Raw genomic sequence first — 214,063 nt, forward strand, 5'->3', positions numbered from 1 at the left:
TACGAAAATACAAAACCATTTTCGATAATACTTAATAATGAGAACAAGGTATCGCATCAATAATAGATCCAGTGTATAAAACACAATTCAAATAAATTTGCCAAGTAAATATTTACCATGACAAGTAAATTAGAAACGGTTTGTCACCTGTTATCGACAGCGACGAGAAAAATAAGAGAGTGGCTCTGACCATTGTTTTTTTTAAAAACGTACAATTAACTAAAGAAGTAAAAGATTTGATTTGAAACTTATAAACGGTTGAAATATAACATGTTATACTGTTTTTCACGCCATGGCATGAAAAGTTCTATTCATATCTGTTGTGGTCGGACTAAAACTCGCGTAATTGCCTAAAATCTACTTTGCGACCTTTATTTTTCAGCGCTAATATAGCCCTAGAGAAGGTAGACTAAGTCGAAGTGCATATCTGCTGAGTGTCAAACTAATCCAGTTGAAAATTCGACTTTTCGGACACGACGGAACCTTCCATTCAGAGACATTTTTTATTTCATTTCTTTACCATGATGCCATGATGGTTCATTTCCCCAAATGTAATATAGTTATTTATTCACTGAGCGAAAAAAGTAGGAGTTTGCATATACTCCAAAACGTTCTTCACAAAAAAAGGCATTCGATGTTTCAGCGGACGAGAAAAAGTGACAAAAGACAAAATGATCTAAATTGTTGTACATTTACACAAAAAAGTATGAAAGGCAGATATGCACATTATATGTAGGCTGTCGGTCTAAAACGTTAGTATATGCATGAAATGAAATTTTTATTAGAAAAGTTACATAAACATACAAATATATCACACACTTTCCCCTTTAATTACTCCCAAAGTTTCTCATCTTACCCTTAGACTAGTCATGACACTGAGATTTAAACAACCATAAAACCGTTCGTTTTGGACTCTACCTTTTCCACATATTTAAGTTGATTTAATTATTTCAACAACTGAGAACTCGCTCGTCTACAAAGTCAACTGACCGGAAAGAATCATTTTCTTCAGATCGTGTGGAACTGTCTTCTGCTAACAAACGAATATAAAGGGCAGTTTACGTGATCAGACTTTACATTTGAAAATCATTTCGAAAATAACATGAAAAGTGGGTTGTTTCGTGTGTGAATGAAATGCTACCAAGGGAAATAATTTTTTTTTATATATTTATTACGAACTTTATCTTCATACGAGTATGACAAAGTACATTAAGGTTCGAGCGGGGAGTGATATTAATTATTTCGCCATCCGAGTAGTTTAAGGTCCTTCAGAGATAGCAAGCGTAACAATATTGTAATATTGAATAGTCTGTTACTTGATTTGATTTAAGTATATCTCGCTTCATATGTTTTGACATTACATTTATCGCCTTTAGAGCTCGTTATTTTCTTGTCGATTTTATGCATATAACAGATGATTTAATACAAACTCAAATCCATCCAGAACTAACTCAAATTTATGTTTTTTTTTGTTCCAGTCTCTTTGTCATTAAGTGGAACTTGTAACCAAAATCGCTGAATGCGGTTTATATTATACATTTGTTCACTTAATAATTCATACAAAATTTCTTCGGCTTTATTCAAGTATCATCGTTCAAAGAACCGCAATGAAAAATATATATTTTTCGCGATGATAATGTCTGCCTACACGCTTTAATACCCATACATCTCTACTGTAATTCCTTTCCGGTTCCGGTAATTAAAGTTGAATCGTCTTTCAACTGCATTTTATTTGAATTCCTGCTGAGCTAAGCTATTATTCATATAGTTAATCCCTGACGATTGCGAATATCCTGCTGGTGACTTCAATATTGTGTACGAGATTATACTAGAAGATTTCTTTGTCTTATGATGTATTCATCTAAGTGTTTGTATATATTTTGTGAACTGAGGTGTAGTGTTGTAGTGAAAATGAAAATGTTGCGTCGATATAAGCTCGGATTTTGAGATGTAGAACAATACTAACATTCAGTTGTAAACAAAAATTGAAACAAAATTATTTCTTCGTTTCTCTTACTTCACATTATGCAACTACTTTGTATGCATAGTTCTCTACTTTTCTATACTTGCTACAGTTTACATTTGAAAGTTGTTTTCAATAGCGAAACTTTGTCAGTTAATTCCAAAGTTAGACAACAAGTTTGGTGGAAAATATGTAAAAAGAAAGTTTATGATTAGATTGGTTACATCAGTATTGAAAGAAGATCCACTTATACTCAAATGTGAATTCGAATAGAAATCTCCCATTACAATATGTAATAATCAATTATATTTTCATTTTCTTGTATTGATTGTTGATGGAAATTGGCTTCTTTTTTTATGCTTTAGAATGAGAGAAGGTTTATTTCTAACAACAAATCAAACATTCAGATTTTAATAATCCCAAATAAGAGTAGCGCGCCAAAACACAACTATCGTTGTCAACCTTTGAGAAATGCTTATTGTTAAATCATCATTCAAGTTATTGCTTCTTTTGTTGATACAAAATCTTTTACTTCATTTGTTTCAACCACTAAATGTTTTGAGTATTGTTTGGTTGTTGTCGATGTCGATAACGAATGGATAACCATTACAAAAGGTTAATTCCGAGAGAACACAACAAGTTTTTTTTAAACTGAAAATTGAATTTGTATACCATGAAAAACAAAACCCCTTATTTGAATACAAATCTGATCATCGTCGACGTGATATGAACTTTTTATTTCTATTTATGTATGAGAGCTCGAGTTGTGGAGGATAAAAAAATATTTATTCTTGTTTTTATGCTACTGAAGACCATGTATTTTGCTGAGTTGGAAATAGAATTGTTCAATTTTGGATGTAGATTTTTGCTACAGCTTTCTAAACAAAATATGAATTTATTGTTTTACGTGATAAGCATATCTATATACGATGCATCCCTTCCGTTCTTCCGAATAACGAATATCACATTTGAATTGCTGATTGGTAAGTTGTTTTCTTGTTGAATGTGAAAAACAAAAGAAGGCTGTACTTACGTGAAGCAATTTTTGAATAGGGGTGGGTGTAAGATTCATTTCAAACGTTGTAATAGCACTGGATGAGCTCATAGCCGGGGATATTTTCTTTGTTGAGTGGAAGATTTTCGATATCCTTCTTTTATACGAAAATGTTACTTTTGCAGAGATAGACAGCTATTATAAGCTATCAATTTGGCCTTTGAATTACCATATACAATTCTGTCTCATAACTATGTAATACTGCTTTTTTTGCGCTGATTCTGTTTCTTAAGGGAAAGTTACCATCACTTACTAAGCTTGCTAGCACTTACGTAACACACATACGAATCTCTGAGTAAAGGAAACTTCTCTGATTGCGCAGGGATGACAAATCTTTACAAAAAAAAAGTTAGTACGTGTGTGCGTGGTCACTCTACCTCAGCAACACAATCGATATTAGTAATAGTTTTTACATAACTAGTGATAAAAGATGAAAAGTAGAGTTTTCGTGTTAATTTTGTTGATCCGAAGCGAAGCCGATGTCAATAAACACACGAAAACGAGACTTTTCATTTTTATCCCGAGTTATGTAGTGGATTTTCCTATGCTGGTGCATGTAGTAAGGCTATTACATGTATAGGCAATAGCCTTTACATCACTCGCATAGGAAAACGTAAAATCCATTACATGCTGAGGGCTTTGAAAGAAGTGCTTGAAACATGAAAAGTTACTTGTTGCCTTATCCCAATAAATTCATTTCTAAATTTCAATAGCGTCAACTGCAATTTTTTTGTTGGCATAATTTCTTTATGTAAGTCAAGGAGTCACTCAAGTCACACCATATCCCCATTTTTTTCGAGTTTTTCACTGAACATTTACAGACTTCTCATTCTTTGGATAGTATTTGTCGTGTTTGTAAGAAAATGACTGTGATATTTGACTTATACATACACTTCACCCGACCGTACGGAAATTCGGAAATCGACCGTACAACTGCTTAATTAGAGCTTTTTTAAGTAGTACAAGATTGTCGTTCACGGAGTTGGTTTTATTTTTTAAGTAATTAAAACTCTTCGCTAAACTTGACTCGACAACTAATTATTACGTACACACCATTTGTAGCTTTTTTTGTTTTTAATCTCAAATGTTCGGATACTTTTACATTTTCAATTTTTTATTTTCAAGCGTAGGTATTCGAAAATGCTGACAACATTATTGACTAATCGCCCAGTGTACAATTTCGTCAACATGCCGAAGAAAAGCATCAAAAAGAACAACAATATCCATTTTACATATCGATAGTGATTTTGCACGACGCCCGTATTTCTATATTCTTGTACACAATGTGGTGGATTTTCTGTTGTCTGATCTTGAGGTTGCGTTTTATCAGTTGGCAACGACCGTGTTTTCCATAAATTGCTTACTTTAGCATTGGGCTCCCACAGGCGGCTCAGCTTAGAGCTGGGCTCAGAAGCTAGGAGCTGTTCAACGCCTAAAGTCAGAAAAGGGTACGAGAAAGGGTATGAAATATTTTATACGTAAAATTGCAGGACCACATTAGTACCTGGTCTGAACATTTTTCCATCTCAAATTCAAAACTCAAAAACGGCAATTTTATTCTATGATAAATACTTACGATCGAACTCAGCTTGCATTGCTTTATATTCCTCGTCTTGGTACTGTCTTATGCCTTCTATTAATTCAGACAATTGAAATTTTTCGTCGGGATTGTTTGTAACGAAATTTCCTAAATATTGCAATGAATAGTCAATATATTTCGAATGGCGAGGTCAAGCATTTTTACTTCTTTTTCCAGCTCGTTGACGGCTCATTTTGTGGTGGAATTAATTACAAATAATTTTAAGTGAAAAATTAATTTAATTTTTATTTAAAGCGGATTTTAGAATAACAAAAATTTTGATGATTGAAAATATTTGAATTTGTTGAAGGAAGTAGATCAATCGTGTCAATGCTTGTTAGATGCAATGTCGACAAAGACTTCAGAGCATAGGATTTTCACTTTTAATCTTTTTCAGATTGAAAGCTTTCCAAATCAGAACATAGTCAGTTTAAACTTTAAAGAACCTCGTGAGAGACAACAAGCGAAACAATTTCATGTTGAGTTTGCTAATAACTTTATTGCATGTTACTACAAATTTGTTCTAAGTGTCTAAACTAAGTTGTTTTTAGGAGTTACCTCATAATTCTAAAAAAAAAGAATTGCACTGGTTTTGGACGGATTTATTTAAATTTTCACAGACGGCATATATCAGTAGTTTAACTATCGGATCTATGACCTAATTTGATTGATTGCAAATCTTTTACTTCATTTTTTAAAATGCTTTTTGCTGTAACTCCTGATTAGTCAGAGCTTGCCATTTATCGATCTAAAAGTTAAAACAACTATATCAAGCCTCTCAGGTCTTATGTCGTTGCTGTCGTGACACATGCATCAGTCGTCTACTAATTTTGATACAAGTTCTCCGAAGGAGTTCGGCAAAATGGACAATGTCCTTTCAGTAGAACTTGCATTTCAAAATCTTCCGAATGGAATGCCTATAATAAAATCAATTTTTAAAGCACAACTTTGAAGTGTTAACAAATTGCGAATGGGTTACCTGCAAGCATTCAGAGCAAATGCTGATCTGCAGTTCAGGCAACAGATTTCGATAATATTTCGTTTTCAATGGTTTTGGCCATTTAACGATTAACACAGATATCGGATCTACAGCCCGTAGAGCGTCTCGATCTAACGTCAACGCTAATGTATCGGTAATGTCTTCATGAATCATAGTATCGGCGAATGGATCTGATTGGCCCATATTGGGTTTAGGTGGTGCCATTAGCAGACGTTCAACCTCGCTGTCGTTTATATCCGATTCTGGATAAAATTCGACAAGTGGCAGAATTTCTGTTGAAAACAACACCAACCATTTGTTAGATGCTACTCCCTACATCAAAGCTTGTAACCATTTTTTGCAACTTACCAAACGACACAAACGAAAACATGTAATCCGACTGACACGACGGGCATCGATTTCCCCGTAAGTGAGAGCTATAATTTGAGCATTTATAGCAAAGTGGTAAAAGTTCTTCTGGATCGTTAAAACCGCCAGGACATGATTTACTTGATATGAAATTAACCTGTGCAATGAAAAATGTTTTCTTTCATAAACTTACTATCTCACATAGTCGCCTCAATTGGCACACTTTTTGAATTCAACAGCACGCAATTTTCAATGTAAATATACACTCACATCAACTTGTTCCTGAATTCCCGGTGGTGCTTTCAGTGATTGCAGACGATTGTTAACTTGTAAATAGAGTTTGTTTGCCGACAAAACTTTGGCTTGTTTGGATAACGTATATAAGACAGCACTGTAGTGGATAACACGGAAAATATTTTCAGTCAAAAATTCAAATTTTCCTTGTACGACGTGACTATATATATACGTACAACATGCTGATCCCTTTCGGTGGCATTCCTGAGTCAATATTAATTTGATTAGCTACATATCGACTCGTGTTGAAGAGGGTTAACGGTGGACTGCTTGTAAATGGCTCTTTAAGATAACTATGTAAAGTACTGTACGCATAATAAATGGTCGATAATCGATGCAATGATGTGTAATTTTCAAGTGGTGATTTAGATGTGTTCATTGAACTGAAACAGGGTACAGTAAATAAAGTTAGAATTAGCAGAATTGAGGAGAAATGAATTATCGATTGGGGCAAAATCGATGCATGATATTGTTACTGAATTCAATAACGTCTGCAAAATATTTCTAGGTTTCGATATAAGAACTTACTCCTCATTTTCCATTAACTGAAGAAACTGCCTAGCTCTAAGCCAAGTATAATAGCTGGCATCCAAAAACCGTTCTTCAGAAATCGCACATTCAGCCAAATTCTTCAAGAGTTTCGAGGCTTCGTCAGGCTTACCAGCCAATAGATATGCTTCTTGTGCTGCCAGAAATTGATCCGAATCTGCCAGCCATTGAGCATGTTGTAAATGTACAGATGGCAGAACTTGTGGCAAATGTTCTGCTAAACGGAAAGCTTCTGCCCAGTCACGTGCTTCGACGTGCAGGTGAACCACTTCAGATTCTTCTCCCAATTTCCGGTAGATTTCAGCAGCCAATGGCAAAGCCTTTAGCCTTCGTAAATTCGCGGCTACCAGTTCTAAGGCGTTTTTTTCGCTTTGACTCAATCGTCGGCCAATATCGTAGAGTCTGGATGCAATAAAGTAACGATTACATCACACAACACCTCGAAAATTGAAACAAAAATATTTACACGTCTGCCCATCCCTGCTCCGCCACAATTTCGATCGCTCGTTCATTTTCACCAGCAGCCAATAAGAGTTCAGCAGCAGCTCTTGGCTCATGAACAGAGCAAGCCCATTCTGCACGCCGTCTCACTAAATCTTTCCGATCATTTGCATCCCCATCCTTTAAGAATTCCTGAGCCAGATCAAACATTCGTAAATCGCTGTACATTGCTAATGCTTTGCTGTTATGTCCACTCTTTTGATATAAACGAGCCGCTTCTTTGAATTTTCCTGCAAACGCTAAACTGTCGGCCTGAAGTACTTCCTTCGGTACATCTCCTCTTTTCTGTCGTTCACGCAGGTCGCTTATTAATTCAAGCCAAGGCAAATTTCGGACTTTAACATAAGCATCCTTAGCTACTTGAAATTGCAATGCATCAACAGCTGATTGAGCTAAACCTTCCCAATCATTGATTGGCACACCTAAACATGCTACTTGGTACGCATCTCTGAAACAGAAACATTACAGCAAAGGAATGTCTAGAGCGTTGAGAATTCTTACTCAAACAAACCAGACTCTACAAACTGCCACATCGTGGACCCCAGAGCTAATGGTATATTGTGCATTGCATTTCCTCGTAAACAGAAAGCTGTTGAACCGCATACGCCAACCACAACACCTGTCATGTTTTGAGGACTTCTTGGAGGCAACGAGCCGACTCTAACGCTCAGTCCACCAGTTGTATGAGAATAGCATACCATCGATTGTAAATGTGTGTTCCACGCAACCGAATTTACTCCCGAGTCCTAAGTTGTAAATTTCTGTATGATCTTGAATGAATCTTTATTAACCAATAGTACCTGATACAGCATGGTGTCAGTTAATAGGTCTCTCACAACTAAACGACCAGAGTCATCTACAACTGCCAGTTTAGTTCTAGTTGAATTTATATCTAAACATCTGACGGACGATAGTACTGTCGTTACCAAAATGGGCAACGGATTATCCAAAAATATTCGCCAGACTTGACCATTTTTCAGGCCCAGCAATAATCCCTCTTTGCCTTGTGGACCACCTGTGACTTTAATGTATCGAATATAGCTGTCCATGATCCATTCTCTTTGCAAAGTACCAGTAAAATCTAAGCTTTGTAGTTTCTTCTCTTGACACAAAACTAAATTCATCCCACAAACGACTAACAAGCTGCAGTCAAATTTTTTAGAAATTTTTTCTTTGACCTTGTAGTGCATTGGCTGATGCTCACCAGAATTCAACTCATACAAAACAACGCGTTCCGGTAGCTGAACGGCTAATCTGTTCCGATAGATTGCTAACTTCTGAACTAAATCACGACATTTGATACGAACTTTTTGACCGGAAACCAAATGCTGAATTATGACATCGCACATATTCTCGCGGAAGGCATAACGTTCCCGGTATAATGCGTGAACAGTGCTGAAAGCCAGATTGTAACTGGCTACTGTGCCATCCTGGCATCCCACAACTATTGAACCACCTGAAGGGCTTATTGCTGTTGACCAAATCCAGCTTTCATGTGTTTCACCCAAAACTCCCAAACGAATTCCATCTTTTGTAAATAGCTGAATGGCTTTGTTGCAACCAGCAACCGTAATAAATTCACCATCTGGTGAATAACCCAGTGTTAATGGATCGAAACCAAGGGAACGCTCTTTTCCAATCATTTGACCGCCGAGAGAAAAGAACGAAATAGTTTGTCCCCAGTCAATAACGCAAAGTGTATCAGCAGAATCGTTACTGTTGGACGGATTCCAGGCAACACCTGAAACGGGACTTGATGCTGGTCTTTCAACTCTCCCTCTTTCCTCGCCAGCCTAAAGTAGAAATGAATTTACTTTATGGTTCTATTTCTTCACAACATGGCCATCTCTTACTTTATTTCGAATCGATACGCTACCACTTTGTAGTCCCAGTGCGATGTATTGCCCATCATTCGTCCACGCGCAACAAGTGATCTTAATCCCGAGTTTGTGTTTTTGAATAGCTTTTTGATCGGCTGACCAAAAAGCAAGATCATTTGCCGAACAAGAAGCTAGTGTGTGAGAAACTGGATTGAATGCCAAGCATAACACAGAGTCGTTGTGACTGATAAAGACAAGAATTGTATTCTCATGATTGGTTGTAATTCAATGTAGGAGTATGTACACTCACGTGTATTTTAACAGACCATCTTTAGTGTTCATCCAAACGATTACCGACTTATCAGCTCCACCTGACGCAAACTTCTTCCCATCCTTAGCATAGCCCAAACAGTAGACGGTATCTTTGTGGGCGCCCAAAGCATCCAGTAAAATTCCCTCAATCGGTTCATAGACCAAAACTCGGTTACCAGTAGCTACGAGTAGTTGATTTCCACTAGGACTGTAGCAGAGTGATTGAATACTGTGAAAAATCGTTTTACTATTGAGTTTATTACTTAGCCTTTCGAAAACTGCAAGCATATTGGTAATATGCTAGGATAATTATTAAATCTTTTACTTGATTTGATCTAAATATTTTCGATAGCCTGAAATAAAATCTTTGACTTCATTTGTTTTAAAATGAATTTTACTACATAGGACGACGTTATATTAAGCTCATTATTTAGTTTTGTCAGATGATAACAGACGATATTTACATTATCCATGATTCTTCTGTATCTGATCTTCTCCTGAAGTTGTCACATTTAAATCCGTTATAAAAATTTCAGTGGTAATGATGGTTTCAGTGATGGAAAAAGATCATAATTCCGTCAAGAAAATTACGGCATCATTTCATGATCGTTTTCAGTCAAATATGTTCACCTGGCCTTAAAAGATTTCATCTGGTCTAGAGCGAAAGCAGTTCAAATCGACCAACGAAAGCTAACGGGAGGACAATTGATTAACATTGATGGTTAGGACTCTGTACTTAAACAGATTGCGGCATTAAATTTCAGTTTATTCACAATTCCAACGTCAGTTTGCAAAACGCTCGCTTACTTTCAATAAGCTCTCTTTAAGGAACCACATAGCTTTCCGAGTCATGTTTACCCTTGGTAATATATGCCCACTCAAGATATTCAAGCCAAAAATTCCAAAAATTCATACCATAAGTGCGCCAATAATTTAAATATTTACAGCTGACATATGACTGTTAGATGGCGCACTGACGGAGTGAATTCGTTTATTTACCATTGCACCAATTGTTATGTCAGTAAAGATTGTATTTATTAGGACCCTAGGATGCCATTATAACATTCATTGGACGTTAGTAACACGCAGAGGTCATTAGTATAAAATTAAAAGTTCCTTTTGAATTCTGACCTCGGTTACCAATCTTGTTTTTAATTATTTCACAGACGGCAAGTTTATCGTTAGGAATGTTGTGGAATCTGTTCTTTGTATGAGGATTTTCGACAGACTAGTATGTGTTCAGCTGAATAAATAAATCATTTATGCTACCAATGCACTTCAAGCAAACATGATCATAGTCGACAGCTGCCAAATATAGTACTATTTTGTATAAAACTGTGTTTTACAGTTGCATGACACTGAAACACTGTCCAGTTTCAGTACCCTAGAGTGCCACGGATGCTTGAAGTGCGTTGACGCTACCTATTTTTGACAAACTTAAATAAAATCCTTCATTTCATCTATTCTCAACTTTTTTACTACAGTGCATGTGATTTGTCTAAACTGTCTCCTTTACCCTACGTAACTAAGAACAAATGCGAGGGAAAAAGAAGATACATGTATGAGTTGCATACACACGTAATCGTAAACTGTGTTCATTCACACAAACGTCATATCCCTTTGTTTGTGTTGAGGTATGAAAAAAAAGCCGATGAGGAATTTTCACATTCTCATGTAACTTATTCACTTCGAGACCGTCATATCTTTAATTTTACTTAAGAAATTAATTGAAGAAACGTGCTTTACGATAAACCGCGTATCGGATTTGTTTAATTGAACCGTTGAATGTCGAAAGATCGCTTAATCAATAATACAAATATCAAGCCTTACCTAGTCGCTTCGTTATTGTGAGTTTGTTCACTAATTCTATCAATCCACTTCGGAATAGCTCTCATTTTGAATGTTTTGTGGAAACAAATTTATTTATTTAGTTTATTTGAGCATTCCAAACAAATAATTCGAACAGTTAGTTTACAACATTTTAGATATTTAGGTCGCTTGTGACAGAAAACATCTTTTCGTACCAGCTTTTCTTCCACCGAAGTTGCTAAGCAACCAAAACACCTCACAACACCATTTTTCAACCCATTAATTTCTGCCGCCATATTGCTCTGTCGCATTCGTTCATCGCTACGTTCATTGTTGACAGCTAACCGGATATAATACATGTTATAATACGCCTCACAAAATCGAATCAGCAACAGCAAATGTGATAAAATTAATTAATTTTGAATGAACGCAGCCGGTATTAGGTCATTTAACGTTTGAAAATTAATTTATCTGAAAAAAACATAGGAAATCGCAAACTCGGATTGATAATTTAGTTTAATAATAATAATCAGTTCAGTCCGGTGACTGTGTTGCAGTCGTTCATTTTGGTTTTTTTTTTTTTGAGCCGATGAGCGACATTTCAATTTTCGGATCCGCCATGTTAAATTCAGTTCATTTTTGCTCCGATTGTATTTAGTTTTTGCAAACAATTTATGCGCGTTCGATCGCGCTACAATTTACAAAAATGAAAAAAATAGCTCAGCCAACTATTCGCAAGGTTAGTACAGTGATTATATTTAGAGAATTACTAAAGTGTTCGATAAATGGTGATGAATCTTTTTTTTTAAAAACGCGTTTGTGGTAGCCTAGTCAAACTGTAGATGGGGACGCCTTTTGACTGATGAATTTTCAATTCAATGGACTGAATGTTGTGTGTGATTTTTTTTTGTGGTTAAAAAGTTTTTTGTTGTTTTTGTTGAGAATTCGTTTGATTTTCGCAGAAAATGAACGTTTTTAATTATTGATTTTAGGTGTACGGCCAGACCAGTCCACAAGATACACAACAAATGAATACCGTACGTAAAATAAACAGCTTGCTTTCAAGCGGAGCCGTCAGCGTCACCGGTCCGACACAATCTCGCTTATTTAAGCAGAAAATTCAACAACCCGTTGCTGTTAAACAAGAATGCTACATTTGTGATGAACATTGTGGTGCTAATGGCATTCCGCTGACAGAAGCGCTGACAACAGTTACAAATACCAAAATTCCAAATAAAATTGGCCGTGTTGTTGGCGAAGATTTTATGGTTATCATCAGCGTCGATGACTTGGTGTGCAAACGATGTTTGGCATTGTTCAATCAGATGGACCGGTTGGAGAACGATTTGGAGCGTGTTAAAGGGAACATTTTAAATTTTATAAACAAGAAATACAAACTAAATGACAATGATAGTAAGACTACGTTGTCATCGCAACCGGCCACCAAATTGCAAAGAATTAATTCGAGTGGTCCACAAATAACGTACAGCCGAAAGACCAACGGTGATGATGATGAGGTGACATTAACTCGAAAGGTAGCCACAATGCCAACGCTACAGGCATTTCAAAAAGATTCTGGCGAATTTTACGATACGTCAAATGATAAGCAGACCATTCAGACCACAATGGGAACTCAGATTCGACAGCACACAACAATAACGCCGGTCCAAGCAAAGAAACCGCAATCGGTAACCACCAGGATGTACAAGTGTGTGTCATGCGATTTCAAAACGTGCGACTTGAAAGAGTTCACTCCTCATTACGATGTCTGCAAAGCTAAGAATTCCGGTCTCCGTTGTAAAGTGTGTAAAAAAGGATTTGCCAATTCGGCTATGTTGAAGGCGCATATGGACGAGAAGCATGCGAAAGAGTTTGTGTGCAGTATCTGTTGCATTAATTATGTTAATGAAATTTCGCTGAAGAAACACATGGAAACCAATCATCCTGATGTCAAAACGATTATTGAGACCGCTGCAGCGCCAGTAGGAATAAGTAAGTGGATTTTTATGGAATAATTTTTCTCGGGTTGACCCGATTCTCGTAGTTGTTTGTGTAGGTTTGCCCTGAAGGTTTATAAAGACTTTCCTACACTTAAAACATGACTGCCACGTATTGACGACATTTTGCTTCAACGTTCTAATCTAAGTCAAAACCTCAAAACCTTACGGTTCTCCTTTTTCGTTGTGGATTGTAATCACCACCACCATTCATTTCGCTGTTTTGTCTCAACATTTGTTTGACACAAAGTGTAAAATCCAACTACACTCTTTCTTCTCCCTCCTCAGTCTGATGACATTAAAGTAGTGTCGAAGGATTCCATTACGCCCAACACCCAACTAAATTCAACCAATTCGTTTCAGGTCAATTGTTCACCTGTACCCAATGCAGTTTCAAGACGAATGATAAGCAAGGCTTCGACGAGCATATTAAAAAGCACAACAAAGTGAAACCCTTCAAATGTCGCATCTGTGCCGCACGCTTCGAAACTAGAGAATTAGCTGCCGTTCATGCGAAAACTCATCAACCGGATTATTTTAAATGTGGCAAATGTTCTGTGTCATTCCCGCAACGTGAACTTTTAATGAAACATTTCGAAACACATAAGCAATCAGCCCAGATCCAAAGCGTTCAGCAAGTCCAACAAACTCAACAGCCGTCTCAACAGGACTTGACAACGCAAAAACTGTTACAGGACACCATTGACGAAGCGCTACGCGGCGACAACAGTGGTGAAATGGATCCCAAAATCGACTTCTTTTCATGTAATGCCTGCTCTCTTACCTTTATACAAGAGAACTACTACAATCAGCACATGGAAACACATAAACGAGAAGGAACGAAAAAATCTGTGCCGACAACCAATTCACAAAGTCTTATACGCCAGGAGGTTCGAAATACGAACGCCACAATATTACACACGCAAACGAATTCGATATCGGATGCTGACATCGAAAGCATGTTTGAGAAAATGCATTCGGACAAAGTGGAGAATGAAGGCAACAGCAACAGCAGCGAAATGGTCATAACGAGCCAACAGAATTCAGTCGGCGGAATTTCGTTCAGCATTACAATACCACAACAAGAGGATGGTTCACAACAAAATTCACAAGAGGTGCGTTACATCTGAATAGCACGTATGTGTTGGGTCCTACCTTGATAACACACATTTTTTTCATTCATTTTAGGGATCCAACGACGGTAAGAACGACGAGGAAGCCAATCGAATGGGTATTGATATGCCAAATCTTGATCACGCAGACGATCAAGAGCAAAACCTTGAGCAGCAAGAACAGCATTCTGGGCCGGTTAGTATGCCGAGCCTTGATGATGACGGTGACGATTCCAGCCATCCTTCGAACACTGAACAAATCCCAATGGATTTAGAAGAGATGCAAAATGCCGCCGAAAGTGGTCAAATCAAATTCATTATGAACGAGGATGGTCAAATATTACAATTAGATAATCACATCATCACAACTGACGCAGACGGAAACCAAATTCTTGTTCAAGGCACCGACAGCGAACAAATTCAACAACTGTTACAGAGCGTTGGCGTGCTACAAGGCGAAAGCGACGGGGAAACATATCAAATGATTCAAGGCGAAAATAACCAAATGATTCTAGTACAAGGTGAAGGCAATGAGGCTCAGTTAATTGATGCATCCATGTTGAGCGAGGATGGCCACTTAGTGATTCAACACGAAAATGATGGAGGATTACCCGAAGGAATGCACATCGTTAATGAGGACGGTGTTCAGGTACCTGTCTCTTTTGCAATCACTTCGCAACAACAGCACGAACAATTGGACGAGGATGGGGCTGTTGATCAGCAACAACAGATGGAAGAACATGAAGCTGATGAAGATCATAAAGAAAACTTTATGGAAACGAATGCAGAAGAAGAAGCCCATCAAGCAACTGAAGAAAATAGTACAACAACAACTGAAACTGCAATGAAAACGGAAGCTTCTTCACCAACACACCCCGTGTCGTCAACAACAGGAGAAGGATTTTTCAACATAGAAGATTTAATGCAGCAACCGGAGCAAAAGGTGAGTTAGACTTTCAGAATCGCTTTAGTTTTGCTCTCTATGAGCCTATGACTCTCCCTTATTAATCCTATGAGTTGGAACTCATTTTAGCTAGTACTAAGTCTTATTCCTTGCTTCATCATTCTCCGGATTAATTTTGCTTATTTATTTTCGGGATTGTTTCGGTAATGAATAATTAGATCGCGGAATGGGCGGGCGTCTCAATAATCGAAATTTACAAAAAGAAATTGCCCAATTGTCTTCTGCTGCTTGCCACGATTCGTAGTTTCTTAACAGATCTGAAAATGTTTTTCTCTTGCGAACGAAGTTGACCTTCGTGAAGGTCTCCTCGGCTTTCCGACGAATAATTTAGACAACTTTTAGTGAAGAGACTTCTAACATTCTGATAGGATCTATCACAAGTAGAAAGTGAATTATGGTGAATTTCTATCAAATTGGTTCTCTCATCATATTTCATGTTTTCGTTACTCACGGGTCATCGCGTTATCTGAGATGTGATCCACACTTCCGATAAATTCAGATCTAACCAGCCATTTACCAAAAACCAATTCTTACGGATCTGCGCTAGTTGCAAAGCGTTTAGTTATTTCTAATCTGAATGGCCGATGTAGTAGTGCCATTAGTCCGTATTTTACTTGCTATTTAAGAGGCATAGATGCCTAGCTAAAATTGTAGCCTACATTTGTGTGCCTCGTATCCCAATTTTGATGGTATGTTGTCATCACAAACCTTTTTTGAAAAATGTACGACGGCAACAACGGCCAAGAACCGCTGACCAGCCATTTACCAAAAACCAATTCTTACGGATCTGCGCTAGTTGCAAAGCGTTTAGTTATTTCTAATCTGAATGGCCGATGTAGTAGTGCCATTAGTCCATATTTTACTTGCTATTTAAGAGGCATCGATGCCTAGCTAAAATTGTAGCCTACATTTGTGTGCCTCGTATCCCAATTTTGATATAGTATGTTTTCATCACAAACCTTTTTTGAAAAATGTACGACGGCAACAACGGCCAAGATTGTGTTAGACTTAAATAAAAATTAGTTTTGTTTGTAGTCGTTTCACCAGCTCTGAAAAAAGTCAGCGGTTCAACGAAATTTTCAGCGTTTTCAGAGCTGGTCAAACTGATACAACCAAATCTATTTTCTTTTGAAACCTAACACATTCATGGTCGTTATTGCGGTCCTATATTTTTGAAAAAGGATTTTGGTGGAAAGGTATTATCAAAAGTAAACTAAAATCCAACATTTAAAAAAACGCCCAAATTTATGCTTTTCAGCAAAGCATCGATGCGTCTTAAGGGGTAATTAACATAATTTAATAGAACTTTGATTGCATCCGGATTGCGCACTATGAATTTAAAAATCCTGAACACTAATGTCATTCTACCTACACACTAAGTCGAAATTGTACCTAGGACTGAATAGTCTTCCACTCACTGATGCCATTTTTATATATTTTTTACAGTAAAAGATGAATGAAGGGACACAACCTACGCTAAATAGAGTTCTGCTTTAAACAACAACAACAATATGGAAAAACCGTCATTTCAAATGAGAGATCCTGCTCCGTTCAATTTTTAATTAAAAGTTTAATTTCGGAATTAATTTTAGTTTTTTTTTCTCTTTTTTTTCGGACGCAAATTGCATCCGGTTAAATTTTATTATTATTGTTTATTGTTAATGGAATTGTGCTAAGGAACAAAAAAGAAGCAACAATAAGTAGAAAAAGAACAGGGAAGATAAAAAATGGTATTTGATTTAATTGGAAATGATTAAATAAAAAGAAAAGTGTGACGATGAAATGAAAAATCATAAAAACGTTCTTTTTTCTCACTTATTGAATTGAATTTGACGACTTGTATTAAAAATGATAAAGAAAAGGGAAAATCGATGGATGGATGACATGATGAATATATATAAATAGAAATAAATTGGAAACTTTGGGGTTTCGAACGATTAAAAGGTTTAAAAAAGAAAAAAATTAATTAATCCCACACACATAAGAATACTATTCTTCGGAGAAAATCACTAAAGACAAAAATGTGTAACGTGAAAATATAAAATAAAAATAAAAAACGGAAAAAGTAAACAAAATGCATAACAAATACAGAGATGGACATGTTTCCGGAAACGGTTTGATTTGTTTAGCGCAGAAAAACAATTAGAATTATTAAATAATTGTGTAATTTAATTAAAAAAATTTTAAAATTTACAAAAAAAAGAAGAAGAAAGAAAATAAAATTTACAGAAAAAACCCTTAAATATGTTAATGATATATTTTATTCTTATAAAAACACAATAACTGTATTAGGCTACGCATTGAAGAAATAAATTGATTGAACATCTAAAAATGATCGTTCTTTCTTCTCTTTCATCTGTTATCGATAACGACGACAAAAATAATGACAAGCTCTGGGTAATATGGCCGTTTATATAGTAGAATGCATGTTACAAAAATTGAAGTACTAGATTTGAAATCAACAGATAAAACATACTTTGATCGATGGTAGTAATAGATCCGATAATTATACTGGTCGTATGATTGCCGCATGTAACAGGTTAATGCAACTCAGCACGACAGAGTAAAATAAACCAGGGAGGAGCGCTTGATTTGACTAAGGACCTGAATTATTCAGTAGTAGGGAGTAGCGTTTCCAGGTCTCCTACACCTCCTAAAATTCCTACAATTTCAAAAATTCTCCTAAAAAATCTCCTAAATCTTTTAAAGCTTCTAAAATGATACTTCGAAAATATAAATCAGGATCAAGATCAATCCATTGATGATTGGGATAAGTAAAATAACACAAAAATTACTTTTCTCAATACAGCAATTGTTTTTGGAAATTCTGTAAAATGTTAGTGTTGGTTGAGCTTTTTGGTAACTTTGGGTGAGACTACAATTTTTCTTGATAGATTCATTTCCCATCCTGTAAAATCGGCCACCCCTAAATACCTAGTCGAAGAGAATGCTACAACGTGCCTTTAACTTTGCTACATTCTAGAACGAAGAAGGCAATACTTGATGAATTTACAACGAAAGCTCCTAAAAATCTCCTAAAACGTAAGACTCAAAACCTCTACAACTCCTAAAATTGGACGATTTTTAAAGCGTGTGTGGCTTGCTTTGACAAAAGTATTTCGTTTTTTAAGGCCTGCGGGTCGGTTCGATGCAGAATGGTCCTCTGATCAAAAAAATAGGAAAAAAAAAATTAAGTTCGAAGCTCCCATGCGCACCTCTGAAAACCGCCGTTTTGGTCCAAAAGTCATAGTAAGATCAGTTCTGCCGACTGTGTGGAAAAAAATTGTTAAGTGTATATGATAATTACTCGTAGAGACCGTGGCTTAAATTTGGAATACTTTAAAATTAAAAAATATTTGAATCACCTATAAAAAATTACAAAAAGCACTCCCGACTTTTTCGTATTTTTTTTGGATTTAAAGCTTTCTAAAGTCTGTGACTGGAAAGCAATATAGCAGAATCTATGCAAAAACGGTTCCAAATTGTTCTTAGTATTGCTGGCGTTAATGCCAGAGTAATTATCATATACAATTACTTAACTAATTTTTTCTACACAGTCGGCAGAACTGATCTCACTATGGCTTTGTCACCGAAAAGTAGGTTTTTAGAGTTGCGCATGGGAGCTTCGAACTTTGATTTTTTTTTGTTATTTTCGCCTTAAAAAACCAAATACTTTTGTCAAAACGCTACACCCTATATCAGTAGCCTTATATTTTGAGAATAAAGTTAATTCAATTTTTGTCAGTGTTCATTTGAGTTCATTTCCAGTGTGTTAGGTCCCTTACTTACTTCATTTTCTAGATGAAGTTACGAATTTTCTAGTCTAAGATCCACTCAATTTTTCATAGTCGGCGAACTTTGACGACTCACGAAACATACTTTTTCGACAAACTTCTTTCGGTTTTTTTTTTATAAAGCTACAGTCAAAGGCAGTCAATTTTCAGCATAAATTTGCTTCAGCTGTTTTTCAGCTGATCCACACATACAATCAAAACTGGTTTTCCTTGTTCATACGGTTGAAGCTGCTACACGCACGCGCATGATAGTGGTAAAACCGTATAAAGACGTATAAACGGTTGTGATTGTTTGTATGGATCAGCTGAAAAACAGCTGAAGCCGAGGGGTGACGCACTTCCATTTAATCCATTTAATCCATTAAATCCATTTAATCCATTTAATCCATTTAATCCAAAAAAAATTTTTTAGTTTTACCGAAATAATTAGGCTACCCACCTGAAAAATTTGTAAAGTAATTGCGAAAAATAGATTTGCACGATCACCAGCTCGTTTAGGTACTCGTGAGGTAAAGGAAATTTTTTTTTTTGTTAAAAATGGTATTAAATTTATTTAATCCATTTAATCCATTTAATCCACTTTACACCAAAAACTCCTAAAAGTGGATTTTTTTCGCTTTTTAACATTGTAGTATGAGTTGTAGTACGTGGTTCGATCAAAATCAACAATTTTTAAGACTTTTACAGTATTTTGTAAAATGAAGTTTTTTTGTATTTAATCCATTTAATCCAATTTTTATTCCATTTAATCCATTAAATCCATTTAATCCATTTAATCCATTAAATCCATTTAATACCATTTAATCCATTTAATCCATTTAATCTAGAAGTGAGTTACCCCTCGGCTGAAGCTAATTTATGCTGAAAATTGACTGCCTTTGACTGTAACAAAAATCTCAAAGTAAGTTTTTGGTAAAGGTCAAAATATGTGCACAACCGAATACTCGAAAATTTAGCTTCTTTGCATTTACGCAAGTTGTAAATCAATTTGAAAAAAAAATTAAATCGATATTTGACATCTAGGGATGAAAACAAAATACGCCAGTCTCGGTCCCTTAACCATCGCACACCCCTAATGAAAAGTACTTTATTACGCGACTTTATCACGATAATTACACTCATCTAGATCCAAATAAAGTACTTTGCACTCGATGTCATAAATAACCATTGAATCGTTTGAATACACAAAATAAACCACAAGTAAAAAAGTTAGTCGACGGAAAACATTTTCTTTATCAGTTTCCTGTAGATTTGAGTGTTTCATTCGAAGAAGAAAAAATGTGGGCGTTGAGTTAAAACATTAGGGTGTAATGTGTTACACGTATTCAATATCACTTGTCCGTGTCATATATGATGGAGCACAATATAGCTCTTCATACAAAGCCATAGCACATTTGAACGGTTTGAATGTAAAATGATTATCTATAAACTAATCAACAAAATTTTCGGTACAGTCAAGGTCTTTAACGCCATAATACACAACAACACTTCGATTTTTTTTGACTCGTTACTTACACGATTTTAAGTTGAATAAAATACTGAAATTATAAAAAATTGTGGCCATACAGTGTCTACCATTCTAGGTCAATCTAAGAAATGTTAGTTTTAAAATTTCAGAGCATCCTTCAAGGAGCATTAATTTATCCTCGTCTTTGCTCTCGTGTATGAAAAACAATTTGAACCTCATTAAGATTAAAAAATCGAAATTCCGTACAGTGGCTGGTATGAGAATGTTAGTCACTGAAAGTCGAAAGTCATACGGAAAGTCTGGACAGCTTGATTTTTTTAAAAATATTTTCTTAAAGCATTAAATGCAGCGTGTTGATCGCTTTAGAGAAAGCACAATAAAAATGTAATCAAAATTGAACTCTTGTCCTATTCTGAAGGTTCGTAAAATAAACCTAAAATCTTTTAAACGTAAATCCATAATTCGTCGCATGTCGACTGTCCTGTGTTCAGGGTCAATATTTAGATTAACCTATCACATACGGCTATTCATCTGTTACCTGTATCGAAAGGCACCAACATTGTCTTCCTCAATGTTTGACTTTGGAAACACAGTAGATAATTACTTGGTGGAACAATCTTTAAAAAATCAAATGCAAGCGATTACGATATGTCACTTTATTAAGTATAAGATTGAATCAGAAAAAAAAAATTGTTTGCTTAACTTTGTAGCTTCGACCGTTAATATTTCTTAAAAATATAAGAGCGTAATACTAAAGTGTTACGAATAAAGTCATGGCGATCTAACTACAAATTTCTCTGAAACATATTGCCGAATAAAATCTTTCGTTTTGTTTTAAAATAAATCGAGATTTTTCATAATTTGGTTTTTGGCACGCTTGACGTGCATTTACTCTCATTAATACTTTTTTTCTCACGCTCAGATCCACATAACTGCGCCCGACTAACTAAACCACCTTAATTAAACTGTGGAACCGTACCCCAAGATCTGAGAAGACCAACACGATTCAATTTTTTACCAATCGTTTGAACGTGGAATCCGATCTTCTGTAGCGCATCATGGTTCAGTATTTTGCGACCGTCGAATATGAATGCCGGTTTCATCATTGAATCGTAGATTTTGTGGTAGTCTAAGGCCTGTAAATTCGAAACGGTGAGAATTTGGTCGGAATCTCTGTCCTGGTATGATATAATTTTACCTGGAACTCGTCCCATTCAGTACAAACGACAATAGCATGTGCCCGTTCAACAGCACTGTAAGGATTTGAATGCACTCGTACAGCTTCCCGGACTTTCTCCGGATTGTCAGTTACTGATGGACTCGTCAAATCATTGAAAATCTGTTCTGATTCAACTTTTGGATCGTAAATTTCCAACTTGGCACGCTCTTCGAGTAGAATTTTGCACACAGTAATTGCGGGCGTTTCACGCGTATCACCTGTGTTTTTCTTAAATGCAAATCCAAAAATGGCGATTCGTTTATCAGAAACGGTGTTAAATTGACATTCGATTATCTGTAATACGGACACATCGTTAGCTTCGAGATGATGTATCTCTAGTCACTGAAACTACCTTCTGAGTAAATCTGGTTTTCTGATACTCGTTCATATCAATGACTTGTTGCCAATAGGCTGCGACTTCGGGTAAATTAAGTCCTTCGCAAATGTACACTAAATTGAGAATGTCTTTCTGAAAGCAGCTGCCTCCAAAACCCACGGATGCTTGGAGAAATTTCGATCCAATGCGAGAGTCCAAGCCGACAGCCTTGGCTACCTCCGATACATCGGCTCCAGTCGCTTCACAAACGGCTGACAACGAATTAATACTCGATATTCTTTGTGCGAGAAATGCATTTGCGGCCTGAAATTTAACAAAAAGAAAGTTTAAGGGACGGGTACGTGCGGTATTACGATTCTATACACTTACCAATTTTGATAATTCCGAGCTCCATGTATTCGTTGACAAAATTCGTTCTTTTGGAATCCAGCGCTCATAGACCCAGGACAGCGTTTCGATTGCTCTGAAACCTTCGTCAGTTTGTTCACCTCCAATTAGCACTCGATCAGGATTGATCAAATCTGCAACGGCCGTACCTTCGGCTAAGAACTCCGGATTTGACAAAATGTCATACCTAACACCTGAAGCGTATTTTACTCATTAATTCAACTTTCAAGATTCTCAAAATCAATCTGGATGTGGTACCTGCTTTCTGATTGGCTCGTAAGATATGCATAATGCTTTCGGCAGCTCTTACAGGAACCGTACTTTTCTCGACAACAATTTTACTGCTCTGAGCTATTTCGGCAATCATTCGAGCAGCATCTTCCACATATTTCAGATCAGCTGCTCGACCGCGACTATTGCCGAAATCTTTCGTTGGCGTATTGACCGAAATGAATATTAGCTCGGCTTCTCTAATGGCAGTTTGAATGTCCGTGGAGAAAAATAAATTCTTGTTTCGTCGTTCCTTGACAATTTCGAATAGACCAGGCTGCAAAGCAATAAATTGACAGAATATATTTATAAAGACAATTAGAGCGTGATTAACGTTTTAATAATGACTAGTCTATAACGGTCATCATTAAATCTGTTATTTTTGATGGTTACGTTATAAAGTTTGCAACAACATTTCTTAGTTGATTGGTCCCTAAGTCTTGTAATAATAAGACAACGAGAACAGGAGTCAACGAATTGCAAGCACACCACTCATTCTTCAAGTGCGTTGTCGGAGTTTATTGGTTCTTCGTTTCGTAGTTGCCGTCACCGATTAAAAAAATCAGTTCATGGGAACACTGAATCACGAACGAATAATGTCAATAACATTAAAGTGTAAATCAAATATTATGTTCGAACATGAGCTGCTAAAGGTAAAATATCATTTTACTGTTTTCAACTTCACATAAAGTGTAGAATAGTATAACGATTTTGCCGATAACAGAACAATAGCACCTACCATGTGAACTCTGTGAATTGAAGAATCGACAGTTTTCTGCAATTTCGTTAGTAGCTCAAATGATTTAGTAAAAATTTCTTAGCAATTTTCTTTTGGCCTTATGGTGAAATCTGGCAAGCTCGATTGTGCCTTGTAGCGAAAATTCTTAAATTGGCGCCTTTTTTGATTAAATATTGTACCTCTTGTCCTTCAGTGCCCTACGCGTCTTTTGGTAGCCAGCCCGGCTCTGAGCCAATAGTGTGTTAAAAATATTGAAGTAAAAGATTCTGTATCAAATACTTAAGATATTTGATAAACAAGCTCGATATATAAAACTATAGAAATGTGAAGTGGGATCTTCGTTGTCGATGACGTAAATGGTGCGAGACGAAGTCGAGAACCAAGATCCCACTTTACAGTTCTAGCTATATAATAGTAAGAGTTTTACAATTATACGTGCTTTGCTTGCTGTTCGCAAAAGATTGAAAGATTGTGCATAGCAACCGCAAATACCTCACCTTATTTTACAGTCCTAATACACAATGACTAAAAATTTAATAGTCATTTTCCCACAATACTTTAGCTAAAATAGAATGTGTCGAGCATTCAATTCCATACCATCCTCTAAAATAGGTGTGCACTTTATAAAAATATTGAGCAACAAACTGATTTTTTAATTAAATGACTAGCTAATTATCGAAATAACTTCGTTGTCTGACAACCAATCTGGAAGACAATTTAACTTACAGTTATATAATTTACCGTCATTTCATTAGCGAAACATTTTACAGACTTTCGATTGTCTCTACAAATGAAATCGCAATCACAGATTGGTTCCATTTTAGGTAAATTATCATCTCAATGGTCTCCGAGTCACTATGAATCAATAATAAATTACGCGAAAATCCATTCCAAGGATGGTAATTAAAGTTTTACTCGGTACAAAAAAAAAATGGAAAAATCTTCATCTTGAAATCAGCAATTTATATTTTTGTTTCTATAATCACATAATACATGCAAGTATTTATACCGATCGAGCGTCATCATTTATTAAACAAAAAAGTATTATTGGTCAAACCGGTTTATAGAATTCTATCTCAACGCAAAGAAATTTCACGGAAGGAGGAATCTCAAAAATTTTAAAAATAAATCTTGCGTTCTTATACTTCCGGTCTTTTCAAAATATAATCAAGTTATTGAAACGTTGATAATGTTCTTATCAACTTGAAAGAAATATTTTTTTTCCTTATTTTGTGAATAGAATTATTCAATGAGGAACTTTAAACATTTTGGACTTGACCTGGCTACTCAATTTTCACATATTAATACCATCTCATGGCTATTGACTTACGGCGCACAATTTAATTAATTTTGTTTACACATCAAATCAACATCAAAGTCATCAAACAATTAACATTCAACATACAAACTGCAGTATAATCGACCTTTCAGATTGTATGATGCAAAAATGGAAGATGGGTAACTCGAGGTTAAGAGTTTCTGCGGAGGTCATTGAAATATATAAAGAGAAAAAAAAAAGACTAAGTGCACGCGTCGTCAAATTCTTCAGAAGCACAAGCATAATACCACAAAGTTGATAATTGAAATTCTTTGAATAAAACTTACCTCATAAATAGGTAATTTATCCGAATTCCATGCATCGATACGTTCAACACTTTTGTCCACCACAGTTATTCGAATGTTTGGGCACTTGTAAGCCATAACACTGCAGGTCGGACCACCAACGTATCCGGCACCGATGCAACATATCTTCGTAATTTTTAGTTCTTCAGACATGTTTCAGTAGAAACAACAACAACAACAAAAATTGAAGAGAAAAAAACCCCAGTGACGGAATTTATTTAGTGTAATTGATGAAACACGATTTCCAAGAAGGTGATGGGAGACGACTGTGTTATAGACGAATTGGTTTTAGTTTTTGAACTAGAATTTCACAAATGGAAAACATAGAATTTGCACTTTTATTCAGATTGTATTCAATTGTCCCTAAATTGATGTTGCCTTCACTAATGTTTGAATCGCGGCGACAGAAAATTAATTTGGAAAAAAATGCAACAAAATATAGACGAGTTAAGTACACGTATATCACTTTAGGGTTAACGATTATTTGCTATAAATGAGTTTGTTGAGTTAATTCACATTTTTTTGTTAAATTATAAAGAGTTGTTGATGCAGATGGTTTTGTGAATGAACATCTAGTCAACAACACTTGAATGAAACTGAATGAAACAAAATTGAGAATGAATGATTGTGGACGGGTGTTGTTCGGTGAGTTTTTTTTTTCTTCATGTCAGTCAAACAAAAGTCAATTCTAGTACAATTGCCGGTGTTGACTTGTCAAAACAAAGTATAGAACAAGTTGGGTCTGATAGATTCAACTGCACAGACAATATGCTTAAAGTGTTTATACCTCGATTGTCCGACAACACGGAAAGAATATTGAAATCAAACATTTTCGAACAGCTACGAAATGTGTATAAAACATCTCGTAATTTTGCAACGCAATCAAACTCTGGATCAACAGGACGGATATCGCCTCCGAAGGCTTACACTTTCCAACGAAACCAGAAAAATAGCAATGACAAAGTCACCCCTTATGGATGGATTATGTTGGTAAGAAGATGCAGAACATTAGCTAGGGAAATTGCACTATAGTCGAAGTGTGAATTGAAAACTGTCATGTCACAGAACATCTACAATTTCCAATTCATAAATGATAAATCGACTTAATGAATTCACGTAACATTTTCACTTTGAACATTGTCAGGCGATCCCTCTGACAACATTCGGACTGGGATGCTGGCAGGTCCAGCGAAAAAAGTGGAAGGAACAACTAATACAGCAACTACATGTTCAGACTAATAGTCCACCTGTCGATCTACCGGAAGAGTAGGTGATCATGAAATGGATGTTGCAAAATACCCAAATTCTTCAATTGGTCTTTGCTTTCAGTTTATCCGATTTAGATTCAATGGAGTACCGACCTGTTCGTGTCAGAGGAAAATTTCTTCACGATCGTGAGCTGGTTATGGGACCAAGGTCGTTAATAACACCGAACGATGAGCATAAAGGAGGTCTACTGACCCAACAAGACACGTCGATTGGCTATTTGGTTATTACTCCATTTCAACTAGAAGATTCAAAGTATACTAAGTCTTCCTTCTCACCGTGTTCACCATAAAATTATTTTAAAATCAATTTTCCAGCAAAATTGTTTTAATCAATCGTGGATGGGTACCGAAAAATTCAGTCAATGCAAACAGTAGACTTAAAGGTCAGTCCGAAGCAACGATGGAAATTGTTGGTGTTGTACGGAAACCGGAAAATCGTCCACAATTCACGCCGAAGCAATCCGGTGAGATATTCATGTACAGGTTGTGTTTCTCTAACCATAATTGTTGGCAGAAAGTTCAGTTTGAAATTTTATTGCAGAGATTTACCGTTGATGTGTAAAATTACTGGAGCTGATCCGGTGTTTTTAGATGCAAAGTCTACTGTAGAAGGTGGGCCCATTGGGGGTCAAACTAGAGTTACGTTACGGAATGAACACGTATCGTACATTGTAACTTGGTTCAGTTTATCAGCCTTAACGTCGCTTCTATGGTATCGACAAATATTTAAAAGAATCAATCGTTGAATTTATTGTATCTTACACATATTTATAGTAAATAATTGAAAGCTTTTCTGTTATTTCTATTATTTCATCAACATCGTCAGCAAATGACTAGGCGCATAATCTGCAGCCTTTACTGAGAGTCAACATACTTGACTTACCATTCGATTGTTTTGATGGTCAACTTAAAATAGGTTTTACAATGAATTTTCTTCCAAATCCCTAAATTATTTAACTTGCAGCAAGCCAAAGCACCTAGCAGAAAAAAATAAAGTATGCGAATATTTCCATACCTTTTTTTTCAAAATGTCATTGCAAAATTACCATTAAGGCCGCTAATGGTATTATTGGTATCAAAAAACTACTCTATTTGACGTGTAAAATCCTCGATTACCCTGCTAGGTGCTTTGAGCAAGCACATTAGCAGTATAATTTTCTAATCTAGTACTTCTGTTTATCGAAGTATTTTCAAGAGACCGATGCAAAATCTGTGATTTCATTTGTTTAAACACTAGACTTCCTATATAAGACATTAGCAGGAGATATTATTTAGTGTTGTCTCTCAATGGCGAACAGCAAGAATATGTAATCTTCAGTTCTTTGGCTCTGTGAAATCTTGAAATTTGGCACAAATTTCAGAGAAGGGTATTCTTCGTCGTCAGCTTCATTTTTCATGATTATATGACTAATTCCAGCAGCTATCTCATCGGAATTATTTTGTTGTTCTGTACAATTCCATTGAATTTTCTAAAATTCTGAAAAGAAACGTCGGTAGCTGCTGGAATTCAAGGCTGTAAACTTTGCGGAGGTCACGCAGATGCAAATACGCGGGGTGAAAAAATAATAAAATAGTGATTTGCATGAACTCTCCAAAGTTTACAGCCTTGGCTGGAATTAGCCAAGGTAGATATATGGGCGCCCATATATTTACCTTGGAATTTGCCATATACAAAAAACAAAAATCAATTCATTGGAAACAAGCAGCCAAAACGAAATATTATAACAATAACGTTGAATCACACAGTATTTCAAGTTTTTTTAAATTAGGGGCCACACTTCTAGTTGAACAGAAACGTGTGTTTCACACATTTTCATACAAGTTTCCACCAATTTTTGAGTGCAAAGGTGTGAAGGGGCTCTAAAATTCGACATTTTCATCGTGCGCACTTTATGAAAGACCCCTTATTTCATCTTTATCGCCAACGATTTCAAAAATAGAGATTGGTATCAAGGTACTGAAAGAACAGGCTAAGACAACTCTGAGTTGATCACGAGGGCGGTGACACACAAATTGCGTCAACGGCTAAGATGTTTATATGAAAAAGGCAACTTAACAAAAAAAATTCTAAGAAACATTTTCTTCAAGTTGATTTCACACACAATCTGAAAGAACAGGTTAAGACAACCACGAAGGCAGGTGACACCAAATTTTACAAACAGATAGTGTGAGAAATCAACTTGAAGAAAATATTTTTGTCGAAAATTCAGAATTTTGTTTTTGTTAAGTTCCATTTTACATATAAACTTCGCAGCCGTTGACGCAATTGTGTGTCACCGCCTTCGTGATCAACTCAGAGTTGTCTTAACCTGTTCTTTCAGAACCTTGGTACTGAGTGCGTTTATCAATTTCGTGGCTGCCTTATTAAGGCAGTGCCTTAACCTGTCCGTTCAGAACCTTAATATTGGTATTGACCAGTGTACAAGTGAACATACAATGTACAAGGAACGCAATAACCGTTATCCATAATTCTCACATAAACAATCTCAGTCTGTATAACTTGTTTGAATGGAACGCTAACTTCAAAATGTTTGACCAAGAATCTGAGTTTACAGAGCTGTGTTGGTGTTCCCGCCATATAAGCTTTCCCATTTAAATTATTTTACGACTCCTGATTTTGTGACATAAATAAAAAATGTGAACACACTGGGATGGCTGTCAAACATTAGATGTCAGTAAGAGTTGTTACTTGGATAGAGAATAACACAAGACAATTAATATAAATCGAATTAAGATTGATAAAAGTAAGCCAAGACAATAAAGTCGAATGAGTGTAAAAGTGATGAACGATTTACCAACGGAATTGCTCATAGCAATACTTCGTAAAGTTGACCAACAGGAATCGCTAAAAAATGCCGCATTAACATGTAAACTGTAAGAGCATACATTTCTGGCCTGTCTGTTTACGTAAACATTTAAAACAATTGCATTTCAGATGGAAGGAGCTTATCGAAAGTTCGTGTTCGTGGTCACTGTCGCTCGATCATCAAAATGAAGTAGGTTCAAATGAACCGTGGCTTGACTATATGCTCACTACGAAGCGAAAATTTCACAAAATTAAAATAGTCGGCCTGGTCGAGCTGGGCAAGAACCGAATCATTGACATATTCCGAAAGCATGGCACACATATCACCAAGCTGTTTGTGTTCGAAAGTTGTTTGGACAGATTTGATCTATTTGTTGAAGTACTAAAATGTATGCCGAATTTGGAGCATTTGATCTTATATGAAATTACCACGCCGTGTACTGTCGCAGATGTTCCCACAGAAGATAATTTACCCGAATTATTGAAATTGAAAACAGTGGAATTGGTTGAATCGGAGGGCAGTATCATCAAATGTTTGAATCGTTCGAAACTGACTGAACTTAAAGTACTCAACTATGCGTATAAAAATCAGCCGTTGTCACAAGAACCTGTACTGGACCTCTTCCGAGCACAACCTCAAATAAAAACGCTTGCCCTACGAAGTATTGATTACGGGGCAACGACTCTATTCCAAACTGATATAATGGATGGCACCGTGAAATTTCAGCTTAATAAATTGTCTCTACTTGACATCAAACTTCGCGAATCTCCAAACGACTACAACAATCTACTGAAGTTTTTGAAGCCTCAGGCAAAGACAATCAAATTCTTGGAACTTGGCACAACGTTTCCAGATTTGGTTTACGAATTCGTCTTTGCAAAGTTCAGAAATTTGAAAACATTGCGGCTGATGATGAATGAACTTCCAAAAGATATTGAATTCTATGAGCGACTTGAAGAGAATCCTAGCATCACCCAGCTAATATTTATGGATTCACCGCCACCGAACCATCTAAACGATAGTTGTCCTCCGTCGCTGAAAGAATTCATTCGACATGTGCCAAACGTAACCGACCTAACTTTACTCGAGGACACCTGCGACAGAGGAACACTTCAGTTCATAGCCAGCAACCTGAAAAATTTGACAAGATTGACTGTAGCCTATTTCAATGAAATAACATTCAACGATCTCCAATTTCCCAGCCTAAAGACACTGTGCATAGATAAGATAGAAGATGACGTCGATTGGGAAAAATTTTCAAAAAACAATGCCAACATTACGGAAATTCTCATACATTCTGGAACGTATGCTGGTTTCAGTGATTGGTTAGAAGAAAGTTGCTCTGACTTTATTGAAAAGATGACAAAGATCTTAAGACTGGAAAAACTTGTCATTGGAAGCCCATTTCGCACCAATGAACATTTCTACGAGCACATCCGAGAATTCGGAACTAATCTGAAATTAATCGATTTGCACAAAACGTGCGCCCTATCGATCGACATAATGCACGGGATACCTGGCTTACGTTTTCACGATGATGATTTTCCTGCACCATTCCATACTCCGGAATTCTGGAACGATGAAGATTATGATGGAAGACTTCCGGACATCGATAGAGGCGGAAACTGGGACGACGGTGAAAATTTTCTGGATCCGTTCGAAATGCATTTGATGGATATTGATGATTATGATTATGAATATGATCAACACGATGATTACGACGGGTACGATGATTTCGTTGATGAATTCGACGAAAGCGATTTTGATGAGTATTGAAGGATCAATTAATTGCGCACATTGCCTATGAATGATGTACAGAACTATAAACCGTTACAATAAAATTAAAAACTTTTTTCTAAAATAGAATGCGTCAGTGTACTCTGTTCATTTTGTCCTTGCTTCTTATCGGCAGCACCGACTTCAATAAGCTATGACCTACGAGTAATGGTGACCTTATAGCCAAATGAATGGTATTGAAGTAAAAGTTGCATCAGGCTTCAGGCACAGCTCGATACCTTGGGATAAAAAATGAGTTGAACAGAAACTTTCTTTAAGCAAGACTTCGGAGATTTTCTGTGAATTTAATTGTTTCAAAGCATGAGTGGTACTCGACAGTGTATCAAACAAATTTTGGCACTGTAAAAAAATGTGCAACAAATTCTTATACAAAATAGTTAGTATCTATTCTAGTCATAAGCAATGAAAGTAGAGAACAGGTATGGTCGATCGCCGAATTCTTCTTCAACGCACTCACATTTTATGTCAAAATAATATGAAAATGAGTGCGTTTAAGTACGAAAATCAAATTTTTATGTCCTCCGGGCGGACAATAGACCATACCTGTTTCACACTTTCATTGGTCATAAGAACCACCTTTGCTTAAAGTGCGTTGCTGAGACAGATATTTAGATATTCAAACCCTTTCTCGACAATATTAATTGTGAAAGAAATGTTGATTATCACGCACAGGACTCGATAGTGAGAATATCGCTGCATTGCATTATACAAATTCAAAATGGAATGGGTGGGGATGGGGAAAACAGTTAATTGAGTGTTCCTTTGTTCGAGTTTAAGGGTGCTGTCAAAATGAGGGAATTTGCTTTGGTGAAACGTTGCCCTCAAATCTCGCTCAATCACCACTCTCAGTTAACACTGTATAGCATTCGTGGTCACATACAAAATAGCAAAAAAATATATTGAATTGATGGAAATAAGATTTAATTGTTAGTATTATTGGTCAATGTACTGTTAGTATTCATATTTTGTATAAAAGTGCTATTAATGTACACGTCGCCAACTCTAATTATGACTGGTCTCACTACTGGTCTGACTGTTGTAAATATATGAAACAGCAAACCTTTCGATTGGGTTAAATCTGGTTCATTTTCTTTCAATGAGGTAGAGTCGACTTGGGCTGTTTTTTGAATGAATTTCCTAGAAGAACTCACATTCATTAGTCAAGAACAATAAATGCAAAATTCATAACTTACACAAAATTCGTAGTGTTGGATTCAAGTACAGTTGTGGATGCAAGTACCTGGGTTAGCTTATGGTCAGGTGAGACCACAGTTGTGTTCGCATCATTGCTCACACCAACGATTGTTGCAATCAAAGCACAAAGGATAAACTAGAATTATTTAATGTATTAAGATGCGATCAAATTGTCATTTTTGTGGCACTTTTAAATTGGTACAGTCAGACAAAAGATAAAAGATAGAAATTTATCAAGTGCAAAAGTGTACGGTCCACTTTCAATTCCACAGGGAAATTGTTTAAACTTCGTTGCGTTACGTTTCGTCTAAGCTTATATCGACCTAATAATTCCAGAAAATCGATAGTACATTGTGACATTTTGTCTCACTTACAATCGAAAACATTTTCCTAAAACACTACGTAGAGATATGTACTGCTCCCAAGACTTTTCACAATGTTATCGAGTTTCCAGTTCCTTAAAGTTATATTTTCACACATTCATTAGCCTGTCTTAATCTAACACCAGCAGTAAATTAATACTGAAAACGTCGCTCGTTGTTCGAACTTGAATTTAATTTCAATCAGTTCGATGAACTTTGATTATCAATTTTCGTAGCAACAACGCACTTCAAGCATGAGTGGTACTCTAAATAGGATACTGAAACTTGACAGTGTGTCATATAACTGTAAAACACTGCAGAAAAACAATTTCATACAAAATTGTACTCTACTCGGCAGCTGTCGACTATAATCACTTTTGCTTGAAGTGCGTTGGTAGCAAACATGTTTAGATTTATTTATGCAGCAATCGTCTGTTTTGTTACTTAGTAAAAACCTGTCTCATATTAGAGAAAGTGGCCGTTCTATTTCAAATTTACGATTCTCCATTTTGAATATTTTCAGAAATTTTTGTTTTTAAATTAATAATTATTTAATGAATGCGAATGCGAACGTGAACCATTTCAGATTAGATGTATAGTTCGGGTATTTACTGTTGTAGGTCATAATCGAAAAGAAAAATAGGTTTGCAGGGATTTTGTAGAAGTTTAAAATAATTACATTCCCTGCTTTTAAACGTCTGCTCTTAATCGTATTATCATCGTCATCTTTCAGTTCTAAGTAAATTTTCACAGATTTTCCAAGCAAACTTAATTTTTCACAAATCTGGTTACGAATTTAATTCCCTTTCTTATTCAATTTTAATGATTTGATGTAGCGATTTTAACAAATTCTTCTTAAAGTAATTTCTTTACAGTTTTTAACATTCAAAAGTATCGGCATATTATACATTTCTTATTTTGCTTACTTCTCTCATTTCTCCATATACTCGTTATGGAGAAATGAGAGAAGTTGGAGAAATAAGAAATGTATTATATGTCGATACTTTTCAATGCTAAAACTGTAAGAATTCCTCAAATTTATCAGTTTTGAGGTTTTGAGAGAGGACAGGAAAAACTAAGAATTTTGATGAAAAAATTACATTTTAAAAGTCAAGAAAACATCGCTTTTACATTGACTTGAAACATTTTATTTAAATTTTCGAATTTGAGAAGCTCTAGCAAGGCTGTAAACTTTGGAGAGGCCATTTTATTAGATACGGCGGAACACACCACGTCTGATGATTTTAAAAGTAGGTGAATTTTAATAATAAGGTGAATCTTAATAAGTGTCATGGTAATCGCGTGCTGCACTTAGAGGTTTTTTTTTGAAAAACAGCTTAACAAAATCGCGAACATATTTTCCGGTGGAGCTGCCTAGAAAGGTAAAGCCAGAAAGAACAGTTTTCGTCGCGTTTCGGATGCAGAGGAGCCGTTAAAAGTTCACCGAAATAGTCAACTTTTTACCAATTTTTATCAGGTGTCTCTTCATCACTCTCAATCATTCTCTCAATCATTCTTCATTCTCAATCATTTCCAGTTCGAGATCGGGCAATACTCTCTCTAGCATCCAAACTCTCTCAAAAAATCGCTTTAGGGGGGAAAATAAGTTTGAGAAACGCTGATTTTTAATATGGCTTCAAAACAACAACAACAACACCAGCGAACAAAGTAGCAGTGATTCATAAACGTATTTACCACCTTAATAATTGTAGTTTGGTTGCTAGGGAGGGTATTGGATCGGGACGATTCAGTTTGTAAACAAAGAACGTTGTGTTATTGGTGTTGATCGGGAATTCGTCCACTTTGCAAGAAACCAATAGCGCCTCAGCATGATCGTCGATTGCACCATGAGCACTCTCTTAGTATGGATAAATTTTAAATGTTTGTCCTGAAAGTATATGCCATTACGTTTTCAATTACACCCCACACGATCTTTTACGTTTCATGTACTTGGGACAATTTCCACAAGAAAAGTCCATTTTTTGATCACCTTCAACTAGCCAATCAATCAAGCGTCGAATGTTTTATCGATAATCGATAAATATCGACTGATAATCACATTTTCAGCCAATATTTATCGAATTATCAGTCGATATTTACCATATGTACCGATTGTCGTTCAATATTTACCGATTATCGGATCGCACATAGTTGTGATGAACTGAGATGAGCCGTTGTGTGGTGAAGTTAATCACGTCTGTGTTTTATATTAGAGCTAGAGAAGAAATCTATTTTACTTAAAAAAAATTCGAATCGAAGAATTAGGACAGTACGACAAATTATCCTGAAGTAGGACAATGCAGGAAAGTAGAGGAAAGTAGGCGTAATAGGACTACCTGCATCTCCCCATCCATTTATTTTCTAATTTCTTAAATTAAAAAGCCAACAGTTTAATAAAAACATATTTTTATTTTCATCATTGTAAACACAAAATAGAACAAAATTGTTTCTTTGAGCGCTGAAACAGATTTATTTAATTCAATTTATAATTAATAGGGATTTTCGGTAAGAAATGAATTGAAAGAACGAAAAAATTGTAATCTGAAATCAATTAACATTGCAATAAATTCAAATCCGAATTCAAATTCGAATTCAATTGATGAAAACTAAAATAATTCTTAAACAAAAAAAAAATCATCGTACAAAAAAAAATTCCCACTTTAAATCCTAAGAAAAATACTAACGACAACAAGTTGCTTACAGAAATTCCGACTGTTCTTGTTCTCCCATTAACATCGTTTTTTCTTAAAAAATAAATAATTTCATGCTTCCTTTAAACACAGTAAGTAAATGATAATGTTATTAATAATTATGTAAAAAAAAATTGTTAATCTAAATGTCCAATGCGAACGAATTTTTCACTGGTTCAAAAACGTTACTTCGATATTGGCTCGATCATTGAGAGATTCCAGTCGGAATAGTTTTTTTTTTCTTTTACCGACTTAGTCCTGTATTGACGATTTAGCGACCCGATAACTGGAAGATTTGGATAGGAGGAGAAAAAAATAATCATCAGGCGATGGTATAATTAATATACCGTTTCATATTGAATTAGCGATGCTATACAAAAGCTCATCTTTACACTTAGAATGGAATCTCTCATCACTTTTTTTTTGCGATTCTGGTTATTTCATGGACTTATAAATGCTTTCGAAAAATTAACAAAATAATGGAAGCAACTAAATGCGCTCGATGTGCGAAACACACCGTAAAGTTCTATAATTTGAAAGTGTATGTGCTTACTGTTAAATTGTTTTCAATATTTTTTTTTCTTCTTTTACTGAATAAGCTCTAAATTTGTCAATTTTGAGAAAAATTCAAAGTTTCAATCTCCTCTCGAAGTGAATTCGCTCCATTCATAAGAAATTCAAATACCATCCACAGATTGGTGTTTGTGTTAGCCCCATCAAAATCATTAGAAAATTACTCTATGAATGCATCGAATTCTCCGATAAAAATGACAATTTTAGCGGACTATTGAATATTTTAGGTTTATGCTCTTTCGTTTTATAATATTTTTTATTTTCTCCATCCCGTTTCAATTTTTATTTATCTAAGCAACAATGTACATACATAATATCGTCCCACAGTTTTGTATCTTTTACAAAACTCACACAAAAAAAACAGACGTTGATGGCAATATTTTGTTTCAAAACGTGGCTACAACACCGACTTCAAAGAAATTTTTAAAAAAAAATTGAACATTTTCGACTTGCAAAATTTCAAAAATTTCCAAAAAGTTTTTTCTTTGTTTGAAAAAATTAAACTTTTTCGCAAAATAAGAGCACATTTTTGATTGGTTGTTGGTAGTGTGACCATATTACGGGCGTTACGGTCAACTAGCAATCGGTTAATCCTTTAGAAACGGCAAGTGTGTCGTAACAAAATCAATAAATCTGTTATTTCGGTTACTTAGTGTTTGACACAAAATCTTTTACTTCGTCAGTTTCAACATTCTTTTTTAGACAATGAGAGATATGATATGTCGGGCTTAACTTGAAATAAATACTAATGCTTCTAATTAAGTTTCACTGTTAAATGTATGCACAAAAAGAAAAGAAATTTATTTTTTTAAATGAACAAATTTTGTTATTAAGAGTTGCTTATTGTTTATAAGATTTGTTTGTTTGTAATTAATTTTTAAAGGCATAATCGGCTCATTTGATTTTTTCCATTCATATTTACGCCCGCCGAAGCCATTATTCTGAATAAGATAATTTCCAATGAGTTAAAGTTATTAAAGATGAGTTCGGTCAGAAATACGGAAAAATATAAAATCATTGCAAATTGTTGATCATTTTAATATTCCTCCTCTTCTGGTGCCGTTTCTTCGGGTGGCGCAAATCCATCCTGTTCCGAAAAGGAAACAGAGAAAAATTTTTGTCAGTCAAAATTTTGTCACCAATACAAACGAAGAGTAATGTAACAAACCTCTGTTGCATACAAAATCTCGACAATTTTTTGAACTAAGGGATGGGGACCGGTCTCTTCAGCCTCCTGACAGCTATTACATTAAGAAAAAAAAGATCAGAAATTTTCGATGAACGGAAATCGTTGCATTGCAAAAATCACTTACAGAATCTCGATATCCCTTAATTTACTGAAATAGAAGTCACGCTCCTTTTCCAAGCCTTCCAAGTTCAATTTCATGTCCATAACTTGATTAGATAACTCGTCGATTTGATGGCTGTTAACGGCATTGTGAGCACCTCCATTACTTTCATGACCAGCAACTTTTGGCTTGCTTCCAAGGCCTCCAGCTGGTGCACGGGATACTGGTGCGACCGTTCTTGTTGGCACTACTTTAGAAACTGTTTTGTGTTCAATGAAAAAAGATTTGGTTTTGTAAGCAAAAGATACTACGTGTAAAGCCGACAAAAAAAATGTGAAAGTTTAATCGAATCAGGTCAGCGACAACAATGACAAAATAAGAAATGAGCTCGCGTAATATGTTTACCTATACTTAGTAAAATGCACGTTAAAAATAATGATTTTTCAGCCAAATCAATTGAAGTAATAGATCCGAGATTGGCTCATTGGATGTAATATTGAGGTTTATCTTTGGCAAAGTAATCTAAAGGGCCAGTCATCTTCTATCGACAAGGATGAAAAAACAAAAAGCGATTAGCTCTAGTTATTGATTTCTTATATAGCAAACAAACGAAGTAGAAGATTTTGCATCAAATAACGATACTTTAATCAATCGCAATACGCTTGCCGTTTCTAAAAGGTTAATCAGACCGGCTGTGGCATATTTTCGGTGATTTTTTAGGTTAATTAAATTAACTGAAAATGATGAATAGTCCACAAAGGATATGGCCTGAGTTGAGCGAATGTGACTAATTTCAAAATTTTCTTCTTCTTTCATTATCATACACTTATTCAAATTAAGTTCGCTTTTATTTAAAAAATTAAAGACGAAAGCACTATAAGTCCATCACCATCATATGAAACTGGTGGATCCGGATTTGTGTAGATGTTGAAGTGCTTAAATTTTATGATTTCAACCTTTTAGAAACAGCGTTATAATCATTACACGTACACGGGTTGATCCTGCTTCATTATATTATATCAGTCGATATGAAACGCCGGTTTCTGTCATATGATTAGCCGTTTGTTTCGATTAAACTATCAGATTTTGCATAAAATGCATAAGTAAATGCTAAGTCATTCAAAAATAGCATGCAATATTTAGTGCAAAGGCTAAGGAACGATAGCGTTGAGTTATATACGTAAATAAATTGAAAATTAATATTCTTGCATGCAACTAGCCTAATACAAATTGAAGATCTGTGCAAAATAAGGAAACAAATTTTGAAAATACGAATTTTGATTCAATTTTGCCGAGATTTGGTTAAAGACTAACATATGGCTCGATTGCCATCTTTTACGGAAAACACACGAAAATAAACCAAAAAAAAAAACTTAAAGAAAAGAAAATAAACAAAAACAAAATTACTTGGTTTCGCCTTGGGTGCGGTCGCTGTAGCAATGGCGGTTCGTTTTGGTGGTCCGGATGAATTCAGTTTGGATGTACTACCGACACCCAAACCCATTGGCAAATTTTCTCTCGCCGCAGACGCATCGTACTCTTTGCCATCGTAATTGGCATCGAAAAATTTCTTAAACCACTGCAAAAACTCAAAATTGTCTTGGAAGCGACCCTTGATTAATTTATCTATCGGAATAATCTGGAAGGAAGGGAAAAACATAAACTAAAATTAACAAAAAAGAAAACAATAAAACAAACACACGAAATCGCGATGTCTATCGACTCTGTTTGAATCAAATATGTATTCTCAATAGATGTGCAATAACCATAAAACAACGGAAATCATCAAAACCTAATAACGCAAAGGAAACCGAGTGGAAAGCGTCGAAGAAATAATCGAAATGGACACACACTACGAAATGAATTTTTTTTCCAACTAATCTACAACGACGACTTTTTAAGAGTCGACTAACTGCCTGAATTCTGATGTGGAAAACCTTGTGTTCGTGTTTCACGCGGTTGCTGTATTTGTCGCTTTTGATGTACGGCAACATGTTCAACAGCTCCAACACCCAATTCATTTTGTATTGCACCCAGACCCATTGGTATACCAAATCTTGCTTCGCTGGGATCATACTCCCGTCCGTCGTAATTGGCGTCAAAGAATTTCTTGAACCATTGCAGAAATTCAAAATTGTCTTGAAATCGGCCACGAATCAATTTATCAACTGGAATTATCTGGGCGTTTTGATAGAAATTAAAATTTGAGTCATCTTCATCTGTTATCAGCATCGACAACACTAAGAAATGAAAACCTCCAGCTAATGTTCTGTTATCAAGCAAAGTATATGCCGAAACAAACGAAGTAAAAGAATTTGTACAAGACGCTTCGCGATACTTTACGAAAGGTGAATGCGACACCGTGACTCATCATAAAATTAATCACAAAAAGTGTATTCGTTAACAAAGAACCAAAGACTACACATCAATTTTCTATTGATTTTTGTAGAAGAATAAAAAAAAAACAATTTTCTAAATGAAAGTGATTTGCAATTACGAGCAACAATAGACCCAGTGTTGAAACACGTAATTTATGATTAATGTGTTCGGGAAGCTAATTTGTTTTCTATCGATCGTACAACGTTTACTCAAACTCTTTTACGATGATGTTGTCTGTGTGAAATTAACACAAACCAATTCATAATTTATGGAACCTGACTCGGTGTCTGCATGGCGACTTTTTCAAAAAATGAAATTCAATTTTTACAGCCCCACAAAATTGTATTCCCCAATGATGAAAAGACTGTAGTTCCTCCCTCACTTCAGGGTAAAAATTCAAATAAAAAAAACAAATTTCAAACTCACTTTGTCGACGCTCATTTTCTTGAATGCAGCTTGCAGTATTTTGAAATTTTGAATGTATTCATGCTCTAAATTGGTGCGAAATTTGACCCGCTTCATTGGTACAGAGCCGGGAAAGAGCATATCCATGTACTGGCAGTATGCGGCTCCTAATTGTATTCAGTAAAAATTTTTGTGTTGATTACGTAAAATAATGGATACAAAGCGACAATTTCGAAGCGTCTTACCTGTACATAATTCTTCAATTTTATTAAACTGGGCACATAAACAGTCGTTGACCCATGAGAGCATATCATGTCTAGACAAATTGTCTGTTGTTACGTTCGTTGAATATACATTAACCGCCATCGATAAGCTAAAAGAAGAAGAATATGTTTTATGAAAATATTTTTATTGCTAAGATTTATGTGAGTATTGTGATTTAGATATAAGCCACCAGCCATTCCCGAATTTAATTACTTTTTAAAATGAAAAAAATTTCTAAGTGTTCAGAGTCTGAACTTCAGACAGTTTAATTGCTGACTTGGCTCAGTTTTTTGTTCCCTCATTTGTCTAATAATTAAATGAGTGAATGACGCGGATACATTCCTATTTAAATTGTATGAGTAAATGTTATTATAAATTGAATTAACTTCAAGTTAACTTACAAAAATAGCATTTACATCGTCTTACGTTAATTATACAAAAGCCCACGACATTATGTCTCGAAAACTACTATTCAAACATAGTCATACTCTAGTTGTAATCATTTTTGTATTGATCGAATAAAACAAACAAACGTACATGAAATATTAGACTGAACGTGACCTGTACCAACCATAATTATTGTACACACGCAGTATACGAGGATTGCTTTTATATTTTACTTTTCGTAATAATGAAAATTATGCAGCAGTATCGAAAATACAATTCAATTTGGTTAGAATCTATCAGAAAGCAAGCATATCAGAAATTTTATTGTCGGATCTATTACCTCATTTGTTCTAAGTATTTTCAATAGCAACCTATTTGTCTTCTACAGTCCACGACTTTGACATAAGCGACGCATTTTGTTTCAGCTGGTGCATTCACATAGACAAGGGTGTTTTATGTCTTAGAACTGGTCTAACACTACTTATACCACGGACTTGAGTGTAACTATCTCTTATAAACAAGTAAGACAGTTTTGTTTGAATAGTGAATCAGCTGAAAAACAGCTGAAACAAAATGCGTCACTTATTTCAAAGGCGTCGACTGTAGACTGTATGCCATTTTTTTGAATATATTTATTGTTTGCTATACTAAGCACGCATTAGGCTTAGTCTCAGATTTTGTCGTTTATTCTGTAACAGGTTAATTCTAAATGAACTTGTATCGGCGGATATGCATTTTTATGTCTAGGCTATTTGAATTAACATACTTGCACACTCATCGAAAAAAAAAATTATTCGTCGCTATATAATCTTATCAAAATGGAATGTTGAATCACTGTAAATTTTTCATTCAATAAAATATTACTGCTTCCCCTGAACAGAATCAAAAATTTCAACATTTTTAACAAAAATGTTTGTATGATGAGATAAGAATACCGAAATAAATGGGCGCCCAGTTCAGCTGTCATTTCATCTAATGAAAGGTAAACAAAACAAATCGACAGAAAATTTACATACATTCATGAATAGAATTGATGAAGATCACCGTTAATCTGCGGCGAAATGTGTGTATGATTGGTGTTCATGACTAATAAAACTTTACCGGTCAATGTTAGACGAATGAATATTGTTGAAGGAACAATGCAAATTTAGGCAAATAGCAGCCGTCGTAGATACAATAGTGTTAGTTGATTCAACATTAATAAAAAGTCGTGTCAAGAATTATTTATTTATTTAAACACCAACGGATTTGCACCTTACTGGCGTGGCATATTCAAAAAACATTAATTCCGTTAATCCCGTTAATTGAAGGCGATCTCTGAACACTCTTCATCAAATTTTCCGTCGATAACTTTTACTTCATGGTCGTCTGGTATCGACAGAGACGATAAAAGTAAGCGAGGAACTCTGTTCAATATGATGTGTCTTAAGATTGTTTGTGTTAAAAACAAACGATGAAACAGATTTGTCATTAATCGACATCAAATCGAATTAATTTGATTTAATAAACGGCAAGCGTATTGCAAGAAAATCATTAAATCTGTCACTTCATTTGTGTAAAGAATCTTCTACTGACAATTTTTTAATGGAAGTTTGAACCATATGCCGGATTAGCTGTCATGCGATTTATTTATATTACCGAGTACAATGTCGCTTTAGAAAATCGCAATTTTTCATTATTGGATTTTATTGGTCTTGAAAAAAAAAAATTGGAGATGCGGGGCATCGATCCCCGTACCTCTCACATGCTAAGCGAGCGCTCTACCATCTGAGCTACATCCCCACATTAAAATTTATCAGAATTTGACTAAGATCAAAAAACAAATTTTAAATAGACAACGGCATATGGTTTGCTACAATTATCATGGCGTAATTAGATTTGCTAATAGAAACGGGTCGTGTTTTTGTCGAATAAGCAATACTGAACATTGTATCAAAAAAGAATAAATAAAAAAATTTGGAGATGCGGGGCATCGATCCCCGTACCTCTCACATGCTAAGCGAGCGCTCTACCATCTGAGCTACATCCCCATATAAAGATTTATCCGAATTTGACTAAGATCAAAAAAACATTTTAAATAGGAAACTACATATGAATCGATACAAGAATGCGTATCACGCGTAATTTTCTAGAGATTTACTAATGGAAAGGTTACGGATTTTTGTCGTAACAAGTACAACTGAGTATTCTATCAAAAACAAAATAAAAAAAATTTGGAGATGCGGGGCATCGATCCCCGTACCTCTCACATGCTAAGCGAGCGCTCTACCATCTGAGCTACATCCCCATGTAAAGTGATCTGAATTCGTGTAAATCAGACCTACGCATACATTTACTTTCTAAAATTAATGCAGACATACCTGCGCATAAACACGACATTACTTTGCCTTTAAGTTGTCAGATAAATCAACTACAGTAAACTGTGTACGAACAGATGTATACGATTGTATCAGTATTGAATTGAATGTAAATATGAACTTCGATTATTTGTTTTCAGATAGTGTGTCGATCGATAAAGCCGGCAAACAATGTCAAGGGGATAATTTCATGTTCGTACAGTTTGCATCTATCATCGACAGCAACGAAAAAAATGGTAAAACAGATGAAGTAAAAGACTCGACAATCGTTTCGACAACAGTGCAGTAAAAGATCTCATTATTACACCACGGTATATTAATGCCTGTTCTATTTATAAGGTTAAAAAATTGAATTTCTGCATTGACTAATGAACCTCTTACCTCTAGTTTTAGCAAAACTGATTCAGAAAATTAGAGAATATCAGCAATTGCGCATCGCGAATGACTAGGTAGGTATCTGTTTTCTAAGCGCTACTAAAGACCAAAATTCATCACAAATTTGGTACATCAGAATTTTGAAAAGGCATTAAAAGTGTGTTATTGGAACGAATGATTCGATTGAGGTAAACATATACACATATGAGAGACGATTGAAGATGGAATGCGATAAAAGAGTAACAGAATCGAATAGAAAAATTTAATTTTTTTTATTATTATTTTTAGAAAGTGTTTTCCAATTCGATTGATTTTAATTGCCTTTCGAAGACATTTTTTGGAATTCGCTTTACACACCCAAAAAAAATTCCACATTTACGATGTCATTGTTTCAACCGAAACAGAATCACTCACTGTGGTAAATCGAGAAATAATAATCACGATTAAACCGAGGAAATGTGCACCAAAAAAAATGTCAAAACTAAGATGGAGTTCATTCTAGACATTCGGCACAATCAAGTACGATGAATCATGCACTTTTATAAGCCAAACATAACCTAACGGCATTTTATTAATGAAATTGTTCCACAAATTTTAAACTAAACAATGACGTAATCAATTCAAAATTCAGTTTTTTTACTGAAAGAAAACGTTTCGATTTATTAAAACAAAATTCTTCATGTGAATCTAATGACCCCATTGTAGTAAGAAAGATACGGTAACGTCTGCTTTTGCATTCAATTTCAATATTCACATATCCTCGAGGAGGTCAAAATGCCGAAAAACCAACATATGTTGATTTATGAACGTTTTTAACAATTTTGTCACAATTTCCACCACATACACATCAAGAAAATGTTCATCTTACCGCTTTTATTGTTTTGTATCAAATTCTAACGAATAATTGCGCACAAATGACTGGAATAATTGCTGGAATTTCACAAAAACACAAATTTTTACGGATTCACGAAAAAGCTGAAGACGTAATTATAGAACAAGAACTACGAGAACGGCGACTGAATTTCGCTGTCCAAATGCCATTTCAGTTTGAAAAATCGACATCTCATAAAAACGACAATGTAAATCGATCTTGCGTGCAATGACATCTGTCATCCAATGAGCGAAAGCTTTTGCCCGCGATTTTCGTATTTGGTTTGTCATCTGTTATCGATAATGGCGATAAAATAAACAGTGGGATCTCACGAGTGTTTTATTGTACAGTAAAGTGAAAGATTTTGTATAAAGCAATAGAACAAAAGAAGTAACAGACTTATTGATTGTGGGAATACAGAAAAAAAACTCATTAAAGTGCTTAAAATATCGTTTTCACTGTACGTATTTCAGAAGTCCAGAATGCCAGCTACTCTTTGTTATCTGTATTTAACACTATGTTTCAGTGCAACAGTTACACTAAGCGAAGTAATAGATTTTGCATCAAACCAACGCACTTCAACAACAATTTTATACAAAATATTACTCTATTTGGCAGTTGTCGACTATGATCACTTTTGTGTGAAGTGCGTTGATCTAGTGTTTAGCAACAAACAAAAGAAAAAAACAGTTTCAATGAATTGCACAACATTTACTTAGTCGATTGGCTAAATTTTTCAACTTTTCTCACAAATTGTACAAAGTCATTGTACAACACTTCCGGAGCTTCTAATGCAATAAAATGGCCTCCTTTTTCATAATAAGTGCTATGGATAAGATTGGGATACTTATCTTTCAATTGCCAATCGAATTGATGGACAATATCATTCTTAAATCTGGCACAACCGACTGGTACATCCGTTGGCACTCTTTCCAAATTATATGCTAGCTGTTGTTGCGTAAATGATTCCGCATAAAGTCTCATCGACGTGGTAATGGAATTGGTGAGGTAGTAAATCATAATATTATCAATGTACGCGTCATACAGATCCTTCCGATTGTCAAGCCCACCATGAGGTAATGATTTGTTGTGCGGATATGTCCATGTTGCAAATTTTTCGAGGATATACGCTGCCATTCCGATTGGGTTATTTGTCAATGCAATTCCTTGTTCCAGAAAAAAATGGGCAAATGAAAAAGAGAATTAAATTTTGTCCGCAGAATATGAAATGCGCACCTATAGTGTCTGGCTTCGTCGACTGTAAATGAAAGTAGCCAGTTTCCACTACAAGATTTTCCAGTTTTTCTGTCAATGGAAAGAAGAAATCCTCGTGCTCTTTTTCAACAAAATATGGTGGATAGAAGCTAGCAATGACGCCTTTGATCGTAGCGAGTGGAGTGTTTACCACGCACATGTTGCTATGATAACCGATTACGTTTTCTGGAAACAATTGCGCAATTGTACTGCCAAGAATGGATCCCCTTTTAGCAATGAAACAGAAAACGTTTTTCATTTTTTGATCAGATAATTAGGATAACCCTTCACAGACGGCAAGCATGTCATTGGTTTAAAATTATCCTATCTATTATTTCTTTTGATCAGAGTAAATCTTGTACTTCAATACATAACTCAGAAAGAAACTCAGAGTATTCCCAGGTGTATGCTTCTTCATTGCCAAATGCATCGACTCTAGATCAGATTCAATGGCGTTAACAACGCACTTCAAGCAAAAGTGATCATAGTCTACAGCTGTCAAATAGAGTGTTTTGCAGTTGTGTTACACCCTGTCAAGCAAAAACCTTAAATCAATTATAGGTCAGCCTCTTTCGAGATATCAGTGTCGAAATATTTGGCATGACTGACAATCATATTGGGCTACTGCGAAATTCTCTGCGATAATCGCTACCGTTTAGTATTGTTGTACAAAAGAAACAAAGAGTGATTTCGTTAGCCTCCGAATATTTTCTATGTTCATACAACGAGCAGGGCTATGTTGTTAACAATCAACTAAAAACTACATAGTGTTCCACACAGAAATATATTGGGATGATAATAAACGGATTATTTAAAAAAAAACTGCAGATTGTACAACGTCAACAGTTTTAACATGTATAGTTGTCGTTATTGCCGATTATAGGCGAAATGTAGCCGTCTGCGATAGGTTAATTGATTTCTTATATTTGACTTACCAGTCGCCTCCCTGAATATAAAATCGTTTATAGCCAAGACGAAGCATAAGGTTTCTTAAAACCACTGCCTAGACAGAAAAGATTTTAGTTTGAAAACATCCATTAGTGCAACAATAAATACCATTTCAGCTACTCCAAATCCTAAAGTAAATTTTGTTTTTCATTTTTGTTTACAAAAAAAAGATTTATCAACGGATCATACCAGTTTTCGAAGAACCTTGTGACCAGGCGAAACCGGGAAGACTAAAAAAATAATTCGATTTTAATGGAATTAGAAAATGTTGAAAAAGGAAGTAGTCTTCGTACCTCGGGGCAATCACTTCAAAAATGGGAGACGTGGCATCAGTGGTTTCCTCAGGTGCAGCTAACATGGGAATAATATCGTAAAACTCCCTTACCGATCCTATTGATTAGATTAGAGTTATTTGGTAATAATAAGGTAATACTGTTTACCTGGCCATCCATGAAGTAGTAGCAAAGGTTTTGGAACTCTTCCCTTAACGCGATCAAGTTCTACTTTGGTGTGAATGTAATGAATGGCTAACCTTAAGAAAAAATCTTGTCTGTTCAATGAATCATAATGAAATTCGAAATAAATTTTACCCTTGAATTACAGTCAAATAATGCGGCAATAAATTCAATGTGTGTTCTCGGTCCCATTTCCATCTTGGCAAATAATCATCTCGCCAGTACTTAATGAATGATTTTAGTTTGTTCGAGTTAATGCCATACTCAAAACCAACACCTTCCAATGATTCGGTTATCAAATCGAAATCTTTTAAATGTTGCTTCAAACGATTAACTGGCTTGTCGAAGTAAATGATTTTTTGGAGGTGAATTTCATCGCTTTCTTTATAGTCGCTTCCGTTTCCTGACCCCCAATATGCGGTTAAATTTAATGTTGGAGGATCAACGGGAGCACATAAATTGTTGTATTGATAAATGAGGATCGCTCCTATCAGGAAAACACTCAACAGGAACATTTGTAGGCAACCCATGGCGAGCTATAAAAAAGTAGAAAAATTGAATGCACTCTTCGAAAAGCCAAGTTTTGGCTTATTTCGTTGAGAAAGTAAAAATGTTGAGAAATGTTTTCCCATTTTTTTTTTTAGAAAAGCTTAGCAAAAGCTTTGATGTCTGAGCTTTGTTTATTTTACGAATGTTGCGAAAGTAACAAGTGTAATAGTGATAGTGATAGTAATAGTGTAAAAGCAGATACACAAGTCTATTTTATGATTAAAAATCTTCGGGTTTCATATACACTATTAAGAGTGATATCGCCAAAACTTGAACCAATTTGAAAACAATGGTTCGGCGATCCAGGATAAGAAATAGGAATCTTTTACTTTTTCGGTTAGTTTCCCATTTTCGGGGTGAACACGTGAAAAGTGATAGCATGTCAAGGGGTGGTGAAAACAGTTTTTTTGTGATAGCTCAAGATAGACATGTTTCTAAGTTGAACATTTGTAGGAATATAGGCCTTTGACAGACCTTCATAAAGAGTATAATCATCGGTATGGGCTTCGACTAATTTTATGGCTTGCAACAGAATTTATCTGAGGTTTATTATATATGGAACGAAAGAGGGTAAGTCCAGCTACAAAACCCGATAGTCAGTTCCGCGGATAAATTCTGTTGCAAGCCAGTAGGACTGTCCAAACATTGACCATATTTTGAGTCATAAGTCCAGAACGGCTGGCGGCCCATACCGATGATTATACTCTTTATGAAGGTCTGTCAAAGGCCTATATTCGTACAAATTTTCAACTTTTAGAAACATGTCTATCTTGAGCTATCACAAAAAAGCTGTTTTCACCACCCCTTGACATGCTATCACTTTTCACATGTTCACCCAGAAAATGGGAAACTAACAGAAAAACTAAAAGATACCTCTTTCTTAGAATTGAAAGACGATTCAAACGAGCTATGGCTTGTCTGGATAGCCGAACCATTGTATTTATTTTCACCAAAATTGGTTCAAGTTTTGGCGATATCACTCTTAATGAATATCGATGCAACATCCAATGTATTCTGGTTTATTGCCTGCGAAAGGCGAAAGTTGCATATCACAAGGAGATTCCCGGCAAATGAACCGAAAATATTCTTTATTTAATGGATCACTTTCGAAGGGGACAAACTGATATGTAATGGTAACTTTCGCGTGGGGCAGTCATTGAACTTATTTAATGAGTACAAACGGGAGGATTAATGCGGGCTGCTCTGCCTTTGATTGTTGCAAAATTCAAACTTGGACACTATACGTCATGATCGGTATTATACGAGGGGGAAACTATACGAGCAAACTATGTCCCAGCTGTTGGAGTACTATTTCGTTCTATTGGTTCTATCGGTAGTCCACTCTTCGGTACTATATGCACTTATGTCCTCACATTTCCCAGATTCTTCAATTAAAGTAAACATGTGGCGGTTTGTTGCTATTTACGAATATTGTCTTTGTATGGCTAAAGGAGATTTATGACACCAAAATAACACGTGTAAAAAAACTCTATTTCAAGACTCTCTGATCTGTTCAACACCAAATAGTTGGAAGATGGTAAGATTTCTGATATTTTCTATTAAATACACCACTTTTACCAAGACTTACTTCGAATTGTTATGCGCTTCCAAATTCGATCACCCAAATTTTTCTAATAAAACCTAGATACTCGAAGCGTTGAAATAATTTCAAGAAACCAACGAGTACTTTATGTCTTACGTGTGCACAGATAAAATGAAAAGAAAACCGACTGATGTTTGGTAATCGAACAGCCGGTTTGATATTCGACTAATTTGTTATCTTAAATGTTTACTAACATACACCATGATGCGGCTGGACGGACAGTATAAGGTAGAATCGGTTGACGAAATCCAATCGACGACAACCTAATAGTCAGGCGGTTATCTGTTATCGATAACGGCGTTGAAATTAAACAGTGAAGGGTCCTTCAAGTGAGCAAAATGTATATTATAGTTAAGTTGTTAAGTGAGAGATTTTTTTATGAAACAATATCCGATATTTTATAGTAAAAGAACAGCTCGTTATATAGATTAACCTGTTACAGACGGCAAGCATATGACCTATTGTAATAGGGTCTATTACTACCATCCATCAAATTGTTTTTAATCAGTTGATTTCAAATCTTGTACTTCAATTTTTTTAACATGTATTTTGCTATATACAGGGCGATTCATTTGTTTTGTGACAATTTTTTAGTTGAGCACCCTGTGTGCTTAAAACGATTATAGTAGTCTGTGAAAAAGTACGTATCCAATCGTTATTATGATGTGTAGGCATGCTACACTCATAGCTGCATAATGACAACTCAGAAAATCTGTTGGTATTTGTATGGTCGAGAACTGTAATTTTCATTATCAATAGAAAGTTGATAAGAATTTATCATTTCTGCAACGTCAACAACAAACATCACATACATGCTAAACATTCACACCTTCAGTACTTGCATAAATTCATCGACAAACCACCAAAAAGTCTCTGTAAAAATGCACACAATTTTTCATACAAAAAATAATTTTTCATCTTTTTTGTACTTCGCTAAAGAGTACCATCAATAAATGGTACTCGTATCAAAATAAATCATATCAAAATAGATACATTGAGCTGAGTTGATTGTTCTGGTCATCCCGCAGAGATGTAGAATGTTTCTGCGGGATGGCTTTAAAGTATTATTTTTAAATTGATGTATGTCGTATTGATATACATCGAAAACTTTGTTGAATTATAGCCTAGGTGAAGCAGAAAAAATGTTTGTTTTGAATAAATCCTTTTAGGAAAAGCAGTTTGATGAAACAAGTATTTTTTCTGAATTTAATGTAAGTGTCATTCGACTGGAGCACTACGATGAAACAAACATTTTGTTTCTTTTGTTATCAGAGGTGATTGCATCTGTTGATAAATTATTGTGAAAGAATTTTAGATGAAACTGGTAATGGTTGCATACATTGGCCAAAATTTGGTGTGCATAATTAGGTTTGCAATTATTATTTGATTTAAATTAATTGAATCTATACGTATTTATGGCTTTGCCGAACCTCTATCAACCGGTGATTTTTTAAATGAATCAATCGAATAGGCATCTCTACACAAAAAAATCTCAGATCCAGCAAAACCGCAGACTGTATTTTCTGAATAAATAAAGGAACTGAGTCTTATCAAAATGTATACGCAAGAAGAAAGAAACGAATTAGTTTGGCTGGTTATAGACGAGAAATTGAGTTTGAGAAAGGCAGCCGAAAGGTTTCATCAATCGCACCCCCATCGGCCTATTCCGAGTGCCAACACAATTGCTGAAATTTTGAAGAAAATTAGATCCACCGGTTCTGTTGTCGATCGACCCAAATCAGGAAGACCACGATCAGCTACAAATGAAAACAATGAAATTATGGTTCTGGGATCTGTTGCGCTAAAAAGCCAGCAGAGCTTAAAAGAAATTTCTTACGAAACCGGAATCAGTATGACATCGGTTGGTCGTATCTTACGACGGTATAAATTCCATCCTTATGGAGTAACTTTGGTTCAGGAGCTCAGCGAAAACGATTTCAAACTACGAATGGATTTTTGCGAAAATATGGAGTTGCTAATAAGAAACGATGATTTCGTCAAGAACATTTGCTTTTCCGACGAATCTACCTTTTTTCTAAACGGTTATGTCAACCGCCATAACATGAGGTATTGGTGTCGGCGAAATCCATTCGAGTATCGTGTAGAGCACACTCAAACACCGTTGAAATCAATGGCATGGGCAGGAATTTTGGGTCGTAGAATTATCGGTCCATTTTTTATTGACGGTAATTTAAACGGTCAAAAATATTTGGATTTGTTGCAAAATGATGTTGTGCCAGCTATTAGAGATGCCGCTGCCGATCAGAACATCGACTTCAATGATGTGGTCTTCCAGCAAGACGGAGCTCCCGCCCATTTCGCTGTAATTGTTAGAAATTATCTGGATCAAACATTTCCGAATAGATGGATTGGCAGATCTGGACCGATACTTTGGCCGCCTAGGTCACCCGATATGACCCCATTAGACTTTTTCTTATGGGGTTATTTGAAAGACCGCGTCTTTCGAACAAAACCGGCCAACCTACAAGAAATGCAACATCGAATTATCGAAAACTGTCAGATCCCAGATGATAATATGTTTGATCGGGTAATGGAGTCATTTAAAACAAGATTGTTCGTTTGTATGGAGCAAGAAGGCAAGCAGTTCGAACATTTACTATAAGGTTCATTCCCACATGTTGAGCCTGTTCTGTTTGTAATAAATTTTAAATTTCTTTCGATCAAGTCTATGTTTCGCAATGATACCTCAATTTGGCTGAAATTTGGTTCAAATTTGGCTGAAACTTGGTTCAAATGACACTTTAATTTGACTAAAATTTAACTGAAATTTGGTTCAAATTTAACTCAAATTTGGTTTAAATTTAGCTGAAACTTGGTTTAAATGACACTTTAATTTGACTAAAATTTAACTGAAATTTGGCTCCAATTTAACTCAAATTTGACTCAAATTAAACTCAAATCTGGTTCAAATTTAGCTGAAACTTGGTTTAAATGACACTTTAATTTGACTAAAATTTAACTGAAATTTGGCTCAAATTTAACTGAAATTTGGTTCAAATTTAGCTGAAATTTGGCTCAAATTTAACTGAAATTTGGCTCAAATTTAACTGAAATTTGGTTCAAATTTAACTGAAATTTGGCTCAAATTTAGCTGAAATTTGGCTCAAATTTAACTGAAATTTGGTTCAAATTTAGCTGAAACTTGGTTCAAATTTAGCTGAAATTTGGCTCAAATTTAACTGAAATTTGGTTCAAATTTAACTGAAATTTGGCTCAAATTTAGCTGAAATTTGGCTCAAATTTAACTGAAATTTGGTTCAAATTTAGCTGAAATTTGGCTCAAATTTAACTGAAATTTGGTTCAAATTTAACTGAAATTTGGCTCAAATTTAGCTGAAATTTGGCTCAAATTTAACTCAAATTTGACTCAAATTAAACTCAAATTTGGTTCAAATTTAGCTGAAACTTGGTTTAAATTACACTTTAATTTGACTAAAATTTAACTGAAATTTGACTAAAATTTAACTCAAATTTGGTTCAAACTTAACTGAAATTTGTTTCAAATTTATCTGAAATTTGGTTCAAATTTAGCTGAAATTTGGCTCAAATTTAACTGAAATTTGGTTCAAATTTAATTGAAATTTGGTTCAAATTTAACTGAAATTTGGCTCAAATTTAGCTGAAATTTGGCTCAAACTTAACTGAAATTTGGCTCAAACTTAACTGAAATTTGGTTCAAATTTAACTGAAATTTGGTTCAAATTTAACTGAAATTTGGTTCAAATTTAACTGAAATTTGGTTTAAATTTAGCTGAAACTTGGCTCAAATTTAACTGAAATTTGGCTCAAATTTAACTCAAATTTAACTAAAATTTGGTTCAAATTTAGCTGAAATTTGGCTCAAACTTAACTGAAATTTGGTTCAAACTTAACTGAAATTTGGTTCAAATTTAACTAAAATTTGGTTCAAATTTGACTGAAATTTGGTTCAAATTTAGCTGAAATTTGGTTCAAATTTAGTTGAAACTTGGCTCAAATGTCACTTAAATTTGGCTCAAACTTAACTCAAATTTGATTCGAATTTGACTGAAATTTGGTTCAAATTTAGCTGAAATTTGGTTCAAATTTAGTTGAAACTTGGCTCAAATGTCACTTAAATTTGGCTCAAACTTAACTCAAATTTGATTCGAATTTAGCTGAAACTTGGTTCAAATGTCACTTAAATTTCGCTAAAATTTTACTGAAATTTAGTTCAAATCTAGCTGAAATTTTGTTAACTGAAACTTGGTTCAAATGTCACTTTAGAAGGTTATCTCAATTCACTCATACTTTCTTAAGGATCGTACAAGTGTTTCAGCCAAATTTAAGTAAAATTTGAACTAAGCTTTAGCTAAATTTCAGTTAAATTTGAGCCAAATTTCAGTTCCAATTCAGCCAAATGTCTCTTCAAATTTGAGCTAAATTGTCCTACAAGGGTTTTAAAATTTAACTAATCTAAGTGAAAATCGGTTAAATAGCTCTTAAATTATAGCCACATTTCAATAATAAACTTTTCCAGTGAAAATTGAGCCAATTATGTCTTGCCAAATGTGAACGTGAAAACCCACATTGAAAACAGTGCAGCTGGAATCACTGTATTACACAAGGACTGTCGTACGATTCCATTGATGAATTGGTCGCTTTTTAAAAATCTTGTCTGAATTTCAGGCTCCATCTGAAATCTTTTGAACCAATTTGCAGATTTGATTATTCTAAATTTATCGTAGAGCCGGATTGATGTTATCGACGGATTTCTTGTTTGGTTAGGTAAAGCAAATTCAATCTGTTGTTTACATTCGGCAGTGCCATTACGCTCCGGTCCACCACAAAATGATAATTCAGTTATTAAAACATTGTCAATCATAAAAATTAATTTGATTTGATACCTACATTTAACGTTAAATGGGTTGTAAGCACAATTATTTTTGTTGTACATCAAACAACACAAAAAAAAAACTAATGACAGACATGACGGACGCAGTTACACTGTTACTACAGCAGTTACAAGGTACACTGAACTAGGTGGCTGCGTACAGTACGCGACAAAACACCGGGTTCACATTAAATTTTTATGAAAATTTTGTCACAAGACATTTGAAAGCCCCTGTATAAAGGACCATAATTACTCAGAGCTTGTCATTACTTTTGTCGTCGTTATCGATCAGATGAATGTTACATTGCGACAGGTTAAAGTAGGCACAGGTTCAATTCTTACAATAAAAGTTAAAACAGCTTATCAAGATGAGTCAAAGCACATTAAACGTGATAAAGAACCTGAATAACTCATTCCATAACAAATACTTGACTCTTTGCAAACGAAAGAACGTTTTGCCGAATCACGAAATTATAAAAAATAAATTAAAATTGGAAGTCGTTGCTGAGCGAATGAAAATTTATGAATGGCAGATCGTAACCAAGGCATTGGAACAAGATAATTCATTGCAAAGCATAGAAATTGTATCAAGGAGACCCGTTCAGTGTGGTTGGAGGATTTGCATGGTTTTCCTTAGTGTTCGTTTTTATCTAACTTATTTTTAGTGCGAGAACAAATTCATACTGAGAAGAGATGTCGTGATATTGCTGCTAAGGGTGACCCATTGATTTCCACTAAATATTTATTCTGTCCTTTGGTCCGATCTATATCCAATTGCGTGAAAGACAGTACGGAAATACAAAGTCTTGCATTAGAAGGACTTCCATTGACTGTGGAGTACATTCAATCAATCGCAAATGTAAGTTGACTTTCTACGTAGTTGCGCTTGCCGGATATACAACGGGCTACTGTATTTTAGGCAATTCTACAAAACAATTCTTTAAAAATGCTAAGTTTTGCGCGCAGTAACTTGATGGACGATGGATGTGTAATTGTTTGTTCCACAATCAAGCATTTATCGCACATAGAAAAAATCAATTTTTCGTATTGTGACCTAACGGAAATTTCGGCTGCTCCCATTGGCAATTTGATTAAATATCAAACAATCAACCGGTACTCAGAGGAATGGATCAAATCTTTTCGTTACCAAGATGTTAGTGATACACTGCCGGGATTGAAATGCTTAGTTTTAAATGGAAATGAAGAGCTCGGTGATAAGGGATTGCAACGAATCATCATGGAACTGAAAGATGACGAATGGATGAAAGGTACAGTAAAACTTACTCTCGCGCAAGGAACTCAATTATTTTCAAAAAATATTTTAATATAAGCTATTGAGTTCCAAAACTGTGGTCTAACTGACAATGGTGGTTCGTCTATAATCGATTGTCTGAAATGTAATAAAACTCTAACGGTTTTCGACGTTGGTTCCAATCCAAAAATGAGCCGACGAATTTTTAATGAAATTCAAAAAATGTTGGGAGCTGACCCAGATACGTTCGAAATTGATCGGAAGGAGAGCACCATGAAATTGAGGTAAAATTTTAAACGATTAAGGTCTAGAAAGAAGGTGCAAAGGATAACGATGTCGTTGATAATCATCTAAGCTTTCCTTCTTCTCAACGGAAACCTTTTCGTAAAGAACAACCTTTTCTTAATTAGGGAGGCAATTGATGTGTTGGAGCAGCGTTTGGAAATCGAAACAGCAAATCGTGAACAGGCTAACAAAATGAATATTCAACTGCACAATAAGTTGAAGAAAGCTAAAGAGATAAAAAATAAGGAAGTAGACCTACCACCCGGATATTTGCTGATTAACGAAGAAGTGCTGAATGCTATACACAAACAGTAAGCGTGTAGATCAAAACGAGTGTGAGGTTGTGTATCCATTTTGCTTCAAAACTTCGTTTTCAGGTTAGATGATCTTAGGCGCGATAAACATAATCCGAAAGACGGGCATGATCCATTTACTACAGACATTCGTGTTCGAATGTCTGAACAATCAGTCTGTGGCGATTCGTATGAAATGCAGAACGTACAAATCCACCAAGGAATGAGTAGGACAATTCAGGTTACTCTTACATTTATATAAAATTATGTTAGCTTTCTGTGCCTATCTGAAGCAATTTCACTTTCTGCAGTGCCAATTCAAATTTCGAACATACGCCTTTCCCTCCTTATTAATGTAAAAAACTATTGTAGCAAGAATATGGAAATCATGGAGATGCAACGGCCGAGAATCGAAATCATGGAGATGCAACGGCCGAGAATCACACTGAAAGTAATAATATTGCCGATAGCACAATAATTTCCGAAGATGAAGCGAATTTGTTCAAAGTGAACATGGGCCAAATGAAGAGTGTATACACAATGTTGAACGTAATGTCATTAAAATGTCAAAAGTCTAGCTCTCTCTCCAGTAAGACATTCTTTTCAGGAACCCATTGCCAGTGACGACGGGAGTGTCCATTCGGATCAAAATTAAAATTGTCAGAATAAATTGAAAAATGTAATTGTCGATCGATGTTTTAATCGACCCTTACCTTAAGAATCCTGACAGTCAAGTATTTCGTAGTTAATCTCAGGGCGGCAAGCATATCATACAAGTATTGAATCTGTCACTTTTTTTGTTGAAATTATTTCAACAGATCGATTTAAAATCTATTACTTCATTAGTTTCAACATCATATTTGCTATATAAAACCACATTATAGCGAGTGATCGATCATACATTGTTTCTATCGTTTCTGTTACTAACAGATGACATAAAATTGCTGAACTCTTTTTTTTCTTGCGGTGTCAGTACCAAGGAAATTATATACGCATTGTGAAATCAAGTTTCTGACTCTCGAATAAGTGTTAATAACACGGGTAGCAAGTAAAAGGCGAAGTATTCAAAAGTATAAAAATTCATTGGTCAGTACTCTCAAAATTGCTATTATGACAAAGAAGAGGAAGTGCATCAGTGACTTAATTATGTCCCACAATATCGGGAGCATAATCCTATTCGATTATGCCCCTTTGAGAACGTTGAAAAAATTTCCTTGGAATTCAGTCAATAACGGAACAGTATCACTATCGTAGAATCAAATTCATTCAAATGTGTAAATATATTCGGATATTCGTATTCGAAACTGATTGATACAATAGTTATTTGTTTAAAGAAGGGAGAAAGTAGGATTTTTTACGAGAGTGAAGAGAGGTGAACTGGTGAACACAACGTTTTCTTGCTTCCAAATGAGAAAACTAGGGTTTTGCAACGAACTCTGATATCATAATTTCTCCATAGTTCCAATTTTAAATGGCTTGATCATAGAAAACATTATCACAGTACACAGTGCGGGTTGGATAACTGAATTATAAGAGTTATGCGGGGTAAGTGAATTTTGAGAGTGAATAAGTGAATTACGCAGAAAAGTACATGAATTTGACAGAGAATGAATAAAAGAAGTCAGATGTCTACAAAACTGAATATTCACACCACATATTAGGTGTCTTATTAGAAGCATAACATTTTTATCTGTTAACCTACAACCTACGGAAGAAAAGTTGGAGATTTCATTTCGATGGTGTTGTTCGGGCTCAACGAGTACCACAAGTCACCCAATAAGCTAATTTCTTACTTTTTCCTAGGTTAATACATCTAGGAAATTTCTTTTTCTCGGTGACAAGTGGCTCTCGGTACGCTCTGGCCACAAACAACATCATCGAAATGAAATTCCCAACTTTTTCCTCTCTCGGTGAACAAATAACTATTTCATCCGTTCGTGGCCGTCGCCATTTTTCTAAACTAAAACAAAGAGAGAGAGAGAGATAGAGAAAGAAATTTTCTCACCTGAATTGCCATCAGAGATAGCGTCAAAAAACGCCATCGTTTCACCGCATTTGAGTGAAGAAAATAAAGTTATTCACGCCGCACGAATGAATATGTTGGATCTTTAGCTCTAGTTGGAACTCTCTATTTTATTGGTAAACAAATAACCATTCCTTCTCTGGGAGGTCCACCTTGGTCAACGCTTGAAAGAGACTATTAATGAATGAAACGTCGTTAAATTTATTGGATTTTGTTTGAATTTTATTTTTCATTTAAAAACTATTTTGGACATTTAATGCAAATATACAATCAGAAAAGTAATTAAAAGCCATATTTCTGGCTGATTATGAAACGAAAAGTAAAAATTGCATTTGCTCGGTCACTTGACTGAGACACATCTCGGTGTATATATCCGAACAAAATAGAACGAAACTTTGTATCGCAATATACACAGGTGTGCTCAATCACAGGATTACTTTCAAAACAATAACATTTCAATCGACTAGAACATCTAGTGGAGCAAACGAACTTGTACTTTTCACTTTTGATATTTTGTAAAATATTTTTTTTTGTTTTCATTTTCTTTTGAAATTTCTGGACATAAATTATGTAAATTTTAGCTGTGCTGTGCTACGGATAAAGGTCTATTTTAATGTAATTATGTGACACTAAAATGGATTTCAATAAGTGAATGGATAAAAGTTTTAATAAATTTAAATTGTTGTGTGTCTGTCTACGCAAAAATTGATTCTTACATTGAAATACTAATGCTGTACCACAGCCGTTTATCCAAGACGAATGGCGAAAAATGTTTTGATTTTTAATTTTTGTCATAAGTTTATAAAATGTACAAAAAAAACGTTGAATTAAAATTAAGAAAATTATTTATTTTCATTTCTTTGCTTTGATCTGGCTTTCGGGATATATAAGATAATTCTAAATAATAAAAAACACAATCGACATTTTAAACGCACGACGATTTAAATTTAAACAAAAAATTAATTAAATTCTAGTTATAATAAGAAATCACATAAAAAGACTACAAAACTTAAATAATTTTTCATCCTTACACGTTTGACGATTTATAACTTACGTTCTATGTGGATAGAGATATGTTGATATTTTATTTAATGCTATTCACAGTATACAGCAGGACAGAAAGAGGACAAAAATTGTTGCTTTTGTGTGTGATGTCGTGAAAATGTAATTTTAATTTCTAAGTGCAAACGGGTGGAAGTAGCTTACGCTTTAGATATGGCTATTTTCATCTAATTAACCTCTTACAAACGGTAGGCATTTCCCCATAACATCGTCAAATCGGTTGTTCCTGTTGTTTAAAGTATGGACTGGTTCATGTAAGAGAATATTACGTCCGTGGGTCCAAATTTTTATTTCGACGAGTGAGGACGTTATAACTCGTAACCTTTTGTCGTCATTATTGATAACAAGTGAATGCAACCGTTCGTAAAAGACGTAACACTGTATTGACTAAACAATTTAATTGCATCTTCCTGAAACTTTGTAAGCTACCTCTGATTCTGGAATACATTTCTCTCGACTTAACAAACATATTTAATTACTGTCCCACAATGACAGATTTCTTTCTTTCTTTTTTTACGCACAATCAGTACATTTGCCATCAAAACATCAAAAATTTCTACAAATAGAGAGTCCCCTGCTGATGATGATCGTAATGGTGTACGTAAAGCTTTTTCTTCGACTTCTCTTTTTGTGGCCGTAATTCCCACACCAAATTCGACAAACTTCTCGGTCGTGACAATCGGCGCGTTTTCTTCTCTGGCAACTTTGAATCACCAGAAGTGCGTCCTCCACTTCGTGACGAATCTAGCGTTCCTTCACGAGCACATTGGGTACTAGCACTTTTGGTCAATTGATGGCTTTTCTCCTGACATTTTGACGGAATGGAAATGGGAGTGGTTGAAGCGGACTCTGGTGTCAGTTGGAGACTGCTAAGACTTTTGTACCTGGTACGAAATCATAATTTAGAAAGAGGCGAAAAAAAATTGTGCGAAGCTTTCGAGCAACATACCTGATGTGAAACAATGGACTTTGGGGCTCAAGTGCTTCCTTACTGTTGTTAATTATGAGTCCGGGTGAATTTCCGTTTAGCTGCTTCTGATGGCTGTTATTTTTTACGTACAACTTGGGCAACGTTGGCCGTTGTCGTTTTTCCGGTAACTTTTTTCCTGGAATCGTTTCAATTGGAGGTGGGATCGGCTTATCATCGTCGTTGTTGTTGTTATTGTTGTGGCCATTGTAATGCTGATAATGGTTCTTTTTGTTAACGGATTCGATGCTGTTATTGTTAGTTTTGATCAGGCTATAGTTGCCACTATCTGGCTGGGATTTAGTATTGTCAGTAGATTTGTTCGAATGAGGTGGTTCGATGATTGGTTCGAAACGGTTCAGATTTTTTGGAAGAGGCGCAAATCCTGTAAATTAAAAATAAATTAAAGCTGATCGGGATATGCATGTCTGCGATATAATGGTCATACCTCTAACATAATCATAGATTTGATCGATATCATCGTAGTCATCGGCTATCGGTGTCTTGTTTGAATGATGAATGCTTCGGGTTGAATCACAGCTCATGCTTTTTCTTAGAACATAACTACTTTCTAGACCTGAGATGATTGTTGGTACATGTCGGCTATTCGATTTAGCCTCTTTCTTCTCTTTATCAGTGAGCTTTACGTCAACAATCTGTAGTCTATCCCGCGCGTCCGACAATAACCGTTGAGCTTTCTCTAAAAATCTCGAATATTCCATGAACGTTTCGAGTTGATCCATGTTCTTAGCTCGCTGAAGTTTTATTTTAGCATTCAAAGGGACCGCTACAAGATCGGTGTCTTTTTGCAGTGGCAGGGCAAATACTCTATCAACTTCTACGCAACCGAGAAGTCGTAGTTCTGGCACAAATGGTTGTTTTAATCCTTTTGGAGCTGTTCCATGGACTAACCTATTTAGAGAAAAAAATATTGCATGGCTACAGAGTCCACCCACTAAAAATGTAAATCTGTCGAATCCTACCTTACAATTACTGGCAAACGTTTCTTCAATAAATTTTTCACCGAATGAACACCACTAATACTGTCTTCCTTAGCAATTGGTGAAAATTTCGCTTTGGCTTCAAGGGGCAAATTGATGATTTCATCTTTCAATGTTTTACATTTCAAATATTTCCCATTGTCGTACATTGTTGTCAGAATTTCACCAGCATGAATAGTTTTCATCAGATGGTTGCAACGAAATGTTTCACGAACTAGAACACGTAAATTTGGTTTCCGCGACAGATCCAACACATTATCGATGCAACGCGTTGATCTGCCATCTTCGCTAAGCAGTTCAAAGTAGCCAGGATAGGTTTCGGGTATAAGAACTTTTGGTCCTGGGAAATAGAATTGTCGATCTTAGTTTCCTTCATATTTTTTCTTTTAACTATCCGATCTCAGTTGGATCTGTACTCACCGACATTAGATGGCTTTCGTCCTTCTTTAATCTTAATTGGTTGAGCTAGAATCTGGTACTTTTTCCCGGCATTTAAAAACAATGCTGTGCTTTGTAGGGAGGGATTTGATAGAGTTGGCACACCCAAGTTTTGATGTTGCCCTTTGACGATTTTTGCAACAGCTGGTAAGTCAGTTTTTGCAAAATCTCTGTAAAATTTGGTTTATTTAATGAGTTTCCTCGATTCGCGATTGGCTTCAAAGTATCTACCTTAAATAAACCGGGATGGTATCACCGAATCTAGAGGCAGCTAACGTTATCTGACCGTCAGTAGCAGCCATTTTATCATTTGCTTTCAATGATTTCTGTCCATAAACTAGTGTTACATTTTAGAATCGGCAGCTTAACATCAAATTTACTCTCTCCGATCTGTTGAATCCTTTAACGGCAATCTGAAAAACATAAGAACATTCTATTAACTTAACGTCCAAAGTTTTAATTTTTTACTTTTATTGACTTTAATGAAATATGTGGATGTTGAGAGAGAGCATCTTATCTCTCTAGTCAAACTCTAATGCTTAAATAGTCAGTAAATATAAAAATAAATAAAAAGTTGAAAGGTTGCGTGTGAATTTTGTTGGTTCGAGACGAGGCGAGGTCAATAAATACATGAAAACGTGACTTTTCATTTTTGTGCCGAGCTACGTAATTGTTTGGAGATTGTTATTTTGCCACGAGGAATTATAGCCCTTGCCTTCGGCTCGGGCTACAAATGTCCCTCTCGGCAAAATAAAAATCTCCGAAAAAAGACGTAATGTATACTATTACATGCTTGTGACATCGAAAGGAGTGCTTGAAAGGACAACGAACGCTAGCTCAAGCTCAGCTAAACGATCAATTCTTGTCGGTGTTATAGGAATAGGTGTGATTATAAGACGTAATAAATGTTTGGGTCATTGTACCAATGTACTTTCAGTGTCTTACAGAATAAATTCAAATAGATAGGTGCTTAATGACAGAAATATTTGCGGTTAGATCATGAACACCTAAACCGAGATCCAAACGAAAACGAATCACAGATTCTTGTTCTTAGCAGGTACATATATTTAATGTGGTGGAGAAAAACGAATTGGCAAATTGCGATACATTAGAGGAGAAAAAAAAATTGCGTCTGCACAGTCCGTCGGTCATTTTTCACTACATTGATTTAAATAACGTTGTTTCGGTGCTGGCAGAAAATATTCTTTGGTAAAAATTAATGTTATAACTTACAAGGTAGATCCATATCATTGCTAATAGCATTCAATTTTTCATGTCGAAGTGACCATAAATCATTCTAATTTACACTTCTCGATCTTTTTTAATTATAACGCAAAAAGTACGTTATGTGTCTAACATTAAAATGAAATAATGTTAAGGAGACCAGTATTTATTAGCAAGTAAAGACCTTCCATGATCAAACGTATACGCACAAAATTCAACGCTGTTAAAGACAGTGCTTCATTTGTTCGTTAAAGTTATTAAAATCATAAAAGTGTTAAATTTATTATAGAAATTATTATTACAACCTACTCCGCTATCATTAATCTAATTTAATTCCATAGCAGAATAGAACCGTTTTCAAGTTTATTGCTAATAACCTTCTAGCCTCGTAGAGCTCGAACATTTTAATGTAAATAAATATTTTCATTTATGCTGTGTGTACACATCATGTATCATAACATGACCTTTGTCTGTCGTGCGCCAAAGATGTTTGCATTTAATAATAATATTTTTTTTTGTCTACGAAACTTTCTTCGAAACATTTCTTAATTAATATTATTACCAACTGTCCGCAAGCAATCTGAAACAGTGATGTACTAAATAGATGTAGCTTCTTAAGCCAGTCACAAGTAGTACATTTTTGGCGTGATTAAGATCTAACGAAAAAAACGAGTTGGAAATTAAAATGTATAGGATACTCTGTCGCAAAGGACTGTGAAGCTTTTTAATTATCAGTTGTGGCAAGATTATAATGAGTTGGACTGACATTGTTAGATAATTATAATTCCACATCTTTGTCGTCAATATTTCAAAGAAGATATTAAATTTCCAAAGATCTCAGACAATTTACTTGCAGACACGTAGACACTCAAAAAAATGCTTCAATACAAAAATCAAGGAACTAAAACAATTGTTTTGTGAAATTTTAAAAAACGAGTTTGTTTAACACACTTTCTTCTTAAAAAAAATAAAAACGACCTAAAAAAAATCTAATAAAAATGTAATAGTGCGTTAATATATGGCAAGCATGTGCCGAGTATTTAATCACAGATATGTGTAGTTTCATGAAAACAATATCCATAAATCTCAAGTAGCGTAAAAATATAAAATAGTTTATAAAAATTGACATTAACATAAAGAAAACTTTTGTTTCATGGAAGAAATTTAACAGAAAAAATAAATTCAAAACGTAAAATAATCAATGTAACACTGTCACTATGATTTACGGTTGTTCCTACACTTAGCAAAAGTAATTTCCCAACAATTAACGCTCTGTGTTAAATGGGCTGTTTGTTAGACATTCAATCTACAATTCAAGTGCATATGAACTAACTTTACCACTGTTGAATACGTAAATTCTAATGACTGTACGGTACTGTAAAAGCGAAACGATTTTATTTCTAATGTATGGTTTCCGAGGGGTTAATAACTGCCTAAAATTGTGTGCTACAAATACAAATTTCATAAACAATTCCATTAACTACACCAATGACATACGGTTACTCATCTGTTATCGATAACGACGACAAAAATAATGACAGTTGAAGTATAAGATCTGAAATCAACAGATTAAAAATACTTTGTTGATCAATGGAAGTAATAGACCCGATAAAAGTACTGGTCATATGCTTGTCGTCTGTAACGAGTTAAGAGAACAGACAACACAAGTCAGAACGCTACAACCATTTTCGTCTTCGTAGTCGATAACAGATGACTATATACGATTTGCTACTTTTAAAGTCTACGGAGTTCGATGTCTGTGCGACACGGTTTTTAATCTGTCAGATACGGCTGTTCATCTGTTGTCGAACGACGATAAAAATAATGACAAGCTCTGGGTAACATGGTCCGTTATATAGTAAAATACATGTTAAAAAAATTGAAGTACAAGATTTGAAATCAACCAATTAAAAATACTTTGATAGATGGAAGTAATAGACCCGATACTGGTCATATACTTGCAGTCTGTAACAGGTTAAACCATTTGTTTATGTCAAACCTGTCACAAATTTTGAAAAAGTGACTCTACTTATGTTACGAAAAACGAAGAAAAAGCTGGACACCTTCTGTGGACAGAATCTTTTATATAACATCAGTTCATTGATCTGTTCGAAACATTAAGTCAGTTACATTTTCATGACAACAAAAATACAAAAATTAGCGATACATCTGGGCTAGTTTTGTAATATTATGTCAAACAATTAATCGGGCAAAATTAATAACAAAAGCTTCATCAAAATACTTTAGTTTTTTAGTAACGACAACCGCGTTCTTTATACAAAATTTTCTCTTTAATTTGTTTCCGATAAAGACTGTATTAACCGGAGATGATTGTTTATTTTATCATAACTCGGCGATAACAGATGGCTAGACGTTTCTAAAATGCTGAAATTTATTGGACCACAAATTTGGAACTAGGCACCCCTAGACACTTCCACAAAAAATATATGTGAAATAGCGTGTCACACCCTTGGAACTAGGCCGGTTTTCAACTTTTCGTCTAAACGCCAAAAATGTAACTATTTAAATTGTTCCTCTCACACAAGTTCGAACAAATAAAAATATTTGTGAGATTTTAATTTATGTGATGGAAAACATTTCTATGCATAACACAATGCCGCAATCAACAGCAAACGAAGCTTAATGTTCTTGTGTTTGTGTATCGTTCTGTAGAATCAACCACATTACTAATAGAAGAATGTTGTCTAAAATCTGAAGTCATTGTCGTAAAACTGGTGTTCTAATAAAAAAACCAGATTGGAACAAACTATAAACAAATTTGTGAGCTAATAACTTAAATAAATAAATTATAATGAATTAACTAATTAATTGATTAAACGTCTATGGAGCTATTTAATGAATGTCTCTATTAACTTTACAATTAAGAGAGAAATCAAATAAAACAGAATAAATAAAAACTAGTAAGCAAAGATTTATACGGACTGTAATATCATATTCAGATTAGTTATCTGAGAGCTAAGGCCTGAGTGGTCCTGCTACTTAAAAAAAACTGTCAAATGATAAAAGGTGTTGTTCATAAAAGACATCCGTTTTTAGTTCAGGGAAGGGTACACAGTCAAAATTATTTCTCTAAAACAGACGTCTTTCATGAATGACACCCTAAGAAGCATAATGTTAAACTAATGAAGTACAAGATTTAAAAAAAACTTATATCGAAAGAAGTAATAGTGTTATGTTTTTCGACTGTAAATGTTTAATTGCTCTGACCAGTACAACACGACTCGCAGCCATCGAATGCCACTTCTACAATCATCATTGTCATCACCATCATCCATATGGGCATAAAATGCATACCATTTTATTATAAAACGTAAAACATAAGAGTCCCATTGGGCATATAATAATAGTATAAATATGCAAAAAGTGCACTTAATGTATGTACGAACGAATGAAAAAAATATCATAATAAAATCGACCTAGAGATCGTGCATAGTGTGTTTTCTGTTGTGTTTTTCTATAATTATGTTTTACATTAAATGATGTATGATTTACTGCTCGAGGCGCGGTGTATTGTAATTAATGGTCGTATTTCTCTAAAAGTATAGAGCAACAAATCTTCGTCACTAGACACTGAAGTGTTTCTATTAATGACACCAAAGTGATAACCTATTTAAGTTATCCGCACGACTCCTCAAGGTATATATGACTATGTGTTATTGAAAATATTTCTGTGGATTGGATTCAAATAATGTTGTATGCTCGACGCCATACATATATACACACGCACAAAGGCATTGGCAGAAAAAAAAGGGTAATTTTGTATTCCTCTCTTAATGTTGATTTGAGTTTAAATAAATGGCAAAACTGCATAATTTATTAATGACAGACGTATGTAACATCCGTTTGGATTTAATTAAATGCCGAGTAAAGAATGAAATTGTGGTCTGTAATGCTAATACCGAAAACATACACCAGGGATATTTATTTGAGTCTAAGAAAAGATAAAAAGAAATGGAAAAGAATGTTTTGTGAAATAACAATTAACTGTCGCCATAACATAATACGTGTGTGAGTGTATAAGAAAAGCCCTGACTGAAAACAGCTTTATAATTTATGTTCGTTTATCCAACTACGATATATATGACCCCAAAGAGTCCTCCGGGCAATTTTTGATGCATGATTTTTCAATAATAATTTGTATATTTACTCTTTAGCAAATATAACAACATACATTTATACGTAAACCATATTCAGTGAGTGTTTGGTTCTGTTCAATTTTTTTTTCTTTCTAGACGGCTTTTAAGAGCATTGCTATGGTATCGCTCATATTTACCATTATCTCATATGTCTTGCGAATAAACTCTATTAAGATTTATTATACTTAATTTTACGTATAATATTATATGGATGGTCTATTATGTGCGTGTTTTATATAATAAGAGGATAAATTATACCGTTATTGGAATAAACCTGCAAATAATAATGAAAAAAACAAATAGCGCCAAGTCAAAGTATCAAGGTATCCCATGAGAGGTGGAATCGTTTTCTTTTCGTTTTTTTAAGTTTCTGTAGAGATTTACTTTTTGCGATAAAAGCTCTTTTCTGTGGACATATGTTTTCTTGTAGCAAAGATCAAGATTGCATGCATTATGTTAATAATAGAAATAATTCCCATATTATAAACTGAGTACGTTATAATCAAAGTCTTTAATATTTATTAAAATTTAATCGAAAAAAAAAATGATTTTGTGTATTCGGAGCGCACAAGTAAAATTAAGTTGTTATGTTAGTGCGGTGTTGCTTTCAATATTATAATCAGAAAAATGTGTTATAGGTTAGCTTTCGATACGTGGTGGTATACAGCATAATCATTTGCATATAAAACAAAACAAAAATGCATATGGAATCAGTCAACCAAAACCGATAATTGAGAACTTGGGAAAATAATCTTTCATTTTTTTCTATTAAATTCATATCTCTAGGTCAAATTATGCTTCGAAAGTACAGATAATAATAAGAGAAATTTCCCGCACAATGGGTTTCATGGAAAAATTGAAATTAATGAACGTTATCTGGTCAAGATTCTCTGTAATTAGTTGGATTATGAATTATTGCCTGTAAGGCTGGAGAAATTTTGATTGAATTTTTAGAATCAACTGGCGAATTGAATTGATATTTTGAAATTGCTTAGGGGGCCAATACAATTTCATCGAATACAACATTGGCTCGTTTAAAATATGAAATTATTGTTTCGATCTTTCAAACAAACTACAACGTTTTTATGGTTGACCTTAAAATTTACATTTTGTAGCACTAATCATAAACTTTACTTATATGGCTGACCAGACGACTTGGCATATTTTACTCAAATTATTTACTTTTAAATAAAACTATCGAATGGCCCCATAAATTGATCGGCAATTTAGGAAAATTTAAGAGCTTAAGACAGTATAAGAAACATAAAAATTCCTTGTGTAAGTACTGTGTCGCTAAAGTTGTGTTCGAAATTTCATATTTGCATAGCACATCAACCAATGCGAACAGTTCAGTAAATTAAATGATTGGTCCAGCAATTTAAAAGTTATTTATTAAATTCAATGAAGCGTAGATATCTTGGCAGTTATACACGGATGCAAGAAATGGTCTCTCAAGCGTTCATTTAATAATAACGAATATAACCAGCTATCCATGAGTAATAATGCTCATTCATAATAAGTTTTACTGAAAATTAAGACTAAAAATTGAAAGTAACACGGCTGTTTGAGTCAATGTGTTAATGGCATAATAAATAGATAATGGTGTTCACTGATCGTCCATAAAAATGCTGATGTATTTTTTCTCAATAAAATTTAAATATTTCACATTTTGATGCAATATCATACTACTTTGCAACAATTCTCCTCAATTTCGGAATTGAACATTTTTGCTCGTTTTATTTTGAGTGGCAGCTGTATTGATCATAACTTTGATAAATAATTGTTTATCGATTTGAAAAAACATTTAAATATTTGTAAGTTTATTTCATCGTTTAGTTGGATTATATCACCTAATGCATTCACTGTCGATTTGCACATTGTAAAAATTAAACTTAATATCAGTCATGTAATAACAATTTAAATTCTACATTTAAGTTGTACAGGGCTTTATCTCATCTGGTATCGACCACGGCAACATAAATAAATAATGAACTCTAGCTAACGTCGTCTTATGTAGCAAAGTTCATAGATCAAAATGAAGTAATAGATTCGATAATTATTTTTATGCTATGTCCGCCGTAAGTGAAGAGTTAAATGACAACTGTAAGTACAGTCGTATTGGAATATTGTATACGTTACTTCGTTTGTTTAATCAGGGTGGTCTTCGTAAAATAAGAAGGGTTCAAGTATTGCCTAGAGTTTGATTAGGGATCTTTTACTTCTTCAGTTGTACGAAACTAGAGAGAACTAACCGCTAATTTCAGTCATCGTTACATCTAACATTTATTTATTGCTGTTAAGCGAGGTTAAAGTCTTACCTCTTCCGAAAATTATTTTCGTTCGCTGCGAGTCTGTAAGAAAAAGAAAACATTCGTTAGCTCTGTTTTTTCATCCTCAATGAAAACGATATTTAAATTGTGTGCTGTATGGTAAATTACACGATAGTTTATCATTTGTGTTCATTGTCATTATCAACTGATACATGCATAGTACACACAATGAAATTTAATGGCAATGGTAAAACAGTAATCACGCATTGTTGTTTACAGGTCGAACCTCCAGTTGAACCCGCAGATGAATCAGATTAAAAGTTTTTCTTCTTTCTTTTCCAATTATTTATTTGCTTCAAATTTAACTCATTTGCAAGATGAAGTAGCTCAACGTTAAATTGTGATTACTGCTAAAAAAAAACCAATTCAAATGCATTATTCAAACTGCAATAAACCATTACACAAAATCTGTGCGTGTTATTTAAAGTTTAATCAAAAGATTAAAGATAAACGATTTCTATTAAAGATTAATTCTATTTGAATCGAAACTGCCATCATTGTTGTAACTATTTAACATTGTAGCCATTGCAAACGTTTCTGCATCCTCATTTTCAATCTTTTCCATTCGATATAGCTTTTAATTGTGTGTATGTAATGGTGTATATCCAGCAGCGACCGACTCAAAATAATGAGATTTTGAACTTCATAGACTTACGGTGTATATGTTTAACGTAAGTAACTGATTAAAGTTCTTTAGCAAAGGATGGTAAATTATTCGGTAGCACGAAATGTTTGTTAATGATGAGTGGATTGGTGCACAATTAATATTTTATTTATTTATAAATTGAGTGAGGAATAATTTTGTAAGCTATATAAACGTTTGAATTAAAAGCCACCAAGATTTTGCCGATATTTATGTCTAACGATATAAATGGAAGGACTTCACTTCTTCCATTATTGGACGGTACTTTAGTGAACTGACTTATTATAGAATATTTCTGTAAAATTAAAATTGAATGGTTCGCTTATGAGATGAATGATGTAATAATTTTGACTGATCAACCAATGATTTTGTCAATAACAAAAATGTCAAAATGAACAATCGATTTAGAATGATTAAAATAAACAATTCCACCATAAAAAACCTATAACTGCGATAGGAACGTCTACACGAGTGGGTATTTAATAAGCCGCACAGGTCGTGCGATGTTAATGTTAAAAGTTTACATTTTAATGGAATAAACTTTGGTATGATGACGATATTGATTTCATTAACATTTTCATGGTATATTGTTTGTCATCAGATTAATGCACGAAGCGAAAAAGGTTCAAAACGTTTTTTTTAAAGGGCTACCGGTCTGTGTTGTTGTGACAAACCTAACAAGGTTAACAAGCAATCAAAATCATGCAGATGAATTTTTTTTTAAATAAAAGAGTCTTACATAATTCAACGTTTTAAAATGAAATGATGTAAGCTGAAGAATTCAAGCGCTGTGTGCATGACCTTTCTCCAAGATTATTTACCATAATATTAATTAATTAATTAATTAGTTTTACAGTAATCAGGTCTAATTGAAAATAATATTTTTGATATAAATATAACAGGCGATTGTTAATCCGAAAAACAATGAACTAATATTTTCCTCATACAGACTTTCTTCATACTAAAAACAAAAGCTCGTAAGTTTGTTTATGTTCACGAACAACAGCTATTTTTTATGAAAAAACATAATGTGTAGCATGTGTATTTCATTCAAGAACACAATGTGTGATTCAAATTAATTAATTAATTAAAGTAGAGAGAAAAAAAATCCAACAACGTACTAACGTCGTCATGACAATATTTACTATTTATAATAAATTCATCAAGTCGCTAGTTACACATTTGTGTAATCAAGATAGATTCCACGTACATATAACTATGTAGTTGCATTCTTATTTCAATGAATTATTATTTTATAATTGAAAATCTGTAATTTTTAGTTTTAATACAAACTCTATTCAGATGTGTGACTGTTATTGTTGCAAGGTTTTCATTTCAGATAATGAAAAACGGAATTGGATTAATTGCGCCAGCTGTTGAATTGTGCATTTCGTTGTTTTTCTTGGTGTAAGGAAGGAGTGAAGGGCATTTTGGTTTTGAAAAGCTGCACCTGCACATTGTATATCTGATACTGACGTGTTTTGTTTAAGTGAAGCAAGACAAGCGACGTACCAGAATAATCTAACACAACTGATGGACTATGTTATTTGTTATCGATAACGTTGACAAAAATAAGTGACGACATAATGTAGTCTTCCAGTTAGATAGGAACAATGTTTTGTTTATAGTGAGCTGGAAATAAGCGACGAAGTCGCGATATTTTGGCACTAAATAAATAATCTTTTATTTCAATCTGTTGAAAATACGCGAAGTAAAATGAATGTTAAAACAAAAGAAGTACAAGATTTTTGATCAAACACAAAGTTATACTTTGAACAACATTGAAAGAATAGATTTAATGATTAATCCGAAATATGTGTGTCATTTGTGAAAGGTTAATATTTCCTCCTTTTTAAAAATTTTTACGTTTATGATACAAATGCACTGCATTATCATCGAAACTATTATCAATATCGAATCGCGTGATGTTACGACTTGAACATGTAATCATTAGCAAAAATTGAACCGTCTGATGTTCTAGAACCCATGGTAATCATACAGAACAACTTAAAAAAAAGGTTTTTTGATTTATTATACACCCAAAAATAATTAAGCCTAAAAAAGCTATCATTAATTTTAACAGAAAAAGGAATGAGTAGAATTAAATGATTGATTAAAGTTGTTAATTTTTTTGTATGGCTTTTTATTTATTGAATCATTTATAAACAGCTAAGTGATACGATGAGCCCAAAAAAGTGAAAAGTTATGCGAAATATCATCCACACATAACTGCTTTTTGCCTTCATTTGTATTTGATTCATAAAACATTTTTATCTATTTATCTTTGCCCATTATTATTATAGACAGAAACACCAGTGACCGATTAATTGATGAATACATTTTAATAATTGTATTCGATTTAATATTTTAGTTCCGCTAAATTAAATAAGTTTGAATTAATCAAATTAATTTTTGAATGTGCGTAAATTCACACTGTGCATCATTAACACTGAGAAATAAATTTTTTCTAACTGGATTTATGGAATTAAGTAATTTTTGAATGATATGGGTTGAAATTGAATTGTTTTCTCTACGTTACTGAAACATACAGAAGGGAAAGCTTTTGTAATCCGTTAATGATTCGTATTGTTTTGAAGTATTTACCCAGAAGCGATTCACCTTTTTTTGTAAATTAATCGTGTATACGCTACACCTCATCATTTTCCATGTACATGTACAACCGCGCATTGAAATCCTTAATTACTTTCAATAAGATGAGAAAAACAGTGTCTCTTATATTAATTCGAATGACTTTGATAAAATTTTAATCACTCTCCAAATAAATTTGCTTTGAACTCTTTTTTTCCGTATTCAAGATTAAAACAGAAGTTGTTACTTTTGAAAGAGTAATGAATGGAATTCAAAAATGCAAATACTTAGCTCAGCATCCTATTAATTGTGAACACTTTGAGTTGTATCCAATTCAAAAAAGAATATTTTTTTAACTGGCGCGAAACGGATTTTATGTGCAAGTTCTGTGAAGAATTCTGAAATTTATTTGCTCATTAAGAAATTAAAAATGTTTTTTTTTACACTTATAATTGTACATCAAATCCAATTAAAAAAATGAAAAATGAATAACGAACAAGATGAAACAAATTAGACTATCCGTGTGATTGTTAGAAATTATAAATTTAATTATTTTTAGAAAAATGTATTAACATTCAGTTTTTGATGGAAATATGCTTGATCCAGGGACATTGCCTCTTTAAACAAAAGTAAAATACGGAATACAGAAGTGAATGCTCAATCATAGACTGGACAATGGAAGTGACCTGGTCATATTAAATATGTTTCATTTCAAGCCATTATATTTGATCTTGTTAATATTATGTTGTTTTTATACTTCATTAAATTAATCTAAAATCAACAAATTTTAACAAGCAAAAATGGCAACATCTTCGAGGTCTCAATCAACTGATGTCTAATTAATTCGTCAAATATTCATTTTTGAGCTAAAAGTCTACATTCCACAAGTTAATTTATTTGCCAATTATTAACTTTCATCTCATCAAAATGTGTATATAAATTTTCCTCCTTCAATTCTTCGTGTTTGTTATAGAACAGGTTTGAAGATGTTGATGATTGTCCAATTTTTATTTACATACGGAAGCGTGTGTAGACGTTAGCTATTTTTTTGGTCTTGATATAAAATGTTGCTTATAAATTCATACAATTAATGAGGCAATGTGAACAATTTTTTTACGTCTGCAGAAATTTCGTAGAAAAAGTAATGACCCAAAAAATTGGTTTTCGAACAAACACATCGATCGTATATGGATGTAACAGATGATTGTTGTTTATAACTTCTGGATCACTTGGCGAATTTGAATTATGTATGCCGAAGCATCGATCTAAATCACTAAAATTTACATATTAGAACTAAAGGTCGTTATACCAACGGCGACCTTGGAATGTCCTAAGAAAACAAGTTCAAGGTAAGTTTGGTTTATTCATACGAAAAGCCACTAAAACAATTTAATGCTTCTTCCGAGGTCTTCTCTCCGTAAATTTGACCAAACCACAACATGTTTGCATAATGGTACGATGTTTGTTGGATATTTTTTTATGCATTTTCTGCACGCACCTTTCACATAATTCATGCAATCAAAAAAACATTTTCCACAAATTAATGACTGGTAAAAATGAGATAACGAAGTTTTTTTATGATTAATTTTCGAGCGAATTTTTTACGAACGAAATTTATAACAAGTTTTTGATTTCGTGCAGAGTTTTGCAATTTAAAGTAGCAGATGCGTGTAGGTATTGGAATTTGATAACCATTGTTTTGTTGATCGCAATATCTGAAGAATGCATTAAGAAGGAGAAGAGAAAGATGATACTTTCAGACAGACACTTTGTAAAGATGAAAAAACACCATCGAATGTAATTTGATAATGCCTTCTTCATTCTGCATATTAGATTACGATCAGATAAGGCCAGTCCATGTTTGTATAGCATCCCTATTGTCAAATTAAATGTAGCTTGACGTCCAGGAAGTTAACTTAAATATATAATATAACGGAAGGATATGAGTTGGTTGCATCAGTTTAATCAGTTTAATTCAGCTGGTTTCTAGGCCAAAAAGCAGCATTTTTGCTACTGACCCGTATATTAAGTGAACTAGACCTAATATTAAATTAATTTCAAAAAAATTCAATTAGACATTAAAACACAAAAATAAACCTCAATAAATCTTGTTTCTCAACACAAAAAAAAATTAAATTTCATATTTTTTGTATGAATTTATTTGAAATTAATGCGTTGGTTTTATGATTAAAAATGGATTTTTTTATGTTTAAAATTTCTTAAATAAATGATGATTTATTATGCGTACACTTTTTTCCTCTGTTTGGATTCGTTGAGGTAGGTCATGTATGATTTATCCGTCTATTGACTTATAGGTACTCATTAAGAGAAAATATATATGAGATCAAACAATTTCGTGCATTTGGTTGTTGGTAGAATACAGTTTTAGACTTTTATAAACGGCAAGCGTATCATTACATCTATTACTTCTAATGTTGAAAGTATCGTACAGTTCTTGACGCAAAATCTTTTACTTCATCGCTATATAAGACCATGTTAACCACTTATTTTTATCGTCTGTCGTCGTTTTTGATAACAGATGACTAACCGAATAAAATCGATGGAACATATAGGTATAATAAAACAGTTCCAAATTCCACATAAAGAACGTCAATAGGTATTGAATGAAGCAATCGTATTGCGAATAGCTTTTCCATCAATTAAACGTTCAAGTCTTTCATCAGCGAAACATATAAGTAAAGCCAACAATGGACCAAAAAATCATCAATATCAAACCAATTTCATACATTTAAATGGTTCATGGTGAATTGCTCGCGCACTAATTTAACATAAACTTAAAAAAGAAAAACACTTAATAAAGAAAAACCGGTAGCAAGATCGACTTATATACATTATATGGGATAGGTATAGTTTATATTATTAACAGAACTGGTTTTAAATAGCGACTAATATGATTTTTTTCTTCTTCTTGCATAAATTTCTGCTATGCTTCTAAACGTGCACAAGCAGAGAGAAAAAAAAATCATTTATAATTCTTTAAAGAACACGTCTTCTTCTATGCTCATCAACGGATTCTTGATGTGTATGGCATATAAAAGTTAAGTCATACAAAAATTGTACATTGAACATAATAGGTTTTAATACCTGACATGGACGCAAAAGTGTAATCATTTTGAAATTATATTATTTATGTATTTATGCTTTATATTTATTAATTTTAATGAAGTTAAATATTTTTTTCCTGTTATTTTTCATGTTGAATTAATTTTAATTTGAATGGCGACATAATTGTAATTTGTTGTGAGCGGGAAAAATGAAATTTAATAACAGATCGTAAACGTGTACGTATATATTTAGCTAGCTAGTGGTGCAGGTCTGCATACATATAGTGTAATGACAATAGTAATAAATAATAAATAGACATGTGGTTGTTCAATTGTCATTGTAATGATGTGTGAAGAAAGAAATTTGCAACTCATCTGTGAAGGACATACCATAGTTGAATGGGCTCGGCAGACAATCTGAGTAAATAAAAATTACTCAATGAATAAATTTTTAAATTTTAATGCCGGAATAAGTTTTATAATTTCAAATTAGACGTCATTTCATCTTTGACATAAAATAGTGGGTGGAGGTCCGCATATGTAAGTAATACTCACTGAGTATGTATTAAGAATAAATTGGGTAATGATTGAGAGGTTAAATGCAAGACAGGATGTAGGTTCTGAGGAAGTGACATGCTCTCCTCTAAAAACGGGATCAGCTTCATAACGAAGAAAAGTTAATATTCAAACTTAATGGTTTTCTTGACGTTTTCAAATAAAAAAAAATCTTTAAGAGCCAACAAATTTCCAATGAGTTGTGGAGTAGTAGCAATGAGTAACTATTAGTCGGTGATCAAAACTCCAGCCTGTCATACGATCATATTACTTTTACAGTCCACTCTTAGTAGACACTTAGTTTTACATAATCATTGAATCTTTTACTTCTATTATTCCAAGTGTTGTCTGATGTTTGATTAAAAATCTTGTACTTCATTTTTTAAAATATATTTTACGATTTTTAAACTTAAACTGTTGCTTATAATCGCTCAATCTTTTGTTGTTGTACGTAATGGTAACTATAGCCGTTGCAAAAGTGAATCGCCATCTCCATTGAAAATGAACTTACCATATTTTCTTTATTCGTACGCTAGTCCATAATAAACTTGCAAACTTATAATTACTTCCTATACCAGCAGCACAAAGAATTTCTCAATAGAAAAAAAAATCTTATTAAAAATCTGTTTTGATTAGGTTCTTTAATTCTCGATAGAGACATGCCAGGATTAAGTATTACGAGCGGTATGCTTTAGATATTCAATTTAATTTTCTTCATCGTTCTTACAAAGCATGTAATTCAAAAACAAACATAGTTCGCTATTCACGTATGCAAAATTGATCTAAAAGTCAATCTATGGCTTTTTGATTGAAAATAAAATTGAAATATAAAAAAGTGCGCACAAACTTATAAAATTAAATGTTCAGTTAAAACAAAACAAAAAAATTGCAAAAACACCGAAGGTATTTTGTATTGAGAGTATTACACGTTCCACGTTGAGGTTGTTGAAGTTGATGTGTTTCAAAGTCACGATATATATAAAGTTTCACTTTCGCGATTTCAATTCTCATCTTTGATGTACTTATAAGCTTTGAAAATGTTAAAAGTTTTACAAAAGGCATACAGTATTAATATCACAACATGCATTTATAAAAGGTATATCATGTAAGGTACTGGTAGACGCGAGTATTATATATGGCCTAACATTGCGATCTATTACAATACAGCCGCGGTATTTGAAATTCATTTTAAAGGTTTGATTAAACATTACTTACGTTTATATATTGCTTACGACAACAGCAAAAATCAAGAAATTAACAAGAAAAACACTAAAATTAAAAATAAATGAAAAGTTAAACAATAATTACCATCTTTAAGTTGTTAAAGGAAATAAAACGAAAAAATTTAACAATTTAACAATACATTTTCTCACATTATTGCGATAGATATACGTTGTTAAGTCATTAAATTGTACTGTTGCAACCAAAACGTACCCGAGACTCGAAGGAAAAAAAAGATATTCATTTTCCGCTAAGGTCGTCTGCGGAAAAAGCTGTACCTTCTACAATCGTTGCTAGAAAAATGATGCATTCACATCGGATTCAATAGCATAATTCATAATTCAACGAGTAATTCAATTATAATATACGAACATTGTTTTCACTTTGTTGATTGATTGTTGGCAAGAAAGTTTCGACGATATCCAGTCGACAATAAATTACATAACGTTTGATTTGTTTATCGATTCTTATTTCGCTACGGAATCATAATATAAAAATTTATGACATAAAATAGATTGTTCTTGCGGTGAATTATTACTATGAAATTTGTTCCTTCCATTTTTTTTAACCAACGCATGATGTTTGGCTAGCATTCTAGCAATATGTTCAACAATAATAAAAGCTTGTATTCAATGAATAATTAACATTTGTAAAACAACAAAATATCAGCGCCAATCATTGTGTCTATTATATTTTTTTGACTGATACAAATGATTTTTTTGATTTAATTTTATTTTAATAATGATAAATTTGATCATGTTTCCGCATAAAAACGGGTACACGTAAAATTTAATGTGTTTTTTGTGTGTACTGTATGTACACCTCTTAAAACATCGTATGGGAAATTTAAATTAAACAAAATTAAATTAAATTAATGAGTGTTACGAATTTGTTTGAATGCTTAAGTGTACTTACGATCTCGATAACGACAGACCGAAAAAAAATAACAAATACTTTCTATATTGCACTCATCTGTGTATTCGAGTACAATCTTTACTCACTATTTTGTAAATGTAACATTATGAGTTATTTGAATAAATATTTCATAACTTGAAATTTATTCCAATTTTTTGTCTTGTCTTAATAAACTATGTAAGTCATCTGTGGTACTTGTTTAGCTATCTCATCTACAGATCACACTTGAAGTTAGTGTAACAAAATAAATAATTGATGTGATGCATGTTGAAAATAATCATCCATCGCATAATTATGTTTATTGTGACAATGAAGTTTATTCGGCCTTAAATCGTGATCTACTTGTCTATAGTTAATTTAGTTTTACATACGTAATGCTTTTACTCATCGCATACATATTTGCTATTGTAAATCAAAAATGAGTGGAACTGTACCAAACAATCATGTTTTCAGTGAACTCGTGCTGCTGTGCTGATGTTTTAAATGGCATTTGAAATGGGCTTGCAAACTTGCTGCGGTGTTGTTATTAACGACATATTCCATCGTCATATTTGATTGCATGTTAACCTTTCACAGATGGCAAGTATCTAAGCAATACAATTATCGGATCTATTACTTCATTTGATCCACAAATTTGCAAGGGATTGAAATCTTTTACTTCGTCTTATTTAATATGGATTTTGCTTTTTAAGATCACGTTACTCAGAACTGGTCGCTTGATTTTATCGCTGTTGTTGATAACATATTAATAGCATGGAAATCTTACATAGTCTTCTTCGATATAGCATCAATTTTGAAAATTTGGGAGAACACTTGTATCTTGTCGATACTAAATTTAGTGTAATACCAAAAGTAAGTATCAACTTTATGCCAATTTGTATGGGAGAAAACCAAATTTGCTGGGAGAAAATTTTGTAAAATTTCTGACCTATGATGAATAGTCGTCAAATCTAACGGTTATATAATCAAACACAACCACAGTGTTGATTATTCATTATCTTCGTCCGACCCATAATACACAGCAGTTTGGAGAAGCTAAAACATTGTCCCTATCCAAATACACAATGCTCAAAGTTGAGTAACATTTTGACTCTGATCAAAATACATAGCAGTCAGGAGTTCTGAAGACGTTGGTCCGACCAATATTAGCAGTATTCAAAAATTCGTAGTAAGTCACAGAACATATTTTTCATAATTGCGGTAACACAAGTCTTTATACAATATGATTTGTTATGTAAACACATACATATGTTATGTACTTGTAAGCATAAATTGTTACTAATCCAATTTCATCTCTTTGGTTGCAAATAGTCTCATGTCAAATCATCAAACCCACTTTCTTCCGGGGTTAAAATTTCACTGAGAAATGTTCGGTGGAGTTTTTGGAAGGCACTTGCAAGAAGTCTCTTATATAAACCGCACATATCGTAGTTAATACATGTGGCTTTTTGAAAAAATTTATTTAGTAGCTTGTCAATGAGATGCGGCTGCAACCGCTAATTAAAAAAAAAACGGTAGATACAATTACCTAACGTTATAACAAGTCGTGTACTTATTAATAAAGTAACAGCTGGACACAAGTCATTTGTAACCTTAATACTTCAGATTGATCAGATGAAACACCTCGGTCGTGAGACCATAAATTCGTACATTTTATGTTAAGTTCATGATTTTGGCGCACTCGTTTCCAATTCCAAATCAACATTCAAGAAATCTCAGCACAATAGAATGGGTGTTTTCAGTTTATTAATCGTGTGGTCATGAAAAAACGGTTAATTTTTAATTCTATACGGATTATTTAAAACTTATTAATTTTATAAATATCTATTGTCATTTATCAAAATGAAAGTCGGTAGTGTATGCTGATTTTGTACCTGACTTAATTCATAATACGATTCAAAAGATGTCTTACTAATTGAAGGCAATTTCTTTGTGGTCTTTATTGTATCACGAATGATTTACGGATACTTTTTGCTGTGCTTAATAAATACTCGGATTTATGGACGGGTGAAAGTCTGTTGAAACCTCAACAAGTAATGAAAGATATTTTAGAACAATAGCGAGAATATTAGTCATTCAAAGTGTGATGTATAGAATTCAGAGAAGAGGCAAAGTTAAAAAATGGAAACCATTGATTAACACTGTCGGCTGTACCACGTACCACTTGGAAGTTTAAAAAAAAGTAATTCCTAACAAAACTAACGACTGAAGAGAGATGATAGTAGATTATATTTAGATACTCTGACTTCTTACAAACCCATCAGAAAATAGTCGAACAAACAAACGAACGAACATGAAAATGACAGTAATAAAGTACTGCAATTCATTTTCTACGTAGACAGACAGAGCCAATATCATTTACAGAATATTTTACATTAACATAAAACTACAGGAAGACGGTAAAATAACCCTGGTCTTCACGCCTCATTCAGTTATATGTACAAAATAAAATATAATAAAAAGTAAATCATGAATATTTACTGCATTGAAAAATTGTAAAAGAAAAACAACCTAAGGTCCATTATGATGCTTCATTTAATGTGTAGCACAACATTGAGCTCTATCTATCTTCGACTTCGTCTATGCATATTAAAAGATTTGCCCTATAATAGACCGTCTACGTTTTGTTAAACATCACGTCTTCTCATCTATTATTTACCATTGTTATACACAGCGAAAGTAATTTTTTATACATAAAAAAGGTAAATAAAAATAACTTTGAAGAAGAACCTCGCTTAGAACTCAGATGATAAAATGCAAAGAACTGAAAGAAGATTATTGTTGTAGAACTTTTATTTTTTTTGTGTTTGGAAAAAGGTTGCATGTCCATAAGTTCAGTTCAATGCACCCTTAATAATAAAAGGTATAAAGGTATACACGAGGTGCACGTACAGCAATTTGCATGCATTATAATGTGTTTTATTTCTACAATTTCTTACATTTTTTTCTCTTATGCACTGTTCACAGTAACGACAGGTAAGCTCTAATATTTTTTATTTTTTCCATTTCTTTTACAAGTTGAAACAGTTGAGAGGTTTTTTTTAAAGTTATTTGTTTCAGTTTTGTATACCATGTTTTGTAGCTTTTAGAAAACCAAACTGTAAAGAAGAACTTATTAAAACTTCGGCTAATTTTTCTGGTTTTTTATTTTCATAGAATTCCTGATGTGATTTTTCTCCAAAACTTTAAAATAGAAATAAATAGCCTCAAACACACACAAAAAGAGTTGAAAATTTTACCTGTTGCAGGTAACTTTGTCTCCGGGTAATCTATGTTACCTCCTGCAGCTCTAACTGAGCCAGCTATTGTAGGCTATCTGAAGACAAAGTTACCTGCAACAGGTAAGATTTTCAACTCTTTTTTATCAGTGAAAAACTGACTATTGTCTCAGCCTTGGAATAGGTATTTTCTGACATCGAACATTTTCTTACACGACATTATGAAAGGCAGTCATGGTTCGAACATTATGATTTGACTGTGAAAGTCGGTAAAAATTGGCTTTGTGTTTTTAGAGGGCACCAAATGGACATGCTTTCAAATACCTTTGAATTTTGTGAGTCTTTTGTGAATCTTTTTGCAGAACAAAACTATCAAAAATCTAAGACAATGTAATTGACACCAAGATGTTTGAATCGATCCGCTTGGGAGTGATTTTGAGTTCATTAGTATTATTCACTTCATGTGATCATGACCAATACTTATTCACACAGAATATTATATTCGACAAATATCGATTGAAAAATCATCGGCCACAACAACAAAAACAAAGCACAATAACGTGACTAAACTTTGTAGTCCATATCATCATCAAAATTCTTTCACATTCAGTCATTTATCGATAGATAATCATAACCAATAATCGTGAGAGATAGCCAAACTAAATCGAATTGTCTGCATGGTATATAAAAAATGAAACATCAATATATAGCCGTTCGTACACCCCATTTATATTTACAATTATTTTTAAGATTTCAAATGAAAAGCCGGAACATTAAAAGTAAATAGGCAAAACACGCATTTGAGACATAAAATCTTCAAAACGACCTATAGCGGTCAACTCTACACGTTTAACATAAATCATAATATATATAATACCGATAGGATTTCTCATAAAATCTTCCATATAAAGACAAGCGATCAGTTGGATAGAATTTTTCGTTTTTTTATATTCGTTTTGTTTTTGAATAGTCTTTAAAAGTTGCCTTATGGACTGTTTGGTTTTGGTCGGTGTTGTTTTATAGCAACGAAGCAACATAAAACACTTTGGTTCTGTTTTTAGAATATAGCGAAAATATGTTGTTTTTATTTATTTAATTCAATTTATGTTTATGATATGGTTATATTGTTGGAATCGTACAGTTCTTGTTCAGTTTAGAATATAAGTGAAGATTATCATATCAGCTCTGTCGATATATATTTTATGCTGCAATCGTGAAAATAAAACCATATAAATGATAGTTATCGTATAACATGTGAATTATTATTTAGATTTTGTGGGAAAATAATAAAAATCTCCATTGAAATATCTACTGATGATCAATGCAGTTAACAGCCACATCAAGAATAGAACCCAATGGCTCTACAAAAGACCATGCTGAGAGAATAATAACGAAGATATTTTTTCTAATGCTAGGAAATTTACAAGTCAGAATATTAGCCGTATTATTAGATATCCTTTGTACATTTGACAAAAAAAAAATATTCTGTAAATAAAATAGGGATTTTTCGTGCCACGAATGCTGGCGGATGCTTAATGATTCTTTGAAACAATAATCCACATCATAATGCATAATAACCATAAAATTAAAATGATTTCTTTAAATTGTATACCATCTGCCTATATATCGTAATTGGATTTTAAGAGTCCACTATTGCAGCCAACAGGCCATCCAGCAGATATAATTGAAATGAGTAATACAAAATTACCATTATGATAATTTATAAAGCAAATAATAAATGAAACAAAGATGAAAAATGTGTTTATGCAGAACGTAGAATATAATAAAAAAAGTTTTTTCTTTTTTCGTATGAAAGATGTGTGTTTATTTACGCCAGTCAGACATACATATAAGAAACATGCATCATTTAAGATGGGAAATTAAATGATTACGGATGGAATGTACGTTGCAAGTGATGTCATGCCATGATGAATTTAGATTTCCATGCTGTTGGTGGAAAAACTTACAGACGGAAAACGACAATGCAATTACGGGTCATGATAAGTAAACGTTCTTTTAATAACTAAGTAAAACAATAGGATTTAAGAAGAAGAAAAAAATGATGAAAGAAATGTAACGATCATACAGATATGAGGTTGACTACGTATACCGAAAAAAAACTATCATCAAAACTGGTTGGTAGTTCAGCAAATTGTAATTTAGTAAGTTTTCAATCTTTTCACCGTCCAACCAATAAGAGGAAAATCCTCAAGACAAATGCGTCGTCAAAGTATTTTTTTTCAATCGAAAAATCCCAAGGCATTTCTACGACACCATTATTATTATGCCCAAAGCAAAGCATACTTTTGAACATGTTGAACAAATCAAAATGCCATAACATCATTACACTGTACCGTTATTGTATATAAAACAACGTGACAAACCATAGAACGGGTGACATTAAGCAAATAAAATGATTCCAACAAAAAAAAGCATTAAAAAAGTTCACGCTTTATAGCCAACAACAAAAACATTTTTTTTGCTTTCATTTTCAAGGCATTAAAGTTCATTGTCGCTTTCAAACTAACCGCATAAATAATTCATTTTGCTTTTCGGTGTAACGAGTGGCTAGCGCTCCTAGTGCGATGCTCTATTACAGATATTGAAAAAAGTAAAATACTAAATCAGAATATATATGATGGAATAAGAATTGAATCATGTACAGAAGCTGTTTGGTTGTTTTTTTTCTGTTCTTTTATCAAGAATTTTCGATTAGCTTTTTTCCATGTCAAAGTGAAGTCTAAAAAAATCTTATTAAATTTTCTGACAAATTACCAGCACAGCAGACAAAATGCTGAACGCCATTATACAAAAGAATCATTTTAAAAATTATGATTCTTGTAGTTAAATACATTGCGAACTATTTAACATTTAAATTGAGTTCAATGTGTTGTAAAATTTATTCGATTTTTTTTTCACCATATGACTTCCTGTCATATTGGAAACGAAACAGTCTTAGAAGTTTAATAATATGAGGGGAACGTATCTGTATGCAGGGACGGATTTTGTCATTTGATGATATCTCAGTAATTTCCAACAATTGCGCAAACTGTTCAATTGATTTGTCTCGTAAGAACTTAAGGATTTTACCAAAAATATTTTTTTATAAACCAAACACGAAATAAATGAGAACTTGTAGAAGTTATCTGATAGAGTCACCGGCAAGAAAAGTATGTAACCACCTTATTACATTCAATAGTTCGGATAAGCACCAGTCAGGTTTTCTTTGTTCAAATTCTACATTCTGCAAAACTAGCCAGATGGTCGACCAGTCATCTGTTATTGACAGCAATAAGAGAAATGAAGGAATGAGCTCTGGTTAAAATTGTCTTTTCTAGCAAAATGTATGATCAAAATACTTGAAGTGATAGATTTGGTGTCAAAAAATTGGGATAATTTAAACAATTGAAGTAGCAAACCTCAATCATTATAATGTTCATTCTTTTAGACAAAGAAAGTTGCGTTCAATTTTGGTGGATGAGCAAAAAGAAAATTTAAAAAATATTAAAACGTTGAACGCTTAAGATTCGGCCCTGACAGCATATTTGTCCGTGTACATCCATTAATATTGTTCATTTAATGCAATAATAAATGAACGCCAACATACCAAACCACCTAACCAGTTTCTTTTGCACTCGTATTTTACAACAAACTAACCTCTGCCTTGATATATGATATTAATATATTTAGCATAACAGGTGATGATGTTTTTTTATTATTATTTTTTTCACATTAATTAATGTGACGCTTAATGTTCGTTAGTTAGGCTGGAAAAAAAAGTGCGAAAAGATGTATTTTTTGTTGGCAGCAGTCTTTCTTCGAATAATTTCATTTAAAATACAGGAAATGCTTTTCAGGTTTTCAGATTAAATTTTGAACAAGAAAAAACATATCCAATTTACACGGTCATGATTAAATACATTGTGAGTACCTCGTGAAAATTATTAAAAAAAAGACATAGGTATAATGTATGCTTCCAAGCTGGTTTAGTACTAAAAAAAAGATTTATTGTTAACGGCAACAACAACCAGGTTCTATTCTGAGACGAAGTGAAAACTATAATCGTTAATTTAGCACTCAGCTCGGAGATTTCTATTGAGAAATTGATGCCGGTACTTGATGCACAATTATTTTTCTTTTTTATTTCAATTGTCTATTTTTTTCTCAATTGTCGTAATGAATTATGACGAAAAAAACATTTTTGTTAACACGTATCTACATCGTTAAAATAACTATGATCTGGTTGTGCATTCAAGAAACATCCAAACAAATTAAATACAACTTCCCGCGTTTAGTCGAGCCCTTTCGACCACGTAACTAGTGTTTCTGGTAGTTGGTAGAAGCCATAACAGAAAATAATAAAAAAAAAAATCTCACAACTTCGTCCATGCGTAACGCCAGACTAAAACTACAGACAGAAAACTAATAGAGAGATTTAGGCCGAAAGTCACACGAGCAATTTCGTGTTGACGGGATCAACAACTATGCTACGTTTTCAATTGTTTAGCATGTGGTGAATATCGAATTACAATGGAAAACTGAGCATTATTGTCGATCCCATCAATGCAAAATTGCCGAGGGGTAACCGACTGGCCAAAATGGTGGCAAATCAATTTCTAATTCCTTTCAATTCCGTTTAATTACCTCAATTACCGGACCAACTCGTCTAATTGCCGGATTCGCTCTATTTCCTTTCAATTCCTTTCAATTTCCTTTCAACTCCCTTTCAATACCCTTTCAATTTCTAAAGGTACTTCCTGTCAATTCCTTTTAATTGCTCTTAATTCCTTTTATTTCTTTAATTAACGGATTAACACCACTACTTGCCGGATTCGCCCTTCAATTCCTATAATTCCAATCAATTCCTTCAATTCCACGAATTTGAATTTTCGAAATAATTGCTCGATATTTTCAAATACAGCCAAGGACAGTCAAAAAAGTGCATTTTTATGATTTTCTTGTTTATCGATTTCAGCTGTTTTAACAATACAAATTACAATGGCAAAACAGCTGAAATCGATGAAACACGTATAGAATAAAAATGCACTTTTTTGACTGTCCCAGGCTGTAGATATAAATTTAAAGTCAAAGTTAAACCCTTGAGCATTTTGGAAAAAGAATCGTCAGACTATATCAAGATAAAATTTGGAACAACTATGTTGTCCTACGTTTGTGACTCATTTTGTTAGAATCTTTAATTTTTACTCATACTTTTAGAAGAGATTTTTCAATTTCAATTTAGATTAAACCGTCCAATTGACTGCAGTTTTGTTTAAAATGATTTCACATCGCACATCATTGTTTATTTTAGATAAATAGTATTTTTCGTACAAAGCCAGGAAATGGCGAAAAACTTTTGTGCATCCGACAACTGAAATATGACATATTTTGACATGATTTTTCATTAGGAAATGTCAGTTTTTCCCGAACTATATATCGTGCAGGAATAGTTTTTTACGTATATGTTGTGGACGGTATATTTTAGGCAATTTCGCGGATTGTAGCGCGAACGAAGTGAGGGCGACATACAACTTTTCATGCTGAGGGCCTAAGTTACGAGAAACATTCCGTAATTTATGCCCAAGGCATGAAAAAAACTTCATTTCTTGACGATTTATGGTGCGGGAAAGAAATTACATGAATTTTTCCATGACTATACGATTGATTAATATGGTGAATGTTAAGTGTGTTTGTTTTCAAGTATATTTCTGTGTTTTGTCTATTTCAGTTGTCCGATGCACAAAACGTTGTTCGTACCTCGACAGGAAATGGATTTGTTCAGCACACGTCAGCAAAAGCCAAAGCACTCAATTTTTTGTTTCGTTCAAGTGATCGACATCGTAAGATATTAGGCTTTTGAAAAGTTGATGTCGGTGATGCCTTTTTTTGTAAATTTGGTTTGAAACTAGAGCATTTCGCATCGGCAATGCTCCAGCCTAACATTCCCCCGATGAATATTCACTTGTTTGTTGCGGCTCAAACTCTTCCGTATCTGATTCACAAGAATCCTCTGAAGAAGAATCCTTCAGTGTGCATATTTTGAACATAAAAGGACGTTGGACCTGTTCTAAAATGGAACTGATCAACACTGTACACTGTTATTTATTGTGCGGGAGCTTTTAAAATTAAAACAAAAAGGAAATAGTGTGGTTTTGCATTCGCTGGTCCTTCTTTCCGATAATCACACTTATCAGCATTTACTCTCATTTACTTTCAATTCCTTACAATTCCACATATTTCCAGTCAATTCCTATCAATTCCGATCAATTACTGCCAATTCCGATCAATTCCAGTCAATTCCGGCCAATTCCAATTATTTACCGGATACTACGGCAATTCCTTTGAGGGTGTGTAGTCAATTACCCGAGTCGGCTACCCCTCGAAAATTGCTCGTGTGTTTTCCGCCTTACGTTAGCTTATAATTACAGGAAACGCCAACGAAATTTCGGCATGAATTTGCTTCAGCTGTTTTTCAGGTGTCTTTATCCAGTTTAACTACTACCACGTCTACGTGTAACTGTTTCACCCATATAAACAATTATAACCGACTTTGTATGAATGTACGGCCAGCTAAAAAAACAGCTGAAGTAAATTTATGTCTAAATTTCTTTGACGTCCAAGTACAAGTGAAAATCGCTATCTCTCTCCCTCTCTGTCTCTCTCATTTATGTTGACATTTAAAAGCCCTTTCAACTGTTGAAATCACTATTCACTCTTATTCGCGAGATTCTCTATTATCTATTATATTTTCACTTCAACAGATGTTGATTTAGTCGATAACTTTTAAGAATACTGGATCGCTCTAATGCACAAAATCTTTTACCTCATCGGTTTTGTCATCAATAACAGATGACATTAACCGCCGAACAGTCAATAAATTATCACTTACCTCAATAACTTAGAGTATAAAATTTGTAATCAGAAATTAGTTGTCTTGTTTTCTTACCTGAAATGAAAAAAAAACAAAAATTTAGAAATAACGAAATGAACTCAAGGTAACTAAAAGGAAAAGAAATTACGATTTAATCAGGCATGCAAACGAACAATCTATAATTCAATTAAATTCAATTCATTTGAAATTTAACGGCAATTTAGAAATTTTCATATAGTTACATTGTCAAATTTTCAATATCAATTCATTATTCACCGTCACAGAGGTGTACGAATTGCGCTAATAATTTTTAGTGTATTTTTATATGACATGAACTTTTATTATGCAATTGTTTACCAGATACATATATTAGACATTCTTTGTGTCATTTTTAGGTGCTATTTTATTTTATTTAAATGTCAATGTTGATTAATCGATTAAGTTCTGTACGGATTTGTTTTTAATGTAGCATAAAGTCAATGTGAAGTTATTGTGGATATTTTTTTCGTCAAATTTTATCAATCTATATGCTCACGTTAGGTCTTTAACAATATCATACGATGTCTTCGACGTAGAAACAAAGTATACTTCACTTATAATAAAAAAAAATATTTTTAAAATAATCGTGTTGTTACAAAAAAAAAATTGAAAGTTAAAATCTTTCTCACCAAAAATTAATCACGAAAATATACTGACCTAATGCACAGAAAAAATAATGATTTTGATAAATTAAAAACAATTATAATTGATTAATAACGTATGTAACGTTGTCTGAAAAAAAAATCACACATGTGAAAAAGTCGTTATTTCTCACAAAAATGGGCGCAAAATAAAAATTATTACAAATTAATTTCGAAGGAGTGACATGATAATGATATTTTGAATGTTATATATGTAATACAACACAGACACATATATGCGCTAATGCATTTAATGCGAAACAGTTAACAATTTGATTTCACTAGATGTTTACTCATTGCTTGCAATGAATGTGTTAATACCGCGATTAGGCGTCAAGTATAATTCAAATTTCGTTGAACAAAAGACAATTGTTTCAGTGCATAATATACAATTTGTTGTAATGAAAGTAAGCGTAAAGGAAAACTATACATTCTTTGGAAGGCTTGCCTGCTTAAGAAAACTACACTCGCTTTATTTTCAACATGTTGATGGTTATTTATCATTAACAAACTTTTTAGACCGAAAATGTCATTTATGACATTATATTCAGTGATAAACATTTTAGTTCAATACCTCTTTAGCATTTCTCGTCTAGCGTCTCGATATGCTATACAGCGAATAAATCCTTTAACTATTTTCTGTTAAAATCTGTTAAAAGTAAGGCCTTCAGTTTGTTGGAAAATCGTCTACTTTTTTTGTTTTATGGTCATATTATTTATGGTCTGTAACAAGTTAATAGAACACACAACACAAGTCAGAATACTACTCCTATTTTCGTTTTCGTAGTCTCGATAACAGATGACTTTCTGAAAAGTCTCTTTGTCAGCTTCGATTTTTTTCAGGTTTTACTATTTTTGGTCGTTACGACGACGGGACAATTTATTTCTAAATCCGCATAAATATTAAATTATCATTTCCTTTTGTAGTCAAACATGAATTTAATATTCAGAGCGAGCAAAAATTTGTGGATGATGTTCCATCTCGTAACTGATATCACTTTACTCCGATAAAAGTAATTTTCAAAACTTGAATTTATTTTCAAGCAAAATCCAGACTCAGAGAAACACCAAGGTTTAGATGCCCCACTTCTATGCAAAGTAGATATTAATTTTGAAGAATGTTAATATATACCGATTAGCGCTACATATGCGACGTTAAAATATGTAAAATAAACACCATAGTAAATATTCCAATCTTCATCTGAATTTTAATGGTTTAATGTACAATTTCAAGTCGATTCGACTTTGTATTTATATGCAACGAAAAAAAAAACAACAAAATCATTTAGCCTGACTTGACACCGATTTTGTATAATGCGTCTAGTCTAATTAATTTTAAATATATACAGATTATGTTGTTGCTCCATACATTTATCAACGTACTAAGTTAATTGCAAATGAAAATACACAAAAACGTTGAAATTTTCAATAAATCTGATTCGAGACTTATAACCTACTGAAAGTAGAGTACATTTTTTTTTCATTCTTGTTTTATATATACCGCAATTTCGCATTTATGTTTTTTTTAGCGAAATTCTTGTACATAATTCTATGTAATTACATAACCGTTTAACGTTTTTATTGGACAGACATTCAATTCAATTGAAAATGTTTCAATCGTTTTTTTTTCGCTGTCCATTGCGATCATGAAACATTACTTTTTGTGTTCATGCGTAATGTGCCTTCTATTTTGAAGTGTTGATGGTAAAAGTGTACAAATATTAGTTTGCATATCGAAATATATTTAATTAACATTTAATTTGAAGATTTAACAGTTGTGGTTACAACACAACAACATAATATTGATACTCATGAATTGGTCGAATGTGGTTTGTACGCAGCAAATAGAAAAAACTCTTCGTCAATTAAACCATTAAAATTAAGATAAACTATTGTTTCGGTGAAAATTTTCGTCGCATTGAGGATTACATAGATCAACTGTAAATAGAACAGAAGACCTTGCTGTTGTCTGTATAATTAAAATCGTAACCTTTACTAAATTCAATACAAATCAGCAATATCCACTGGGCTATTCCTTGTGGGCGCTTTAACGTTCGTTGCAATACAGTTTTGCAACGAATCAAACTGCCAATATCACAAAACGCACTGTAAGTTTTCAGGCAAAAACTGTGATCAACTTTGATCAACAAAAAGGTGACTAAAAAGACTAATACAGGAACGGAAACTTAAAATTACGTCTTCAGATCAACGAGCTGAGAAGTCATGCAGATCTCTGTACTGCGATCAGATATGGTCACCAATATGATCGAGACATTTTCACTAAATTTACGTTTACGTAAAATTCTGAAATTTTGAATAACTCCTCCATAGATCATGTTTGGGTGACTTCACTTCACTAAAAGACAAGTTTTACACCGACGTATAATTATAAGTGAAAACTGTAATCTCTCTAGTAAAATCAACGACCGTCTAGGTCAGCAGATGAAGTAATAGTATTTTTCGTACCAAGACAGGAAAAGACGTGTGCTGAAAAAATCCATTTCCTGTCGAGGTACGAACAACGTTTTGTGCACAGGACAACTGAAATAGACGAAACACATAAATTTACTTGAAAAAATTCAAACTTCACATTCACCATATTAAATTTGTTCAATCAGTCATGGAAAAATTCATTCTCACGACAAATCGTAATCGCTTCGCTCATAAAGAAAATTTAGAACTGGTGCTGAAAAATCGTCATTTTCTGTTTTAGTACGAAAAATACGATTACATGAAACTGTTCAAAATATTTAAGTCAAAAGATGTAACAGATTCGCCTACCGTCTATAAAAGGTTAATCACTCTAATACGAACTAAACATTTGACATATCAACATTTATAGGTTGTAGATCAACAACTTTGTATACAGAAAATGGTTCTAGTTTATCATGCGGTAATAGAAAGTTAGAAATTGTTTTTAATTTCTTTAATCGTTTCTTTACAGTTGACTCAACTCTAATTAAATTTCCATATTTTTATTATAAAAAAAGAAAGAAAAAATTCTATTAAAAATAGAGAAAAATGTTTACGAATGTTAATTTACAGCACAGAGAGTAAAATGATAAACCTCTATATTTATATACAATAGTCGTTATATTCAGTGCAATCACGTATTGAATTTCTACTTTTAAAGTTTGAAAGTAGCAACTGTACATCACATTAAAATCAATGAAAGATAAGAATTAGTGATTTCCAGAGTATCAGACCTTTAAAAAAAACATATTTATTGAATATCACGTACAAAGCTATCGAGTTGAAATTTATCTCTTTACTTATTAACGTTGATTTGACTTTGAATCCATTTCAATGCAATTGTGTATGGGAATCTCGATGGGAATATTATTAGCATGGGAATTTGTTCGACTGTAATCTGTTTTCATGTACATCTATTTCCAACTTTATGAGTTAATTTGATAAAAGATTTTATTTGAAAAAATCGAAAAATAATTCAATCGAAAAAGAAGAGATACAGCAGATATCCAACCACGAAAACATGTAAAAACAAGGCATCAGAACAGTCGGAGCGTTTGCTGCGACTTAGCCCCGTACAACCCGTAATCCTATTTCGTCCGCAACCATAATACGTCCGTAGCCCTAATAAGCCCGGAACCCTAATACGTCTACAACCCTCTAATGCGTCTGTTACCAAAATGCAAGTCAAGTTGGGCATTGTCAAGTTTACTGAAACTGTTCATTTTTAAAATTGCGCATAGCGCAATTACGAAAGCCCGTACGAAGTACCTTTCAAATAAAACCAACAATTTACGACATTATTTTAGAAACCCAAAATTTTTTGCCAACTTTCCATTGGGTATTCAATTACCTCTCAAATGAAACAAAAACTAGCAAAATCGGATGAGATTTACTCGATTTATGTGCAAAAAACACTTAGGGCCGCGTAGCAGCCTTAGTCCAAGGGCCCAAATTTGAAACTTTTTTCGACACGTTCTTTTCGGTATTCAATTACCTTCCATAAAAAACTAAATCTAGCAAAATCGGATGAGATTTACTCGATTTATGTGCAAAAAACACTTAGGGCCGAGTAACGACCTTTGAGCCCTCCCAACAAGCCCACGTTGCATCTTACCCAAAAACAATGTTCAGCAACTTTGTTCTACTCGTCAATACCTTTCATTTGATATATTACAAGCAGCTATTGCGTGTGTATTTCGGTAGATATCGTCGAAAGACTGAAAAACACCTATAGGGCCCTAGCTCTGGAGGGGCCGACCCTACCATGCCCATTTTCGAACTTGACCTTACTTTTTTCGATACCAATCGGGGAAAAAAAGAATTTTGAAAAAAGGTTGTGATTTACTCAAGCTAGAGGGGTCACAGACGGACGGACGGACGGACGGACGGACATTTTTTTTTATTGCGGATTCGTAGTCTATGAACATAACCAAATGCTTTGCCCTTACTGTCTGCTTCCAATTCGACGTGTTACAAACGGCATATTAATCTTATAAGCCCCCAGTACTTCGTACGGGGCTAAAAAATGGTACAATGTCATTAGACAAAGTTCTGGTGAAGTCAGTTCTCATTGCCGGATAAATTTAAATTTAGCAACGTTACGATTAAATTGTGCTGGATCGCGGTTTTTATTTTTATTTTAATATTATTTCATTTAACTAAACTTTTTTTTTTCAAATAACTTTGTCGAACACGAACATTGAAAGTTTGCAAAATTTGCTGTTACATACTGCACACATTCACATAGCGCACTGTACAGAACGTATATCAATACATTTCATGTAATCACTGAAAGCTTCCAAGTTATGTAATTAAACATTTAAATGAAAAGTAAAATGTTCGTGCGGCTATAACCCCGCATAAAATATCTGAAAATCACTATCAAACAGAATGTCAGATCGTCGACGGTTATAACGCTAAAGGAATTATAATAAAAATTAGTTTTATTTAACATTCATATACCGAAAGTTTTTACCATTTTTTTTTATAATAAACTAAAAGGCGACCATAAAAAATCCATATTTTATTTTTATTACAACTGTAAGATCCGAATATCCTATCTGAAATCCATTAAAGTTGAAAATTACGCACTCATTGCAAAAACTTTCAATCGAGAAAAGTAAATTCCCTTGATATGCAAAGTTTTTAAAATTACTTTTGCGTGCTAGTTTTCAATTTTCCTCCACCAAAAACTTAAAAACAAAAGCTATGTGGCTGCGATAGAATTACTATTTAATCGGTGTTTGACTTGGTGCACTGGCGTTCAGTTGCTGTAGGTCGTTACACGTTGAGCAGGTAAACGAACCGACAGTTTTAATTACAAACGGAAATGAAACTATTCGTAACTTGTTTGAGTTAAGCTTCGAATAAAAGGTTGGGCTGTTTAATAGGGTTAGCATAAATATATATAAAAAAACAAGTTTAATGCTTTTCGATTTATGCTATGTTTATTTTCTGTGGAAACTTGGCGCTGATAACACTAGTAATTACAAGACATTATAGAATGCCCTTTTAAGTAAATTAATTTCTTTTTATGCACGTATGTTGTGTAAACGACGGTAACATCGTGTTATCATATCAAGTTATCATAATCACCACAGTCATGTAACAATAAAGGGTGCGGACAATAAAAGCTTTCTTTCCTGTGGATTCAGTAATTTTCTGCGCAATTTGTTTTTCATTTTTCACAGACAACGTGTTGTATTCGTGCAAGCTTGTATATACAGCATAGAATTAATTAACGTAGAAGGTTCTTTCAGACGTAGCTTTTTTTTTAAATAAAAGTAAATCGCGGTGATGTGTTTATATTTAAAAATGAAATAAAATGCTGAGTAAGAATGCTCTTTGTTAAATTAATAAAACCATCAATCATTATCATGATAAATAAAGCTAAATGGTCTTTCATTGAGTTATAAATAATCATGTTGTTACAGTGGATTAGAATCCGAAGAAAATCGGTAGACAAACGCGTATTATTCTGCGTTTTTTCTGGTTCTTTATTCAATTCCTTTTGAACATATCTTGCGGAAATGTAAAAGTTTAGGTTCGTCCACAACAATTTGAGTTAATGTAGGTTAATTTGATAGACATTAACGTAATTTGCTGTATTTAATATTCCATTAAACGTTTAAGAAAGCTTTCTAACGATAAACAGCGACATTTGTTTAGAGAACATCGAACGTTAATGATACCTACATTAGTCACCTATTACTAATGATTCTAGTTCTATCAAATTAGCCGACGTATCAACAAAAATTTGTACGTTAAAACTATCTGATCTACTGAAAAATAATCAATTGGAATTGGCTATGAAATAAATAAAAAATCTCAAAACTTTGGAGGTGTGGTCCTAAATTCTTTTTTTTGTCTTACACTGAAGTGATGAAGCTCAATCAATCACACTTGAATTAATTTACTTTGGTTGTTGGCAGATCTGCATAAATTCTTAACCATTTTTTTTCGCCAAAATTGGCCAACTGAAACCGTTTTTCACAAGTTCACGAAGACACGATAAAACTATAACGTATAGTTTTTGATTGATGATACAAAAACGACGTACAAAAAAGGTATATAATATCTTCATGCGTTCGTTTTTGCATGTTCGCTGGCAAGTGTATTAGCATGGAACACATCAAAATTCAAGAATAAATGTCAGCCATAGACAGTAAGGTATGCGGTTTTCTTTCAGCGCATTCAATTGATCACTTATATAGAAGTTGTTTCACAAAATACCATTTTAAAGAGTACAAAATACAATGACTTACTCAATTGAATTCTACCAGAAGCTACAGAAATTACATTTAATTCACCACATAAAACTTACTATTGTTGACTCTAAGAGTTAAGGTAAATTAAGAAGAAAAACTTATTTTAAATTAATAAACAAATTACCCAGAAGAAATAGTAATCAAAATAATGATTTATTATGCATGTAGTTCTAGAAAATAATAACAAATCCCAGAAACATTTTCGATTGTCTGCGCCGAGGTTTTCTTACTCTCAATGTAAGACACTCATACAGATTCAAACAACAACAGCCAAACATATTATTAAATAATTTTTTTTTCGGCCTAATCATGTTTAATAAAATATTATTTTGTATATCATTTCATTAGTTCAAATTGAAAATTGCATTTACTGTATACGGTTGAATGGCTGCATTGCACTTACACCAATGAATCAATCAAGAAATACATTTATTAACCTATTTAAATGCTGTTTTGTTGTTGAATTTGTATGAATTGTTAAAATATCTACTGATTTGTAATACACAACAGAGTATTGAAATAATGAAAAAAGAACTAACGACGTGAGGCCTTGAGGTGTAAGAAAAAATGATCATCTTTGGAGATTTATCGAAGTCGTACTAGGGGCTTAATGTTATAAACTGGAATATCTCATTGGTTCGTTAAGCTTCAAATAAATTTAAATTTTCCTCATATTCTGTTTCACAGAGAACGAGAGTATCTATACCAAATCTATCGACTTAAACACATTTTAAACTTTTAGAAAATACTAATCATCTAATCTTCTACATATGTTGAATAAAGAGACTTGTTCATCTAATCTTCTCCGGACGATCCAGAGTGATGACAAGTTTTGGAGTTTTGGGTTAGTAAGGCTGTTAAGTAAAATGACTATAACAAATGATGATGGTGTTCTCTTACATAGTGAAATGTATGGCGAAACAAAAGAAGTACAAGATTTGGTTTCAGTACGTGACTCTTTTAACAAAAGTGCTAATAGATTTATTCGTTTTATAGCCTCTTGAATGTTAACTAAGCGTTGATGGCAAATTCTTGCATCAATTCAACTCTGTAAACGAATAGCGAAAAGAAAAAATATTTTCTGCAAAAGTCGTAAGACATTACTCAGCAATTATTGGAGAACAGTTTGATAATCCAGGAAATGAACACATTATTCTAATCTCGTCAGCAGCATCTAATCATCAGTAAACAGTTGACCGTCAATAGAATTAGAGTCATATTTCAGTTAGGATAAAAACACCATAAAACCACAAAACAGCAAATTACGCGTTCCAAGTAGAATTTCATTGCATTCATTCAAAACAAATAAGAGAATCGTATTCAAAGGTAAAATGTATATTGCGCCGCGTAAATATGCACATAATTCATATCTGCATTTCCTTTATTATTAAATCAAATCATTCAGAAGTCAATAACTTCTCACCACACTCGGTGTTACTGTATGTACATATTTGAATGGTGATGACAAACTAGCATATTATAAAAATTTAAAATTGTTGAACGAACATAGACATTTTTCTGCAAAATATGTAAAAGAGTCAGTGTGGTTGGTTCGCATAATCAATGTATAACGAAGGTGTTATATGTTAAACATATAGCAGAAGCTTCTTCAACAGTTAGTCGTCTTCAACTGCGTACAACGTAATGTTGGTACGATACCATTCGGTTATATTGTAAATTTATAGGAGAAGTTGTCAATAAAATGTATTGGAATGTCAACAATATTATTTACTTGTCCATTTTATGAGAAAACTGTTAATTGGTAACATACAAGGGCAGTCAATCGAATCCGTTAAACATGTTTGGCTTGTCACCAGCTACCAGACACTAGAAAGTTTCGATGAGGAAATGTTTATGAGAAGAAACGATCTTATTAATCGAACGGTTTAATGAGTTTGATTGCAGCTGTTGGTGTAATTGAAATTTAAGCATAATTTCATTTCAAATGTGTATGCGTAACGCATACGAAACGTGTCGTGTTTAGGTATAATTTCCTTATAAATTGAACAAGCTAAGCTTTGGATGTATGCATACTTATACTTGTACACCAAGGATAGTCAATACATTCAAAAAGCGTAACGAAGTGGCTATGACAACAACAAAAAAAGTGTTTGGAAAACTATTGAAGTAAAAGATTTTGTGTAAATTCTTCAAAATTACTTCGAACAAAAGAAGTAACAGATTCGATAATTATTCTACCGATATGCTTGTCATCTGTTTAATACTGAATGTTGTGGGCTGAAACCATACATTGAAAGCATTGTACCCAATTTCTTGTTATATTTGTAAAACGAGAGGTCATTGCGATATACAAATATTTTCTTTAAACTAAAGTCTAGAAAATAATAATAAAAAATCCAGCCGCTTTAAACACATTAACTCGTATTTGTTTACCCTGCAAACAATTTCGTGCAAATATTGATCGTTTTTTTATGATTATTTACTCAAAATGTTTTTATTTTTAAACTTTTTTTTTCAGTTGGAATACTTATCATTGGCTATAAATACTGTTATAATGACAATGCAGAAAATTCTCTACGAACTTACATTTTTTGTTCTTCTTGAGTAATTGTGCATGTTGAAAATTTACGAGCTAAGACAAGAGTTAATGTACTAGAATGTCTAGAATGGCTACAGATTTTTTTTCAAATCTCTCGCTCTCTCTCTCTATCTCTCTTTCCGTGAAATAATTGGATATTGAGCACATTACGTGATACAATTAAATATATATAATACCATTTTTTATGCTTAAATAAAATTATTAAAGATCGCGCGATGAGATTACATTGCTTTTTTTAAATGTAATTTCAATCAAATTATAAAAATGCTTTGGTTAAACGTATTTGGATTGGTTGAAATGTAGAGTTATGTTGACAGGTGATTGTGTTTTTTATAGGTTATGTTTAAATAGACGTTTTTTATGTTTTAAATAAATTGTTAAGGTTATTCCGTTGTTGAATTTTAAGTTCACTACATTTCAACCTATCTTTGAAGAAAAACTCGTTTTCTTATGGCTATTTACTTTCGATTATAGGTTCTAGGTTTAAGCCGTCGCGACGAAAATAGGAACAAATATGATCAAATATCGTCAGTGTTTTCTAGAAATATATTAATTGAGGAATTTGTTTTAGTTTCTAACAGAACATTACTTAAGTCTGGGGAATATTTAGTATACAATGGGAGAGTAGATCAAGAACAACAGATCGTATGATGAAAAGTAAACCCTAAAATGACTAGTTATCAACAACCACGACTAAAATAAATAAGAAGTACTAGACTTGGTATCTAACACTATACACTTTATACAAAATAATTCAATTTATAATACTATGAGATACCTCTTGCCTCGCATTTAAAGGGTTTCAGCTGCTTTTGGTCACATGAACTGCTAAGAAATACCTTAAGAAAAATAACAAATTTTGGAAAATTGTAGTAGATTCGGGGAAGGACCTGAAGACTGTTCATGTATGGCAAAATTATCTTATTAAATTCAAGAAGCCAGAAACATTGAATATTTTTTTTTACATTCTCAACTCTTTTAAATTTACATGGTCACATTTGTAATGCAAACTCGGTTAGACTTAATGCATATAAATGTATACTGTATAATGCCTACACAAAGTAGGGCACGTGCTATTGTTGTTTATGCTAAAGTAAAACAATTATCGTTGTTAGTCATACACAAAGATTTGACATAACTTTAAACAGAGTTTTCTTGTAGAATTAATAAATTAAATCTCGTGTTTATGTTTCGTTTGTTGTGAATATGGAAATATCAAATTTGTTTGAAAACATGTGAAATTTGAATATTGCTTTATGTCAGCGGGTAACAAATATACTCCATTCGATGGTAATATTAATAAACTAACCGAACGGTTTTTTTTGAATTTGAGAATGTTTAACAAACAAAACTCGATTATTGTGCAATATTTGAAATTGAATAATTAGCGTTGAGTGTCTTTTATTCATTATTACTTAAGCAAATGCGTTTTCCATTCTTATAATATGGTTATTTACGTACTTCTGTTCACTCACTAACTGATTCAAGAAAAAAAAGTGAATTGGAATACAGAGACGGTGTTTTGTCTGTTTTAAATACATAATTAAAAGGCGACAGCGACACAAATGGACTTTTTATGAAAATGAAAATAAGAAGAAAAAAAATTCCCATCAGCTTTTAAAAGTGTGTATTGTGGACGGAATTTGAAATTCTTAGTCAAGGTCATTGTTAATTGATTACATAGAAGCATTTGATTCGCATAAACATTTGTGTAAAATAAATTAGCTTGTAATGTTTCTGCCAATGAAAGCGGTTGATATTTCCATTATACTTTTTCCCACTAATGTCTGCAAAAAAGTATTTTCTTGTGCTTTTTTGCAATCAATTAAATGTGGTACTCTAATTCTTCTTGTACAAAATATGTGATATATTTGAGTCAAGGTAGCTTGTTATTTAGAATTTATAATCATTTGTCCAGATTCACTGTCAGTTCCATCAAACCGAAGGAGTTTTAAAACAAATTGTGGTATAAATAGTCAGCTTTCAGTCACAAATGGTGACACCTTAAATACATTTAAAGGCGTTCCCACTCTGTCAGTTACTGTCATCTGTCCCTAGAGTTGTAAAATAGTTTCTGAGTTCTGTGTTAAAAAGTTTTTACGATATAATTTCTTACACGAAACCTTTGTCGAACAGCAACTACAAAATTTTGACAACAATGACTTTCGACAACGTGGTCTTAGGCATAATGCAATGAATGAAGTAATAGATTGTGTATAAAACACTATACTTTAAATGAAAGAAGTAAGAGCAATCTTTATATGAGAAATCAGTTGATAGTACAGTTGCTTACTGTTTCTAAAACGTTAATACGATCATGTCTTAGTACTTCGTAGATCATTATCTGGACGCAGTTGGAGTAAAAGCGAGAGAAAAGGCGTGTATGATTCTTCTCTCTATACCGCCAACAAAAATTATGATGCCCACAACACCAATTATAATCTTGCAAATTTATCTCTACCGTATATATATATATATATATAGCCCTTCATGTAGATAATATATTTGAAATTCTGTATTTACAACTTGAGAAATAACATCCATAGCCAAATGAACATAAAATCGATACCACAACCCATCTTTAGCATCAAAAATCACACATTAAAATCATAATTGCAAGCATGTTATGCTCCTTTTCTATAATTTTCTCCTTGCACTCAAATAAACGATAATTTTGCTTGCCACTTAACCTGCATATCCATAATTTACTGGCTAGATACTTAACAAAAGTTGTAAATAACTAAACATGGTAATTATAGACGACACGTTAATATTCATTTATTTGTTATGTTCTTTGCGATTTAACAAATTGAGTGTAGGGGTTACAAATTAGCTCTTTTGTAGAGGAGTGAGTGATGGTTTTGCCATTCTCTGGCGTATACCACCTAACATAATTCATCTTCATTAAGTGCAACAATAACAAGGAAACACATTTGACTAAACGTGCAGAGGCGATGCATACCATATGTGTGTGCATCGTACTTCGACCCTTTATCTATAAATTAAAACCGTCCAAATACTCAATATTAAAGTGTGATTGAAGTTATTCCGACATAAAATTCAGCAAATATAAATTAGTTAACGATTTTTGATTTATATCTCCATTATACGACTGTTTAAAGTCGTATCTGTTCATATATCCTCAAAATCGTAAATCACCGGTCAAACAAATGTTTAATATTAATTCGTTCCAGTTTTCGCGGTTCATGTCACATGTGGAGCTATATCAGCTATATAACATAAGTGATTTGGTGACTCTATTACATTTCAACTGAAATGTTTCGTACTTTTGGTTATGCCAGTCCAGTGCAGGCCACACACCGTCTAAATTTGCAAAGCATTTCATGACACACATGCTAAACGACGAATAAATTAAATTCAAAGTATTACTCACTCATGTGGCATATATTTATTAGAAACATATTCCGTATATATATCGCATTTACCATACGGTAAAATGAATTAATTCGATCGGCTTGAGCATAATCGTTAGCATTGCAGCCGTAAATAGATATTCCTTCTCTTTGTTGTCACCAACATTGATATTAATTTGATGTAAATCTACCATGAGCTATATGCTTTTATCGAATATAAACTATAAGTATTGGCGGTTAAGTTACAAAGAAGCGGTCGGACTTTTTACTTCATAGCTTAAGCGATAGTTACAAAAGACAAAACGAACAAAGAAAAACCATTTCTGCTATAAGTGCCTGACTGCGCAATCAAAATTTCTTAATGGTGTTAACACTTTCGAATACTATTTATTAGAATCGGGTAGGCCGCTGATAACCTATCTTCAAGTACCTGCGTAGCAAGTCGCACGTATTTTAATATCAGTGTGACCTAATTATGAATCCATCAAAATTTATAGGGCTGTAATCTTCCTATAGTAGCCGATGAATTAACAAAAAATTAAACAAATCGAGAACAACAAATTGTTACATAAAACAAGGTAAATTGCACACAGAACACGTGTGTGTCTGTTTTCACCACATTGAGGTTTCCTCATACACTTTTTTCTGTGTGTTTCAGTTAAGTATAGGTATACACAAGAAATGAATTAAACCAAATAGTGTTATGAACCTTGATGGTGATACAAATAGTTGAGCCATTATTACACATAAGATACAACGCTATTTCAATTTAACAAAGATCAAATTTTTTAAATTCTGTCAATATCGGTAAAATATTACTTTGATAGATCAAAGGTTTGTGTGTTACACTGAAAAAATCTTTATGAGAATAAAAAAAAACGGATTTTTGATTGCTCGTTCTTTCTTTAGATATACAACAAACAATAATTGATTGTATGATTACTGAAAAAGTGTATTTCAAACAATAATTGCTGTTCAGGCTGTTACATTAATATGAGTTAAAACGTTGATGGTTGACCCAGTTTTTATTTTCGTTTATAACTGATTCATTCATTCGATATTGTTTATCATTTAATATCTGTTCTAGGATGCTTTTGTTCGCTTATGACCTTATTTCGCTATCGAAAATATGGAAAAATTGGTTTATACCTCAAAATATAAATTGATTGAAGGCTGGGTGTGTGTGGCACTTATGATTAAATTGAAATGAATGGCTTTGGTAACTTTCCTCGACTAATAGATATTTTTTTATCACATTTTATAGAAATGTAGTAACAGTATTAAGTACATGACGTCGCATTTAACCATCACATTACGCACGCAACCGAAAATTACAATTTCTAATTGTTTGATTGCAATTACTCTGTTTATCGATAATGTTTCAGGCATGAAGCTTATCAGAAGTTTGTCAACAGGTGGATCCTGTACATAATATATGTCTATCAAAGATAATAAAATTTTCCGAATTTCATTTGTTCGGAACAGCCGCAACAGTAACTTAAATAAATACCATGGTTTAAAGTCGATAGGTTTGATTTCCTGAGCATATGTTTTTCGAAAGCACATTTAAATATCAGTAAGCTACTGGACTTGGTGAAATGGGAAGATGAAGGAAATTGATAAATTTGAAATTTCAAACGGTTAAATGAACTACACATTCATAACCTATCAGTCCATATAAAACAAATTTAACAGAGAGAAACGTTATATTTTGAACGATCATGGCAAAGAAAAATTTCTTTCTACACAAGTCTTTTGTCTTTTTATGCCACATAAAGCTACGTATAGGATTAACATATGTTCAGAAGATTGTATGTACATTTTCCACTCCCTCTACACATTTATATATATGCAACATTTCATTATGTTAATAACATGCACAAATAATCCAATAATAGTAACACAGAATCACAGAACATTCATTTGAGTTTGACCATTTCGTATATGTATATCCAACATGCATTATTATTTGGTTTGGTTTTGAACATACAAGAGATATGTATACCATTGCATCTCGCATCTTTTAAACGAAACGACGGTTTTCTTCTTATAATAATAAATGTGTACACCAACAACAATAATGTACTCTGACTGTGTCCGACCGAAGTTAACGGTATCACCGTGTACTTTTATATTTTATCATCATGCATTTACCATCATGTGTACGGATGGCAAATATATATATATATATATATATATATATATATACAACAAAAATGTGTGCACATTATAACATACGGTCAAAAAGAACATTTCGTTTTTTTTACACAACCATCTCGGTTATTATCCCGCGCAACTTTGTTGTTATAAAACATTTAAATATACCTTTGGTCTGCAGATTGGTCTCGTAGATGTGGTATTGAATTCTTGAGGATCGAGGAAATAGCGTTGGGAGAGAAAATAAGAAATGTGTGTGACCACAAATTGCCTTACCATCATTATTCTTATGTGAGATATGGTTGGAATTGTTGATAGGTTCGTTTAGGTTTCGATTGACATTTGAGATTAAAATAAAATATATTTGACATTGTAACTAACAAACGAGTTGTTGATTATGGTATTTTATGTTCAGTTCTTATGGCATTATTTTCTACGATAGATGTAATGTTCATGTTCATTTAAACAATGCAATGTTATATTGATGATGACTGTAAAGATATAATGGAAAAAATTTCTATCTAATGCATTCCTTCCTTTATACACCAATACAACACCGAATTGTCCAATGACCTATATTTGTTTGAATTGAAAAAAATATTTAAAAAATTAAAATTAAAATAAACAAAAACGCCCATCAACAAATGGCTAAATTATTTTGTGAACGAGAGAAAAAAAATCATCAAATGCCGTGTGCGTTAATCTAACTGATCTAATTTTTCATTAATATATTCCACACAAATCTTAATCGAGAATACAATCTAAAAACAATATGTTACAAATTATATAACATGTTAGCAATTACAACAAAAAAATTATGTATTGGGTTATTTTACAGAAGAGAGAAAAAAAAATCAATTGTCAAGGTAAAGTTTTTATTATTTTTTTACTTGAATGAAAAATAAGACCTTTAACTTAGCGTATGTAATTTATTGTTCACTATGTGTTATTAAACATTATTTATGTTTCTTTGAATTTAGCGCGATTTGCGAATGCTATTGTTGTTAGCAAAAAAAATCATGTAAACACATTGAATACATGATGAATATTTGGTGCACTTTATGATGACACATTCATTTAAACAGCGATCTATCAAATAGAACGAAATTAGCAAAAGGTGGAACGCTATTGTGCTTTTGGATTTTCAAAAGTCCTTCCATATAAACTTCATACAGAATGAATAAAATACAGCAGAGCAAAGGCTAGTCATATGTTACTGACATGTCTTTACATAGTAAAATCAATGTTGAAATAAATGAAGTAAAAGATTTAGCTTAAAACACTTTTCGCTTCTTTGACCAAACTAAGTATTTTATGATTTAACGCGAATCAATTGCTGTTTATAAAAGAATTTAAGGTATTATACAGTAAAATGAAGTATGCGTAAAAGATAAATGCTTTGAAGAGATGTAACAGATTATAATGAACCAGCAACCACTTGCCATTAATGAAAGATTTATCTTTTGTATATTTCAGATATGGAGAGAAAAAGTGAAATTCTTCATGTTTTCTGTTTTAAGAGTTGCTCTGGTTTGTAAATGATTCCACACAAAATTTATTTAACAAATGTAAATCTAGATTTTTTATTTTAGTATTTTATTCCTGCTAGAGCGGCATGCCTAACCGAAATTTAGAAAATGAAAATCTTGATACCGAATTTCTCTTAAATTGAACTCCCATAAATTAAAAAAACATGTCGAAATTCCCTTTTCTCATTATTAAATGAAACAAAATGAAGTAAACGATTTGACGATGCTTTGTACAACAGGACTAACAGATTTAATGACTATACCGCGATCCGCTTACAGTTTCTAAAAGATTTTTCCTTAGTAAATTTCATACACATATAACACATATCGTAAATTATTGACTCGAAATGTATTTGTAATTCACAGTGACATCGATAAAAATGTCACATAAATTCTGATCAAAACAAGGTATTAAAGTGCATCAAATTTTTAAAAGATATAAAACACTATATGGGTTTGGTCAGGCTTTCCAGCATACCTCCCGCATTATAAGTAAGTGAAAATATTTAATTTACAACGTTAAAAATTGAGTATGATTGAGTGCATCTGTTGCAAGTTTGATTTTATAGCCGATTTACAGAAACAACAATTACAACCACACATTCTCTATTCGAATCTAATATAAGTATTCTTGATGGGTGTGCATCATAATAATCATAATATTCGAGTAGAAATGCCAGATTTAGTGTTAGGGCTTACCTTAAAATATCATTGATTTTTCTTCGACAAGATTGTTCCAAACAAATCTGTAAATAAACAAAAACTGAGTTAGAATAACCATTTCATCTCATTATTTTGATGATCTATAAAAATAACAAACAGAAGCATTATAATAGACGTTATTGCACTATCCTATTTGAATATTATGCTTATTACATAACTGTAAAGTCAATGCCACACTAACTTCTAACAATACACCCAATTTAGTTCTCTTTTTTGACAATTTTACGGTTGTCCAAATTCAAAATATAATTTAGAAACTAGTATTAATGGCATACATAGCCACATATATACGCAGATATATAGTTCGCCCATTAGAAGCAATTTATGAATTGTGAAATTTAAAAGAAAATTCAAACAGAACCACTACATGGAACAAATTATCTTTTTTTGAAGAAAAAAAAAATCATACGTTGGTTTCGTTGCAGCACCTAAAACGTTGATTGTACAGTGAGTGTGGTACTCATGTGTGGTCGTATTATATGCCACATAAATAGCCGAAAATAAGTAACTGTATGTGGAATTAAATTAAATTAAATTAAAGTAAATCAATTTTCTAGTTCAATCGTTGACGAGAGCGAGACTTTATGGTCTGTTGACCTTTACCATCAGCAAAAATTTTATGGTTTGTTTAGTTTGTCGTTTTTGAAGAGTACGATATACTTCGCAATACCATTTATCGTCAGGGTTGCGGTGCTATTTTGAATACCGTAAATTGTTTTGAAAAAATTAAATATAATGTGCCACATCCACATGGGCCCACTTTCTTTCATTTTAAGTTCTACAAACCGCAACATCTATTATAATTAGTGAATCTGTTACTTCTTTTTATCAAAGTATTTGCAACAGATTTATCTAAAATCTCTTACATCACTAGTTCGAACAACTTATTGGCTATACATATAAGCTCACATTACCTAGAGCACATTCATTATTTCTGTCGTTTTTGTCGATAACGTTGACGTCGAGGAGAGGGTGTATAATATTTCGGATTTTAAATTATAATTTTTTTTTGCATTAAATGCGAGACTGTTCTACGTCCTCACTTTCAATAAGTTTACTGAAAGGAAACGGTTAAATATGACCGATTGATTCGGGCCAAATGTGACAAGGACAGGACAATAAAATATTAGACACATCGAAAATAAATTCATGTCTTGCATTTATGGATTGAAATTGGAAACAAGCAACTGACATGTAAATCGTTCGAAATAAAATTGCATTTCACGCTAGATATAATACGATCGTTTTGCATATTTTTGCAGTCGATGTTGAAACCTATCGGAGCTCATAAAATTCACTCTTGACATGCCGGTGAAAATGTTTCATTATCAAAAACATATAATCTATTGCTGTGGTGACGCAAATAAAAGAATGAATAAAATTTCAGTGATTCACTGCAGAATTTGATTTTTTGTGTGTGTATATTTTCACAATTTCAGCAATTTATCATGTTACACTGTCATAAGAAAAAGATTTGTGACTGTCAACATTGTACGATTTTTAGAAACTGGTAATCATTATCCACAACGACGTCAATACTAAGCGAAGAGCTTCATCCAGGGAAAACCAACTGTTATAGATTGAAATAAGCAACATGGTTTCTGTCACTGTTTCGATCTTAGAGACAGTGCAATTCAATTTCATTACACCTCAAAAGTTTTAAAGAATTATTTTTGTCAACATCTCTACAGGGCATGACGACAATGGCAAGGAAACAACTAAACAAAAGTGTAGAGTCATACCATGTTTCATGTAAAAGTCTAGCGAATCATAAACGAAATGAAATACATGTTGAAACTAATGAAGTAAATAGAGTTTAAGCAAAGCACTGCGTAATTAAGAAAGAATTTGGAATCGATTTGAGCGAGAAGTACAATTATCGGAAAGACAATATCGCAGAGCTCTCATACGGAGGTATTTAACAGTGTTCGACAAAGGAAAACTAAAATCATATATTTAACTTGATAGTTGCGTGTGACTGAAACATAATTTTTCTTTTTCATTTTGTATTATATCAATGGAAGAAATTTAACACATTTTCTTTTTCGGGGGTTATGCAATGATTACGAACAAAAAATACATAATATTTTTAGTGGGTAATTCTTGTGAACTTTTATGTTCATATGAACATGAACATTATGATTTATGATTTATTTTTTGTGCGATTAATCGAAACATTTATAAAAGTCTGTTAATTTTACAAATAAACTTTTGATTGTCTCTAAATTATTTTCGAATTAGTGTAGAGGTGTTAAAGTTCCTCACAAGTTTTATTCAATGCTACTCGAAATGAGCTTCCGTATAATGATTATATAGGTGATGGTAGAGAAGGCTATCATTTTGGTTAACATCAAAGTTTATTGATTTGTTCTACGTTTCATTCGAGGCTAAAGCAAGTGTTTTGCGTTTTTTTTTTCGCATCACGCAGCCAATTACAACCGAATCACCTTAAGAGAAGTAATGAAGCTGTCAGTAAAATTCAATTAATTATTTTACACTTTTTGTGGATTTCGACTCGGATTTAACAGTTTAAATTGTGATGTCATGTGAATTGTTTTTGTACCCAGTGTTTTGTGCTTACAGTCTGAAAACAAAAAAGATATTTGCAAAAAGTGGTATGTTAGACATAGGATCGAAGCTATGCAATAGACCAGTCGTTGCAGTGGGAAATAATTACATTTCAGATAGCCAGGATTAAAACATAAAACCGTATGCCCAGGATTTACCAAGAAAATTATGGTTATACCGGACAATTGGAAAGTTAATTTCAAATGGAATTAAATTGACTATCTGTATATGGTTTCGATGAAATAATAAAAGGTTAAAAAATTAATTAAGTCATTAGCGCAATAAAAAAAAACTTTCAGATTTACAAACAACGATCATACGCAAAAGAGAAGATGATCAAGAAAATGAAAGTATTGATTTTTCTTCGTTATTGAACCTAATTGCTCTGTTATTATTTTCAAATTTGTCTGTATCTATTTCCTTCATGTCGAAAACCATGCAGAAAAACCATTACTTTTTATCCGAAAACAATCAAATTAACCACCATACCATCCATCTATTAACCTTATACATACAATATACCTTTTGCTTACTATGGAAGAAAATTAACTTTCTAATCAGTGTTTATTGTTTAATTGTAAAAACACACAAAATAACGAATAAACGTTGCATAAGCCATTGAATGAATAAGAAATAAAAAATATATTAAAGAAACAAGAACCATCCGATGAATGCATTTACAGATAGCTGCAATCATGTATCAAAACTTTAGCCTAAAAGCGCTACAATATCGCTCAATATGTCATCAAGAAGGAAGTTGCAATATAATTAAAGAATTGTAAGTTTTATGTGAGTTTTGGTTTTAGTTGTAAAGAACAATATTGTGGTTAGTAGTCTGCTGGTTGGTATTAAATGAATTGTGGTGTATATATCACAAAAGAAAAATCTTTTCGATAATATTGTGAATTGGAGTTCTCTTAAACTGCGCTCGTTAAACCATTTTAAATGAAACCACATCATATGAAAATATGTTGTGTATATGCAAGAGTATAGTCAGCTCTGTACCGAGTTGCATAAAATTGCACTCATATGTTTCGTTTCAGCAACACACTAGTCTATCGAGAAAAATAAAATAAAATGCATTTTGTGATGATATGTACAACTGATATACACAAGTAAGTATACATCGAAAGAAAGGTAATATCAGAAGTACGTACTACGTACATACAAAATGCATGTGTGTTCTATAAAAAAGCATATATATATAAAATGCAATATTGGTTTCATGAAAAACTGATCAAAAAGCTTGACTTTGAATTTAAAAAGAAACTAAAGAAAAAAAATAAATTTATTTACATTGAAACTGGTTTATCCAAGAGCTGAACGTATTTTATCTTTGCCACTAAAAGAATAACACGGTGGCGCGACAGAATGTTATGTGTTGGCTGGGTCTTAAAGGTAAAACCGTTTCATGTATTTGTAGATGGCAGTTGGGTTTTATGTCTTATCGTACCTGTGACCATATTGTGGTTACTTTTGTGTATGCATTTTATTTTCCATGAAACTTTTTTTTTTATTTCGCATTGAGTCCAGAGTACCACAAGTCATTGTTCTGTCTATTTTCACGAAGTACTTGAATTTGTATTTAATTAATGGGGAAAACATGTTCTTCAGGTTAAAGTTTATTGGTTCAATAGTCCATGTTATACAACTTTTGATAAGTTGGACGCTCTTATATTAAACCAAAATTTGAAGAAGTAAATTACTTTCTTATTGTTCTCGTAAGATCTAGCTCCTATAGAAATGGCAATACAAATGGCGCGATACGTCATACAAATTTAATCTGTTCCTTCTTTCGTTTTTAATTTATTCTTGTGTTTGCCACATGATCATGACTTCTTTAGTTTTAACAAACATTTTTCTATTATAATAGTATACTAGGCCGAGCTCATCTCTTAGTATTGACGTCGATGTCGATAACAGATTGTAAGTCTCGCCTAAAGTAATATTTCCTAATCAGCGAAATATATTCCTTTCCAAATGTCATTGCAATGCAACTGACTCAAAATCAAAAAAACATTTATTTCTAAGAAAAATGAAAGTTTTCAAATAATGTATGTATGATGATGCCTCACAAGATCTTACATAATACGCCTCATAACCACACACCTCAAAATTTACTGATTAAAACAATTGCCAACTCCTGCTAACCGAAACAATAATCATAAACAATAGGCATGTACATATCACCAGAGTACACAACAATAAATTACCATGAAAACGTTCCCTTTCTCTTATTAAATCTTTATCAATATCAATAGACGAATAAATAATTCATTCAATCGAATAAAACTCACTTAATTTTCTCCATATTGCCATATTGCGCTCTCGTGTCCCATTTCTATTAACCGAATTTATAATCTGTGACTGAAAAACTAAAGTACACCACAGTATTGTACAGTACGGATATATATCCATTAGTTGTATGAAATAATCATTTTTCTACCTCCACAAACTCAGCCGGGACTTTTATGACTGCCTGTAGCAATTGTTTTATCGTACCAGTATTTTACTAAACCTTTCAGAAATACCGTGGTCTTATGAAGTAAAATTAATGCAAATGAAGTACAAGATTTTTTATCAAAAAAAGTGAAAAATTTGATGATTTCACGATGTCTGAATAACATACAAAGCCATAAAAATTGAAAATGTACATGATGGTACCTCAACAGAGGTATCAGTTTTAAATGCTTTCATTTCGGTTTTCTTGAACCTTTTCGTTATTGCATTCATAAATTCATCATGACAAATAAACGAGCCGTGCAATATATGCAGCTAATCAACTGTGACATTTAATAGAAAATAAAATTTTATTTTAATGAGGTTTAGGGAGTGATTTTTGAGGTTTTCCATACACTCATTGATCAGCGATAGTATTATTGTTTTATGCCATGGATGGATGGATGTGTAATTACTTTTTAGTTGAATGCTGAAGAACAACAATACTGGGAAGGGTCAATTATGATCTCCACATTCTGCGATGAGAAAGTATTCAGCGAATGATGTCACACGTTTCTATAATGCCTCAGCGCGGTGAGAACCAATCATCTTTCAAAATTGATAAATTTTAATTTTATTTCGTGTGCCATATTAATTTATTACGTGAACATTATTCACTGAGTGATTTTCGTCAAGTTTGGGCAAAAAATAATATTTAATTATACTCCACAAGATGATGAAGGATTTCAATTAATTTGCACGAGTATAGCCGCATAACGATCTTAAATACAAGTCATCATCCGATGGTAGGGGTAATTTCGTTAGCAGATGATGAGATTGAAAATTTAACGTCGTCTAAAAATATATTAAAAGACTTTTCGGTGTATAATAATCCGAGCACCTTATCGTTGAGGTAAAAAATTGATTAAAGTTTGGCAGAACACCTCTTTCTAAGAGGATGCATTAAATATAATCAAATTTTAGCAGATATTCTACCTACCCATCAAACTGAAGACATCTTAAAAAAAAGACAAAATGCAGCTATCATCAATTATAAAATTCATAAAACCGCTTATGTAATTCTATCAGCCAGCGTCGTGTTTTTGTTTATCTCGTGGAAAAAAAACGGCAAATTTCAATGCCAAAATCAAAATTAAGGAAAAGAAACTCGTTTTTTTATTGTGTTTGAAATTAAATAGTTTCAGTTAAAGATTTTAAAGTTATGTCATCGTATCATCTTTAATGTTATTTTGACGACTGAATGATCGTTCTCCGATCTGTCTCGACGTTAAGTATATTTTGTTTCTTTTTATAAAATTTTTTAAATTTATTTATTTTCGCTTTGTGTGTTTTTTTTTTCCTGTTCGAATTAAATCAAAACAAAATCCACTTCGCTTGAAATATTTAGTTGAAACTAAAAGTCTGATGATATCACTTTTGGAATGAAAAAAAAAAAAAAAACAGAAACAACAACAACGAAACAAAAACATATTTTATGCGAAGAAACTCTTGGAATACCTAAGAATGTTTTAATCTTCTTCTTCCTCTGCTAAGGTCCACAGAAGATACCATTCTTTTAATAATAAAAAAAATATTATATTGCATGTTTTGTGATATTCGGTTGTCTTAATTCCATTTCAAAAGCATTTATTTGAAGCAGACAGAAAAAAATGAATTAAAATTATATGTTTTGTGCAGCCAAAAGGGGCATGGAGCTTTGTGATACGTTTGTTTTATACGTTACAACGTAATTAAATTCTTCCATTCTTAATATTGGCCTCTTACAATAAAATAAAAAAAATTCGTTGGTTTCCATTGTTTATTTTCGTTTCTCGTTTGTATGGTAAATAAGTGATTTTTTTAATAAAATTACAATTATAAGATTGCGAGGCCCCAAAATTATTAACGAAAACAGATAGAGAACAAAACGTTGCTATATTCACAAGACCATATATTCTTTGGCTAAATTTAAACGTTTCCAAAACTGTTTTTCTTTTTAAATATTAAATTAAGGGGCGAGGTAAATAACTGTCAAAACGATACATTTCGTTAGTTAGATTATACTTTTTCTCTCTAAAATGTAACGTATAATTTTTTGTTAAATCATTTTCGGTTCGCGCTATCTTTCGCCATAAATAAATCGTTGGAATTTTCAATTTTCTAACTTTTTCGTATCATGCATATACAATACATACTATACATTCCATATCATGTGTTCATTTCGATAAAACTGTATTCGAATTATTATATGGCCGACTTAAATTAGCCATCTAAGCGCTACGACCTTGTTCATAAATTGGCTAATTAGACGGGCAAAGCACATTTTAAAAGGTAATTATTTCTTTATAGAGAAATATTGAATGAATAAAAAAGTATTTTTGAGAAACTGACATCAAAATTATCACACCTCAAGGCAATTAATCAATAACGAATTATGTAAAGGAATATAAGATTAAACCATCTAGACAACCAGATAACAATTGAATTAATATTTATTTTATTTAAATTTTTAAATATTATTGTGCTTATTCAGAGCGTTGGCTTGTGTGTGTTTTTTATTTAAATATAAATAATGGAAGTTGTTTGTTGTAAGCACATGTTTTTAAAACACCGATATTTTTTAGACAATCAGAAGAAATTTATGTAAATAATATTAATACGGCATTGAAGTCAAAGATCATGTTTGTTAAATTGAAAAAAATGCTTCACTCACTTTATTTGTGTGTGAAATTTTATCGTATAATGATCACAACGGTCTGAATATAATATCAATTGCAGAGATCGTTAATCAAAGTTAAAAGGAAAACATTATCTCGATCTAGCTGGAAGAATGAGCACCTTGTCGGTTTATTGGCTAAACAAACACCATCAGAAAACTCTCAGACAAAACCAAACAGACGGCCATCATCTGTTATCGATAAAGGATGTAGAAATAAACGACAATCTCTGACTAATTCGGTATTTAATAGCAAAAAAAACATGTTCAAAAAATGAAGTAAAAGATTAGTAGTTAAGAAAAAAAACTTATACTAAATGAAGTAATAGATCCGATAGAAAAACGTTTGATACGCTTGCCGTCTGTGAAACGATAACGGTGGATATTTTATAACTTAATGCAGGGCCTATTTTCCAGATTAGAAAATCTTGTCAAATCTCCAAATTCACGAATCGAGAACTTTTGGAGTGAGCGACTTCGGAGTAAAATGAATGTCGCAATGACCAAGAAATAACTTTTGAAAATCATAAGTAGAGCGAAATGATTTTTCGCAGCTACATCGTGTCGTAACCGTGGTTTAAGTATATAAAATTCAGCACTTTACTGTGATCCTCAGACTGATGGGTAATTACAATAAAATACAAACGATTAAAACGAGAAATTCGCATAATGTACATTTAACGAAAATTGTCCCCAGTTTCGTGGAAATTATGTCAAACGATAAAAACAAACATTTAATAAAAGCAGAGAATATAAGGTCATCGAGTTTATGACTACCACCATACCAAATGTTCTAGCTGCAACAGAGATCACTTTTCCATTCAAATGACTGCATTCACGCCATATTTCTTCGAAAAAATACTCTCGTCATTTAGTCACAACATATTCAGCCAACAATAACCTTTTTTGCATAAATATTTTTTTTGCTAGAAAAAATAAAAATAAACAAAAGTCGTATCTGCATAAAAAAAAACGAAAATAAAAAATAAAAATAAACGTTCACACTACACGGCACAAACGAAGATGAAACCTTGAAAAAGGAGACTTCTTAGAAATAAATTTTCATTAACAAAACAATAGATTGTCTACTGTGCTTCACTATAGAGAGATCTGATGAATTTATACATAACGAAATGATGGGTCGGTTTTTTTACTTTTGTTTATATTATTGCAGACATGTTATAAGTTGAAGTTCAAGATTAAAGATCATAGGAAAAAAAACGTCGAAATAAAAAAAAAACGAAACTTTACAATTATACGAAATAAAGAAATTTACCGAACGTTTATCCATTGTACCGTTGAGGAAATTGTTTTGTGTTTGACATGGAAAAGAAAAAGAAAATGACTGTTCGGAAAAGTTTTGACAAGTTTGAGATGGACGATAGATCGTTAGATTGCTTAGTATCTAATTCGTCTATATCATACCTACCAATAGCGCGGACTTAAAAGATTGGAGATCTGATCAGAAGGAAATACGTACAATAATCAAAGATCACGTACACGTACTTTATGGTCTAATTGTAATTAAGTCAGACATCTCATTCATCGATATAAATTTGTAATTTATTCATTTCAACATTATGTTATGTAATGAAATTGCTGTTTTCATTTAATTACATTCAGACTATTTGAAAGCCATCACTAATATATTCAAATATAGCAAATCGATAAACATCTGTAATAATTAGAATTATTAAAAAAAACATGCACAGACGAACGAACAAATTTCACGTTTGCTTAATGATTAATTCGTTCAATATCTTCTTCAAGTCATTTTGATGCTGTATTTGGATTGATTTCATCAATATTTATTTATACAATGTTAACGAACTAAAGCAAACATGATTTCTCTATCCTTAAAGGAAAGATAAATTATGCAATTTGGCTAGCTATAGCACTACCAATGCCTAAAAATTATGATGTTGCTGTAAATATCGTATTAGGACATCTACTTATGCATGTACCACCAACAAGACTGACAACAAGACTCAAGAATATATTTTTTTTAAATGCGTTAGCCATCGGTAATCACTAAAACAAAAAATCCAAACATCCAAACCACCAAGGATATAAAATAATAAGAAAATAAAAATGCAGAAAAGCGAAAAGCATTTGTTGCAGCTAGAAAAGAATATTAAAAAAACGACTTGATTGCGAGGGTGGATTTTAATTATGGTTATGCATCGTAAGAACGTTGTAAAACCGAGAAGAAAATCTAAAAGTAAAAAAAAAGTTAATGCAAAAAACATAGTCGCGTACAAATTTATTGCAAGTGCATGTAACGCTAAGTTTAAAAATAGACTTTAAAGCTCAAATTTAAGAATATGAAATAAAACAAAATAAAAAACTTGAATATGTTCTATAAATAGCCATGGCTTGTGGGTATACTCGAATAGAGAATCTGCTATACAGATGATGAAGATGGTATTTACTGTTTGGTTTAAGTTATGTATACGATTTGTTGGCAAAGGAATAGTCGAACAAGTTTTGTAATTTTCTTGATAATCAACGAATTAAGCAACAGAATTCAAGTGTTTTTTTTTTTTGTTATGCTGTTTTACTGGTTGCTGTCTTGCGTTAAAAGCCTTTAGCTCTAAGGTTTGTATAACTAAGCAGTGGCAGTTCTTTTAGGTTTACTATATGAAAGATAAAGATAATGGTTTTTGGAATATAAATTAATTTGAAATTTGTGTGATAGTAATCGTTCGCCAATTACTAACTGTTATGTCATCTGTTATCGAAAACAATAAAAAGAAACGGGGGTGTTCGAATACCGTCAATTGGGATGAATAGAAACTATCAGGCGATACTACTGTTTCGTATATGGTTGTTAATGAATAATTCATGCCGTAAGTGCTCTGTCTCCCTTTTTTGAATTTTCACCGGGCTTACGGCGTCAACAAGTACATTTTGTACCAAATGTCTGAAACAATCAGATCTGATGATGTTGATGATGATTTGTTCTCATGAAATATGCACAAAAATCGCCTAATCATGTAAAACACAGTATGTCCGTGGTTCCAAATTTTTATTTTGACGAGTGGAAATACCGCCTTCTACTTCGGGTCAGGCTATAACGTACCCACTCGTCAAATTATGATACCCCTGTCGTCTGAAAAAGGTTAAATTAAAAGGTATCGTGGTATAATCATAAAATCTGCTAATTCTTTAATTATCATCTAACAATTGATTCAAAATATTGTACTTCACTTGTTAGAACATTAATTTTACAATGAAACTACATAAAACTTAAATCATCGATTATTTTTGTCGTTGCTGTCAATAACATATGATACGTCTTTTCATTGACTTCTATTGATATTCGAAAAAAATTGAAATAATTGTCCTAGAAAATATTTTATTGCAAAAATAATTGAGATCTATCGAGAAAATATCTTTCCGGAGATTTATAATATCACATGCTAATTATGCAAGTACAGCTATCTAAATCTCATCATTATTTCGAACGTTCGAACATCAAACGTAGAATATATTTAATTAGATATTTCCAAGAACGAAATGTGCATTGTTCTTAGTTCAATTAGAAACCCATTAAAGTTCTATCAAGACGATTCACAGACTCTCTTGACTGGATGCAGAACATCCATAAAATATGCAAATTTCATAAATATTATCTAATTTACTACAATACCGTACGATAAATTATCTCTGACATGTCAAATAACTGATAAATTCAAAAAAGTACGTATTTTCATGTACATTTATACGTTTCCAGCGTTTGAAAGATTTTCTTCAACAAAAAGTACGCCTATTATCTGTTTACTTGTGTACTTGAACATCAAATTTTTTTTACAAAATAAAAAAAAAAAAATTAAGATGCAAGTACGTAGAATGTTAGTTGTAATACGGAAAAACGCCTTGCACGATGATCTACCCAATTTACATATTTTATTTTCTTTATACTCCTCTAGTTATAGATACGGATAGACAGAAAAACCGATATTATGATGGGATAAAGAAATTCTCACACAGATCTTTTTGTTGTTGTCTGTTTCGTTGTTTTTTTTTTTAATTTTTCATTTTTTATAATTAAAATGGCCTTTAGGTAAATTTATCCGATAGCACATATATTCAATGTTTGAAATTAAACATGGCATGGCTTTGAAAACGGATAATCGGTGTTATGTGTAGGTAAACAAAACCATATTCTTAAGTTGAGAAAAATTTATCGAAGCCATGATCTTATAAAAGAAAGGGCAATCTTGTTGAGTGTCGGAGGTGTTGTTGTGCGAAGTAACATAAAAAATAGCAGAAATTACCTATGTAATTTGGATAATTTTATAGAACCAACGACCATGTGTACAACTTAGAAAAAATTGTATAATTTGAAAAACGTGATGAATTTTTTCGGACTTAATAAATTGGCAAATTTGGTATTCAGGAAATTGCATTCAAAATCAAACAAAGATTCTAATAAAGTGTTTGCTTTGGCTATCTATACTTTGAAATTCTTATAGTAATCAAATTTAATCAAATTGGTCAACAGATGATGAATTTGAATATGAGGAACACTGGCAGATTGTAGCTGCTCCAAATATTTTGATAAGAAAATTGTCTGACCTGAGAGTTTCGCAGATACATAACTGATTTGCACAAATGATATCGTATTCCTTCCTACACCAATCAGCGTCGCAAAACTTCGAGCTTACATTGAAGTTGACTATTTGCTTGTCCTATTTTTCTTTAGGTAAATTGGGCAAACTTTCGTCACAGAATGCATTTTTGAAACCGTTTTGCAATTGATGATCAATGATCACGTCAACGATCCGATTAATCACATCTCAAAAATCGACTCTGAACATTATGATCATATGTTTCAGTGAATAAAAAATGAACTCTAGAAATATTTACCCAGCTATGTTGTGTTCTTGTAATACCTTCCACAAAATCGTGATTTAAGCTTATAACCTACTTAAGGCCGAACGTCTAATATAATGTGAAATGATGACAGTAAATATCATAAAAATTATTAGAATCATATCTTTTCTCAACTAACAATGAAATTCGTCTGACAACGATGAGCAAACTCATCTTTTATGCCTGCAACAATTCAACAAACCCAAAAATGGATTGAATTTGAAAAAGATTTTGATAAAAAAGAGTTAAAAGTCAGTGAATCTATGCCATTAGAAGTTTACGGGTTAAAAAAGCAAGTCAGAGATGATTACAATTGATATCGTCTCTCTTTTTTTTTTCTCAGACAACATCTTTCTCTATTTCTATTATGCTCGTAACGACGTTAAGCGTTCCAAGTTCCAATTTCAACGAGTATAAAAAAATATTCTCGACATTTTATTTCTACAGACTCATGTTGCAACGAAAATCTGGTTATTATGATCGTCATTGTGCTATTGAGCAAATAAAAATTGTTTATTCTTCAACTTCAAACCGTCTATGCGATCAAAAGAGTGTAATTATCCATCTTTTTATTTGAACTGTGCATGATATAATTATTTTGTAGAGTATACCAGACTGAACACCTTAATTTTTTTACTATTTGAATTAAAACTTCTACTTTCTATAATTTTTTGTTTGAATAAAAACAAATTCGTCATATGGTACCACTCACTTTAGCTATGTTATTATAACGCAATTATAGATGCTTTTGTTGTTCGTTAATAGTTTTATGTTGTTTTTTTTCTGGCATGATACGCTGTTATATCACTTACACTTGAATGGTAAATTAAAGTTCGGGTGTGACGTCCTAAATAACATTTTGAAAGAAATTAAGATCGCTTTGCTTTATGAAATTGCATGTTTCGACACAGTGAACAGATGCACCTTAAAATTTGTTAAAGATAATTTTCAGTGAAATAGACTTAAAAAATTACAGAAAAACCATTACAATATTTTAGAAGCGTCTGTTAGCAACATCAACGACAAAACTGAACGGGAAATGTGGTTTTATTTACCGAAAAATGTATGTTAACACGGATGAAGTAACAGATTTGTTATTAAATATTAATATACTTCAAATACACTCAACGCTTAAAAAAAGTAAAAAAAAATCAAAATTTTTATGTCATTGATTGCATTGCCGATACGTGAGTTCAAATATATATGAACATGTTTCTTTGGAATCCACATGCAACTCATTGTTTTAGAAACGGCTAAATCATCTGTTAGCGACATTTACGACAAAACTGAGAGATAGCCTGACGAGTTGTCAAAATAAAAATTTAGAACCTGAGGTTCCGAACCTCGCATGTACAGCGCTTTACGTGCTTATCTTCGGTAAATCCGATAAATTGCATTTACCGACCAGAAGCACGTGAAGTGGTTTTATATAGTAAATTCTATGTTAACAAGAATGAAGTAACAGATTTTTTAATCGAATATTACGAGATACTCGAGAAGTAACGAATTTAATAATTTTCTTCGTTATACGTCTGCCACTTCTGAAAATTTTATCTAAATCTGTTTCCGAGCCTGTAATGTGAATAAGGTAGATACTTTTCGAGCTCACTTATTTTCAAATGCTGGTCGAGGGTTCCTCAACATGTACCGAGTGTTAGAAATATTTGGTTAACGTTATTATTGAAATTATCTAAAAAGAAGTACGAAATCAATGGTGTAGAGACGGCTTTTCACGTGTTGTGGACAACTATGATGATATGTGATACAAAATCTTCTACTTGATTTGTTATACAAAAATTGTTTTTGTATAAGAGGGCACTGGTCGGATGACTAGCCGTTTCTAAAAGAAGACAAAGATAAATTAACTCTGAATAGTTCAACAATTCTTTTTTCAAAAATCGAAAAATTTTTGGCTAAAGCTAATTTACGATTCGCCAAAATAAGATTATTGAATAAAATATTGGAACTTTCAACTGAGCAATTAACAAAATTTTTATGATGTCCAAATAAGGCAGAGCCGAAAACATTCTAAATAATTTGATGAAAGGCGTGTGTATTGTTACTACGTCTATTTATTCAAAAAAGACTGAGAAGAAAAAAAAATCGTGCCATATCAAGTTGCGTGAAAGTATTCCAAATCCTCACAACAAAAAAAGCCTATCAACTACTTCCTAGTTCATTTTTTATCATCATTTTAATTAAATGATCATCAAATTTCAATATTTTTTAGTAAAAAATCGAACGTACACATTTTGTTCAGTTGTTATAGCTACACAGAAAAACATGAACAGATACATGCTTCAAGCAAACAATATAAAATTGTTATAAAGGTACCGTTTTATCAACAAAATATTATCCAAAACCAACAAATAAAGAATTTATAAGTAAACATCACGCATCATGATCATACTATTATAATAACAAGAGACGTCATTCATTTAAGATTGGAAAAAAAATTGTTTTAAATTTTCTATGGCGCACTTTTTTAACCAGAGGGGCCAGAGAAGAAGAATATCATTGACATTGATGACTTAATAACCACCAGTGTCAAAACAAAAATTTAAAAAACTTGTTCTTCTCAAATTAAATTTTAAAATAATTTTTGTTATATGACTTGTGAGTCGGGTATAAAATTTAATTTTTTTCTCTCCTTACCTATAACAATTACTTATACCACTCTGATACATATACGTCTGATCAAAATATACAAATGAATTATTTTCATTGTCATTTGATATTGTATGTGATATTTAATTCAAAGTGCGGTAAACTTATGGTTTAACGTTTGTAAACGAAGAATGACTTAAGTATCGCAATCCCGTTCAATTCATCATCTAAATGTAGGACAATTAATATTTTATTGACACATTGGAATGATATTCAATTTGTGGGTTTTTACTGAAACTAATATATGGTTTCTATAGGTAAAATACACCTTGGATTAACATCATATAAATGTACGCAAAACAATTGTATTTGTACGACTGAATCAAACTAACCTTAGGTGTAATCTTATCGAGATCTTTTTTTTATCGCATTCGGTATTCGCTCTAAAGTGAAAGTCTCACCGTTAAATAATAATGCTTTTTTATCGACTCAGAGATATAAGAACAAATACAAAAACGAACAATTGATTTCTAAGTAAAATTTAATGTGTGAAGGTCGTTTCATTTATTTCTAATCTGAAATTGATTAAGCAATTTTAAAGTTTGAAAAAAAACACAGTTTTTTCGGTGTTAATGAAACAAGACATTTTACGAGAAATAATAATAATAATGCTTCAATGTGAAAGTAAGCTTTTTATTTTGTTTTTTTTTTTCAGATTTGATTCACTTTCATGTTCAAAGTGTGAAACACATTCAAGAAATTGTTGTAAACATTTCTCGTTTTGTAGCAAAATACTATCGTGTTTTGCAGCAAAATATATATATTTTACGTGTTGCATAATAGAAGATTAAAAATTTCTTTCAGGAAGCTCTGCAATGAGAACGAGTAGTTTTGTTAGCTTTTTAGAATCACCGGACGTATTGCGATTTGATAATTGAGTCCGCTACTTCTTTGTTTAAAAACAATCGACTCATGTCCGATACAAAATCTTTTACCTCATTTGTTTTAACATTAATTTTTCTATATAAAACCGAACAACATCTATTTCTATCGCTCATTTTTATCTTTGCTGTCGACAACAGATGATTATACGTTTCTCAGAAAATGCTTTTCCCAGCTCCAGTTTCTACAAAAAGAAGCAAAATTGGTATGAATTCATGACGAATGAATTGATGTCATGCTATCCTCATATTATGCGCATCACATCATCTTATTGCTATTTTAAATACTCAGAACGGCATTTCTTATAGCTGATTACCTCACTTACTAATCAACCGTGTCTCTAACCTTTGACAGACGGTAAGTATATACAATACCAGTATAGTCACAGAATCTTACTTATTTTTTTCTAATTATTTTCAACCAATCTCCAATCTGGATCATTTAGTTCAGGCTTACTTGCACCTGATCTTGACCTGACGCGGCTAACCCGAAAAGATGCTGTATTTCAAATTACCACGAATTTGATCGGAAATCAACATTCTCGAAATGAAGAAATTTTTATATTAGATTCTTTGGAGTGAACTTAAGTATGAACTGATCTGGTCAGGCGAATTCATAATAAGTCCAAGTTCTTTTTTCCACCAGATTGAAACAAAATCCTTTACATCTTTAATTTTAACATATTTTTGGTATATAAGCTCAGATTTATAATTGCTGCCAGTAACAGAAGGCACGATCTTCTTCAAGGGAATTTAAACTGTCTAAGTCTTTATTGTGATTGTAAGCGCCAAATTTCGTGCTATAGAACCCCAACTCAACCTCGAATATTGAACCAACACCGAATTCACTTTTCGGCTATTTATAAAAATTAAAAGAAATCCGAGTGTGTAAATATAACTTTCCTTGCATGCAAAATCAATCCGATTTGTATGACGAGTTGACGATGTATCGTATATACATCTTCCACAGAATGAGTAATAAAATATCATATCTCAGCTGAAACAATGCCGGAATACCTATAAATATATCGCGATGTGTGACCTCCAAATTATAAATACAGTTTTAACAAATTTGGCATTCGATGACAAACTCAATCATAATAAAACTTGTTAAACAAAATGATGTCGTCTGGTTACGTGTAAACATACGTACAACACTAAGATATAATACGTATGCTAAATGTATATGATCTCTCTCTGTACGTATTCATTTCATTTGAATTTATCGATATGGAAAAAAGAAATGAATCCGGCATCATTGAGTTCATTGTTTATGAAATAATATTTGTATTTTAATACTCATTCTCAGTCAGGAAATAGTTTTTTTTGCTGTTGTTTTTTTTCGATTATAAAGTTCATTGTATTTTGATTGTGTTGTGTCGTTCACCCCTTCGCAATCAAATCAACCCTCAGAAAATACATTCTTTTCTAAAAAAAAAAAACCATCTGGTCAATTAATGTTTCAGTGAAATATATTTATTTCCAGCAAAATCGAAATCTTTTTTTAGTTTCCACTGAACTAAGCGGATTTTCAATACGACCATGAAAGCTGAAACTACCCTTATATGTTATTTTATGTGAATCGATACACTGAAATATAAAAATACGCATATTGTCTACGTTACACATTACATTGATAAATTTTCATATTCACCCAGGGTTAGAATAACATAGTCAATTCTTAGTATTCGAATTCACTTAATGATGTTGCATACAAGAGTTGACATGACATACCTATTCTTCATTCGCGATGCATTATTATACTAAAAATTGAATTAAAAACAGCCAACTATCTGTTATCGACAACGACCGAAAAATGTGATCAATTATCTTATGTAAAGGAAAAAAAGGGAAGTAATAGATTTTGCATTCATCAAAACGTATCATATTCTGTAAATGAGGGAAGTGATAGACTTAATGTTTAATGGTTATACATCAAACGTTTGCAGTATCTGACTTTATCATCACTTTTTGTTAACCTGTCAAATACGGACGGCGATTAACCTGTAACGTTTAGCTTTTTAGTGTTTTGTGAACTGCGAATTGTGAGTAGTAAATTGAATTGAACTACATCTGTTATCAATAACGTGTTAATCAACCGATTAAAAATACTTAATTGATGGATGGAAGTAATAGACCTGATCATATGCTTGCAAACATAAAAAGTTTTTGAGATGAAGTATCATCTGTTATCGACAAAAAAGATACTAATGAACGATGAGCTCAAGCTTGGGTTCATATTGCAAAACTAGAGTAGAGAAGTGCAAGATATCATAACATATCTAACACTAAACAATACGTTATACAAAAGAAGTAACAGATTTCATCGTAATGTGGCGATACGCTTGCCTTGCATTAAATATTAAAACTCTAAGAGTATAGCAATTTAATTACTTTATAGTAACGACACATAACTGTCCTTTCATGTCTACGTTCTCATCAAAGTCGTATTTCCTGATAACTGTGAAATGAGTCATAAGCAATCAACTTTTTACCAAATAGAAAAATTTATTGCATTGAGAATACGATTTTTATGTCACCTTTACCATGTATGCTTAAACCCATGCTCAAGTAACTAAATAATTTATTTCTTTTATGAACAAACAAAAAACTTTTCTTCTACCGGAAGTACAACAACATAAAATGCAGTCTGAATGTGAATTGTGTTATTAACACTCAACCCAACCAAACAAGAGTTTATTTCATTATCCATTAATGGTTCTTGAAACCGAATCCATGCAACTGTAGAATATTTTATTCTGTGTGTTAATTAAAAATCAAGAAATTTTTGTCATTAACATTCATAACATCAGTCTAATGTAACTAACTGTTATTTACCACGTTTATATCGACAAATTAACAATTAAATTTGTAAAAAAAAATAATTAATTGCTTCGTTGCTTGGTAACAATCGCGCGAGTTTAACGCACCCGGCATAACTAATATATTACAACTGTGTCCAGGTGGTTAGGTATAACAAATCAAATGAATTTCTGTGATGTATCAATTAAACTTATAAAAGTGTTTGTTTTAATAGAAAACAAAACTTACCGTGTGCAATCGGTTGTATTTATATCGGTAATCCACTGGAGGTTTTGTCTCAAGTGTAGAACAATAAACAAATCTCACTTTTGCACAGACTACGATGACGTTTCAGTTAAACTTTGATTGAAATAACAAATAAATTCTTGAATTCTCACTTGCAATTGAATATTTTTATTTTTATCGTTACGCTAACCCACGCACCGAATATATTTATTGAGTCAATGAATGCAGACAGTGATTAAAATGCAAAATTATTAACGACCAAATAACACAATTTACTTAATATTATGAAATATTCTCTAACTTTTATTCGTTTGTTTTTCTTTATTAATATTGAATTATTAATAGTCCATTTGCGATCAAGAATTCAGCCAAAGACCTTTTCAATCGAGCTGTGTAACGTTTCAGATACAAAACTTGACTGACTACTCGCGGTCGCGAACTCAACTGGTTTGCCTGTTGTACGACAAAAGTTTAATGGAGAAAAAAAAAAATTCTGTTCGTATAAACAACACTCAACACACAACCATCGTCATCGCTTTATGCATATATGTAAGTTTAGATTAAAGCTAAAAATTACATGATGAGCGGTAACGGCTCAGCAGATATTTATACCTGACTTTGAGTTAGTGTTGTATAGGTGCTATTATATACGATGATGTTGGTTCATGCTGCTGATGCTGAGTACCATCGTCGTATTTTAAAAATAAATTCGCAACAATGACCCAAGTAAAAACGCCTAAAAATCTGTATAATCGAAAGAAAGGAAAGAAGTTACAATTTTCGCGTGTGGTGTAAGTTGCGTATGTTTGTATATTTATATGTAAATATTTAATACCTTAGTCATACTCTTTTATTTTTATTGATCTTTCTTGAATATTTTGGTTCTTTTTTTGCTTGCTAATTAATTCCTAACTGAAAAGTAGGTAATACTCTTATTGACGGCGGTAAGAGTGTTTTACTTTTGAGCTAATGTTTGCTTAACTCAAAGTGAGCACATATAATTCGCAAGCGTTTATGCATAATGGTTGTTGACAAAAAATATGTAAATTAAAGATTTTCAGAACCTCAATTTAGGTCAGTGTTCTTGATTGGATTGTGAATGTACTATCTCACGATCTATGTCGAGATAGTACGTATACTACATTGTAGTTTACTTAGAAAGTGCACTCGCGACATCAACTTTAAAACTACAAATGATACAACTATCTTCAAACAGGTTTAAAGGTTCCGCAATTTGAACTATCTGATATCGAATGTTATGACAAAAATAAGTAATTAGATTTAGCTGATGCGATCCTATTATAACAAAATATTTGTGTCAACAAATGAGGAAAAGGAGAACTACCAGGTATGTCTACATAGAACAAAAGAAGTACAAGATTTTGCATGAATTTCTTGCTTGTAGTAAATGCTAGATGAAGTAGGTCAGACCCGGTGATCAAATTAGTGATCGTATGTGAAAGGATAACTAACAGGGTTGTGATGTCCAAATATTAAAATAAAAGAAGTAGAAGATGTAGCATCGATTTCTTGCTTAGAGCAAATGCTAGATAAAGTAGCTCAGACCTGGTGATTAAATTGGTGATTGTATGTAACAGGATAACTATCACAAATTTGAACAAAAGAAGTACAAGATTTGGCATCAATTTTTTGCTTAGAGCAAATGCCAAATGAAGTAGCTCAGACTCGGTATTTAGTTAACTAAATGATGATCTTGTGTAAAAGAATAACTACCATGGGTTGGATATCTATATCTATATTCGTTGGTCTTATAAAAAAGCCCACAAGAACAGGCTGAAGGGTCAAAAATCGTTCGTCTGTATGAGTAATTAATATCATTGAAGTAGGGAAAAACCAAAAATTCTGCCACTAGTCAAAGTATGACTATAGTATATTGGAATTGCCGTTGTATAAATTGAATATAAAATATTATAAACTTAGTTGCAGTTCTTTCTGTACGTAAAACAACTGACCTAAACCGCACAGTCGATTCAACAAATGACGCATAATTCCACGTAAAGTTTCACTTTATTTTATTTATAAATATAAATCTCCAATAAATTTATATTTCACTTTTATTTCGTTTTCAATGCAAATCAATCAAATTTTTCGTTTTCTTTCAATTATTGCCGTTATAGTTTTTATAATTGAATGGAAATTATTGTTCTCGTCTGTGAGCAAGGTACCTTCAAATAAAAAAATTAAATCAATTTCGAATTGCTATTACAATTCTTTCAATCGAAAACTGCGTGGGAACATGTTGGTCAAACTGAACGAAGAGATTCAATAAAGTCGTACAAATGATGCCAAAACTAAAGAGTCGCAAATATTCTTTTTCTTTATTTAAATAAAATGTGGGCCAAAATTAGTTTTGATTTAATTTCTCGTCGTTTTTTTATATCAATTAGCAGACATAACGGTTTTACATATATGAAAATTACGAGTTTTTAATGACATCAATCCATTTGAACGAGTATCATAATGACGAATTTAAAGCTGATTTTATTTAAGTCACATTTTTATTCTGTCGCTGAATGGAGTCGCAGGCAGAATTGAATATAAAGTTGAAGAATTTAACTTGATGACCTTTAGATAGTATATGTGGAAGGTATTGCATTTAATAATTACGGTATTCTTTGCATTTTGTTACAATTTGTATGCAAATTCGATATTTCATGATTCTTAATGTCTCAAATGTAGAAAAGTAGCGATTATGAAATCGGTTCTTGGTTTGATTAAACTATAGTCTAGGGATTGATTGAGATATAGAATCTTTTACTTCATTTTAAATCATCTGAGCTATGTTCATAGATCTTTGAAAAGCTTTCGTTATACCAAATATAAAATTGAGTTTATTATATCAGTCCACAGTTTAGATTCGTTAAAAATTACGGAAAGCAAAAGAAACTCGTTTATCAAAAAAAAACTACTTTCTTTTACTATAATAATGACACCACGTACGCAGCCTAAACAGTAGCATGTTTCTATTAATATCATCGCTTCTTAATGGTTGAGTTTAATTACAAAGTTTTACTTGTTTAAATTGATGTTAATATCCATGTTTTATCTGATAAAAAATATTAAAAAGTTAAAGTTCTACTTGAAAATACATTGCGTACATTAATACAATTGGTTGCATTTGTGTAAGATAATTACTAACCAGCAATGTCACCGATTTTGTTTTGTATTTAATTTAATACGACGTATACACAAGCCATACCACTTTTTTTTATAAATTTACGTTTATGCGAGTGGGTCGAAGCCAAGCATGAATGGTTATTGTCTAAACAATTTTATTATTATGCCACGGAACACACCTTCAATAAAAGAAAATTATTTTTGAAAATAAAAATAAAATTATAAATGAGATAATTCAGAATATCGAAACTTTCTATTTTCTTCGGAGCTGATTATTTGTTGTGTAGCATGTATAGCACCGAAATCAAGACGAATAGTTTTTAATAGTGAACGCAGCAAATGTTCTACGAGATGCAAAGTTCAGTTAAGTTTTGAAACTATAATCAAAATTTATATGGTTTTAACTGAAAGAGGTGCTAAAAAATCTTTTATTGAGTATGCAACATAAAATAAATTCTTTATGGCCCATTAGAGTCTTAGACAAACTGAATACAACCAGAAAGAAACTGAATTTTAAGCTTTCCCTTTCAAATAATACTGTTCAATCAAATGCAACTCTTCTTTTCAAATTCATATACCGTTAGGACGTAGGGTTCGACACAATTAAAGAAACCGCTAGTGATCTGTTATCGATATCTTCTTATATATAACAAAACGTATAATAAAACTAAGGAGTCCTAGGGTGTGTATCAAACACCAAGCGATACTTAAAAGAAAAGAAGTAGTAGATTTCCGTATGGCGAATCTTTATTTGTTCGTCATATATATAAAATTCTGTAATTCTGGTATCCTGGGAGGACAACAATTACAAATATCTAGAATTTCTAGAAAACGTGTAGACATTACTGTAAATCAAACGCAATCTTTCTAGAGATATTTTCTCTACTAATTTGTAAACCATTGTTGACTGATATTTTAGAAAAATGAGTGCGAACGACACCAATGTTCCAATAAGTAAATAAACAAAAAAAAATATTTTAACTATTTTCCACATCAGTCGTAGGCGGACATTACACACGAACAAGATATATAACTAAATTGTTACTTATATTTCTCGAGCTCGAGACTAGAATATTTGCCAAATGAGTCATAAAGTTGCTGGATTTTTTTTGTGTAAAACAATTTTTTATCCTCATTTACAATCAATGCAAACTTCTTTTTCGGTTGCAGGCAGGTTTTTTTCATCATCGCTTGTGGTCAACCTGAGAATTTAATTCAAAATTTATTCTCAAAAAAAAGATACGCAAATAAACGTTGGATGGAGAAAAAAAAACTTATTTTCCGTTAATTTCAATTAGGCATTCAGTTCAGAATTTGTTTGGATAATAAAAATGCTGTCTTTTGAATAATAAATTATAGGATTTGATTATGATAAAGGTTGTTTTTCATTGTTAATTGTTACATTGACGTTGAAGTTTTACCGAAACATCTACCTTCTTACCGAAGGTATTAACCATCAAATCAACTATTTTGTGTTGTGGTTGTTGTTGTTGTTAGAATAGTCTTATTATGAATTCCATTCGAAGATAGTTTTTCTTAGATTTATTATTATTATTGATTGATCGAATCATTCAAAATTGTATGTTGCCTGAATTTGAATTAGATAAGACCAGCACATTTAATGTTATAGTACCTTTCATGCAACTGTGGTCGCCAGTGCCCTAATCAAAGAGAACTGCAACGGTCAATGACTTTACTTTCAACGATTCAACGACCAGTCATCTACTGTCTGCAGAAAAGACAGCAATATGTAATGAACTCTGACTGGTTTTCTCTTATTGGATAATTTACACAGATGAAGTAATAGATTTAAGGATTTTGTTGAGATACACTTGCCGTTTCTGAAGGGTTCAAATTGACTATATTTATATTGTACAATACAAAGTATTATCAATATAGTCAATTTGAATGTATTTGAAAACTACAAGTAAAAAATTAAAGATTGTGTACCAAATAAGTTGAAACTTTTTAATCAAAAGATGTAATCGATTGTAATTATTATATCGCGGTAAGCTTGCCGTTTCTAAAAGTTTAATCATTTTATTTAATGGCAGCAACATCTAATTAATCACATTATCATCCTAATTTGCATACTCCATTAAGAGATTTAGAAAAAAGAATTACTTCATTTGCGTTTATTAAATAAAAATTTTAAAATTAGAATTCGTAATCGATCACACGAACATGACGAATGACTTTATTTTAATTTATTGGCCGTAATATACACAAGAAAAATATGCAGCATAAAAACTGGCAACATAATAACAATCAATGAAGATGATATGTCCAATCTTAGTTAAATTAGATTTTCTATAAAAAAAAATCCACTTGATGACTATCTGAAGCCGATCAACAACTCAACACGTCCAACTTATATGCTCATTCGCTCAAGGACATGAATATATATAGAAAATTATCTCTTAGCTGCGAACAACACGATTACATTAGAAAAATATTATTTCAATTGTTCGATGATATTACAAAAAAAAAAATCCAAAGACATCATTCTTAGTCATCCTATACAACATTCTATGATGTGATTATGATGATCAATGTACCAATATGATCGTAATATCGTTTATAAATAAACATGAAGTTACATGTACACAAAAAAGTGTTTTAACAAAAGATTCAGGAAATATTAATGAAGTGAATTAACCATATATTATTCTCTAGCTCTTAATTTGAGGATCATATTTGGCATGACGGATATAATGTGCGTAAGATAATTTAATTTTATAATTGAATCACCTGTTTTGGACAATTTATTAACCTTGCAAAGTGTTTTTTTTTTTTGCCTTCTATATCATACATGTCCATTTAAAGGATAAAAACGATCTTGTTACATAGAAATTTTAAGTATTGTCTTAGTTGAAGAAAAATAAAAGATTAATTGAAATAAATGAAAACCATTTAGAAGCGGTTATTTTTCTGTTATCGACGAGCTATATCTTTCCAATATTCTCAACGAAGAAACAAACAAACGAAGAACGAAGTAAAAAAATTTGTATATACCAGGACACACTTTAGGACATGCGAAAAAAGAAAAAAAATATTAGAAATTCCGCGATACGCTTTCTTTCATCTTAGTACAAATTTATAAGAGGACTTAAGAAAGGATGGATTGATCATTCTAGTGATGATACATCTGTTGCTGGTTTTATTACGACTGCGAGATTCAACCGAACAAATATGAAAGATTAACAGTTTATCTTGCAGTTTGTATGTACACACCAAATCTGTTGAAATATCCTAAAAACAATTTTCATTTCGTCGCAGAGAAGATTGCTTAAGTATAGCGCGACACAAAAAAAACAACAACAATTAATTGAAATTATTACTTGGTGAATTTCCTTTCACTGATTCATTTATAAAGAAAACAAGATAATTTGAAACGAAGGAAGCACGAATAGTTGCCACAAAAATATTTTTATGCAATTTCTGGAAAAAAAGACAAAATATCATCTCAGAACATGAGAATGAATCGGTGTATAGTCGCACATATATTTACCATTTGAACGATAAGTGTGCATAAACTTTATTTGTACTCGGTAACATTTAAATATAAAAGTTAAATAACTGTTGAGTGGTGGAGACATTTTAACACACTAAATTAAATGCAATCCAATAAATTCTATAGAGTACATGCATTTGTTCGAGTATTTATTTGAGTTTAAGTTAAAAATCTGAATATGTTGTTATTAAAATGCTAAAAAGAGGAGGTATTGTTTGGCTTGGTACATTTACCATTTGGCGTACCAAAAATTTGTATTTAATTTTTTTCTTGTCTTATCAACCATATAATACCAGAACGAAAGTGTTTTGAATTTTTAACAATGTAACTTAGTATACAATACTTAGTCAATTTCAAAACTCTAATAATCTTGAATTAGGCTGAAGGCATCTTTATACATTCTCTATTGATATTCAGCAAAAAGGAAAGGGTCGTTGATTGCATCTGTTCTAACAAAATATTTAATATCATTTCTTGAACGCAACAATATCACCAGTAAAATCATCGAATCTTCTACTTCACTAGTTTTAACAGAAATCTTGCTGTAAAAGATCACGTGTGCCAGAGTACAGACCCGTTCGATTGTTTAGTGTGGCCTTTCAGTCTTTTCGTTTCGTCTTCAAATTTGAGCAGTCAATGAATCCACTCACTCACAAATTAGCTTGTAATCCCATTAAAAGAAACCTAAACGGGTAATAATAATTACACCAACGAATAAATTTTCATTGTAGCAACAATTTTGTAATCCATATGACAACAGAACACAAATAAATTTCAATTGTTTCTATTAAATCACGATTCATTTGAATATATACTCTTTTTCCGCTTTTTCTAAGTTGAAGACGATTAATGCCACAGGCACTTTCAAAATAACTTTAAAAGTTATATCATAATCGTAAATAAGAATGCTTGATGATGGCTATGTAGTCAATAAGTTGTCATTCTTTATGTTCTGAATATGTTTAATAAGTAAAGCTAAAGTAAATTTAAATGTATCTACATTATGTGTTACACTGTTAGACATTTCCTCGGATGAAAAGGAGCGAAGAGAAAAGCAAGAATATTTTGAAAATAATTCACATGATTGTGGGAGGTAACATCGTTTTTTGGCTTTAAAACTCCTTGTTTTTAAAGCTGTCATATTTTCTATATGAAAGTGATGGTTGAATTGTTAATACCTTGATTTGGCTCGTTCCGAACTCCTCACACTTATGCGAATTTACAAGCAAATACGGTAAAACACAATTCAATTCAATCCTTCATTCATTTAAATTCTGCATAAAACAAGTGGACTATTAGTATTAATTGTAGTCAATAGAAAAAAGTTAAGTTTACGTCAATAAAAGAAAAATCTCGAGTCAAAATTATTCGAAATTATTTTCACGTATTCGTAGTGAGTGTTGAAAGGAAACTTTGAGTCGCAGAGAACACCTAAGCCTTAGTTTCCGCTTACCAAAAAAGTACTCCATGTGAGAGACAAAATTGAATTTTTTCAATTTTTGCTTTGTTTATTTGACAGCTCGCTCTCTCACGGCTCTCTAACGGAGTACATTTTGTTGAGTGGAATGGGCACTTAAGTCAAGATTATCGTTTGTCCGTTCAATCATTTGAAGAATATATTAATTGCTGCTTCAAGATTGATCGCATCTTCCTCAGATTTGATTATGGAAGTCATTTTTTGTCATCAGCAAAGTTCAGATTGTGAATACCGGCAGAATCGTTGAAAAGCATCATAAACTAAATGACTCCTAGAATGGATCCTTAACCCACACTGTAGAGCATTGTGAAAACTTTCGAACTTTTCAGATACAAAAAAAAATTGCTCTACTGAGACCAGGTAATACAAAAACCACAACAGAGCGGCGTTGGACAGAGGAAACATGGCGGTTAAGAGAGGACGAACATTGCTCGGCTTGTCATCTGGTATCGTCAACAGTGACAAAAATAAGCAATGAGCTGTACACAGAATTCTCTTATATAGTAAAAATTTAACGTTAACGATTGAAGTAATAGATTTCGTATCAAACACAATGGATGTTTAAATTATAAAATAAAAGAAGTTACAGACATATTGAATGCATCACTACATCTTTGCGATTCCTAAAAGGTTAATAAATTTTCGTTCTTAACGTTGTATTACTGACACAATATAGGGAAATTTGGAGTAAATTTTGTATGCCAAAATAAAAACATTTGTTTATGTTGCCACAAACTGAAACATCGGTAACACATAAGTAAATGTTTTTCTTTTGGCATCAACTTCAGCGCAGGGGCGCCGACTTCTAGGTGGCGTTGGGTGCTCAAGCACCCGACACCAAGATTCGTTGGGTGCGTAGCACCCAACAGATATTTGATATTTTTCTTAATTAACTAAACTAACATTATTGCCACTGTTTCTGAATTGAAACAAAAAAAGCCTTCAGACATTTTTCGGACCTTCACAAGAAATAATAATAACGTTTCTGTGTGAGTTGTCTGGAATTTTAGTTTTTGTATTAGTTTTGTCTTAGCTTGGTGTTCCACGTCAGCACTTTCCTAATGTAGAACCGAGAAGAAACGTGCAGAAATAGTCATCTATATTACAGACGATATGTTTAAAAATAAAATCATACGAGGAATATGACAAAGGCTATGAAGAATACTTTTGTAGAAATAGTCATTTACGTCACAAGGACAAAGGTCCGAAAGTACTTTTCCATGTGACGTATTGAGTTTTTCATGCTTGCTATGGGAACCGAAAGTAGAAAAATGTTTACTTTCGCCCCTCAAAATTGACATTTTTACTTTCGGTTCCCATAGCAAGCATGAAAAAGAAATATTATGTCAGGACTTTTGGTCAGGGCGAGGGCGACCTGGATTGGGTACGAGTCCGACTTGTAAGTATAAGCTGAAACCTGAAATGACTTGTTGTCAAAATGGAAGTCAACCTGAAACTACTTTCGAGCCAACCTGATTTTTCAGGTCAGTTTCATTTTCTTTAACCGGAAGCCACCCTGTTAAGATCAGGTAAATGAGATTCCGATTCAAGTTTTACTTTACCTGAACCACTTCGACCATTAGACGACAGTTGCATAAAAAATGGAAAACATGCACACGAGCAATTTTTCATACATGTCCAGAATAGAGATGAAAAACCGGAAATTTCAACTCAAATTTTCCACCAAAATATTATATAAAATGAAGCTAGATTGTCAAAAGAAGGCTTGAACAAAAGTAAGTGAATGTTGTTATTCCGTAATATTTTCATGAAGAAGTATGTTCTACAAGTACGACTTAGACATTATTGACTCAATCTTGATTGCAATACGATCACTTCATTTTAGTTTTTTGGCGAACCCTATCTATTTGGACGAATGTAGCCTTATTTTATGACGTTCTGCTGGAAAACTAGAGTTTTTGGTTCGGTTTAGACAGGCAATTTCTTAAAGGAAAACCTCTGTACGCACTCATGCGCCCTTTTGTTATAGTTTGTTCTTAGCTACGATGGGAGAATACATATTTCTCTGTTAGATTTACAAATCACTGAGAACCAGGTCTTGCACTTTCTCTTGATATTAAATTAAGTAGCTAGATTCGCTATCGTGAAAATCACTGTACATAGATCTCGCACCCAACAACCAAAACACAAGTCGGCGCCCCTGCTTCAGCGATACAAAATTTACCCCAAAAAAGGTAACAAATTGATTTCTTTTCTCTCTTGAAACGTAACTTCCAAATAAATAAAGCTAGGCCGCCTTGTCTAAGGTTTAAATTAATCGTTCGTTCCACAGATTCGTTTTTCACACAGTATACACATTTCGAAGCTATTCATCAAACTTCTGCCATCATTTCTATTGGTTGCATATAAGTTCAATTTTTTTCAGTTTTTACCCAGATGTGCAACGCCATCTGTTATCAACTCTCTGAATACGTTATCCTCATAGAATATCGCGGAAAAGCAAATGACTTCACGCGGTCTAAGCATATGGTGCAATAGTTTTACAGTGAAATCTTCTCTTGTTTTTATCAATTCAATGTTAAGAATCAAATCGGTGGAATTTATACAGGTGTTAGTAATTCAATTTTTGTTGTTATGTTGAATGTTGTAACACTTGCTGCAAGTTAAGTGTACTTAAACAAAGTAGAAATGTTAAACGGTTACATAAAAACATTAATCTTCTGTAATAAATTATCAAGCCAATCATCGAGAAAAAAAACTCTCCTAAATTACATGTACGTAAATCCTCCGTAATCGTTCATAAATTTTTCTTAACAAAATGCAAAATTAATTTAAATTTCTATAAAAATACATTGATTTAGATTGGCCGTTTTTATATGAACGAAAAAAAAGAGTAATAATCAGCACCACGATGTGCGATGATGGAACCGACTTTTTTTCTTAAACAAAACGCTTAACACTAACGCTTAATCAACTCTCGTGTAACATAATAGCCGTTTATTCACACAGAGGTGCTTGTTGGAATAATTACAAGAAGTAACTACTTACCGGCCGCATAATAGGCAATTTGGTGAACATAATTTAAAATAATAATGTTCCTTTAGTTGAGACCATCGCTAGGAATTTACCGACACATCTTCATTAAAATCATCAATCAAAAAATGTGATCATCACAGTTTTATTGATGAAAAAATAATTTTATACAAATCATATGGTGTGTTTCAATTCCGGATTCGTGTGTTGGATTTTTTTTTTTGTTTTAATGGATATGAACCCACTAATAGTATGTAGTTGAATTAAGACTTTTTTTTGTTATGTAATTTGATTCTCGTTGAACTCATCAACTTTTTTTCCCTTCGAAAACTTAAGGAATTAATTTAAATATGATATTTGGGTTTTAACCTTATAGAAACGGTGAGTCTATCTCGATATTATCAAAAAATCTGTGACTTTCTTGTGTTTTTTTTTAATTCGTTTTAACATGCACTTAATTTTCATTAAAATTTTGTATTTGTTATGTAAAACCCCACTAACACACGGTCACTTCATTCTTATATCATTATAATGGTTTATTAACACAATAAATGGTACAGATTTTACAGATTTCCAAGAATTTTATTCTTCTTCTACAGACGGCAAGCATATCAACAGTTTTACTATACAAACTATTACTTCATATGATCGAAGATTTACATAGATTGATTTCAGAAATCTTTTACTTCATTTGTTTTGAACATGCTATAAGACCTCGCCGTTGAATCTGTTAATTTCCTTGTTGCAGTGTTTGATACAAAATCTTTTACTTCATTTGTTTTCATATATAAATTTTGCATTGTGAGTCGAAAACTATCGTTAATGATGATTTATAGAATTTACAGAAATCGAAAGTCAAAGAAGTTCAACCTTTCGAGCATGTGCCGACATAAAATTTTTTTTATTGTCAAGACATAGCAAGAGGACCTATTAAAAAATAATGGAAACATTGATGTAAAACTCTGCCTCGCTTCGTTTAAATACCACAAGGCAACAAACTTCATTTTCAATTGATCCGATATGCATTCAAAATCATTTCCAATAATTTCGTAAAATGCATAATCGTTCAGGCTGATTAGTCACAAAGTCTATTTTACAATTTACGTTTTATAACATTACAATTCAAATAAACAATTTCTTATAAAATGTTGCATGTTGGTTATATAACGTCTCCCAAGAATATGATTAAATCAGTTATGCTGTACATATACATGAGGATACATTACTTTGAGATGCGATTCCAATTGTATTTGAAAAAGTAATTCATCATTATTCTTGTTTGAAATCATTGAGATGGGAAGCACAAAATTTAATGGTGAAAGGTTTTTCATATTGACAAGACATGGGTGGATGTGGTTTATTATTTTTAGGTTCAGTTCGACTTTAAATACTAAACATGGATCGATACATGAGTAGGTACATATTATATACAAGTATAATAAGAAATTGTTCAGAAATTAAGGAGTGTGATACCATAGTCAATTTTAACAATCTTGATTGTCGTTATTTTGTGCTGGTATCAGACAGTTGAGATCTGCTAGAAACAGGTCACATTAATATACCTATACCGTTCGTACAGTCTATGGAACAGAGTCAAGAGGCGATGAGATTGAACATGGAAAGAAACAGCCACAAAAAATGATGGATACACTAATTAAATGTAAAAATTTGAAAAAATCCTCTGACCCGAAATAATTTATGTTTTCTCATTTTCAGGTTCAGGCCAAACCTGTACCTGACCGATTCCGAGCTTTAAAATTTCAAATTTTAAAATCAATTCAGCAGAATGTGAACGTGTAAAAATACTGGATTTCATTTCCATTTCAAATTTGGTCAGATAGGATATTCAGTTCCAAAAAGTAAAAACTTTGATAAATAATAGACGATGCAGCACCTTGTTGCTAATGGCAAAGGAAAAGTATTTTATCAGTATGACGAGACTACAGCTTTTTCCAGTCTATATATTTAGAAAATTGATGCAAAATCTATCACTTCAATTGTTTTAACTTAGATCTTACTACAGATTGAACATAGCTCATTGCTTGTTTTTATCTTCGTTTTCGATAACAGATGACATAGCCGTCAATATTTATAGACCAATTAATAAGAAAGTTAAAACACAAATCTTACAACATAAACCATTTCCACTACATTGTTTATCTATGCGCATTGTCACAACATGATTAATCAATTGGACCACGTGCATATAGTCTTAAATAGACACAAGAAAAACATCGGATAATCATCTCTATGTGGCCATTATACTCCACTTTATTTAACATTCAGAAATGTTATTTTCGTTTTATTTCTCTTGTTATATTGTGCATGATGGCGTAACAAAAAACGTAAAACATTCATATATGTAACATACCACACCATCAACTCCGCCATAGTCATAGCCTAGGTACATACAATGGAAATGATACAATCATGAGTGTCTTCTTTCGAATAATTTCAATTTCGATTACAAAATGTTGTGTATATATTTTCATATTATATATAGAGTTGCCATTGACCCTGGTTTTTATAAGCCTTGACTTTAGAAAAAATTCTAGAGGTTCATGCGTTTCGTTTATAAGTTGTTTAATACATTATGATTTTTAATAATTTTTTCAAAAATATACATAAATTTTTGTTGTTGTTGTTGTTTGTATATATGTATAAATATGGATGGAGGAGAACAAAAAATTAATTTGAAAGATTTGTATTTGAACGAAAAAAAATGAATAAGAAAAAAAAACCCATCGATTTTCGCTATGGTGAATTTCAAATAATATTAGGAGATACGTACGATTTTGAATAATAAGCTTTGCGAAGCTCAATAAAAGAAACTTTAAAATAACACAAACAAGTTACATGGAGAGATAATGTGGAACCAATTTTTTTTTTTCATGTGTATACAGAGAGGGAAACATAATATTTTATTAGATAAATGATTAATGTTGTTAATGGTTTTATGCTGTGAATGATAAAACTTGAAATTAATAGACAAACTTTTACGCAATTGTGCTTGGAGAGATGCCACAGTGTAAATATTTGCTATTTCATTGAAACGCCGTATAAGAAAAGGGTTGTCCCTGTCAATCAGCTAATCAGTCAATCAAACAACTCTTTAAACCATGTCAATGTAAGAGCTTATAACAAGCGGCAAGCATATCAGAATTAGGTAGCTTATTTTTCTCATCACTGACTGGCGATAACAGATATGCAGCATAAAACAGATTAGAGGTCGACGATGTTCATCATAGGATAAACACAATAATAGTCTGAAATAGTTAGGGTTAGGCTTTAGAAACAGATATACCTTAACTGACTGTTCGGAATCAGGCTAGGCTCAGAAGTTAGGCTAGTTGAATCTGACCTGAACCTGAATCAATTATTTTAGAACCGACCAGGTCAATTCACACCTGAAACCAGCCAGTATTGACAGGTAAAACCACATCAGGATCATGGTTGCCTGACAAAATTGAATGACAGTTATAGGTAACCTGAACAGGGCCTATTATTTGCCCTGTTCTAAAAATTATTAAATTTAAAAATTATGAAGAATTTTTAGTCAATAAGTCAAGAATTTTTACGAACTGCTTCTGTTATCGACAACGAGAATATTAAATAATTTCCTATAGCTACCAACGTCTTATATAGTCAATCTTTGTATAAATCAAATGAAGAGAAAGATTTTGTTGTAATCTTTTGAAAATACTTGGTTCCAATGAAGTAATAGATTCGACGATAGTGTACCATCTGTGAATTGAAAAAAAGAAGAAGATTAAAGTAAATCAACATACTCAGTACAAGTAAAACAAAGACTTTTCGCTAAACGTATTGAGTGAAAATGCCAGTATAGCATGACGGCCTGTAAGAGCATATATCTTTCGTTATGCCGTGTACTTGAATTATTTTCTATTTTTACATTTTTCAATGTACAAAGATGAGACCTCATGAATATTCAAACTGCTCCAAGTTCAATCGGTGCATAAATTCTTTATTATTCATTTCAGTTATTTTTCTTTTCTTTTGTATTTTTTTGCTATTAGACACGACTGTATTTAATCATAAAATTAGCACAAATTAATGTCTTGTGTGGAATAATGAAAAGAATTTCACATTAAACTTCGATATCGACGAAGAATTTTTATTGTAAAGGGAGCTGTGGCTCGAAACCGACAATGAAATGTAATTATCATTTATATGTCGTCTTGTTTAAAACATTAAGTCATGATTAAAGAACTGTACGAAAAAAAAATATCGGATCGATCATTACTTCTCTTGTTTATAACCTTAGTTGTATCTACTGTTCAATTCGAATGTATGTTCCCCGGTATAATATTTGCCGTATTAGGTGCATGTATCTAGTATAGAGAAAACAGTACAGACACATTGATGGATTCCTAGCATTAAATTCTTTCAGACATAATTTTCGAATATAGTCAATAGAAGAAGGGTTATTAAACGGACGTTTTTCTCTTGGAATACGACACAAGTAACAAAACGTTACCTTCTGTTACTAAGTAGACAACTATATAAAAGTAAAAAGTTATAAGAAATGGCCCGCCTAGAACTCATTTCATGCTTTTCAGATCAAAAAAAAAGAATAATTATTACGTTCGTAGCATATTAACTGTGCTGAAAAAACCACACACTTGTTGTATTTAACCAGTGTAATCGATATACAAACTAACAATGCAACCATATAAAATACAGGAATTTAAAATTTTTATTTTCATACACCATAAATGGAACACCGAAGGAGAACTAGAAATTAATCTCATAAAAATTGTCTGAAAATGTATACTCTCATAGTATTATACGCGAATATCCGTACATATTATTAACAGACAACATCATTAGCTACAGCCAATCTCAACAAATTATGAACACTAACATTTTAATTAATTATTATTGCCAATAAAAATTGAAAAATAATAAAACATATTGACAAAACGCTTTGGCTTCAGTATATATCTATATTCAAGAATGCAATTCAATCTCTCACTCAATGGAGGTTAATATTATTTGATGAGGCAGTTATCAAGTTCAATAACATTTAGTTAGCTTTACCATTTTCTGCTACAGTGATGTTTTATGTAATGCAATTATACGCACATTACTTTTTTTTGTCTAATGCTTTAACGACAAATATGCACATTGTGTGCATCGTATTCATTAACAGAGAAGAAGAAGAACGAAAAAAAACAGACTTGTAACGACCTAAGCACATTACCTTTTATCCTCGCACATAAATGAAATTTCGCTCACATCCATCACTGGTGGCTTGAGTTGATAATATAATGATATTTGAGGCATTGTTTGAAATGGTGTGCATTTCGTCTGTAGCGTTTTTGAACTTCCTATGCTCTCTCGGTTTTTTCTTTTAAACACAACACTCTGGAATACAATTAAACTTTAACATTAACACTATACAAACATGCGAAATGAAATTTAAATAACGATAATTAAGTCTCGAATGGAGAAATGCATTGCACTTAAAGCGAGATTAATGAACTTACGCGAAATGGATTTAATGCGTATAGGAAACAATGTAAAGCAAAAATATGGTGTACATTTATGTATAGCGCATTCTGTGTTAAGATCTCCTTAAAATTAAGGTATATCCAAAGGAAGACAGTTGCTATGGTTAGTGTTTACAAATAGAAATAACCTCTGCAAAAACTAACTAAGCTAAGTGGTTTAATTGATTTTAGTGATAAGTTTGAGACATGTTGTGTTCAGTAACTACCTTCCAGATGGATACCCCAAAAATATACGCACTTCAAGGTACACGTTCCGTTGGCATTGTACTAAAAAAAACCACCTAATAAAATTACCGTCACGTCTACCTTTGTTGCATAAACTTGGGAAAATGTGTGCAATATACATCATAGGGATATAAGTAATAGAAGTGTAATGTTTATGGATTCATTGGCACTGCTGGTAGACGATAATTTTTTGCTAGCATTCAAAATTGTTTATGACGCCTCAACAAACGTATTGAAAATTCCTGTTTTCGAAGTGTACAAAAAAGAACCTAATGAATTTGCATTATACCTATATGGGAAGTGGTTAGACTGGAACGTGTTGCAAGCAATTTGCATTTGGTGTATTAATTGCGAAAATCACAGAACCATGTAAAATAGCGATACGTTCTCGTTGTACACATAATAGAGTATTCAAGATTCGTACTTATATTCTATTCGACTTGTGGGCTCATATAATATATGTTACATGGAAGTGTTTGTTATACGGTTTTTTTTTTTAAATTCAACGGTCAATACAGTGTTCCAGCATGTTCAGCATATTGTTCATTAATTCTACCAGCTACATATAGAATTATCGAACCAAAACAAGTAAGGCTGAAAACCATAAACTAGAATTTCTTGAGTGGCATTTTTAAAGTGTTTTATCTAAAAGATAGCAGATAACATTCAGCCATATTACATCAACAATTTAAAGCAATGAAATGCGAGTTGAGAAGGAGCAAAAAGGCCCTCCCCTTACTTGTAGACAGACACAATCTCCACGCATTAAATTTACATGGTTTGACGAAGATTAAGAGTGATATAGCCAAAACTTGAACCAATTTGAAAACAATGGTTCGGCGATCCGGGTAAGCTATAGCTTGTTGGAAACGTCTTTCAATAAATAGGAAATAAGAAATTTAAATAAAAAGGTATGATAACCTCAACTTTTTTTCATTAAATGTAGACGTTGTTTTGATATGCTAAACTAACGTAAGTATCCCAAATTTATATTTTTATTATAGCCAATGCTCTTAGCTTTCGATTGATACCATACTTGCCATATAAGTTTGGAAAAATTACCAGCTACCATCCCTATTGTGTGGTATAAAAAAAAGTGATTTTAGGAGCAAAGATTTTTTTTAGTTTTTTTAAGTCGTTTTTTTTTAATAAACAGAAATAAGATAAAAGAATAACAATAAATAAGTTCTTCTTCAATTGTGCGAAATAAAACGGTAAAGTGTGTGCGCAGCTAGCAGCTGACCAATATTACTCAATTTTTTTTAATGCAGGTCAAAATCATCACTTGTCACATACGGCTGTTCCTGTTCATCTGTTATCGGCAACGACGACAAACATAATGACAAGCTCTGGGCAATATGGTCCTTTATATGGTAAAATGTATGTTAACAAAATTGAAGTACAAGATTTGAAATCATCTGATTAAAGATTCTTTGGTCAATGGAAGTAATAGATCCGATAATAATACTGGTCATATGCTTGCCGTCTGTGACAGGTTAAATTACAACTGACCGCAAAGGATACAGGAAATAGTCCGGCCAATTCAAAGGTGATAAGTAAGAGTTTACAGTTCCTATAATGTCGTTGTTTTGAGTGATACGATTCCACTCTTCGTGCTAACCACCATCAACTGAGAGTGGGAATTGGGAATTGGGATATCCTACCTTTTTATTTAAATTTGGTTCAGCCCCACCGTGTGTCAAGAGGATGTGAAAACAGTTTTTGTGTGATAGCTCGAAAGAGACATGTCTCTAAAAGCTGAAATGTTGTATGAATGTAGGCCTCTAACAGACCTTCTCTATGAAGGTTTTTTCATCGTTAGGTTCCGCCACGTGCTCTGGACATATGACTAAACAGCGCTTATCCGAGGAACTGACTATAGGATGTTGTAGCTGGACTTACCCTCTTTCGCTCTACGTATAACACACCCCATATATTTTGTGTTATATGCCACAAAGTTAGTCAAAGTAAAATGTCTGCCCATTAGACCCATATTTTCAGAGTTTTCAGTTTATTTTTGATCTTCATCAAAATGTAATAAATCAAATCAAAATTACATGTTCAGCACCATTGCTTTTCAAAATGTGGCTTTCCTCCTACTTCGTATAAGGTGAAAAATCTCATTTATCTGACTTCATAAAAAGAACAGAATCTCTGTGAAAGTCTGTGAAAGTCTAATTCGTTCGTTTAACCTTTCTTGGACAATTATTGATAGAAGCCTATTACTCCTTTTGGTGTAAAGTTTTTTTTCCTCTACAGAATCATTCAATCTTTTACTTCATTTGATTAAACATACATTTTTCAAATATAAGACCTGATCAGACAAACCATCTCATGGCTTATTTTTGTCGTTGCTGATAACAGATGACAACAGTCCGCTTCATTTCATTTGTATGAAAAAAATTATCGTCATTTCATCTTCATACCTTAATTCCACAATATCCCCTACACGCAGCATCTTCTTATAAATTTATAGAAATGAAAAAGATCATTTATTAATCTCGACGTGCGTGATGGCTTACAGTAAAGACTAAGTAGATTTTTATTTTATTTCTTTTTTTTTAAATGCTTCATTTCTTCGTTATGAGCAGATAACCAATATCTGATGCGGAGACCATGCGTTTAGTAATTTCTAAAAATAAAACCACGATTAACCTTGATACTTTTTTTGTTGGCTTCAATTAATGAAAGAAAAAATCGTATTGAATTACATTATATCTTCCGATTGAATGTAAGTAACTAACTCCGTACATATACATATATTGTAACGCGCATCACATACTATACATGTACGTTGTACATATTCTTAGGTTTACAAATAAAAAAGCGAGGTGCCTAACATGCTTTATATCTACCTTCGTTGTGTTAGCCCTTTAGATACGGCCAGGCAGACATCTGTTATCGACAACCAACGAGCGATGAGTTTTGATTAAGGATCTCGTGACCTAGCAAAACGTGCTATAGTTAAAACTAAAGAACTCATAGATTTGGTATCAAATATTGGAAACGTTTTGGATGAATAAAGTTATAGCTTCACCTATACTGTGAGGTAAAAGCTTATTAACTTTTGAGCGCCCCCGATTGAAAGCTATACACTATGTAAGACTAGAAACGTTTGAATATCACGTTTGTTTTTGAGCGCTATTAGCCGACAAACTACATTGAAAGGTTTGTCGTGCGAGATAGTATTAGATTTTTACACTTGTCAGGCTCGACAGACTTTTCAATTAATAGTACATTTTGTACCTAGGACTAAAAGTCTTTTTTAGCGTGTGAGAAGTCTGGAATCGAATACGCTAAAAAAGACTTTTAGTCCGTGGTACGAATAGTATTTTTCATATTGGACGGAGTCCTAGGTATGAAAAATCGTATTTTTAAACTTGATCGTTTGTGTGACAACATTCTGATTTCTCTACGATGCCAGTTAACTCGATTGGTCCATCCTAGCGCTCAAAAGTAAGTACTCTAACAAATATTTCTAGTAGGGGTGTGCGATGGTTCGGGGATACGGATGGAAGGGGTCCACAAAAAATTCTTACCATCCCTAGATGTCAAAAAGTGATTTTAAAATTTTTTTTAAATTCAATAACAACTTGCGCAAATTCACTGAAGCTGAATTTGCGACTACTGGTAAAATCTCATATTTCGACCTCTACCAACAATATGCTGCGAGATATTTTTTGCCCTAATTAGTGTTTTTCTACTAATTAGAGTCCAAAAAAACAGAAAATTTTTAAATTGAAAAAATTTGGCAGAAGCGTTATGTTTGGTGTGTCTTCAAAGTTCGCCAACTGTGAAAAATTGGGTAAATTTTAAACTTGAAAATTCTATAATCGACTTAGAAAATTATTCGATTATTGCTCAAAGGAGCTTAAATTGTTGGGAATGTTGCCGGGTATCCAAAAAAGAAGAGTTTTTGAAAATTGTCTGTGAAATGCGTGTGGTGTGACTGTTTGTTTGGCCCAAAATTGAGGCAAAATTCCTCAACGAAAAAAATCGATTTTTTTGAAAACGTTTAAAAAATTACGGATTTTAATTTTTTCGACTCTAAAGTGCCCACAAACTTTAAATTAAATTATTTGAGGCAAAAACAATGCTTTTCACACGTTTTCAATAAAATCGATTTTCTCCGTTGAGCATTTTTGCCTCAATTTTGGGCCAAACAAACAGTCACACCACACGCATTTCACAGACGATTTTCAAAAACTCTTCTTTTTTGGATAGCCGGCAACATTCCCAACAATTTAAGCCCATTTGAGCAATAATCGAATAATTTTCTAAGTCGATTACAGAATTTTCAAGTTTAAAATTTACTCAATTTTTCATAGTTGGAGAACTTTGACGACACGCCAAACATAATGCTTCGGCCAAATGTTTCCAATTTAATTGTTGGTAGAGGTCGAAACATGAGATTTTACCAGTAGTCGCAAATTCAGCTTCAGTGAATTTGCGCAAGTTGTTATTGAATTTTTAAAAAAATTTAAAATCACTTTTTGACATCTAGGGATGGTAAGAATTTTTTGTGGACCCCTTCCATCCTGATCCCCGAACCATCGCACACCCCTAATTTCTAGTCTTATAAATGGTCTAACAACATGGAATAGATTTTAATCTGAACGGCGTCATCAGGAAATCTACCACCACGATTTCATATTTAAATAAAAAGAAGATTTAACATGAGAACCCGTGAAAAAAACATTTAATTTTTTTACAGAAATTATTGAAAAATATTGTTGCAATCCCGATGCCATCCCACTTATTAGAATCTTCGTAAGAATCCAATTAGAATGAATTAGAATGGATCTGGATATCCTTTTGGTCTCATTCAAATCACAGATTTTAAAGTAAGATATAAAATCAATCAGACATTTTTCAGATATTCTGTTTACATTTTTGTTCTTCAGAATCAATTAAAAATAAGTTATTTGTACTTCGCACGGTCTATTGCATGTTTTTTGTGTGAATTCAACACATGCCACAGAAAACATGCCTCTTGTTTTTACGAAAGAAACTACTACGATAATGATTACAGTAGACTCCCAATTTATTCTATATTAGTTATGGCAAAACTAGCACCTTGTCGGAACCATAGAGCTCAGGGCTCAAAATAGTGTTTTTGGAAATAATGTTTTACAAATGCTCTTATATCGCCGAAGCTAATTCAAACGCTAAAGACTGAATTGCTAATGAACTAGTCTGCTGACGACTGTTTTAGACTTTTGCAGACACTAAAAGCATAACAGTTTCATTATTGGATCTATTACTTCATTTGACTTCAATATTCTCAAGATATTCTTCTACTTCAATTTTTTTCAACATGATTTTTGATTTATAAGACCATATTAGTCAGAGCTTGTCATTTATTGATGTCATTATCAAAAACATAATATGGACGACACTATGCACTGAGGAATGTTTACAAATTTTGATTTTTTCCGTTTGCGTTAATGCCGTCCTTAGCAGGTATGAGTAGTAGGATTTTCCGAAAGAGTCGTAGAGCAGAATAATAGAAGATGAAGATTACAATTTAAAGCATTTTTGAGAAAATATTTTCCAATTATGTATTCATAAGAGTGATGAAACCGACAGATAAAGTGTGCCAATAAGCGGCTAAATTGAAGTAACATGTAGGTAGATGTAAATGTTTCATCTGATTTATCTGACGACGATTGATCAGAAATGATCAGTCTGATGAAATCTTTGTGTATTTTGTTTATATTGAGGCTATCTGGTAGAAATAACATTATATACTGCATCAGTAGTAAAAATAGGATTTTCAAACAGCAATGAAAAGTCAACTAAACAATGGTTCAGTCATAGTTATTTTCTTCTTCACTATAAACAATTTAAACTAAATAGCCTCGACTTAACCGACAGTGTCCGACAGGCACTCCTCGGGTTGTATGTTGAAATGTGTGCTATTTGATTTAAAGAAATGGGACACATAAAAAACTGAGTCAACACAACAACTTATAAATCGTCTAGCACGTAACGATTACTCCTTCTTCTAAAATAAATTTTCAAATTTCGCTCTCTTAAATACCGCCATCTATCAAACAAAGGCCGAAGCTCGTTTTATTTTTATCATTATTATATTGGCACCACTGATTGTGTTGCCTCTGTCGTTCTTTTCTGGATTTAAATGTCCAAAACAAAAACGAAGTTTTGAGTATTTTCTTGGTGCAAAACCTTTTGCTGTTTGTTTTTGTTAAATTTTTAATTAAGCTGATATGGTTACAAAGTAAACACAAGCCGGTATCGAAATGGATCAACTTGATTTTCGTTACAAAGTAGGTCCAAGTTTCTATTTTATACATACCCGTATTGCGAACCGCCAAACCTACAATTTTTTCTTATTCACAGGATCTTAGAGAGCAACTGTACACTCTCGGCTTTCACCAACAAATGCCCATAGGCTCGATGTCAATTGTGTCTGCATTACTCGAAGATTTGATCAAAGTTACTGACAGCTACAAGCAATCAAAGGAAACGGTCAAAAATTTGCTTGAGGTAACTTCAATTGTATTTACTGACTTGTGACACTTCGGATGATCGAAATTGCATTTTAATTCAGGAGAAACGGGCTTGGGATCTGGGAATCGAACCGTACAAGTGTGACAACTCTCGACTTTTATCCGAAAATAATGCACTTCACTTGGAAGTGATACAGCAACGCGGTCTTTACGAGAAGAAAATTTTGGACCTTAAGGGTACGATTCGAAATTTGGAAGTGGACAAAAATTACTTGGACGACCATTGCATTGAATTGGTTAGTAAAATCAGTGAAATGGAACATCGCGGTAAAAGTTCCAAGTCAAATGACGGTGGTACAGTGAAACATAAGACGCCATTCGTTTCAACCGTTACTTCGGGCATTCCTCCATATACCGGTTCATCGAAACATCATTCGTCTCGCCGAGGCGAAGCCAAATCCAGCTCAAATGACCATCAGGTCCAAATTGTCATATTGCAGAACGAGAATCAGCTGCTGAAGGATGAGATTAACTGTTTAAAGAAGCAGGTACGTCAAATAGTTTATTGTCAAGTTAATTCAACTGTAAATCAAATTCATCAAATGTTTGCTGCGCCCATTTGTCAACTATGAAGTCTATTTGTGACATTGTATCCGATGGCTGGGCATCTGGTTTTCTTTTCCAAAGCTTGTTGGTCAAAGCGATGTCAATTGTATTTTTCGGCAATTGTGAAACGTATTCCTTCAAGCTCTCCACTTGTTCGTCATTGATGGTTTTTCCCAAAAATTCTGCTAATCTTCGAACGAAATCCTCCAAGTCGGTTGTCATTTCATCAAATTTCTGAACAAAGAAGTTCTCTTCGTCTCGCATTCGCCACATTTCGGTCAAATGAGTTAAATACGGAGCATAAACTACGCGATTTGCCATCAACAATTGACAGAATTCCTCATAAGTACCTTGGTAGCCATTCAAATGGTAGTACTGTTCGTAGTATGCCTTTGACATATCACCAGGATTTCTAAATCCACAGATGATCTTCGGCTTCCGTCGCCATAACTGTATTGGTAGAAGAGCTACGGGTAAATGCGATTTGATAATTCGCGGTTCGGCAGCACGACGAGACGAGTCAATGGAACTACGAACAGATTTGAACAATTGCGGATGCTGAACGGCTGATTGCCTAGAATATAGAGTTATGGTCGTTAGGACCTAAATTTCGAACCTATCGAAACTAAACTCACTCCAAAAATGACGTTCTTCCCTCCAATGGTGTAGTTGTTGCTTTTTCGAAGTCATAATCATTCAAAATCAGCCAAACAATTTCTTCTAACTGCACTCCGCTCCCCGGGAAACCCAGTATCCATACATCATCGGGTTTCACATCGAAATGGTAAATTCCGTCAGCAAATGGTCGAAACGTGGACGGCATAAAACATGATTTAACATCAAAATCACGACCGAGTGCTGTATTCGGCCGACTGAGTGGTTTGATTAAAATGTGATCCTTTGAAAATCCCGTCGCGGCTTTTTTGTACAAAGCCTCGTTTGTTATGGACTCGCTGATGAAGGGCATTTTGTTATGGAATTGAGTGGGAGGAATTTCACAGACGTTTCACCACCGATTACGAAATCACAAACACAAACGCACCAAGTTAACCAAATGAACTACAATATTATAATGCTGTGCGAGTGATTTTCCTTATTTTTATCGCATTTGTGATTGTAAGATAAGATAAGTCGCGACAAAAAACTCAATTCAATGTTTTGTTGTTATATGAGGTGCATAAAAGATAGGCGAGGAATATAAAATGTTTTATGAAAGGCAGTGGTAGCTCCAGTGAACTAGTTAGTAAAATGAATCTCAAAACTACAATTTAGCCAGTGACCAGCCACAGTTTCGTTGCTAGAAGTTTATTGATTTTAAAACGAATTCCGAGATTTTTCATTGTAAAAAAAAATCCGATTCGAAAGCTATTCATCCTCAACTAGTAATAGCAATAGCAGATTGGGTCTGTTGTTGATAAACTTTCGCTTTTAGCCTAATTGTTTTCAGGTGGTTTTTTATTCGAATGCATTTGACTGATGATTTCACAAGTCTCTGATGATGCCTTACTTAGGGACCTTCATGTTCGTCTACTTCACTTTGATTTTGCAATTTACCAATTTTATTCGTAGAACTCAAAACATCTGCATCCAACCGTTGAACTTATCTTTCCCCAGCTAGAAAGTCGTGATAGGGAAATTGCCCGATTACACAAACAGCTTGCTGGTGGTCGACCTGTAGCTGCATTAGGACGAGATTGCTGTTATCAGGGCATCGATACATTGACAGAAGACATGAAGTTGCTTCAACAGCAACTGATTGCTACCAAGAAGGAACTATCCGAGAGCTTAGAACAACAACATGAAGCTAAACTTCGTGCTATCAAATTGGATGAGGAGAAAAAGAAGTATGCTAAAGATCTAAAAGAGATGGAGGAATTGGCGCTTAAAATTCAGGACGATGCTAATGCACAGCTATCCGACAAAGAAAGAGACTACGAACGTTTAGTTGTAAGTATAAAGGGAATCGACGTCCGCTTTCATTGATTTAACTAAAATTATCACAATCTTCAGGATAAGCTTAATGATTCACTGCGAAAAATCTCGGCGCTCGAATCTGCTGCACGAAGCTCTAGTTCTACGTCACAACAAACGAAAATTGTTGAAAATATGAAGGCGGCATTGAAGAAAGCGAACGAGGAGAATGATCATCTGATAGATAGGCTAGTCAACGATGGTAACTCACGACAATTGTTTTCATTGGACAATTCAAAATTAGGTTTACCGTCTTTTTAGAACAAAAATACTCTGAAGAAATCAAAATACTTGCGCGTAAAAATTCCAAATTGGAAGAGAAGCTACAGCTCCTTCAGTCAAAGGGAAGCAGTGACAGACGAATGCTGAATAAGGAAACAATTACCGAAACTCAACATGAAAACGGCTTTTCCAAAGAGAAGCTCTTATTGCAAACTGAGTACTTACGGCGGTTGAATCAACCAGTTTATGAAAGAGTAATGACAAACATAGTTGGGAGTTAGCACTATAAGCTAAAAATATTTTTTTTTATTCAAGGAATTGGAGAATGTGCAATCTCAACTGGCGTTGCGTGAAATCGAGATCGATAAGTTAAAGGAACAATTATCATACTTACAATCACAACCAAAGACGGCTAGCGGGAGTCACACCAGTATTTCGATTCATTCAGCAATGAGTAGAATGGAACGTGAAGCAGAAACGTTAAAATCGAAAATTAATCTCATCACCAGCGAACGAGAAGACCTGAAGAAAAACCTTAAGGAAGTGCTGGATGATTTTCACAATGAGCAACTCTCGTACACGACACAGATATTGAAGCTCACCGATCAAGTAAAAAAATTAGAGAATGACAATCATCTCTTGCGTGACTGCCAGCAAACGGGAGCGTCCAAAGAAAGTAGAATTTTACGGATGACTGAGAAAGTAGAAGAATACACGAGGCAGTTGGAAGAATTGAGTTCGGAGAATCGTAAATTGAAAAGCTCGTACACCCAAATCAAGTACGAAATTGAATGACTCTGACGGTCATTTGTTGTTCCTTAAAATCAACAATTTTTTCGTTTATCCACAGGATACTGCAAGAACAAACCGAAAAGACGCTAATTGATTACCAGAATCGATTAGCCCAAGCCGAAAATGACTTAGCACATAGCGCATGTGAACAGGGTGCAATGGATGCCAAATTTACATTCACCAATAAAACCATTTCCAATTTGAAGGATGAAGCAGACAAATTGAGAGTAGCCATTGAGTTACTCGAAAAGGATAGAAATGACATGCTCGTAAGGGTTTAACAGAATTTTGCGTAAAAGATGGCTTGGCATTAATAGAATTTGGTTCGTTTGTTGTATTCTAGAATCAGCTAGATGCTAAAACGGAGCAAATCATTCATATGGATACGGAAGTGAGTAAGCTGAGATCTGAAAATGCCGAATTGAGCTCAAAGAGCGTTGCCCTGCGGAGACAAATGTCGTAAGTACATTCACAGTTTAATCATTGTGTTGCGTGTAGACTGTAGAAGGCCACAGTCAAAAGAAACAAGTTTTTTTCGAAGGAGCACCTCAGATATCGTGGAACGGGTTTTCTATGTCTTCTAAGATCCCTTTACTCATAAGAAAACTGATTTTTTGCGTACACTTTTGAAAGACCATTTCTCGCTGAGGGCTACCGTGAGACTGACATTACTTGATGACACAGAATTTCTAAGACGGCCTTCCGTACAATTCATATGTTTGAGGATACGGATATTGAGAAACAGTTGCAGGGAACAAATTCTCTCAATTGTGCAATCAGATTTTCAGATTTGTTGTTAGACAACGGCCCCAATGGGTTAGTCCAACAATATACGACCACATATCTATCGCCATTTTGCTTTATTTTTCAATTATCAAATCACTATTATGGCACAATCACATTTCTTACTTCTAATTACTCTAGTTTAATTGTACATCATCACGCAGCTATATCAAAAAACAAGTTCTTAACCTTTCAGAAACGACATCACGCCCATTTTTTTGTCGTTCCCGTCGATAGAGCCAATGATCAGCCGTTTCTGAAAGGTTAATCGAATAATTGAACGCAACAAACGTTTTCCGAACCGAGGTCATTCGTCGATTTTTGTATTCCTGTTATCGTAGCCGATTAATTGTAGAAACCACCTAGATAAGAAATATCGTTATACGTGTTACCCGAAGGCTATTTCTAGTGTCCATGCATAACTATTTTACCACGCAAAATAGGAATATAGTTTCGTATATATTTCAATACATGCGCCATGCACAATACGACAGAGGAATAATACTCTAGGCTTTTAGTAGGATTGTCAAACATATAGATACGAGGACGAAGGGGAACATTCGAAGCTTAGAAGTTAAATCCTGAGATATCAGTTGTCAGTCTTTTTGGTATTGATTTCATGGATCAATTTTAAATTCAAGCACTGGTGCCCAGCATACTGATAAACCTTCGAAACCCGAATGTATAGTTTTTGTAATTCTTTCCATTCAAATACCTGGCTATTCCGACACTGGGCGCATAACAGCCGACAATTCCATCGTCTGATTCATATTGTGTATAACCGGGACGACACTGACATATGGCACCGCGCCGATCGATTCGACTAACAATCTTTCGTCGTTCTAACCATTGTCCGGGACCGCATGGACCGCGACTGTACAATTTATAACATTGTCCATTCAATTCGACCATGCCAGTGGTCGATTCGCACGCTGATTCTTCCGTTTGATCTTCACTACATTGCTGATCTAAATTTGAAATAATGCCAGTGCATCCGCACACTCCGTTATAACTAATTCCCTCAACTGAGGGACGTGTTGTGAAGTCGAATACAACTACTTGTTGCCAGTTGCATGGTCCCTGTGTGCCGACACGATAACATGTTTTCTCTTCCGGGAAATACAGGCGACCTTTACCGCACGGATTTTTAATGCAATCCGTTGAGTTCAACAAAAATTCACCATCCTCGCATGGACCTCGGGTGTACATTCGATAGCAATATCCGTTCTTCCAGACCACATAACCCTCTTTGCATTGACACGAAGCTTTTACCTCCTTTGTTCCTTCGCTACTTTCGCCTATTTGAAATATATGACCCATAGGACAAGGTCCAATCGTTCCTACAACACACATATATTTCACTTCTTTAGTCGATTTCGTTTTCCTAAAGGCTTACCGATTTCGTAGCACTGATCCGTTTCTTCATGATAATGTGGCAACTTTACGTGACATCCGCACTTGCCGCCCGGAAGATATAATTGACCGAGTCCCTCACATGGACCTTTTGTAAAATGCTCATAGCATGTGTTGTCAGTGCTATAAAAGTACTGTGCTAATTCACCTTCATTTTCACACTGCAATGGACAAAATATACATAAACTTATGAGAATGTATGTTAATTTCGCTGCACTTACCAAACATTCAGTTAGTTTATCCTTTCCTATCGCTAGAAGCTTGCCTTGAAACAGAATATGCTTGGTAATTTTAAATTCACTAGTTTTGAGCTGTATGGACTTTCAAATGTTTTGGTTAACCTTTTAGAAACGGCAAGCATGTCGCAAGATGTCGCAAGATGTCGCAGATATCGGAACAGAATAATCAAATCTATTACTTCATCCGAGTAAAGTATTTGTTTTACATAAAATCTGCTACTTTAATATTTCTATCATGAATTCCGCTGATATAAGGGAACACTAACCAGAGATTTTCGCTGATTGTACTCGTCGTTGTTGTCCATAGCAAATAACTAGCCATTTCTATAAGGTTCATCAAACAGTTAATTTCTTGATATACCTTTTTGACAAGGTCCTCGTGTGTGCAATGTATAACATTTGCCATCATGTGGCCAGGACACCATAGAGTTATAGCATTTTTCCGGAGTTTTACAGTAACCAAAACGTTTCTTCGGTCTAAAATATTATGATTGAAATTCAAATATCTGCAGACCGCAAGACTTAAAACTTTCAACCACACTAACGTCAGGTTAAAAAGTTGACTTACACAGCGCTTCTTGCCGGCGAATCCGAGACCGGTGCAAAATATTGTCCCAATTCACACGGTCCTCGTTCAAACAAGGTGTGACATTTAGATGTAATTTTATTCTGCGCAGTGCCTGGAGGACAACGACATTCTGCAGTTGTCATTGTAGATTTGTAAATGGCACTGCTTCCAACCGGACTCAATTCCATAGTATCTGGACACGGATAGCCCAACTAAGAAATAGAGAATTTTCAAAATAAATATTTTCATTTACCAAAGAGCTCATGCCTCGTACCGTGAAAATTTTGAAACATTTTTTTAACGGTGGCCAATAGAGCAGTTGCCAACCACCCGGTTGGGACGCACAGGGATTATTGTATGGATCACTCCATGGTGGTGGCACTACAGCTGACTCAATCTGTTCCTCGCAAATAGCCAACAGCGTCACAATTAACCATATTGACGAAATCTTCATTACTAATATGAAGACCGCTGAAAATCAATTTGAATTTCTTTTAAAATAAATATAATTTACATTCGACCTCGATGGATATTGATCGTAATTCGATACAAATGTGAAGTAATTTTTTTTTCTTACACAGTACGAAAACTGACCACGGTTAAATTGTGATGTAACAACAACAACAACACAGTTATTGAAAAGGAAAGTTTAACGTTTTTGTGATGTTTTTTTTTTTCATTTGTTGTGACTTGTAGAAGCGTGGCTCTATAAAATAAAGTTGTTGTTGTTGTTCCTGTTACTTTTATTATCTTGTTTCGGGTAAGACGAGGTTAGTGGGTCATCGAAATAAGTGTAACAGCGAAATTATTTAATTCATGAAAATAAAAATGTTACCGATCGAGTTTGGAAAAGTAAATGGTTATTGTTACAAGCTTTCAAGTTCAATGAAAGCGTACGAGACGAGGCTAATGGACTACTGAATTGAGTTTAGTGGCATTACGATTTTCGGAAATGTATGGAAACATTGTCTAAGCTTATCTCATGTGAGATCTAACAGTAGTTCGAATTTCAAATCTAAATAATAGATGGTCTTAGGATCATATATCGGGCATGGAAATAATGCGGTATCCTGGTAACCTAATTACTGTGGAATTTTTTTAAAAAAAACTTGGACACCAGGGAATTGTTGAACCAAGAACCGCTAATCGTATGAACCGGGAAGTCGTTTACGGTTACGGTTACCAGGAAATTTTGACTCTGTTACCGAGAAGTAGATATTATTTCCATTCCCACCGTATATCGTGGTGTGGTATGGAAAGTGTTGGTTGTTTAGCTAGTAACCACAACCGAGTAATATTCCAAAACCTTGATTTCATGTTCTGGCATTATTTTAATGCTTTCACACTGTGAAATTCACAGTATGGACATCCTGCATCTTTGCTACATCCTGCATCTAATTATTTATTAACAACAGATTGATATAAATCTTATACTTCTTAGATTTAGCATATACGATTTGATGTGTGGTACGTTAGCCAATCCTCATCAATTATAATTTCTCGTAAACAGAGGACACACATCGGATACTGAGAAACAATTGTTGATCTTATTATCAAAATGTTTACAATTCATACTAGCAGACTTTCAGTGATAGCCTGCGTCAATGCACCCAACGATCAAATTCGAGAATTCTAATAATAACAAAGTTAGAGTTGTAATATATTGAATCTAATAATATTTTGAACGAACGATGACACTATGAATACTACTAAATCCGAAAATGTTGCCAGCGGCGCCTGCATACTCCTTCGTAATTAGACTAGAAAAATACTAGAGGTTAAAGTACTGGAAGTCATGAAAGCTGTTTTTCAAGCTATGCAGACATTAACGACCAGTACATAAATTCACCAATAAACCAATTTCCGGTTAGATCGTGACTTCAATTTATGTCAGTGGATCTCTCTAAAGGATCTACTTACTTCGAACTTAGTCGAATTTAAAGGAGAAACAACCGTCTGCAACAGTATTTAAAGACTATTTGTAAACAAATTTGAGTGCAATCGTATAGCATGTGGGTGGTGAAACATCTTGAGGTGGTGCTCATGCTTGCATGGCTCAATGTATTGTAACCACACAAACGAACAAATTTGAACTTAATACGACCCGCACAGCTTGAATATCTTATCTTTTGCTGTCTGGCCACTGATGCAATTCTAGCTCTTATTGTAAATGAGAATGTTGAGCTAGCATGAAATGAATTTGTTATTTAACAAAATGAGCTATTTTACTGTTTGTGAAAGACAAAGAATCAAAAAATTTCGCTCGCTCCGCTCGCGAAATCCTTTCTCTTCTTATCTACATTGTATTCCACTGAACCTTTAAATACGTAACGTTAGATTGAAAGCCCCTGAATCAGCTCAACATATACAACCATTTCCTTGTAATTTACATTGTGCACTGCACTGCACCCAACGAGAAAGTAGAAGTCGGCATGTCTGTTACAAATATACACGTTTGCCATTGTTACATTCATATGAAAATAGTGATAAATAAAGGACAGTTTGTTTAAGCGAATTTTCTAAATTCCCATATAAAGCTTGCCCCCGACGGGAAAAAGTAAAGTCGGCGCGTCTGTAATATACAACTCTGGATGATGTCTTCAACTTACTTGTCTACTGTGTGATACGGAAACTTTTACCTAAAAATACTTAAAGTACTTACAATGTTACCAAAAAAAACGCCTAGCAGCAAAAAACAAAAAAAAAACAGAAAAACAAGTTACGTGTGAACTATCGGTAATTTCTTTTAACGCTACAAACATAGTTTCAGACATTAAGACATAAAAGGTTATGTAATTTGCTTCAAAGAGTTTTACGGTACAAAAGGTCAACTATTATTAACACCCAGTCAATAGTTACATCTCTAATACGTTGAGTGTTAAATAAAAAAAAAATTCAATGCAATGAAACAATCCGATAAAGTGCGTCTAAATTGTGCATGAAGATTATTAAATGAGCGAAGATTATTTTTATCATATGCTATCAACGACAATAACAAAAAAAAATGCAATGAGCTCTCGGTATTGTCCTCATAGGCGCTATAAACAAAACAACAAACAGATTTAGTCATTATAGGTAAACCTTTACGGTTCGTAAACTTTGTAAGTCAATTTCATAAACTTTTAACATTTCATCCATATGTTAAATGTCAAAAGTTTACGAAATTGACTTACTTTCGGACTTTAAGTTTCATAATGGTTTACCCCTAATCTATCACGATACGCTTGCCGTCTCTAAATAAGATTTAATTTAATATTGAACAAATGAGCATGCGTGTCATTTGGGCAAGGATTTTAATGTTATATAGAAGAAAAACTGGAATGAAAAGATATTGGAAAGTAATACTTCTAATCGCATTACCAGAATTGTTTTCTTAATGGAAAATTCACCTGACCTGATGTGTGATAAATGATTTTCTTTGAGATAATTTAAGTAAAGCCAACGCACTAATATTTTTCTTATTCAAATGTTCAGGCATTGTTGAATATACTAAAAAAAAAGTATTTCACATTCAACAATAAACGCTCAACGCCATGCTGATTGTTTCATAATCAGATTTTCAATTGTACCAACAAAATCGTAGGTGCTACAGTAATTTCTTTTCAAGATTCGAATCGGTACAACATCGTTAATCTTACACTACACAGTGTGATCTCATCCGAATGCAAAATCTAGTTCAATTTTAAATTGAAAATTGTTATAAGACAAAAAAAAACACCTATGATTATGGTCGATCACGGACAGCTGGTGGTATCGAACCCGATGAAATTAATTATTCATCGAATATGCCAATGTTGCGATGTTGCGAATAAACGAAAACCGCAGATTGTGAGACTATGTAATTACCAATTAAAATTGTTAAATGATCGAAACTCTAAATTCCGGCATATCTTCTAGACCACTGATCTCTACCAAATTAGCAAAAAAAAATGAAATTCCTCGCTTGTTCGAACATTAAGACGACGCAACACATTAATTTGTCACTGAACCTACAGCAAAACTATGAAGAAACTCCTGCTGTTCGGATTATGAAATGAAATAGGATGATACTTATGTCAATTTATATGCAAGAGACCTTCTAGGTGTGGCATGTTTAAATCCCAACAATGTTGTATGACAGTATGACTCATTCTATTTCGATCTGAAACTGAAGTTTATATAACGGGTTTGTTAAAAACCACATTTCTTCGCAGTGTTAAATTATGGAAAACGGTTGCTGATCCATTATTCAATTTCATATTATCGTTCTTTGCTTTAATGTTCTTGTTACTTGCGGGAGGTAGAACAAATGTAAATCTTTTAATGAATTTTCTAACTCAACGATCTGCCGGCTTTTATCGTACTTTATTGTCATTGAAATAAAACTGCAGTTGAAACCGCGTACCCCGTACAGAGTCAGTTGTTTCTTCACTAGAAGGTTCTTAACACGCGTACAAGAATAGCGGACATGAGATGATGTTGAACATTCAAGAAAATATTACACTTTCGTTTCGCCGAAAATTGAAAGTTTAAAGAAGTGATCGCATTAATTATAGGAAGCTAGGACGGCGCACTACCTATCAATTATTTTGTAATTTACCTGCTTAAAAAAGTAAATCCACAAAAAGGTTTATTCAAGCTTCATCCACAAAAGACGACTCATCTTCGAAAACACGACAACCAAAATTGCTACACTTCATACGAAAATTAATTGTGATCACAAAGCATGAATACACAAAACGAACAAAATTTGTGCTTTTTGTTTCTTGTGTTTTTTCGGCAAATTAATAACTTTTTTTGTTATTCGTTCATTCATTCAATGATAAATTTCTCACGATTCATATAACATAATCACTTTGTTCTCCAATTATTTCTTTATATTTTTATTGAAGTGTTCTTATGTAACACATGAAAAACATTAGATCAACCAGTAAATTCAAAATGTTTAAAGATTTCGTTTTCATTGAATTCACACACAAGATATTCTCACGCGCCCCGTACAGCATACGAATTATACGACAGCAAGGTATATATCTTAAAATGCATTCGATAACATTCAAAATACGACTGAGACTGTTCGAAAAGCATCAATATAATCTTGAGGTACCTGAAGGAATATACCACACGAATATAGTTTAAAAAACCAGTCGAAGTTGGTGGGGATTCCTTCTGATTTTTTTTTGTGTGTGAACACTTCTTTGAGTAGCTTATAACAAAATTTACATGTCTGACTTGCTTTTTGTATATGTATTGTGTTGCATGGAAGCAATTGATATTTTGTTTATGTACATTTTCAAAGATCAACTTGCATTGCAGGTACATTCCAGTTGTTAGGTAATTTTAAATTTTGTGTTATTATCTAAAATCAAACCAGCTGGTTCTAAGGTAACCACTTTCAGATAGCAAGTTATTACTTGGAGATGGACGTTGCATTAATATTAATGTTATTAGAGAATGTATGGACATTATGTTATTATTTGAAGTAAATGCTGAAATCTATTCATTCTACAATAGATGAACAAGGATTTAGTGAAAATATTTTCGTAAATCCAAGAAAGCGCACGAAAATTACTAAAATATTTTCAAAAATTTAGTGTCCTTGTGTGTTAGGTGAATCACCAAAGGAATATCCACATGTGGACTCAGTTGTTACAGTTTTCTGTTTAAAATTGACTCATTCACTTTTAATGTCGAGTCAATGACAACAAGGCGAAAAAATAAAGAATCTGCTGCAGTAAATTAAACACTTTTTAGTACCCACTAATCGTAAAATTGGCCTTCATATTCGGCATACAAATAGGTATCTTTCACTGAATTACGCTGCTTCAAATAGATCTAAATTCACTTCACAAATTATACGAACTTATGTATTTATCTGAAGCTCATAAAGCTTTTCATAAATTTTATTGCTTTTAACGTGTGCAGAACACAAAACATCTTTTTATTGTCTTATTGTAAAAGCGATCATCAAATTACTCGAATTATGCGTATGAATGAATGAATGGAATTCACATTTCAGCGACTGACGATAATTGATGGAAAATATTTCTTATTTAAATATTTGCCTGCATAAGTTGTTGTCTGAAGTACACATTATGTTAAATGCAATGTCATTGTTAGGAAAATTCATTTTATTCAATGGTTGATATCGAAATAATTAGAATGTTCACGGTCTTTGTGTATCAGTAAAATATTAAATTTTATAGCCTTGTATCTTGTGAGCGTTTTAGCTGTTTTAGCATTCAAATGAGTTAATTGGTTCCGGTACAATTATATATGGTTCGCCATTCAGGTAGATTTTAAAACACGGGCGGATCGATTATAGTGAATAGAGTGTGAAGAATTTGGAACTAATTCTAAAAAAAAAACTTTTGATCACATCGGATTTACTTTCATGTCAATAACTGGTTTAGCAAGGATATTACCAGTCCTTATTCACTCGAAATTTTATCATTCCTGTGAGAAAACATCCCAGATGGTTTTTCATTTAAATTAAAAATGAATTGTGATGCATTGTGGACCTTTTATTGCTTTAAAATCTTTTCGTTGGAATAGAAAACCTTTGTGTTTAAGGCGTGTCAAATATTTTGCGATTACTAGGTACAGGTGCTATGAGTGCACACATTTTTTTTTTACTTCGGATTCCTTATCCCAAATTTTATCTCTCTCAGCTACTTAAGCATTTCTAATCTCTCTAATCTCGAAGCTAAAATACATCGAAATGGACAAATTGCTCATTTACATCTTTGTTCAAATTATGCTAAAAAATTCAAATTCCATAAAAAAAAAACAATTTTTGAAATTCTCAGCTTAATTAATCAACGGGTGAAAAAAATACGTTAACTTTTTCCACATAAATGTACTAACAGCATATTTCCCAACCATTCAATTCGAATTGACAAGCGCACATTCGAAAACTTGTTTTCCATTTTAAAAGCAAAAGTAAATCTCTATCACATGGTGACCAAACCGCTATTACTCTACGAGCGGGCAAACATAACACGCTTTATCTATGAAATTGTTTTTTTTTTAAATTGCCACGCATCGGAATTGATGCATTTCAAGTTATTACTGCATATTAATCTTTATTACGTTACCAACCGTTAGTATAAATTGTATAATTTTTGTTCGGGCTCAACCGGTTCATATGTTTTGCTTCTTGGTATTTTTTTCTTTCTCTGCATTTTGTTTCTTCCTATTAATTTATAATATTTAAAAATAACCTAAACTGTAGTATCTGATAGATTGAAAGTAAAAATGACTATTTTTACATTCAATACATGAATATTTAAAATTGAATAATAACAACAAACGTGAATCAATTCCACATTTGAAGGACTTTGTTCAATTTACCAAAGTTGTCTAATTTTAGATTCATATTTAGTAATAATGAATGAAATGTGTCATCAAAACAAACAAAAGCCAAAATTAACTAAAGTTTCATGCAAAAATAGGTTGCAGTTGACCTCGTTGCTTATAAAGTTTACTTTTAAATTATTTTGGGAAATCCTCTTAAATATTAAAACATTGGATATTTGTACTACGTAAAGTACCTCTGATTTTTTTTTCTTATAAAAATCATAAAAATCATACTTCTAGGATGAAACATCACATAAATTCCATATCTTCACAATTATATATAGCCTCAGTAATACACAACCAAACAAACTCAGTTAAAAAAGCTGTTTTCCGATACATTTTTTATTTGTAATGGAAGAGAGGCTTCAGAAACAATAAAGTATATCACATATTATGCATATGTAATATTGAAATCGAAAACGAGGTCATGGACAACCAATTAATAAATAAAGAAAAATTATGAAAAATATCACCGTGAATTACAAAACAAATGAATTTCAGTCAGTTGTTAATATACTCGGTAAAGATAAAAAAAATGGTGATGGTTTCATGATAAACGATGTGTTTTGTGTAGCAGATTGGAAAATGTATAAAATAATATGTATGTTGGCAATGGAATACGATTAATTTTTTGGGTGTAGCAACCATGAAATATGTCAAAAAATTTATTTTTAATATGCAAACGTTTGTTGCAATTCGAATAGAAAGAAATTCTACGTTACAACTGCGAAATATACTTTTTTTAAAGCTTTTAATCGTATGATTTATAGTATTATTGTGTATTGTCAACTGCGGGCTTCCAAATTTTGATGATTGAGTGTACATTGTGTTGTAAATACGGATTTACAATTCACGAAATTCAAGAAATATTTGCAAACAAGGCATTTAAATTAATCTAAAACTGTGTTGACTTAAACGTGTCGCACAAAGTCGTAGAATCTGTTAATTATATTAATTGCTAAAAATCTTTTACTTCAATTGTTTTACCATTTGTTTTGCTATAAGCTCATTGCGTTGTCGCTTAGTTTTACTTTTTCATGAAAGACTAATTCTTGTAAATTCGTGGTGGCAAGGTTCACTTACCCTTTGAGAAACGACAATCGTTTCACAACATAAAACTTGAACATTTTACTTCATTCATTTTAACATTTTTTGGCACTCTATTTTATCGATAACAGACGATTAAACATTTATCAAAGGTTTGTTCTTCAAATTTTAAACGCCTAGTGGGTATAGGACCGTTCCCAAGAAACCGAATCTTAAAAATCTTTATTGATTCATTTCGAGTCGGCAACACATTTCTCAAAGATTTTCTTTCAATTTTTAATTGCTCTCGTGTTCATTTATATGTAAATTCAACTTCGACTCTTAAATATCTCATTTAAATAATGTTATTATCAGACTTAAAAAACTTGTTTTCATCTTCATCTTCGGTATTCAATTTGCATTAATTAATGTCAAAATCTGGATTCGTTAATTCATCAAAAAAATATAATTTGCCCTTTGGTTTTATCGACTTTTGGGAAATGAGTTTTTAAACGATTTTAACGTTTTTGATCCTATTCACGTTAATGGTGTGTGTTTTCTTCGCAATGTAATTTTCATTAGTTTTAATCACAAATATGTCGTTCGCAATAACATAAACGTAAAATCTATATTGTCTGTTAATTGACCTGTGACCATGTTTTAAAAAAGAAGTAAAAGATTTGAAGTCGTCTTAGATGATGAAGTAACAGTAAAATTGCTGGTATGGCTGTAATCTTGGGAAGGTTAATTCCAGTTCCTAAATTAAGTTAGGAATGAGTGACTTGTCTGATGTTTATCTTCCTTGGATACTCACTAAAAGCAAACATGAGGAAATTGAAGTAAAATATTTAATTGAAAAATTCATCTGCCATCACTGACTTTGTTTCATTTCCTAGTTTATCGGAATGATTTCGTCTAATTTACTGTCTTAATAATATACGAAGACTATCGTAAACTACCATTACATCTGTAATAATATTGTTATCGACTATGGGTTCAATGATGACAAGTCATATATAACGATGATCGTTTGACATTTTTATTGCCTGTAGCAGATAATTATCCAATAAAATCATAATTTCAAAGAAATGCATCAACTAAAACTGTGTTTACGTTAGTATGTCGTATCAATGTGGAAAAGAAATTTTATGCAAATGAAGGAGAAGGAACATGTTTTTCTGTAAAAAAAAATTGATTCAAATTACAGATCGACAGTTGAATTGATCACATTGAATTTGAGCATTCGAATCATTGACTGAACTTTTGTAAGAAAATATTTGGTAAAATTGTTTGAACACGTACGGTTTATTAAGCAACGAACCTTTACCATGTTACTAAGCATATCAACAAAACAACGTTTACAACAATAAATTCAATACACAAGTACATTCAAGTATCGTGTTAATAAGTTTTGTCGAGGTTTACATAAGTTTCTTGGAGTTTTAACTTCCTCTAAATTTAAATGGTTAAGATGGTATTATCCGCGGCATTATCATCTAATACCGTAAGGTACTCATACTGTAATGTAACATGGGTGTTGTGAAAGTGATATCTTAATTGCACAATACTTCGATGTTCGTTTATGTTCGCTCGCTTATTAAAAATATGGAGTTTAATATAAAATGGGATAATATCCAATTGTATTTTCCGTTGCAATTCACTGAAGATCTTACGATACAGCTATTTATTATCGCAATAAGCGCAATCGCAATATTCGAAATAAAGTTGTTTTTATTCGGTTATATGCCTTTTGATACAGTCGATAATTTAATTTGTTTTCTTTTGATCTTGTCTGAGTTGAGCGTATCCAATATTGAAGCATTCTTAATCGAAAGTTTTCATCTTCAGGTATAATTTCTGCAAAATTTATTTTTATTAGGAAACCAAGTTGCGTAAGAATGGTTGCCTTGGCTTATTGTCTAAACCAGAAAATTTTCAATCTGTAAAAATGCTCAGCCTAGACCTGTTTGAGTTCAGGTCTCGGTTCAGCATTTTACTAGCAACTAAGATCGCTAGTCATCTGATATCGATAACACCGACAAGAATAACGGATATTTAGCGTTTTCTTACATAGCGAAATGTCAAAAATAGTGAAGTAATAGATTTTACGTGCTTCTGGTCGGTAAATGCAATTTTTTGAGTACATTTTTCGCATTTACCGACCAGAAGCACGAAAAGCACTGTACGTACGAGGTTCCAAATTTTTATTTTGACGAGTGGGTACGTTATGGCCCGACCCGAAGGGGAATTTGGAACCTCGGACGTAATGTACTATACTTTCAAATCTTAGAATGTACTTCACACAGGAAGTCACAGATTTTATAAAGTTGTGATGCGCTTGTCGTTTCTGAAGGGTTAAGAAGGAACGATATAATAATTTCACATGATTCAGACTGCACAACTACACCTAAATATTGTTTGTATCTTGCAACACTTTATTCTTATTTGAAGTCGAACACATCAGCCTACAACTAAATTTCACATTAACAAATTTCTTACATAAATTTTTCTTCAAAGTTCACTTTTTTCGTCTGCTTAATTAACGTTAGTTAGCATTTACCTCTTGTTAGATAATGCAGCAATTTTTTATTTACATCTTTTTTTACCAACCAAATCTCATTACGTACACTTTATTTGATTTTTTAACATTCAAAGTAGCACGTGTGAGTATAATAGGTAAATACCAGAAAGTGAGTACGAATTATTATTATTGTAAAATACACACACATATTATCTAAACCGAAAGATCAGCGATCGATCATTTTGTAATTTCATAGTTTGTCAATTAAAATTGGATCAAATCGGTTCACCTCTTTTGTTGTATATTCTTTTGTTTAGTGTGAACAGTAAAGATGAAATTACGATTACTGAGATAAATCAGATCAATGTCTTATGTAGCCGCAAATCAATCAGTGAATAGAAAGATACAAAGAAAATATAAATAATTTTTAGACTAAAACGACAAATTATATGAAAGGTACATTTCTATGGGATTTATAGTCAATCTAGATGACTGTCTGCCCAAATTACTTCACTTAACTAAGCGTTCATTAAAACAAATAGCTTCAGCTTCACCTAATCAGAGCCAAGCCCCTTTATACGAACCAACATTAAAACTTAGACCGTAGCTTCAATTAGTCTTACACATTGTTGATTAACTCAACATTAGCATTGACATTGATCTAATAACTTTCGTTCCATGATGTTTAAACAAAGAAAAAAAAAATATTGAAATGTTTATCTACCGACGATGACGAACATTCTAGCAGTCAACAACCTTTACAGAGCCGTAAATCATTGTCACTCATGATATACCTTTATTCTTCGGTTAAAATTTCTTATTCAAATATTTTTACGGCACATTGATAGAACGCTTACGCTTACGTGTCATGAAAATTAAAAATTACCGTTAACATTTTATGGAAAGTGCTGTCTTCATAACCACTATTCAAGGTTAAGAAAAAGAATGCATTTTTCAATTCAATGAACTTTTATTGTCATTACACTCATACGAGTTAATGTTTGTGTTTTTAAAAGCGGCGGCGTGACAAGTGCATGAATGGTTTTAAACTGCAACATGATTTGTATTGAAATGTACTTAATTTTGTTGTTTGTTCGAAAATAACTGAAGGTTTCGTTTATTTTAAAAGTTAACGGAAGAATGATAAATTATCTTCAGTTAAAATAAATGAACGAACACAACTTGAGATAGGTTTGTCACGTTTGTCACCATTAGCTAATGCTTTTAAGTTACTATTCTATGCATTTCCGCAGTCTCGAAATATTACTTACCAATAGAATCGGCTTTAAAAATACACTCACCTCACAATAGTTAGCAAGAAATTCATGTCTTTGGTTGTTTTTCTTAAATTCCAACACACAGTGGAACCACTTCTTACAGCATGTTATGCATATGCATTCTGTAAACATTAGGTAAACATTACGCGTGCGCGTCTAGATCCTGGAGATTGGTGAATTTGTTTACCGAATTTACAAAAATTTACCGAAATTTACCGAAGATTTACCGAATATTTACTAAATTTATCGATACATAAATTCGGTATATTTAAGTAGTTTTGATAAATTTCAGTAAATTCGCTAAATTTTACCAAAAATATACCCTATGTATGCAGTAAATCCGAGTATAAATTGAATGATACTGACATATGAAACGTGTGGAACTGTGAACAATAGAAGTATTTCGAGGTGAAATTAATTGCGACTTGCCCTGGACTGGACCCTGGACTTTATTTAAATAGTCGAGGAATGCCTCCAAATGAATTTCTAAAAATCCAAAACTGAATTCTAGATTTTTAGAAATTTATTTGGACAAGCTCTATTTCATATTCCATTCGTTACCAATGTTCGAGTACGATCTCTAAGCGAGAAATCAAAATTTCGTTTTTATGAGTTACATTATCCCGACATTGTCTCCATTCTCGAATGACATTATAATCATAAATTAGTTAATTTAACGTATAACTGACGCCAATCACTGACACCACTAGCAATCATACCTATAGCATAAACTACTCACCAATACTTCTTTTGATCGAAGTGCTGTAAGTTCGCTTAATACGACCGAATTAGCCACAGCTCGTTGCTTATTTCTGTCTACGAAATCGACATCAGATAAATAATTGCCGCATTGCTGAAAAGTGATGTCAAGTTAAAATCAAGTTAAATTTCGTCACTATCCATCTTCCAATTGTTTATAAATAAAAAATGATTTCAGAAGCTCATTGAGAATTTATGCAATGCCATCAATTCATTAATGACTAACGAAAATGAATATATAATTTTTGCCGATCCCGCGTATAATTAAATCAATCAAAGCAAAATGCAATAAAAAGCGTTAATTAGATTCGTTTAACATTTGATGTTTTATTTGCATTTGCGAAATATTATCGTTTATCTGTGCATAGGGTTTATACAATAAATAAGATAACCATGATGATTGGATAACTTGTAGATATTCGCGCAATTTTTTGTAGTAAAATATTGATTTATGGGTTGTTTTGTAATTGTTGGACAATATTGTCAAAGAAAATTCGTTGCGGAGACTGCTTTTATGTTATGATATATGTTTGGTGATACATTTTAATATTGACATGCTACGAGTTCAGGATCCTCTCGTTTATTTGGTCTCCGATCGCCTCTCAAAATTTCACGTGATACAATTTAAACCCACGGTATTTCGTATAAGGTTAGATTAGATTAGGTTCTTTGTTTCCTACTCCAAAGCCCTACTCATTCTGTTAGAGGAACGTCCTGATTCTCATCAAGAAGTCGTTATGGCTTAGGCATCTAAAAATGGCAAATCCTCATAGCTGAGTTCGTAATACCCGAAGGTGTTAAACCTGAAGCCGATTTAAAGTCCCTAAGGATGTGTACATACACGAGTCTAAGCTGAAAGAGGAATGGGGTTAAAGAATGACGTTAAAAATCTATGGAAACGTTCACTACATCCAGAAAATCTAATTGGAAATTTTTAAATTTTTCAGGTCTAAAAGCAACGAAAACGTCGAAAAGACAAGCACAATACACAAAGTAACACAAGAATACGAAATTCTTCGAAAACAAGTGGAACATTTCAAAGAACTAAATGAAAATTTAACAGCAGAGAATAGGTATGAGCTGGGAAGCCGAAAATTCCTCTTTATAATACAAGAATGTGATTAATTATTTACCTGAATCTATCTAGCCGATTGTGTCTCCAAATAACCGATCTTACGTGCGCATGTAAAGAACTGAAGAAAAAACAAGGACTGTCAGATGGCGAGGTAGAACGACTAAAGGAATCAATAAAGGAATACGTGTTCAAGATAAAGGAAGTTGAAGATACTCTAGCATTAAAGGTTTGTGTGACCAATATTTTGGTTGATTCAACTTGGTTGTTACGCTTGTTTTATATTACAGAACACTGAATACGAACGAATACTCGGTCATTTTAACACATTTGAAAGTGATGCACAGAAACTGGAAAGAACCAATCACAGTTTGGAAATGGAGAATGAGGAAGCTAGGTAAGGATGAATAGACTTGTTGGTAACCCGTAATCATTGCGTTCTTTTTCAACAGAAGGAGATTTGTTCATTTTGATTGTTTTGTTTAATTTTTGGTTAAAAATTTCTTTTTTTTTTTTTGTTGTTGTTGAATAGTCGTCGTTTGAGCAACGCAGGTCGTGAACTGCAACATTTACAGGAGATACTGAATGAACGTGATAATGAAATAGCCGCCAACAATCGTCAAATAACTGAATTGAATAACCAACTCATCGACGTTGAACGGGATCTGAAAAGACGTGACGAGGAAGTGAAACATCTGCAGGAGAATTCCAATGCAATTAAAGAACTGTGCAATAAGTTGGATATCGAAAAGGAAAAGCTTAAAGAAGAAGTGAATGAGTGCTCCAATATACGACGAAAGGTATGCCAGACGTTTTCTTTGTTTTGTTTTCGATTAAATGTTCCATTTACTGAACCAATTTATTTTTCGTTGAACAGCTTGAACTTGAAAACGAAAAAGTACGAAAAGATCTGGCTGCCAATGAAGCACTAGATCAACAAGGTGCCGTTCAAAAACTACAGGAACTACTCACGGCGAGCAAAGTTGAAGCTGAGCAGCAACGCGCCACACTGAGCGAAAAATCAACCGAAATACAAAAACTTCGGGCGAAATTGAATGAATTGAAGGAGAAATACGCAGAAGAGCAAGAGAACTCTAAGCGTTACCAGGCTTCATCACAAGAAAATGCCGTCCAAATTCAAGAACTCAACCGTAAATTGACCAATTATCGATATGAAGCTAAAGTTAGTAAAGAGAAGGAACAACAGAAGGACGATTATGACCGGTATTCATCTTTGTAATTTATGTTTTTAACTTTGTCGATTTATTTATAATTAAATGTAGCAATAAGATTTTACTTGATCAACCACAAACCGGTCAATATTCAGACTTAATTTCTGACGATTCTCAACGAAAATTCAAGAATCCGACGGCAAATTCTCGCAATGATCCAATTGAGCCATCGGTAATTGTATACAAACGGTAATGTAGTGGGCAGACTTGCACACGCAGCGGTTATCCATAATTATGAATTTGACGTAATTTTGTAAGTTAGCAACGGCGGATGCTAATTATGGAAAACGGTTGCTGAAATGGTTTCGGCTGATAAAATTGTGTAGTACAGTCACAAAAACGCAATTTTATACATTCACTCGTTACATCAATTTCAGTTGTTTTGCCATAGCGAAACAGCTGAAGGAGTGAAAAGAGATAAATGTGTAAAATGGAGATTTGGTGATTGTTCTTAGTGACCTAACGTTGACAAGCGTTCCATTTCAAACTTTAGAACTCCGCTATCTGCCATAGATCCATCAGCCATAAACGCAAGACAGGGAACCGGTCACTTAGGTTAGATTATCAATCGAGATTAATTCACTGCTTTGAATAGTTGCATTGTCTGTAGATTGTTCAGAAAGTTCGGAAGGAATGAATTCGACCATAAAGCAGTACATTATGAAAAGTCAACATAAAAAGCCATCAAGGAAATGTAAGAATGACAAACTTCGCAGAGGAAACGAGACAAGTTCAAGTGAAACCGGTTCTGGACCTTCTGAAAGACTGTCAATACCAAATGAAATGAACGATCGACCAAGAGCGTTGAACAGTCAACCGAAAGGGAACAGATTTGAATCTGTTCCTAATGAAATGTCAATAACTAACGAATTGAATGATCACATTGAACAATTGCGAGGTCAGCAGGGGAGGAATAGTGATGAAATTGGCTATCAAAAAGGGTCGGCAGTTGGTGAATTGAATAATGAAATCAAAGGGTTCAACAATGAACAAAGCGGGAGCGGAGATCCTGTGGGAAACACATTTTCAGAAGCTATTGCTCAAAATGGTCGAGCATCGTTTCATATGAAGTGAGTATTGGTTTTTCATCGAATTGATGGTCTGGGTAAAGTAAATTTGTAAAGACACGTCGATCGGAACTATTTCTATTGGTCTTCTTGACTAATTCAAGCCATTTAATTTTCCTTTCTTCATCATCTCCATCGAAGACGAATGCTTTCGACTGGAAAGTTGCCAGTAGATTAATTAATTAATTAATTACTTACTTGCAATTTCTCACCTCTACCAACTTTCTTCTAGAAAAAACGGCACAGTTTCTAAGTCTCACGACGATTCAATTCCACAAAACATTCGAAAAACAATGAATTCCGAATCACATGAAGAATTTTTCACGTGCGATTCCAGCAGCACAATTCCACATAACGATCGCCAAGAATTCCAAGACTCACCAAGAACGCATCCGATACTGCAACCATTTGATACGTCGCATCTACCTCCACCGCCGCCAATGAATGACCTCCTTATCGGATACAAATCAAGCAGCAAAGCACTATTCAATATCCAAGTTAATTCGCATATGGGACAAATACATGCCTTCAGAGGTGACTGTGTAATCGGTTCGACTGAGTAAACAGTTTTTTGTTCTTATGGTTCAGACGTTTATTGCTTTTTTTTTCAAAAATTTCTCAAATTTCCTTGAAAAAGCAAATTTCCAAGAAAACTTTCTATTCTCAACGATGAAATTGGAATAGAAGCGCTTACACCGAATTTTATCTACAAATTATCGTTTCAATCGCTCGACGATTCTTTTTCGTCATCGTCCATGCTTGAGCTCGCATCGGAACTTGACGAACTGGATGACGAACACGACGACGAAATATAGTTGCTGTTCGAGCCGACATCGTGCGGCTCCTGTAGATGTAACATCATCTGCTTCATCTTTAACTTCATTTTCAGTTCTAACTTTTTGGTGAATTTTTTGTGTTTCTTCTGCATCTTCAGAGATTTCTGACTCGCTCGTTTGATCAATCGTTTTTGCTTCGGGAGTTTCAACTCCTCATGGCTGGAATCACTGCTGGAACTGTCAGTCGAGTCTAAATCACTGGATTCGCTGGATGCATCGTAGATGGTGTATTTTTTCTTCTTAAACGGAACACTTCGTGACTGGCTGTACGGTTGTCGAATAACAGTTGACGTTGACGTTGATGGACCACTTCCATCGTAACTAATATTCGCTTGTGACACGGTTGCAATTGCACTTTTACTATCGGCTAATAACGCACCAGTGGTTACTGTCGAAGAATATGGAGTCTGGGGATCGGAACGTATGATCATTTTGATTCTAGGTGGCCCGTCGTCACCACCGCAGGTCTCGTCATTCTGTTGTTGACGTCGTTTACGGCGAGTTGGGGCACAAGGTACATCGTTCGGAGTTTCATCGGTTGCTACACTTTGCAACAATGTTAGGCTGTCGGAACTGCCGCTTGTATTCCGACGGCGTCGTGAAGTACTTGGCTTTGGTATTTGCCTCGAATTTGCACTCGTTGACGGATCAGGCTGCTCTTCTGTGTCACTACTTTCTTCTTTAATCTCAGTCTCAACAATTATGACATCACTGTCCTCTTCCGAATTCAATTCGACCATGATAGGAGTACGCAGATGCGGTGGCTTCTGTTCGCAGACGAATCTAAATTAATGAAAGAAAATCGAATTAACGAACACCGCAGAACATGTAAATGAAATAGGTTCCTTACAAGCAATCGTCACTATCATCGGTGTCAACGGTAACTGGTTCAGTGATTGGCTGGAACGTGTACGATGATGGTGTGCTAAAGTTCCTGGAACTGCCCTCACCATTCGAGCCAAAAACAATAACTGATCGACTCTGGCTGTTGTGCTGCGATTCGTTTGACATGTACGGATCTTCAGTGGTTACATCAGATCTGGGTGACAATCTTGGACTCGGGTCGCTTCGGTCCGAATCAATGCTAACACTTTCGATTTCGATGTCATAGAAATGAGGTCGATACTGGACGTTTCTATCGTAACCGATGATGTCATACGGTGACCGAGCAAAATTAATCAGCTCGTGCAAAAAATGCGATGTGTGTCGAGTAAAGAAAGGCTGGATGTGTTGACGAAACGCTCTTGACGTCATGTCGTGCTGAGTTATACGCTCTTCAATCGTCTGCAGTACAAAACTATTGTAATGAACGGCCGAATTTAAAAGATAAATGATTTCTCGGTTCAACCATCCCATGAGCCGGTGAATTTGTGCCGGATTTTCTCTGAATGTTAAAACACTCCGTCAATACAATCCATCATTTGGTTCGAATCTGACAACAAAACTCACCTATAAAAACGCGCCGAAATGTCTCTGCTGCGTCCGTTCACATCAAGCAGGGGTAGAGCGTATAAATCTCTCTGATATACGTATGCACGCCATGCTGGACCATTGGACCGATTCGGTATGACATCGTTTGCATTTTCTCGCGCAAAACGTTCTACCAAAACGTTGTTATTCAGAAATAATTGGTAAACGCGACTGAGGCCACCGCTCAGGTTCGTGCTGGTTGATGTCCTGTCAGCATTCGGTAGTGTATAAGTTTCTGGTACCCGTTGACGATGCACTCGTGAACTACAATAAAGCGAATGCAAAAATCACTTGAATGCCACTGCTTAACACGTAGGGGATAATGCTCGAGCAGGCACTTTAGGCACGCCGAAAGTGCTAAAGGGGTCGAGGAATACCTCCAAATAAATTTCCAAAAATCAAAAGTCAAATTTTTGATTTTTAGAAATTTATTTGGAGGTATTCCTCCACTTCCTTAGCACTTTCCGGTGTGCCTAAAGTTGACAAGTTACAATAACCGACAGCGTGTTAAGTGACTAGGCAACATCTAACAGCCTAATTCTTTTAATTACGAGATTTTAATTGATTTTCTCTCGACGACGATGTAAAACAAATTTAAAAAAAGTTTCTATTCAAGGAGACTTGAAGCGTCCTTTGGAGTCAATTCTACTTCGCTAAACGTCTTTGCAGGACATAAATTTACTCAAAGCTTACCGAAAAGGTGGAAAAGAAGTAGCCAGCAAAAATTGTTCAAACTGGTTAGCAATGCTCGCCCAATTGGTGCGATAGTTATCCACTTTGTATTCTTCATATTTGTCCATTGATTTGACGTTGTGAATAATCGACTTGAATCCTTGCTTACAAAGCGGACATTCAGCTTTAATCTGTGATGATGAAATTGATTTTTTTTTAAATGTTTTGATGTCGTAACAAGTGATTGTTGTTATTACCTTTGACCACTCCAATAAACAACTGAAACAAAACGTGTGCAGACATCTGTGAATTAGATAATGACAGTGAGTTAATAGAAAGATGGTTTCTTAAATGGCCAAAATGTCCGACAGTGTCAAACGTTAACTTACGAGTCCGTAAAACACTTGCTGTTTATCTGTCCAAGGCATATCGAACAATTTGGTGGTGGTGAACCAGACTCTCTCTGATTTTCCTCGCCATCGATTTCATTATCGGAAATGGCAACGTCTGTCATTAATTGCTTCTGTATAAAATCGCGAATTCGACTTTTCGTATTTATTGGCGGTGTTGGACAATTGTTCACATGTTCCGGTGTTGGTGGAAAGTTTATGGTGTCGTCTGACATTGTTGTATGTGCCAATATTTTGCGAGAAAATTTAAGCCATACAAAGGGAACAAAAATGTCTTTTGGTTTGAAGAGAAAATGGAGTTAGTACCACTGTCACCAAAACACTTGTAATTTTAGTTTTTTCGCTTCACAAATGCATTTTTATTGGATATTCAAATTTAGTTGGCTACACTAATAACTTTAGCGCAATGATTTCGTCTTTTTAATGATTTCCACTGGATTAAACACAGAAAAATATACGGATTTGAGTTTACGTCCCGTTTAAACTCATTGAACAATATTTTTAACTTTTCTAATGTTGGTATACAAGACATCTTCGTTGTTAGTACGGTGTTAGTACATTCGTGACATTCGTGATGGAACGGTTCTCACAAGCGGCATATCAATTGATTCGGTGTTAATCAAAAAAAGGCGGTAACATATGAACGTTTTCAAAAATCTTAGACATTCGAAAATACCGTTTATCGTACGAGTCCAATCTGTCTGAGCACAATAAAGGAACGTATAGCAGCTTTCAGGTAGAAGAAACACAAAAAGAATAGTTCATGACTTACCAATGGGGAAAATGATTGAATTGGTACTTTTTGTGCAAAATTTACAGATCGAGGCGCAGCCGAGCTTACATTTTTCAACTTTTGTCCAAATAGGCCGCATATAAATCGTTACGTAATAACTATTTTACTTTACTACGGATGTAAAGTGACCTTTCCCTCCCTAGGAAATAATCTTTAAATAGCTCGTAAATTATACTACAATCGAGAAATAATTTGTTATTTCGTATCATGATGAGTAAACGTACCTCGGGCTGAAGCCCTCAGACAGTTTTACTCATCTGATTAAGAAATATCAAATTACTTCCATAGTATAGTAATGTACTATTGCTAAATATATAATGCTCTCTACGTTTACGTGACATAGTAGGTAAAATGGCATTTCGTTAAATCGTAATCTGTGATTCTGTTAAAATGCTTGAAGATAACAAAAGAAAAAAAATGATGGGAATGCAAACGATCTGCAGTTGTAGTTAAATTTTTATACACCATAAATGCTGGCCACCAATTGAATCTAGTACTTCATTCAATCTGAACATTTCAACTGACTAAAATGAAATCTTACACTTTTTTGAGGTGTAACTCGTTATATAAGACGACGACGTAGCTTGAGCTCATTCTCAACTTTTTCGTCATTCTCGATAACAGGTGATGTAATCGTCCGTAAAAGGGTAATATTATTAGTGATCTACTGCTAATAAATCAATATTACACTCATGTATTCTGGGGGTCCACTGCCACACAAAAATGACAACGCCACTTCCAATGTATATTTAATTTGCATAACAAACAATTTGTATGATTGAATGCTAATAATCAAATTATATTATCAAAGCGCTTTTCGTAGGCGAACGGCGAACCACTCACTTCGTTTTATAAATTTAGAGTCAAAATAATCATTCATTACGAATCACTCGACGAACCCGGAAAGAGCTGATAAGAGAGCAAAGATAAATCAAAATAGAAATATAATCACGAATGTTGCCACTATACTTGTGTATAAACAAGAGAAAAGCACTGCATTGGTCAATAATTCTTCCAAATCTACTGATATCAGTCAAAATCCTTAATAAGGAAAATGTGACGCAAGTCCCTTGTGCATACTACCAAAACAACTTATATTTGACAGATTCTGAGCCTGAACGCAAACAGTTTATCAAAAGAATTGGGGTAAACCATTGTGCTTCGTAAAGTTCATGTTTATGGCGATTTCGTAGACTTTTGACATAAATGTGGATTATGGAAGAAATGTCAAAAGTTCATGAAATTGCCATACTTACAAACTTTACGAACCATGAGGGTTTCCCTCTAATATTTTATAATGAAAATTTTATCAAAACACTCTGACAAGTTTGGTGCTCTCGGATCTCATATGTATGATCGACTGATGATTTCAAATCAATTTTTTCATGTTTAGTTTAGATGAATTCATAAAAGTGGCTGACAGTCACTAATTATATTATTGGTTGTACTACAGTATAGCAGGAGGGGGATCACCGGATCACGGAGTCACTTCTCTTTTCTCTGTTCTATGTCAACTCTACCGATAGAATGCGATTCGCTATTTCACTGAAAGATGTCGCTGAAACATAGCCAATGCAGCCAATGTCAACAGAAAATTAATTAATCTTTTACTCGACGGATTTTAGTCAAATAAAATGCCACCCTGTAGCACATGACTTCAGGACTCCGAAACAGTGATCAGTTTTTTAATGGGCCCTATATTTTCCTGGAGAAGAGTTAGAAATAACGTGTGCTGTCGTTTCACTGTTTCACCATACTCGTTTTTAAGATTGCTATTTTCTACACCATTGAAAATGCATCAAGAAATCTTTAAGAAACGAAAGAAAAGTTTAGGCATTGATCATCCTCACACACTCGATAGTACGTTTCGCATAGCTGTTTTACACAATACCATGGGGAAACACACATTAGCCCTTGAAATGCATCTAAAAATTTATCAGAAACGGATCTCCAAATTTAGAAATCAGTTTCTGATAAATTTCTAGATGCATTTTAATGCTTAAACTTTCCTTTCGTTTCTTAAAGATTTCTTGATGCATTTGCAATGGCGTAGAATGTCCTCTCATACAACTGTAGAAAACAGCGAAGTTGAAATTAATGATATATGTGTGTGTGGATGGTCCACAAGTAATTTACACTTCCATTTCTCAAAAACTTGTCGATGCTCTTCTAGTTCCTCACAATGTTAGCCTATGTTACAATACAATACAACAATATGCGACATATTGTCCAGTGTTTTTTGATGATCCCATAGAGGTAGACTACCTAGTTCTATTGAGAGGGCCCTTGGATGATCCTCTTCTAACAATGCTTTGAGTTCAACAAACACTTTTCTTGAAGCATTTGGAGTGGCTCAGAATATCTACCTAATCCACAATATGCAATCGCAATATCTGACATACTATCGAGTAGTTTTAGATGATCCTCTTCTAACGCAGTCTGTCGTTTTTTTAAATTGCTTGATGCATTTGGAGTGCTCTAGAATGTTCACCCAGATTGTTGTACGTTTCTGCAACACTCAACTCACTATAAAGTGATTTTGTATGATCCTCCCCGAAAGTAGCCTTTCGTTTCTCAAAAACTCCTTGATGTATTTTCAGTGCAACAGAATATTCATCCAAAGAATTATATAGAGAATGTTCGATTTAGTAATGAGTGTTTGTGGATGATCATTTCCTAGAAGAGTATTTCGTTTCTCAAAAACTTGTTGATGCATTTAGAGTGCATCAGAAAATTTACCCAGATATAAACAACCAAGGTTCCACTTACTAATGAGTGTTTGTGGATGGTCTTCACCCAAAACTAGTTTCACTTTCTCTAAAACTAATTGGTTCACTTGGATTGCTTCAACATATTTTCCTAGCCTATGGTATGCAGCAGCAATATTCGTCTCAAAAATCTTTTGTTTCTCAAGAAGTTATTCCTACATTCGAATTCAAAGTGCTTCCGTGTATTTGCACAAAAAGAGGTATGAACCAGCGATATTCAATTCGCGATCGAGTACATCTGAATGTCGTCAACTTCAAGTCCAAAGTTCATAGCCCGCATGTATTTGCCATGGTCGTTTAACTTCCAATAATCTCTCCTCGAAATTTACTGCATTCGTGGATTAATTCCAAGGTTAATTCCTCGCACGTCAATGCCATGAAAAAAACCAAGATGCCATGATACAAACATTCTTTATAATTTGGGTGCTGTTTCAATTTCCAAACAATATCAAGACTGTCACCCAAAATCGATCTTAGAATCCAAATTACTTTCCAGTTCAATCCTGGTTACTTGTTGCACCAATCTGTGAATACTGAGCTCTTTCAGACTATCGACCATTGAGTAGTTGACGATTCTCCACATAAAAATACATGCAAAATTCACAGAAAGTCAGTAAATCACAAATCAGAAAATGTGTCGATTTTAAAAATTCCGTGAGTGTAGCAATAATTTTTACTAATTTTTTGTTAGATGGCTCTGATAAGAGCCAAAATTTAAACAAACCAATAAAGTTGTTTTTTTTTTCGTTTTTAAAAATTTATTTCATTTACTCAAAGCGAAAAAAAGACTTCTCGCACACAGTCAGTAAATTTGTTGTTTTTTTTTTTAAATTTCGTATCGAATGTCTCTCAACAACGCAAATAAACCAACAATAAATGTCGAATGCTTTTGCCAGCAATACAACACCTCCAACATAGCTCACTGTTTAGTTGATAATTTCAAGTTCTGAACTAAAACTCAAAATTTTCACTACACTTACGAGTCCCAACGTTCTTTTCTCAGAATATCTAATTTTTGAATGAAAAGATATTCCACTTACCACATTCATTTTGTTGTTAACAAAACACAAGAAATAAAATTGTAAATCATGGGATCTCGTTACAAACACATTTTATTTGATGAAAATTCAATTACACACTAACGATACACAAGTAAAAAAAATTGTATTAAATCTAAATCGAGAAATATTTCATAAAATTGATCGAATAATCTGAGCAAATTCACCCAAAAACTGAATTTGATGCTCCACACGCATTATACAAACACTGGCAATGGAAAACAAATTAGATCTAATTTAAATTAGCTTAACAACTAAGAGGCCGTTCATAAATAACGTATCTCAGAAATCAGGATGATTGAGAGCCCCTGTATCCTGAGGCAAGACACACCTTTCCCTTCACAATATTAAAAGGGTAAAATATTATTGCATTTTACTTTGTAAAGCTTCTCTGAAATTTGCGTACTCATCACGACTTTCGATTTCACACACAAGATAAGTCTGACATTCTTCGAGAACAGTTACCAATTGTTCTTTGGGCAATTTCGATTCGAAGGCCGTGTGTATTTGTTTCTCCCGTGCGCAACCTTTCAATTTATCACGATACTTCGGATACGAGTTCAAATCATTTGATAGGATAGCACAACAGTCGTAATACTTCAACAGTTTCAACGAAAATGATTCATCGTTTTCAATTTTCAGATAATTAATGAACAATTTTCGGCTGACTTCATTTTCTACCAGTCCTTTGGTGTTCATTTGCAAAAATGTCATAATCAAATCCGGCGTTAATTCGGAACACCCACAAAAACATTTTAAAACTTTTAATGTCCTTTCCGGTGTCTCCGACCGAACTGTTGTACACACTTGACCCATCACTAATTTTCTCAGCAAAATATTTGGCAACAAAAATTCGTTTTCAAATTGAGCTACAGTGAGTTTTCCATTTTCGTTTGGAAACACGACAAACTTCAAAATATTTTTCCAAAAACACTTCATGAATTCAACCTCAGTTTCGTTTTCTCTTTCGATAAAATTTCCTTTCTAAAAATAGTCTCTTTTGTACTTTATTTTTGGTGGTTCACTATTCCTTTCTTATGGTATGGTAATATGCTACAGAGCCAATTCAATTGAGTCAAAACTCAAAATAATCTTTATAGTATGGTTGCTAATGTATGACTGAATATACAGACCATATTCGAATCACTTCCTCGCCCCCGTTATTTTAACTAACATTGAAATCTACGATGGACTCTCTAATGATGAGGCACAGCCAACGAAATTTAACATGTGTAGATGATCACAGATGTGTGTGAAACGCAAACCATTGGGAAAGAGGACCATATTGCCGTAATGCGTTACACAAAACGAACATTAGATTGTCAGTTGATGCAAGTACTCGATAGTCGTTGCATGGTAAATATTTGAAAAAAGGGCAAATGAGTTGAACAGTTGTAACTATATTTAGATAACTCACCGAACTTCCTTGCATCATAATAAGCAACACGCACTGCCTGCCTTTTCCGTGACATATGGGCACATAATGCCATATATGCACATTATAAACGAAATATAGAATATTCGAAGGCCAATATTTGAAGCCATTTGAACGGAACTCATCGGAGATCATCCCAAATTTGTATTTTACAACCAAAAATAACATTTTTTGTTGTTGTGAAGTATATATTTACATTGCTACATATAGTGCGAAGACAGAGTTCTTTTTTTGGTTTTTTGAATGTCGATCGCTGACGAAACAAAAAATTGTTGGGAATGTAATGTAGTATAGGTATGTCTTTGTAACTACCTACAACTCAAATGAAATCTGTTGAAATTGTCAAAATTAGAAGTCATGAAGATTGTCGATGGAATGATCAGTTATACCGACAAAATATAATGATAAATGTTACCGGTTCAATAGTTTTAATAAAATGGACAGTGAATGCTATGCTATAATTACGTCGGCTCAATATGTTGATTAAATTGTTTGTAAAAAAAAGCTGGAACCAATTTCACTAGGCCCCACCTCTTGGGTGGGTCAGGTCCCTTGACTGGCTATTTTTTTCTATAATTCCAGCCTTAGTTTTCTAACCATTTTTAAATGTTTTTGAGATCACAAAATTAAAGTCACATGAAAAGGTGATGTCTCTTTTATTCAGAAAACAGCAGTCATCACATGCTTCATTTTACTCATATTTATTTAATTTCCTGAAGAAACAAAAAGAGCTATGAGTTGAAGGTCCAGCGAGCGATGTCTTACTCCTAAGTTGAGTCTCCTATATAGTCTACTAAAAGCGCTGAAGAGGTGGCGCATTTCTTGCTTACCTCTTGAAACGAAAAATTTCTTTTACGTGTTACGGCATGTTTCATTTTCATTTACATTGCCTAATCACGTAAAGCATTGTACTTACGAGGTTCCAAGTTGTTATTTGACAAGTGGGGAATACAGCCCTCCCCTTCGGGTCGGGCTGTAACACCCCACTTATCACATACGCAACTTGGAACCTCGGAAGTAATATACTATTAAGAACGCGATTTCACGCAAAAATTGTCGTATATCGCAGATTACCAGTCCAATAAAGTCCAATGTTCGAATTTAACCACATGAATTACGATACTGGTCGAAAACACTTAATACTTTCAAATCTGCGATTTTCGAAGCCTCTGAGAATTACTCGAGTTATCGTGTTATCAAGCAAGCAAGATTGTTCTAGACTTCTAGATTGTTCGACCAGAAATCCAGATTCACTTACTCGTCGAATAATTTTTTTTTCTGGAAATCCGTTGCAAAAATGTCGCGGTAACAAGTTGTGTTTACAATTATACTCCAACCTCACTACTCCAATATTATCCATCTACGAACTTAAAAACGGGTAAGAATTACTTAAGTTATCACGATAACAAGGAAAAGCGTCTGAGTATAATTTGGCGTATTTCCTGCCTACCTCTTGAAAAAATATAACTCGTGTGAATTACGGCCCTCGCTTCGCTCTGGCCACAAAGTTCACACTCGTTCAAACATTTTAGGAACGAAAAAAAATCTTTTAAGAATACGGATTTCACGCAAAAATTGTCGTATATCCCAGATTACTAGTCCAATTAAATTCCAATGTTCGAGTTTAACCACATGAATTACGCTACTGGTCGAAATTGATTTTTGAAGCCTCTGAGAATTACTCGAGCTATCGGTTTCTCAAGCAAGCAAAAACTCTTTTGTGAAGTACTTCTTAATTGTTAGACCAGAAATCCAGAATTTCACTACTCGTCAAATAAGAAATTTTTCTGGAAATCCGTTGCAAAAATGTCGTGGTAAACAAGTTATGTTTACAATTACTCCAAACTCACTACTCCAATATCATTCTCTGTCAATTAAAACAAAAAATTTGAAAATCGGGTAAAAATTACTCAAGTTATCGCGCGGTAACAAGAGAAAGCGGCTGTGTAGAATTTCTCCCATCTTGTTGTTCTAACATTATCCATCTGCAAACTCAACCTCAAGAATTTCAATCTTCGTCGAATAACACAAAATTTTTTAAAATCTGATAAGAATTAGGGAAGTTATCGCGGTAACAAGGAATAAAATTCTCTTGAGAATTACTCCCATCTCATTATCCCAATATTGCCCATCTACGAACTTAACCTCATGATTTTCATTCTCCGTCGATTAAAACCAAAATTTTGCAAATCGGTAAAGAATTACTCGAGCTATCGCGTCCACAAGGAAAAGCGTCTGTGTAGAATTTCTACCATCTCGTTGTTCGAACATTATCCATCTGCAAACTCAGCCTCAAGATTTTCAATCTTCGTCGATTAAGACAAAATCTTTGAAAATCTGATAAGAGTTAGGGAAGTTATCGCGGTAACAAGGAATAAAATTCTCTTGAGAATTACTCCCATCTCATTATCCCAATATTGCCCATCTACGAACTTAACCTCATGATTTTCATTCTCCGTCGATTAAAACCAAAATTTTGCAAATCGGTAAAGAATTACTCGAGTTATCGAGTCCACAAGTGTACGGACGTTTTCTGTATTTAACGTTTTTTGCCAATGTAGAACATTTTCAAAATATCAAAGTGAACTTAGCGTTACGGACATTTAAGGGTATTTTCTTTCATAAGACCCTGACTTTCAGTCAAGGGAATTAGGGCGCTCGAGGCGTATAATAATCACATTTTAAAAATAAACAAAATTCGATATAAGAGAACGGTATCCGATTGTTCAACGTCGATTTCTGTGGTGTTAACCGATTTCTGATTATCTGATGGATTTCTTTCAATCAAATGCACATAGCATGGAAGTGCTCTCATCCAGCCATTCAGTTCTCTTCATCAAGACTATTAAATCATTTTTTTTATTGTTTCTGTTCAATGTCGTATCGAAAAGACGTGCTTATGATGTTCATTACATTATACTTGCCCGCATGAGCTCTGCATTTGATTAAGAACAAAATCACATATCTACTTTTAGGGCGATTGATGAATTCGTTGATTTTTTTTTTAAGGAATAAGGCATAATCTATATAGTGTATTTGGTGATGTAATTTATTAGTTAATAATAAATACATTCACGTCCAATGTAGACAAAACTTTCATTACACAATTGTTGAGATAGTTCATGTTGAATTCCTGTTTTTATAGTCAGAACATAGCTCACCCTATTATTGTTCAGTGATGTTTACACATGAATGTAATCACACATCACTTGCTTGCATTAAAAAAATGTTATTGACTTAATGACACAAATCACGAATGATTCATGGTATAAGACAAACAAGAAACAAATCCAGTTGGAAGATTAGAATCGGATTTTAGAAATTTCATATATTTACAACGATTCTAATCAGAATCGATGCTGTTTGAGCGAAAGAGACAAAGAGAGCTCAAAAAATACTATCGAATGTTTGTCCCCCCTGTCTCAAACAAAAGCTACACATTTCATAAATACAGAAATGTACAAAAAATAAGGGAAAAATAGGGAACAATAACAAGTGTTGTTGAATTAATTCAATAAATTGATTTCAATGAGTTTCAGCTGTGCATTTTTCTGTGTGCATTATAAGGGCATGCAATTTTTTTTTAGGGCAATTGGCGGTTATACATTCAACCCGAAACTGAACAAAGACTTCCTTTTCTCACTCATTCAAAATCATTTAATGAAAGATAAACGAAATGAAAATTGAAAACAAATATAAAAGTGAGAACAAGGACGTATTCGGTTTTATTTCCATCTTAAATTCGATCAAAGATACAATCGCATATCAATCTGCTCTATGCATACAGAAAGTAAATTGTCAATCATGGCAACAAACAACCACAGATTCAAGAAAAACAAGAAAGGTACACGGAAAATCCTGATATGCGTGTGAGAGCTATAAGTGGACTTAGCACCCCCATTTTTTGGCATATAGCTGTGTAATGTATATTGCGAAGACTACAGTTTAAAAAACCTGTGTAATTTATATTATAGCTGTGAGCCACATTTCAAATCTATCACGAGAAATAAAAAAATTGATGCTTAACCTGAGAACCCGACCGTCATCTATGCTGCTGATGTGCTAATTTTGCTTGTGCTTTAACACGCTCTTATTTTGAAGCGTTGCTACGGCAAAATAAATCCTGCAGCTATATTATGCGGCATAGAGCCTAATTCAAGTGTGTAGTTTTTATATTTCAATTTTGTGAGTTGTTGAACAAGGGTTGTTCTAGGTTCTGAAAAAAAGTGAATTGAAACCGCGCGAAGAATCACGAATTCAATTATTTTCTGTGAAATGACGAGTTTGGTTTTTACGATTTGGCTAATTAACTAATTCGTTTCTAAGCAGTGAAATTTCTGATATTCTCATTCGTCTGTGTTTCTACGGATTCTGACTATATTAAAAAGGTATTACTGTAATCTGATCATCAAGCTTCATTACAATCAGCCAAGATATTTTAGAACAGTTTTTGTTTGTATATTAACATTGAGTCCGACTTGAATGCATGGTCCCATACATTTCTCATATGCAGCACACAGCTATATTTTTCATACGTCAAATATGCGTTACACAGCTATGATATAGAGTACACAGCTACAATATGCAGATCCTAGCTATAAAGTGTGTCCACAGTGCATAATTTAGCTCTGTAATCCATAATATAGTTGTGTAACTCATATTGCACGTAAATAACCAATGTTAATAGAATATGCGTTCAGTAGCTATATTTTTATAAGTCTTGCAGCTATATTATAAAAACTATAGCTATATTATAAGTTACACAGCCTTTATCAAAATTCACGGATTTTCCGTGTAGTCAAAAAGGTGTCTGTTCTGAAGATACTGCTTCGGTATCAGAAAATGCGATGGGGGTCAAGTAGTAGAACCGATTATCAGGTCAGTTGATTTTGATTCCATCATTTCCGGTTCATTTTATTTTGTACACAAAAAATGACTTCTGTACACTATCATGGTTTTTTGTGCAAAAAATCAATATGTCTTGTGAAAAATATTTTTTTTTGTACAAAACGTCCTTTTTGTGTACAAAAGTTACACATGTAGTACATTGTACATTGTACAAAAATCATAGCTTTTGTATACAGAATAATTACTTCTTTTGTACAAAATACCGTTCATTCAGAAAGTTGCTGAATTATTTACATATTGCTTAGAAAACGCTTAAAATTGAAGGTTTCGCATTGTCAGAACCTGGGAATACATTATATGCTAAAAAATTATTGATTTGAGGAAATTCGACTTTCGCCACCAATATTCCATGTACCAAAAACACAACTTTTTGTCAGATAAATATCAAATTTAGGTGTCCCAAATCAAATCAGATGTTGTACTTGACTCACCGCGGTCCATTTAGCATATTTAAAGTTTAATTTGCATTTTTGCACATTTTCATCAAATTTTGTGGCGAGATAAAAGTCTCAAAATCACCATCGGGGAACTTTGACAATCAGTCATGAACTCAAAAAATATTTTTTAGACTTGATCATTTTTATAAAATAATCTGTGAAGCCTGGAGATTAGATTACCATGTTGACTCAACTTTTTATGTATACTTAGCCCACCGTAAAAAATCGATATATGTGACATGGACCGAAAACGACGAAATTTTCGAAAATCGATCTGGCGGAAGCACAAAATTAAAGTTTGATTTTTTTTTTCTTCCATAAAATGATCAGATGGACCAGCTGAGTGGATTTCCGGCTGAGCCTTAAAAGAACTAACACATTTTGTAAAAACCGCTACACCCTAGTTTGTAATTGATTTCAAAAGAATTTCGTTGAACAAATGAATATCTAGATTTTTTTTGTCTTAATTTTGGTTAGGCACGCCCTAGACAAGAATGAAATAATAAAATTAAAAAAATCTAGATTTTTATTTGTTCAACAAATTTTGTGTGGAATCATTTACCAGCCACAAACACTACCAAAACAGAAAACATGTCGAATTTCAATATTGTCTTTCCCTGTGGTACGTGATCTGAAGATAAATTTTTAACGTTGTATAATATCCAATGAACCACGTTTACATTAACACACTACTCATAAGAACGTTCATTAAGCGACCCTTGAAAAGGAGAATTTTTTTGTATCGGTTACTTCACTGAATTCCGTTTGCGTAAGACGTCTTCATGTGTTTCTTCCTAATTTATTAGTTATCATTTCATTTTCATTTTATCTATGAATTTTAGCATTTTCGAACATACCTATGCGATGATGTAAGCACGCATTCTAATATTTATGTTAGCAAAAACTCTGTAACAAAGTGTTGTTTATGAAATGAGCGTTGCATATGAATTGGTGTCATTATTTTATATTGCTTTCATTCCGAAAAATAGAAACTATAAAAAGAACTGATGAACACAATATAAGGAGAACTGTTCACATCTGCCCTTTTTCTCCAGTTTGCAACAATACAATTTATAAAAATTACCTGTTGCATGTTATATTTTGTCCTTTTTTCGGATTCTCGTCCTCTTCTGGTTTTCTCGCAATGATTAGGGGCCATTCACAAATTACTCTAGCGGTAAATTACGAATTGAAGATCCAGTTTTTTTTTAATTTTCAAGGATTTTATTCTTTTTATTTGATTTTGTTGAACCTTTCGAAGTTCTTTTGTATAATTCCGCGGATTTTCTATTAATTTATTAATTTCGAAGCTCTTTCGAATTGACTTCGTCACACTAGAGCTACGCAGATGTTTTTGTATTTGTAATTTTGAAACTGAAATAAATGAAATGAAATGAAATGAAAATTAATTTAAAGATTTTCTTTCGTAATATTGTGTTGGATTTTCTTTTGACTGACAATATGAATATTTGCCTCTCGATGTGAATGGAGAAATTTTCAAAAATGTATAAAGCACGCTTTTGTCAGACCCCTTCCTCCGTATGAAGCGTGCGTAATTTGTGAACGGCCCCTTACGATCTAAGCATTGTTGAGACGTGAATTCCGTCCTTTTTCGTAAGTTTACAGGTAAAAACTATAAGGCATTCAATTCAGAATTAAATTTATGTTAGTAAAGTCACGACCGTTAAAACGAAACGAATGTTGAGTTATACTTAGTTTCAACGAAATTGTGGCTTGGTTTGCGGTTATAAAAGTAAAATTTTGTTATTTTGGTGTGAAATTTTGTTAATTTTTTTTCGACCTGGCTAATTGCATTGATTCATTTTATTAAAATGGAAATGGGTGAATTAGAATCAGTAGCAACGTCATCCGATGGGCAACAAGTGAGTATAGTTCTTTCAGAATTACAGTTATTCACAACGAGTCTTAATTTTTTGCGTTCGGTGTTTCCAGAATTTGTCTGCAACTTCTCAAGAACAATTTAATCGTCTCATCGAACACCTCCGAAACTCAAATGAAGATGAATTTTTGGAAGAAATCAATTCCGTTGACGATCGTGATCAACTCAAGAAATTCTTTTCGAAAGTCGACAACAGCGATACGCTTCTGATTTTGGCGGTGAAAAATGGTTTGCTGACTGCTGTTGAAAAACTACTTGAGTTGGGAGCCGATGTGAATGCTTCGAACCAAGCGAAACACCCTCTTACACCATTGAAGGCCGCTTGTATATTCGGTAAATCTGACGTGCTGAAGACTCTGCTACAAAGGCCGGAATTGGATTCGGAAAATGCTGGGTCATTTGTGTCGATTGTGGTAAAGAATTACGATTATAAGCACACCGACCACAAAGGTTGTTTGGACGAACTGTTGAAACATAAAGGAATCGACATCAACGAATCCGATGCGATTGGTTTTTCGGCATTACATTATGCACTGAGTCGCAACAATGAGGATGCAGTGCTCAAACTATTGGAAAGTGGCGCTGTCATTGAAGTAAAGAACAAATATCACAAAATTGCTCTGTCAGATGCCAATCCAAAGATTCTAGAGAAACATTTCAATAGTTGCATCACCACCGACGGGAATTACTTCGATGACAACTTTGAAATCCATTTTGACTACAAGAATTTGATTCCAATCAGTCGCAAAGGTGAAAGCGAAGGTTCGAATGTTGAAGAATCACATGCAAACTGTCCCGATGAAATGGCCACCATCGAAAGCATTGCAGAGTCGAAAGAGCTCAGACAATTGGTCTGTCATCCTCTGATTACAAGCTTCTTGTTCCTGAAGTGGAATCGATTGGCGTACATTTTTTACATCAATTTCATTTTGTGTTCGTTGTTTGCTGTTTGCTATATCGCCTATATTTTGACTTACTACACTAATGTGATCGCATCGAACTCAGTGCAGTGTAAAAATGCAACGAGCCCAAACTACGCTGACCCAGAAACCCATCCAATGGCATCGTCTTTCTTGCGAGTCGCTACGATCATACTAACGGTTTGTATATCGTTGCGTGAACTATTTCAGTTAGCATTTGCGCCACGAACTTATTTGAAAAGTGTGGAGAATTATTTGGAATTGCTTTTAATCACATTTGTGGTCATGATTTTGATTCTATTCAATCCGAATCCAACTTGTGAACGCCTTTTATCGAATGACTGGGTTAGAACGATTGCTGCCATTTCAATTTTGCTCGTTGCATTTGAAATTTTCCATTTGGCTGGTTCACTACCATGCTGGTCATGTCCCATTCATTATGTTATGCTTAGAACAGTCACGAAAACATTCCTACGAAGTCTGCTACTGTATGCCATCATTTTGATTGCATTTGCATTAACGTTCCTGGCTCTACTATACGATCCGTCACCAGCGGATGATGGTGATGACGAAACGTTCAAATTTAGCAATGTAAAGTCGTCGCTCTTCAAGACGTTAGTCATGTCCATTGGAGAATTTGATGCTGGTAGTATCGGATTCGATCGGAATCCATCGAGCTACATCTTCTTCGTCGTCTTCATGTTTATTGTAGCAACAGTACTGTTCAATTTGTTGAATGGTTTGGCTGTAAGCGACACTCAAGTGATCAAATCCGAAGCTGAACTCATTCACAATATTCGACGGTGTCAAGTGTTGGCGAGGTACGAAAGAGCATTACTGAGTGGCAACAGTTGGATTGGGTGAGGAATGGTTCTTCTAGAAATTTGTGCTTTCAGAAAATGCAAATTTTAATTCATTTTTCGTTTTGGCTTTTCAGCTTTCCAATTATCCAGAAATATTTTTCTCGATCCAGTATCAGTGTAGCGAATCAGTTAAAAGCAGATAAAATACTGACGGTGAAACCAAATTTGAATAATCAAATCGTATTCGCTCAGGATAATGGAATAAATTGCATCAGATGTTGTCACGGTATTGATCCATGTTGTCGAATGGATGGAAGAATCGTTAAATTGGCATCGTCTGTGCTGGAGAAAATCAAAATGGAAAAGTACGAACAAAATGAGAGGGATCAAATTAAAACTCTAATCAAAAATGTGGAAAAATTACTCGCCGCGAAACGATTTTTGCCTTGAAAAAAAAAATGTACGAAATTCAATGAATATATTGGATCATTCCTAAAATGATCTGCAAACTAACTACACTGACTCTTGCGTTTGGGCATAAACACGAAATGTTGAAATTTGGGGAACCGAGTCGATAGTTCAAAACAGGATGTGACTTCCAAATGGTGCAAAGAATCGCATCAAAAAAAACATCGGTGAGATCGAACGTCCGTCTATTAGAAAATCTCACGTGCTTAATGACGACTTATTCAATTGTCAATTTCTTGAGCGTGCTAAACAAAGGTCCAATTTCAATAATCTTGTCTTTGTTGTAGGGAATTCTGTAGTCAATTAAAGTGAATGATATCATAGCGGTGCCATATATGTGGATATAGGACTAACGATGTCCCGATAAGTATGTGAAAAATCATCCAAGTCCACACGTTTAACAAATGTCATGGAATGTGGATATACCCGAGGTGTCCCCGACCCAAGTGCACCGACTGCTCCGCCTGCACCGGCATCCCGAACAACATAGATGCACTTTAATAATCCATAATGAAAAATCAAAATAAAATTGCAAAGTTATCGGTCGTCCGGGCAATCGGCACCTTCGGCTGTTTTGTAAAGTCTTCGTTGCTCTGCATTACACTAGAACATCTTCTATTAAAATACTTTCAACATTCAGAGATATCAACATCAGAAACTTAAAGGCGTTCAGGGAGAATTTTTAGCCAATTCTGGTCTACACTACGAAAAACCGCTATGAGTATTTCCATGGCTAAATCACTCCTTACTCTTGCTTAGACTTTCGACTAAATTTTATATCTTTTCTTCGTTCCTTTATCAATGTTACTTCTTATCGCGATATCAATTATTTTGTGCCATTCTTTCTTTAAGGAACTATGTTGTATTGATTGTTCGTTTGTATAACTCTGTTATGTCAATGGCTTTCATCTGTTCGACTGGTATGAGGAGCCGCTGTAGACGTTTTTAGTACGCAAAAGTAATATAAAATGTCAAAACGACTCTTTAAGTTCAAAAGTGAGCAAAGAATACAGAACATTAAAGAAAATCAAAGAAGAATATTTGATTTGAACGGGAGCAGTATGTAAAGAATATGACAAGTGAATAAAATTTTTAGAAAGAGAACTTTTCACTTAGTTTTGAATATAGTCGAATTCAGTTAGTTATATAACTTGATAGTGTGTGTTCGGTCAGTCATAATTTCTTGAAATTGGTGATAAGAACATTCGGCAACAAGTGATAATGTCGGGCGATGTACAACCAAGGAAGCGCAAGGATAAGAAAAAGAAACGAGGTGCGTAGTACATTTAAATGTGAATTATGATTATGGTGAATGAAAATTCAAATTTTCCACATTTTAAAATAAAAATTTCCCAAACCTCATCCGAATTATTCGCATATTCTTTGATTGCACCCGGTTCTGTCCATTAAATCATTTATCATTTCAATTTTAATTTACATACACTTATTGGAAATGTATTTTTAATAGCCTTGCCCAAAAATGTACCCGAATTTCTTGCTATGTTTTATTTCAGGAATTTGAGTAAAATGAAAACGACAGTTTTGTACTTGGAGTGTTAATATACTTTTGTAGTGAGAATATCTATTTTTAGAATCAACTTGAACCATGGATTTTAGATTATAATAAAATATTTTACACGGATTGTCGGGTGCTCGTTCCTGTTTTTTTTTCTTTCTGTTTGGAAATTATTTTTCGTTACGAAAAAATATTTACAATTTTAGTTTAAAGAACATTGGCTTCAGTCATTTCTAATCAAAAATTATCACATAAACCGTCGTCTCATATACTAAATTCGAATGGTAACAAGCGTTTGTTGACCCATCCAAAAATATTTTTAATTTCGTTTTCTTCGTGGTTGAATGTGTGTATTTATACATTCACATTCTTCCGAATGTTTTGATAATTTTTTGCTTAATTATTTTTCATTTTGGGACGGTCAGTCTCATTGCTGTCAATACCTCGTTAAACGATGTAACCAAACAAAATAATTTAGAAAATACTCACTTCCGATATTATAATGTGGTATATGTGACCGGCTTTCCTAAAATCATGAAAGGAAATAGTTCCACTTATACACGCATTACAAGCATTTCTCTTTGATTACTTAATTTTCTCATATTTTCATTCGTCTGCAAATTAAACCGGTATTATTAGCAATTAGCCTTTCGCAGACGGTTTATCACTACTATGATTAGTGAAGTTGTTGTTTCATTCAGCATATTGATGCAAATTCATTGTTTTACCAAACATTTTGCTATATGAGATGGTTAAGCCCTGATTTCCACTTACGAAAAAAGCACTCTGTTTACTCCGTTTACTCTTGAAAAAATAGGTAAACGGAGGCAAAACGGAGTGGTTTTTTTGTAGGTGAAAACCATACTTATTGTACCTGGAAATTTAGACTTACACTTACATATTGTGGGACATGGTTATCACTAACTGATCTCTAAAGCAAATATTGAAATATCATGGAGCAAACAATGAATTCCATTTTACGTGATGTGTACATTTTACCAGGAATATTCTATCTATCCTATCTTGTTCGATTGCTGAAAATAGAAGTCCTTGAATTATTGCGTCTCTACTATATGATGAAAAGGATTTTAATTTTGATATTTTGAAAATATGCCCATTTTCTGCGAGTATTATTCACCTCGAGTAAAAATAATTATTTTACGCTGTTATTTGTTGAAATTAGCATCGGGGAATGTATACAACGCATTATATTCGACTACGACTGTTTCACATAAAAATTATCTACCAAGTCTATTCATTTAAAGCATATAGTTTCCAGGGACCAAAATACATTTTGTGTCCTTTCTATAGAATACTTTTGAATGTACGATTTAACAACAATGTAAAAAGTGTTAGGAATAAACTGAAACGTAGATATATTTTGCCACTGAATGTTACGACTTTGGCTGAGAATTTCTAGTTCAGTCTTTGATCGTTTAATCAGCCCTCTTCTCGACTGACACAAATCTTTCGTACCTTCCGCATTTCCACCTAAACATGCATGACACCGGTATTTTAAACAACTTAAAATGTAAATTCTGACGAAGAAATATTCGCAAATTAATTCAAAAACATTTTACCATGCAGATGACTCCGATGCCAAGGCAGCTGATTTTTTTGCTAGAAAAATGAGTGCACGAGGTCAGAACAAAATTTGTTGCAATCGACAATTCAATGATCTTCACCATCGTTATCAAAATTTAAATTTGAAAACTCTAATTTTATCACTATTGTTGTCCTATTCCCTCGTATAGATGATGATGAACCCAAAGAAAAATCTGCACCTAGCGTTCACGCCAAAATGGGACCAGACGATATTCAGTTGCATGTTCATTCAGATCATGGAACAGGAGGTCATTGGTGTGCAAAAATACTGTTTTTCTCGTTGATGGCTGTGCTTGTTGGACTCATTGGTTTGATATTACTGGAAACTCGAGGAGTATCAGATTGTATGTTTGTGATCATTGTTGTTCATTGTTGATTTCTTTAAGAAAAGTTTCCTTTCTATTTAGTGGACACACCTTTGTCTGAGTCACGTTTTGCTGATTATTTAGAGGGTTGGGTGGATGAAAAACGTGAGAGTCACGATGACCACGATGTTTTGGAAGCACTCCAGGAAGAACTCGATGAGCATGGCGACGAACCGTTTGAAGAAGAAGAGGCAGGTCATGATGACGATGATGATGATGATCATGACCAAGAACATGATAATGACAGCAATGAAGAAGAGGATGACGAAGTCGATGGAAATCATGACGAAGACGATGCTCAAGATAATGATAATACTGACGATGACGATGATGATGATACTCCACGAGTAGAAAATGATAATCTAAATGATGAGGATGATGACTCTCGACAGGAGGAAAGTGATAATCGAAATGAGGAAGACGTGTCGAAAGAAGAAAATGACAATGAAAATGACGATGAAAATGACGATTCTGCTGGAGACTTTTCAGAAAATGGAGGTAATGACGATGCGGATGATAATGAAATCGGAAATGATGACAACGACGATGAGGACGAAGGACTTGAAGATCAGCTAGGAGACGATAGTATAGATGCCGATGACAACAGTCCCTTCGAAGAGGTATGCAATTTATGACAATTTTTTGTAGTCGTGTGTCGAATTTCATTTCTATTGGTGCTTTGAATTTTGTGTAACAGCATGTCTCTAAAGCTAACATAGACCCTAGCTCTGATCCCAATACGAATACAACCTATGTGTCAGCTGAAGATCTAAAAAATCAGGTCGATGAATTGTATGGACATTTTAATAAACTCGCCGAGTCTTTGAATCTCACAAAAATTGAAGCAGACGACGAGGTAGAGGTAAGTTCTGTGGTACTCTTTACTGGATTAATTTGTGTATTAGTTTGTAATTACAATGCAACAATCGGAAACTCAGCCGTGATTGTCCAGAATATTCTACTTTATCGAAATAATTTCTTCCTTGGACAGTTAACTTTAAATGTTTAAAAAAATGCAAAAACCAATGCTTTTCTAAGTGATTTCTACTTGTTCTCTTCGTGTACACTGATGTTTGCAATAAATGTTACAGGAAGATGATAGTGACGACACATCAAATGAACAATTTATCGATAATGATCAAGGCGAAGACTTACATTTGCAAAAGTTAACCGAAAAAGAGGCAGCTGAACAGCAAAATGAAGAAGACGAACAAGATACGTCATCTTCACGTAAGTAACTTCTTATACTTCGTAAAAAAAAAACGGTAGAAAAAATATTGTCTGCTCAAAAGGTCTATTGATTTGAAATTCGGAATAAAACGACGTTGTCTATGTTAGGTAAAAATATTAAAAATTGATAAAGCAATTAATGATAGAAAGTGCACAAAAACAATATTTTACAATAAATTCGAAAATGTTTTCTTCATCACAAAAAAATGTTCAAATTACAGTTACTGTAAAACTCGGAGTTGGATTAGCTCTAGTGGTAGTTGCGCACCTTGTTTTGGTGAAACGATCGAAATCGAGTGAGTGCAAAATTTGAAAATATTTTTTTTTGTTTTAAACAAAACTTTGCATGCGACAGTGTAAAACCAGTTTTAAGTAAAACACAAAAACTGCTATTTTATAAAAATTTGCGTCAGATAAATAACACGTTAAACCGACGTAATTTCTCTGTGTTTTTCCATGTGGATGTTGTTGTTGTTGCACTTTCTTGATTTTAATTTAACAAACATTTTTGCTTTGTATTTTCTACTTTAATTGTAAGCTTTATGGTAAAGCCGTGACATTCAAAAGAAAATTGAGTATCTAAGGCCTCACGCAAAATATGAAACAGATAAAGTAAACGCTTCATATGTAAGCTTGCTACTGTTGAGTTCTGTTGCTTTCAAAAGTTTTGTTTTTGTTTCGACAGTTCGTACAAAAGATCCTTCGAAACGGACAATGTTATCAAGATTGTGGCATAATTAACTCGTTTTGCAAAGTGCAAACGTATCTTCGTTAATCATTATGATCATGTAATCTGTTACTTCTTCTGTTCAAAGTATCCTTTAACGTTTCATCATCAAACTTTGATGCAAATTCTTTTTTATACGACCACATCACCCGAAGGTCATTGCTTATTTTTTGTCATTGCTGTCGATTAACAGATGACTAGACGTCTTGAATGTCTGGCCTTACCTAAAGCAGTTGTTGCAATCGCTCCTATTTAATCTTCAATGTTAAACATTTTCTATTTTAAAAACAAAACAAAAATTTTATTTTGAACAAGACGAAGAGGAAAAGATAGAATCTCCGCCAGTCGAATCCGTCGATCTAAAACGTCGTTTCACACTGATAACATCGACAGAACCAATACCATCCGATGTCGATGATGAACAACCGAACGAAGAAGAGGATGGTATGTCAATGACTTGGGATAACGTTTTGTGAGGCTACTGTTTACAAGAATAATATTCCACTTTAGATGAATATGAGGAGGACGACTTAAAGGACGGAGAAGAAGACGCAGGAGATGAAGATGAAGTAAACGAAGAAGAAATTGTTGAAGACAATGAAAATGAGGAAGAATACGAAGATGAAAATGAAAATTCCGAAAATTCCGCGGAATCTGAAGAGGAAATCGATGATGTTGAGAACATAGGTGAAGAAGAAGTAGCTATTGTAGACACATTCACTGAAATGAAGAATATGTATCGACCGAAAAACGATAAACCATCAGGCACAAATAATGAAGATGTCGATGTAAAAGAGGAATCGAAAGATAGCATTGATTTAGATGAATCCGATGCTGAGGAGGACATAGAAGGTAGTGAACACAGTGAAGACATAGAAGAGGAGGAAGATGGAGAAGAAATCTCCGATGTTGACGATGAGGACTTAATGAAAAGACTGGAATCAAAATATGGAAAATTACCTGAGACGAGGAACTCGAGTGACGAAGAGGAAACTGATGAAAAATGGACAAGTAATTTTAAGCCGTTGGACTATTTTTGAAGCAGACAATATTTTTATACCGTGAGAAGTGGTTTCATTTGCTCCGTTGTGCGATATTTTTGTGGAAATTAATATAAAATTCTTTAGAAATGACACAGAACAGTAAACGAAGCCATTTGTTCACATTTAGAAAAACTAAAAAATCTTTACAATCATTCACAATAACTTTAAATTGTAGAAGTAAAACGAAGCGGAGCTCAACAAGATGACGATGATTTTGAAGATGAATTAAGAAGAACGAATGAAATGCTGTACGATGTAAGTAAAATGTTTTTTGATGTCGTATTTACCAGCAAATGAATTTAAAGCGAATCTCATTTTAGGAGTTTGATTTTCAATAATTTGTAAACTAAAATGTTAAGCTCCATTTTTATTTCCTTTGTTGCACTTTTCTTAAGCTCGTTGATTTTACCTTTGTTTTAATTTGTTAAGAGACGTTTTGTTCATGCATCAATTAATTTAAGTGTACGATATGGTTGCATATTCTCTGTGATTTTTTTTTTTTCGTTGCAGAAATAGAAATATTTAGAGACGAATTTCAAATCAAATGTTCTTTCACCCACAATAGATCAATAAACATCAGTCTTTATTGATTGATCGAAGGACATCTGATTTGAATAGATTTTTTTTTACATTTTTCTAGTCTTTCGTGCATTGATTTTATAATTCCTTTGTTTGCCTTCAATGCTTTCTTAATATCTATCCTTTCAAAAATCCTCCCTCTTGCAATAATCATAGTCTAAAATACCAAGTGTTGTTTGTTCGTTTTGTAGCTTTTTTTACTAACAATCAATTCCCAGAATCCAACATCCGCTCTCAAGTCATTCGACGTCCTAATTGAAATCAAACCGAATTCATCGCAAGCTTGGTATGGTAAAGGCAAAGCGTTGGACCAATTGTCAGACGAACAGAAAAGTAATGAAATTTTGAAAGAAGCAATAGCAGCATACGTTAAAGCCGTTGAATTCGGATCGTCTGTGGATGATGAGACATTTAAAATCTATGCTGAACGTTGCATCGATCGAATGAGGTTTATAGGTGAGGAAAGACGACTGGCTTTTAAATTGTTTTCGATGAATTTTCTTCTACAATTAAAATTTTACTAAGGTCAGCATTTAAAGGCTGTTCCAGTCCATGAAGCCTTAATTGAGAGATTCAAAGATGATCCATACTATCGGAATCAGCTTGCCGTTACATATTTACTCATTAATCGGTAAGTAAACCTTTCGTAAACGGCGAGCGACTAGGCCTTCCCCGATGTTTCGAATTTCATTAAAGTTTCTCTTTTTCTACAGTCTAGCCGATGCCAAACTCGTTCTCCATGAAACTCTTCTTCGATGGCGTCAAGACGGTTATGCCCTTGTCCACTACGGTTTTATCCTGAAGAATCTCGATAAAAACAACGAAGCTGCCGTCGCATTCCTGCAAGAAGGCATTGATACTGAGGCTGAAGGTACCAATGATGGTCGATTTTACTTTAACCTTGGCGAAGCGTTAACCCGTCTCGGCAGAAATAAGGAAGCGATGGCAGTTTACCGCAAAGGTGCAAGTAAAAAGCTGTTTCTATCGGAATATCAACGTTCGTTGTACAACGTGGACAGGTTAAAGTCGCGTCCATTCTGGACAAAAAAACAAACCGGCTACAAGCAATATCTTGATGTGTTGCAACAAAACTGGGAAAAGATACGAGACGAAGGACTGAGCGTACTTAATGATAAAGGACATTTTACCGACGAATCAGAGAATTTACGGGACGTTGGTGACTGGAAGCAATTCGATCTATTCGCTCGGGGGCGAAAAATTGGCGCACATTGTGCGAGGACACCATTCACGTGCAAAATCATCGAAACATTTCCCGCAGCCAGATTTTGTAAACGAGGTCAAGTTAAGTTTAGCGTAATGCATCCAGGCACTCATGTATGGCCACACTGTGGTCCTACCAATTGCCGAATCCGAGCCCATTTAGGGTTGAAGGTGCCGGAGAAAACATTCATTCGAGTAGCAACTGAAACAAGGTAAATAATCATGCGGTGGTAATACCAGATCTACATGGAGTAACAATTAATTTTTTCTTTCCATAAAGATCGTGGAGTGAAGGAGAACTGCTCATATTCGACGATAGCTTTGAGCACGAAGTGTGGCATAACGGAACCCAAGTTCGATTAGTTTTAATTGTTGATGTTTGGCATCCAGACTTGACAGAAGAGGAACGAATAAATTTGTATCCAATTTAACCGGCTAGTCATGTGCCATCGACAACAACGGAGCTCTGGCAAAATGTTCTCTTATATAGCAAAATGTTAAAATTAATTGAAGTGGTAGATTTTGTATCAAACACCAGAGATACTTTTCACAGTTGAAGTAGCAGATTTAATAATTTTGTTTGTTGTTGATACGCTTGTCGTTTCTATAAAGTAAAATTAGGAATCTCGAAAGGATGACATTTAATGTATCACATCGAAATGAAACTTCTAAACCAAAGCGATTAGTCGATTGTTGTGTTCTTTTTTTGTAATTTGAAATGTGTGTGTTTGTTGCTCCCTTTTTTGTAGTTAATGTAAGGCCATTTTGTATTTGAAAATTTTGTACCATTGAATAAATAAATTGAAAATCAAATGTTTTTCGATGTCTACGGCATCTCAAAGGCTTAGACTCTAAGCCTTAGAGTACCAGCCTACATAAGGATCGAATAAATTGCAATTGGAGTCTGTGTTCTCACACTAGAACATTTATTGAGAAATAACCTGTCAGTGTAATGAACTTAGACAACTTCATCAACTGATTCTGATGTTCAACTCTTCACCTCTTCTAATGGAGGTGAGAAAAGTTTTCCTCTCCTCGATTTTCGTAAAAATTCATTAGAAGTGCTCCTAAATGATGAACAGTCTCAAGCACGGTAACTTAACCATTTACGTAACCTACCTGAAGAATTGAACGCTGATCAACCAGGTAATCAAACCGCTTCAAGTTGCACCAAAAAACTTGTCAAAAACACAAACATTCGTCATGCAAGTCCGTCAAGACATCAGGGACCATAAATATTTTATTGAATCATTTATTTACACGGTTTCATTTGCCATAAACCATCGTTCAGGTAATGACAATTTTCCACACCAACACCCTTGTTAACTTTTAATCTGAAATGGAGGAAATCACGATCATCACTGATCCACTTTAATCAACCCAGACATCAATAACTTACATATCATCCGTTGAAAGACACGTAGTTCCTATTGCCAACGCATGCTGTTTACCTTCAGCCATGATAGCCACGATGGTACCCTTTTCCGCTGGTGTCATACATGCACCGGGTGAAGTGAGACCTGGACACATAATATTCGCTCCGCTCAACACAAAACGTATGGCTCCCTTGTCCACTTGTTCCATGGGTAAGAAAAATGGATATTTATGCAGCAGTCTCAATGACGGCATCCACGGTCCATCCCTTTGACGGAAAAAGAGATGATCACCGTTGCCATTGACGAGAATTTCGATGTGATCGTGACTGTTGAATTGGAATCAAATAAATTAAATGAAATCCGGCTTTGTATATGTAACCTGAGCAGTTCCATTACCATTTTATAATTCTAAAAGCGTCCTTCTTCGGTACTATAACATCAACATACTGTTCAATATGTGGAAATTGCTCAAGTAACTTGGTTCGGATTCCTTTTTGTACAGAAGATTTAAGCTGTTGTACCCCCGATACGCTTTCTTTTTCATCAAATCTGAAAATAGAATTTTTTATAAATTTGTCGGCGTGTGATCGAAATGCCAATAAACTGCGAGTGGTTAGGTACATCCACAAGCAAAGTAATTTTAATCGGTGACTCGTGAATGAATGGACAATTTAGCACAATAAATTATAATAAGAAAACACAAAAATCGAGTATCACACATACTTACTTTTTAAACATGTTCGGACCTAAGGGCTTTGATTATTTTAAAAAAATATCTAAATATCAAGAGTATTTCCTAAAATGTGTGTTTAAATAAAATCTTCTCAGGTTGTCAATGTTTTTTGGTCGGAACGTATGTGCTCATATTGTCAGACCAAACAACTGTCTTGAATCGTCAAATCATTAGCTAGACGTCGTCTTTTACAATGAATGTATACTCTATAGGTATGGTCGAGGGGTGAGTCACTTTTAGATTAAATGGATTTATTGGATTAAATGGACTAAAAATTGGATTAAATGGATTAAATAGGAAAAAAGTTCATTTTACCAAATACTTTAAAAGTCTTAAAAATGGTTGATTTTGATCGAACCACGTACTACAAGTCATACTAGAACGTTAAAAAGCATAAAATTCCACTTTTAGAAGTTTTTGGTGTAAAATGGATTAAATGGATTAAATAAATTTAATACCATTTTTACCAAAAAACTTTTTTTTTATGTCTCACGAATACTTAAATGCCCTGGGGATCGTGCGAACCTAATTTTCGTAATTAGTTTACAAATTTTTTAGGTGGGTGGCTTAATTATTTCAGTAAAACTTGACCTTGACCTTGCACATTCGAATAGGACCCTGTGGTCTTTCCGGAAGAGCTTGAACGTTGAATCACTAACAGTGTAATGACCCACTTGTATCCCCCTTTTTGCCCTCCTTGTTCAATACGTTGATACTTTGTGTGCACATTGTATCGATGTATTGAACAGCGCCGGACCGCCATCCCATCCGATATGTGTTAAACTTAAGAATAACAACAATTCCTAATTATTTCAGTAAAACTTTTTTTTTTGGGTTAAATGATTAAATGGAAGCTTGATTATAGAACTCGCTTTGCTTGTTTGACTTTACATCTTAGGAAATAACAACGCACTCCGAGAACAGGCTCGAGGAGAACAGAAAGAGGCCTTCACAAGAATCTTGACAATTTAGACATGCATATATTGTTTGAAAAGTCAACTTGAAAACAATTTTTTTTGTTAAGTTGAAATCGTCATATAAAATTTTCCAAACCTAGTTGGCGCCACAGGAAAATTTTGATTTCACGCCTTCGTGATCAAGTCGAAAGTGTCTTAACCTGTTCTTTCAGAACCTTGTTTATAATCACATCGTGCGACAAAATAGTTATATATGCAACTAGTTGAGAAATGGGGTTATGGGGTTGCCATTGTGTGTGTGCCATCGAAAAATTTAGTTTTGCGTCGATTCTGCAATTTCTGCAAAATAAAGCCTCCAGTGAAAACAGTGAAAAATGGCACTTCATAGTCACCCAAATCATGTCAAGAAAAAGTTCACTTTTCGCAGCTCAGTTGCAGAAATAACGATTAGAGTAATAGCACAAAAAATAATGAAAATCCGTTATCACATTACAGGATTTAACAATTCAAATGTCTCACTGTCATTTTTTCCAAAGAATGTCATTGTGAATTCGCAATGACACAATGAAATTCTCTGAAAAATTTGACAGTGAGACATTTGAAATGTTAAAGACTGTAGTGCAAAAAAATCATTACTAGGTTACATTACTAGGGATAAAAAGATGAAAAGTAGAGTTTTCGTGTGAATTTTGTTGATCCGAGGCGAAGCCGAGGTCAAAAAACACACTACAACGAGACTTTTCATTTTTATCCCGAGTTTTATGTAATGGATTTTACATGCTGAGGGCGTCGAAAGAAGTGCTTAAAACATGAAAAGTACGGTTTTCGACGCATGTAGCATGTAAAACCATTTTAATCTACTTAGAACAAAAAAAAACTACCTACATGTCTACATGATGAGTGATTATATTCGTAGTAATAAGCATTCAATTTCAGCTGAATGTACAAAATATTTGCATCATCTATAGATATCACTAGTCTTACCTATTCCTGACAATATGTTGTTTCACTTATTTTGTTTATTGTTTAAAAATTTTGATCTGATTGGTGACAAATCGTATAGGGCTTCCAAAACATCAAAATATTTTTAAAAAGATAAAGAGAAAAAACGTGTTGTTTTCCACAATACACTTCGTTCACGTCAAAATTTCGGTGTTGTTCAAATATTTAGAAAATCAGCAATATCAGTAATGCTTTTTTAAATTTTTTCGTGAATATAACGTGTCGTTTTTCACAATAACACTTATTTCACGTCAACATTTCCATACTGTGCATTGCGCTTTTCATTTTTATGAGAATCGTATCATCAAAGTCATTGGCCTTTTATGGCCAATATAAAGTAACGGATTCTATAACTATATTAATAAGCTAGGCGTGCTGGCAGCTTCTGAAAGGTCACCCTTTTACTGAAGTAACCGATGTAACTCATCAACATTTTTGTAACTGTTGAAAAAAAAATTGAATGTAAGGATGCAGCGACTATATAAGTACCTCCGGAGTCACGCAAGGTGCTTAGAAACACGATCAGATGAAACACACATTTTCAAAACAAAAGTAGAAAGTAGCGGGACAACTAATATATTATGAGGAGTAACAGTTTAATGCAGTTTAGTTGGCTGAAATCCTGAGTCGGTACAGTAAGTGTTAATTATGTTATATGAAATTGTGTAGTGTTTCTGCTGGAAATAATGCTAACGTCAGTTGCATTCATTTGATTTGTACCTAAACTCAAAAATTAAGGCAGAAGATAACCAGAAACTTGAAGAAGAAATAACGATAGGAAAGTGAGTCTGTAAAAAAATTGTTTTTTTTTGTGTCATTTAGCTTCTGTTCAATAGTGTCTTTGGAGGAATTTTCAAATCATTTGTTATATCTAGTTACATAATTGAAATAATAAAAGTTAGAAAACCAAGAAATTTATAATCAAGCATCCAACATAGCATCAATTTCAGCACATGTGTGTAAGTGCATTAAGTGTAATCTAACGATTGGAACCTATATACACATGATATAATAAGTGCATTTGATGGCAAATTGCATGCATATATTCACTTTCTCTCAGGTTCAATAATAAAACAACTTGCTCACATTCGTCTCACAAACCTGAATATCAATTTCGCGCGCTAATACAGTCTATGATGCTGTATTCATTCAACTTTTTTTTTGTTTATGTAATAAGTCGTAAAGTACCTCTTGGTATTTCCTCTATTGCTATTATATGCGAAAGATTATGCTTCAGTTCCGTTATGCAATTGTCGAATTAGAGCATGGTTCTAATTCTCGGTATACTCAAAGCAAATTTCATCCTTTCAGACACCAATCAACATAGTAAAATGCTTCCTACGCTCTTTGTCTTTGTCATCGTTTTTATAATTTTCCTTTGGTTGGATTGCCGTAAACCAAACCTGTTCCCACCTGGTCCCAAATGGCTACCCATCATTGGCAGTGCTTTGTATGTACACAACGAACGAATGCGCACTGGTATGTTATGGAAGGCAATGATATCGATAGCAACAAATTACAAGCACAACGGAGTGGTGGGCTTCAAAGTGGGTAAAGATAAAACAGTGGTAGCAATAAATCCTGAATCGATTCGAGAGATGACATTGAACGAACATCTGGATGGACGACCGAATGGAATACTGTATGAAACTCGTACATGGGGCTCGAGACTAGGTGTCATGCTTACAGACGGTGAACTGTGGATGGATCAGAGACGATTCGTTGTACGACATTTAAAAGAATTCGGATTTGCTAGACGCGGTATGGTGGAAATGATTCAAACGGAAGCCCAACATATGCTAGCTGACTACCGTCAAATTGTCGGTAAACAGAATGGAAAGGCTCTAGTGCCAATGCATGACGCATTCAATTCGTATGTGCTTAACACGCTTTGGTGCATGATGACTGGCACTCGATATGATAAAGGCAATTTGAAATTGAAACAATTGCAGTCGTTACTTCACACTCTAATTAAAAATCTTGATATGATGGGCGCCCTATTTAGTCACTTTCCGTTATTGAGATTTCTTGCGCCTAGCTATTCGGGCTACAAAGAATTTGTTGAAATTCATCAGACGATGCACACGTTCATTGAAAATGAACTGGAAAATCATAAACGAAATTTTAAGATCGAAAATGAACCGAGTGACTTAATGGACGTCTACCTGCAAGTGCTACAAGATCCGGAGAGAAAAGACAGTTTTTCCGAAAAGCAGCTTCTAGCTATATGTTTGGATATGTTCATCGCTGGCTCAGAGACAACGGTTGGTATTTTATATTTACATTTTATGAACCTTGTAGAAAAAGTTAGTCATCTGGTACCGACTTAATGATTTTGTTGCGAATTGCTTGTCGTTTTAGCACTTTACACTAAAAAAAATGTTTCTATTTTCAATATCAACATAAATTTCATTTCGATTCCATTAGGTAAAAACGATTAATTTCACATTGCTGTACATAATTCGCAAACAAGATGTTCAACGGAAAGCTCAGCAAGAAATCGATTCGGTGGTGGGAAGGGAAAGACTTCCTGTACTCGAAGACAGGACAAGGTAACATTTGGAAAATGTTTACTATATTTTCCTTAAAAGTAATCTCTATTTACCACATTCGAAGAATGCCATATTGCGAAGCCATTATTCTTGAAGGATTGCGTATTTTCATGGGCAACACTTTTGGTCTGCCACATCGTGCATTACAAGATACAGAGTTGTGTGGATACAAAATTCCAAAGGTCGAATATTCAACTTTCATTTTTGTCCGTAGAGAAATCCATTGACTTAATTTTTAACCTTCAGGATTCGATAGTGATTGCCTGTTTTGCTGGAATGATGATGGACAGTGGTATTTGGCCTGATCCACACGAGTTTCGGCCGGAACGATTCCTAGACCAGAATAACAAAATCAATATTCCGCTACAGTATAATCCATTCGGCGCCGGGAAGCGTCGATGTATGGGTGAAATGATGGCCAGATCGAGTCTGTTTCTGTTTGTCACAACACTTTTGCAGAATTTCAATTTTCTTGTGCCACAAGGTCATCCTCTGCCGTCGGATAAACCAATTGATGGAGCTACGCCGAGCATACAACATTATACTGCTTTAGTGGAGAATCGACAATGATATTATCCGAAATAAATATTTTAGAACAAAAACTCTGGTCTTCTGTTACTCAAATGCTGGAAAAATCGATTATGAGAACTGAGGACTAATAGAAATCTCACAGGTTTTAACAGTAAGTAGATTTTTATTTATTTAAATAGAACAACAGCTTTGCATGATCTAATGCTCACACAGAGAAAACTCTCTTTCGTACAATTCCTTGTCCACCTCATTTCGATAATATTTTCTCTCGGACATTAAATCCTCGCGATATTTCTCGGCTGCTTCTAATGTCATGGTAAAACGATCGACAGGCTTATCATCCCAAATAGGATTCTGCGGAGCAACATTTCTGGTCGAAATAACTCGTTTCATCGGATCAATCAAAAAGAACACTAAAATTTTGCGATGCCCTCCTTTCGTCTTGTCGACCAATTCGAACGGCGCAACTTTATGTTGATAAACGTTTGGAAAGACAACACATCGTCCCTCGCGTGCGATCAAGTTGCCCAATCTCTGATTCAAGTGGCCTTCGTTTTCCATGCCAAACACTTGATATACCCCTTCTCTGTCATCCTGTTCATAAGGCGGATCATCTGTAGCTTGGCGAAATTTTAGAATAGATTCGGTGATATTTTCCATTGAATAGTAGTAGATACCAGTGGCGACGATAGCTTCGCTTTCAGTGGCCTCAGTATGCCATACACCACCCTTGTACTTCGGATTATTTGGTGTAAGTTCTATGTTTGCAAGTTTAACGATAACTTGAAACTTTTGACCTTTGAAATCAAAGTCGCTGATGTCGCTCAGAGTTGGTGGTTCAAACTTGGGTATTTCAGGTAGCCTCAAAACTCTCGACCGTTTCCATTCCTCGAATTGTTCCTGTTCATCATGATGATTGTCGTCTTCGTCATACTCAAACTCGGTTTCGTTATGCCACCAATTACAATCATTAACCACTATACGATGTTGTCGTGGGTGTGCCACATCCCGCAATACTCGACTGAACATTGGCATGAATTTCGATAAGATACGACCAATTAACGTATAAAGCGCAGCATTTTTCTCCGGAGGAAGGTTGTTGATGTAAGAATCGAATGTTATGACCCCGTTTTCATCACAAGATGTATCGGATGGCAACCATCGATAGTTGCTACTTCTGGCATCATCACCTCCAACTTCCGACAGCTCTTTGATAGTGTCTGCATTAATGCCGGTCTCATCTGTTATTTTACTAACTCCACGAACGAAACAAAACAGCGAAGGATGAACTAAATCAACCACTAAATTCTTACTTCCCGGATGGTAGTCTTTTTCGGATTCGTCCACATTTTCCAACAATTCAAAAACTGATTCCTTGAAGGCGGTTTGAAGTTGCTCGTCAATCAATCGATCTGATTGCCACGTTCCATCTACGGGTCCGATCTCAATGGGGCCTTCTGTTAAGGCAGCGTAGTATCTGAGCTCATCTAGAATGTACTGAAACTCGGTTTCATTTACATTTTGCTTGGCACATTCTGACTTCCACTTGGCCACGATGGTTGGATTTTTTAACTTCTCCATCCAATCTGGCTTCGCTCGAATTGTCTGACTAACTTTGATCAATTTTAATTCAGTGACTGTTCTTGGTGCTCTCAGAGACAAAGAAAATTTGAGCCCTTTTTCGAACATTTTCGATGATATCTGTAAAGATAAATAACCGAAAACGTTACATTTCACAGTATTATGCCATACTAATTGTAGACAACGAATCAAGCTCGTACAGCCGAAAATCAACTGTTCTTCGTTTTGAGAATTAATTAAAAATCTTATCAATGAAAATATGTTCGTTAGTGAACTCATATTACCTATGAAACAATCGAAAGTTACCATTAAATCTGATGAAATAGACAAAAAAAACCACGGAGTTTACTCCTTTCATTGTCGTCACGAGAAAATTGCTCTTCGCTTCAATACTACGAATATTCCGGTCATTCCAGAGAAGGAATGTATTTTTGTATGGATGGCGGGTGTTATAACCATTTTATCGCGTAAGTATTTATAAAGAAAGATTCTTCAGGTGAAGAGTATAATTTATAGTGTCGAGGTATATGTAAACGTTTCAGACATTCCTTCTTTCAGAAATGACCTCATCCGATTATCTTATTTCACAACGTTATATCAAAAGTCGGTTGCGTTGTTTTGGTCAGAGTCTCAGAATTTTCGTAATAAATACACGATCCTGCGCACATATTCACCGCATAGTCAATAGAAACACAATCAAGATGTATGATAAGAACTTGTGAATTGAAAATCATTGAAAATCAAATAATTTTACACGAATCAATCAAACAGTCGATTTTACTCACATCCATTTCTAGTTCCTGGAAGTATAATTGCAATGATAACTGCTGATAATTGTTGTTTACGTTTCCCTTTCGTTTGAAGTTCTGAAATGTTGTGAAATACAAAATTCACAAAGTGTTATTTATACCAGTTGCACCAACATTCAAAGTTTTCTAATTTTTACAATTTTTGTGTGTTGTTTGTTTACGAAATGGATCAGTGCTACCTGTCGACGAGGTCGTTAACTTCTTCTAAAACTTGTGTTTATTCAAATGAAATTTATGAAAAGTCTTGTGTGAGTTTAGGACACGCGAAGGAAATAAAATTGTGTGTAGCAATTTTTATTTCAAACGAAGTGGTTACACCTGTTCTTTAAATCATGGTAGTGATTCTTATCATACTCGTTGTTAGCAGTTATTCAAAACATTTTATTGTTAATATTTAAGAAATGGATCACTATCTGTTATCGATAACAACGAAAAAAAGAACTGATGAGATTGCTTATGTTGTGCATTGGAAAGTAAAATTAATGAAGTAGAAGATATGCTATACTAGGCAGTACATTAAGCATGAGGGTAAATGGCTAGGTAAAACCATTTAAATAAAATCTAATTTCTTTTGAAATATCAAATTAGATAAACAGAACTTGTCAGAACATACAAAAGTCCTCAAATTAAAGAATTGTACCCTCATTGAATAAATTCAGATAAAAAATCAATGCAACTGTATCGGCGAGGGTACAACTCTTTAATTTGAATACTTTTGTTCTTACAAGTTTTGTTTATCTAATTTTATATTTCAAAAGAAATTTTATAAACAGAACTGTCAGAACGAAAGTCCTCAACTTAAAGATTTGTACTCTTGCGGATACTGATTTATTGAAAGAATTCGGATAAAATAGTATTTTGCATAACAAGGGGCGAAAGTAAAAAAATTCAAACGTGTGAAGTTTGCAGCCCGCGCCGCAGGCAAGGGCGGCAATCACACGATTTGAATTTTTTTACTTTTGCCCCGAGTGATGCATACTATTTTTTATGCCAAATACTGCGGAAGATTTGTATTTTCGGTCCGAAACAAAACATAATTTTAATTAAACTGTTGAGTTATCAACAAAATTTGCTGTAGAAACACCAAAATGCCGAAAAGCGCGGGGGTCCAGGGGGCGGCAGCCCCCTGGTATAAAAATAAAAACAATTTAACAAATGAAATTACTGTAAACATACATTCACTTGCTCACAAAACATTTGGCTATCGTCAACACAACACTACACTCAATGCGTACTTTCAATCAAGTGAACATCAATGAAAGTAAATGGATAGGTATAGCCAAACGTTCAAATTTGTTCTAGCCGGAGCACATACGGATTTGCATGGCGCCACCTCAAACGAACTCATTTCTAGTGCAAATTTCCACTAGAAATGAGTTCGTTTGAGGTGGCGCCATGCAAATCCGTATGTGCTCCGACTTGTATGGACTGGCCATACCTACTTATCTACTTTCATTGGTGAACATGTGTTTTCGAGACATATGAGGACCGAAAGTAAAATGATGACAGTGACATTTACTTTCGGCCCGCAAATACGCAAGCCCACGGGGCGAAAGTAAAATGATGACAGTGACATTTACTTTCGGCCCAAGGCCTGAATTTTTTTACTTTCAGTCACCATTTGAGGACCGAAAATACAAACTTTCGCAGTATTTGGCATAAAAAAAATCAATGATACCAACGCACTGCTCCTAGCGGAGATGAAACTATATCGGCGAGGGTACAAGTCTTTAATTTGTCACAAATTTGTCTTCAAATAACAAACACAATTTTTTTTTCGGACCCCCTTCGAATCAGGTGTATCATATATTTTTTTAAATTCAAAAACGTGAAGTAAAATATAACTTCACTGCACGGATCCAAAATTTTACCTCACGTTTTTGAATAAATAACTATTAATTCATCGACACATTTAGTGATATCTTTGAATTGTGTCTTCTTCGAGGTCTTCTTCATATTTCTTTTTCAGTAATAAGTGGAGCATAAACCAATTTAAATAAGGACTAGCTAATTCGCGTACAGCGATGTAATATTCGTCTTCATGACATAGACTATTTTTAAGCTTTTGGTTATAAAATTAGTTAAAATTAAAGGAAGAGACTATTGGTGCGATTAGCATTAGTATAATAAAGAGACTATTGGCACCTAGCGCCATTAGCCACAGTATTAATAAAGAGACTATTGGCACCCGGTCCCGATAGCATATTGGAAAAATAAATGTTTGCTAAAATTATGAAGGAGTGTGAGAACTAGTAAATCTAGAAATTGAAACGAAGCTCTTGTCTGTGTTGACTATAACTGTTAAGTGAATAAGTAAATTTGTTTAGTTGAAATATGTGCTAACGGCTAAAAATGCACAAAATCCGTCAACATATCGGCGAAAATAATATTGCCACACTTAATAAGTACACAGTAGGGGTGTGCGATGGATAAATGATCAAGACTGGCGTAGTCCACGAAAAATTGTTATCGTCCCTAGATGTCAAAAAAAGATTTTAAAAATTTTAAAAAATTCATTTCCAACTTGCGACAAATCATAGAAGCTAAATATTCGAGATATCAGCTTCCCACCTATTTCGACCTCTACCAAAAAACTTTTTTGAGAATTTTGCTGTTTTCTGTTTGTCACAACACTTTTGCAGAATTTCAATTTTCTTGTGCCAGACGGTCATCCTCTGCCGTCGGATAAACCAATTGATGGAACTACGCGAAGCATACAGCATTATACTGCTGTAGTGATGAATCGGCAATCCGAAATAAATATTTTAGAGTAAAAACTCCGTTCTTCTGTTACTCTAATGCTGGAAAAATCAATGGGGACCAATAGAAAACTCACACGTTCTATGGGTAAGTGGAATATTTTTTATTTGAAATAGAACAACAGTTTTTCGTGATCTCACGCTCACCTAAAAAAAACTCTCTTTCGTACAATTCCTCGTCCAACTCATTTCGATAACATTTTCTCTCTGACATTAATTCCTCGCGATATTTCTTAGCCTCCTCTAATGTCATAGTAACACGTTCGGCAGGCATATCATCCCAAACAGGATTCTGTGGAGCGACGTTTCTGGTCGAAATAATCCGTTTCTTCGGATCAATCAAAAAGAACACTAAAATTTTGCAATGCCCCTCTCGCGTCGTTTCGACCAATTCGAACGGCGCAACTTTATGTTGATAAAGGTTTGGAAACACAACACATCGTCCCTCGCGTGCGATCATGTTGCCCAGTCTCTGATTCAAGTGACCTTCGTTTTCGATTCCAAACACTTGATATATCCCTTCTTTGTCATCCAACAGTTCATAAGGTGGATCACTTGTAGCTTCTCGAAATTCTAGAAAACTTTCGGTGATGTTTTCCATTGAATAGTAGTAGATACCAGTGGCGACTATAGCTTCGCTTTCGGTGGCCTCAGTGTGCCATACACCACCCTTGTACTTAGGCCTATCGGGTGTAAGTTCTATGTTTGCAAGTTTAACGATAATTTGAAACTTTTGACCTTTGAAATCAAAATCGCTGATGTCGGTCAGAGTTGGTGGTTCAAACTTGGGTATTTCAGGTAGCCTCAAAACTCTTGTCAGTTTCCATTCCTCGTACCGTTCCTGTTCATCATGGTCATTTTCGTCATCTCGATACTCAAACTCGGTTTCGTTATCCCACCAATTACAATCATTAACCACTATACGAATTTGCCGTCGTTGTGCCGCATCCCGCAATACTCGACTGAACATTGGCATGAATTTCGATAAGATACGACCAATTAACGTATAAAGTGCAGCATTTTTCTCCGGAGGAAGGTTGTTGATGTAAGAATCGAATGATATGACCCCGTTTTCATCACAAGATGTATCGGATGGCAACCATCGATAGTTGCTACTTCTGACAACTTCATCTCCAACATCCGACAGCTCTTTCATAGTGTCTGCATTAATGCCGGTCTCATCTGCTATTTTACTTACTCCACGAACGAAACAAAACAGCGAAGGATGAACTAAATCAACCACTAAATTATCAGTTCCCGGATGGTAGTCTTTTTCGGATTCGTCCACATTTTCCAACAATTCAAAAACTGATTCCTTGAAGACGGTTAGAAGTTGCTCGTCAATCAATCCGTCAGATTGCCACGTTCCATCTAAGGGTCCGATCTCAATGGGTCCTTCTGTTAAGGTAGCGTAGTATCTGAGCTCATCTAGAATGTACTGAAACTCGGTTTCATTTACATTTTGCTTGGCACATTCTGACTTCCACTTGGCCACGATGGTTGGATTTTTTAACTTCTCCATCCAATCTGGCTTCGCTCGAATTGTCTGACTAACTTTGATCAATTTTAATTCAGTGACTGTTCTTGGTTGTCTCAGATTCACAGAAATCTTGTCCCATCTTTCCAACATTTTTAATGAGATCTGTAAAGATAAATAACCGAAAACGTTACATTTTACAGTATTATGCCATACTAATTGTAGACAGCGAATCAAGCTCGAACCGAAAACCAACTGTTCTTCGTTTTGAGAATTAATTAAAAATCTTATCAATGAAAAATATGTTCGTTAGTGAACTCATTTTACCTATGAAACAATCGAAAGGCGTTACCATTAAATCTGATGAAATAGACAAAAAACCACGGAGTTTACTCCTTTCATTGTCGTCACGAGAAAATTGCTCTTCGCTTCAATACTACAAATATTCCGGTCATTCCAGAGAAGGAATGTATTTTTGTATGAATGGTGGGTCTTATAGATCATCTTCAAGATACGGTACTTTCACAAGTAACCTCACTTAAGTTTCCTAAAATGTTTCGTTCATTCTTTGTATGAGTTTTTTTTAGCGTGGATGAGGTTTCAAACGGCCTTGAAGGTCTATAACGATTTTTTTCTCGTTATAGCATAAGTAATTATAAACAGATTCTTCAGGTGAAGAGTATAATTTATAGTGTCGAGGTATATGTAAACGTTTTAGACATTCCTTCTTTCAGAAATGACCTCGTCCGATTATTTTATTTCACAACGTTATATCAAAAGTTGGTTATGTTTTTTTGGTCAGAGTCAGAGAGTTTTCATAATGAATACACGATCCTGCGCACATGTTACCGCATAGTCAATAGAAACACAATCAAGATGTTTGGTAAGAACTTGTGAATTGCAAATCAAATAGTTTTACACAAATCAATCAAACAGTCGATTTTACTCACATTCATTTCTAGTTCCTGGAAGTATAATTGCAATGATAACTGCTGATAATTGTTTTTTACGTTTCCCTTTCGTTTGAAGTTCTGAAATGTTGTAAAATACAAAATTCACAAAGTTTTATTTAGACCAGTCGCACCAACATTCAAAGTTTTCTAATTTGTGTGTGTTTTGTTTTGCGCGTTTTACGAAATGAATCAGTGCTACCTGTCGACGAGGTCGTTAACTTCTTCTAAAACTTGTGTTTTTTCAAAGGTGGGGGGTTTGATAAGTCTCGTGTGAGTTTAGGACACGCGAAGTAAATAAAATTCGCTGTGCGTCCCATTTTTAAATATACTCATCGTTGCAGACTTGCAGATATATTACTGGAAGCTTTAGCAATTTTTATTTCAAACGAAGTGGTTACACCTGTTCGTTAAATCATGGTAGTGATTCTTATCATATTAGGCTCGTTGTCAGCAGTTACTCAAAACATTCTATTGTTAATATTTTAGAAACGGATCACTATCTGTTATCGATAACACAAATCGAAAATCGAAAAAAGAACTGATGAGAGATTGCTTATGTTGTGCATTGGAAAGTAAAATTAATGAAGTAGAAGATCATATCCGTTAACGATAGCGGAGGACTTGACGCAGTCTAACCCCCAAAAAAAGAACGAAGAAAATTTTTTGAGACGCGGCAACTATGTATAGCCCAAGATTTGAGTTTCTACCCTTTGGTCTATATCACTACAAAGCCTATTCTATCATATTCTTGCTTCAAATACGAGCAAAACGAGCTATCACTCGACTATGCAGGTTTAAAATAGACCGTATTAAGTGTCGGATTTTTTTTTAAATGTTTTTATTCCATAAAGGACAACATTCTGATCCAATATTTATTGATTAAAAAATTCAGATAATTGTAATTAATTTTTATTTCATTAATTTCAATAAATCGCAGTCGTACATAATAACTAGACTACAAGTCTGACAGCCGCCTAAACCGAAAAACTGAAATGGCCGATGATTTTTAATTGTCCTTCCATACCTTAAAGTAATTGTTATCACATAAGTTTGTTGATAG

At 33.7% G+C, this 214,063-nt stretch overlaps 21 protein-coding genes and 3 non-coding genes across 40 annotated transcripts; 8 read left to right on the plus strand and 16 right to left on the minus strand.

Moving 5' to 3' along the window:
- Nucleotides 1-4,036: 4,036 nt before the first annotated feature.
- LOC119081839 lies at nucleotides 4,037-4,934 on the minus strand. Its single transcript, XM_037191079.1, has 3 exons — nucleotides 4,762-4,934; nucleotides 4,594-4,704; nucleotides 4,037-4,449 (listed from the first exon to the last, which is right to left on the minus strand). The coding sequence occupies exons 1-3, from the start codon at nucleotides 4,787-4,789 to the stop codon at nucleotides 4,124-4,126; spliced, it is 465 nt and encodes a 154-aa protein (XP_037046974.1). The 5' UTR covers nucleotides 4,790-4,934; the 3' UTR covers nucleotides 4,037-4,123.
- A 141-nt stretch (nucleotides 4,935-5,075) lies between these two features.
- LOC119081721 (intraflagellar transport protein 122 homolog) lies at nucleotides 5,076-11,387 on the minus strand. The gene is made up of 12 exons (XM_037190863.1): nucleotides 11,251-11,387; nucleotides 9,419-9,649; nucleotides 9,142-9,352; nucleotides 8,089-9,081; nucleotides 7,790-8,034; nucleotides 7,254-7,736; nucleotides 6,767-7,189; nucleotides 6,415-6,621; nucleotides 6,215-6,335; nucleotides 5,945-6,101; nucleotides 5,576-5,868; nucleotides 5,076-5,513 (listed from the first exon to the last, which is right to left on the minus strand). The coding sequence occupies exons 1-12, from the start codon at nucleotides 11,313-11,315 to the stop codon at nucleotides 5,421-5,423; spliced, it is 3,522 nt and encodes a 1,173-aa protein (XP_037046758.1). The 5' UTR covers nucleotides 11,316-11,387; the 3' UTR covers nucleotides 5,076-5,420.
- Nucleotides 11,077-17,390, plus strand: LOC119081732. Of its 4 annotated transcripts, none has more exons than XM_037190900.1 (6): nucleotides 11,077-11,094; nucleotides 11,888-11,968; nucleotides 12,222-13,221; nucleotides 13,590-14,341; nucleotides 14,415-15,281; nucleotides 16,749-17,368. In XM_037190900.1, exons 2-6 carry the CDS (start codon nucleotides 11,936-11,938, stop codon nucleotides 16,749-16,751), a joined length of 2,655 nt encoding a protein of 884 aa, XP_037046795.1. In that variant the 5' UTR covers nucleotides 11,077-11,094; nucleotides 11,888-11,935; the 3' UTR covers nucleotides 16,752-17,368. The 4 variants fall into 4 exon arrangements, with proteins under 4 accessions (XP_037046795.1, XP_037046792.1, XP_037046791.1 ...); XM_037190897.1 differs by having other exon boundaries at nucleotides 11,084-11,267; nucleotides 11,816-11,968; XM_037190898.1 differs by lacking the exon at nucleotides 11,077-11,094 and adding an exon at nucleotides 11,102-11,267.
- Nucleotides 17,391-21,196: 3,806 nt separating this feature from the next.
- LOC119081764 (UDP-glucose 6-dehydrogenase) lies at nucleotides 21,197-25,733 on the minus strand. Its single transcript, XM_037190958.1, has 6 exons — nucleotides 25,122-25,733; nucleotides 22,766-23,054; nucleotides 22,490-22,701; nucleotides 22,136-22,423; nucleotides 21,763-22,077; nucleotides 21,197-21,700 (listed from the first exon to the last, which is right to left on the minus strand). Exons 1-6 carry the CDS (start codon nucleotides 25,290-25,292, stop codon nucleotides 21,521-21,523), a joined length of 1,455 nt encoding a protein of 484 aa, XP_037046853.1. The 5' UTR covers nucleotides 25,293-25,733; the 3' UTR covers nucleotides 21,197-21,520.
- An 86-nt stretch (nucleotides 25,734-25,819) lies between these two features.
- LOC119081791 (SURF1-like protein) lies at nucleotides 25,820-27,194 on the plus strand. The gene is made up of 5 exons (XM_037191000.1): nucleotides 25,820-26,129; nucleotides 26,284-26,405; nucleotides 26,469-26,660; nucleotides 26,723-26,890; nucleotides 26,949-27,194. Exons 1-5 carry the CDS (start codon nucleotides 25,908-25,910, stop codon nucleotides 27,151-27,153), a joined length of 909 nt encoding a protein of 302 aa, XP_037046895.1. The 5' UTR covers nucleotides 25,820-25,907; the 3' UTR covers nucleotides 27,154-27,194.
- A 1,871-nt stretch (nucleotides 27,195-29,065) lies between these two features.
- LOC119081747 lies at nucleotides 29,066-31,080 on the plus strand. The gene is made up of 2 exons (XM_037190922.1): nucleotides 29,066-29,281; nucleotides 29,343-31,080. Exons 1-2 carry the CDS (start codon nucleotides 29,175-29,177, stop codon nucleotides 30,988-30,990), a joined length of 1,755 nt encoding a protein of 584 aa, XP_037046817.1. The 5' UTR covers nucleotides 29,066-29,174; the 3' UTR covers nucleotides 30,991-31,080.
- Nucleotides 31,081-31,914: 834 nt separating this feature from the next.
- LOC119081843 lies at nucleotides 31,915-32,732 on the minus strand. The gene is made up of 3 exons (XM_037191085.1): nucleotides 32,580-32,732; nucleotides 32,205-32,341; nucleotides 31,915-32,148 (listed from the first exon to the last, which is right to left on the minus strand). Exons 1-3 carry the CDS (start codon nucleotides 32,589-32,591, stop codon nucleotides 31,932-31,934), a joined length of 366 nt encoding a protein of 121 aa, XP_037046980.1. The 5' UTR covers nucleotides 32,592-32,732; the 3' UTR covers nucleotides 31,915-31,931.
- Nucleotides 32,733-35,317: 2,585 nt separating this feature from the next.
- LOC119081803 (microtubule-associated protein RP/EB family member 1) lies at nucleotides 35,318-44,338 on the minus strand. 6 transcript variants are annotated; one of them, XM_037191031.1, is made up of 7 exons: nucleotides 44,155-44,338; nucleotides 40,149-40,276; nucleotides 39,925-40,070; nucleotides 39,033-39,297; nucleotides 37,144-37,366; nucleotides 36,999-37,071; nucleotides 35,318-36,917 (listed from the first exon to the last, which is right to left on the minus strand). In XM_037191031.1, the coding sequence occupies exons 2-7, from the start codon at nucleotides 40,267-40,269 to the stop codon at nucleotides 36,867-36,869; spliced, it is 879 nt and encodes a 292-aa protein (XP_037046926.1). In that variant the 5' UTR covers nucleotides 40,270-40,276; nucleotides 44,155-44,338; the 3' UTR covers nucleotides 35,318-36,866. The 6 variants fall into 6 exon arrangements, with proteins under 6 accessions (XP_037046926.1, XP_037046925.1, XP_037046924.1 ...); XM_037191030.1 differs by having other exon boundaries at nucleotides 37,144-37,369; XM_037191029.1 differs by having other exon boundaries at nucleotides 37,144-37,378.
- On the minus strand, nucleotides 42,264-42,336 carry Trnaa-agc. The gene has a single exon. It is a non-coding gene; the product is annotated as a tRNA-Ala (tRNA).
- Trnaa-agc lies at nucleotides 42,512-42,584 on the minus strand. The gene has a single exon. It is a non-coding gene; the product is annotated as a tRNA-Ala (tRNA).
- On the minus strand, nucleotides 42,769-42,841 carry Trnaa-agc. The gene has a single exon. It is a non-coding gene; the product is annotated as a tRNA-Ala (tRNA).
- A 514-nt stretch (nucleotides 44,339-44,852) lies between the features above and the next one.
- On the minus strand, nucleotides 44,853-49,155 carry LOC119081768 (juvenile hormone epoxide hydrolase 1-like). The gene is made up of 9 exons (XM_037190962.1): nucleotides 48,952-49,155; nucleotides 46,950-47,350; nucleotides 46,800-46,891; nucleotides 46,653-46,749; nucleotides 46,549-46,589; nucleotides 46,468-46,487; nucleotides 46,347-46,414; nucleotides 45,394-45,638; nucleotides 44,853-45,323 (listed from the first exon to the last, which is right to left on the minus strand). The coding sequence occupies exons 2-9, from the start codon at nucleotides 47,342-47,344 to the stop codon at nucleotides 44,869-44,871; spliced, it is 1,413 nt and encodes a 470-aa protein (XP_037046857.1). The 5' UTR covers nucleotides 47,345-47,350; nucleotides 48,952-49,155; the 3' UTR covers nucleotides 44,853-44,868.
- A 132-nt stretch (nucleotides 49,156-49,287) lies between these two features.
- Nucleotides 49,288-56,357, plus strand: LOC119081757 (protein Cep78 homolog). Its single transcript, XM_037190947.1, has 9 exons — nucleotides 49,288-49,321; nucleotides 54,160-54,448; nucleotides 54,505-54,698; nucleotides 54,759-55,107; nucleotides 55,171-55,375; nucleotides 55,502-55,687; nucleotides 55,754-55,910; nucleotides 56,042-56,218; nucleotides 56,277-56,357. The coding sequence occupies exons 2-9, from the start codon at nucleotides 54,208-54,210 to the stop codon at nucleotides 56,322-56,324; spliced, it is 1,557 nt and encodes a 518-aa protein (XP_037046842.1). The 5' UTR covers nucleotides 49,288-49,321; nucleotides 54,160-54,207; the 3' UTR covers nucleotides 56,325-56,357.
- Nucleotides 56,358-57,896: 1,539 nt separating this feature from the next.
- LOC119081745 lies at nucleotides 57,897-125,337 on the minus strand. Of its 2 annotated transcripts, XM_037190916.1 has the most exons (9): nucleotides 124,912-125,337; nucleotides 105,688-105,734; nucleotides 68,860-68,892; nucleotides 61,392-61,573; nucleotides 61,143-61,330; nucleotides 60,705-61,062; nucleotides 60,170-60,633; nucleotides 59,704-60,106; nucleotides 57,897-59,638 (listed from the first exon to the last, which is right to left on the minus strand). In XM_037190916.1, the coding sequence occupies exons 4-9, from the start codon at nucleotides 61,460-61,462 to the stop codon at nucleotides 59,311-59,313; spliced, it is 1,812 nt and encodes a 603-aa protein (XP_037046811.1). In that variant the 5' UTR covers nucleotides 61,463-61,573; nucleotides 68,860-68,892; nucleotides 105,688-105,734; nucleotides 124,912-125,337; the 3' UTR covers nucleotides 57,897-59,310. The 2 variants fall into 2 exon arrangements, with proteins under 2 accessions (XP_037046811.1, XP_037046812.1); XM_037190917.1 differs by lacking the exon at nucleotides 68,860-68,892.
- A 22,577-nt stretch (nucleotides 125,338-147,914) lies between these two features.
- On the plus strand, nucleotides 147,915-171,736 carry LOC119081718 (centrosomal protein of 135 kDa). The gene is made up of 18 exons (XM_037190856.1): nucleotides 147,915-148,080; nucleotides 148,154-148,300; nucleotides 148,365-148,811; nucleotides 150,484-150,816; nucleotides 150,880-151,042; nucleotides 151,102-151,316; nucleotides 151,378-151,841; nucleotides 151,913-152,123; nucleotides 152,198-152,313; nucleotides 168,726-168,851; nucleotides 168,926-169,079; nucleotides 169,141-169,247; nucleotides 169,383-169,650; nucleotides 169,728-170,074; nucleotides 170,134-170,271; nucleotides 170,576-170,637; nucleotides 170,693-171,152; nucleotides 171,382-171,736. Exons 1-18 carry the CDS (start codon nucleotides 148,054-148,056, stop codon nucleotides 171,710-171,712), a joined length of 4,116 nt encoding a protein of 1,371 aa, XP_037046751.1. The 5' UTR covers nucleotides 147,915-148,053; the 3' UTR covers nucleotides 171,713-171,736.
- LOC119081798 (sulfotransferase 4A1-like) lies at nucleotides 148,816-149,944 on the minus strand. The gene is made up of 2 exons (XM_037191015.1): nucleotides 149,505-149,944; nucleotides 148,816-149,443 (listed from the first exon to the last, which is right to left on the minus strand). Exons 1-2 carry the CDS (start codon nucleotides 149,834-149,836, stop codon nucleotides 148,837-148,839), a joined length of 939 nt encoding a protein of 312 aa, XP_037046910.1. The 5' UTR covers nucleotides 149,837-149,944; the 3' UTR covers nucleotides 148,816-148,836.
- Nucleotides 152,702-159,915, minus strand: LOC119081765. Of its 2 annotated transcripts, XM_037190960.1 has the most exons (8): nucleotides 159,437-159,914; nucleotides 155,132-155,328; nucleotides 154,858-155,069; nucleotides 154,651-154,766; nucleotides 154,272-154,315; nucleotides 154,034-154,211; nucleotides 153,353-153,977; nucleotides 152,702-152,999 (listed from the first exon to the last, which is right to left on the minus strand). In XM_037190960.1, exons 2-8 carry the CDS (start codon nucleotides 155,309-155,311, stop codon nucleotides 152,945-152,947), a joined length of 1,410 nt encoding a protein of 469 aa, XP_037046855.1. In that variant the 5' UTR covers nucleotides 155,312-155,328; nucleotides 159,437-159,914; the 3' UTR covers nucleotides 152,702-152,944. The 2 variants fall into 2 exon arrangements, with proteins under 2 accessions (XP_037046855.1, XP_037046854.1); XM_037190959.1 differs by having other exon boundaries at nucleotides 152,702-153,977; nucleotides 159,437-159,915.
- LOC119081737 (E3 ubiquitin-protein ligase Topors) lies at nucleotides 171,717-175,068 on the minus strand. Its single transcript, XM_037190905.1, has 6 exons — nucleotides 174,517-175,068; nucleotides 174,385-174,430; nucleotides 174,149-174,318; nucleotides 173,435-173,719; nucleotides 172,836-173,369; nucleotides 171,717-172,768 (listed from the first exon to the last, which is right to left on the minus strand). Exons 1-6 carry the CDS (start codon nucleotides 174,750-174,752, stop codon nucleotides 171,871-171,873), a joined length of 2,169 nt encoding a protein of 722 aa, XP_037046800.1. The 5' UTR covers nucleotides 174,753-175,068; the 3' UTR covers nucleotides 171,717-171,870.
- Nucleotides 175,069-187,582: 12,514 nt separating this feature from the next.
- On the plus strand, nucleotides 187,583-190,099 carry LOC119081739 (transient receptor potential cation channel protein painless-like). The gene is made up of 3 exons (XM_037190908.1): nucleotides 187,583-187,819; nucleotides 187,890-189,616; nucleotides 189,694-190,099. Exons 1-3 carry the CDS (start codon nucleotides 187,769-187,771, stop codon nucleotides 190,007-190,009), a joined length of 2,094 nt encoding a protein of 697 aa, XP_037046803.1. The 5' UTR covers nucleotides 187,583-187,768; the 3' UTR covers nucleotides 190,010-190,099.
- Nucleotides 190,100-191,022: 923 nt separating this feature from the next.
- On the plus strand, nucleotides 191,023-199,074 carry LOC119081724 (aspartyl/asparaginyl beta-hydroxylase-like). 4 transcript variants are annotated; one of them, XM_037190867.1, is made up of 14 exons: nucleotides 191,029-191,300; nucleotides 193,131-193,184; nucleotides 193,298-193,492; nucleotides 193,556-194,133; nucleotides 194,211-194,375; nucleotides 194,605-194,743; nucleotides 194,965-195,039; nucleotides 195,786-195,914; nucleotides 195,981-196,481; nucleotides 196,689-196,768; nucleotides 197,311-197,548; nucleotides 197,618-197,723; nucleotides 197,806-198,525; nucleotides 198,594-199,074. In XM_037190867.1, the coding sequence occupies exons 1-14, from the start codon at nucleotides 191,249-191,251 to the stop codon at nucleotides 198,742-198,744; spliced, it is 3,183 nt and encodes a 1,060-aa protein (XP_037046762.1). In that variant the 5' UTR covers nucleotides 191,029-191,248; the 3' UTR covers nucleotides 198,745-199,074. The 4 variants fall into 4 exon arrangements, 3 of the variants coding, with proteins under 3 accessions (XP_037046762.1, XP_037046763.1, XP_037046764.1); XR_005088521.1 differs by lacking the exon at nucleotides 198,594-199,074 and having other exon boundaries at nucleotides 191,023-191,300; nucleotides 197,623-197,723; nucleotides 197,806-197,947; XM_037190868.1 differs by lacking the exon at nucleotides 193,131-193,184.
- A 436-nt stretch (nucleotides 199,075-199,510) lies between these two features.
- LOC119081830 (malignant T-cell-amplified sequence 1 homolog) lies at nucleotides 199,511-200,572 on the minus strand. The gene is made up of 4 exons (XM_037191067.1): nucleotides 200,417-200,572; nucleotides 200,086-200,238; nucleotides 199,713-200,015; nucleotides 199,511-199,647 (listed from the first exon to the last, which is right to left on the minus strand). The coding sequence occupies exons 1-4, from the start codon at nucleotides 200,425-200,427 to the stop codon at nucleotides 199,566-199,568; spliced, it is 549 nt and encodes a 182-aa protein (XP_037046962.1). The 5' UTR covers nucleotides 200,428-200,572; the 3' UTR covers nucleotides 199,511-199,565.
- A 2,314-nt stretch (nucleotides 200,573-202,886) lies between these two features.
- Nucleotides 202,887-205,488, plus strand: LOC119081755 (probable cytochrome P450 303a1). 4 transcript variants are annotated; one of them, XM_037190940.1, is made up of 5 exons: nucleotides 202,887-202,976; nucleotides 203,653-204,605; nucleotides 204,769-204,893; nucleotides 204,958-205,075; nucleotides 205,140-205,488. In XM_037190940.1, the coding sequence occupies exons 2-5, from the start codon at nucleotides 203,673-203,675 to the stop codon at nucleotides 205,461-205,463; spliced, it is 1,500 nt and encodes a 499-aa protein (XP_037046835.1). In that variant the 5' UTR covers nucleotides 202,887-202,976; nucleotides 203,653-203,672; the 3' UTR covers nucleotides 205,464-205,488. The 4 variants fall into 4 exon arrangements, with proteins under 4 accessions (XP_037046835.1, XP_037046834.1, XP_037046836.1 ...); XM_037190939.1 differs by having other exon boundaries at nucleotides 202,938-203,123; XM_037190941.1 differs by lacking the exon at nucleotides 202,887-202,976 and adding an exon at nucleotides 203,163-203,300.
- A 79-nt stretch (nucleotides 205,489-205,567) lies between these two features.
- LOC119081759 lies at nucleotides 205,568-207,925 on the minus strand. Its single transcript, XM_037190949.1, has 2 exons — nucleotides 207,791-207,925; nucleotides 205,568-207,125 (listed from the first exon to the last, which is right to left on the minus strand). The coding sequence occupies exons 1-2, from the start codon at nucleotides 207,794-207,796 to the stop codon at nucleotides 205,623-205,625; spliced, it is 1,509 nt and encodes a 502-aa protein (XP_037046844.1). The 5' UTR covers nucleotides 207,797-207,925; the 3' UTR covers nucleotides 205,568-205,622.
- A 2,730-nt stretch (nucleotides 207,926-210,655) lies between these two features.
- Nucleotides 210,656-213,153, minus strand: LOC119081593. Its single transcript, XM_037190628.1, has 2 exons — nucleotides 213,001-213,153; nucleotides 210,656-212,215 (listed from the first exon to the last, which is right to left on the minus strand). The coding sequence occupies exons 1-2, from the start codon at nucleotides 213,004-213,006 to the stop codon at nucleotides 210,656-210,658; spliced, it is 1,566 nt and encodes a 521-aa protein (XP_037046523.1). The 5' UTR covers nucleotides 213,007-213,153.
- Between the last annotated feature and the right edge of the window lie 910 nt (nucleotides 213,154-214,063).

The sequence above is a fragment of the Bradysia coprophila genome, unplaced genomic scaffold (assembly GCF_014529535.1).
Source record: "Bradysia coprophila strain Holo2 unplaced genomic scaffold, BU_Bcop_v1 contig_358, whole genome shotgun sequence".
NCBI lineage: Eukaryota > Metazoa > Arthropoda > Insecta > Diptera > Sciaridae > Bradysia > Bradysia coprophila.

What these genes read in the sequence shown, in the direction of transcription:
- LOC119081839 (XM_037191079.1), bottom strand. Translation starts at nt 4,789, where the DNA reads ATGAGCCGTCAACGAGCTGGAAAAAGAA. An exon ending in TCAACGAGCTGGAAAAAGAA is followed by an intron (nt 4,705 to 4,761) that starts GTAAAAATGCTT and finishes TGCAATATTTAG; the next exon opens with GAAATTTCGTTACAAACAAT. An exon ending in AATGCAAGCTGAGTTCGATC is followed by an intron (nt 4,450 to 4,593) that starts GTAAGTATTTAT and finishes TTCTGACTTTAG; the next exon opens with GCGTTGAACAGCTCCTAGCT.
- LOC119081798 (XM_037191015.1), bottom strand. Translation starts at nt 149,836, where the DNA reads ATGCCCTTCATCAGCGAGTCCATAACAAACGAGGCTTTGTACAAAAAA. An exon ending in GGAAGAACGTCATTTTTGGA is followed by an intron (nt 149,444 to 149,504) that starts GTGAGTTTAGTT and finishes TCTATATTCTAG; the next exon opens with GCAATCAGCCGTTCAGCATC.
- LOC119081737 (XM_037190905.1), bottom strand. Translation starts at nt 174,752, where the DNA reads ATGTCAGACGACACCATAAACTTTCCACCAACACCGGAACATGTGAAC. An exon ending in AGCAAGTGTTTTACGGACTC is followed by an intron (nt 174,431 to 174,516) that starts GTAAGTTAACGT and finishes TCTAATTCACAG; the next exon opens with ATGTCTGCACACGTTTTGTT. An exon ending in GATGATAGTGACGATTGCTT is followed by an intron (nt 172,769 to 172,835) that starts GTAAGGAACCTA and finishes TCATTAATTTAG; the next exon opens with ATTCGTCTGCGAACAGAAGC.
- LOC119081732 (XM_037190900.1), top strand. Translation starts at nt 11,936, where the DNA reads ATGAAAAAAATAGCTCAGCCAACTATTCGCAAG. An exon ending in CTCAGCCAACTATTCGCAAG is followed by an intron (nt 11,969 to 12,221) that starts GTTAGTACAGTG and finishes TATTGATTTTAG; the next exon opens with GTGTACGGCCAGACCAGTCC. An exon ending in TGCAGCGCCAGTAGGAATAA is followed by an intron (nt 13,222 to 13,589) that starts GTAAGTGGATTT and finishes AATTCGTTTCAG; the next exon opens with GTCAATTGTTCACCTGTACC.
- LOC119081764 (XM_037190958.1), bottom strand. Translation starts at nt 25,292, where the DNA reads ATGTCTGAAGAACTAAAAATTACGAAGATATGTTGCATCGGTGCCGGA. An exon ending in GCTCGGAATTATCAAAATTG is followed by an intron (nt 22,424 to 22,489) that starts GTAAGTGTATAG and finishes GTTAAATTTCAG; the next exon opens with GCCGCAAATGCATTTCTCGC. An exon ending in CTGAATGGGACGAGTTCCAG is followed by an intron (nt 21,701 to 21,762) that starts GTAAAATTATAT and finishes TCGAATTTACAG; the next exon opens with GCCTTAGACTACCACAAAAT.
- LOC119081803 (XM_037191029.1), bottom strand. Translation starts at nt 40,269, where the DNA reads ATGGCGGTTAATGTATATTCAACGAACGTAACAACAGACAATTTGTCT. An exon ending in AGAAAATGAGCGTCGACAAA is followed by an intron (nt 39,298 to 39,924) that starts GTGAGTTTGAAA and finishes CAAAACGCCCAG; the next exon opens with ATAATTCCAGTTGATAAATT. An exon ending in TCCACATCAGAATTCAGGCA is followed by an intron (nt 37,379 to 39,032) that starts GTTAGTCGACTC and finishes AACACAAAACAG; the next exon opens with TTTCTAAAGTAGTGCCAACA.
- LOC119081791 (XM_037191000.1), top strand. Translation starts at nt 25,908, where the DNA reads ATGCTTAAAGTGTTTATACCTCGATTGTCCGACAACACGGAAAGAATA. An exon ending in CTTATGGATGGATTATGTTG is followed by an intron (nt 26,130 to 26,283) that starts GTAAGAAGATGC and finishes GAACATTGTCAG; the next exon opens with GCGATCCCTCTGACAACATT. An exon ending in TTTCAACTAGAAGATTCAAA is followed by an intron (nt 26,661 to 26,722) that starts GTATACTAAGTC and finishes TCAATTTTCCAG; the next exon opens with CAAAATTGTTTTAATCAATC.
- LOC119081739 (XM_037190908.1), top strand. Translation starts at nt 187,769, where the DNA reads ATGGAAATGGGTGAATTAGAATCAGTAGCAACGTCATCCGATGGGCAA. An exon ending in CGTCATCCGATGGGCAACAA is followed by an intron (nt 187,820 to 187,889) that starts GTGAGTATAGTT and finishes CGGTGTTTCCAG; the next exon opens with AATTTGTCTGCAACTTCTCA. An exon ending in AGTGGCAACAGTTGGATTGG is followed by an intron (nt 189,617 to 189,693) that starts GTGAGGAATGGT and finishes TTGGCTTTTCAG; the next exon opens with CTTTCCAATTATCCAGAAAT.
- LOC119081724 (XM_037190867.1), top strand. Translation starts at nt 191,249, where the DNA reads ATGTCGGGCGATGTACAACCAAGGAAGCGCAAGGATAAGAAAAAGAAA. An exon ending in ACCGAACGAAGAAGAGGATG is followed by an intron (nt 195,915 to 195,980) that starts GTATGTCAATGA and finishes ATTCCACTTTAG; the next exon opens with ATGAATATGAGGAGGACGAC. An exon ending in CGAATGAAATGCTGTACGAT is followed by an intron (nt 196,769 to 197,310) that starts GTAAGTAAAATG and finishes ATCAATTCCCAG; the next exon opens with AATCCAACATCCGCTCTCAA.
- LOC119081843 (XM_037191085.1), bottom strand. An exon ending in TCCAACACTACGAATTTTGT is followed by an intron (nt 32,149 to 32,204) that starts GTAAGTTATGAA and finishes GAGTTCTTCTAG; the next exon opens with GAAATTCATTCAAAAAACAG.
- LOC119081757 (XM_037190947.1), top strand. Translation starts at nt 54,208, where the DNA reads ATGAGTCAAAGCACATTAAACGTGATAAAGAACCTGAATAACTCATTC. An exon ending in AGATGACGAATGGATGAAAG is followed by an intron (nt 55,108 to 55,170) that starts GTACAGTAAAAC and finishes TTTTAATATAAG; the next exon opens with CTATTGAGTTCCAAAACTGT. An exon ending in GTGTATACACAATGTTGAAC is followed by an intron (nt 56,219 to 56,276) that starts GTAATGTCATTA and finishes CATTCTTTTCAG; the next exon opens with GAACCCATTGCCAGTGACGA.
- LOC119081765 (XM_037190959.1), bottom strand. Translation starts at nt 155,311, where the DNA reads ATGAAGATTTCGTCAATATGGTTAATTGTGACGCTGTTGGCTATTTGC. An exon ending in ACGAGGACCTTGTCAAAAAG is followed by an intron (nt 154,316 to 154,650) that starts GTATATCAAGAA and finishes TTCTGTTTCAAG; the next exon opens with GCAAGCTTCTAGCGATAGGA. An exon ending in ATAAACTAACTGAATGTTTG is followed by an intron (nt 154,212 to 154,271) that starts GTAAGTGCAGCG and finishes TGTCCATTGCAG; the next exon opens with TGTGAAAATGAAGGTGAATT.
- LOC119081830 (XM_037191067.1), bottom strand. An exon ending in GCTTTTAGAATTATAAAATG is followed by an intron (nt 200,016 to 200,085) that starts GTAATGGAACTG and finishes CCAATTCAACAG; the next exon opens with TCACGATCACATCGAAATTC. An exon ending in TGTCTTTCAACGGATGATAT is followed by an intron (nt 199,648 to 199,712) that starts GTAAGTTATTGA and finishes CCTCCATTTCAG; the next exon opens with ATTAAAAGTTAACAAGGGTG.
- LOC119081755 (XM_037190938.1), top strand. Translation starts at nt 203,475, where the DNA reads ATGATGCTGTATTCATTCAACTTTTTTTTTGTTTATGTAATAAGTCGT. An exon ending in AAGTCGTAAAGTACCTCTTG is followed by an intron (nt 203,536 to 203,652) that starts GTATTTCCTCTA and finishes TCATCCTTTCAG; the next exon opens with ACACCAATCAACATAGTAAA. An exon ending in GTACTCGAAGACAGGACAAG is followed by an intron (nt 204,894 to 204,957) that starts GTAACATTTGGA and finishes CCACATTCGAAG; the next exon opens with AATGCCATATTGCGAAGCCA.
- LOC119081745 (XM_037190917.1), bottom strand. Translation starts at nt 61,462, where the DNA reads ATGGCTGCTACTGACGGTCAGATAACGTTAGCTGCCTCTAGATTCGGT. An exon ending in CGTTTGCCAGTAATTGTAAG is followed by an intron (nt 60,634 to 60,704) that starts GTAGGATTCGAC and finishes TTCTCTAAATAG; the next exon opens with GTTAGTCCATGGAACAGCTC. An exon ending in AGTCCATTGTTTCACATCAG is followed by an intron (nt 59,639 to 59,703) that starts GTATGTTGCTCG and finishes ATTTCGTACCAG; the next exon opens with GTACAAAAGTCTTAGCAGTC.
- LOC119081718 (XM_037190856.1), top strand. Translation starts at nt 148,054, where the DNA reads ATGGATCAACTTGATTTTCGTTACAAA. An exon ending in TTAACTGTTTAAAGAAGCAG is followed by an intron (nt 148,812 to 150,483) that starts GTACGTCAAATA and finishes ATCTTTCCCCAG; the next exon opens with CTAGAAAGTCGTGATAGGGA. An exon ending in AGATAGGCTAGTCAACGATG is followed by an intron (nt 151,043 to 151,101) that starts GTAACTCACGAC and finishes CCGTCTTTTTAG; the next exon opens with AACAAAAATACTCTGAAGAA.
- LOC119081747 (XM_037190922.1), top strand. Translation starts at nt 29,175, where the DNA reads ATGAGTGTAAAAGTGATGAACGATTTACCAACGGAATTGCTCATAGCA. An exon ending in GCCGCATTAACATGTAAACT is followed by an intron (nt 29,282 to 29,342) that starts GTAAGAGCATAC and finishes ATTGCATTTCAG; the next exon opens with ATGGAAGGAGCTTATCGAAA.
- LOC119081721 (XM_037190863.1), bottom strand. Translation starts at nt 11,315, where the DNA reads ATGAGAGCTATTCCGAAGTGGATTGATAGAATTAGTGAACAAACTCAC. An exon ending in GAGCAGGGATGGGCAGACGT is followed by an intron (nt 7,190 to 7,253) that starts GTAAATATTTTT and finishes TATTGCATCCAG; the next exon opens with ACTCTACGATATTGGCCGAC. An exon ending in TTTGCTCTGAATGCTTGCAG is followed by an intron (nt 5,514 to 5,575) that starts GTAACCCATTCG and finishes ATTTTATTATAG; the next exon opens with GCATTCCATTCGGAAGATTT.
- LOC119081768 (XM_037190962.1), bottom strand. Translation starts at nt 47,344, where the DNA reads ATGGGTTGCCTACAAATGTTCCTGTTGAGTGTTTTCCTGATAGGAGCG. An exon ending in ACTACTTCATGGATGGCCAG is followed by an intron (nt 46,750 to 46,799) that starts GTAAACAGTATT and finishes TCTAATCAATAG; the next exon opens with GATCGGTAAGGGAGTTTTAC. An exon ending in GATTTGGAGTAGCTGAAATG is followed by an intron (nt 46,415 to 46,467) that starts GTATTTATTGTT and finishes TTTTCTGTCTAG; the next exon opens with GCAGTGGTTTTAAGAAACCT.